Source organism: Patella vulgata, chromosome 6, assembly GCF_932274485.2.
Source record: "Patella vulgata chromosome 6, xgPatVulg1.2, whole genome shotgun sequence".
In the NCBI taxonomy this organism is placed as follows: Eukaryota; Metazoa; Mollusca; class Gastropoda; family Patellidae; genus Patella; species Patella vulgata.
Window position 1 is genome coordinate 51887369 of NC_065884.2, and position 228765 is coordinate 52116133.

At 34.7% G+C, this 228765-nt stretch overlaps 6 protein-coding genes across 10 annotated transcripts; 2 read left to right on the forward strand and 4 right to left on the reverse strand.

Moving 5' to 3' along the window:
• Positions 1-242: 242 nt before the first annotated feature.
• On the reverse strand, positions 243-40801 carry LOC130010356 (sodium/hydrogen exchanger 10-like). 2 transcript variants are annotated; one of them, XM_050554471.2, is made up of 28 exons: positions 40598-40801; positions 25680-25807; positions 24742-24999; positions 24198-24335; positions 23774-23890; positions 23265-23426; positions 22711-22819; positions 21694-21837; positions 21169-21337; positions 19891-19972; positions 19256-19358; positions 18578-18656; positions 17436-17573; positions 16395-16492; positions 14708-14768; positions 12898-13155; positions 12375-12545; positions 11673-11874; positions 10753-10901; positions 10278-10403; positions 9584-9682; positions 7983-8114; positions 5748-5888; positions 5201-5306; positions 4857-4939; positions 3369-3521; positions 2641-2744; positions 243-1478 (listed from the first exon to the last, which is right to left on the reverse strand). In XM_050554471.2, the coding sequence occupies exons 2-28, from the start codon at positions 25774-25776 to the stop codon at positions 1382-1384; spliced, it is 3576 nt and encodes a 1191-aa protein (XP_050410428.1). In that variant the 5' UTR covers positions 25777-25807; positions 40598-40801; the 3' UTR covers positions 243-1381. The 2 variants fall into 2 exon arrangements, with proteins under 2 accessions (XP_050410428.1, XP_055957778.1); XM_056101803.1 differs by lacking the exon at positions 40598-40801 and adding an exon at positions 32726-32745.
• Positions 40802-62393: 21592 nt separating this feature from the next.
• LOC126825041 (sodium/hydrogen exchanger 10) lies at positions 62394-101475 on the reverse strand. Its single transcript, XM_050554468.2, has 29 exons — positions 101404-101475; positions 91599-91867; positions 80400-80516; positions 79846-80106; positions 79205-79342; positions 78809-78925; positions 78181-78342; positions 77692-77800; positions 77393-77536; positions 76880-77051; positions 76472-76553; positions 75919-76021; positions 75613-75691; positions 74872-75012; positions 74223-74320; positions 73877-73937; positions 73169-73423; positions 72483-72677; positions 71682-71883; positions 70854-71002; positions 69841-69966; positions 69031-69129; positions 68666-68827; positions 68154-68294; positions 67411-67525; positions 67181-67263; positions 66104-66295; positions 65211-65332; positions 62394-64592 (listed from the first exon to the last, which is right to left on the reverse strand). The coding sequence occupies exons 2-29, from the start codon at positions 91645-91647 to the stop codon at positions 63401-63403; spliced, it is 4866 nt and encodes a 1621-aa protein (XP_050410425.1). The 5' UTR covers positions 91648-91867; positions 101404-101475; the 3' UTR covers positions 62394-63400.
• A 13960-nt stretch (positions 101476-115435) lies between these two features.
• Positions 115436-197703, forward strand: LOC126825040 (myotubularin-related protein 13). Of its 3 annotated transcripts, XM_050554463.1 has the most exons (41): positions 115436-115547; positions 148764-148849; positions 153040-153297; positions 155413-155515; positions 156860-156976; positions 157208-157340; positions 159241-159349; positions 159600-159713; positions 161968-162045; positions 163155-163268; positions 164503-164631; positions 165022-165120; positions 165347-165501; positions 165956-166118; positions 166374-166523; positions 167220-167288; positions 168273-168473; positions 169146-169253; positions 169818-170014; positions 170213-170379; positions 171628-171701; positions 172231-172426; positions 172702-172835; positions 173629-173804; positions 174759-174943; positions 177064-177253; positions 177475-177555; positions 178056-178165; positions 178393-178650; positions 182056-182094; positions 184501-184670; positions 185397-185570; positions 186546-186650; positions 187274-187459; positions 188161-188466; positions 188829-189056; positions 189697-190000; positions 190661-190816; positions 191781-191917; positions 192579-192710; positions 193090-197703. In XM_050554463.1, exons 1-41 carry the CDS (start codon positions 115493-115495, stop codon positions 193180-193182), a joined length of 6039 nt encoding a protein of 2012 aa, XP_050410420.1. In that variant the 5' UTR covers positions 115436-115492; the 3' UTR covers positions 193183-197703. The 3 variants fall into 3 exon arrangements, with proteins under 3 accessions (XP_050410420.1, XP_050410421.1, XP_050410422.1); XM_050554464.1 differs by lacking the exon at positions 182056-182094; XM_050554465.1 differs by lacking the exon at positions 182056-182094 and having other exon boundaries at positions 184552-184670.
• Positions 131719-135686, reverse strand: LOC126825044 (tigger transposable element-derived protein 6). The gene has a single exon (XM_050554475.2). The coding sequence runs from the start codon at positions 134879-134881 to the stop codon at positions 132938-132940; it is 1944 nt and encodes a 647-aa protein (XP_050410432.1). The 5' UTR covers positions 134882-135686; the 3' UTR covers positions 131719-132937.
• On the reverse strand, positions 197697-211032 carry LOC126825045 (polyglutamylase complex subunit TTLL1). Its single transcript, XM_050554476.2, has 15 exons — positions 210952-211032; positions 209583-209716; positions 208697-208762; positions 207599-207741; positions 206579-206683; positions 205367-205442; positions 202685-202819; positions 202286-202394; positions 201953-202033; positions 201657-201719; positions 201205-201245; positions 200888-200933; positions 200427-200536; positions 199775-199828; positions 197697-198474 (listed from the first exon to the last, which is right to left on the reverse strand). The coding sequence occupies exons 2-15, from the start codon at positions 209690-209692 to the stop codon at positions 198354-198356; spliced, it is 1260 nt and encodes a 419-aa protein (XP_050410433.1). The 5' UTR covers positions 209693-209716; positions 210952-211032; the 3' UTR covers positions 197697-198353.
• Positions 211033-211518: 486 nt separating this feature from the next.
• On the forward strand, positions 211519-224123 carry LOC126825066 (transmembrane protein 41B). 2 transcript variants are annotated; one of them, XM_050554501.1, is made up of 7 exons: positions 211519-211718; positions 213108-213282; positions 215019-215147; positions 216063-216156; positions 216682-216786; positions 217926-218064; positions 219025-224123. In XM_050554501.1, the coding sequence occupies exons 1-7, from the start codon at positions 211592-211594 to the stop codon at positions 219192-219194; spliced, it is 939 nt and encodes a 312-aa protein (XP_050410458.1). In that variant the 5' UTR covers positions 211519-211591; the 3' UTR covers positions 219195-224123. The 2 variants fall into 2 exon arrangements, with proteins under 2 accessions (XP_050410458.1, XP_050410459.1); XM_050554502.2 differs by having other exon boundaries at positions 211519-211643.
• Positions 224124-228765: the final 4642 nt, after the last annotated feature.

A 228765-nucleotide genomic window follows, 5' to 3' on the forward strand; every position in this document is an offset into this window, starting at 1 on the left:
TTATCTAATATTGCACATTTATGTGTTTTGGGACTATCCCAACTTATAAACCAAATTTGGTCAAAATCTGTGATTGAAGCCTTAGCACCTTCTGCATGGTTTTCTCGCTGACACGCTCTTAATTGCAAATAAGACTAAAACCATTGTAACCATTGCAGCTCCCTGTGAATATTAATTGTAACTAACCCCAGCACTATACAGCAGTTTCTTTTGACTATTAATTGCCTTTAAATAGCACATACTAGAAGATTTGCTTATTTATTATTACAAAAGACAACAATTGAAACACCAAACAATAAGTATATATCAAATACAACACACGAGTAATATAATTCATTGTCTTTCATGTATTACCCGTCTTCATTAGCCCAGTCGGTACAAAACAGTAGGTCATTAAACTCAGTTTCATTTATCGTATTCGCAAAGGTTTAAGCTAAGGGGTGTGGCTGGCGACGTAACTTTAGAACTAAAGTTCGCGAAAGGCTGGTTATCAATAGGGTACGTCCTGCTACAAACCAATTTTGAAAAAAAATAAATAAATAATTATCCAATTATCAGAGTTTTTGGAAAACGGGATGTAATTCCGAAACGATTTTATGTTTTAAGTTTCATCTGAATCTGATAAAATTCGTGGCCTCCGGAGGTCCACAAACTTTGTACATATGTCAAATTTTGCGTAAACGGCAGGGGTAGAGCCGGGAGTGGGGGGGGGGGGGCATAGAACCAGAACGGAAGGCCCGATGCGCATCCAAATGGAACTCATCTAAGATATGTTGACCCTTAAACATATTAAGTCCACAAACCTATTGCACATATTTCTCAAATTGCGTAAAAGACAGGGGGTAGGATCATAACTCGTGAACGGAAGGTCCATTACACACCAAAATCGAACTCATCCAAGATATTTTGATCCATAACACACATTTAAAGTTTCATCTAATCCAGAGTGTTCACAACCTTTGGATATTATTTAATGCTTTGTCACTTTTGGCGTAAAGGGGAGGGATCATTTCAACGGTAACTTATCCGTGATTATTTCCTTTTATCAAAGTGTTGTATGACGTATGTACCGATCGAATTTATCACTATATTTCCATGTCAAGGCTTAAAATTACAACAATTATGATAGCAGTATAATCACCAGGAACCTAGCCTGGCATCATCGCCGCCATCTTGGATATCAAAAATCGGGTCCGTCAATCGTTGCGCAACCGTTCAAGGAATAAGTTGAATGTCGATCATAGCTGATTTGGCCTTAGACTTTTTTCGAAGAGTGTCGCCACAAGAAGAAGAAGAAGAAAAAGAGGAACAACAACAAGTAGCTCTTATGCCCCAGTTCCTTGTCGAAAAAAAACGTACTATTGTATTGTTATATATATGTCTAGAACCGAGTTGTTGTTACTTCTTCAGAATCAGATTGATGTAGGGAATCCGTATTGTTATCAAGATCCTCTTCATCTAATGAACTCATCTCCAATCTACAAGATGAAAACAATATACATATATTGAGGCTGTTTGTCTTATTACAAGTACCACTTAATTTATAACGTATATTTATTAGTTGGTCGCCAGTAAAACAAGCCTCTTGTATTACGCTTTTTGTATTATTAGACTTGAGGTTTGGCTGTCCTTATGATGGATGATATTATCCCTGCAGAATTAATCTATTCACTATAATATATCTGAGGTATTCCCTTTAAGGGGGTGGGGGGAGAGGCACGGTGGCTCAGTGAACAAGACGTTGGTTCGCTAACCTTGAGGTACCGTGTTCGATCCCGGTGTTGACCGAGACGCACAGAGGTTTTCCGACGGGATTCCTCCTAGGCAGTGGTGCAGGACGGATACCCTGGCAAGAGACAACGTATAGTTGTTCGGGTGGGACCAAACAGGTCTAGTGTCGAAATTGGGGTGAACGTAAAAGAGCCCATTACAGAATTCGAGGCCGTAGTCCTTCATAGCCCGTCTTCATTAGCCCAGAGTAGTAGGACGTAAAACCCTATTTTATTTCCCACCCCCAATTTTGAAAATCGCCTTATTTTCCCACGTATACTGATCATGATTCACGGGTTGGGATCCAACAAGGAACACCCATTAATACCCTTAATACTGCGATATCACTACTGTGGAATTAGGCGTTAAAGGTACAAGAGTCAAATCTTCCTATTGCAGATCATTCATTTGACTTCAAATGTTATTTAAATTATTAATTAGACATTCATACACATGAATCAACTCTTTAGCCAGTGATTTTTAATGGATCAAAACACGATCGCCATTTCATAATTTAATTTAAAAACGATAATCGAGACTTTGTATAATATCGCAGCAATGGTAGTTGATAATCTAGACTATAATAGTTAAATCTCCAAACACCGAAAACTTAACTCAGAGTAAAGTAATTTTACTGTATGTTATTTTTTCAGTGTCTATTTTTGAACTATTTATAGCCAGAACGGCCAGCCATTTTAATTGAATCTTACATAATGCATCTTCACCCCCCCCCCCCTTCCACCCCCGCCTAGTCAAATAACTTTTGGTAATCGTGACACTGCACTTTAACATGATAAACTCTTTTTGTTAGAAGAGGACTGGAAGGTCGTGGCAGAAGACATTTTCCATGGACAAATCAAAAATGCTTACATGGTATCATCTTGCACAATTGATCCATCATTCATGCTAATACTGTCGACAGTTAAACCATCAATTTGGGAATAGTGTGGTGCTACAAGTGTCACTCTCTTCCTCTGTAAAAATGTATAAAATATTTTTCAGAACAAAGGTCGACATTCAAACAATACGGCATCTTGGGAATGACATTTTTGTGGCTTGGTTTGTCGCAAACGTTTTACTGATAGTGACTAAAACTAAAGCGCAAAATGACTGCATTGTAAATAAATTTTAAATTTTCCCTACTTTTCTGCACGAACTGGTGCCCCAGTCGTGGCGCTTCAGCCTGATCGGTTCTGGTGTTGGCCAAGAACGTCCATCCGGATTTTCTAGACTGGATTCTCTGCTCAGTGGTGCGGGATGGAGTGCCCGGCAAACAAAGGCGTCTCCTCGCTCGGATGGGACCACAAACATTGGCGTACACGTAAAATAACTCTTGACAGTTGGAATTTGAAATAAGAGCAGGTCGTAATGCCGCTGTTCGGTCAAAAATTTCCCTCATGGCACACTGTATGACATAATCCCGTCTTAATTAGCGCAGTCAATGCAGAAAAGTGGGATATTTTAATAACCCCCAGTTCATTTCAATTTGCTTAACTTCTAAGAGCATTTGCCCGAAACGTTGTTTTTAATTACACGTGTACACTATTCGACACGTGTTGCTCATGTCCCACCCAATAATAATGACAAAAGATCTTTACTTGTATTTGTAGATTTTGTCGTGAGTTTGTACTATCTTCGTCATCAGTTGAGTGATTGTGGTCAGACACATATGATTCTCTTCTATATGTAGGGCTATAGGTTATACGATCAGTGCTTTCACTTGGTATCACTAGCAAGATTGGTTTGGCAACCTGCAACATAAAGTAGAATCGGGCGTTAAGGTATTTGTAGTACAGTAATTACTGAAAATCATTGCCCCACTGCTTTAGTAAATATAGAAGCGGTGGGGCAGTATCGATTATCAAATAAAAACAGCGCAATTTTTGGGACTATTTGACAGATGGAAAGTAGCATATTTAGGTGAACATCACACTTGTAACACAAAACACAAGGCGTTCACGTCTCAAAACTTCTCTAAGGTATATCGAATTGAGTAAGATTTTCGCGCTCGAACACCCACGTTCCCCAGTGCTTCAAATTGAAGAATGCCCTGTCCGGAAATAACTGCATCTGATAATTTACTTGCGCATGGGACTCGCAGGAAACCTGTTGTGCATCTGTTAGGTTACCGTATTCATACCGGTTTATACGTTTGTTAATATTGCCTTTACGTAACCCTCTGCTAGATATTATTTGGAACAATCCTAACTGTGTATTATCAGTATAAGTCTCTGATTTCTTATCTACATTGCGTGTGCCCACAATTGCACATGCATTATGGTCGCTTATTTTGTAAGTAAAGTAGAATAATGTATCGAGTCCGACCGCGATGCTGCGCACGTATAATATAATCTTATGTATATCTAAAGGAGCAAAATTGATTTGTCTGTTTGTTTCGTTGTTCACTAAATGAAACCTTTAAACTACTAAATAACGTCATAATAACCAGTTTTGTATTTGATGCCCTATTTAATGATGAAAATGATTACTGAGTTAATGTGGATGTTATAAAATGTAGATAAACTTACTCAGGTAATATCAATTAAAACACAGAGACGAAAATTAATAACAGTCACATGGGGAATTGTGCCTGGCATTGCACGTGACTTGTTTCCAAAGTTTGTCGTGTTAAACGACTCAATGGTACTCCCATCAAATGCCGTTATCTGTTATTTATGATTTTACTAATGCTTCTTTTAACATATGGCCCGATTAAAGGGCTATTGCCTGAACGTGTATGTCGAGGTTTTCACTGAAAACACGATCTGCTTGTTTACCCATGAGGGAATAAGATAAAAATACACTATTTGATGATTTATTCATAACCACCAGCTGACCATTCACTTGATTTGATATTTGTAGTTTATTTCTGGCAATATCTATGTAGTTTGTCTTGTCCGCAGGTTTTTCTGATCCTCCTACACTTACTATTTGATTGGGTTATTCAGTCCCAGATTCTACACCGCAAATAAAAGTGTGTTTAACGGCCCATAGTGTAAATATGTAAACTAAACAGCCAAATGTGACGACAAAGTCTACTTGCAAATGCTGTCCCTTTAAACTATACTAAGTACATATGAACCTACTAGGAAATTTAACCGTAAACAAGTCCATGGTATATAACATGGTCCGTTATATTTATCTCTAGTAAATGAATTCTGGGCTACTCCTGAAATACATAATATCATAAGACATTCATTAGATTATGAACCAAATCGCAGATGAACAAATATATATATATCACCATACAACAGTCATTCATATTTAAGACATTTAGTAATAGTTTAACTTGATTTATTACAAAGTGAATGCTTGTTTTACGAAATATGAATCATATTCCGTCTTATGCATCGACCAATCAGAGATTTACGCTGTACAACTACACAAGATCTCTGAAACATGTTTTCTTCATAAAATAAAAATGTCTTACCTTGAATTAATATCACATCTGCCATTTTGGAGGTTATTCTAAAGTCACTACCAGAATAAATATAAGCTGATTCCAGCCGTAGTTTGATTTTTTCACAACTGTATCCCTTTAAAAGTAAATACGTTTATGCGTTGTTTATTAAATCGATGTTCGAGTTCATTTAATTGCATATTATTACAAAGAAAAAACTTCTAGATGATACCGGAAACTTAAAATACTCGGCTGGTTCTAGACCTCTCAGATTCCTCGATAGAAAATATCATCGCTGTCTAAGTGAAATGTCTGCAGAGTTCCAAAGTTAGATTCCATTTCAACGGCTGTTTTTCCGCTGTGAATCACTTGACATCTTACCCCAAACTTTTCTGATTTATTTTTCTTAAGTTTTCAATTGAAGAAAAGCTTTCAACGGCTGTAAACGTTATTGTTTACGTGTCTTCGGTAAAGGGGGGTACCAGTTCGGGAATTTCAGACTGGAAACGGTCGTTGCGTCAGGAAAATGATAGGAATCAGGGCAATGCGATACATGAAATAAAGTTATTTAACTCACCTGATATGGCGGTTGTTCCATTAAAATACCAACAGCTAATCGTGTAGCACAAACTTTCCATAGTCTATATTCTAGAGTTGGATGAGTATCATCAAATTCCTTAAATGCTTCTTCCATATCACTTGCACTTATAAACATAGCCTGTATTTGTAATAAAATATAGCCTTAACTATCAACATAGTAAATCTTCCGGTTCAATCCCGTCTTCATTAATAATGTTAAGTATATTTATTCCACTCAAAGAAAGACGAAATCGACATAAATTAAAACTACTTTACAAAATCATCAATAATCTAACCCCTCCTTATCTTAAGAATCTCATAAACCTTGAACCTACAAACAAATATTCCCTTCGTAATGAAGACAAATTAAAAGAAATTCGATGTCGTACTGAAAGTTTTGCTAAATCATTTATCCCATCCGGTATAAGAGAGTGGAATAAACTGCAAGGAATTTTAGAACTTTGAAAATATTCTCCGATCATCTATCCAAATCTGATATCAAAGTTCCTTCATTTTATTATAACGGTCAGCGGAAACCTCAAATAATTCATTGTAAATTACGACTTCGATGCTTTGACCTGCAGGGTAACAAATTCCTAAGACATGTTGCCGACAGTCCCGCATGCCTCTGCGGTCATATATTTGAAGATACAGATCATTACCTTCAGCGATGTTCCTAACATTCAAATGCACGAACAGAAACCATAGACAAATTACAACATGATTTTAAAAATATCAACTGCCTTTTATTCGGCCCCACAACCTACAGTCTTGATGTTAACACGAATATTTTTAATCAGGTCCATAAGTTTATAAATATGTCAAACAGATTTTAATCTCGATCAAATAATTTTTCATCATCTATTTTATGTACAATTTTGGCTAGTCTCTCTAATGTTGCCTATTTTTAAAAAATTCTTACTATGCTTGTGTATAATTATTAACTACTATATATACTGTACATTATCACCCATTTTATTATATTTATATAATATGTATGTGTTTTCCATTTTAACTATGTATATACACCCATTTTGCATTAATAATATATATAAATTATTATTTAGGGAGAGGTTTTTTTAGCTAAGCCTGTTCCACAATCCCATTGAGACAACCTGAATAAAAATATGGTTAAAAAAGTATATTATATCATAAAAGGTTGATACTGTCATTGTTATCCGTCTTTGAAATTAACCGGAAGTGCTTTTTCTCTTATGTAGTTACAGTGTTACAGTGTTTTAAAATCCGGCCTCTGTCCAGACGGTCCGGATAAATGCAATCTGATTAAAATACAGATCGTTTCGGGTTTTTTTTATACTTTTGATGGCCTCTACTACATGAAAGTCTGACCAGTTGTAGTGGGGGGTTGCGTCAGGGGTCACAAGAGCGGCTTTTGACCTTATGATATCAGACATTTGATTAACCAATCAATGTTGATGTCGCTGGATACCCACAGTTCCGTGCATCGTACGCCAAGAACTGCTGCAACATACGTTTCATTCGCTAATCCCTCACACCAATCAGAACGCGAGCTATATAACAACTCGTCCAGCTCCTAGTGCAGTAAAGACAAGTAAAACCAAATTTGGAACTATAAAAAACGAAACGAAATAGGATCTGCCTTCTAATCAGATTGATCGCTCTTGATATGGGTAGCGGTTTTCGTTTCCACGCTCCCTTTTCTGTGTTTCTTTCCATTGGCCCCTTAATCAGGACTGGCCTTTTATGGCAAGATTCTTTAGACACATTTGGAAGCGGACATATCAGATTAATTATAAACATAGCCTTCAACATATCAGCTTGATTATAAATATAAACTATAAGCATAGATTATCAACATAACAACTTAATTGTAGATGAAACAGGGGTTAACGTCCTTTTTTATGCAAACTGGGCTAATGAAGACGTGTACTTGATTGTAAACATAGCCTATCAACATATTAACTTAATTATAATCATAGCTTAACTACGGTGGTCTTTTAGTGCCATACGTTGATTTATACCTTTTTCCTATATTTATCTCACATGAGAAATCGCAGTGAAAACTATGATAAATCAAAATACATAAAAAAAACATTTTCGCCGCGGTGTAAAACTTTTCTCCGCGGTATAAGGTGTAAACTTGATTATAAACGCAGTCTATGCCAGTTCAAAAATAGTTTATATTTTAGATAATAATCTTTCACTTTTAATTCATTTTTAAAAACCCCATATATTTGTTGTATTTTCTTACCTGAACCACAGTTTCGCATACAGCGGTAGACATTCTAACATCATGTGTTAATAAACTAATTTCACCTATTATACTACCTGTAGACAAAATATCTATTACTTTATCTCTATCTTCTGATTCATGCAAAGTCAACTGAAAAGAATAAACGAATGCCTCCTGGATTATTCGATCCTTTTTATAAAGAAATCAATGATGCTATCTATATCTCAAGTTTACCAAATGGTAATGTCGATTTAAAAGATATTATTTAATATGAATTAGTCTTTCTAATATACGTTTACAGTTCTGTCATCTTATGGCAAAATCTAGTTAGTCACTTTTTGTAAGTTTAGATAAAAACGAAAAAAAAATGGACTAAAGGATTGGTATTGTAAGACGCAATGAAGACTGATCTGACTGGAATTGCTGGGTATGCAAGAAACGTAGGCAAATGGGGTAAAGATAGAACAAACAATAACGTGTGCGTCCACCTCTAGAAGACACACGCATCATGAAACGTCGGCACATGGAGGAGATAAGCCGCTGAACTCCTGCTTGTGGGATCTTTTCCCAATCTCGTTGCAGTGCTGCTTCCAGTGCCTCTGATACCAATGTCTCCATAATTAACATGATGACGCGTTCTCGGTGTTCGGGTATCAACCTTGGCTTATAGTTCCCACTTCCACAGAACTTTAGAAGTTGTATTGACTCCAACGGTTAAAAAACACATTTCATACATAATACATCATGTCTGCACCATAAGTTCGTGATTCACAACATTGTCCATTCTGTCGAATTCATTGTGTGTATGAATTTGATAGAATAGATCTGCGATGCGTTTACGCAATCCTGAAAAGATGATCCCCCGGGGTTGAAACATTCAGAATTACAAGATTAAAATGTATCTCTTAAACGAGATTTACAATCATCTGTTTATAAAAGCTGTCCATTTTCATTGCGTCCCAGTTGTTAGTTTTTGTGGTAGCTGCTTTAAACTGAACGCTTGGTAATAATTGATAGATAATTTGCCGACTGTGGGTAATTTTAACAGCTTGTGGAAGTCGTTATTGGATGATTATTTTCTTGTAAACAAGCAGAAATTTATCACTTAATAGCCTCGGTCAGTAGATACTGAAGAGGTACTACGTTTTGGTCTTGCAACAGTCACAAAAATGCTTGACATATTAGAAACGGCCCAACTCGTTATGCACCTACCAGGTGTCCAATAGCAACAAATCATTTAACAAGTACCAGATGGAGCAGGCACCGAGCATGGCGTCATTACATCAATCTTGGAATTGCCACGTCATACAAAAAAGTGCCAATCGATGCGCACAAGCTTGTCATGCTTATTTGACAGAGCTACGCCCCAAGTAGAAGAACACCTGGTAGCGCTTAGGGCCCAGTTCCTGGTGCACAAATTTCGTTTTCAGTAGAAATGTCGTAAAGTATGATTTACCTTGCTACTACAGAGTTACAGCGATTCATACTGATTTAATTTAAAAGTTGCCGTGGGTGACTGCAATTTTCTTTGTGCTAATTCATAAATTAGTATTTGAAGATTTATGTTATACTGTCGCATTCAATATGTTCTTAAATTTACCAAAGTTACAGATACTCACCCTGACTAAACCAGAAACAATAATGTATATACCGTTACAAGGATCACCTTCATTAAATATAACATCATCATATGCAAAATTAACCAATTTGGCTCGATCCTAAAAGTAAAAAAAAAACATGAATCACTAGCAAGTTGCAACCACGCCGTAAAATTCTGAGGAGCGAACCCAAGAGTTCCTGTTTAGCGAATCACTGTCTTACTGACTAACCCACTTGGTCTCCATATTGAGAACGTATCTTCAATTTTGTTACTCTACATATGTCCACTAACAGCTTCCTCCCCTATACTATTTAGAGTTCACAACGTTCTTGGATCAGTGGCCTGTACTGTAAACAATGATCAAAGTTCAACAGAGATGTAATGAAGACGGACATACACCATGCAGTGTGCTATGAGGGAAATTTGGTCCAGGCAGTGGCGCTACATACTTATTTCGACTTCCAACTATCAAGGTTTCTTTTGCGTACACGCCAAATTGTACATGGAACCTCGGGGTTTCGTACAATCCCAATTACTAGACGCTGTTCCTTGCCATGCCATGAATCACTAGCAAGTGGCAACCACGCCGTAAAATTCCGAGGAGCGAACCCAAGAGTTCCTGTTTAGCGAACCACTGTCTTACTGACTAACCCACTTCGTCTCCATATTGAGAACGTATCTTCAATTTTGTTACTATACTATGTCTTTTATACCTTTATAAAGTTAACAATGTTTTGATCTTCCCCAATCCATGTAACGTTAGTTAACATTTTATCCGGTGGTGGCACAGGAATACTTGTTGGTAGAGATAATACACGTTTCATATTATCTTCTATTTTCTATAGGAAAATAAAAATACAATTTTATAAGAACGGTGTAATCAAAATTATAACAGTACAGCTTTAAGTAAGAGTTTTTTTACTACAGTTTTCGAAAAATATAACATTTAATTCTAGTTTCACTGTGGTAATCCGCAGGGTTCCTTACTTTGTCCACTACTATTCATATTAGTAATACTGGTGATGAGGGCGCTCTATAGTGGAAGAATACTAAGGCCGATGCGTTGTCATACGCAACTTATGCATCAAAAGAATTAAAAAAACACTATCAAAATAATTTGTTTGGGAAACATTTCTGCATACATATGATCAAGAATATATAACTACTACTTCGGTATTTTAAGATTACCTCAAGTAATTTTTCGGTTTCCGATTCTTCCAATACACCATCCTCTAATAATTTCTGTACTCCTTCTCTTAAACAATTAAGAACACTTCTAGCTGCCTGTCTAGTTTTGACTGATAATGCAACTTGAGGATAGTCTTTCTGTAACATAGCTAAATAAAAATGAAATCTAAGATTAAAACTAATTGTAACAAAACAAAACAAAAAACACGATAGATATGAAGTCCGAAACATTAGGGGAAGTTATTCCAATCGAAAGACATTTACAGGTCATTCCATTATATACCATAACGCATATAACTATGCACGTCATGGGATCCATACCACATTGGCTGTTAGTGTCGACTGGGCGTTAAACCACATTGTTCCCTCTCGAAAGCAAATTAATGGAATAAAACTATACCATCTGTATGTCTCAAGCGAATTACTGGAATATCAAGCGGTTGCCATGCAATATACGCTCACATTTTGTAAGAGATGGATAGTGAACAATCATGGGTCATAATCAAGGCGACTACGGTCCTTTATGCACTAATATCGAAAGAAATTGAGATCTTTAGGTTATAATAATTTTAAGTTTCATCAAAATCAGATAACATTTGTGACCTCTAAGAGTGTCTACAAGCTATAAACGTGATTTTCGTACAATCATGGCCATACTCCATGAATTTGCGGTTCAATACATGCCAATATCGAAAGAGACGGAGATCCGTGGGATATCATCCTATATTTCAAGTTTCGTCAAAATCGGATATATAGAAATTGTGACCTGTAGAGTGTCCACAAACAAAATGGGAACGGGTGGGTGGGCGGTATTCAGGTGCGACGACAATATATCCAAATGAAAATATATCGTTTGTACGTCACAAAAATGACCTAGTTAGTGGACGTTAAAATATAATAATGCTTTGTGAAATGCTTACCTAAGCATTTGATAACTTCAAGTTTTCCTTTATCACTAGTGCTCTTTAAATGTGACGCTATATCTGCATTATCAACCATTCTATCAATTAATTTACGAACGTCTTCTTCTCCTGCTACATAACCTCTACCTACGTCATAGCCTATACTTATTCCTGTTGTCATCTGATATTGCAGTAACTTCCAAACAAGTGGTATTAAAATCTTAAAGAAATAATCATTTAATTTCATTCAAGGATACGAAACATTTTACAAGGAGCTCACACAAGCAAATAATACGCGCACCCGTTTTTATTTGCCATTACAGTTATATGTTTATTTGCCAGTGTAGTATTATTAGCATTAAGAGACAGACTGGGCTAATGAAGACAGGTATGCGCCATAGTGTGTGCTAGAAAGAAAAGATTGTCCAGACAGTGGCGTTTCCGCCCCATTCGAACAATAAGATGCTTTCCCTCCCCCCGTTCTGCGCCACTGATAATGGTTCACCACGCTAAAATAACAAAAAAATGCCAAGGAACATTCTCGGCCAAAATAGGGATTATGCCAGCCACGGTTGACAGTTGTACATATTTCTTGCGCACAAACTACTGTCACAGGAATCTCCTAACATAAGACATCAAACATTTGATTTCAAATGACCCATAACCGGAATTTTTTTGAGCATTCACCGAAATATTTTATCTAAATTAATTTTACTTTACCTCAAAATATCGTAAAAACCGAATGCATCGGAGAGCTAAGAACGCCCAAATTACTGGTTGTAGGTTAAAGAATGAAAAGTCCAGAATCACATCGACAATTCCATGAATGATGATAATAAAACACAATATCTGCCACACGATCTTAAAATACCCCGCTCTCTGCGTTAGGACCTGGTATGAGAAAAACGATAGAAATACGCCATTGTTTATTTATTCAGGGTATTAATTACTAATATATATTGTAAAGAAAGGTAGGAAACCCAGGGCTAGTAATATGTGGTCATCTGTTTTTAGAGTAAATTACTATAGTTTATGTTTTACGGAACACTAATATGTGTATAAACATGTATTTAAGCCAATAAGCATCACCGTTATTTGTGAACTACTGACAGTGTCTATATTTTGTTACGTATTTTTCTCCAGAAAAAAACACTCTTCCTAATATACTATATCAGTTTTAAACTGATTTATATTTTTCAATACTTAATTAATTCATAATAATAAAATGTAAATAAAATACTACCTTGAAGAAAAATTCAAGAATGTAGATGCCCAAACAAGTTGCATTAAAGGATCTAAAATAAATTCTATATTCATGCCATTTATCATCGAATTCACTGACCAGTGATAAGGCACAGTTTATCATATCGAGGCTGAGGATGACGTATATAAAAATCCAGAATGGTTTGGATAAAACTATCATAAACAGTGTTTTTAAAATCGGATGAGATGAACAACAGCTTGGATTATTATTATCAATAATCTTCTTCACCATATTCGTCTAAAAATAGAACAGTATACAAAAGAATTGTGAATTACATTCTACCAATTATTCCTCAATGTACCATTGCTGGATTTAACGTAGCAGTACATTTTTCATTATACAAGAAACACTAGTACTTAACACAGTACAAATACAAGAAGTACTAGTAACATTACAGTACACTAGTACGTAACAGTATAGCTATCATTATACAAAAATACTAATATGTAACAGTACAGTATTCATTATACAAGAAATAGTAATACGTAACAGACAGGAATTACTATTACCAACAGTAAAGTTATCGTTATACAAAAATACTAATATGTAACAATACAGTATTCAAGAAATACTAGTACGTAACAGTAAACTCATCATTATACAAAAATACTAATACGCAATAGTACAGCTATCATTATGCAAGAAATACTAGTACGTAACAGTATAATTCTCATTATACAAGAAATGCTAGCATGTAACAGTACCGGTATATATCATTATACTCTTCAAAAAAAAATAGGGGATATTGAAATGCAAATACCTATGCAGGTTGCGATATGATAAATAGTCATGGGCACTTGACATGCTTTGAGAGTATGTTCACAAATGGAGAACTTATCGCCCCAACAGAACCACTGAGACGCACATGCGACACGCAATAGCGCCATACACGTGGGCGGGGTTCATTGTCAAATTTGACACTTCAAGGAAGGGTTGATGAAAACTGCCGCGTGCTTGTTTATCTATCCATGTTTGCTTCCCTATTTGTTCTTGCATAAGATTTACTGTTTAGCGTATCTTTGTTTTAGTGTGTTACGTTTAATTTTATCGGGAGGCGTGTTCGTCGACGTCAACGTCAACCGACAATACTGCAAGAATTGGCCGTGGCACTGCAAGAGTAGTGGGTCAGATTGCCCCAAATCGTGATTAGACGGTTGATTAGGAGCATGCTACGACGAATTGCTGAATGTCTGAGGATTGAAGGAGCAATTAATTACTCATTATTAAGACAAAAATCGAAAACGTCCATTTTCACTTTTGACGGTGTATCTCTTTGCAATTGAAATGGGACCGTCAGATAAGCCGCCCATATCAACTGTTTATGTTCATGTATAGGCAGGTGGCCTGTTATAAACATACACTGGTTACTTCTAATAAAAACAGCAGTGCATTTCCGCAGTTTTGTATTGTTTCTGAATATCCCCTACTTTTTTTGAAGAGTATATATCATATATCATTAGAACATCTTTTTTAAAGATTTCATATCACCATAGAGGCACCAAAACCAAGGGCAAGAGGCACAATAACACTGTCAGATATGTGAACGCCTAAAATGAGGAATGGTACCAGGTGTTCTAAAAAAAGCATATCCCGTCACTACTTAAAGCTAAATTGAACAATACGACTGTCAATCAGAACACTATCCAACCATTTTAACTCTGATGATATGGCAGATTATATCAAAAATATGTTTCATGTATGTGTTCCGCTCGCCAAATTTCCCGAAGATTATGTTCGATGTTATACTATAGGATCAATAATACAGATATTATACAAAATTATATCTTACTAGTTTTTTCAGTATTGTAGATATTTCCCATGTTGATTTAATTTCTTCAACATTAACGAAACTGAAATATATGTCAATATTATAATACGTTTATATGGACTAAGTGAAAAAAGAAAAAAAAAATCGGGGCCACGGTGGCTAAATTGGTAACACGCTGGCTCGCTAGTCTGGAGGTCGAGAGAGAGAGTGAGAGAGAGAAGGAGGGGGGGGGAACGTTCACTCGACACAAACTAGGTCATTTCGGGACTAACATATGGTTCAATTTTATTTCAATAATTCGCTATGATAAGCAAACTAATGTGGCATTGGTATGGTACTTCATGTTAAAGGAATAGTCCCCAATTTCAAAGGATAACCGTGGATAAAGATGGGTTTAAGTACTCGAATTAAACGTCACTGTGTCAAAGAATATCTCAAATAGGTTGCCTGAAAATTTCAGTTGAAAACATCGAACCGTTCGAAAGCGATCAGTTAGATTTACTTGATTGGGTTACGTACCAGCTGTTCGGTTGTGTTTTGTAGGAATTGCGACAATGACGTATCACAATAGCTTATGCAAATATAGACATGGCTTTCTATGCTCTTGGAATAAATAAAATGAAATAGGGTTTAACTTTCTACAGTTCTACAATAACCGAGCGACCTTTAGATAGCGGGAAAGGCGATAACTTTGGGTATTTGTCATCAAAAACATATATAAACTGAAAGTTTGAATGACTTTGAAAAAATACTTCACATCTTAATTAAAGATACATTATGGAAAATTAGACAAAGAACTCAATACAATAGTTAAAAACTGCTTCACTGAGAAAACCTTATTTTAAAATCACCGTAGCGTCGATTGCCATTGTCACTTCAAGTACTTCACATCTTAATTAAAGACACATTATGGTAGATTAGACAAAGAATTGGCAGCTCTCACTACAATAGTTAAAAACTAGATAATGTAAAGGGGACATGCTGAAAATTTCACTCAAATTGCTTCACTCTAAGTCGATAAAACCTTATTTCAAAATCACCGTAGCCTCGACTGTCATTGTTACCGCTGTCATAATAATTCACAAAGTCTCGATTATCCACTTTTGCGGTTAATCATCAATGAGCGTTTAACAGCAGATCGGATTTAAATCCAATGAAAATTGGACACATAAGATGGCATCGAGAATTGATTATAGTCTTTTCATGTTAATAAATGTCTAATTAATAGTTTAGATAACATTTCCGGCCTAAAGAATAGACAGATTTAGCTCTAGCATAATGTATGTTTAACTCGTTAGATTCATTAAAATACATTTAATGTCTCTTATCATCATTTGGTGGATTTCTAATCGATTGTAAACTTCAATACAGTGAAAGTTTAATCTCTAAAAGGATTCCAATCCAAAAATATTTACACAGACGTGATAAATCAAAGATATATGTCAACATTCGGCATCCACTACAGATATGACCAAACCTGACCAGCGCCACATATTGAGTATATTTTACTGTGGATTAAGCAATGAAAAAGACCCAGATAATTGTCGGAAAATGTAAATGAGGATCAGCACCATTAAATCGTTATAATTTACACCGCCCTGATTGTATCTTGATATTTTTGCAGCAGAACAAGTATTTAATTACAATAATAGACTGGCCCGAAGTAAGTGATTCAGTTTTAATAATGACAATTAAATTATATACTTACGCTCCCTTTTTATCGGATGCTACTTCAGTAAAACCTTGCAGTGTACGAACTGATTCCCGGGATAACATGCCTTGTTCAAACTGTCTCCAATAACTTAACTATCAAAAAAATATGAAATGATATATTAATTTTAAATACTCTAAATATACAGAATTTTCCAGTCAGTTAGTAGATGTATCTCTTTAATCATAATAATTCCATAAGAACAAACCCAATTTGATTAAAACACAGATCCCATTTTATTTCGTTTTTTATAGTTAAAATTTTTGTTTTACTTGCCTTCACTACACTAGGGTCTGGAGGAGTTGTTATATAACTCGCGCTCTGGTTGATGTGAGGGTTTAGCCAAAGCAAGCGACTGTTGAGGCGAGTTCTTGGCGTGCCATGCACGGAACTGTGGGTAGACATTCGCAGACAAAGCAATAGTTGCATTTCCAAATACCCAGTTGAAACATTAACACTAATTGGTTAATCAAATGTCTGACCTCATAGGAGGGGGTTGGATGGTCGAATGGTTAGCGCGTGCGCGTTATATCATAAGGTGTGTCATTGAGTCAACTGGCATGGTTTCGATTCCCCGGTTGTACGTGAGAAGGAGTAGGGTCGCATATTCAACCTCGTCGGGTTTAGTGGAATAAATGACATAGTTTGTGTCGAGTGGGAGTTAAACGCCATCCCAATACAACCGAAAGTATAAAATAACGAAACGAAATATAGATCTGTATTTTAATCAGATTAAGATGAATCTTGATTTGAATAAAAACAAAGTATTGCTTATTTTAATTAGTGATGGCGGCAAAGTATAAGCGATTAAATAAATGTTACGAACTATTAAAAAAGAAGTCATTTCGTATACTAATTTGAGTATCGTTTTTATACCTTATCTGTCATTCAACAACATAAATAAAAACAAAAGTTCCAATGAAACTGACAATTCTATTTTTGACCAGATCAGAGAATTTTAAGCATTTTATTCATAACAGCTTAAGCCACAAAAATGATATCAAACACTATTAAAAAAATATGAAGATATTTGCTTACTTTTTCTGCTTTTAATAATCTAAGGATTGCCTCGTTTGTAGTGTCGGCCAGCTCTTTTTGTGTTAGTTGAACAGGTAAACTGGCACAGCAATCGGGACATACAGACTTAGGGCGTATTTGCATTTTATTTATTTCAATCTGTTAAACAAAAGATTGGCATTGATATTTTAACTCTTTAATATTTGATAATAAGATCATTGAAAATTTGACCATGATGACGTCATGATATAACTTCGGGAAAACTTCTGTCAACTTAAAAACTTTTAAGATAATAATTTTTGAGGATTGTTTCCACTTTTAAAGTGGTGTAGAACTACTTGTTTCAATATCAATATTTGTAAATTTGGTCAAATCACGGTCATTTTGTTTGAAGTCATACTTAGACCCATTGTGGTGACCAATTTCGGCCAATTTTTAATTTGTTATTTTATGGACCAAATACAACAGGAAAACACCATAAAACGTTTCTTGCAATTGTTTTTTACAAAAAAGTAATTGATTGCCACTAGATAAGAGAACGCGAGAAAAATAAAAATAGTCCGTACATTCACTTGTTTTTATTCATTCTATACTTAATAGCAACATGGTAATGCACGGACTTTTTCTATATTTTTTCATTTTCTCTTTTCTAGTGACAGTCAATTTCTGTTTTGAATTGTCAAATATCCTCTCACAGTCTCATATAACAACTTTTGGTCTTGGAAGGAATTATTAGTAAGCAGAAATTCGCCCTTGTATCTGTTATCACGCGTCACTTCAGTCAGTTATATGGAAGGATAGCTCGTGTTTTCCTTTTGATTTCGTCACTTCCGTTTGTTGAAACCTTGATTACGCATCTATCGTAGCAATGATATCTATGTTAAAATTATATTTGGAACGTGTTTAACCAGTTCTATCACATATGTGATAATGACTGACACCAATATTGTCTTTTAAGACCAGCTCAATTTTCGTCAAGACAGTTGAGATGTGAATAAGGTTAGGGCAAGTGATTGCTGGCGAGATTGTAGATTAGGGTTAGGGTAAGCATTGGGTCTAGTTCCAGGGTTAGGGTTAGGGTTGGGTGACATCTCGTGACCTTTGACCAAACTTGAAGTTGGCCTTATCAAATAGATCGAACCGTTAATAATAAAAGATCATACCTCATCTTTTGACACTTTATAAGGTGATGTTATTTCACAAGATCTTTCAACCAGTTCCCAATCCGAATCGGCTAAAAACCTATTTTAGAAAATAATCAATATCCTAGCAGATTAATTATAATGCAGTATCACTAACACGAATACTATCAAATTGATAGCAATCAGTGTCAGTTGACATAATTGCAATAATACTGCCCGGGCCAGTTAGTGTTACTGCGTCCGACGTAAACAACGCACTTGTATTCCAGGCCGTATGATCTAAAGGTCAGACATCTTGTACAGAGCTAAACGAAGGCCTTCGCACTGTAGTCGTGAAACAGTTTGGGATACTATATATTCACATATGAATCTTGCAGTTTTTCTGTATTTTGACAATGAACATTTAACATGTTTGTGTCAAACATCTGTAATCAGTGTTAAAATTAAAAGGTTATTGTCAGATATTACAGCTGTTATAACGACCCAATCTAGTAATGTCAGTGCCCTAAATATAAATAAAAGGAAAAAAGGTATCGCACCGAACCGAACCGCCCCGCTCTGTGATATGGTTTAAGGTGGGGTGGGATAGAGTAGAATCGTTCGCTGTTTTAATTAAATGCTTCGAATCGAAGATATTCCGATCTGGTAATAACTATCCAACCATCCAAGGAAATATACCAGAACGTAACAATTTTTTACCTGTCTGTTTTTAACATATGCAGAGTTTTTTGTCTGAGTTCCTGAAGATGTTTGACAGCACTGGCCATTGCCATTCTTTTAGCAGTAGAAATATCATTCATGCCTGGAAGGTAAGAATAAAAGTCATATACTGATGTCCATCGTTTGTAATACTGAAATTTGTCATGCTTGGCGTATATTTCTTCAAGATACATTATGTAAGATAAAGAGCTAGCCATGCTTGCTATAATAGTTCGAAAATAGATAATGTAAAAGGAATAATTTAAAATTTTCATTCCAATTATTCTATTGTGAGCGAAAATATTAGCCTTTGCGAAGGTTTGACAAGACGTGTGCAATAATTGCAACCACCGTACTGGATGTTCGAAGCTAAGTCTCGCTCCTATATTTTTAAATTAAATTAAAATATGGCTGAACCGTTCTTATCTATTTAATATCGGAGAAATCCGATACCACCGAGAGTTGATTATGGCCTGGATCAGTTAATTAATGTCTAATTAATAATTTAGAAAACATTTCAGGCCTAAAGAAAGACCTGCAATGGGCAGATTTAGCTCTTGCATAATGTCTGTTTAAGTTTATATTAATATCTAAAATATAATAAACCTGTTGAACAAATGAATCAGGAAACCTACCTAATAATTTCAGTAAAAAGGGTATCGTGGTGGCATTTATCAATAAAGTTAAAAACACGATACCAGAAATATGAATAAATATCTGAAAAATAGTAAAAACGGCATAGTTTTAAGTCGGTTACGGAAACTTTTAGCAGTTTGAATTTGTGATATTTGGCACAATTTTCTAGCGGACTGGATTCTTTAACACTGGACCGAAACCGGGTTTCCTTGAGAAACCATGAAGTTAGGTATGCAACCGCCTTAAAAATAGCAATCAATAGACATCCAGAACGCCAAAACGCTTGATAGAAAACCACTTGTAGACAAGGCTTGTGTCTTGATATATAAAGGATTCAGAAGTTCTTACTTAAACTAGGGTTCTTCCTTATGCCCAAAAATGAACAATTCTTCCCAAACCTAATCATAGTTCCATTGAGAACTTTGATTGAAATAGGCTGTGACTAAGATGTGTTGCACCCCTCGAGTGTCTAGGTAATATGTAGCCCAACATTACAATTAATGCTTTATTCGTTTCCTCCTTTACCTTTTTTTACAATAAAGATAAATTAGTATTTTAAAATCGAATTTTTTTCTGCCAAGCGTAATACATTGTGAATATTAATTTGGCGTTAAGCGTACTAAAATTCATACGCCGTTCATGACGTAAAAATGTTACATGAAACCACATGAGTGGCTAGTTGTTTAACATCTCTATTGTTAGTGCACAGTCAAACATTTAACACAATAAAGAAATACCATAAATATAATAACACAGAAGTAGGAGTGGTAAAAATGTTTACAAAAATATCCGTCTAGATAAACTTTTTAAGAAATAAGAGTAGTAAACATAGCAGCTTCAGTTACAGTCGGTCGCATCTTTTCAATCACTCCTTTCTTATGCTCTGAGCATACTGCATAGTTAGTTTTGTTGTTTTTTTTAAACAAAAAGGACGTATTTGATATATTTATTCCTAATAATATTTTTGTCTACCCTAGAATAATACGATGTCTGAGAAATGTCCCCTTATGGAGGCAGGGCTCCAATTATTTACGTGTCGAATGAAGCTCCGTGTTACTTCTATTAATAGTCTTTCCCTCGAAGTCAAAAAAAAAATTAATGGTGGTCTGTTTCCTTTCCGTATTCTGGGGTTGTCTCCCTTATTGCGGGTTTCTTTATGACTGGGACTACTCGGTGTCTTATCCGCGAGTTTTTCTTTTGGTTTTGTGTTTGGTGTGTCGCTTATCTGGTGATGGGGATGAATTTATGAAAAAAGAAAGGACCGCACTATTAATTACCTTAGCCCTAACATTTAAATCTAAACGTTCGTTCTCCAAGACGATCAGTCCTAGAGTCAAACCAACAGCACCTCGTAAGCCACCCCATGTTAAAACAACACCTTCTTGCCAAGTCATTCCATATCCTATTCTTGTTAATATAGGACTGAATACCAGATTCACGGCAGCTCTAATAAAAATAAATAAATAAAATATTTAATTTCAGGTTTTATGTCCATTGTACATGTATTCCTTCAAGATGGAAACGGTTATTAATATACAATTCAACCAAATTCCTAGATATTATATATTCTTTCTAAAGTAATACTAACTTCCTAGATATATTTGTTTTTTCTAAAGTAACTAAATTCCGAGATACATTTGTTCTTTCTAATGTAACACCAAATTCCTATAGATATATTTATTCTTTCTAATGTAACACCAGGTTCTTAGATATATTTGTCCTTTTTAATTTTTTTTTTTTTTTTTTTGTTTCTTTTTTAATTTTGAAAAATTTATGTCGTGTATGTAAATTGTACTTCAAACCTTATAATGTTTAATCCAAAGTACAAGGACATCATATAAAACCAGTCTGTTCCGTGTACGAGAGATATGGCTTTCTTTGAAATCACCACTCCCACGTGTATGAAGATTAAAGTATTAGCCAAGTAAGCTAGAGCACCCCAAAATCTGAAAACAAAGACATTAATACAAAGTATGCACACTTTAACACAACATATTATTTTCAGTGCAGCATGTTTTAATTTGGGAGCCGCGGTGGCAAAGTGAGTTCGTTCTACTCTGGCGGACTAACCAAGTGGTCTTGGATTAACTCCCTGTGTTAGCGAGAAAGTTCCTCGGGATTTCCGGAGTAGTTTCCGTTTGTCAGTGGTGGAGGACGGAAAACGAGGTCCCGTGTACACATCGACGTGCACGAAAAAGAACTTCCGACATAATGCCTGTCTTCATTAAAGGACAATATTGGTGACAGTCATCACATATGTGATAGAACTGGTTAAACACGTTCCAAATATTATTTTATCACAGAGATCATTGCTCTATCATCTATGTAGCAATGATCTCTGTGATAAAATAATATTTGGAACGTGTTTAACCAGTTCTATCACATATGTGATAATGACTGGCACCAATATTGTCCTTTAACCCAGTCGATGTATAACAGTAGGATGTTAAACCCCATTTCATTTCTAGGGTTGGTGTATTGCATTAAAAGATAGGGGATCACGGTGGGTAAGACGCTGGCTCGCTAGCCTGGAGGTCGGGTGTTCGATCCCTGCATTGGCCGAGAAAGTTCATCCAGATTTTCCGGCGTGGTTCTCCCTTGTCAAGGACAGCTGTCTAGTCGTTCGGATGGGACGAAAAACCGAGGTTCCGTGTACACATTGGCGTGCAAGTAAAAGATCCCTTGACAGTCGGAATTCAATATAAGATTAGGCCGTAGTGCCGCTGGACGTTAAACCCCATTTCATTTCTAGGGTTGGTGTATTTCATTAAAACATTTTGATGGAAATGGATGTTACCATTATATTTCAATAATTATACCTGTGTAAGAAAGCTTCAACCTCTGGACTGATACTGGTTTTCATACTACCCAAAGCAACACCTAAAACGACTACTGCTAACACTCCAGATACTCCTAAGAACCTTTCTCCTGGAATATTAACAAAACAATACCAAAAGATACTTGATACTTAAATCGTTTAATCGGCATTTAGTAACTGAGTGAGAATAACACATGACATAACGTCGCCAGAAATAAAGTTTTTAACTTACTATTCCATAAAATTGTGCCACACACATACGGTTTCTGGCGGCGTATCGGTCGGTGGATGTATGGGTCGATTCGATTATGTACGAGTCACAGATCGTAATGTACAATGGCGGCTTCGATTAAAACAGCCATCACGATCCCCAGGCCAGTGCCCCCCTAACCCCCTTATCTATGGTCTCTTGACAATATTACTTATATGAAATGTTACAAGAACAAATACATTTTAGGCATTATGAAACATCCATTAGTTTGTCTTCACATTTAGTTAACATGAATGAACGAAATTTTACATCTCCTGGAAGTTACGATTCAAAAGTGGTTTTACCTATATAAAATGTAGCATACGTAGAAGCTAATGTTATAGTTATTTCCACCATGACATCATTAAATACATAAGATAGACACAGAACAGTAATTAATGCCATTAATAAGCCAAACGCTGGTCCACCAATAGCCACTCGTAGAAAATACAATACGATATCTCCTCCTGTAACCAAAAGAAGCATTATGTCGTCCGTAAAATATGTTAACGAAAACTGATACATGTTATTACTGGTAAAATTAACATCTCTTGCTTAGAATGTTGATCAGTTGTTGCTATGAATTATCCGCTAACAGGAAAAGTTGTAGAAGAATAGTAATCATTACACGGAACGTCCATTGTAATACCAGTTCTATACGTTGACGATAATGTGTAAAAGTAGTATATTTGGATAGTAGTCAATGCATAGAAATCCTGTTTTAGATACGTGGTGTTTGCCGAGATTTACCGATGAACCAGTGGTTCAAGGTTAATAAAGATTTGATTTGAAAAAAGAAAAATCCATGATATACCTGTTAGAGCTTCGGTTGTGGTTGATAAAATAAGGAATATATTAAAGAAAACAATGGCTGTTCCATCATTCAACAATGATTCCCCTTCGATTATTATTGCTAACTTTTTCGAAGCCCCTAAAAGAAATGTAAAATTCTGGTTATTATGAAGTTATTTACATATCTATAAGTTCGATTACTGTTTGGTGTCCAGCTAACAAATAAGCTTTCTCTTAAATATATAAATGTAACGATAAATATCCACTTTCAGGCGCAATGTTATTTGATTTGAACAAGAATATGACACAATTTCATTCGGCATCCAGTTTCAGGGGCTGTTTGCTTTGAACATCCCGCATGATGTGGCATATGACACAATTATATGAAATACAGATTACATGTCTCTGCAACTGCTGGGTATAAAAATAGTATTGAGTCAACATACCGACTTCTCTTAATATAGCTACAACAGCGACTGGGTCTGTCGCACTTATTAAAGCACCAAACATCATTCCGACATTCCAATTCCAGTTATAATCAAATAAATATTGAGCCATAACACAAATTAATACAGAGGATAATGCTGAAATGGAAAGTTAGGATCCTGAAAGCATCACGACAGAACAAATAAAAACCTTATAGAAACAAAATGATGATCTTTGCGAAAGAGGGTTCATGATTCTCTGATCATAATTATTTCTTAAAATCTTAGATTAGTATGTAAATACACAACTTTTATAAATTCAGTTATACACTGATGAAATAAAAAGGGATATAACACACAACCCTGGTGCAAATGACGGAATTTCAATCTACAGGGACCTTTAGCTACAATTTATTTGAGATTTTATTGACATTATTAAATTCATTTCTACAATAATGATGAAATAGGGATATAACACACAACCCTGGTGCGAAGAATCTAATCGTAATCTCCAAAGACATTTAGCTTACAATTTATTGGCATCATTAAGACAACTAACTATTACCTAAACCTGGGACGGCCAAGATTAAAACCTGAGCAGATGTTTTCTTGAATGTATGAAAATCCAAGGCAAACGCTGATTCAAAAATCAAAACAGGCAAGAAGATGTGCATTATCAAATGAGGATTGGTATCTTCAAGGGTGTAGGTGTCTAAAGCAGGAACAAGATTAGCTATAGCTCCAAATATAATACCCAGCAGCAGTAGCATCACAGTATAAGCCAATCGGAAAGGAATAAATTTCATCACTTGTCGCATTAAAGCTGTAACAAAAAATTCAGGACTATAAATGCAACGTCAATCATTCCAAAATATGTGTTTTAAAGTTATAATTTCATATTTTCTACGAAAGTCAAAATATACTTATTTTTATGTCTTTTGCTCAATAGGTTGTCAACTCACTATTATACGATCATAGGTTATCTTTCTCACACTTAAAAATGTTCACACAATTACCTCCGAAATACCTCCCTTGTTTTCTATTCCCCACCATGGAATAGCTATCTTCAAACGTTTGAATTAGAAGTTGAAAATGATATTTTTGCCAATTTCTCAACTGGCAATAGTGAATTATAGGATCAATAGGATTATTCTTTAACAAGGTAGGACTGTTTATAGATACCATCTTCTTTAGGGCTTTATTTTAATACATTTTAAAAATATAACTTAAAAATATGAAATTGTAACTTTAAGTGTTGGCCTGTCATGATACATACTTCACTCAAAATGAAAACAGAGCAATGATTTTAAAAAAAAGACGCAATAGAAATATTGCGACCGGTCTTGAATGGCGTTCCTTGATAGCGATAGAGTGTCGGTTGACCACATGAGTTATAACGTCAAAAAATAGTAAGGGCGATAATCCGGATAGAATTTCGGAGAAGACTAAAAATTAATAAATAAAGCGTAGTCGGCATTAGGTTACTCTATCGATGCAACTTACCTCCGAATCCAAAACAACAAAAAATAAAAAATACAATGTCTGAACTAGTTTCATCTTCCCCTTCATAAATGAGTTCCGTTATATTACTGTTATTCATGTTGATTTTCTTTTTCTTTTTAAAAGATCGTCTGGAAAAATAATGTTTTGCTATTAATGTCATCAGTATCAAACTGATAACTTCGAGTAATTTTAACCAGTAAATTCCGCCCCAAACTGTTGCCTTATTGGCTAATAAGTACAAAAGGAATTGTAGTTTCGATAAGTCAGGTCAAGGCGTACTACCTGCACTTTATATAACACTTGAGACAATTTCTTATTTTACGACAAGTTCCAGAATTCTAAAGACACGGTGAATAAAAGTGGGTTTAGATTTGTAAAACAAACACCAATATGTTACACTATATCCCATTTACCGTGTTTGAAAATTTCCAATTAAAATATCACCAAATTTGCTTAACAAGGCTGCTTAACTTATTTGACTCATTTCAGTCTTCAATAGTGTATTCTGTATTTTGTGTGTATATAAATATTGACAAAGTGATTAAACCAACCCATATACCAGCATGTATACCTTTATTTCAATAAATCGCTTGAAGTGAGAGAAAACAATGAAATGCAAAGAAAACCCACGAAGGTAGACAGTTGATCACACTCGTTCATACACGAGTGGAACCAAAACCACGGCATATGATTTAATGGCATCCCTTATAATTTAAAATGCATGCGTGTGTCACTAACTAGGAGATCCTTGTCAAGAAAGTTCCTATGGATTTTCCAGCGGTGCAGTACCGAGTACCTGGCAAGAAACAGCGTATAGTCGAGTGGATTGGACAAAAAACGGGACTCCTGAACTGTACATAGCATGGCGTATGCGCGTTTTATTCGCCAGGTTAGTATATAATCGCTGGACTTTTAACCCAATTTCATTTCAAAGTCTGGGCTGCCACGAACATCTGGAGCCACCGTGTCTCAGTGCCCAAAGCGCTAGATCAGTAATCAGGAGGGCCATAGTTTGATCACCGGAGAATTTTCCAGTCTGTGGTGCAGAGCAGTGGCGTTCACGTAAAACACACCTTTAGGCCGTATTCTCGGGATGAAAATCTTGTCACCTTCGCTCCCGCTAAACCGGTCTACAAATCGGACTATCAATAATCGTGCAATCAATATGTCCACAAAGTTCTCCAATAAAATCTGCCAATTTAATAGTTCAAGCTCGAAATAGGCTATAAATTGATGACTTATTTCTTTATAGTGCGGATCCATATTTGCGTAGATGTGAGTTGGATCCTGCGCATCTATTTAAAATTTGGCCAATCAGCGGTCTCGCTTGCGGGGTTGCGGTCAAAAATTCTGGGGTCAAGTGCCAGGTTAGAGCATTTGTAAACAAAGCCATGCGAACGATTTACCTTGCAAATCGCTCGCGGTTGGGACGAACAGAGATCAAATGAACCCCAAAAACGTCCCACCCGTGTTGAGAAGTGGTGTATGAGAGCCACAAAAGGTATTTTGATCACACTGACATAAAATGTGGCAGTCAGTCAGGTTTTTTCGACACTGATTAAGGATATTGGACCGGTCTATTTCACTAGAAAAATGCCTTAATATCAAGGGAGATTACAGAGAATGCAACAAGGTCACTGCTTCTATAAGTGTAATTCTAATAAAATCATTCATTTTACATAACAAAATACTTAAAACCTGTCTAGCCTGCTGTCTTGATAATGATCATGGATAGGCTAGTGTATAGCTAAGATTAAGAATGAAAAAACATATTTTGAAATAAAGGTTGAAAACTTAAAAAGTTGCAGAAATATTAAGAAGAAATGCTTAAATAATTTGAACTAGCTCAGAATTGTCAGGGAAAAGCCCATATGGACAAAAAAAAATTTTGCATTTACAATGTATAAGCTTACAATAGATATATGAATTCAAAATGGGTTTTGTCTGCAATTGCGAATGAACCAGATGCCCCCCCCCCATCAATATGGGGCTCACCTACGACATAGTTTACATGTAATCATCGATAAAAGTGCCAAACACACTTTCAATGTTGGAATCTTGCTTCTGATTAATAAATATTCTGATTTTTTTAAACAATTATAACAGATACTGTACATGTAGTCGAACAAATCCAAAACTAATTACCTTTGATTTGAAAAATATTTTTGATCACCTAAGATAAATAAAATACAATTTAATGGAGGATTTACACTAAGAATAAGACACTAACTCATTTAGTAGTTAGAATAAGGCTACCGGTATTTGTTTCACTGGACTTATCAAAACAGCAAAAGTGTTATTGGTGCTTTAAATAAAATAATAAAAATGCTGTTTTTATTTCGCACTGGACTAAATTGTCCCTCTTTTGTATGGCCCCCGCTCGAACATACTTGGATTTTTTCTTGCAAATTATACAGCTCTCTGATAAAACTGACTTCTTTAACTCTGATGAAGTAGTAACAAGTACTGCACCATGATGTGATTCCTTTGGTGATATTACTGAAGGAGCAGGGGTGAATGAGACACACTTTTAGTTTTTAAATTTGTTGAAGTACTAGGCCTAGTAGTAGGGGTTATGGACATAAAGGCCCTAAACCAAAATGACTCAAGTATTTGGTCATAACGGTCAAACATTTTGGTCAAAACTACATAACGGTCAAAACATTAGGGTCATAATGGCCAAAAAGAACATTTGAATTTTGATATATTATGTATCAAATGATATTTATTAATATAAATATTGCATAATATAAATACCAATATTTCTTAATAGATAATATTTTTATATACATTTCTTTAATACATAAATTTAAAAACACTGTAGACATTTAATACTTAATACACTGTATAACTATAACATACATAATTTACAAAGACATCTATTTAATATGGAGGGTGGGTGGCGAATGGTTTAACATGTACACATGAAATCATAAGGTCTGTCATTGCGTCAATGACTTAATTTCAATTCTCTGCTTGTACGTGACAAGGACTAGGGTCACTTGTTCAACCTTGTGAGTTTTCTCCGAGTCCCCCAGTTTCCTTCCTCTGCTACAGACCCTTACATGCAAGCAAATTATTTAAATAAAAAAGAACCATGTCGACTGGACATTAATGTTCAGCTCATGTTACTTTATCAGTGGGGTGTGAAAGACTTAATTAGGGATTATCAAAAACTTTGATTATTTAGTATAATTCCCTCTTTCCTTTGAATCACAGCATGCAATGTTCTGGGTTGACTTGGATGGTTATATTCAATTCTTTCATTCACAAATTTTTCTGGACTTATGGTCTGTAGCCTATATATGATGCACCTTTATTTATTACATTTATTTATTACTTCTACTAGTTGGAATGAAGTGGTCATATCTTGTTGAAGGTTTGGTGAAACCGTGTTTAAAATATTATGTTATGAGTGAATTGCTATTTTTGTCGAATGATTAATATACTAATAGTAAGTTGTTAAATAATGTTTGGTAAAATATATTATGACCACATCACAGTAATACTAATACTAATAGTCTGTATGTATGTCGTGACAGTTTAGTTTCGGTTGGACTGAATGTAGACGCTGCCTTATCACTGAGTCACTCTCTTTCTTTCTCGCATCATTTAACTGTTTTGTTCTTAAAACATCTATAAAACGTTGGATGAAATCCAAAACCACTGTCGATTGTATCTTCAATATAATATCCTTCGTAATAAAATATCCATTTGTATCGAAAAATGCTGCAATGGATTGGTCATTTCCATCCAATTGAAACCAGTCTATAGCTACTTCACGACATTTATCTCACCTTGTGTTTGTAAAGGGTTCTGCTCTTCCCTTATTAACACTGTCTAAGTGAACAATACAAGTTAATTGAGCCTTTGTCGCCATTTAGTGTAGCTTCTACATGTATAACTGCAATGTGTTCCCCGTGAAGCACGCCATTGTGTTTACCAACAACACACGCGAATGTAGACAATAACGTGATTGGTCGATTGTGGAAAAAACGATCACGTGACGCGGCGAACAACGCTGAATTCTGTCCAGTGACCTCGCGCACTAAATAGTCCGGATTTCAACGAAGAATATCACCGAAGAACTATGGAATTTTTGGGGGAACATTACAACAAACGTATATCTCTATATGAACAATACACTGACAAAATTTCTTCTAGACCCGATTTGTAGGAACGAAAATATTTTTGCAACGACAATTTGTGCCCATGGAATGCGGCCTACTTGGCATTTGGAATTCGATGAAGGGTAGACGGAACAAGGGCGGATCCAGAGACCGTGGATAAGGGTGTGCAAGGGCGGAGAAGTCGCACGCTGCGAGCACCGAAGGCCCAAAGCGCACAATAGGAGGAGAGGGGTCCGGGTGACCTCCCCCGGAATATTTCGAAGGCTAGAAACTCAGAAATACCATTTTCAGTGTTCAGTGTTCTGGATCCAGATAGGTGGGCGTGTGTCGGTTGCGCCCACTAGATCCGCTCATCCGGAACACGGAAATGCCGCTGTTCAATAAACATTTGTCTCGTGGTCGATGTCCGTCTTCATTATCCCAGTTTGTGCATTCACATTGACTTCTTGGCACTAAGATTACTTTCACACTGCTCAATGACGCCATTAATCTTTACTACATAGTAATTGAGGCTACGTTAAAATATTTAGTCCATAAAATGGTTCATGAGAGATATAATGTTTTTATAATGGGCGAACATTTTAAGATCGTGACTCTATATACCGGATATTTACTTCTAAAGGAAAACTTCAGGAAATTCCTTTTAAATTAGCTAAGTCTCTAACTCAAATTCATCCAGACACGAATTATTTGTCAGTTCAAATCAACATTGTTGTTTTGATCTTATCGGGAAAATATGGGCTTCTAATAATCAAAATTTAAGACAAAATAGGTAAACATTTTACCATTGGTACACGAATCGTGTACCACAATGCGTTTCAGCGCCATTTGTAACAAGGGACATGAAGAATTAGGCTATACATATTCTACAAGTCATTTCAAACGATGACGCCATATTCTTATGTGAAGAACATGCACAGTAAATACTATCGGTGTAGATTGGAATAACTAGACGCTAGAGATTGCCATTCGATTGAGACTTTAGGGTAAGGTTTTCGTCGTTTACTCGCGTCACTCGAGTCGACTCCATTGCCGAGTTTACCCGGGTGAAACATCCCGAACGGTCCAAGTAGTCACATGACATCAAAACAGTTACGACGTCAGTATGTGATTGAGAGACAGACTTTTTTGCGTATAGGACGCCATTTTGTCACGTGACAAATCCTTTTACTCTCCGCTCAACGGGGAGTAAACGGGTTAGTCACGTGATGCGACTCGAGTCAGTCATGTGACCAACTCGATTCAAAACGCGAACGGTCTGGTGTCGACTCGAGTGACTCGGGTGAACAACGAAAACCTTACCCTGGTGTATTTCGCCAAACATAACTGATTTGTGTAAAAACGTAAAAATGTAAATCAGTTTATATACATTCATATTACATTATTATATGCGTTGCGAACTATCTGTGTCAATTTCTAGGTCCCAATTAGCAATTTAGCTCCTTTAAAAATCTGGTTTAATTTTCTAGGATCATTTCACCCGTGAAAAACGAACCAAGTAGTAATACAGTTTGTGTAAACAAAGTATTAAACACTTGTTTACACACACACACACTATAGTACAATATAAGGGAAGGATATGGGTTTTTTTTAAACGTCGTGTCTAGTAGTATAGCGAGACAAAAGAATATTTACTTTGGACCTTTTGTAATGGTTATTACACTGCTAAAGTATATTTACAAGTGCAATTATTATGTAAATAACCATTTGTTACGTGTCATATTAAAACAATTTGTGACGTTCTTATTTACATACCATACGTTCGGCCAATGGTGCCAATGGCGTAACTATGATTTCTGATAGATGGATGGGCAGAAACATCTAATATTTCCAAGTAAAAGAAAAGACAAAACCGAAACATATACATTTTTCTAGGATAATTATCGTCGATGTCATTCCAAAACCTCGTAAGTAGGCCTTCTTTTTTTTCGAAAATCACATTTTTACCTAACACAATTTATTTACGTGAAATACATCATACAAAAAATCAGAGCTCTGCGATAAATAGTTTTCATTTAATTAGCGAGAGAGAAAGAGAGGGAGAGAGAGGAGAAGAGAGTCCATTCGACACAAACCGGGTCATTTCGTGACTAACATGTTCATTATTATTTCACGAGGTTGGACAGGCGACCCTACTCCTTCTCGTGTACAACTGGGGAATCGAAACCACGCCAGTTGACTCAATGACAGACCGTATGATACAGCGCGCAAGTGCTAACTATTCGACCATCCAACCAGCCTCATTTTATTAACATGTGACAAAACCTCGTATCACGATTGGCCTGATCTTGTTCTTTTCTAAAAGCTCGTATCGTCAACGACATCAGAGGCCTTATGGCGATTTATATGACAAAAATGTTCTTGATAAATATTGTAATATCATAAGATATTAGGCACTATTTATACGGAGATGATAACATTTCATGTATTTGTGTATCTATTTTTAGCAACAAAATAAGGCAAAACCGAAACCAAGTTATAAATGCTGGACTACGTCAAATAAATTTTATTTAGGGCCTATGTTAGTCAGTTTTACGCATCTATCTAGAAAAAACGAAAAAGGGTGCTTAAAAATCCGGTGTCTGTTATCGCTCGTTGCTTCAATCAGTTATATAGTAGGATTTCTCGTGTTTGTCATGTTTGTCGTCACTTCCCGTTTCTTCACGTGCTTGTTACACATCTCCCGTAGCAATGATCTCTGTGTTAAAGTTATATTTGGGATGTATTTAACCAGTTCTATATCACATATTTTATAATGACTGACACCAATATTGGGCTTTAAGTATTAAATGTGGGGGGGATCGAGTAATCTATACCTGCAGCTGTTCGCACATCTTCATGGACCTTATAATTAACAGTCAAACCTAACGTTCGTGTCTTTCTCCAAATCTACTGAGAATATGAAAGAGAACCAACCTAATATCTCCACATCTCCAAGTTCTGATGCATCTGGGCTTCTATATCTGAAGACTCACAATATGTCTGTATGATGCGTGGTGAAGGAGAAATGTATAACAATTCTTCAACGCTGAATTAGAGTCCGGCGATTAAATTTACAAACGCCCTTTGCATATTCAAATATTGTATATACATATAATAGTGCAGTTTACTTGGAGAATTGTGAGATGTAACAAATATAGCACGGCTTACAAACAACATTTAAAACGTTTAGTTGCTTTCATGCATGAACGCAATAAGTTAAGGTTGGATAAATTGCTTTTACACCACAATAGGGAGAGAGAGGGAGAAATGGGGTTTAACGTCAACTCGGCATTTCGGGACTAACATGGTTTAATTTTATTTCAATAATTCGCTTGCGCGTAGGGGTCTTTATCAGTGGGAGGAAACCTGGGGACCCGGAAAAACCCCACGAGGTTGGACAGGCGACCCTACTCCTTGTCACGTACAGCCGGGGAATTTAAACCACGCCAGTTGACTCAATAACCGACTTTATGATACAGCGCGCACACGCTAACCATACAGCCATCCACCCCCACCCCACCACAATAGGGTATGTACATTAATCTTAGGGAAAAGGGCCAGGGATTCAAATAACCTTGCTCTTTTAGTGTTAAATGGTTTATATTGTAAAAGAAAATGGTTGGCGTTTTCGTTTGGATATCCACAATTATACCAACGGCTACTAATCAATTTAATTTTTTGGGAGGTATGAGTTTAGCGAACTACACTCCTGACGTATTCTAGTAGTCATCTAGAAACTGCTTGAGTCTTTGGGCTGGATAATGCTGAAATTGAACTTCTTCTGTGTCTGTAAATTTGACTAGAAACTGAATAGAAAATGATGTGCTAAATCTCCAGAAGTGCTGGCATGACACTAATCTGACTTGAAACTGAATAGTAAGATGGAGCTAAATCTTCAGGGATGTTGGCCATTTCTTCATTGTGTATGTGATATATATACTCGTAATAATGTTTCTTCTTCGCGTGTCCGTTTGTGTTAAATACACTTAAATTTCGTTGAATCGTCATCAGTTAGACGATGGTTGTGCTATGAAACATTTCTAACACGACAAATTTCTAACATGACAAATTTTCAACATTTCTCGTGAACACAATCATACCATCAATGTTCTTCTGACATGGAAATCTAACATAAAGCATACATTCCACTACACAAAGACCAGCCATTAATATTAATTTTAAAAATGAAAGAAATATTTCCAGAACAGAATCATTCACCAACTATAATTTAGGTTGGTCTTAGTATACAAGATATGAACATAGATACAGACATTCAGATCAATATACTTTAGATTTAATTCCAATCTTCAATCACTTTTTCAGTCCCTTCTTCAATAATAAAATCAACTTGTTTCGGTGAAAAAAGAGATAGGGATGGGGGAGGGTCTGTAAATAGCAACGTCAGTACATGTTTAATGTGTGTAGAAATTACAAATTCCTTTAAATTGCTGAAAGAATAAAGAAATTGTGACGGGTAGACAAAGCGATCCCTCCATACATGTATCTATGGGTTACTTCACGAAATTACCTCAATTGAGTGTTAAGTTATGCGGCAAGTTTCTGTAGAAAGGGTTAATTTGCCACTGAAGTACTCGATTGTTAAACATATAAATTAGTGTTTTATGTGCAGTCAAGTGTACATGTGCGCGCCTTAAAATATATTGAAATCTTTGAATAAACATAGGTTGCCAGTGACAAAAAATACGCACGCCAACAGCATGGTCGTCTTTGTCGCCCATGAAAATTGTGATAAACTGAAAACTAACGGTACAAACTAATTCTACCAAGAAGAGGAAACCAGCGTGTAACTATGGGAATCATCATTGAAATTGAACATCCCCGGCACCCTATTAAATAAACCAAAGCACATAATCAAGTTTATTAAAGATGAAATCATATTACGCTTACAAGCATCTGTACTAATAACACTTATATATATATTACATTTTCCAGATTAAATTTAGTTGGTAACTAGCCAAGTCTCAGTCGTTTTGTTTTGATATTAACAAATTGCTTCTACAAGCCAATAAGTCACAGTAAAGTTTAAATGGGAAATTGTGTGTATTTTACTACTATAAACGTTGGTTTAATAAACTCTTGGTAGTTTCATTGATAGTTTCACAAATGGTCACTTAATTTGGTGGTTTCTAAAGAAAGGGCGTCCCCAAGATTTTATTTAGGCTTCGATATGTATGATAAATTGATAGCAACTAACGGCAAATACAACCTAAGCAGGGATTCTCCCTCAATCAAGTCATGTGAAAAACAAGCCTCCTTGAAATGATTTTTTCCGGTCTGTGGTAGTTTTCTTGCGATTAAAATATTTTGAGAAGGATTTAAAGCAAACATTTTACTATGTTTTTAGTCCAAATAGATCATCGGCTTAGATAGTTTGTACATGGAAAGGTATCTTTAAATGCTATCTTCCTGTATGAAAAATTATACATGATGCACATATATACCTTTCAACAAAAGTTAGGACACTGGTAGACTTGTAATTGTATGGGTTGTTTGAAGTAATATATTTAATGTCACGGCTAACGGTGTTCCTAAACAGTAACCCAAACCTTTGTTAGCATAAAACAAGCTACACGTTAGTGTCGCAAATTAAAAAGGGAAAGCCCCTTTTTATTTGCATAATTCTCGATCTTGTCACCGCAAGTAGCAAGGTTAGAAAACACGAGAATATAAAAAAATTCAAGGCTTGATATTAACAATAAAAGGTTTGATACTTGGCACACAATATAGGTATATGAACAATATTAAAGGGCCAATCTCGATTGTATTTTGGAGAATAGAACTGCTTACATTTGTGTGAAAAGCCCTTAAAACCTCTGACTTAGAACCGAGAAACTAACTCCATATATGTAGCACCACAGGTCTTTTGTCTGACGTGGAGAGCGGGCGAGGAAACCGACCGCCACATCCTACGTACGACCCATGCATCATTTCTTACTACATATTTCTGTAGCCTTGTGATCGTCTAGAATTTGTCTCTAGCTGTCTTTACTTCTTACAGTTCTCTTACTGTTTTCTTAAGACTTTTGTCTTACCAGGAATAACAATGCAACAGTTCGCTTCTACATTTTATATAGCATAGCCGAATACATATGGATACAAGCATAATAGATAACAATACTAGCTAAAACCATTTCTCAACCTTATCCAGCCTCGCGGCTGTCTAGGAACTCAGATGGAACCTCTCTGAAATCTAATGGAAGTCTAACTTTAAAGTTTACTATAGATATCTTATATAGCACTCACGTATATCATGCACAGAAAGCCTGTTCATGGCCCTGAACCTGTGCAATTAACGATATGATGCAATCCTAAATTTCCTTGCACGTGATATCTGGTGATATTTTATAGACACATATTTTGGCTAAATAACTTTTCTTTATATAACAATATGTCAATTACAGACTAAGTTGATTAAGTACAATTCTACATATGTGGGAATCTACCAACTTGCCAAAGATATTAATTAATGAAATATACTGCCACCATTAATTTCAAGAGCAAAAATTCTAGCAACATTATTACATATATGCGATGCCTTTTCAAACAACATAAACCCGTAGGTCCGTTCATACTACATCCGTATCCGTATCTGTAAATACGTACGTGAATACGTAATGGTATACTTTAGTCATTTTTAGAGAAAGGGTTGAAATAGAATCCGGCACGTATTGCGCACAAAAACAACTGCGTCAGTAAAGCCGGATTGATTGCTCCCAAATAGAAACTCAATTCATTCCAAGAAAAGCCTGGCCTTGTGTGCCCCTACTCTCTTTTTTCTCTTTCGTCTTTGGGTCCACAAATACAAAAGAAAGACTTCCCCTGTGTCACTGTCAGACACCATAATTGCAAATGACAATATGTTATCTCTGACAGACAATTCAGCCTTGAAATCCGGACGTTTTCTATTTGAACGGCAAAACGCGTATACGGATGCGGATACGTTTATGGATACGGATGTAGTATGAACCGAGCTTTTTAAATCTTCATTCGTTATCAAGTACAGGATGTGGATCACGCACTGAAAAGACCTCGAAAGGAAGGGCAATATATGTTATTATTTTGCCGTTTAAAGGAGCTAAATCGCTAATATGTGGGACCTACAAATTGACACAAATGGGTCGCAACGTATATAATAATGTAATTTGAATGACAATCTCTAGCGCCTGGTATTTCCAGTCTACACTGATAGTATTTATTGCACATCCTCTCCAGATAAGAATAGGGGTCACCGTTTGACATGACTTGTGGAATATGTCTAACCTCGTTCTTCCGAGTCGCTTGTTACAAATTGCGCTGAATCGCATCATGGTACACGATTCGTGTACCAATCGTAAAATGTTTATTTTGTCATAAATATTGAATATCAGAAGCCCATCTTTTCCCGGTAAGATCACAACACCAATGTTGATTAAAATTGACAAATAATTCGTGTTTTCATTGTCGAAGGTTTTGGATGATATTGAGTTAGAGACAGAGCTACTTTAAATTTAAAATGTAAATAAATTTTATTTCTGAGAATATGTGAAAATCGGGATGGTCAACAAATGTTACTCCGATTCAGATTAAACTAACGCTATATGTTAACGATCGGGCGATATTTGAAGAGTTCGATTTTGATCCGCATCGGACTGCAGATTTTTGGGTTATGATCCTTGCTTTTTACGCAAAATGTGAATTATGTACAAAATCTGTGTAATCTATGGGATCCCCAATTTTTGGTCCGGTTAAAACGAATTTGGTCTACATCAGATCACAATTTCTTGGATAATGGCCCTTGTCGTTGACGTAAAATGTGAATTGTAAAAATTTTGTGGACCTTCTGTATGGAAGACCAAACAGCTCTTAATTCATAGTCCTTAATTCTTAGTTCTTCATGTGTTGTCTTATTCCGATATTTATACACTAAAATTAATATTTGTATTTTAAAATCAAAATTTGTATTTTAAAATCAAAATTTGCATTTTAAAATCAAAATTTGTATTTTAAAATCAAAATTTGTTTTACAAATCAGACATTTGTCATATCAGATTTGTAAATTGTATTTTTGTTTAATTTAATTGCAGTCTAATATAAGGATAGAATTTATTTTAGAAATGCAAAAAAAAAAATAGCCTACATTTACATTTCATTATAGACATACAACGAAAAATAAATCTCGAACAACAAATTTCCAAATACAAATCTCCAAATATAAATCTTGCCAAACAGTTCTCCAAAAACGGTGACGTCATATTCTTATGTAGAGAACATGCGTAATAAATACAATCGGTGTAAATTGGAATAACCAGACGCTATTAGAGAATGCCATTCGTTTGAGACTTCTGGCGTATTTCGCCGAACATAACTGATTTGAAAAAGAGTAAAAACGGAAACGATTGAATGGAAATCAGTTTATATACATTCATATTACATTACTATATGCTTTGCGAGCTATCTGTGTCAATTTCTAGGTCCCAATTAGCGATTTAGCTCCTTTAAATTCCGGTTCAATTTTCTATAATTATTTCACGCATGAAAAACGAACCTGGTAGTAATACTAGTTTGTGTAAATAAGGGACAGATATGGGTTTTTTCAAAGGTGTGGGGTGTAAATCAACGTCTTGTCCAGTAGTATAGGCCAGGTGGCGTTAGTCTACCACTTCCGGTTTCGGAGTTATGACCCCCGAGCGAAGCCGGTCTGTTCGGGGTTGGCGGCTACACTAGGTGTGGCCCGAGTCTGAAATTTTGGGTATAGGGGTAGCTCGGACCGGGGAGTAACATAGGCCAGGTGGCGTTAGTCTACCACTTCCGGTTTCGGAGTTATGACCCCCGGGCGAAGCCGGTCTGTTCGGGGTTGGCGGCTACACTAGGTCTGCCCCGAGTCTGAAATTTGGGGTATAGGGGTAACTCGGACCGGGGAGTAACATAGGCCAGGTGGCGTCAGTCTACCACTTCCGGTTTCGGATTTATGACCCCCGAGCGAAGCCGGTCTGTTCGGGGTTGGCGGCTACACTAGGTCTGCCCCGAGTCTGAAATTTGGGGTATAGGGGTAGCTCGGACCGGGGAGTAACATAGGCCAGGTGGCGTTAGTCTACCACTTCCGGTTTCGGAGTTATGACCCCCGAGCGAAGCCGGGTATCCTGCTAGTCATCAATAAAAGAGAACTAAATTTTATTTACTTGTAATATACACAACTAAAAACAGCTGTATATGTAACTGTAATTCGTGGCTTACTGTACTCCAAACAATAGAGGGTTCGAGTCTTAAGATTTCTATTTAATTGCCTAACTATAGACACTCTGAATTTAAATTCGCTGTTAAATTGGACGCATTCAAGAACACAATATTTTTTTATACAACTTTTACAAAGTACAATTGTGTGCCCAAATTTTCCCAGCATTTGGTGCCCAAAATGGGGGGGGGGGGGGCGGCCGCCCAGCTCGTACGCCTATGCCCCCCCCCCCTCGAGACAAAAGAATATTTACTTTGGACCTTATGTAATGGTTATTACAAGAAAAACTACACTGCTAAAGTATATTTAAAGTGCAATTATTATGCAAATAACCATTTGTTACGTGTCATATTAAAACAGTTTGTGACGTTCTTATTTACATATCATACGTTCGACCAATGGTGCCAGTGGCGTAAATGTGATTTCTGATAGATGGATGGACAGAAACATCTAATATTTCCAAGTAAAAGAAAAGACAAAACCGAAACAAATACATTTTTCTAGGATAATTATCGTCGGTATCATTCCAAAACCTCGTAAGGAGGCAATTTATTTTCGAAAATCACATTTTTGCGTAACACAATTTATTAACGTGAAATACATCATACAAAAAATCAGAGCTCTGCGGTAAATAGTTTTCATTTTATTAGAGGGGAGAGAGAGAGAGAGAGATGGGGTTTAACGTCCACTCGACACAAACCAGGTCATTTCATGGCTAACATGATTCAATATTATTTCACGAGGTTGGACAGGCGACCCTACTCCTTGTCACGTACATCCGGGGAATCGAAACCACGCCAGTTGACTCAATGACAGACCGTATGATACAGTGCGCACGTGCTAACCATTCGCCATCCAAACCGTCTCATTTTATTAACATGTGACAAAACCTCGTATCACGATTGGCCTGATCTTATTCTTTTCTTAATGCTCGTATCTGCAACATCAGAGGCCTTAGAGCGATTTATATGACAAAAATGTGCTGGATAAATATAGTAATATCATAAGATATTAGGCACCATTTATACGGAGTAAATAATAACATTTCATGTATTTGTGTATATATTTTTCGTAACAAAATAAGGCAAAGGCGAAACCATGTTATAAATTTTATTTAGTGCCTATGTTTGTCAGTTTTACGCATCTATCTAGAAAAAACAAAATAGGGTGCTTAAAAATCCGATGAGCCGCTATTTCGAACGCTTAAAATAGATAGATCGCATAAGCCAATCAGACCAGATGTTGCATAGAACAAAGGAGAATGTTCTCGCAGTCAATTTATGTGTAGGCTACATGGGACTGGCCGGGTTTTGGGCGTGTAGAGCCGCTATTTCAAACGCTAAAAATAGATAGATGGTGCAAGCCAATTACATAGAACAAAGGCAATGTTCTCAAGACCAATTTTTGCGCACCTGCGGCTCACTAAGTTTTTGGGCAATCTAGTGTGAAATTAGGGTGCTTAAAAACCCGGCGAGCCGCTATTTTAAACGCTGAAAATAGATAGATCGCGCAAAACAAAAATAGAGAGATTGCGCAAGCCAATTAGAACGGATATGTCACAATTTATGTCTTACCTTCTATCTGTACCTTTTAACTCTGGTTTCCACTGAATGCGTACACGCAATACTACTATTCTGTCTCTAACGGATATGCATATAGGCCTTTTCTAATGAACCAAGACAGACTAGTCGAAAATATATTGGATGAGTACGCTCCAATGAAAAATAGACACATAATAAGACGTTACTAGACACATTTTAAAATACAAAAAGTACTTGGGTCGCCATTGTATGCACTTTTTTGTGTCCAGCTAATTTTGGTAGTCCATTTTCTAACAGCAATAACTAACATTTGGTTGCCACAAGTGAAACGTATTATATGTTGTTAAAAATTATGAACTTCCTTTATGAGTGTATCACAAACATACACAAATGAAGGTGTGTTAGGGTTGGTGCGTGTATTGAGACATATTTTGTAGTAAAGTTTCAATGAAAATAAAACGAAACAAACCCAAACTTCCATCTATATAGGAAATTATTTTCATACCACACAAGTTGATCTTTAAAAACTTAGTTGATTGAACATTGCACCTCTTACATATTTCAGTTATTCTAATGATATCAATAAATCATGTTTGGGTTGTGATGAGAGGTGGGGTATGTTAATTTAATCTGAAGTAAAAACGACCTAGATTATTATATTGTTGCTTCTAGAACGTGTATTTTCGAAATGTGTTGCATGTGAAAATGTAGCTGCATACTCTACATGAGTAACTGTCGCACAACCTTTTCATAACTTCCTTTTTACAGTTTGGGTATCTTCAACAACTTCTGTCCAGGTTTTAAGTATTACATGTGGGGGGGATCAAGTAATCTATACCTGCAGCTGTTCGCACATCTTCATGGACCTTATAATTAACAGTTAAACCTAACGTTCGTGTCTTTCTCCAAAATAACCGAGAAAATGAAAAAGAAACAACCTAATATCTCCACATCTTCAAGTTCTGATGCATCTGGCCTTGTACATCTGAAAACTCACAATATGTCTGTATGATGCTTGGTGAAGGAGAAATGTATAACAATTCTTCAACGCTGGATTTGAGTCCGACAATTAAAATTTAAAAACGCCCTTGCATTTTCAGAAATTGTATACATATAATAGTGCAGTTGACTTGGAGAATTGTGAGATGTAACAAATATAGAGAACGGCTTACAAACAACATTTAAAACGTTTAGTTGCTTTTATACATGAACACAATGAGTTGATTGTTGGATAAATTTATTATACACCACAATAGGGTGAGTACATTAATGTTAGGGAACAGGGCCATGGATTAAAATAACTTTGCACTTTCACTCTTAAATTGTTTATATTGTAAAAGAAAGTGGTTTTTAATTTTATGGAGATATGAGTTTAGCGAACTACACTGGTGACGCATTCTGACATGGAACTTCTGTCTGTAAATATGACTTGAAACTGAATAGAAAATGATGTGCTAAATATCCAGATGTGCTGGCATGACACTAATATGACTTGAAACTGAATAGTAAGATGGAGCTAAATCTTCAGGGGTGTTGGCCATTTTATCATTGTGTATGTATTATATATACCCGTACTAATGTTTCTTCTTCGCGTTTCCGTTTGCGTTAAATACTCTCAAATTTCGTTGAATCGTCATCAGTTAGACGAGGGTTGTGCTATGACACATTTCTAACACGACACCCCCGACCCTCTGAACTTTTCATGACAAATTTTCGACATTTCTCGTGAGCACAATCATACCATCAATATTCTTCTGATATGTAAAGCATACATTCCACCGCAGAACAGAATCGTTCACCCACTATAATGTAGGAGGGTTTTAGTATACAAAATATGAACATAGATACAGACATTCAGATCAATATAATTTAGAATTAATTCCAATCTTCAATCACTTTTTCAGTCCCTTCTCCCAATAATAAAATCAACTAGTTTCGGTAAAAAAAAAGATAGGGATGGGGGAGGGGCCTGCAAATAACAACGTCAGTACATGTTTGATGTGTGTACAAATTCATTTAAACTTATCTGAAGAATAACAAAAATTGTGATGGGTAGACAAGGCGACCTCTACATGGATTAACTCAGATGAGTGTTCAGTTATGCTGTAAGTTTCAGTATAAAGGGTAAATTTTCCACGTAAGTACTCGATTGTTAAACATGTAAATAAGTGTTTTATGCTCAGTCAAGTGGAAATGTGCATGCTTTAAAATATATTGAAATCTTAGAATAAACATAGGTTGCCAGTGACAACAAATACGCACACCAACAGCATGGTCGTCTGTGTCGCTCATGAAGATTGTGTTAAACCGAAAATTAACGGTACCAACTAATTCTACCAAGTAGAGGAAACCAGCGTGTAACTATGGGAAGCATCATTGAAATTGAATATCCCCGGCCCCCTATTAAATAAACCAAAGCACATAATAAAGTTTATTAAAGTTGAAATCATACTACACTTACAGCCATCTGTACTAATAACACTTATATATATTACATTTTCCAGATTAAATTTTGTTGGTAACTTGCCAAGTCTCAGTCCTTTTGATATTAACAAATTGCTTCTATAAGCCAATAAGTCATAGTAAAGTTTAAATGGGAAATGAAAACCCCTTGTTGGATATTGTGTTCATTATATTACTATACACGTTGGTTTAATAAAGGCTCGGTATTTTCATTGAAAGTTTCACAAATGGCAGGATATGTAAATGATCACTTAATTTTGTGGTTTCTAAAGATAGGGCGTCCCCAAGATTTTATTTAGGCTTCGATATGTATGAGCGCCATGGAAAACGGATCACTTTTTTTCCCCAAATATTTTATTACTAGGTGGTTTTGTATGTATAATATTATGCAATACTATGAACTATTGTTTCACACAATGCTCCCAAACGCAAAAAATATCGGCCCGTGTCCCCCCAAAAAATTGCACGAGATGCACATGAAAAACCCAATATTCACGTGCAGCATTGTGTGTGAGCCCTTTAAAAGCATGTTTTCAACGGAATGAAGCCATGGGAATGTCCAGGACGGGCATGTCTACACGTGCTATTGCCAGACAGAACGTGTTCGAGTTACTGGATCAACACGTGACCGTCAACGTCCTGGTCCACATTGCGTTACAACCCAGGCTCAAGACCGCTACTGCGTGACAGATTCCGCCCAGCGACTCGAACAGGTGCAGCAGTCGTCGGAAGACAAGGACCAGTAAGTGCAAACACCGTAAGACGTCGTCTAAGACATAGAACTAGAATACTAGTATTCTAGTTCTATGTCTAAGAGAAATAGGACTCCGTGCACGACGACTTTATGTTGGAGCTATCCTCAGGGATTATCACCGTCAGCGGCGTTTGATATGGGCTCAAGGACACCAGACATGGAGAAGAGTAGACTGGCAAAGTGTGCTCTTCAGTGATGAGAGTCGCTTTCATCTTTATCACGCTGATGGCCGTCAACGTGTGTGGAGACGTCTTGGGGAACGTCTTGCAGACTGCTGCGTCTTCGAAACGAATCGATGGGGTGGGGGAAGTGTAATGGTTTGGGGAGGCTTCACATTTCATCACCGGACCGCCCTACACATTTGCAGGGGTCGCGTTAATGCTGTAGCCTACCGTGATAATGTCTTGCAACCAATTGTTGTCCCGATGTTTCGAGCGCACCCAAAACTTCAGCACTTCCAGCAGGTAATGCACGTCCGCATATCGCCCGTTTTAGTATGGACTACCTGGCTGCTAACAACATCAATGTCTTGGACTGGCCAGCCATGTCTCTGGACATGGCACAGATAGAACATGTCTGGGATGAGATTGGACGCCGTCTGTATCGGAGACCACATATGCACACCATTGCTGCTTTAGAAGCTGCTCTTGTCCAAGAATGGAACAATTTGCCCCAGGCCTTCTTTCAAACATTGGTAAATTCCATGCGACGTCGCTGCACAGCGTGCGTAAGAGCCCGTGGAGGACACACGCGCTACTGACATCTGTGTCGTACTTTTCGTTTTGACCTTTCTGACTTTGTACGTTGATTACAGATTAAACATCTCTAAGTGTACAGATGTGTTGTTATTGATGTGTTCCCATTTGAATATTATTCACAATAAGAAGCAAAATAAATAAGATATGTTTACAGGATCATTTTGTTATACGAAAAACTAAGTGATGCGTTTTCCATGGCGCTCAGTATATATATACCTTTCAACAAAAGTTAGGACACTGGTAGATATGTAATTGTATGGACTGTGTGTGTGGTGTGTGTTTTTCTACGTATACGTAGTCATTGCTTGTTTGAATAATATATACTCTTCTAAAAAAGTAGGGGATATTCCGAAACAATACAAAACTGCGGAAATGCACTGCTGTTTTTATTAGAGGTAACCAGTGTATGTTAATAACAGGCCAATTGCCTACACATAAACATAAACAGTCCCCGTTTCACTCGCAAAGAGATACACTTTCAAAAGTGAAAATGGACGTTTTTGATTTTTGTCTTAATAATGAGTAATTGCTCCACCAATCCTCAGACATTCAGCAATTCGTCGTGGAATGCTTCTAATCAACCGTCCAATCACGATTTGGGGCAATCTGACCCACACCTCTTGTAGTGCAACGGCAATTCTTGCAGTGTTGTCGGTTGACGTTGACGTCGAAGAACTCGTCTCCCGGCCAAATTAAACGTTACGCACTAAAGCAAAGATACGCTAAACAGTAAAGCTTATAAAGAACCGATAGGAAAGCAAACATGGATAGGATAAACCAGCAAGCGGCAGTTTTCATCAACCCTTCCTTGAAGTGTCAAATTTGACAATGAACCCCTCCCACGTGTATGGCGCTATTGCGTGTCGCATGTGGAGCACAGTGGTTCTGTTGGGGCGATAAGTTCTTCGTCTGTGAACATGCTCTCAAAGCATGTCAAGTGTCCGTGACTATTTATCATATCACAATCTGCATAGGTATTTGCATTTCAATATCCCCTACTTTTTTTAAGAGTATATTTAATTTCACGGCTGACGGTGTTCCTAAACACAAGTTTCATGTTAGCGTCCCAAATTAAAATGGGAAAGTCCCTTTTTATTTGCATAATTCTCCATCTTGTTACCCAAGTAGCAAGGTTAGAAAACACGAGAATATAAAAAAATTCAAGGCTGGATATCAACAATGAAAGGTTTGATACTTGACACCCAATTAGGTATATGAACAATATTAACGACAAGTCAACAACTTTTGCTCCTTCTTTGATTAACATTTAGTAATTGAACATATTAACACAAGGTAAAATTACTAAGTGTAATACTATGCGACTTTTCGAGAGTATCCTCGTCGAAACGTCGCTTAGTATTAAACTCAGTAATTGTGTATCCATAAAATTTTACCTTGTGGTAACTTTTGCTCCAATTCAGATTAAACTAACGCTATATGTTAACGATCAGACGATCTTTGGGGAATTCGATTTTGGTCTGCATCGGACTGCAAATTCTCGGGTTATGACCCTTGCTTTTTACGCAAAATCTGAATTATGTTCAAAGTCTGTGTAATCGATGGGATCCTCAATTTTTGGTCCGGTTTAAACGAATGTATAATGGATTATGGCCCTTGTCGTTGACGTAAAATGTGAATTGTACAAAGTTTGTGGGCCTTCTGTATGGAGGACCAAACAGCTCTTAATTCCCTAGTTCTTAATTCTTAGTTCTTCATTTGATGTCGTATTCCGATATTTGCACACTAAAATTAATATTTGTATCTTAAAATCAGTGATATACAGTGTGATATCTGGAATTTCGTAGTATGGCCCGTAATTTGACATTTAAGGACCCCCCCCCCCCTTCCCAATCACTTACTAAATTTTGGTACCGTACAACTTTCTGGCGCATTTATATTTACCTACATTGAAAAAAAGAAAAAGGTCAAATTTTCACGGTAGGCCTACTAAACTTTATTAAGTGAGGGGAGGGGAGGAGTATTTAAAGTAAAAAAAAAATGATCTTAATAAGAAATTCGTGATATCTGTTCATATACTACTGGAAAGTGTGTTTATTGCTTGCTACAAAATGCAAATTATTTTCTGGCATATCTATATTTACCGTCTTCATTAGCCCAGTCGGAGCAGAACAGCAGGACGTTAAAATCCCATTTTATTTCATTTTCATTTATATTTATATACTTTGAAAGAAGAACAAATTTGAATGGCACTAACCTGTATTAAATGAAGTGTGGGGGGGGGAGTCGGTGGGGGGGGGGATAAATTAACCTCCAAATACGGGCCATAACACGAAATACAAGATATCGGGATGTATACCATTAAAAAGATATAAATACCTTTTCAAAAGTGTGAACTATTTTATGACATACTCATATTTACGTGCCATGTTAAAGCAGATATAATTTGGATCGTCTGAACTCTATTTAGTGGAAGCGGGAGTGGAGGGGGGGTCAAAATACGGGTCTTAATACGAAATTCCAGTACTAGTCTAATGCATCACTGGAAAGTATTTTTATACTTACGAGTATTTGTTATTTACTGGCACATTCATGATTACATGATTTAGAAGAGAAAAAATCCTCTTTCGTTTGTTTGTCCAAAAAATTACTTAAAATAGACTACTTTCAAGTTGTTTTATTTAATGCTAGATCAGATAAATAGAAACATAACTCTTTGGATTAGCGCTTTCTTTAGGTATCAAGATGGAAGATAGACACCACCAAACAATTATGCTCGGTGTTCTGAAAAATACGAGCAAACAAAATTACTCCAACAAAATTTAATTTATACTGACTTTTTCATTGACATCTTATTGGCACTATTAAATCCTGAGAAGCGAAATAAAGCTCCAAGGATAGAATAGTATTCAGAACATACAGCCCGGCTCTACAATCCTTAGAAGATTTTAAATCACATTTTCGTTTAACCAATGTAACGTTTGATAACTTTGTTAACAAGCTCCATGGCTTACCAAAAATGCAGTTAGGAGAGCGAGGCTTTGGCCCCACACCAGTCAAATTTCCAAAACAAGCAATGGTGTTTCCATTCAATGGCCATTACCCCACGAACGTCAAGAAATTTCTCACTGTTTTGCTGGTATAAAATCGTCCATCTAAGACATTTAAAAAAAAAAGAAACAATATTTACATATTCAAATCCATCCCTTTTCTTCATTCACTCTCCACTCTCTCTCTTCAACCTATTCCTTCTCAACCTCTCTTCACCTTCTCCAGACTTCATGTCTTTACAAAGTCACCAAACTCTATTTACATTTCTCCCGCAAAGGACAGTAGGCTTCTAATGGAACAAAACGGGAAGACCACCCTAGTGGAGATTCCAATCCAATCCGGAAGAGGATGTGATGGAGTGAAAGTTAGCTGGTACAAGGCATGTTACAACCCCTATTGTAATAACAACCCCTATTGTAATAAATGTAATAATTGTAATAAAATTTCAATTAACCCCTATTGTAATATCAACCCCTATTGTAATAATTGTAATTAATGTATTTTACCATACAATAAATTCGACATCTAAATTTAAAAGTCAATGGATTTTGAAAACCCATTGAATATCAATATATAGGAGTTATGGTATACTGCATAGAATATTATGAAACAAAACCACCGAAAACATGATTAAAAGCCGTTAACGAGTTTGGAGAAATTATTAAAATGGAATGTCAGCCCCTATTGTAATCAACGATTTTTAATTAAACGTAAAGTATGTTCTCTAAACTACCTGTCGTCTGAGGATTTTGAACATCTTTTACGTGTGCATATTAGATAAAATAATCCTCCTGATAGCATTTTGTAAATCCTTCTCTACACTTAGACATATTTATTACAATAGGGGTTGATATTACAATAGGTTTTACACGGTATAACCCCTATGGTAATAAAATTTCTGTCAACCCCTATTGTAATAATTGTAATAAATGTATTTTGCCATGTCAATAAAATCAACACCTAACTTTAAATGTCTATGGATTTTGATCACCATATCCGTATCAATATAATTTTTATAGGAGTACTAGTATGAATTTATACTGTATAGAATATTATGAAACAAAACCACCGAAATAGGTCACAAAACCGTTTGGAAAATTATTAAAATGAAACGTCAACCCCTATTGTAATCAATGATATTTAAGAAAATGTAAAGTATGTTCTCTGAAAATTCTGTCGTTTGAGGATTTTGAAAATCTTTTCCGTGAGCATATCAGATAAAATAATCCTCCTGATAGCAGTTTTTTAAATTCTTCTCTACACTTAGAAACATTTATTACAATAGGGGTTGATATTACAATAGGGGTTACACGATATAACCCCTATTGTAATAAAATTTCTGTCAACCCCTATTGTAATAATTGTAATATATGTGTCTTGTCATGTCAATAAAATCGACACCTAGCTTTACATGTCTATGGATTTTGATCATCATATCCGTATCAATATATAAGAGTACTGGTATGAATTTATACTGTATAGAATATTATGACCCCCCCCCCCCCCACACTGAAATCATGTCTCAAAGCCGTTTGGAGAATAAATAAAATGGAGAGTCAACCCCTATTGTAATCAATGATGTTTAAAAAAAACTGAGGTATGTTCTCTGAAATATCGGTCGTCTGGGGATTTTGAACATCTTTTCCTTGTGCATATCAGATAAAAAAATCCCCCTGATAGCAGTTTTTTAAATTCTTCTCTACACTTAGACACATTTATTACAATAGGGGTTGATATTACAATAGGGGTTACACGGTATAACCCCTATTGAAATAAACTTTCTGTCAACCCCTATTGTAATAATTGTAATAAATGTGTTTTGCCATGTCAATAAAATCGACACCTAACTTTAAAAGCCTATGGATTTTTATCACCATGTCCGTATCAATATATAAGATAATGGTACGCCTTTATACTGTATAGAATATTATGAAACAAAACCACCGAAAACATGTCTTAAAACCATTTGAAGAATTATTAAAATGAAATGTCAACCCCTATTGTAACCAATGATATTTAAATAAGCGTAAAGTATGTTCTCTGAAAATTCTGTCGTCTGAGGAATTTGAAAAACTTTTCGGTGTGCATATCAGATAAAATATACCTGCTGATAGCATTTTTTAAATCCTTCTCTACACTTAGAGAAGGATTTACAAAATGCTATCAGGAGGATTATTTTATCTAATATGCACACGTAAAAGATGTTCAAAATCCTCAGACGACAGATAGTTTAGAGAACATACTTTACGTTTTAAAAATTAAAAATCGTTGATTACAATATGGGCTGACATTCCATTTTAATAATTTCTCCAAACTCGTTAACGGCTTTTAATCATGTTTTCGGTGGTTTTGTTTCATAATATTCTATGCAGTATACTATTACTCCTATATATTGATATTCAATGGGTTTCAAAATCCATTGACTTTTAAATTTAGATGTCGAATTTATTGTATGGTAAAATACATTAATTACAATTATTACAATAGGGGTTGATATTACAATAGGGGTTAATTGAAATTTTATTACAATTATTACATTTATTACAATAGGGGTTGTAACATGCCTTGTACCAGCTAACTTTCACTCCATCACATCCTCTTCCGGATTGGATTGGAATCTCCACTAGGGTGGTCTTCCCGTTTTGTTCCATTAGAAGCCTACTGTCCTTTGTGGGAGAAATGTAAATAGAGTTTGGTGACTTTGTAAAGACATGAAGTCTGGAGAAGGTGAAGAGAGGTTGAGAAGGAATAGGTTGAAGAGAGAGAGTGGAGAGTGAATGAAGAAAAGGGATGGATTTGAATATGTAAATATTTTTTTTTTTTTTTTTTAAATGTCTTAGATGGACGATTTTATACCAGATTATCTGTAAATATTTTATCATTTTAGCTGCAGTATACAATGGACGATTTTAATATAGATTATATCACACCCTTAATCCATTCATCTGTTTTTATCGTATACAAAGAACATTTGTAGTATATTTTTAGTGTGTATCCACACTGTTTTTTTTATGAACGATTATCAACGTCTGGCCTTTTATAATTATGTATGCACTTTAACTTTTATATTCGCGTCGTATACAACAAAAGGCTCGATTCTACAATTTTTGCAATACTTTGGACGCTTTTGACAAAACGCCGATGTTATCGGTTCATGTGGGCGATCAGTAGAAACGCCATCGTCATTCACTATGTAAAATAACTTCCTAGTTTTGGACAGACTGACCTTGCATTTATATTGGATAAACAAACTGGTTTAATTCTCGAGAGCGAAACATTAAACATACATTATGCAAGAGCTAAATCTGCATATTGCAGGTCTTTGTTTAGACCGGAAATGTTATATAAACTATTAATTAGACATTAATTAACTTATCCAGACCATAATAAAGTCTCGATGTCATTGCTAGCCTGTGATGTTTATTGGATTAGGTTCCGATTTAATGTTCGATTTAATCAAGTGTAGTAAAGACAAGTAAAACGAAATTTTGAACTATAAAAACGAAACGAAATAGGATCTGTGTTTTAACCAGATTGGATTTAATCTTGAAATGGATAATCGAGACTATGTTTTTTTTTATCGTACTGAATTTAGTAATGATGATCGAGGCTTGGTCGAAAATTCAATCGATAAAATCTCTGTTCAGAGTGGATCAATTTGACTGAAATCTTCAGCAAATTCCCTTTACATTATCGGGTTTTTAACTATTATAGTGAGAACTGCCAGCTCTTTATCTAATCTCCATAAAGTATCGTATTGTTTCAATACATTACGCAATGTCTGAAGCTAGAGGCCATTAAACAACTTAAAAAATACAGACACTCGCACGTACTCTGCAATGAAATACGTCACACGAGTCCAAAATTTCAACTAGTATAATTTATGTACGCTTGGCACATTGCCAGTGCCATTATTTGAAATACATCCGTATTTTAAGACGGATTATCTTAAATCGGAGGCATACGTTATATGAAATGTTCTGCCCCGACTGGGCCAACAGGGCCATGCAGTATACACAATGTATGCATTATACACAATGTATGCATTATACACAATGTATGCATTATACACAATGTATGCATTATACACCATCTACACAATATACTCAATTTATGAAATTACATTCATTGAATAAAATGGTATAAATGACAGGGGACTATCTCTCTGTCTGTTTCCTAATTGACCTAAATTGGTCAAACTTGGTGTAGGTGTTTATTTGGTCAATGCTTGCCTTTGATGTCGTTTCGAAGGTAATCATTTTCTGCTTGGGCTAGGTGGGGGTTGTATCATAAGGTATGCCATTGAATGGAAAAACCAGGCGATTGAGATTGCTATTCGGTTGAGACTTCTGGCGTATTTCACCGAACATAACTGATTAAAAAATACAGTAAAATCAGTTTATATACAGTCATATTACATTATTATATGCGTTTCGACCCATTTGTCTCAATTTCTAGGTCCCAAATATTAGCGATTTAGCTCCTTTAATCAACGCTAACATCATGTCGTTGGATTGATTATTTAATAGTTAGTTAAGAAAAACAAAATCAAAATACGAACGCTAGTTAATCTCCATACTTGGATTCAATCGGATTTAAAGGATTCCTATAGCGCTAAAATGGCGCATCGGGACATAGTACGTCCTGTTAATATTCTCTTTTCCTTCTGCTTCTTGACCAGAGCGCGGTGTTTGATTCCATTGATTTGTTCGTATCAATACAAGATTTATTAAACAGTGTTTCTGTTTTTGGATCGTATTTGACAGATCGTTCTCAAAAAGTAGTTGTTGATAATGGTGCTACAGGTTCGCTTTCACTTTGGTTTGTTGTACCCAAAGGATGCCATGTTAGGTCCTCTTTTGTTTACGGTTTATACAGTTCCAGTTGGTCAAGTTTTACCTGCATGGGAAGTACCTGGGACATAAAGACAAGTATCTAATTGGGAACACACCATGTGTGTGTACAAGAATGCTACAAACGAGGCCATTTGCAATCGCAAACGTAATAGATATACCTGAAAATAGCCATACGATTTAACTCCTTTTTGATTACGCAGTGGGTTGTTGTCGTCCCCTTAAAAGTTTGAAACCAATTCCACAAGTTAAGATCAGCACTCGTCAATGCAAGGCCCATGGAAGAAAGTTTATACATCATAAAATGAAATGAAATGAAATGAAATGGGGTTTAACGTCCTACTGTTCTGCTCCTATACTGGGCTAATGAAGACGGGCATACGCCATACAGTGTGCTATGAGGGAAATTTTGCCAGGGCAGCGACACTATCGCCTACTCTTATATCGAATTCCAATTGCAAGGGGATCTTTTACGTGCATTCCAATGTATACAAGGGACCTCGGTTTTTCGTCTCATCCGAAGGACTAGACAGCTGTCCTTGTCAGGCCCTCCGGTGCATCGTAAACCACCACTGGTTTTGTCATAATCCGTGTGTGGACGATGTACTGTGACCGTAAGGGTTAAATTATGTTTTATGAATTATATTATATGACGACATTTTGATTCCAGTCTGTACACATTGCCTCCCTCCGTGATTCGATTTTCCTCACATTTTATGTGTTATAATTGAATATAATTCATAATTTTACGTTCTTCTTTTTATTGGTACAAATATTGTTTGTATAGGCTGCTTAGGGATGGCTTGCCGTGTTATCTTTATCATATTTTTATAAAGGAAGTATATGGGTTAATTTTGTTTATTGTATAACTTACTAAAGTGGCAGAAGAATGTGTTCGGAATTAGGAAATATAACCTAAGAATGGACTTTGTGGTGGAAAGACCACTTAAGAAGAGGTCAAAGGTCATCAATTAGCAATTTTTCGATTTTACTCTGAACTATTCTTACGTTATCTCGTGATCTATTCCGGCTATGTTACACAGAACTACATGAGCACGTGTTATACTGCTAGGAGCAAAATATGAGATATAAAATTATTGATATAAGTATGAAAAACGAAAATATCACCTCGCCCCCATCAGCGTGAAAGGTGCGAGTGATATCAGAAATCATTATCATCCACTTAAGAATAAAATATCTGGTGGTCAGTGTAATTAAGAAGGGAATAATGCTGGTTTGCATCGAATGACCCCTAATTAGACCAATGCCCATAAAAAATCAGTGAGAACAGAAAAATACGGCCGGAATGCTAAGTTTCATATTGATCTCTGATACTAATAGTGATACATTAATTTCCCCGCCCACTACCTTCATCCGAATAGTCATTTAAAACATAGATCTGTGACAAGTTATTGCAGACATCAGTCAAAACCCAATCAACCAGGAGAAGCAACTGTCTTCATCAGAGGAAGTAATGCCGAAGTCATCATCAGAGGTATCCTGATCAGATTCCTCACTGTCCTCTTCAACCATTAATCTATAACATGATTTCATTACTGTCCGTCTCTCAACTCCCAATCATCATCTTTTGGTTGGTGTGGGTGTGATACGGGGATACACCCATAGTACACCCCCCCCCCCCAAAAAAAAAATGGTTTATTTAACATGGAAGGTGCAAGTTCCACCTCAGTACCTCAGTTGCATTTGATGGAAGAATATGCCCTGAATTAGAAAATATAACTTAAGAATGGGATTTTGGTTGAAAGGCCACTTAAGAAGAGGTTAAAGGTCACCAGTTAGCAATTTCATTCAGTTTTACTCAGAACATTTTTTTTCGTTCTCTCGTGATCTATTCCAGGTATGTTACATAAAACTATACATGGACATGTTTTATACTGCTAGGAGCAAAAACATGCGATATACAATTAATGAAGTTATAGCTATAAGTATGACATACGCCAACACAAGTGCTCACTCTGGGTTCCAATTTTTTCCGCCAAAATTTCATTTTAATTTATTAACAATATATTTTTTCCGCCAAAATAGGGGGTTGGATGGCTGAATGGCTAGGGCGTGTGCGTTGTATCATAAGGTCTTTCATTGTGTCAACTGCTGTGGTTTCGATTCTCCGGTTGTACGTGACACGGAAGAGTAGGCCGTAGTGCCGCTGTCCGGGCAAAATTTCCCTCATAGCACACTGTATGGCGTATGCCCGTCTTCATTAGCCCAGGTTAGTAGCAGAACAGTAGGATGTTAAACCCCATTTCATTTCATTTCATTTACGTGACACGGAGTAGGGTCGCCTGCCCAACCTCTTAGGTTTTCCCCGGGTTCTGCGGTTTCCCCCCAATGCTAAAGACCCCTACGCGCAAGCGAATTATTTAAATAAAATTGAACAATATGTTAGTCCCGAAATTTCTCTCTTTATCCGCCAAAAATAAATAAAAATGTCTGTTAGGTTTTTCGAGTAGATCTAAGTCATGTTATTTAGGATATAAACCCTTTCTGTTTCGCATTTAGAGGGGTGTTATTGTCCAATAGACATGTTCTGACCCATTAGGACCCAAGATGCGTTAAGCGTTTATTTTCCCCTGGCAAATGTTTAAGAGGGGAAAGGGGCGAAGATTTGCATTCTAGAAATTACAATCTCCAGACTTGCGTTTGCGGGTTAGTTGTTTCTATGTATTGAATGCTTTACCATTTATTCATAGATTAGAATGATTCTCGTTTTCTTGTAAATCACCCCCCCCCCCCCGCAGATGCCGCCATTATAGTGCATCGCTGGTTATCTGATATAATAGAGCCCTAAGATCTGATATGGAAGAGCCCTGCGATCAGATCTACTAGAACCATTTGATCTACTCGAGCCCTGCAATCTTATATACGAGAGTCTGAGATCTGATCTACTATAGAACCATTAAATCTCGAGCGATTGAATTCTGTATATATGGAGTGGTTCGTCGTACCTTAAGTAAGTAAGGGAAAAAGGGCATTTTTTTTATCTGTATTGCAATCAGTGACCGACAAAGAAAGGTGGGTCATAAATATGCCTATATAATACATCATATCCAAAATTTAAATGATTGGATTTTACGAGTAATCGTGATACATTCTGAAACAAGGGTCAGGATACGAAATAAACTTACCATAACTGGGAGATCTATCTTTGCTACTTATCATATCCAAAATTGGTTACATTTTGATAAATAATATCGGAGATCTTTCAAAATAAAAACTTCTTACAGCCATCTTGGATCAATCAATTTTGTTTATACTGGGGGTAATTAGACAGGTGTGGGGTGGCCTATAATACGACTTATGTAGTGACAATAAAAGGGTAATCAATATAATTTCAAGTAATCGCGACTATTGTTCCGATGAAAATGTATGCAAAGTACGTATGCCCGACAAAGAAAATCGATTTGTGACATACCACTATTAAAATGGGCAGTCAAAGTGTCGACTGTAACTCGGTGTAATGTTTAATCATGAGCACAGATGGCAGGAGGTTTGGACATTTGATACCGAGGATAAAAGTTTGTTGGGAACTACTCAGTATCTAATAGAAAACATATTTATTAATTTTTAGCTTTTTTCCGAAAATCTGCCTCATGGATTATCGTCCTTATTATAGTTAATTTTTTGACGTTCAAACTCATGATGTGAACTGGCACTAGCAGACTATCAGTCAAGAAACGAGGAGACGACAACCGTCAATACCGGTTGCATTATTTCTTTTGCGACTTTCTTGTAAATTTTTGCTTTATTTTTCATTTTGAGTGAAAATGAAAATGAAATGAAATGGGGTTTAACGTCCAATTGTTCTGCTCCGACTGGGTTAATGAAGACGGGCATACTCCATACAATGTGCAATGGGGAGGGAAATTTTGCCCGGGCAGTGGCACTATGGCCTACTCTTATTTCGAATTCCAACTGCCAAGGGATCTTTTACGTGCACGCCAATGTGTACACGGGACCTCGATTTTTCGTCCCATCAGAACGACTAGACAACCAAGGGATCTTTTACGTGCACGCCAATGTGTACACGGGACCTTGGTTTTTCGTACCATCAGAACGACTAGACAGCTGATCTTGTCAGGCCCTCCATCCTGCACCACTGACAATCCCGATGAACTTTCTCGGCCAATGCAGGGATCGAACACCTGATCTCCAGACTAGCGAGCTTTGTATAAATAAGTATTTTTAGAAGACTGAACTTGGAGCCAATTTACTTTTTACCACTCTTAAAGAAGGTTAGGTTTAAGAATTTGGGGGAGAGGTTAAGTCTCCCCAGGATGATGGAAACTTAGTTCGTGGCGTTTCCTAGTTAATATGCATTAAACAGGATTATACGTACATGTATAAGCGAAATTTGACTAAATTTATAAAGGAAATACAGTATCATGAACTATGTTTCCATGAGCCTGCCACGGGCAATGGTTAGGTTTAAGAGTTTGGGGAAAGGTTTAAATCTCCACATAAGCACTGGCCTAGGATGGTGGAAATTTAGTTCGCGGTATTTCCTAGATAAAAATACACAATATACATTAAATTTATATACAAAGTTGGGGGTTGGATGGCCGAATGGTTAGAACGTGTGCGCTGTATCGTAAGGTCTGTCATTGAGTCAACTGGCGTGGTTTCGAATCCCCGGTTGTACGTGACAAGGAGTAGGGTCGCATATCCAACCTCGTGGGTTTTCTCCGGGTCCTCCGGTCTCCTCCCACTGCTAAAGACCCCTACACGCAAGCGAATTATTGAAATAAAATTAAACCATATGTTAGTCCCGAAATGACCTAGTTTGTGTCGAGTGGCCGTTAAACCCCATTTCTCTCTATATATATATACAAAGTTGGCTAGTGGTCCTGGTAGTGAACTCGGATCCACCTAATCTTTTACCCCTTTTAAAAGGGTTAGTTTAGAGTCATCTATATAAAGCGGCCATTGTGGACTCCGGAAATTCCCAAACCTCAACGACCGGCCTACAGTTAGTATCTCCCTAGTTACTTTAGTAACGAAGTCTAGGGGGTCCCTAGTTACTTTAGTAACGAAGTCTTAGAGACCCCTAGACTTCGTTACTAAAGTAACTAGTATCTCCCGTACAGCAGGGTTAGTGTTACGGCTGGCCTCCCTGGTCCAATCACTTGATATATTTGTTGTCTAATGCTTGCAATGTCTGTGTAATTTGTGTCTTGTCCTCAGGTTTTTCTTTTCGGTTTTGTTTGAGTGTAATGTGGTCCTCCAGCATTAATTACCGTAATTATCTGCTATCAAAGAATGTCATGACGTCATGAAAATTGAATAATTATGACGTTTTATGTTTATCCCTATAGAATCTATTTTTCATTATTTTTATCGATGAGACAAAAAAATATTGTGCATAGTTCATGGAACCTGGACCGATACAAAAACTGCTCTTTACCGATGAATATTCGTACATGGAGGATGTAGTTCTAATAGAATCAGTGTTTGTGGAATTAGATAAGCTAGGTGAAGGAATACGAATCGTTAGCCTGGGACTTACACCAGATTCACTTATAATGGGAACCTATAAGATCATCAGCTACCAGGATGACCACACACTTATCTATGATTTCAATCGCGATCTGAGTATTGAAGGATTAGAAATTAAATGGCTGGTGCCTTTAGAAATAAAATTAAACCATATGTTAGTCCCGAAATGACCTAGTTTGTGTCGAGTGGCCGTTAAACCCCATTTCTCTCTATATATATATACAAAGTTGGCTAGTGGTCCTGGTAGTGAACTCGGATCCACCTAATCTTTTACCCCTTTTAAAAGGGTTAGTTTAGAGTCATCTATATAAAGCGGCCATTGTGGACTCCGGAAATTCCCAAACCTCAACGACCGGCCTACAGTTAGTATCTCCCTAGTTACTTTAGTAACGAAGTCTAGGGGGTCCCTAGTTACTTTAGTAACGAAGTCTTAGAGACCCCTAGACTTCGTTACTAAAGTAACTAGTATCTCCCGTACAGCAGGGTTAGTGTTACGGCTGGCCTCCCTGGTCCAATCACTTGATATATTTGTTGTCTAATGCTTGCAATGTCTGTGTAATTTGTGTCTTGTCCTCAGGTTTTTCTTTTCGGTTTTGTTTGAGTGTAATGTGGTCCTCCAGCATTAATTACCGTAATTATCTGCTATCAAAGAATGTCATGACGTCATGAAAATTGAATAATTATGACGTTTTATGTTTATCCCTATAGAATCTATTTTTCATTATTTTTATCGATGAGACAAAAAAATATTGTGCATAGTTCATGGAACCTGGACCGATACAAAAACTGCTCTTTACCGATGAATATTCGTACATGGAGGATGTAGTTCTAATAGAATCAGTGTTTGTGGAATTAGATAAGCTAGGTGAAGGAATACGAATCGTTAGCCTGGGACTTACACCAGATTCACTTATAATGGGAACCTATAAGATCATCAGCTACCAGGATGACCACACACTTATCTATGATTTCAATCGCGATCTGAGTATTGAAGGATTAGAAATTAAATGGCTGGTGCCTTTAGAATGTGTAAATATTTCACATGTTCCAGATGAGTATATTTTACGTGTAAGTTATGCTATACATCTTAAACTATCATTAATGATCTGAATAGATTGTTCACAAATCTAAAACGTGAAAAATATGCACTATGCTATTAAAAATTTTATTGTAAAGAATGTTTTATTATGTAATCCAAAATGTTCTGAAAAATATATTACTTTTTGGAAGACACTTAAAGTAAAGGACAATATTGGTGTCAGCCATTATCACATATGCGATAGAACTGGTTAAACACGTTTCAAATTATAACTATAACACAGAGATAATTGCTATGATAGATGTCTAACGAAGAGTGCACGGGGCAACGTTGGCTCTGAAGGTCGCGTGTTCGATCCCTGCATTGGCCGTGAAAGTTCATCGGGGTTTTCCGGCGCGGTTTCCCTCCTGTCAGTGGTGTAGGACGGACAAGGACACCTGTCTAGTTGTTCGAATGGGACGAAAAACCTAGGTTCTGTGTACTCACATAAAAAATCCTTTGGCAGTTGGATTTCGATATAAGCTATAGACGCCACAGTGCCGCTACCCGCACACTGTATGGCGTATGCCCGGCTTCATTAGCCCAGTAGGAGCAGAACAGTAGGACGTTAATTTATAAAAAGAATTGACTGTCACTAGAGAAGAGAAAACGGTAGAAATAGAAAAAGTCCATGCATTACCATGTTTTTATTAAGTATAGAATGAACACGCCAACAGCGAGGCTGATGTCCCCCGCCGAAATCCCCCCCAAAATAGATGACACATATTAAATAATCGCACATTTATCTTTTTCAAAAGTATCAAGCAATCAAACGGATTATCAACTATACACTAAGTTTCACCACTCTTTATCAGATAGAATCAAAGTTATCTTGTCCTAAAGCATCGACCAATGAAATTGCTTAGCTTTGCTTGGCTTTAGCTCGAAATGTTAATCATTGAACTCAGCCAAGACATTCACCTAATGAACATCTACATCAAGTTTAAGCATTCTATTTCAATTAAAAGCAGAGTTATGTTACAAAGTGTTGACCAATCAAATTGTTTAACGCACCTTAGCCTAAGCAGAAAATTCTCATCATCGAACTTAGTCAAGGTAATGATAGAATGAATCTATATTCGGAGTTTCATCACTCTCACTTAATTAATAAAAACAAAGTTATCGTGCCCCAAAGCATCAACCAATCAGATTGCTTATCTCTGCTTACCGTAAGCAGGCCATCTTCAAACTCCACCACGGCATTCACCTAATAAACACCTGCGCTTAGTGTGAACATTCTAGCTTAATTCGAAGGGCGGGGGACAATAAAAACAAGGGAATGTACGAGCTTTTTCTATTTTTCTCGTTTTCTCTGATCTAGTAACATTCAATTATTTGTTTGAATTGTCAGATATCCTCTCACAGTCTCATATAACAATTTTTTGTCTTCGAAGGAATTATCTGTGGGCAGAGATTCTCTCCGGCTATCTGTTACTTCAGTCAGTTATATAGAAGGATAAGTCGTGTTTTCCTTTTCCTGTCGTCACTTCCGTTTCTTGAAATCTTCGTTACGCATCCATCGTAGCAATGATCTCTGTTAAAATTATATTTGGAACGTGTTTAACCAGTTCTATCACATACGTGATAATGGCTGACACCATTATTGTCCTTTAAATATAGAGCTGTGAAATCAATAGAAATTTGTACCACAGTTGGGTGTTGCTTTATTTTTTTGATTTATATCTTAAATTACATATTACATATTCAAGTCCGGGATTTAATGTAGTGCACTTAACAAGTTAAATGTAATTGACTCTGCGTTCATCTGACGTTGTGTCGTTATTATAACTATAGTATGGAGCGGGATTCACGACATCTAACAGCATTATGCATATTTGTTTATTCAGTGTCTTCAATTCCTATTATAGTGCTACAACATTATGCATCCAAAGACAACCCAACGTTACGACAACAATCAAGCGACGTTATCTTTGTTGTATTTTCGCCATAGGTGCAAGATTTTACATGGCCACTATTTAGCCACCATATAATTCAGAATTCAGGGCCGGTATTGTAAAATATATTCCTACCATAATATAAAGAAAAGCATTCGAATAAGTGTCAACATATTTTAAGTCATATTTCTTATATTTTTTCTCCACAGATATGTCCAATAAAATGTGTGCCGCGAAATTTTGAGCTATGTAATCGTGTAGGTTATAAAGCGATATGGAAGAAATGGTTACATCGTTTAGGTTATTTAAATGACGACCCATACGGCTACATCCAACGCCATTCTCTGCGACCAAGTCATAGCGAAGAATTGATCCAAAGTGAAAGTGAAGAAAGTCAGAGTTCGGTGGAAGTAGGCCTACATTTAGAACTATAAATGATATGTTGTACGGAAAAGAGGAAGTGGTAACATGACAGATTGTCGTTTAAATTAAATGAAAAGAAGGCGTTGGAAAGTGTTATTTGTTACTGATATAGAAGAGAGGGTAGAGCTATGTATAGTGGCCTGTCGTTATCATTCAGGATATAACCAAATTTCTTTAAACGAAATCAAAATGAAAAACAAAGTCAAAATCAAAATGAAAAGTAAAATAGAAACAAAAGTAAAAATATTTGGCTGTGTATCATGTTATATTTGAACGTCACTCTGGTTTGAGTTTCCGTTCATAGTTGTTTCTGGAAACTCTGCAGGTCACAATTTTTATCCGATTTGGGTGGGTTCGATTTTTGCATGTATCGGATAGGCACTTCGTGGATTATTGCCCCTGATTGTAGGAAAAATCGGGTCTCTTAATTATTAACATACACTGGTAACCTCTAATAAAAACAGCAGTGCATTTCCGCAGTTTTGTATTGTTTCTGAATATCCCCTACTTTTTTTGAAGAGTATATTTTCTGGGAAAAGTACATTTTACCTTCTAGTCGGAAAAATATTGTGCCCGAAATCCGATACCTTTTTTGTGTAGGACCATCATCATTATTATTTGCCGGTGATTGCAGCTGCAGCTTTGTTTATTGGCATTCGTTTGCACAACCACATAAAAATAAGGCTATAATTGAACCACATTCAAGTTTCTGTACTCACGTTAGCGTCGTTTTAATTCTTTCTTTTTTTTTAAGTGCAAAGATGGGTGTCTAAGACGTTTTTTGCCCCGAATGCCGGCGCGGTCCACGACGTCCCTGCTGTCAATCATGTATGTAGAATATCCCACCACGTTTATAAAATCCCATAGAGAAATGTGGTCCGTATTTCTCACCACAATCTTTTAACTCCAAATTAATGGGTTAGGGCATACATATCAGCAATTCAGTTACAACTTAAAACTTCTTGTAAGAAGAGAATAATAGTACCTTTGTAACTGGATGCAGTTTACATGATTATATTGTTATAATCCCATTACTGCTCCAGATGAATAATTTTGTGGTCTGTTTTCTATGTACCAAGAAAATTATTTAAAATTGCACACAATTTATTAACATAAATAAATTCCATTTCTATATATACATGTATATACAGGACCACCTTTAGGAGCTAAGGAGCTCAACTGGAAAATTCCTTGAGGGCTCCCAGGATAACAATGTCGGCTTTAGTGAAATGATTCATAAAAAGTGAACAGAAATGCCTACTTTCTATTAAAAATGTACTTTCAACCCTACACTACAAATTGGTTTTATTTGACAAGGCTAGAACAAACATCCTAGCGCCCCCCCCCCCTCCCTGAAGTACAGGGTGCAAATGGGAGGAATTTGTTTAAAGCCGACCCTGTGTATACAATATGTACAAGTCATTATGAGAAATGAATATTTACAAACCAAATACATGTTTATCACAGGAGGTTTTTTTTAATATAAAAACCTAGAATGTTCATTCACTCATTTCCAATTACATGTATGTCTATCAAAATAGAATGAAAATACAATGTCCATGATGTAAAATGGACATGATGTAATTACAATAAACATACATGTAAATACATTGTTTATGTTATTACAATAAACATATATGTAATTATAATGGGCATTATGTAATTACAGTAAACATACATGTAAATAATATGGACATTATGTAATTACAAATAAACATACATATAAATACAATGTACATTATGTAACTACATAAGTAAATACAACATTTGACCATGATGTCATTACAATAAACATACATGTAAATACAATGTACATTATGCAAAGTAGATACAAATTTATACAATGTTATTACAATGCACATGATGTAATTGCAATCTACATAAATGTAAATACAATGTACATAAATGTAAAATATGACATTAAATGATTTTATCCTACCATGAATTTCAACAAAAATCATAATAATTCATGAAAATAAATTTTTCTCAATCTGTGAACATAATCCTAAAGCCTGATCATATGTCAAAAATGGTATTTTCCAGAATGAACAATCTCTTCACAAAGTTTTCTCACATAAAAAGGATATTTTCACAATTGTTTGGATTCAAGAGTTTGGTCCTTTATTTCATCTGTTAATGTTAGTTTGATGTCCTCAACGCTAGTGGGATTAGACAAGGTAGCACTTGATTCAATAGAACCTAACGATCTTCGGGGTGATAAATTTGGAAGAGGTGTACTAGATTCAGTAGAACTTAAAGATTTTGGAGGTGTAAGTTGAATTGGAAGAGGCATATTAGATTCGACTGTACCTAAAGATTTTGTAGGTGTTGGATTTGAAATCGGTGTGTGGAATTCTTCTTCTGATTCTATATTTTGTAAAATAAACGATCCTGCTGCTTGTTCTATACCTGCCTTTCTTGTTCTTTGATTATAATCTTCTGTATCTATGGAATTCAGATTATTGAGGAATTGTGTTTTCTTGGGAGATGGTATAATATTACCATCATCATCTACAACAGCCAGATTATCATGTACTTCATCATCTGATACTTCATCATCAGTGCCCTGCATCGAATCAGTCGATGAATAAGACAAGAGATCATCTCTATCTGTATCACTAAAGAAACGGCTCAACTTACGTCCACCAATACGCCACGATTTATAATAATCATCTCCGGGATCACAGTTGCCAACAGCTCTTGATAAAGCTGTTTTTCCGTTTGAACCAGAGTCAACTTCATTATTATCTTCGACGCTACTACTATTTCTATCACGTCCCTCCCCAATGCTATCTTTTATAGAATCACTATCAGAATTACCATCTACGTCGCAAGTACGTAATCTCTGGAACAAAAGCTGGGAGCTTTGTGAGTTGAGGTCAAACTTCAATAGGCCTCGGGCATTATATGGTTTAAGTTGAATAGTTTCATTAGTATCAGTTTTTATATTGGATGTATTTTGGTTTTCAGCTGCGGTATCGATGGAATTTCTGTCTTTTGGGTCTTGAAATAGCACAGTAGTTCCTGCATCTGCTTCCGCTTCTTCTTGTAGTATGGTTGGTAAAACATGAGATAAGTCAGATCCGCGTCGAGTATTTAAACGATTAGTCGGCATACTAGCGGGATCTAAAATGGAATTATCAATACTTGTTTTAGGTGTTTGTTCCTTGCAGTCTGGCGACTTAAAGGCATTATCTGAGCCTGTTGATAGCAGTCGTTCTCGTTGATGTGTCTCTATACAAGCTGGTGTAGACATTCTCTTACCTAGTGGAGCACCAACCCTGAAAAATGTCACACATAAAAAAAATTACAACCAAACTAATAGTAAGTGCAGGAGGACCGCACTACATGTAAAACAAAAATCTACAAGATAAACCTGCGGACAAGACAGAAAATAGACATTGCACCAAATAAACAAATATCAAATCAACTATTGACTCGCCAAATTTACGACAGCAAAGACCTTCTCAACATGTATATATATAGAGAGAGAGAGAAATGGGGTTTAACTTCCACTCGACACAAACTAGGTCATTTCAGGACTAACATATGGTTTAATTTTATTTCAATAATTCGCTTGCGCGTAGGGTTCTTTAGCAGTGGGAGGAAACCAGAGGATCCGGAGAAAACCCACGAGGTTGGACAACATGAATATAACAATGAATAAATAATATAATCTTGAACAAATATTTGGTACTTGAGAAAAACTCAAGGACAGTTATGACAAATCTGCATGTATTTAGTCTGTAACCTTTCAAGATACCTTTATTTATATGACAAGCAAAGGGAAGGATAATTTTATCCAACCGGCATCTTATGCACATAATCATCTCCATATTCCTCCTACTTATAGATCTTTTACATGCACCCACAAGAAGAAGGTGTCTAAATTCTCTTACCCTAAACTATCTTTTCTTAATGCTAATGAAGGTAATCTTGTATGACTGGGGTTGAAGAGATCCATATTCGAACCTCGTCTTCCCGTAACATATTGTGACATACTGTGTCTTTGACTAATTGGCTACAAAATAAAGAAAACTTATTAACTATAAGTTAAAAGACCATAATAAAATATTAAAGCCACTAATCACCATCTGTATTTTCTGTACAATATCTAATTTTTCACAGTTTAATCCAGGTTAAAATTTACTCAAATTGATCATTTAACATTTAATTATGAAAACAAACCAAAGGTAGATAATCAACTGGCTTGGATTTAATCGGATTAAAAAGAGGCCCATTAAAATTAAAGATTTTACTCAAAGTTATACTTTTATAGATGATGTTGGATTGTATATACTGTTGATCATCACATCTTTGTAAATACTAAACGCATTTGGATCATTTTTTAACTGTTCACAATATTTTGGTTTACAAGGGATTCCTCAAAGTGACTATATATAATTATTTTCCAATAATGATATTTTGCCTGATCTTTAATTTAAAATGGCACAGATTCTGTTTTATTTGAATCAATAATAAAATTCTCAGCTTGTTTTGTGAAATAACAGTCTGTCTTCGTAAAAAATTTTTACTACTTAGAAAAAGTCGATATTGAGATATATATTATAAAAAATTGGGTGTTCAAATGTTAACACAGTAAACCATAACTGAAACTAAAATTATTAAACAGACTGACATCCACTGAAACATTTAAAAAAGTCTAATAGTAAAAAAGAGAAATTTTCTCTATATAGAAATATGAACATAGACTTTAATGAACAATACTGGAGAACTGCAGAACAAAACACAGTTTGAATAAACAAAATATGATCAACCCCGAAATACTTACTTTCTTGTCTGATGTACTAGTCACATCGTGTCTATGTACAGAAGCATGTCTAAGACATAGTCTATTTACAGAGGAGAGATATGGACCATGTTCCTTTCTTACATCATGGAATGACTGTCTACGTTCCGCAGGTACAGATTGACCTAACTCACTTGGTACTACCAATATTATAGGCCGAGCTATTTTATCTGTCTGTAAAATAAAATTACTGTTATGTCAAAAAATATTTTCAAATCATAATTGACGACCAGAAAAAAACCTTCACTTTATATTCTAAAGTTATCTGAAATGAGAAACTGTCTCTGCTCAGATTGCATTTGTATACATTATATATAAATTATATTGGTCAACATAATATAATTATTCAATATTTGTAAACTGGGGAACCTTAAATAGTTTTTGAATAGGAAAATAGTTTTATTTGCATCAGTTTAAATGAGTTAAACTCTTAAAGACTGAGATAAAAAAGTATAAACATGTCAATGGCATTTCAGACCTGCACATGACTACCGGTATTATATAGCTTCTTCAATAATTGTGACACACCTATTCAAGATATTGTATAAAAGTAGGGTTACTCTATATATAGTTGACTTCAAGTAACCTTAATGACTAACAAAAGTACAAACTGTACTTTATGTGCATCAAAATATATCCCTTTAAAGATGAAGCAAGATTTACTGTTGTGTAATACATTGTTTAATTTTCAAACCCAAATACTTACTTAATGAGTAACTTCTTAAGTGTCTATTTAACTCAAATGTTTGCCACCCATTTTAGAAAACACATTTACACTTGCGTAAGATGTCGAGTACCTTTGTACGCAATTGTTTGATAATTTATCCAAGGTAAATAATATATTGTAACAGGAATAATTATCAGAAGATTTGTTGAATATGGGTGGATAAACATTTCATATTTGAAATTTTTACAGGACGGTCTCAATTTTGGATGTCAAATGCAAACTTATAAATTTTTAAAGGGACAACACAGCAGATTTCCCGAAATTTGTATTCAATGCCATAAAAGGGGTTCTAAATTTACGATTAAAATATTTACTAACTAGTATGGACCTACCTGTAAATTGAGTTTTAAAACAGTCCAAGGTATATAACATGGTCCAACAAACTGTTCTCTTGTATAAGCATTTTGAGCATAACCTAAGAATAATACAAAACATTACTAAAAATAAATGTAATGACAATTTAGTTATTAAAGATGGGAAGAACTTTCATTTCGATGTCATAATATTAATAATCAATCTTTAACTTTAGAGGACAATAAGAAACAGGAGAAAATAAACTTACCATGAACAAGAACTACATCTGCCATACTAGAATCAATACAGAATGTACTTGATTCATTTACTGATACAAGATATGATGTTTCTAATCTTAACTTGATCTTTTCTTTAGTTAAACCCTATAACAAAAATATAAAAATTAATATATTGTTGTTTAATCATATGCAAACCACTTAATAATAGAACCGTTGCATAATTCTCATTGCGTTAATTTGGTATTCAGTCTTCCCTGATAGTGGAACAATTAAGACACTGAACTAACAGCAGATATCAATTAATCTTCTCGTTGTCAGAACTTTGTGAAATCCTTAATGAATAATATTTCTCCTGAAAATAACACAAATCTTAAACCTTGGAATTCTACAAAGAAATGTGATGTCTTAGAGAATTTAATACTTATCTTTAAAGATGATTTCAGATCAGTTTGATAGAAAATTAGATCAATTAGATAAGAAGTTAGAACAATCTGATAGAAAATTAGATCAATCTGATAGAAAATCAGAAGTTAGAACAATCTGATAGAAAATTAGATCAATCTGATAGAAAATTAGATCAATTTGATAGAAAATTAGATCAGTTTGATAGAAAATTAGATCAATTTGATATAAATTTTGTTGATAGAAAATTAGATCAATTTGATAGGAATGTTGATTTAGGAGAAATATTTAGCAATAAGAAGAGCAATCAGCCTGTTCCCCAATCCCATTCAGAAAACTATTGACTAAAATATTGTTGACTAAATCTAACCTGATAGCCTGGTTGCTCCATTAATACACCAACAGCAAGTCTAGCAGCACAAACTTTCCATAATCTGTATTCTAAAGAGGGTTCAATTTCAACAAACTCATCAAAAGCTTCTTCCATCACCTCTGAGCTAATAAACAGCAGCTACAAAAAATGCCATTAAAAAGTATTAGGACATTGTTACGACAATTTGCTACTATTTTAAAATATAATCATACTTTTCAAATTACATTCTTTTACTAATTACCTCTTGGTGCCATGATTCACAGTCTTAAAGAAATATCTTAATATACAATGATGCGAGAATTAAATATAAATAATTTCAATTTGCATATTTTGGTATTAACATCTGCCAATATATAAAGCTAGTTTTGTGGCTAAACAAGAAACATTTCAGAATCTAGCATAAAAATAACAAAATTAAATTTGTCCTTGCATCAAGGTTATTCTCGATTTTTGGGGCCATCAGGAAACCTCCTAATTCTTCTTATAAATTTTAAAGAAATTAAACCTACCTGAACTGCTGTTTCACATTTAACACTAGCCATTCTAGTTCTATGTGTTAAAAATCCCATTTCTCCAATAATATTACCAGTTGTCATAAAATCCATTAATTTATTCTCGGTCATCCCTGTTACACTAACACTAGATCTTGTATGATTAAAACTTGTTTCAAGCTACAAGATATAAATAAATCACAATTTCAACAGACAGTTAAGACAAAAATGACCATAGTTATGTTCTGTAATATAAAACTCAATAATTGTAACAATTCTTTTAATTATTTTATTCTGGGATTATTATGCAAAAACAGGGTTGAGAAACAAAATCAATTATCTTTAATATGAACTATCGGTATATAAAAATATACATAACTTACCCTGACTAAACCAGAAACAATGATATATATTCCCTGGGTTGGATCTCCTTCTTTTAATATAACTTCATCATAATTATAGCTTTCTAATTTTGCTCGATTCTAAAAATATAGACCGAATATAAAATATTTCTATGTTATTTCATTAACGTTACACTTTGAGTTTTAGTCATATTCTAGCTGTATAACCTTTTCTTGTTAATATTTCAAATTATCTTTGAAGAGTGTTTGGTTCCCATTATGTGTCTTCTGATATATGGACAAAAAAAGATACTCAAGTAGAGGCTGGTAAACCTTTCCATAAGATTCTTGAAATGAAATGGGGTTTAACGTCCTACTGTTCTGCTTCGAACTGGGCTAATGAAGACGGGCATACGCGCCATACAGTGTGCTATGAGGGAAATTTTGCTCGGACAGCATCACTACGGGCTACTCTTATATCGAATTCCAACTGTCAAGGGATCTTTTACGTGCATGCCAATATGTACACGGGTCCTCGTTTTTTTGTCCTATCCAAACGACTAGACAGCTGTCCTTGTCAGACCCTCCGTCCTGCATCACTGACAAGGGGGAACAACGCTGGAAAATCTGGATGAACTTTCTTGGCCAATGCAGGGATCGAACACCAAACCTCCAGGCTAGAGAGCAAGCGTCTTACCCACTTAGCCACCGTGACCCCCACCATAAGATTCTTACATATAAAATCTAATAATCAACAATTGTAGCCATGTTTAAAAATGGAACTGTGAAAATATACCAGTTTTACAGCCAAGGGTATCTTAAGTGATTGAGTGAAAAAATAACTAATTTTACCTTGAAATATTCTATGAGTTGTTGATCATTCTGTAACCAGGTAACGTTATTTAATAGTTTATCGGGTGCTGGTATTGGTATACTTGGTGGTGCACTTAATAATAACTTCATCTGTACTTCTACCATCTACAATAATTATATAATACAATACTTTATTTATTTATATTTTAATACAATTACTAATTAGAATATACATTAAAAGAAACTTATATTATAACTGATGGACCATCAGTAAATATCATCACTTTTAAACCTTGTGCACAAGGTTGATTTTCTTAGGCAATTTGTAAACTATTTTTAATTGCTCCATTTTGCATTGTTGGTTGCCTAAAAATTGCTTGTGTGCACTAGGCTTTATATACATTTTGCTGATAAGAGGCAACAGAAAGTATACCCACATAATCAACTTCAGCTCAAGATCTGGTTGTTCAAGAATCATTTGGAAAAGTTTATCATATCAATTGTGTTTAAAATAAAGTTACATAACCCCAATAACATGTTTCAGCCACCATTTTCAAACAGCTGTATATTTTGGACAGAAATATTCAGACATTTTTTGACATTGCATATGATTTGCATAGTTAAACAAGCTTTTTCTTTCCCGGAGACCAAGTGACTGGTACTTCTCCTTTAATATGAACCAGTATTTGACCCAATATACAAGGAAAACTTGAAACTTAATTCTAATACTTACAGTACATATGACATAATGTACACATTTATCTTTTGAATAAACTTTTCAATTCTGTTAAATATGTCTATTTATGTCATAAAAGCTGTTGAGATTTGGTAGGTGTTAGGAATGAGACTCCCATGGGAAATTTGAATGTTATTGACTGACAAAATCCCATTTCAATGTCATTAATGTCAATGAGTTTACATAAGAAACTTCAGACATAATGTAATGTAAATATGTATATATATATATGGAAATGGTAACCAACTATTTTCAGATATTTAATGAAAATCAAAATGATGACAATAACACCGATAAAGATTATAAGAAATGTAACCTTTTGTAACTTGTCTCTCTCTGATTCTATTAATACACCATCTTCATGTAGTTCCCGTATACCATCACGTAGATTGTTTAATACACTTCTTATAGCTTGTCGTGTTTTAACTGATAAAGCTATATCAGGATGTTGTTTCTGTAGAAGACCTATTCAAAATAATATAGCTTGATACAAGTACAACAGTATACAATAATAATGCTGTAATCGTTACTTCTGCAGGAAATGGGGTTTCCAACCTTTAGATTGTGGAATGCATTAAGTGTTCATCTCTGTATTTCACGATGGTCAGTGGTCACCATTGTTAAAATTATATTCACTAATTGTGCATGTCCAAAACAGCCCAATACGGACTTTAATGATAATGAACGTAACTCTAGAAATAGTTTATTTAATGTCATGGTGATAGCGGTATCTGCTTTGTGCTGTCATAATTCATAATTTTATTTTTTATGCCCCCTTTATATGCAAATAATCTTAATCAACCTGTCCATAATTACATAATTAATCATGTATTGGACGTTAAAATTGTAATAAACAACAACAATATAGCCCAACATTTTTAGCAAATCTTCGTGGTTAGATCTATGTTTGAATCTGATCAAATGAATACTAAGGAGGTATGTCCAACTTTTTAAGCATGTTTGTTTTTAGTTAAAGGGTGATAAACAATAAATTACTGACATTTTATAAAATATCGCCCAGCTCTACTTTCAAGCAGTAACGAATGCTTTTGGTTTCAACCAAATTAATAACCAGGGGACTTACATGTACATATGCTTTGTGAACCACCCTGATCTCCTACAAATAAAATATAAAAAAACATACCTAAACATCTAATTACATCCAACTTAGAGGAATCACAATGATGTTTTAACTGTTTAGCTATATCTTTACTATCCACCATATGATCAATCAGTTTACGTACTTCTTCTTCTCCAGCAACAAAACCACGCCCCAGATCATAACCATAACTGAGATGCAAACTTATTCTATTCTTTACTTCCATTAATACTGACGGCAAGAGTGGCTGTAATATACAATAACATGTGATAGAATTAGTTATCCGTTCTTTAGTTTTATTACAGAGAGAAATGGTGTTTAACATTAAATCATAAACTAGCTCATTTCCGGACTAATGGTACATATTTACTTCAAAAATCAACTTTTATACAGGGATCAGAGAAGAAAACGAAGAACCCAGGGAAAACCCCACTCCTTGTCACACACATGTCTGGAAAGTAACTACAGCTCTTGACACAATGACAGATCTATATTGCCCCCTGCACTGAGTTGATCATCTAGATTTGAACATTTTAACATTTATGAAGATTATAAATTTGAATGTTTTCGAATGAGAGCCACTTTGGCCTTAAAAGCTACTGTAGTTTGTTCTGGAAAAAAGTATCATTTTTAACTGCATTTTGTTTAATAGCTGCTCTGAGTAGATGGGTGAACAACATCAACTCGATGCAATCCTCCATTCCTCCATAGTTATAAATAAAACTATGGAGTCTTAAATTGTTGTTATGTCAATTATAAGCAGTTTGTGTCATTATAAATATCATGACCTAATTATGATTAATAGAAACTAACTTTATGTTTGTATGTCTTTATTTCTATACTTACCTCAATAAATCTCAACAGCCTAATAGATCTAATAGCTATCATCGAAACTAATACAGTTTTAATAACTGTGTTAGTTCCATCTTCTAGTGGTGCTAGTGCAAACTGTAGAACAATATCAACAGTTCCATGTATAATAACCAAAGATCCTAAAACTTGCCACACATTACGGAAAAACAGTTTTCCTTGAACTATTAACTGTAAATGAAATGAAAAAAAAACCACACACATTTAAATAAATAGATAAAAGTCCATTATTTTAGAAGAAAATGCTACTATAAACTTTTAGTTCATACACATTTAAAAGTAGTGTTATAAAAATTATTTGTCGTATAACTGGCCTCTCAATTTCAAGCATGTCCAAGATTAATTTCTATCTGATATACATATGCAGGTATATTCCTTACCCCCAAAATATCATATTTCTGAACATAACCTATATATGCCTTACAGGGAAACAGCCTTAAAACAGTTGGAATTCGATATAAGAGTAGGTCATAGTGCCACTGCCCGGGCAAAATTTCCCTCATTGCACACTGTATGGCGTACGCCTGTCTTCATTAGTCCAGTCGGAGCAGAACAGAAAGACGTTAAACTTACATGAAAATATTGTCTAATATTAGTTGGTTTAAGTGTAGTTTCAGCTCTGAAAGCAATTAATATTCAAAACGAAAAATATCAAGAATTACCTTTATGATAACTTCCAAAAAATAGACAAAAACCATTATAACATTAAAGACATTCATTATATGTCGAAACTCTTTCCAGGGATCATTATAAATACACACAACACTTAGACTTGAATTTATTATATCCATAGCAATAGTACAGTACACAATTATACTGAAAACTTTTGCTTCAGTTATATGCATTAAGGTCTTTAATATTTTAGAAGTTGGCTCTTTCACAACATCCACACGGATGATCTGTTTTAATCTTCGTTTCTGAAAAAAAGATCAACATTATATTTCAGTGCAGCCAAGTTCCATAAAAAATATATACTGGTAGGTTAATTTTATTGTGTTGTCTTAGTGCAGCTCCTAGGACTGTGGATTAATATTAGGGGTGACCATAAATCAAATAGCAAGCTTTTTGAAAAATATTGTGAAATCAATTTTCTGGAGAAAAACCCTGCATTAGGCTTCATGAGAATCTATTATATACAACAGATGTGCTGTGCTACAATGAGATGGCTGCAAATTTTAGCAGTTGAGAAGATCTAAGATTTCAATATTCTTTACATACAATTCTAATTGTAAAAGCCAGACAATTTTCCAAATTGCATAGTTAGGATTATAATGCCCAGTATCTATTTTCAGAGAGGCATAGATAAACAAAAATCAAAAGAAAAAATTTCATAAAATGTAATAATCCATGAACTTAGTTTATCAACTTACAATATTTATAAGATATTGTGGAACTTCCCATGATTTCTTAATTTCTTCAACATCTATAAACCTAAAAAGATAAAATTACAAGAAATAAGACAAACGATATACATAAACTAGATAATAAAACAAAAATATATGTATAATCTGAACTGCCAGTCAATATGGTTTCTGAAAAGTTAATTACTGTTAGCAGTTTGTATGTTGATTCTAGTTCTACTGCTTGCTGCAAGTTACAAATATGGGTTCAGAACACATTATAAGGGAGACAATCAGTTTTTGAAAGCTTATATCCAAGGTCACAACAATACTGGTTAAAATTCATAAGAACGAACAGGTGAAAAGGCTTACTTACTTTCCCTTTTTATCAGCAGAAACTTCAGTACATTCTTGTAATTTACGTACTGCTTCTCTAGATAACATACCTTGTTCAAATTGTCTCCAATAACTCAACTATAATAAATATATTATATTTTTATAAGCTTCTAATCACTATATTATAACCCTATTTACAATGGTAACAAGTACTGTAGCCATTCCAGATAAATTGTTTAAAGTTGTACCATTTAGGCATCAGTGCCAGAACTATTCTCTGAAAGATTGTGTAGAACTCTGAACATGCACGTATTTTCATTTACACCACCAAATATATATATATATATTTAACCAAACCAAACTCAATCCCAGATAGATACCACCTCACCTCATTGTACCAATACTGGTCCAAACTGAGTACCATACATTTCAACCTGTTTACACTACCAAATATTCTGTGCAACAGTTCTAGATCCCAACTGAGTTTTATTCCATTTTGGTAGTGTAAATGGTGTTTATGTTTCAGAAAATCATCTGACTGCATGGACAGTCTTTCATCTCATTGACTGACTGAGAATAAGCTAATGTTTGCTGGATAGACAATAAAAATACCCTTGTCATTTCATACATTAAAAGCAAGGTAAGAAAAGTAGATCATAAATTGCTAGTCATCCGAAAAACAAACTTACTTTCTCCGCTTTGAGAAGTCGAAGTACAGCTTCATTAGTCATATCTCTTAGTTCTTTACGAGTTGGCTGCGATGGTAAACATGCATCACAATCTGGACAGATAGCATTGGGTCTAATATCCATTGATTCTTCTAAGACAATCTAAAACATACAATATTATATTAGACACAAAAAGGGTGTATATATGAATCATGGGGGGGGGGGGGCAGGATGGAGGTTGAGTAGTCAAGTGGCGTGGTCGTGGTTTCTATATATAGTTTTTATGTGTAGAGTAGAGTCACCTACCCAACCTCGTGGGTTTTCTCAGGGTCCTCCAATTTTCTCACTTCTAAAGATGCCTATGCACAAACAAGTTATTGAAATAAGTTAGTCCCGAAATGATCTTGTTTATGTTGAGTAGACATGAAACCCCACCTTTCTCAATCCCTCTTATTCATTCGCTAATGCTAGGTTCCCACTATCATGATTCGCCCTATGATTGAAATCATGGTTTTAATCATGGAGTAATCCTGGTGATCCTATCAGGTCTTATCATACATTGAGGTCAGTCGTAGCAATCGTGTTGATCGTATCGAATCATATCTGAACGTATCTACATGTACCAGATCGTGTACTCAATAAGGACAATCCTATTGTAGCGCATCACACGACAGTGGGAACCTAGCATTAGCTAGAATTGATTTCCCAATCATAATATTAGAGAATATAGTATAATTAATGAATGTGTAATAAGAAGTGTACCTCATCTTCTGTTGTTTTATATGGGTCATTTATTAAACAGGACTTCTCTACTATTTCCCAATCAGCATCTGCCAAAAATCTGTTGTTAAAAAAAAAAGGATAAAATAAAAAGAATTTCTTAAAGCACCGCTGTTAAAGAAGATTTGAATTTTCCATTATAATAAACAGTTAATTTATTGTTTTATACACGTAGGAAGCTGAAGCGTGTATGAGACTTCTCATTTCCAATGACATCAAGATTACCCATTTATTTAAATGTGAAATAAGATTGAAAATCTTGTATTTTAGAAATTCATCATTTTCTACCTGTCTGTTTTCAGCATGTTGAATGTTTTCTGTCGTAGTTCTTCTAAATATCGTAAAGCACTAGCCATAGCCATACGCTTAGCTGGTGAAACATCATTCATTCCTAAAATAACACATAGTCAATGTTAAATGATACACTGTCTTTAATAATTTCATCTATTGAAAAATTTGATAAAGATTTTCAACCACATTCCATAATCAAGCAAAAAAATGAAATGAATTGGGGCTTAATGTCCTACTTTTCTGCACCAATGGCTAATGAAGACACTATGCAGAGTACTCTTAGTGAAGTTTTGCCCTAACAGCGATGCTATGGGCTACTCTTATGACTTTATCGTGAGATATTTAATGTGGTATACACAGCATCTCATTTCATCTGAATGGTGTGCTTCCTTACCACCAGGCCTTGCTCCCTGTACTACTGATATGGGGGAAAACAGGATGGAAATTCCTAAAAAATTTATTAGGATTAAAACTGGGTTAATAGTTAATACATCAGTACCTTACTAATCGAGTCACTGTGTGGTTACTTGCTGTATGTAAAGTAACTTACCTAATAATTTAAGAACATGGGGGACTGTTGTGGCGTTTACCAGTAATGTTAAAAACACAATACCCGATACATGGATTAACATCTATATAAATATAAAACATAAAACAGTGAATTAACATTAACAAACATTAATCAATTCTAGATATCAGATTATATCTTGAACTGGGTAGCAATATTTTTGTCAACTGACTAGATGAAATTAGTACACTATATCAATATTATTATGAGAAAATAAAAGTATAAAATAATCATTTCAGAAAAAAATTTTCAAGCACCGATTTTATAATATATTTTTCAAGATAAATAAATTTTCTCATCACCCCCCCCCCCTCCCACCACCAACACACACACAACCACCCCTAATCATTATTGCAAATATGTGAAAAAAATTACTACTAATTCCCTTACCTTTAATCGAATGCTTTCTAAGTCTAAAGATTCTTCTTCCCAGACTAATAGACCTAAAGCTAGACCTACAGCCCCACGTAAACCACCCCATGTCATTATAATACCTTCCTGCCAGGTCAGACCATATCCTATTCGTCTTAATATAGGACTTAATAATGCTATCATAATTCCTCTGGAATAAAAACAAGCAAACTTTAGTCCAAACTTAATTGGTCCCAAAGTACAGCAACTTCACTTAAACATTTAGAAATAAACATCATGAAAGGAATATATATTTGTACTAGAATCCAGCAGAGTCTTACATTTCTTCAAATCTGCAGCTTCATTCATTCAAATAGTCAAGTCCGCCATAAAGATAAATAACTAATACATTAAAGCTTACAGATGATGCAGAACAGGCCTCAGTAAACAATTTCATACAAATTGAGCAACTGTTAATGTGCTCTCAAGAGTATTCATTAAGCTTATAAGGCCCTACTCGGTAAATCCAAATTGATGTTAGTTATAACTTACCTAATAACTTGAAGACCGAAATATAATGCAAACATATAGAACCAATCTATACCATGTATTCTAAAAATAGCTTTTTCTGAGATTACTACTCCAACCAGAATAAAAATCAGAGTATTAGCAAGATAAGCCAATGTCTCCCAAAATCTGGAAAAATAAATGATTTATTCATCAAATACAAATATAATTCATTATCTAAAGATTAGTTGGATTTTTTTTTTCAGGTATAAATAAAAGGAAGCTTGAAGATATAGTTCTACAAAAGACAGAAGAAAATCCTTCAGAAATTTGATTCAATATACCTATGCAAGAATTCTTCAACTTCTGGACTGATACTGGTTCTCTTACTACTCATAACAACACCTAATACAACAACAGCTAATACTCCAGATACTCCTAAAAACTGTTCTCCTACAATTATATATAATAAATAGTATACTCATGTATTTTCTACAAAGTTTCCTTAAAAGACCCTCCAAGGAAAGACAAACCTATTATTGCAAATCAAAATTTGGACACTGGAGATCTGAAAAAGCCTAATAGAAGTAATGAACATGCTTAGAAAATACTTTCAAATACCCAGGCTTGTATGTGACAAGGAGTAGGGTTACCTGCCTAACCTCTTGGGTTTTCTCTGGGTTTCTCAGACTGCTAAAGACCCTTACTCGCAAGAAATACCTATGTGCACCACATGTTCATCCCAAAATAACCTAGTTTGTGTTGAGTGGATGTTAATCCCAATTTACCCCTGTCTTCAAATAAAACTTAATAAAGACTGACTGATGACTTACCTACATAAAAAGTGATATATGTAGAAGCAAGAGTTATAGTTATTTCTGATAAGCCATCATTAAATATTCTTGACAACCAAAATAATGTAATCTTCGCCATCACTAAACCGAATGCTGGACCACCTATAGCAACTTGTACAAAGTTTAAAACAATATCACCACCTGTAATAAATCAAGAAAAACAAATAAATAATCTTATAAACAACAAAAACAAAAAAAAAACTCTTTAATAGTTCTGGTGGAAGAATTTGTTTAATTGAGGGATTGGGTGTGTTCATCCTTCATTCTTAAAGGTACATGATGTCAGTATTTTGTTTTATAAACAATATTTTTATTCATCATGTCTTGATGTCCGATTGGGCAAATTTCTGGTCAGACAATTTAGGACGTTTGGAAAATAGCGTCGGACATGTCCGGAATATACGGGATTAAGGAATAAGCCTATGTAACAAAACCAAAACCATTGATCAATAAGCTTGTTGCACAAGGCAGAGTAAGCTTACTTTCTATAGAACCCCTGATACCACTTCTCATTGTAAGAATTCTGATAACTTTATTTTTTCTTGGCACCATGGTGAGATTATATGAGGGTATTCAAATTCATTTATAAAATAAAACAAGGATTTACCTGATAGTCCAACTTCTGATGTACAAAGTGTTAAAAATATATTGAAAAATACAATAGCAGCTCCATCATTTAACAAAGATTCACCTTCAATTACCATTGATAACTGTTTGGAGGCACCTATAATATATTAAATAAATGCAATATTAAATGGATAATATGTGTGCTTACTGTGCTATGAAGGAATCTGTAATTCTTTAATGTCTTTTATCAAAATTTATAAGCCTATCTTCAATCAATTTTGGGGAGCCATGGTAGCTAAGTGAGTAGTGCGCTGGTTAACTGACCAGGAAGTCCTTGTTTGGATTGATGACATTGCTAATTTAATGTTGAGTCCACCTCACAAAGTAATATTCTCGACATAACAAGGTTTTGATTATTTAGAAAATGTGCCATTACCGACTTCTCTCAAAATGGCTACTACAGCAACTGGATCTGTAGCACTTAATATGGAACCAAACACCATGCCAACAGTCCAAGTCCATTGATAGGTAAATAAGTATCGAGACATAATACAGATGAGAAATGATGAGAGAGCTGAAATAGAGTAAGATAGAATAATCAAACATTTTACAACTTAATCTACTATACAGTGCAGTATATGCTTATAGCTATCCCCTGGATCCATCACTTGATCTGATATGTGTGTTTGTTGTTTGTGATGTCTGTATATTGTGTCCTGTAATTGTGTGTGTGTGTGTGTGTGGGTGTGTGTGTGGTGCAGTCCTCCTGCACTTACTATTTCGTGTTGTTATTACTGATTTAAAATCTATTTTCTGCAAAAAGGCAGTAGCCTAAGATTCTCTTTTGGGCTTAAAAATATTACAAGGAATCAATACTTGTATTTGTTTCACTAGGTAAGAAAAATCTCTTTTTAAATGAGTCTCTTTTTTGCAAATGTTCTATGGTGTATTTCGTTTTCAACAATAAGGCCACACCAATTTATTTATATTTAATTTCGGCCATAATAAAATTTCTGTTTTATTAATGAATCTTAAGTCAGTGATTATTAGCTAGATTGATTGTACTAGATATCTCACCTAGACCAGGTACAGCTAATAATAAAACTTGTGCGAAAGTTTTTTTAAAGGTGTGTATTTCCAGCGCGAATGCTGATTCAAATATAAGAACAGGTAAGAAGGCATGAAGAATAAGATGTGGATCTGTTTCCACAATGGATGCATAAAGGTGAACTTGTGGTACTGCCTTGGACACAAGACCAAATAGTACTCCCAGTAACAACAGAACAACAGTGTAAGGTAACCTTACTGGAATACTCTGTACAATTTGTCTCACAAGTGCTGAAAAAGCAAAATAATAACAGACATTATAAATCATTATTAAACGACTAAGTAAAATAGTAAAATAAAAACAAACATAAAATATGCTCGCTTCTGCAATCAATGGTTGATATCAAATAAAAAAGTTGGTAGATCTATTTGTTGTTATATGAGAATTACCTTTCCACATCTGGTACCCAATTGTAGAAACGTCAGGAGTCTGTATATTTTTGGTAAGGAAAATAATTAGGCCTATTCTAAGTCTAATCTAAGCTTTCTGTGAGTGTAGTGTAAGTTTACCGATATTAACTTACCTCCAAGTGCACAACTACAAAAAATGAAAAATAGCACCGCAGCAACAGGGCCTTCGTGGCCCTCCTTCATGTGTTTGGTTTCATTTGAAAATGATATATTCATACTGTTTTCCCATTCTACAAAATAAAATCATTAGCCTTGATCAAATCAACATTATAGCAATGGCAGACGAATTTATACAAAGAATGCAACGTCATGCATCTTTTCCACATTAAATGATGACGTCGTCGCCTTAAATGAAAAGCGCTAAATCGAAAGTTTACTACAATTCGAAGAACCGGTTTTGTCTCTTCCACAGTAACCACACCAAAGGGTAGCTAAATGTCGGCAATTAAAATTCCGTAGCCTTTGATTAAATTTGCTGATCTTTCATAAATACACTAAAATACAGAATTAATAGGCCCACACACAGTATGTTAAAAATTTATATACGGTATATATATATTTGCGCTCGGATTCAATATAGTTTTCGAAATATTCTAATGGGGTGATGGCGGACATAAAAGAAAAATCAAAAAAAATTAAAGTATACTTTTCAGTCAAACTGGCCATATCCGAGCTCAATGAGCAACTTCTCCCCTCCTATAATCTATGTTAAGATGTATTAAATTTTATGGCTATTGATTGTGTTCCAAAGCCAAGAGGTAGGCCTACTCAAAATCACATTTTTTGCCATGAATTGTTGAACATTTTGTGGAGGAGCCCCAAGCACCTACTGCTACCGCGCAATATTCCGCAAAAAGACAAAATGTATTCATGTATATTCTACAAATGTATATTCAAAATAACTCATAGAATAGGCTACATAGGCCTATGCGCAAACTCTTTAAAGAGTAACCACAAGAGGAAATATTTTTCTTTGGGTCAAACCTAAATATTGAAGATTAATGAGACAAATAGTAAAAAATCATATTAAAGTGAGGAACCAGGTGACCGGCAGCAACAATATCACACTCTCCCGGTTACTCTTCCGCTGGGGGTCTAAATTTATTACAAATTCAGACAAGAAAACGTCGTATCGTATAAAGGCCTACACAATATTTTCCTTTCCAATTTAATCTTTCATGTATAAAAATCCTTATCCGGCATTGTTTTGACATCTTAGTCTTTAAAGCGAAATATGAACCATACAACCCCTGTAGGCGAAAGGCCTTATGCAACTGCAACAAATGATATTTATAGATGGAAATCGAAGTAAAAGACTTTGTTTGTCCCAGGGTCAAAACTGAATATGGTTAAAGACACATTAGCGCCTTTTAGTAAAACATTTTGTCCCAATGTCAGCTAACCTTAAAAAAACATAGGCTAATACATGTATATACAGTTTAATATCTTAAAAACATGCGTATTAGCGATGAGATTAGTCGATGTCCCAAATTTTGGTCGCAATCTGTTTTAAGAACTATACCGCACCGTATTTGAATACTAATTGTCGAATCAAGGCAAATCGAAAATTATTTTTTGTACGTGTAGCCAATACTTTGGCATTCTTCCTAAGCCATGTTTTGCTCCAATACCCGGGTGAAATGCAACTAAATTTGAAGCATTTTGATTATTCTGAGCTGACATCTAAAACATTTTGAACTTCACATATAAATCTAGCTATCAATATTTACCTTTATACTTGAGTGATCCAATGGACACTCCGCCATATTATCCTCAATAATTAAAATAAATGGAATAATATTTATATAACTATGCTATACTATTCTTATGTTTGCGTATATATAATATATAAAATTACAGAAACGGCCTATAGTGTCTTATGACTTAAACTTACGGGTCATTAAGTCCGGGGTTTATCATGCGATAAAACTAATGATCTTCTGTTGTGTTCCCATTTTTTTATGATTTTCTATCGACCTTTCGAATTAGATACACCTAATGTTTAGTTAAAAAGTAGACCGAACGTATTGATCTTTTAGACAAAAATTAATTGTTTTATATTTTTAATAAATTTAATTTTTATTTGCGGTGATATGTTCACTTTTACTCAATAGTCAGAAAAGAACCGTGAAATAAATTGCGTTAAGGCTTAAGCGTCTTCTCAGACACAATAGATCATTTCAGTAATATTGAGATTAGTGGGGAAGGTGAAGAAGTTATACGACGGCTAGCATAAGACAATTACAGTAGTAACCTCAATACCATCTTCATATTATCAATGTTTTACAGCACATGCAAGATTACAAGGAGGTTAGCCATATTGCTTTCATAGGATGAGTTCTAATATAAATAGATTAGAGATGCATTATGCTAGAGATATCTGCCTATTACATTTTTTTTCTTGCTTCAAATGTAATATAAATTCCCGTTATTTATTTACATGACAAGCCCATAACCAACTCTCTAGAACATCAGGTGGCTGAGATATGGAATGGATTAGAACACCCGCATTATTTAATAATTTAACATTAAACTGGACAATCGATACATTGTTTGTTATGGTAAAAACGGTACTTGACATTGGAGACTATTAAAGTTATATCATTTCAAAACTTCAAACTCTAACAACTTTGCTCAGAATAAAATAATTTGAGTAAAATTTTCAATATATTCATTTTTCATTATCTATTTTTAACTATTTAAGCAAGAACGGCCAGTTCTTTATCTGAATCATACATACTTGTTCAAAAATTGTTAACATATATAGAATGGTTTATAAACCAGTATAAAGCCCACATCCTTGGCAGCATTTTAGGCCTGATGATCCTTTTTTTATTATGCGTTTAATTCAATCTCAATGAAAAGAACATATCAAATGACCATTCCAAACCTACTGCATATTAAAAAAAACAACACAAAAAATATCACATTGTTCTTTAAAACGAAAATTACAAAGATATTATGATAGAAAGTAAGAAACGATAATAAATTATAAACATACTTGGAACGCTTGGGTGAAATAATCCTTTCCACATATTTAATCGTTTATTTATGCTTCCACTTATATTAAGTATTTCGTTATCCTACGTCTTATTTATAAAATATGAGCACTATAAACAATGGTGACATTCTCCGACATATATCACTATGAACATTCGGCTATATAACAGCAAACATTTATGTCCGACTTGGTCCCTGACAGGACTGAAATTGTTAAAAACCTGTTATTATCTTCATAATTATTCACGATGATTTTTTATCTTTTTTTTTTAAAAAGAAAAATAAACAGTTTCAAATCCTATTACATTAACGTAAGTATTTTCAAGTGAAATTCAGTCATGTTTTTAATCTTATATAAAAAAAAATGTTAATAGGCTGTACTGTGAGGCAAGGCTACACCTTGAAAACTGTGACCAAACCTCAACAAATGAATATTATACTTTGTATTTCGAAAAAAAAGAAAGAAAAAAGCTTTATAATTCATAGTTTTTCACATATTTATATTGACCAATTAGCTATAGGCCTAAACTTTTTTTTACTTATGAAAAAAATAAATAAAGATCTAATAGATAAATTTACTCATGAGGGACCCCCCAAGAATTTACAGTTAAGAATATAAATTTGTTTCCGTTATAAGGCAATATTGATTAAGAACTGTGGTGTAAGTTTGGGTGGTCGATTAGTCTAACGAGTGCTCTTTGGATCATAATGGTCTGTCATTGAGTCAAGTGGCGCAGTTTCGATCCCAGACAAGGATTAAGGTTGCCTGCCCATCTCGTGGGATTTCGCTGGTCCCTTTAGTGTCCTCCAACTGCTAAAGACCCGGAAGCGAATTATTGAAATAAAATTGTACCATATGTTAGTCCCAAAGTGACCTAGAGCGAGTCGCCTTCATATATCTTCAATGATAAGCGATTAACTTTTTACAGTTTGTCGTTAAAGTCAAATAAACCTTAATTACGATCCGAACCGTCTCTGAGTAGACCTTTAACAAGTTTCTAATTGAGGCACAAGTACCGAAGGGTTTTTTACGTGCACGCCAATGTCTACACGGGACCTCGGGTTTTTCGTCCGATCCGAACGACTATACTAAGACTTTGTCAACTGCCCTCTTTCTTTAGTTCCAAGAAATGACAATTCGAGCAGGATTCCAGTTCTTATTACCTTTAAAGTGTAATTTCATATTCGGACATTCCGCAACGTAAAATTAAATTTACCCTTAAAATGAACTCAAAACAAAACCCACACAAAATAGTTCGCAAGTCGCAAATGAATTAAGCATTACATGTGTTATGATTATCAATATCCCAAAATTATTTATCAAATCCAACCTTATGGCGCGTCCCTCAGAATTATAAAAAAATATTCATACGATTAGATATAGAGAAAGAACGCAGTTTATTGTTCAAGCTTTTCTCACGCCCGATTATTATTATGGTAAAAGATTATCCGAGCTTATAAAATATGAACGTGTCCAAATACACTATACTGGAGATTTTCTATCCCTTTAAAAAATATATAAATTATTTGTATTCATGAAATTTGTCGAAACGCCCAAAGATCGTCTGTGTATATCGAGAATTTGAAGACTTTCTCATTATGCCTTTATGCTTTGATGTAAACACACTTTTGACAATGACATTACCCAATAGATTCTATTGATCGATTCATGGGGTGTATTAGTTTGTTCTCGAAATTAGTCTACCTTGAGGGAAGAAAGGGAGATAAAATAATTAACTTATTTTTGCGTCTACTAATCTTTATATTGCGCCAAGTGTTATTTTCTGTTAGAGACCAATAAGTATCATGATTTAGAAAGAAAATAATAACGATGATTTCTTAATATTTCCGTTACCCTGGTATAATGCGCTCTACTAATCAAAATTTAAAATGAAATGAAATGAAATGGGGTTTAACATCCTCGATTTGTTTCATTATTTTGATTTAGAAATATATATAGTTCTTACCCCCACCCCCACCCCATCCAAAATCGATTGACAAAATGTCAACTTAAAGTGTTTTCGAATTCGTTACAGTTTAACATGAATATCACCGTGTGAAGTTTGGTAAAGCATTTAATGTGGTTTGAAATTAATGAAATGGGGTTTAAGGCCCTACTGTTCTATTCCGACTGCAGGGCCTATGAAGACGAGCATTATATACAGTGTGCTAAGAGGGAAATTTTGCCCGGACAGTGGTGCTATAAGGCTTACGCTTATATCGAATTCCAACTGTGATGGAATCTTGTACATGAACGCCAATGTGTACACGAGATCTCGGTTTTTGTCCCATCCGAACGACGATACGTTGTTCCTTGCCAGGCCCTCCGTCTTGCACCACTGACAAGGGGGAACCGCGTCGGAAAATCCTGATCACTGGGATCGAACACGGGATCTCCAGGTTATCGACCCGACGTAATACTCACAGAGTCACAGCTTGATAATCGCAAGTTATGGTTATGGGGACTAATAAAATTAGCTGTATCGCGGTGTGTAAATTGCGACAAAAAAGGAATCCATATCATAACAGATTGGGGGTCTGCATAGTAGTCTTTGAAATCATATCAGTTACGTATCTGGTGTTGTCTTTTTTTATTTATTGTCGCTATAATTCTCAAGTATTAGGTTAGCAGGAATATTATTTATGTTTATGTTTATATGTCTACAATTTTACTTGCAATGTTCCTTTGCAAAAAGCCACTGAGCGAAACCGTGTCAATCCGCCTCAATTATTTCCTCACACATGGACGAATTTGGTAAAGGAGCAAAACGCATGTTAGTGTGTAATATTATTATACAGACTCCCCATTACTCTTGTTAAAGATGACATTTATTACAGTGGCTGATTGTTTAATAGACCATAAAAATACAACTTTTTGTTATGAATGGTGTAGTAGATTTTATGAGGGGTAGTTGTACTAGTATCTAAAATATGTTCAATTTATTAATGACATTGACATTGGCCGCTGGCACATCTCTGCCTATTGACCCAATATACTGTTTGTCGTACAGGTGGATGCCAGCACACTCCGTTAAATCTTATCCCAATAAATCATAAATCAAAGACAATCTATCATGAGTATCACATAATGCAATAATTATTTAATAGATTCAAAAAATTGGATTAATTATTTGCTTGTAAAATAAGGCCAATCTGTTTCACCAAGGTAATACGAAAGCCTTCTTTTAACTCTGTAGACAATTTGTAGAATTTGGGTTTTTTCCATTTGCCGCCGGGAGCAATTCTACCTGACAGACAACTTTCGACAACATGCTTAGTATTATTGTTATTGTGGCTTTGTTAAACTTATTATATCGTTGGTTTGAATGTAAAAGAAATCAAATGAAATGAAATGGGGTTTAACGTCCTACTGTTCTGCTCTTAAACTGGGCTAATGAAGACGGGCATACGCCATACAGTGTGATATGAGGGAAATTTTGCCCGGGCAGCGGCTGAATGTAAAAGAACCACTGACAGACAAAATTCGACGAAGAGTAGCCGAAACGCCGTTGTACCGAGGAAAAAAAAGTCCTCTATAGCGTATGGCCGTCTTCATTAGCTAGCCCTGTTGGTCCACAAAAGTAAGATTCCGATTCGATCCATTATCATTAGGTAAATTAATATAAATCGGATTATTGTAAATGAAATGAAATACAATGGGGTTTAACGTCCTATACTGTTCTGTCGGATTGTAGTAGAAATTAAAGGTTCTTGTGGATATTACTAGCATTTAAAGTGTCGTATAGAGTTTATATGACCTGAGGCAGGACAATACGTTTCACTTAATATTTCCTTACATAATGGTATATCTATATTAACCCTTTTTTACATAGCCATAAAATTAAAGGTCCCTATTTCCCATCAAAACCTTCACAAAATTATTATTAGGATTTTTTTTAAAAAACGAGTCGTCAGGTGCTTTAAAAATATTCTCCCTTTCAGAATTTTCCAATAAAATTTACTTTCATCGAAATATAAATTATGTTAAACTTATACAATATTCTATTGTCGGCAAAAAAGAAATCCAATTGATATGCACTATAATGGACTTTTACATAGTCATGGTCGTTGAGTACATGGGGAAAGGAAATCATATGCAATTTCATGAGATGCAGCATTCGAAATATAAAAAAACGAACTTATATATTACAGTATTTTTTAAAAGATAAGATGAGATACAATAAGTTATTACTGCTTTCATTGACATGCCAATAAATTACACACTATCCCAAAATTGGGTGCCAGTGATGTCAATCGCATCATTGATTTCGATGGATTGTTGTTTATTACAATTGTAACGTCCAATACATTATTAACAATATTATGGACAGCAGAATTTCGATGGGCAGAAATCGAGTACTTTATACGGTGATCGATATAGTTATTCTACTTTATTTAATGATTCAAGTTTCTGAAAGTTTGGAGATGTATCATTATCTCTAGATATATCTTAACAGTATCTGAATCGATGAGTGTAAAATTACAATCATAGCATCAAATAAGATATAATTACACAAAATTAAATTGAATGGGGTTTAACGTCCTACTTTTCTGCTTCCGATTGATTAATCGACAGGCGATCCCAAAAATTAAAATTAGTTTCATATTAGATAAAGATTATTTTGTCAACGGAATTCTGTTTAAGCCGCTGGTTTCGAATCCCCGGTTGTACGTGACAAGGAGTAGGGTCGCCTGTCCAATCTCGTGGGTTTTCTCCGGGTCCTCCGGTTTCCTCCCACTGCTAAAGACCCCTACGCGCAAGCGAATTATAGAAATAAAATTTATGTTAGTCCCGAAATGACCTAGTTTGTGTCGAGTGGACATTAAACCCCATATCTCTCTCTCTCTCTCTCTCTCTCTCTCTCTCTGTTTAAGCCGAAAGACGCCAGAATGGAATTTATCATTATACAACAATATCCACTTTCCGAATGTACGACATTACGTTTACCGACGTTTCGACCATAAGTTATCAAACCCTCTAACCAGTTCGCTCGTATTCGAACCATTTAACCCCTGTGGCCGAAATGTCCATCTACCTTGTTTCCCGTATCTGGAAACACAAGAAGGTACTAGTTTCCGGATATCTTCTCCAGGCGCAGTATGCTTACTATTCTGTAACACCTGATACCACTTCTCATTAGTTTAAAAGTTCACATAGCTGACAATAATTGTGGAACTAATAAAACAGAATTACAAGAAGGTTATACATACCGTTGAAGAATCGTCGAGATAAATCTGGATTGACTCAACGTACAAGGAATCAGACCGACTATTATAAAATTTTAAAACTTTGTTCCAATAAAATACAAGTTTGTTTTTAACTTTTCGATACAAGAGTTGATTCCTTGAACAATGAGTTAACAGTTCTTAACACGGTGACTTGTCAAACTGCTGGAGTCGAATGCTACTTTTTGTCGACTGATGATGACGGTGTTAAATCCAAATAGTGATCAGTGCCTTGGATACCCCTTTTATAACTCACGAAAACTATATCCTTATTCTGCATATCAGACTACAATACTACCTATAATGGGCCTACAGCACAAACATTACGTAGGTGTACGTCACGATTTTACGATTAATTCTATGCATTCGTTTTAACCATATGGCATATAATTTTTAAAAAGTCATATTCCTTAATACAGATGACTTAATACATGAGTTGATACGCCCAATATGTAAATTTTATGTATGAAAGATTATGGCAAAATATTTGACACGCACGTCATTTTATTACTTGACATGTTTCCTTTTTTTTAAAAAAAAAAATAAAGAAGACTCATTTAAATTTCACATTGTCTCTAATTAAAAAAAAGAAAATGCACCATCAAGCAAAGTATAATCAGTAGTTTGCCCCAGTAGGACTATGGGCTATCAGTTGTGGTCTCTTTGGGTCATTTATCATTTTGTCTTCTCGCATTAAGATTATTTATTATGTCGGTATGGTTTACTAACACATATACTTCCGCAATCATTCTTAAACAAAAGTCACGAAAACTTATCATATTATTCAGGGTAAAATCATATCTTAGCTTAAGGTACCTTCAACACAATATTCGGTCCTTTTGGGACTACTTCTGCAATCATTCTTAAAACGCATATATCAGTTTAAGGAAACGTTTTAGGTCGGTATAGATAAAAACATACTCTCGATTATCCATTTCATGATTAATCTAATCCAATAAATATCACAGGCTAGCGATGACGTCGAGAGTTGATTATGATCTGGATAAGTTAATCAATATCTAATTAATAATTTAGATAACATTTCAGGCCTAAAGAAAGACTTGAAATAGGCAGATTTAGCTCTTGCATAATGTATGTTTAATTGATTTCTACACGTGTGCAATGCTATGGAGACAAATCTTGGCCGGGTAGTGGCGTCTACACCAACGCTTTACGGATCCCTCCACTGTCATGGGATCTTTAACATGCACACCGATGTGTGCTCTGGTGAACCTAAGCATCGCGTTGGATTCTCGACTATAATGTAGAATCATTCATCATTCTAGGTTTTATCCCGTTTTCAGGACAGTCACTCTGCGAGTCGGACGTGCTGTTCGGTGTATATGATTTTTATGTTTTCCGGTATTAAACAGTTTGAAGGATAATTTCAGTGCAAATGTATTACCGAAGATTCGCACAGCTACATTAGCGGGGGTGGGGGGTGTCCGAATGGTTAGCACGTGCGCCATGTATCATCTGTCATTGAGTCAACTGGCGTGGTTTCGATTCCCCGGTTGTACGTGACAAGGAGTAGAGTCGCCTGTCCAAACTCGTGGGTTTTCTCTGGGTCCTCCGGTTTACTTTAACTGTTAGAGACCCCTACGCGCAAGCGAATTATTGACATAAAATTGATCCATGTGTTGGTCTCGAAATGACCTAGTTTGTGTCGAGTGGACGTTAAACCCCATTTCCATTTCTCTCGCTACAGTAGCACCCGTGCAGCTTACAAGATACTATTGCCTAGTCTTTCTGATGGGACGAAATACCGAGATCCATCCGTGTACACATTGATGTGCACGTAAAAAAATCTTTACCTGAAGCATTGTGTTAACGAACTATAAAAGGATAAATTGCAGGAATATTTCATTGAATAAAATTGCCTGATTCTACGTGGAAGACTCTTAGAGACCTGTTATCCTTGTCTCCAGCAACTATCTGAAGCTTTGTGATATGTTTTCCAACATGAGTTCTAATTTTCCAGTAGGTTGCCGTGGTGTTTTAATCACCTCTTGGCAAAGTTTACAAACGGTACCAAATAGTCGTTTTTATCAGGTCACACATTGAAAAATTGTAGGCTAATGCTGTAAAGAGTTACATAACACCTATAAAAATATTTTAGTGATCATTTCCAATATTTTGAGCTGAAACTATCAAACAAAGTAACTATTTATTTACATTTAGGCGTTTTGTCTTACATCCACTGAAACGATTTTTTTTTCGGAGGCCATTTGAAAATGGGGACTATTCCTTAAAACTCCATTGGTGATTATTTTCGAAAAAGTAGTCATGTAAGTAAAGTTTTCATCGTAACTTATGCGTGACGTGGTGGTATAATGTGCACAAGAATTCAGATCTAATCTCCACCTATGTTATCAGTTGTGGGACGAAACCTCGAGAAATCGCAGAAAACTAATTACGATATAACATGTAATTATGTAAAACAGTAGAAAATGTCGTTTCTCAGACCAAAATGCATCCTGGATTTTTAGAAACATACTAAATTTTAGGTAACTATAATAAGCTAAATCAAAACGGTTACTTCAGCATTCGTTATTTCGTTAAAACTATTAAAGCTTTTAAAAAGGGGTTGCAAATGTTCGTCTAATTATTTATGAAAACTGACAAAACCAAAGACTCAGATGAAATGGATTCTAAGTATTTTTTGCGACATTGTGTATTTCAGGCAAAAACAGATATTGTTATATTTTTAATAAACCCAATAACACACGAGTGTTGTTGACCTAAGACAGTTGGGTGTACACGGTTTAAATCAATTGATGTAAGAGTAGCATGAAAACAGGTGTATAATGCAATATACGTCATATACATATACCGTCAAGGATCAATAGTCTTATATAATATTCTTACACCTGAGAATAAAACATAGACAAATAAAATGTTTAAAAATATGCACCATATCGTACCTAGTCTTCTCCATGACGGTTTTCAGTATTTTGATTTGGTTTATGCGTCAGCAATATATTAACTGAGTTGTTTGTGTTTGTTGGTGTTTGGGTTGTAACATATTTGCTTGAAAGAATTAAGTCGAATCAAACTATTGTTCAAACAATAAAAGATCTACTTACTTGTTAAATTGTCCATCTCTTCTGGTTTTGGCGAAACGAAATTATACATTGTGTTTTGATATATTCACTTCAGATAATATGTAGTTGATCTCTAAATAAGCTAGTTATTTTTCTTCTTGGGCTTATTCTGCTCTGGTTCGTTTCTAACTCGGTGCTTCCCCTGGGCTATCTATCTACTAAGGTGGTCAGTCACACGCGTTAGACATCATAATAATCGTAACCTTCAACAGTGAGATGTATTGGGATTCGTCAACTTTCCTTCCCACCAGCTAAATGACATTTAAAGAGAAAAGAGATGTACGCGTTAAACAAAAATAATATATTTTTCTTTATCTACATATTTATTTTGTGTTTATACCCAGTTGTTGTCAATCATAGAGATGTACAAAATATAATTACATTAATTGTTGACATAAATTAGCCATTGTTTTTACATTCATTCGTATCCATACTTGTTTATGTACAAGAGTTTGGAATGCCTTGATTACACAAGGCTATATTCCGCCATGTAAATAATGTGGTACATATTTTAAGTTTATATAAAACGGACATTTAGAATTTGGACTCATTCCAAATCACCCGGCTAATTAATGTACCAGTATATAAAAAAAAGAATCGAACACTATGACTTCTCTTTAAGATGTTTGGACCAACAGAGAGTTGGGTGTACTTTGTGTTCATGTATTGTACGATATATAAGTCCTTAATACAAGAGGCCTGTCCCTGTTGAATATTTATTACCAAATGGTAATAAAACAAACCTCTATACCTTTCGTCACACACTGATTTATAACGTCCTACGTCATACAAACAGTAACATGTAATTGATTGAAAGCGACATCAGTATTGTTCGGTCAAACTTAAAATCCCCATCAGCATGTAGGTTAATATACAATTTTGTTTTTCGCAAATGACAGATATCACATCAGTATATAGATCACAGAAATGATCACACTTCTTAGGTTCATTTGAAATTCACAAAATAGGGTGAATGTATATGTTGTCTTGTGATTGGATGTCGTCTAATATATTTTGCAGCATATCAGTTTTTTAAAGTTTTATGTAAAACAAAATTATACAGCTAATGTACTTCCATATCTTTAATTGTTCTTTTGTTGATATAATTAATCGGATAAGGGTCAAAAGCCGCTCGTATGACACCTGGCGTGACCCGCACTATACAACCGATCAGATCTTCATGGGTTGGTGCTAAATGATAAGGCCAGCTCAATTTTTAGTCATAGGTCACGAAATGTAATCAGGGCTAGCGCTAATCCCAACTATCACCCCTAAGCCTGGGCTTAGCCCCAATGCTGACCCTAACCCTAACCTACAATCTCGCCAACAATCACGTGCCCTCACCTTATTTACATCTCAACGACCTTGATAAAAATTAAGCTGGACATAACAAATAGATTTAGCCGTCTTCATTGGTCCAGGAGGGAGAGAACAGTCGGACGTTAAACCCCATTTCACTTCAAGCCATAATAAAGAGAATCCTACTCGATAGAATTGTATCCTGTGTAAGCACGTGTGTGTTTTAACTTTTTTTGGTTGAATAATACATTTTATAAGTCATTGTTAAGCGGACATATTTATAACGTGGGTTGGACTTTATTTTATAAGTTTTTTCCTATTGGCATATATATTATCATCATCACTGACACGTTAAGGATCCGGGTTTCAGACACGATCAATTCCGTTACTGAACAAACCCTTCATGTTTAGAGATAAGTGACAATCATTTTTAAAAACTTTAGTCGGTGATTAATTTTCACGTTGTCTTAGTAGCATAAAAAAATCGTTGAATAATATCAAATTGGATATTAAAGTAGCGATGCGTCATCTGCATTTTTTGCTAAAATATTAAATTTCTCACGATTTAATCCATTTAATAAAGAAAACAATACTAACGCTAGTTCACTTTACGACTTGGATTCAGTACGGTTTAAAATAGGCCCATCAATAACAACTCGCGGACAATAAAATGGCGGCGTGCTTGTTACATAGCGAGCATCATAGATCTATTAAATTTCAAATCAACATATCTTTGTAAGCACTGAACGAAATTGGACCATTTTTGGACTTATATTCTTATTAGAGAATTATCTTTCACAATAGTGTAGTTTGCAGGGATTCTATAGCGCTAACATGACGCAATGTGACTTTAAATTATTTAGTACTAGCAGGATACCCGGCTTCGCTCGGGGGTCATAACTCCGAAACCGGAAGTGGTAGACTAACGCCACCTGGCCTATGTTACTCCCCGGTCCGAGCTACCCCTATACCCCAAATTTCAGACTCGGGGCAGACCTAGTGTAGCCGCCAACCCCGAACAGACCGGCTTCGCTCGGGGGTCATAACTCCGAAACCGGAAGTGGTAGACTAACGCCACCTGGCCTATGTTACTCCTCGGTCCGAGCTACCCCTATACCCCAAATTTCAGACTCGGGGTAGACCTAGTGTAGCCGCCAACCCCGAACAGACAGACTTCGCTCGGGGTCATAACTCCGAAACCGGAAGTGGTAGACTAACGCCACCTGGCCTATGTTACTCCATGGTCGGAGCTACCCCTATACCCCAAATTTCAGACTCAGGACAGACCTAGTGTAGCAGCCAACCCCGAACAGACCGGCTTCGCTCGAGGGTCATAACTCCGAAACTGGAAGTGGTAGACTAACGCCACCTGCCTATGTTACTCCCCGGTCCGAGCTACCCCTATACCCGAAATTTCAGACTCGGGGCAGATGTAGCCGCCAACCCCGAACAGACAGACTTCGCTCGGGGGTCATAAATCCGAAACCGGAAGTGGTAGACTGACGCCACCTGGCCTATGTTACTCCCGGGTCCGAGTTACCCATATACCCCAAATTTCAGACTCGGGGCAGACCTAGTGTAGCCGCCAACCCCGAACAGATCGGCTTCGCTCGGGGGTCATAACTCCAAAACCGGAAGTGGTAGAGTAACGCCACCTGGCCTATGTTACTCACCGGTCCGAGCTACCCCTATACCCCAAATTTCAGACTCGGGGCAGACCTAGTGTAGCCGCCAACCCCGAACAGACAGACAGACAGACAGACAAACGACAGTCACAAATATTAGTATAGATTTAAACGTATCTGCGCACAAAAAGTATACTCTAATAATATTGTACCATTATGTCTTGAAAAAGAAATAATGTCAAAAAGATAAACGTTTTGTCGTTGTCGGAATGTATTTTAAACTAAAACAATTACTCAAAATTTTCTTGTCGTGTCAAAAGAAGCACTTCGTGGGCTAACCAGGAAAAAATAGTTAGAAGGTAAAATAAAGCTATTTTCTTGAATATTAATGATTGCATGACACGATATTAGATTAGTGATAAAAGAAGTTTCATTTGCCCGCTTATTATATTTCTTAAATATAAATATAAATGTTCCTTAACCACCAACCCAAGCCGTCAATTAGAGAGAGAGAGAGGGGGGGGGGCGTCCACACAACAGAAACTAGGGGTCTTTTTTATATGAAGGAAACAGGGGGTGGGGGACATTATGCAGGAGACCCTAGTCCTTGTCACATGCAAGTGTGGGATCGAAACCACGCCAACTGACTCAATGACAGACATTGTGATCTAAAGCGCCCCCGATCGACCATTCATCAACCCGCCCCACCCCACCGTTTACAAATATAAAAATTAGTGGGTCTAGCTGAAAAAAACCCAAACCAAACCATATACAATGGATAATACCGCACTGGAACGGGTAGTTTGTTCTCAATGCAATGGAACAATAATTACAACCAGCGGCTGCCAGGCAGGATACGCCCACATTTTCGAGAGATGGATAGAAAACAAGCTAAAACGAAAGTGATTTTTCCTACAATCAAGGGCCATAATTCAGGAAATTACAATTCGATATGCGCAAATATCGAAAGGAACCAAGATCTTTGAGTTATAAACTTACGTTTCAAGTTTCAACAAAATCGGATAAAAATTGTGACCTCGATAGGGTCCACAACCTTGAGATACCATATTTTTACGCAATTTGAGAACGAGGGGCGGCCATTTTGTCTGTCAGTTTTGGGCCGATTTTCACGAAATTTGAACTCAGTCGTCCTTAGGGTGTAACGGTGATATAATAATACGGTTTTTTTAAATCGGATAAAAATTATGACCTCTATAGGGTCCACAAGTTAAAAACGCGATTTTTCGTACAATCAGGGGCCATAATTCAGTAAGTTACGGTCCGATATGCGTGAATATCGAAAGGAACCAAGATCTTTGGGTTATAAACTTACATTTCAAGTTTCAACAAAATCGGATAAAAATTGTAACCTCTGATATACCATATTTTAACGCTATTTGAGAACGAAGGGCGGCCATTTTATCTGTCAGTTTTGGGCCGATTTTCACGAAATTCGAACTCAGTCGTCCCTAGGGAGTAACGGTGATATAATAATATGATTTTTTAAATCGGATAATAATTATGACCTCTATAGCATCCACAAGCTAAAAACGTGATATTTCGTACAATCAGGGGCCATAATTAAGGAAGTTACGATCCCATATGCGCGAATATCGAAAGGAACCGAGATCTTTGGATTATAAACTTACATTTCAAGTTTCAACAAAATCGGATAAAAATTGTGACCTCTATAGGGTCCACAACCTTGATATACCATATTTTTACGCTATTTGAGAACGAACGGCGGCATTTTGTCTGTCAGTTTTGGGCCGATTTTCACAAAATTCGAACTCAGCCATTCTTATGGTGTAACGGTGATATATTAACACGGTTTTTTAAATCGGATAAAAATTATAACCTCTATAGGGTCCACAAACCAAAAAACGCGTTTTTGCGTACAATCAGGGGCCATAATTCATGAAGTTACGGTCCGATATGCGCGAATATCGAAAGGAATCAAGATCTTTGTGTTATAAACTTACATTGCAAGTTTCAACAAAATCGTATAAAAATTGTGACCTCTATAGGGTCCACAACCTTGATATACCATATTTTTACGCTATTTGAGAACGAATGGCGGCCATTTTGTCGGTCAATTTTGGGCCGATTTTCACGAAATTCGAACTCAACCGTCCTTATTGTTTAACGATGATATAATTATACGGTTTTTTAAATCGGATAAAAATTATCACCTCTATAGGGTCCACAAGCCAAAAAACGCGTTTTTACGTACAATCAGGGGCCATAATTCAGGAAGTTACTGTCCGATATGCGCGAATATCGAAAGGAACCGAGATCGTTTGGCTATAAACTTACATTTCAAGTTTCAACAAAATCGGATAAACATTGTGACCTCTACAGTCTTCACAAGCCAAAAACGTAATTTTCGTACAATCAGGGGCCATAATCCATGAAGTTACGGTCCGATAGATGCCAATATCGAAAGGAATCGAGATCTTAGGGTGATAAACCTATATTTCAAGTTTCATTGAAATCGGATAAAAATTGTGACCTGTAGACTGTTCACAAACAATTGTGGACGGACGTCCGGACGGACGGACGGACGGACAGGGGCGACGACAATATACGTCCACATGAAAATGTGGGCGTATAAAAATAATTTTTTATATTATGACGTCATTTTAAAAATATGATGACGTCGAATCCCGTCGTCCCTGATAAATGAAATTAAATGGCGTTTAACGTCCTACTGACTGTTCTGCATATGCCATACAGCGTGCTATGAGGGATTTGGCCCGTACAGTGGCGCTAGGGCCTACTCTTATATCGAATTCCGACTGTCAAGGGTTGTTTTACGTGCACGCCAATGTGTACATGGAACCTCGGATTTTCGTTCCATCCTAACGACTATATGTTGTCCCTTGTTCGAACTTCAGGCCTACACCACTATCACGGGGGAACCACATCGGAAAATCCCGATGAACTTTCTCGGCCAACGCAAGGATCGAACACGGAACCTCCACGTTAGCGAGCCAACGTCCTACTCACTCAGCCACCGTGGTCCCCCTTCCACGATAAACTGGCGTGTCTGAAAATCCTATGTAAACTGAAAGAATTGAACGTCTCGTCAACACCAAGTTGACAGTAACAAATACATATATTATACATACCACGTGTTCATATCTTGAAGGTGTTCACATTCTTATAGAAGGTTTTATATAAGGGACGTCTAAACCAGCAAACCGTTGAGAATATCTTTTTCTTTTTTACAGTTTTAATTTGTTAAACCATTTTTTTTTACTTGGTAATCACATCATATATATGTTAAACCTAATTTTAGCTGTTTATATTTACTTTTAATTCGTGGTCAAACGTGATTGAAATTAGCACAGTTTAATTTGTTATCATGTATATACAAGTTTTCTCTGTAATTTTATAACGTACATGAATAAAAAAAAACGTGATAGAAGTGCCTCAAAAATGTGAAGAGACAAACACGCTATGTGGGAGAGGGGTGGGGCATTACTCGACTAGGTAATTTCGGGACTAACGTATGGTTCAATGTATATCAATAAATCGTGAGAAAAACCCCCGCGGTTGGACTGGCGACCCTGTCTTGTTACGTACAAGCTGGGAATCGAAACCACGCCACGTGACTCAATAACAGACCTTATGATCTAACGTGCACGCATTAAATCATTCGGCCACCCCCATTACCCATCTCATACACACACCCCACATCCCCCACAATAAAATATAAGAATGTGCTTTTAATCTTTTAAAAATTGGCCTAATATCAAGGCGTCGCTGTCCCGACAAAAACCTTTGAACAAATCTGAACAATTAAGCTTAAAGAGCGTGCTATGACTCTATACACGGCTCGTGTACTGATTATATAATGTTCATTGTGTTCTAAATGTTGGATATAAGGATCCCATATTTTCACGGCAAGATAACAACATATGGACCAATATCGAATTCTAATTTGTGTTTTTAATTTTAAATATTATGAACAATACTGAGTTACAGGTTTAGCCCCTTTAAGCTGTACATGTCTCCTAATAATTTATAATGAATTGGTCTGTAACTCTGCTATCTAAAACGGTGTACTTTGTGTTAATCAAACATCCCAAAGTTAATTCCAAAAAATGCCCACTGAGTTTAAGTCAATAAAGGGAGATAACTCGTAAACACTTGGGTATAGACCACCATTAATTTCCCCATTGTTAAATTAGCTAGTCTCTTGTTCCTACATTCCACCACAGACAGAACAACACATAATCATGTCTTTGTTCGAAAGTTGAAATGACCAGTGAAATTTTGAGATACATAAACTATAATTATAATGTAACTATCCACAGTCCAATTCATCATAACCAACCTCTTGGCTCTATTATCATTCCGCCTCAAACCATGAATATTTACCAAAACCTGGCAGAAAATGTCTCTTCAAACCATCTACTTTGATGGTAGATGGTGGAATTTAAAGGGTCAATCCCGATAATATTTTAGAGAATAAAACTGCTTATTTTTGTGTTAAAAAAGCTTAAAATCCTCTACCTTAGGACCGAACAACTAACTCAGTATATATGATACGTTTTCAAACAAACTTAAACCTGTCAGTCTTCATCTGGAAATGGAGATCTGTGTTCCAAGCTGCATTATGCGGTATCTGGATAAAACCAGACTTTTATTTTATAAAAATAATGTGTAGGTGAAATTTACCTTTCGTTATCAAGTACAGCAAGTGGGTCATTCACAGTATAGACCTCTAACGGAACGGGAATCGATTATCAGGTCACCCAACGAAAAAACTGACCCGAAATCTTAAAAGGGTTACGTGTCCGGATAAGCAGTTTTGACGTTCACGTCCACACGACTCAATATTTTGAACTGAAATTTTGAGACAAGCTATATACACCATTCCTCTATATTTTGGCGCTTAAATTTCACACCTACTCGGATTTTTATTTTTGAGACTCTGTTCAAATCGGAACAGTCCCTTTAATGGTGATCTGTCTCTAATAAACTTAACCGATAACTCTGCTAAACACCACAGTGTGTCAAAACTCATGATCACTGGCGTAATTGTTAAGGTCATGCCATGACACGGCCTAAAACTTTTTTTTAACAGTCTGATAATCTTAATCTTTATAACCAAAAAGGACCTAACACATCACAATCATTTGATAAAAATATTAAAGGGGGTTGACCATCTCGATTTTCTGTTACGCCCATTCAAAGGAATCTATAGGCTGTGACGTCATTTTTGGACGTGATTTCCATAATTCATGTGTGTTTACGTCCTGGTCCTTTCGCCTCCAGATCACGACTATTCACCAAAACCAGACAGAGTCAATAAAAATGCAATGCAAGAGGCCGCAAAGTGGAGAAAAGGTGAATTGCAATAAACAGACGGAAACTAATATGAAATACATGACAATTCTGTCAACAATTTCACGTAAATCATATGCTGTGTTTAACTGTAGATTTTTGTCTGCAATTTGTAACGATTTTGAAATTGTCAGATTTTCTGACAAGGAGGATCGTGTGGTCGATCGGATGAGACGAAAATCAGAGGTCACGTGTACACTTTATAGCGTCCAAAGAAAAGAACCCGAATAACGAAGAGTACCCGAAAATGAAAATGTCCGAACAAAATTCCCTCATAGTACACTGTAAGCCAGAAAAGTAGGTCGTTAAATCCCATTTCATTTTATAGAATTTCAATTTTCTCCGACTTTATATTTTAGATCAGTCTAGTAAGAGACAGACGGCGTTTATTCTAAAGCATATATGTATGTATATTCATTTTTATTACATAAAGGACATTAAAGGAAAACTATTTTACCTATTTTTATTGTATGTAAAAATTACTGATGTTTTCTGGCAAAAGAAAACCCCACGTGGCTGTCGTGATTGTATGTGTCATGTAGTACATGCGTATATTATAGCGTATTTAGGGGATAGGTAGATAAGTGATTATTGCGATATCAAAGGGATATTTAGAGCTTCTTTACTGCTTAATTACAGATATTTCAAAAACGTACTTTATTAAAGGCATTAAAATGGCTGTTATCTTTAGTCGTGTCAGACAAAGCAAGAGTTTTAACAAGAGACCTGTATTACTTGAAATTATTTAAAGCCTGAAAGCATTTGCATGAGATGATGTCACCTGCATTCCAGTTTCCTATATATAAGTATCTCAATATTCTTACTATAAACAAACTAAACCTTTGTTCTGGGTCAGTAAATTTCTCCCTTATAGAGCCGCGTAACCTACAGGTGGAGCGATTTGGGAATCATGGTTATCAATCGATGAGGTTTCAAGGTAAGGTTAGTGCTACGGCTCAAAAGCATTTTGACCAGGATGACAGGGAACAACTCCAACATCCGGGTGCGCAACAGGTACTTGATTAACTTTGACAATGGTATCCGAGGGGTATTTTTTAGGGAAAATGTTCTAGAAAGTTCGTTATTATTGAAATTCGAATCGTTGATTAAAATTACTGCTGATTAAATTTATAATACAACCTGATAAGTTTTCATCCTTTGGACCTAATGTATCACAAGAAAGTAAAAGATTTATAAAATATCAAATATTTTTATGATATTATACACATTTGAGTTAATCCTAAGCTTAAACAGAATAAAATTTATCTGCCCCAGGGCATGAGGACTGGCGTAATAAGTATCACGACGTAGGATTTCACATATCCATATTATTCTCTTAAAAACAGGGCCCGGGTATAATTTGTATCTAAAGATGGTCAATACATAAATCGTATTAATCTCATATAAACATGTTAAAGGATATTACATCATATAATTGACTTTTAAAAGACTTGGACGTTAGGTATTGTTTAATTGTGAATGTAAAGCTGTGAAAAATTCTAACTTACTGTACTATCCCGTGTTCTTGAATGTAATTGAAGAAATACAACTATTTCTTCAGTTAAATAACATCATAACCAAGTTATAAACCTGTATAACAGGACTTCCTGACATACGTATATTAATCTTATAAAAACGTGGGTCACTTCACTGAAAATGTTCTATATCATACTGATGTCACTTTAAAAACTAGTATTATAATTTACTACAATTAGCACGCGTTTTGTTCTACAGTTCCTTAAAAATATAATTTACAGAAACGGATGAAAGTTTTGTAGACTGACAATAAGTTTGATTCGTTACCCACTTTGACTCGGTATAATCAGAGACCTTGGCCTTTACAGTTTTGACGTTCCGCGATGGCTGGCTCACGAACTAGCGTTTCCGGGGTTCGATCCCGGTGTTGGCCGAGAAAGTTCCCCGAGATTTTCCAGCGTGGTTTCCCTTTGCCAAGGGTACGACAGAGGTCCTGACAAGGATCAGCTTCTAGTCGTTGGGATGGGACGAGAAAAAGCTGAGGTCCCGTGTACACGTTGGTGTGCACGTAAACAAAAACTTAAGACAGTTGGGATCCAATTGCTGCCCGGGCACGTTCGTTCGTTCTTGGGGTTTAACGTCTGCTTCCACGTAAGTGATATCGCAGACAAGACATAGGAGAGCCGAAGCTGATTCCTGTTTTTTAGAATATGATTTTGCAATCTTTCCATTTGGCCTTAGGCCATGGATTTGGTTTAGTGGGAAGTTCTTCCGTTTATTTAATATAAAATATATCGTTTGGTAGATGATCTCGTCTGCTTCTGGATTGGTAGATGTCATCGTTTTGGGGTTAGCGTTTAGGTGCCAGACCCGTCTTATCGTGGCCTCCCCTTACTCCACTATCCCACTCTCTGGGTTTGGTATCAGTTTTATTTGCGGAATAGTGTTTAGGTGCTGAGTTCGTCTGACCGTAACTCCCCCTTACTCCACTATCCTGTAGTTTGGTAGATGTCATCTTTGTGGGGTTTGTGTTTAGGTGCCAGACCCGTCTTATCGTGACCTCCCCTTACTCCACTATTCCAATGTGTAGGTTTGGTGTCTGTTTTTGGTGGAATAGTGTTTAGATGCCGAGTCCGTCTGATCGTGACCCCCCCCCCCCTTACTCCACTATCCTGCCAGTTTGGTATAAATCCCCTATGTAGTTTAGTGTTTAGATGCCGGGCCCGTCTCACCCTGACCCCCTCTTACTTCACTATTCTACTTAGTCCAACTGTGTCCATTAGGGCGTGGATTTGTTCGAAGATATGCAGTTTCAGATCTGGTCTCGGGAAGAGTAGGTTCTTAGTGTTGAATGGTATGTTGTTGGTCTCCATTGTTCTCACTAGTTCCCTTCTCTCCTCCCCGTATACCTCGCAGTCTACCAGGACATGGTTGGTGGTACATTCTTCTCCACACTCACAGATGATGACTTGGTGTTTGTAGTCTCGCAGCCGCTCTTTCACCCTTAGCTTCGATATAAGTCTACAAATATCTCTTTTAGGGTGATTGAGTGTTGTCTTTGTGTAGATCTTGTCATTCAGCCGGAATCTGTATGTGTCAAGTTCAACGAGATTTAATTCCCAGATTGAATTGACCTGTCTTTTGACCATACTGTAGATTTCCGTCGTGCTGTAGTCTATGGTGCGGAGTGGTGCTGTGTCCTTGAGACCTTCATTGGCGAGTCGATCTGCCTCCTCGTTTCCTCTAATGTTGACATGTGATGGAATCCACACGAGTTCTACTTTGCTTCCCTTCTCTAAAACCCTCTGGTACAGCTGCCTGATTTCCAAAATGACTTCTGGTCTTGAGTCCGAGTTGTCATTTTGAATTGAAATCAGACTGCCCAGAGAGCCGCTTGGAATGACGAACTTACTAGTCTTTTGATGGGAAATCCATGATATAGCGTCACGAATGGCCACAAGCTCTGCAGTGTACACCGAACAGTTATTGGGCAGTTTCCTGCTTATTCCCTGTTCCCCGTTTGACAGGTATATTCCAAACGAGCTGGTGCTCCTTTCAGGATTGCGTGAGCCATCCGTGTACACATGGTCCCAGTCATCAGACGGCCAGTTGTCTTCCAGGTGTTCTAGAGAGAAAGCACGTGCAGCAGTGGGGTTGTTTTTCTTGTCGGTTTTCTGTACTAGATCCAGATTAATCGGCGGTATAGGGAGCGTCCAAGGGACGATCGCTGGGGGGTCGTGTTCATTTATCACGAGCTCCCCCAGTCGCAGTTCCTTGATTGTTTCCTTGATACCCTGGTCGAAGCTTTTCTTTCTAGGATCTCTCACATATCTTGTGTTTTGTAGACTGACAAAGGTTGGGGATCTTTCGCCCAGTTGCGAGATCTTAGCCCAGTACCTTGTCGCTAGTTCTTTTCTTCTTAGGGATAGGGGCAACTCCCCGACTTCCTGTAGTAGTGCCTCTCTCCCAGTCCCTTGCCCTACGCCAGTCGCAATACACAGAGCTTTGTATTGGATGGTGTCAAGCTTCCTTAAGAGTATTGGCGCGCAGTTCATGAAGGCCAGAGAGCCGTAGTCTAATACAGATCGTATTAGAGCACGATACACCATCATTAGTGTGACTCTGTTGGCCCCCCAAGTGCTGCCCGTTATTTTTCTCATTAAGTTTAGGATTTTGGTGCATCTATCTACAGTCTCGTCGATGTGCGGTTTCCAGGTCAGTCTTCGGTCAAAGACTACGCCAAGGAACTTGATTTGGTCTTTAAACTCGATGGTTTTCCCGTTCATACACAGAGTCATTCTGCTTATCCCACTATCCCTGCTTACAAGCATGCCGACTGTTTTCTTCTCCGAGACTTTGAATCCCCAATCGTTTGCCCATGCCATGAATTTGTCTAAGGCCTTCTGCATGTTCTTTTGTAGTTCACAGAAGTTCCTCCATATGGTACTGTCATCAGCAAATTTAGCTAACTCAGTTTTGGCGTTGAGGTAGGAAGATTTCTGTATGTCGTTGATCATGATATTGAAGAGAGTGGGACTGATAACCGACCCCTGAGGCGTGCCATTTTCTAATGTTTACTCGGCACTCAGGAATCTGCCAACATTCACCTGTATCCTTCTATCGCTCAGAAAGCTTTTGATCCACCGAAACATTATGCCCGTCATACCAATACGTCCTAACTTGAAGAGCAGCCCGTCTAGCCAGACTCAATCGAAAGCCTTAGTTAAATCTACGAACACGACACATAACAGGTTCCCAGAGAGGAGTGCCTGCGACATGACTTGCTGTAGTCTCACCAAGTGGTCCGTTGTTGAACGCCCTTTCCTGAACCCGCTTTGATTTTCGTCGATCAGTCGGTTGCTCTCCAGATAGAACTGTAGTCGTATGTTAACCATTGTTTCCAAGGTTTTGCACAGTGTGGATGTCAAACTTACTGGTCGATAGGACTCTGCCTTTGTTCTCTCTTTACCTGGTTTTGGAAGAGGGATGACGTTGGCTTTCCGCCATTCTTTAGGTACCTCTCCTGTCAGCCAGGATGTGTTGAAGAAGTTTAGTAGTATCCTTTTGGCATTTCTAGGCAGATGTTTAAGCATCGAGTACTTTACTTTGTCCTCACCAGCCGCACTATCTTTCTTGAGGGAAAGAGCCTTATTTAACTCCTCCTCAGAGAAGGGTAGATTGATTGGTTTAGCCCCTTCATTAGGTTCAATTTCTAATGAAGGGTGCTGTGAGTAAAAGATTTCCTTTCTCTTCAGGAACTCTGGTGATTGGTTTTCGTCCCTGCTTGCGTCAGCGAAAGCTTTTGCAAGTAGATCTGCCTTTTCATTGCCGTTGGTAACGTACCCATCTCCATTCTTTAGGTTTGGTATGTTGAATGATCTGCGCTTCCCGTTCATGGCGTTCAGCTTCTTCCAGACGGCACCTGTTTGCGTGTTTTGATTCAACGCATTACAGAATGTCATCCAGTGTCCGCTTTGTGCCTTCCGGATGGTGTATCTTGCGGCGTATTTCAACTTCAGGTAGTTTTGGTGATTGACTTCATTGTAGTGGCGTTTCCGTAGGCGTAGTGCCTTCTTTCTTTCGTTAACCGCCTTCTGACATTCTGGTGACCACCAAGGTTTTCTAATCCTTGATTGCCCTCCAGAAGTCTTGGGAATGGAGTCGTCTGCGGCACCTATAATAGCACTCGTGATGTTGGCTGCGTACACGTCGATGTTGGCATCGATGATGTCTTCTTCTTTCCACCCAAAGCAGCCTACACGGAAATTAGCCAAATCAGCCTCTTTTATTTTCCAATTGGGTTTCTCGTTATAGACTTCCCTGGTTGTTTCACATTGGATGCAGAGTTCTATCAGTAGATGGTCGCTGTCAAGTGTTTCATCTTCGTGTACTTGCCAGTCGCAGCGGTTTGCCATACCAAGCGTACAGAGCGTGAGATCCAGGTGTGAAGGTGGGACATTTCCTCCAACAAAAGTAGGGCTCTCGTCGTTCAGTACGCATAGGTCGTTCTCTTCTATTATTGAGCATAGGCTAATCCCCCGACAGTCATTCCTCGGTGACCCCCACAGGACGTGTTTTGCGTTGAAATCCCCGCAAAACACAAATTCGCCCTGAGGAAGCTGGTCGAGAAGTGACTGGAAGTCAACTGGTTTTCTCGTGACATCTGGGGGTACATAGACATTCACTATTGTCAATTTTGTATTATTGCTCAATGTGATGGCTATGCCCATTGCTTCTAGAGGGTCCTCTACGTCAAGCGAAACAGAAATATAATTTAAGTTATCCCTGACGTAGATGGCAAGACCGCCGCCACGTGTCGTGCTGCCCGGTCTGCCCGGTCTGACAAGTGTATCCGGGCAAGTAGATGTCGTTCTTGGTTGGTAGTAGCTTGGTTTCTTGGAGGCATATTACATCTTTGGGGTTGCGGGTGATGTATTTTCTCAGCTCAGCACATCTGGGAGCCAGTCCATTAACGTTTAGTTGTAGAACTTTTACCTGGCCCGCCATAATGACTGTCCGGATGGATGCCTCTCTGTCTTGTCTATTTATTGGTCAATTGGCGTTTCACATTCCATAGGAGGTACCTCATTAGTGTTCGTCTTTGGTGTTAAAACCGGCAAGCAACTGGGCAAGTGCTGTAGTGACGAACGTGAGATATCCTTCTACGGAGTGCAAGGTTTGCCATTTGATCGCCTTTTGTGGTTTCTTCGTCGTCGTCTTCTTCTCTTGATCTTTTTTTTTACCGTGTTGATTGAATTAATCATGACACACAGGGCATCGGCGTTGACCATGTGTGTCCTTATTTGCCGAGTAGGCTTGCCAACTTGGTAGTTTGGTCCTCATTGGACACGACCACCCTGAGGAACTCGATCATGAAGTTCATGAAGCCACTCTCCGTTTTAAATTTAGGAATGAAGTGTTCTTCATGAATCTTTGTTTTCGGTTCCTCTTCTTTCTTCTTGGATGGATTTGTCTTCTGTTTGACCTCTACAGGTTTGGTAGATGTTTTCTTCTCTTTCTTCTTGTCTTTACCTTTAGGGGTGGGGGTTGCATCGGACGTCGAGAGAGTCGGTGCTGGAGCTTGTTTTGGTTCCACCACCGGTTCTCTGACTACTTTTGCTTCTCGCTCCTTGCTCTTTACTTGCTGGGTTGCCTCCCTAAAGGTAAGTTTATCTTTGCTTTGCAGACGTAGCGCTGCTTTGGTCGCTTGTATTCTTGGGCATTGCGGGGAGTTGGCTGCGTGGCTGCCCTTGCAGTTTGAGCAGTTAATTTTGCTACCCACCCTACACTCCGCCACCGCGTGTTCTCCTCCGCATTGGGCGCATACGGTTTTCCCTTACAGTACTTTACCGTATGTCCTAGTTTCTGGCAGTTGGCGCACTGCCTCACCCCCGTAACATAGGGGTGGGTACGGCGGTTGAGGTACACGATTTTAAGGGCCTCAGGTGCGGTACCTTTCTTGAAGGATAGGGCGAAGCTTCCCTGATCCTTCCCCTGAGCCACATTAACCCGATATACCTCGGTAGCTTGGTACCCCCTCCCTGTAAGATCTTCCAGAATTTCCTCCCCGGTATATTCGGCCGGTTTCCCATGAACAACCACCTTATCAATAGACAAGGTGATCGGTTCGGACACCGTCACGGTCATACCGAGAAGTATGTTCTGAGCCAGCGCCAGATCCATCTCAGACCTACTTTTTAAGGCAAGTCTAAGTTGGCCTGACACAGTGATCTTTAAGTCGGGTATGTTAGTAATACCCCACTTACTCTTTAGTTCCTTCCCCACAGCCGTAAGTTTGGCTCCTTGAAAGGACTTGCCTTCCAGTGGCCTCACTAGTACGACGTGAGGCTGCTCCTCTCTCCTTTTTGCCGCAGGAAAGAACTTCGGTGCAGGGCTGCTGTAAAAAGCGTCAGCCATGGACATGGGTGCGCTAGCCTCTGTCGCCATCGTTCTTATACTGCCGAAAGATACAATCGAAAACAAAAGGAGGGACTGAACAGTGTTGATTAAGGATTATATCTAATATATAGAAATAAAGTAAAAATAATATCCTAACAATATCCTAACAATAAAGCACTGAGGAAGGAGGTAAGGAAAAGAAAATAAAGTAAAATAAGATAAATTAAGAATGCAAAATATAAAGAAAGTAACCCTTATACCTTGTGAAGGTATAAAAACAAAGACAACCTTAAATCTATCCTTCGACTAGATGATCTTTGTAGTATCTAGTGGTCTTTCTGGGTTTGAGAAGTCTTTTTGGAGTCTTAGCTAGGCTACTTTATCTGAGATAAATTTAGTCGATAGCTTTGGAGCTCTGGTGCATTAGGTGTTATCAATACGAGTACTGCCCGGGCACAACTTCTCAGTACACTTTATGGTATGTCAGTCTTCATTGCTGGTGCAGAAAAGTAGGAACTTAAATCCCATTTCATTCAGTCGTTCATTTACATTTTGCATGTCAATTGGCAGGTATACATAATATAGACTATATTACCAAATAGACACAACATGATATACATAATATAGACTACAGTACTTAACAGACACAACACAGACATAGTATATACATAATATAGACTACAGTACTCAATAGACACAACACAGATATACATGTAGTATATACATAATATAGACTACAGTACTCAATACACATAATAAGAAACAATAATATCAAAGATTTATACTAATAATAAACAGTATGGATCTACAGCGGGGAGAGGGATGCTGACATGTCCAATATACCACTACAACGGGCCAGATCATATCGACCAGTTTAAAAAATATATATCTATTTCAAGATTTTATAACAGCCCAAAAATTATTGTGAAGTCTTACATTAAACGGGTCTTGCTATCCTTACAGAGAGCGCGTTGAGAGTATTCCAAGGGCGTTGTGCACGTCACTGTTGTTACAGTAATGAGCGCTAGTCGTTGGAATGGGACGAAAAGCGGAGGTCCCGTGTCACACTGATCAACAGTGAATATTTGCTAGTCCGTCTTCACAATACCTCTGTGAAACATATTGGTCTGCGCAAAAAAAAATTCTTGGAATTCGAAGAAATGTGAGCGGAAATGTCGCTGTCACATTGCATTGTGTCCGTCTCCATTTGCCTGTAGTTGTAGAAAAAGTATATGGACGTTAAACCCGTTTAAGGTGTTTTTATTCTCACATGTGGAGGTATGTTGTCATCACCCACCTGCGTCCGTCGGCTCATCATTTTCCACAAGACTTTGTGAACACTTCTTTTACATAATATAATATTCAAATTCTCAGGTATTTTTCATTTAGTATAAGTGAGGTCCATATTCTTGTGAATATAACACCGAAAAGAGAACACGATGGAATCTTGTATTGGGCGTAAAGAGAAACGTTAATGAAATTCCGTGGTCAATTTCGTGGAGTTATCTTCCCATTCATATTTCAAATATTAATGTTCGTGTACCCAATTTGCATTAAATACAGTTTTCTAAAGATTATTCATTAGGGTAAATAAAAACCTAATTAATTTTGTTGTATACGTTTTGTTGGATGTATTATTAATAAGTCCGACTTTGTTTATAAATTTATAAGTGCAATGTAATTTACACATCCTCAAAAATTAAAGTTATCCACTGCTGTTTTATTATCAATGACGTACTAGATACGTAGGTTACGTGTAAAGTAAATATATTAAATGCCACTTTTATCTTTAATTTATTGTTCAGTGTTAAAGTGATTTGTACAAAATAACCCCACAACATCTAATTATTGTTGCCATATCTGCACATTGTAGTTATTGTGTCTTAAAAATAATCGCCACTCTAGGCCCAATAAACAGTCCTTATAAAGCAAATATTGATAATGTGAAAAACAATCACGCTAATTTCAGGCGTCACATAGTTTAACGCAATCCTTTAATAATGGGATTGTAAATCGGACAAACACGGATACTTAGGCCTTCTTCCAATGATAAACTAGTTTTAGACGAAGAAAGCGTTCAAGATCAAAGTTGACCGATAGGTTCTAATTTAGATTTGAAAACATGATGGTCACTCCCAAATCACGACGAAAGCTTCTGAATTAACACGATTGACTGGCTTTCGTAAGTAACTTGATTGATTTTTGATTAAAATATACGTAATGCTTTGGCTTTTAGAGGAGGTGGATGTTTTTTTTTCTAAAATAATGTTCTATTTTATCGTACAGATTGTTGTTGCTGTGCAATTAGACACGCCGAAGTTACTATATGAAGAATAAAAAATTATTTTATGAAGAATGGGTTAACTTTAAGAAAAAAATATACCAGAATTGTTATTACTTTATTTGTCTAAAATACATAAAAATGGCAGTGTTTAATCAAGAGAAACCAGTATAAACTGCAAATGGTCAGAATTGGCCATTTGTTTTAAGCCATAAAGGCTGTAATGAACTTAAGAAAAACTGTATATCTACTCCAATATAACTGGTCGAGACAGTAATTATTATACGTGTTCGTCGTATAGAGGTGAAAACCTGACAGATTTGGTTATAACGAGTTTTAATCCCATTAAAAAGACAATGACATAGTATTTAAATGGCACATTTCTTTCAGCCATGCACTCAAGCGGAATTATAAAGGGAAGGTTTTCTTACTTAAAGATGCATTATTCAAGAGCTAAATCTGCCTAATGCAGATCTTTCGTTTGGCCTCAAACGTTACATAAATACACAAACTAGGTCATTTCGGGACTAACATATGGTTCAATTTTATTTCAATAATTCGCTTGTAGGGGTCCTTAGCAGTGGGGGGAAACCGGAAGACCCGGAGACAACCCGCGGGGTTGGACTGGCGACCCTACTACCTACCATGTACAACCGGGAAATCGAAACCACACCAGTTGACTCAATGACAGACCTTATGATACAACGCGCACGCGCTAACCATTCGACCGTCCATCCCTACCCCACTCTCAGAATGAAGTTATTAGGCAGTTCTTTATCTAAATCTTACACAATGTATCTTTAATTTTCAAGTTTCTGAATTAAAAGTGTAGCTTCTCTAAATTCTGACACCCTTAAACCAATAGGTTACGAAGTAAAGAAATGAAATTTAGTTCGTATGGAAATCTTCATTGAATTGACCTGCTTTTTATACGCCCACATTTTCATGTGGACGTATATTGTCGTCGCCCCTGTCCGTCCACAATTGTTTGTGAACACTCTAAGGGTCACAATTTTTTATCCGATTTCAACGAAACTTGAAATATAGGTTTATCACCCTAAGATCTCGGTTCCTTTCGATATTTTAATGTATCAGACTGTAACTTCAAGGATTATGGCCCTTGATTGTACGAAAAATCACGTTTATAGCTTGTGGACACTGTAGAGGTCACAATTTGTATCCGATTTTGTTGAAACTTGAAATATATGTTTATAACCCAACGATCTCGGTTCCTTTCGATATGTGCGCATATCGGACCATAACTTCATGAATTATGGCCACTGATTGTACGAAAATCGCGTTTTTAGCTTGTGGACCCTATAGAGGTCATAATTTTTATCCGATTTAAAAAAAACTGTTTTAGTATATCACCGTTACACCCTAAGGCTGGCTGAGTTCGAATTTCGTGGAAATCAGATCAAAACTGACTGACAAAATGGCCGCCCATCGTTCTCAAATAGCGTAAAAATATAGTATATCAAGGTTGTGGACCCTATAGAGGTCACAATTTTTATCCGATTTTGTTGAAACTTGAAAGGTAAGTTTATAACCCAAAGACCTCGGTTCCTGTCGATATTCGTGCATATCGAATCGTAACTTCCTGAATTATGGCCCCTGATTGTAAGAAAAATCGCGTTTTTAGCTTGTGGACCCTATAGCGGTCATAATTCTTATTACCATTGCACCCTGAGGATGGTTGAGTTAGAATTTCGTAAAAATCGAACCAAAACTGACAGACAAAATGGCCACGCCTCGTAGTCAAATAGCGTAAAAATATGGTATATCAATGTTGTGGACCCTCTAGAGGTCACAACTTTCTTTTGCATGATTTTGATAAAACTTGAATTGTAAGTTTATAACCCAAAGATCTTGGTTCCTTTCGATATTCGCGCATATCGGATAGCAGCAACATCCTGAATTATGGCCCTTGGTTGTACGAAAAATCGCGTTTTTAGCTTGAGGTCCCTCTAGAGGTCACAATTTTTATCTGATTTAAAAACAAATGTGAATAATCGCGGATACCCGAACTTAACTTCCTGGATTATGGCCCCTGATTGTTCGAAAAATGGCATTTTTAGCCTGCGGATTCTCTAGAGGTCACAATTTTTTTCCGATTTTAAAAACCGTTTAAATATTTCACTATTCCACCATAATGAAGGTTGAATTCAAATTTCGAGAAAATCGAAATGAAACTGCTCAACAAAATGGTCGCTCTTTGTACGCAAATTGTGTAAAACTATGCAGTACGAAAGTTGTCGACCCTCTAGAGGTCACAATTTTTATCCGATTCTGATGAAACTTAAAACACATCTTTATATCACAAAGATCTCGGTCCCTTTTGATATTTGCGCATTTCAGACCATAACTTTCTGGAATATTGCCCCTGATTGTACAAAAAATCCCCTTTGTTTTTAGCTTGTTCTCTATCCATCTCTTTCAAAATGTTGGCATATCCTGTCTGACAGCCGCTGGTTATATATTCTTTTTGATGTAATAAACAAACGTTGACATTTTGCCCAAAGTGTGGGGGCATATCCCCGACAGTTACGGTCCGGCGCGCACCGTAATCAAATACGTCCAAAATCTTTTCATCCTTAACATATAAGTTTCATCTATATCGAACCAAGAGGGGTCCACAAACTTTGTGCATATTTTACATTTTGCGAAATAGGCAGGAGCCAAAACCCAAGAAGTTGCGGTCTGATGTGCATCAATATAGAACTCATCCAAGGTCGTTTTAAGATTCGAACGTTTCCGGCCTAGCCATGAAAAGATTGCACAAACTCAATCAATCTGTTGATGTTGCTAGAAAAATATTCCAGGATGTGCTTGACATACAAAACATGAATTTCACGTGCTATAATTTCCTATATATTTATAAACAGCATGACCCTCATTTTCTCTCAAAATGAAGAAATCCGAATGCGGACTCGTGATTAAGTAACTGCTTTCGAAAAAGTTGACGCCAAAGCAAATTAATGATGACATGACACCAACATTAGGTGACAATGCTCCTTCGTGTAGTTAGTTCAGTATGCTGAATTTACAAGGGGCGGGATTACAAGACATTAGCAAAAAATCAGTGGGACAAATAACCCATAAATATTTGCACATGAATAAGGCGTCAGTCCGCTAGGTTTCCAGAATGTTGACTGCGGAACAAAAACGTCAGAGCGCCATGTTTAGTCAACAGTTTCTCAGTACTATCGGAGAAATCCGCGTGATTTCTTGAGTCACATTGTTACTCGGGGTGAAACCTGGGTTCATCACTTTGACCCAGAGACAGAAGTCAAAGTTTGCAGTGGAAGCATGTAACGTCACGAACGCCCAATAAATTCAAAAGAACGTCTTCTGTTGGCACGGTCGTGACCTCCGTTTTCTGGGACTGAGGGCGTAATCACGATAAATTATCTAAAGAGGGGTTCCGCCATAAATGGTGCATACTACGCAGATAAAATGGCGCACATTGCGTCCTCAAATGAAAGAAAATCCCAGAGATAAACTTCGCCGAGATGTTTGGATGCCCAAGTAGCAGTGAGCGCTGCACATGACTGGTAGCTTCACGATTCTCCCTCACGCAGCCTTGGAAGAGGCGATAAACTGCGGTTACAAGAAATTGATTTTTTGAGCATAAAACGTTTTATGGGGCTAAAAATGCGTTTTTGAAAAAAAAAATTGTTCCTGAAACCGCAGAGTATCGCCCCTTCCATACGTGCTAGGTATTAGTATTTTACGCATCCTGGCACAATTTTTAATTTTTTGGACCACGGGAACAGTGACGGTTAATCTATCGTAGTGGGGGTCGGGGCATTTTGGGCGTGTCTGTTAGGGGTCACCGCACAAACTGTCTGGCAGTGGTCATTCATGATTCATGTAGTGGTACTGAACAACTCAAAAGCTGTTTTAGGTGGTACAGATTTCAACTAATCTAGCCTAGCTGCGGTCTGGAAATTAGAAAACTCTTGTCAGGGATACTCTACCACTACAAATGTCTGACAATTACATAGCTCTGTCAGGGGTAACCCACCACTAGAAATGTCTGTTAGAGTGTTTTTGTAACACCTGAAGATGTACGGTACGGTTTTCATGTGGTACACTTTTGAGCTAATCTAGCCTAGTTGGGGGGCATGGCATTTTGGGCGTGGAATACCACACCCACCACCAGAAACCCGGCAGACTTACATTCTGATGATACCAGATATACATGCATTGATACCGTAGGAGAGAATTGGTACACTTTTCAGCTAGGTTAACCCCCTGGGCTCCCGGTCTATTTTCTCCAGATCTAACACCTTCTAACTTCTTCCTCTTCCCACAACTTAAACCTGCCCCCTGCGACCATCGATTTCGGATGGATAATGCAGTCATCACTTCTGTGGATGTGTTAGGGTCACATGATAAACGGTGGTTTTCGGACGGGTTAAATATGCTGGGGAAACGGTTGAACAGGTGAAATCATGTTAAGGGGGTGAGGAGGGGTTATGTTAATATATATATATATATATATATATATATATACCGTAACAATTTTTATATAGATCGCATATCATGGAGGGTCCAAGAACTTCGTACAGATTTTACATTTCTCCCCAAAGTGAAATATCCTCAATCGTCCCAAGTGCAGTATAAAAAAAACCCTTATAATCCATTACGTCGAAGATTTAAAGGTTTTAACAGTTGTCATTTATTACTACAAAGAGGCGAACGAATGGTAAATATTTCGGACGAAATGGCGGAAAAGTTCCAAAGTGACAAAATTTTGGAAATTGTGGGTGGCGAATAAGTTGACCCTTTTCGAACCATACCTACGTCCCTTAAATAACAAGTAGATGTTAAATAGTTTATATAATAATAAAATGCATTAATTGAACTATTTTGACATGTAGGCCTAATTCATTATTAGAAATATCTCGGTCATTTTTCCCAGGACGTCAATCAGGAAAGAAGAAACTTCAAAATTTAATGTCACGTGTAGGACAAGAAAGGGCATTTTTAAGGAATCTGAAGCACAGGTGAGCTGGGAACACCAGCATTTGTTTTTCGCATCATCCGATACTAATTTTAAAAACTAAAACAGATGAATTGTGAATAGGCTATTGTATTATGAACCATTTACTATACATGCACGAAAAGATAGATTTGTGTTTTAAAAAGAGAGATTGGGTGATTTTTGTCCTTTGCTCTTTCTCTTTGGTTCTAGAGATATGCTAGGAAAATAATTTGGTCGTAATATACCGGTACACCCCAAAAAAGACAGACATTTTTAGGAGTTTGAAGAAAGACAGACAGGTAGGGTCGTTTAAAAGAGTTGCTCCCCTTAGTCCACCAAGTCCGGAAATTTCAACATTGCGTAGCTCTGTGCGCGAAGTATACGGTAATCAATATGGCCGCCATGTAACGGGAGTGTGAGTACCATTACCATTATTTTGGGAAATACTGTGATGTCTCGCTTGGCTGACTACTTCGTTTTGGTGGGATACGACCATGAGAAAGAACGTAAGTTATTTATTTACTTTCTATAACCGACAGCCTTCTATAACTAGGAATAATTAACGAATTCCAAGCGATCAGGTGCGATAGACTATCGTCGCGAACGAAGGTCTTCAAAGGATAATCTGGTAAATAAACCAAAATCAATTCACTTTCATGGCTTCTATAATAATACTGTCTATGACTAATCAAAGGGTGTGAAGGTCAGTGGAACTCTCATCACATTATTCATCCAGTCTTGATTGAGATTGTTTTTTTACGGTGTCAAGTGCAGACACCTAGCCAGACGTCACACTTGATTGACTTAACAACATGATTAGATTTACAGTTCCTTCAAAGTGGTTGCTTTAGCCTTCACTCTAGAATGCAGTGCTGCTACTGTCTAAATATATTATACAGTATGCAACTCTTCTATATGTTTATAATTAAAGTACACAAGTGATCACTTCTGATTGTCAAAACCTTCATTTATCATTGTACACAATACTAATAATACTGGGCCTATGGGAATCCCCCTATCCAATCACCACTCATCCATCCCTCATGCAGGATTCACATTTCCAGTTATAGATGACTTTTCTGTTTAATGTGGTCTTTGCATGGGCAGGATAGAATACATGTACTTTCTGTTGAAATCCTCGGCTTCCCTTAAAAAATCAAAGTGTAGTCTCAATGAATCATTCTTTCCCATTGTAAAGAGCATAAATTCCTACATACCACATTCGCCTACAGTACATATATTATACGTATTATGTTAGTGCACTACATATATTAGGTTCTCTACTGTACATAAAATATTTTTCTCACTTGTGAAGAAATGTTTTCCAAATATAAGATTTGCACAAATTCTCTATACAAAATCACAATTTAAAACTGTACAGAGTAAGACGACTGCACACTGTAGTTCCCTAATGCATACATTTGCCATGTCGGCTTCATGCAAAGTGACCCGTTTGGAAACAGAAGTAGAAAATTTTGTTTAAACACAGTCTTACCAACACAATTGTTCAAGTTTGTTTAGATTGTACATGTACACAAGAGCAGGCCATGATGAATTGTAAACTGCTACCCTCCGATGAAAAAAATAAATAAAATTGATTGCACAATTCCTGCAATTTTATAGACATCAATTGGTTGTTGTTATTGGTCTTCATAGGGTTTAGATGTATAGAAACAAAAATACATACATGTATGATGATGCTTTGAAAACGATGACAGTGGCAAGGGAACATCCACAAGATTCTTGTTAATCAACTGTGTGAGGGTTGAGTATGGTGCTCGATGACACTAACAAGCACCATAGTCCATGTAGTAAGCTGTAGCAGCCAGATATTTTCATAGCAAATTTTTTAAAAATCTACTTCACTTTTCAAGCTACATGTAGGTCCCCATTTGCCAGATGTATTGCCTGCAGGGCTGGCAAGTAAAATGTTGCGTAGTCATTTGGATGGTACAGAAAAGCTGGGTTCGGTCCTGTATTTTTTGGTGTGCACGTTAAAGAATCTGAGACAGTTTTCAGTATATTGTACATATAAGCTATATTTGACATAAAACTGGCTGACAAAATTGTCTCATATTATATTTCACCTTTTTTAACCACAAGGAGAAGCTAAAAAAACATATAATGATCTCATTTACTGGAAGTTAAAAGAATTTTGAACTCTGTGCATAATGTCAAGATTCTCAAGTTGATTTCAACCAACTTAATTATGATGGATTGTGTTTAATTGCCTGTGTACATTACATTAGATGTTGCAGAGAACACCATCTTCGAATTTAAATTTGCACAATAGTATTTTAAGGGGAAGGTATGTGCACAAGCACAAAAATTAATTGTAAATTATTCTTGACAGTAATATGTACAAACTTATAAATGGTTTTGTACAAATACCAAAGCTGAAAAAGACGCAGGTGGGTTTATGTTTTGGCTTGGCAACCACTCCAGATAAGGATAAGATGTCAAAGGAGAATCAGAATTTTATTGGAATAGTACAATGGGTTCTCATACATTTATACACAAATTCTGATTTCCAATTATTATCCTTAGCAATAACTTATCACCGCTTTGGACATCTGAAATTTTGGAATGAAATTATGGCAAACAGATTCAACAGATCATTTTAAAAGGAGGTGGTCCATCAGTTCTATGTGTTCTAGTTCTCTAAATGCAACTATATATTTAAGTATGCATTCAATATGGCATTCCAAATCTAAAAAAGAATGCTAGTTCTGTTTCTGATATGAACTGTTTAGAAATAGGTAGACCATCTCTTTTAAGAGAGCTAAACATCTAACTCAGTATTTTTCATAATATTCAAAATTTAAAACACGAATTAGAGTTCAATATTGGTCCATTTCAATATATATTGAATTAGTTATCTTGCCATGAAAATATAGGATCCAATATTTAAAACACAATGAACATTTTATAATCGATACACAAGTTGAGTATTCTATAGTTTTGGGTACCATTTGTAATGAAGAAAGAAAAACATATCCTACAAGATAATGCGGAAGTAATTAGTAATGACTGATTTACAAACTGCAAAATAAGAATAAAAAAGTGTTTAGAATGGATTATGCTGGTGTAAATGACTGTCGTTCAATTTGGGGTATTCACATACTTTTATTGAGAATAATAGATTACAAATTTCAGTTATTTTTGATATAAATCACTTTTAGACCCATTTCCATTGAATAGAGCCATAGGCCCTTTAAAATAATTATATTATATGTACATGTAGCATCATCCTTCTCTAAGATAAGATTTTATCTATAAATACCTGTCAGCCTTCTTAATAAAGAATAAAGAAAGTTTATACTGTTTATAAAAGCAGCCTGGTTTTACCAGGTGGTCGGTCAGTTGGTGAATGTTAAAAATTTTTGATCTTGATGAGATCTGACCAACTAACCACAATCCACTGAGCACTAATTCCAGATAGGTAAATGAATATGTATTCCATATAATTTCTCTAGAGATATTTGGTTCTGTTATAGTTCTACAAACGTTTGTGCTACTTACTAATGCCGTATGTAGACATTAAAAAAGATATTGCTTTCTTTGATGGCAGATACATGTATGCACTCACCTCTACCATACATGTACATGTTTTTTTTTAATTGTTTTAGAAACTACGATTTTTCTAAGAGTCTTTAAGCATGATATAAGCACCATGTCAATGATGCTTTTGGAAACGGGGGGGGGGGGGGTTGGATGGCCGAATGGTTAGCACGTTCGTGCTGTATCATAAGGCCTGTCATTGAGTCAACTGGCGTGGTTTCGAATCCCTGGTTGTACGTGACAAGGAGTAGGGTCGCCTGTCCAGCCTCGTGGGTTTTCTCCAGGTCCTCCCACTGCTAAAGACCCCTACGCGCAAGCGAATTATTGAAATAAAATTAAACCATGTTAGTCCCGAAATGACCTAGTTTGTGTCGAGTGGACGTTAAACCCCATTTCTCTCTGCTTTTGGAAACGTTTTTTTATATGTTCACATTTCATGTGCATCATGTGCATTGAGTAGATACATGTAGTCTTGTTGTTAACCCCTGTCTGTCTGTCAACAATTTGTGTAAATTCTCTACAGATCTGTTTTCATACACTCATTTGTTAACAAGCAGATAAATACTACCAGAATACCCCGTTGATATTTCCTGAGTTCATTACATGTAGGTAGGAACCAAAATACAATAGCACCCAATAACACATCCCACATTTCGAAACAAATAATTAGTCATTATTTATGCATCTTGATTTTATGTGGGCATATGTTGTCGTCAACTGTGTCTGTCAGTCCATCTACCATTTTAGTGAACACTCCACACATTACAGTTCTGCTCAGATTTTATTTAAATTTGCAAGGATTGTTCAGTTAGTTGTAACGAAAATTCAAAAGTAACAAATTTCAGAGTTATCTCCCGACTTACATTGAAAGCTTGTGAACATGATACAGCACAAAGTACGCCATAGAATGTGGTAATAATTAGTCAGTTTGATCATTAGAAGGAAGAACCCTATCAATATTCAACATCAGTTGTCTCCTGAATGACATTACTTGACAGCTAGTCTGCCAATTGACGTCATAATTAACAATTTAAGAATAAACACATTGTATTACTAATTATTCAACTGTATCATTGTACAACATATTATACTTGTAAGATATGTTTATCCAATCTGTTTCACAGAGTATTATGAAAGTCTTTAATAAATATCTCTGTAAAAGATGACTGCCTTCAACACATGACGTCATATCACGCGGCGTCAATCATTGACTCAATGGCGCGTGCATCGTTTACATAAGACGTTACTGATTCAATCAGAATGGCGCCTTTTACTCATTTAATACCCATTTACACTAAAATAGGAAATAATTTTTACCTACAAATACTTCAAACGTTTTTATTTATTTTTCTAATACATACAAAAAATATTTTAGAATTTAATTTGTCGGAGGAAAAAAGTTAATATTTGTGGCTCATTAAGTTGCATCGATGTCATCCTTATCAGTGACTGTCACGGCCTAGCGAATATTCACTGCTGATCAGTCTGATGTTTATCTTGGTATGTTGAAAAGAGGGTTTTAAATTGTTTTAAATAATGTACATGTACATGTATCTAGGCTATAGGATTGGGTGGGTCTAAAGTAGAAGCTTATAAAAAATTGAATTTTTTTTTATTGCAAATCGAGGAGTTATCCTACCAAGTCATTTCAAGTTTTTTAAATCTTGTAAACACAATACTCAAAAAATTAACCCTTGACATTTGGAATCTGATATGAGTGTAGGCCGTTGCCTTGCTATCTGGGAACAATTTCCCTCATAGCACCCTGTATGTCTGTACTGCATATGCCTTTGCAGAAAAGCAGGACATTAAACCCTATTTCATTGATTTGATTAATTTTCAACAATTCCTATTTATTGATTTGATTTTTGTTGTATATTTCTTGCAATGTCTATGTAGTTTATTTTTTTGCAATCTAATTAAAATATAGATCTATATTTCGTTTCGTTTTTTATACTTTCGATGGCCTACACTACATGTAGATCTAACAAGTCATAGTGGGAGTTCACGTTCTATGATGTCAGGTACCAAGCAAGCGATATTTGACCCGATAACGGCAGTCATTTGATTAACCAATTAGCGACCGCCATGCTTTTTTAAATCTACTTTTGCTTTGTTTTGATTTCTATCGCTGGTAATGTCTACCCACAGTTCCGCGCAAAAAAGGTCAAACGCTCGATTCGACAGACCATTTGATTGGCTGAGCCCTCATTTCAAGCAGAACACGAGTTAAATAACAAGTCTTCCAGATCCAAATGTAGTAAAGACAAGTAAAAATGAAATTTTGAACTATAAAAAACGAAACGAAATTGGATCTGTGTTTTAATCAGATCCTTTTTTTTTGTTATTTCTTGCAATGTCTATGTAGTTTTTGTTGTTTATTTCTTGCAATGTCTATGTAGTTAAGTCTGTCTTGTCAGGTTTTTTTTTTCCCTGTGTACAAGGGAGTGGATTTGTCATAACTTTTGGGGGGACGGACGAACCCTGGAATCTGGAACATTTCATTACCAAACCAAAATAATAATTACGAACAGTTTACTGTACCAGTGTTATTTCGATGAAAGCTGTAACTAGGTTAGTTCCTTTAGGAACTGTCTCTGAGCGGACGATGTCCACTGACAGTTCCTGTCGGGCCTTATAGTTAAGCTGCAATATGAAAATACGGTAAAATACCGCTCTTCCCCACCTGTGTTCTCAGGCTGTTTTACAACCCTAACCTTCTATTTTTCACCGTGATTCTTTATTTTCCGCCAAAAGGAATCATTTATCATTAAATTTGACGCAATTTTTTAATAATTCAACACCATTTTCAAGTAGAATTTAGCGATGAAATAAATATGCGGTTTGCGGGTCTCGTAATGGCTGATCAGTTCAAAAGTATTTTGTGTATGTTTTTAATTCTACTTGAAAATAGTGTTGAATCATTATAAATGTACGTCAGCTGTGGCAAGAAATGATTCCTTTGGTGAGTAAAGTAGAATCAAGGTGAAAATAGTAGGTAAGGATTCCAAAATAGCCTTAGAACAGAGTTGGGGAAGAGCGGTATTTTCATATTGCAGCTATATACGCAGTCCTTCATGTTTATAAAAAGCTCCTGAAACCTTGAATATATGCAGTTTAAAAGTAAACAAAAACTGAAAGTAGTTTATTAATCTCAATATTTAGGAGAGCGATTTAGCTAATTTAATGAATCCCCCAAAGGAAAGCCGACGTGCGTCGAGAGGAGCAGGAGCAAAAGCTCCCCTTAAACGTGAAGGACTGATATACGGCCCGATAGGAACTGTCAGTGGACATCGTCCGCTCTGAGACAGTTCCTAAAGGAACTATAACTGGGGGTAATATGATGACAATATGGAAAAATTTACTACCTACATGTACAATTAAGGAGGAAAGAATCGTGAAGATCAGTAGGCCTAACTGTGCCGAGACCCAAGGCAGTGGTCAGATAAACCTGAAAATCTAGCTGTCCTGGCGATCAAAATTATGGGGGGGGGGGACCGAGACCTATTCGCCCCCCCCCCCCCCTAAATCCACGCCCATGCCGTGTAGAACGGTCTTCCTGCACTTACTACTATAGAGTTATGGCCGTTGTCTACAATGAAAAAAGTTATAAAACCCAGTCCCCATCTGTATAAGGGTTAGTAGTGCCGGCAGAGATTACTGGCTAGGCATTTGGATGATGTAAAAAAAAAACCGATGTCCACCCTGTACTCGTTGGCGTGCATGTAAAAGAGCCCTTGTCAGTTGGAATTGGTTAACAAGTAGGCAGAAACACTGCTTTGTGGACTAAATCCTCCCTAGCATTGCACACTGTGACAATAGAAAAGATAATTCCGGTATACAAGTCTCAAAATAATGAAAAACACCAGTCCTTTCATTTCAAATGGTTTTTTTTCCTTTCACTAAAACTAATAACTTGATTCTACAGTAATTTTTCTCATGATCATTTTTATACGCCCACATTGAAATGTGGTTGTATATTGCTGTCAACCCCGTCCATCCATCCGGTGTCCACAAACAACCTAAAGTTAATATTCGATTGACTTTAGATTTATACACAGTGTTTACGAACATGAGATGATGAATCCTCTTGATTTTCAACAAATCCGATAATTACTGCCAGAGTTATGGCCCTTGCTCACTTTGAAAAATCTTGTTGACGTTCTACAGGCTAAAGTTAATATCCAATTGACTTTAAATTTATACACAGTGTTTAAAGTCATGAGACGAAGAAGTCTATTGATTTTGAATGGTTTATGATAATCACTGCCACAGTTATGGCCCTTGATCACTTGGGAAGTCTTGTGGATGTGCTATATAAGAGGCTAAAGTTCATGTAAATTTGTAGACAGTATTTAAGGTCATGAGACAACAAAAGAAACAAATTCCAAAGATTTATGATAATTTCTTAATGGGTTTTTACTGTAATCAGGTTTTAGTGTGTTGTAAATGTTTTCATCACAGACAAAAGAAAAAATATGCGACAATCCTTGTTGACTTCCCGGACGACTTAGCTGCTGTGGGTGTATGTTTCGTTGCCTGGCAACCTTTCAAAGAAAGCTGGGGACTATTAAAATGGGTTCGTCCTTCTGTCCGTTCGTCCGTCTGTCCGTCACACTTTTTGGCTCACAATAACTCTCTTTCTAATTGAGCTAGAATGTTCTAACTTGGTATAGGTTTTTATTAGGTCGATGCCTTGATGCAGTCGAAGATGAACATTTTCTGCTTAGGGTAAGCAGAGATAAGCAATTTGATTGTTTGATGCTTTGGGACACGATGACTTTAGTTCTAATTAAATGAGAGTGATGAAACTTGGTGTATAGTTTCATTACATTAATACCTTGACTGAGTTCGATAATGATCATTTTCTGCTCAGGGTAAGCAGAGTGATAATCAGTTTGATTGGCCGAGACTTTGGAACACAATAACTCTCCTTCTTATTGAGCTAAAATTTTCAAACTGGGTGTAGGCGTTCATTATGTCAATGCCTTGATGGAGTTTGAAGATGAGCATTTTCTGCTTATGGTAAGCAGAGATAAGCAATCTGATTGGTTGATTCTTTGGAGCATGATAACTTTGATTATAATGAATTGAAAGCGATGGAATTCTTAATATAGATTCATTAAGTTCAATGGTGAGAATTTTCTGCTTAGGCTAAAGAGCGACAGGCAATTTGATTGGTCAAGACTTTGGAACATAACAACTCTGCTTTTAATTGAAGTAGAATGTTTAAACTTGATGTAGATGTTCATTAGGTGAATGTCTTGACTGAGTTCAATGATTAACATTTCGAGCTAATACTAAGCAGAGCTAAGCAATTTCATTGGTCGATGCTTTGGGACAAGATAACCTTGATTCTATCTGATAGAGAGTAATGAAACTTAGTGTATAGTTTGATTGCTCGATACTTTTGAAAAAAATAAATGTGCGATTAATTAAAGATACATTATGGGAGATTTTTATAGAGAGTTGGCCATTCTTGCTATAACAGTTCAAAAGTAGATGATGAAAGAAGAATATATTGAAAAATTCAGTCAAATTACTTTATTCTGAACATAGTTATCATCGTTGTAATATTTGCCTAGAAATGGTAGCGAAATGTGTCTTCACCTTCGCAGATCGTTTGATTGACAGGCGTTAACTCCACCTACATATCTCGATTATCAAGTAAAGTTTTCAATGGCATACGGAAACGCTTTACAGCATCCTCGCTAAGTACACTCTATCATTTAGCCTTGATCTAACTGACGTATTTTCATCAGGTTACCCCTTATTTGATTTAATCAATTAGTGAAATCCTATTTAAATCCGAGCTGTAGCCGAGCCATCCGTGGGTCTACAGAGTTGATTTTGGTCTTGTTGTTTAAATAAAGATCTAATTTATAATTTCTATAACATCTGAAGCCTAAATTAAGACTTGCAATAATCAGATTTAGCTCTTGCATAATGCATGTTTAATATGTGTCATCTATTTATTTTGGGATTTCGGCGGGGGACATCAGCCTCACTGTTGCACTGTTGGCTTGTTTATCATAAATATTACTCTAACCTAAGTATAAAACATACAAGTAGTAAAATTGGAATTAGATTTGCAAGATAATGCAATTTGATTCTACCAAAATGTATGTACATTGTATATGGATAACTCATACTTTTTAGTTTTTCATCCAACCAGCATGGCTGCGCTCTATTGTCCGATTGACTTGAAACTTATACAACATTGTCATTACACAATGAAGTTTATTGATTTTTAAGGACTCAATTAAAATACAATTTGAAATTTAGGCATTGTGCTTATGTTCATGAAGGTATTGATCTGATTATTGGTGCTTTTGAATTATATATTAGTGCTAGACACAAGCCTATCTGATAATTAATTAAGGGGTTGTTGCCATTAATCAGTTTTTAGTGTCTCGTAAATACGTCCATTACAGTGAAAAGTAAAACATGCCAACCTTTATAGAACACTTGGACGACTTCTTTACTGTGGGGCATGTGTTTCATTGCCTGATAGCCTATCGTTTGACTAATCATAAACACAACCCAATCAAACCTATGATTTTGGGGATTGTTCATTAATTTCATTTGGTCATAAGGAAGAACCCTATAGGTTGTAAATCACTGTTCTATCTCCCTGTTTACTTACAAACTTATAAAAACATGTTGATAAAACTTAGTGGGTTTGTTGATTTATTAGTCATACTCAGTGGGAAGAATTTTATTGAATTTCAAATTGATTTCAAACATCTTTCTGGGCACATTTTGACAATGTGAGATTGTGTGTGTTACAGGACAAAATTCTTAATAGTGCAGTAGTATATTCCCACCACTCCTGTTGGTCCTTTGTCTACCATTTTTTTTTAATTCTCTACAGACTACATTTATTATGATCTTATCAAAATTTATACATGTCGTTGCCTTTGATGACCTTTAGAACCCTATGAATGCTCTAACAACAAAGGGGAGCCACGATGGCTAATGGAGTAAGACTCTGGCTTGCTATCCTGGAGGTTGTGGGTTTGCTCTCGCTGTCAGCTGAGGAAATTCATTGGAATTTTTCAACATGGCTTCTCCTTGTCAGTGGTGCAGGACAGGGCCTGACAAGGACAACTATCTAGTCATTTAGGTGGGAAGAAAAACCGAGGTCCCTTGTACACATTTGGTTTTTATTTACTATAAGATTCACAATACAACAACTTTTGTCGTCTGCCCAGACAACTTTGCTGCTGTGGATGTCTTTTAAAACTTTGTGGTATACATTGTCTTATTATTGTGGTATATATTGCAAATTATAGGGTTATCCTTTGATTCCTTTCTGTATACATTCAAATTTTTAAAATCTTGTCAATATGATGCTGGGCAAAGATCTCAACATAATTTTTAAACCATGGTCAGGTTGGTTATTGGGATAAAAGAAAGAATCATATTGAATATCAAAAATTTTGGTTCGTTATCTCGTCATTCTATTTTTGTCTCTTAAAAGTTAAAGCTTGTGAATATGATACAGAAAGGGAGCCATGGTGGCTCAGTGAGTAAGACATTGGCTCGTTAACTGTAAGGTCCCGTGTTCGATATCTGCGTCGACTGAGGAAGCTCATCAGGATTTCTGGCATGTTTCCTTCCCATTCAGTGATGTAGGACGGAGGGCCTGGCAAGAGACAATGTATAGTCATTCGAATGGGACACATTGGTGTGCATGTAAAATGTCCCTTGACAGTTCAGATTTATTAGCCCAGTTGGAGCAGAACATTAATGATACAGGAAAAAGTTCTCAATGGATTTTTTATTAGTCCATGTTAAATCTGGGTGTATCGCAAGAGCTTTTGAGTAGTAGATTACCCTACTACATGTATGTTGTAGTCCTGAAATTTTTTTTTAAGCAACTGTTTTCGAAGTGCATCAATTTTTCTGTCACATTTATATACATTGTATGTTATTTGTACCCCTGATGAAATTGTTCCCTTACTGAAGCAACTTCTTTAATCCTTGACACAATGAATATGGATTCAGGTATCCAATATTATTAGTAATGTAAATGAGTCATGAGTCATATATTATAATGTTTGTCAGCTCCATATTATTCAATATCAGTGTAACAATTTAGTTATGAATAATAATTACAGTGTATTGTTTATGCTACCTGTACAATAATAACAATTACTCTACAGTATGAGTCATATAGTCATACATTATTACCATTTACCATATCCAAATTTACGACAATGTGTAAAGTTATCCAGATTTTGGAATTGGATTTTAGTAATCTGGTATAAATTATAAAGAATATAGCAAATCTACCCTGTTGTAATCTGATTAGTGTAAATGTATACAGTTCTATTCAATGTTATCTATCCCCCGAATAAAATTTGAAGTGAATTGGGCAGGGACCTTACTATTATCTTCAGATAAACAATCTGTCTAGTGTATGAAATGAAACCATAAAACACTAAATTAAAGATGCATTATGTAAGGTCTTTCTTTTGGCTTCAGATGGTATATAAATTATTATTTAGACATTTATTCATATGACAAGCCTATAAACAGATGGCAGAGATTTAAATGGATTTGAACACCAGCAAGATTTAAAACTTTAACGATAAAATGGACAATCAAAGCGTTGTCTCAGTTGTCAAGTACTGTTGCTACGATAAAAGATCTACGATGCATCTTCAAACAGTCATAACTTAGCCCAAAATAAAGTAATTTGAATGGACTTTTCATATTAATTTTTCATTGTCTATTTTTAACTTTTATAGAAAGACCAGCCAACTCTAGCCTTTATGTAAGTCTTACTTTTAATGCATCTTTAAAATTAAGGAAGTATTATTAGTATAATTTCATGCTGAATTTCACTTGGTTTCACATGTCCCCTTTTTTATACGCCCACATTTTCATGTGGACGTATATTGTTGTCGCCCCTGTTCGTCCGGCTGGCCGGCCACAATTTGTTTGTGGACACTCTACAAGTCACAATTCTTATCCCATTTTGACGAAACTTGAAATATAGGTTTATCTTCAAAAGATCTTGGTTCCTTTCGATATTGGCATGTACATGTATAGGACCATAACTTTATGGATTATGGCCCCTGATTGTACGAAAAATCTCATTTTTATACGCCTACATTGAAATGTGGTCGTATATTGTCGTCGCCCCTGTCCGTCCGTCGATCCGTCCGTCGTCCACAATTCCTTGTGGACGCTCTAGAGGCTAAATGTAATATCCGATTGACTTTAAATTTATACACAGTGTTTAAGGTCATGAGACAAAGAAGCCTATCTATTTTCAACGATTTCCGATAATTACTGCCAGAGTTATGGCTCTTGATCACTTCAAAAAATCTTGTGGACGCTTTAGAAGTCAAAGTTAATATCCGATTGACTTTAAATTTATACACAGTGTTTAAGGTCATGAGATGAGGAATCCTATTGATTTTCCGCAATTTCCGATAATTACTGCCAGAGTTATGACCCTTGATCACTTCAAAAAAATCTTGTGATCGCTCTAGAGAGGTCCAAGTTAATATCCGATTAACTTTAAATTTATACACAGTGTTTAAGGTCATGAAACAAAGAAGCCTTCTAGAGGCTAAAGTTATCATCCGATTGACTTCAAATTGATAATTACTTAATGAGTGCCCGGACGAATTAGCTGCTGTGGGCGTATGTTTCGTTGCCTGGCAACCTATCTTTCAGCTTGTGGACACTCTAGATGTCAAAATTTTTATCCGATTTTAGATGAAACTTGAAATGTATGTTTATAACCAAAAGATCTCGGTTCCTTCCGATATTATGGCCCCTGATTGTACAAAAAATCGTGATTTTAGCTTGTCCTAGAGGTCACAAGTTTTGTCTGATTTAAGAAACTGTTTAAATATATCACCTTTTCACCATAATGATGATTGAGTTCAAATTCGTGAAAGTCTGACCAAAAGTGTCCGAGAAAATCGCTGTTCTATGTACACAAATATAGTGTTTAAAGTATACATACATATAATATCGAGGTTGTAGACCCTCTAGTCTAGTTTACAATTATTATTTACCTGGGCTCCCGTAAGCATGAAACCGATATTACAACAGAATAAGACGAAAAATATATCATTCACCAATATGTAGTGATAAATATAGAAGGAATAACCTAAGTTGTGTTAATCTATAATGTTTGATGTTCAGAGAATCCAGTGACCATTCCAGATGTAGTTTGAAACAAAGTCTTGAGTGTGAGAAAAGAACCCAGCCCAGTGGATTGTTGTTATAATAGTTATATTTCATGTACAAAATATTCAGCATTCCATTTATCAAACCAGTAAGCTTAGATATTGTCCTTTGCGACCAAAGCTTTTTTCTGATTCTTGTTTTCTTCTTTTGTACTTAAACAACTGAAAATCACTGATTGACATAATAAATTTAATCAATTGCTGGAATCATTAACATTAGCGGGTGGTGGATGGCTGAATGGTTAGCGTGTGCACGCTGTATCATAAAGTCTGTCATTGAGTCGACTGGTGTGGTTTCGAATCCCCGGTTGTACGTGACAAGGAGTAGGGTCGCCTGTTCAACCTCATGGTTTTTCTCCGGGTCCTCCGGTTTCCTCCCATTGCTAAAGACCCCTACGCGCAAGCGATTTATTGAAATAAAATTAAACCATATGTTAGTCACGAAATGACCTAGTTTGTGTCGAGTGGACGTTAAACCCCATTTCTCTCTCTCTCCCTCTCATTAACATTAGCCATCTTGCAAAAGACCACTTAATGTACATGTATTTACTGACATCATTGTTATCTATTTTCTTATTGGACATTTAAACTGTTTTTTTGGTGGAGAACCTATCTAATCTAGTATATGTTTTATTTGCCATTTTGTACAATATACAGTTAGTTTAAAATGGTTGGATTTGACCTTAATGGATACAAAACTACTGTATATATTTTTACTTATAACACTTACCATTTATTACTTTAACATATCAATAACAGATGTTAAACCTACCAGTTTTAATACTATTCACATTTTAACACCGTATACTGTAGTCACAGTCTTGGCTGGGTTAACACACCATCTTTTGATAATTTTCATAGACATGCCTTTTTAATATAAAACGAAACGAAATGGGATTTAACATCCTACTGTTCTCCTCCAACTGAACTAATGAAGACGGGCATACGTCATATAGTGTGCTATGAAGGAAAGTTTTTTTTGCCCGGACATTGGCGCTACTGCCTACTCTTATATCGAATTCCAACTGCCAAGGATTCTTTTACGGCAATATCTACATGGGATTTTTCGTCCCATCCAAAATCCTGATAACCTTTCTCAGCCAATACAGGGACAGAACACAGGACCTCCGGGTTAGCGAGCCAACATCTTACTGAGCCACCACAGCTCCACCTTTTAATATAGTTGTACTGATTGACATTCGTCACCAGTATACTGTAAAGATATTTCTTAATTACTCGTTAGCTACTACTCTGCTTTTTATCTTCGAAAATAAATTCCTTTCCTAAGTAGTTTGGGGGGGGGGGGGGGGGGAGGGAGGGGGTGCATACTGGTAATGTAGGCATTTGATGTAGCCCACTAAGATGTTCAAGCACTTCAAAAGATATTTTATATTTTCCATTATTGGACATTTCCCTTGATTAATGACTTCAATGGGAAACCCAATTAAAGTTTCTGGTTGAGACTGAAAGCTACATGTATTCCTTATGTGACTCAGTCATAATAATCTATTTTAAAGCTACGTTCCCAGAAGAAAAGTATTTATCGGGTGGTTATTTCCAATAAAAGTATGGCAATTTTGGTATATATGGAAAGTAGAAATATCCAATCTTACTAGAAAAATACTGGATTCCCTGAAAAACACTCATGGAGCGGATACAGGACAAAAATGTACGGGTTTCCCTAATCGACAGCCCGACGATTAGGAGTGTCTGCACGCGTGACGTCGAAGGTTGCATGCAGAGATTGAGCGCTTGATGTACATGTTGATAAACGTACAACACTTTCTGAGATTAAAATCACGGGAAAAGACGCTGGCAGTGGATAATCCGAGAATTTAATTAGGCTTCGATATTTGTAATAAATAGTCAGCGATAAAGGCAACATCGTCTTTTGTATGCAATGAATTCTCTTCTGACATGCACCCGTTGTGTCACGTAACACAAACATGACCTCTTTTGATTGAGTTTTTATAGCCGGGTATTCCCTGACAATTGTGATGTTTTGAGAAGGAATTGAAGCAAAATTATGATAAATTAATTAGTTTGAACATGTTTTTAGTCCAAATGTATCATCAAATCACCCAGTTTGTACCCGGCAATGTATCTTTAAACAGCCATGTTTATCACGTGACTTGATAGATTTTTAGATTGTGTTTGTTGTTACTCGCTCTCCATTTACCAGGGGAGCAGACGTGGGTAGTGAGTAAGATGCTGGCTAGTTAACCAAGACTCTGGTTTGCTTCTCAAGATTTTTTAGTTGTGCAAGATGAAGGACCTGGCAAGGACAGTGTCTAGTCATTCTCATGGGATGAAAAACCAAGATCCTGTGTACACATTGGCGTGCATGTAAAAGAACATTGGACAGTTGGAATTCAAAATAAGAGTAGGTTGTATTACCGCCGTTTGGGAAAATTTCCCTGTGTTGTGTACGTCTGTATTCATTAGCCCAGTAAATGCAGAAAAGTAGGACCCTAAATCACGTTTCATTTCCATTTATCGTACATTTCAAAGCCTAAGTAAATATTTGGATTATCCTTTGCCAACTCCCTTTTCCGCCCTTTAATGACAGACATAATGGAATGCCCTTACATTTTTGCCCTGTGTGTGATCCATGGGTGTTTTTCAGGGAATCCATCATTTTTCTAGTTAAGATTTATTGTCTTATTTCCATATATACCAAAAAAGACATTCTTTATATAACATGTTCACAAGGTTTTCAATGCAAAGGCAGTAACTCGGTAGATAACTATTCTTTCATTTCAGATGGGGTTTATGCAAATTTTTAAAAATTTCTTTAGCAACATTTCTCTAGAAATTAGTTAACAAAAAATGTGAAAGGACCAACGGACATGGGTGATGACAATATAAAACAGTATAAAAAAGAAAACAGACAAGATTCTTTCAAGATATTGCAACATTTAATGTAAATATAATATGTTTACTAGTAAGTAATACATGCATGATACTTCATTAGAAATATATAATTAATTAGCAAAGATAATGAGTTTTGAGAACAAAAGCATAAACAGAAATAAAATATTTAAATATAATACTTTGATATTTCAAAAAGTATAATAGTAATACAAAGGATATGAAATGGGACTGGCACATTTTAAGGGAGATAACTCACAATGGCTTCTAGCATAATGTGCTAAACCATCAAACAACCATTGTGCATTTCTAGACACATATACTGAATAGATACATACATGTATACTTAACATACCAATACACATACTTTGGAATACAATAAATCATGAAAATTCAAAAAAGTATAAACTGAAAATTGGTTCATTTTGGTTCATAATGAGGTAGACCTAATCTTTGAGGTATAAATGAAGGAAAATAATTAAATTAAACATTTCATATAAAGTGAAAAGAAAAAAAAATCACCGAGGTATTTTCATTTGAATGATTAATTCATATTTCAAATAGACAATAACAATGTCATCACCATCACATTAGCAATAAATGGACATCAATGAACTAAATGTAAATTTAAATATAGCAAAAAAAAAAGAAAAAAAAAAGGAGGCCTGATGCTTCTAAATGTTTGTAAGTAGTTAACGCCAATTTTTTACAATAATAATAATAATGGTTAATAATTATTTACGAAAATATTTGATTTTTTTTTTTTTATATGACCTGAATGTTGCCGGAGTGCACCTGAGTATTGCAAGAGTACACAATATGTACAAAAAGCAAATGTATAGTTAAATAACAATATATAATGACAAACTTGTAATTTACATGTAAACAATTTCTTTAAGTAGGCAACAACATATGAAAAAGTGCTTCTGTAACTTTGAATATAAACTATATAATAATCGATCTGTGAATTTACAACATTAGGCACAATTAACTAGAACCCTGATATGTAAGTAACTTTTTATACAAAAATATTGTTTACTGTGTGAGGACAAATGGACTATATAAATAGTTCTTGTAAATTTGTGGGTGGTCACCTACACGTAGTGCACGAACTACACAATTAGTATAACATTCAACAATTTGACACAAAATTTAACTTGATAACATTTCTTACTATGATGTTAATGAAACCTATTTACACTGGGCATTTTCATTGGTTATCATCATAATATATAGGCACGTTTCACATTTCACATTCTTTGTTGTAAGTTGCGCATAATGCTGTAGCGAACGAGTGAATCAAAGACATAAAATGCTCCAAGACTGGCCTCATCCCCTCGAGATTCAAGATACTGTCTGAGAGTTCCTAACGCTACAAGCGCATCCTGCGGGGAAGGATTTTGGGTGGCTCCCTGAATAAATGGATTTAAACCTGCCGACAGATTGTTTGATGCTAACATAGGATTTAGTTGTTGTTGCATCATGTTGATCATTTGAAGCTGGGCAAAAGGATTGGCAGCCATGTTGGGCATCATATGAGGTGTTGATTTCGATGAAGTGGATGATGATGATGTCAGTGATTTTGAATGACTCGATGATGTACTTGGTAATTTAGGACTAGATGACTTGTCTTCTCCATTCATTAATCGGTGAGCAATATCTAACTTGCTCTTCTTACGTACATTTTCCCCTTCAAACATGACTGGGCTTTGATTTCGGCTAGAGTTGGCACTATTTGACAGTGTCCCGATGGATTTCTCTTTGGCTAGATTCATGGGTGATGCATTTTCTGAAATTTGGCTTTGAGATGGTGTTGACCTGTGTGTTGGGGGACTACTGTTAAGTGTGCTTTCTGCTGCTGTGGCGGCTTTCACTTTTCTTTCTATGTTGGCTAGCATATCACCTAATGAGGGTGAGTCCCTGTGTGGTTTGGGAGGAGATGGGAGGTGGGCAAAGCACATAATATTGTCATCGATGTTTACAAATTTATTGAACTCTTCCAGTGTCATATTTTGTGGTGGACTAACAACATCCGAGTCGGTGGCTTCCGACGGATCACTAACGGACGCAGCACCCATCATAGATTTAACAAAACAGTTCTGTACCGTGGTTTGTTTGACCTGATCCCACGATTCACTGAGCATGTAAATAGCATCGAGAACACTCAGTTTGACATTTGATGATGGGGTATCGGCATCGTCCGATTTTTCTATGTGGATCTTTGATATGGTCTGTTGACGATATAGGGCTTTGAGATTCTGTATAATACCATGATTGAGTGGGTGGGTGAATGAGGTAGTTCCTTGTGGTACATAAACCAAACGGACATTATTTAACTGGCGACGAGAGGTATGTTCTTCGCAATCATTCAGAATCATACAAATTTGTCTTTTGTCTTTCTCCATGCTTTTATCCAGATCTTCGAGCCAGGATGTAAACAAATCAGTTGTCATAAGACCATAATTGTTTGTCTTGTAAATAACAGGAGCTTCATTATCCTCTAATTTCACTGTTGTATTGTTACAGATAATCAATGGCTTCAGTTTCTCAGACCCAGCCATATTACAGCATAGTAAAAGTGTCATTCGATCATTTGTAGCATCATCTGACTGACTGGCACTATCTTGTTCACTTTTTCTCTGTAAGCATTCAGGCATAACATTATAATACAATCCAGTCTCTTTACAATTAAATATGTCTTCTGGTTGATAAATTTCTAGCACTTTTAATAAACTCTCTTCGATTAAACAAGCCCCCGCATACGATTCATCCACAACGGACGTCTCAAGAATAGATTCCGACAATTCTTTCCGAGGTATCAGATTATTCCGCTCCTTCCATCTTTGAAGCCATCCGGTGGTGGGACGAAATTCGAAAAAACCCATGTTTAAAGCGATCTCCTTTGATTTTTCGAGTAACATACTACTTGTGATTGGGGCATCTGAAAATGAGTGGTACCATTTTAACAGTTCTATTTCAACATCCATGGATTTCCCCTCTCGTTTCCGTTTTCTGTGACCATTTCCAATTTTGTTGAATAGATTGATAATGTGCTCTCGATTTTTAGCAATTCGAGAAATGGTGGATTGAGATACTTCAAATTCTTGTGCAATCAAATTCTGCGACTTCTTCTCATCAATGGCTTGAATAACTTTGAGTTTTTCTCCTAATGTTAAATCCTTGCGTCGAGACATTTTGAGGTAGATATGTTGTAAACAATAAACTATGTAAATTACAACAAATATTTTTTTGTAAAGAGGCTATCATAAACCACAATACCTGATAAGCTAATAAACCCTGAATTAAAATGTTTCACATAAATGCAAATAAATGGCAACAAAATATAATTCACTGATGAGGCATGCACAAAATCATTTTTAAGTCTCCATTTAACACAAATTTAACAAAATGTCTCCACCATTGCTACATAATATAAGCAGTTGAATAAACCAATGGCTTGACTGTACAAAAAAATCCATTAGATAATTGCCTTCTGCTCCAGTTAATTCATTGATATCAATATCAACAAATCTCAGTCAGCCTCTCCACAGAATGTAAAAAAAAAAGCAGCAAGCACACACAGCACTGGCAGTCAATAACCCACATTAAAACACTTGAAAATAACTACACAATAATAGCCTTGACTTGTAGTTCAACATTTAGTTCTCAATATAGCTATTACATGTTTACTGGCCTGCCTTAGTATTGACTCAGTCAGACACCGATCCTTGCCACTATCTTGTAGCCATTATGGTCAGCTATGTAACACAGACCAGATGCTATAAGCTGTATGCTTTCTTCTCTAGGTAAAATCCTTTATGCAACATGTGATTCACACAGTAAATCCACATCTAGAGGAAATGAAGTCACAAATGTCTAACACTCAAGTTAATTTACTCAAAGGTTACATATGGGTTAATCCTATAGTGTGAACTACTCACTAACTAGCTCAATACAACAAAAGCTAGCTTGCCTCCTCTTAAATGCATCTAGGATTTGAGTGAATATGACTAGTTTGGCATGCATTAACCTGGTAAACACAGTCACATGACTCTTTTCAGCCAATCTCCTGCAAGCTTCATTTGATGTTTTTATGGCAGTATTCAATTATCAGGACTGCTTGAAGCAGCTGCATAATAAGGCCGTTGCTATGCAATTAAGGGAATAATATCAAAGCATTTGTTATTAACTACCTAGTTAGCAGGCAGAAAATTATTTTCTACCATTGATATTGGCCTTTTATGATTTGAGTTAAAATAAAAGGTTTTAAGGAAGACAGTATGCAATTTGCCAAGTATGTTATTGGTTGTAACCTGTGTCTGCTATTTTTTTATGTAGGTCAAGCTGTGATGTTTCACATTAAACAAACACAAAGACAGATGTTAGGATGCTAGCAAATAAAGAGATTTTTTTTTCGCAGAGAGTTACTACACTTAAATACTGTATACATAATTTTGAACTGTTCTAGCTGTGATTTTAGCAATAAAAATTGACCTACACTTTTTTTTAGTTTTAAGACAAATGATTTTTATTCAAAGGGTTTTGGAAATAATATTATTTGTATATTTAAATTGTAATGAATATAAGTAAAAATGATTTTTTAATTAAAAATTTTATTTACATCGAAAATAATTTAATAAACAAAATTCTGAGATTACAAAAACAACATATTATATATAGTCCAAAATAAAATTTGCATTCTCAGAAAATCAATATCTAACCTTATTAAAAAAGATATAGCATTGAACATGAATTGCCATTATGTGCTATTTGCTAAACATAGATTATCAACCTCTTTTGAAATAAAAATGTATTTTATATTTAAGTAGGTCGTGGCTTCTTCCTTTTGTGTGTGTGTTGATAACCTTGCACATATTTATTGAAGTGGGATTGTTAAACCTAGGACCAATTAACCAATTAACACATAATTTAAATGAACTACTAAAACTGACAGCTGAGATTTGACACAACACATTCATTATGTAATGGTATTCTTTTGTTCTTTTGGATCCAAATATTGCTCCAAATAGTATAGGTTTATTTATTATCTTATCAAACATATGTAATTAATTATATCATAGTATATTGTGATTTTCTCTGATGTTTATATCGGTACATATATATAGGTACATTTAGATTAACCAAGCTTCCCCATATCAGTTATTTTCCGATGTTTTAAAAATTATAAATTAATTTCAATAACATCCATTATGAAAAGAAATAACATGGCTATTACCATTTAGACATGATTATAATATTGTATATATAAATTGTTTCATAAAGCATCTTTTTACACATAATCTTTCTTTTTTTTAAAAAAGAAAATTGCTTTCTTAAAAAAGAAAAGAATAACTTGAATGACATTATTTAAAATGGGTTCATGTATTATATGACTTTATGAGAGTGTGTGTATTTAGTTCTCATGAATATGTAAATCATACATTATATGCTGTTTTGAATAACTTTATTTTAAGTCCACGAATTCGTCTACATTATCATTGTAGCAGAAAATATTTTTCACGCAAATGTTTTGGCAATAAATTTCTTTTTGCTGTCAACAGAATTTGTAAACGTCTAGTCTAGATTTAAACTTAAAAAACCCAAACAAATGTTTGATGCAAATTCTATTTTTTAAACAATCGTCTAGAATTATTAATTCATTTATGGATTCATTGAAATATGGTAATTTGAAAAAAAAAAAAAAAAATATTTGATACCAATTACATTTTTTGAACAATCAGTTAATATTATTAGTTTCATTATGGATTTGTTGAAATATGGTTATTTAATTTAATTAGTACAGAGTGTTACTATGCATCTTATAAAGAATAGACTAGCCTTGAATATGTAAAATAGGTAGGTAATGATAATCTTTGATTTAATATATAACCCTCATAGTTCACATTTTAAACCCTTTAAGTATGTATACTATGATATATTGTGACTCATATAAAAAATAACATCATGTAGCCATAAAAGCTAGTCAAGATGAAGGAAATACATGCAATTACACAGAGGTGATATTTTATACCCCTTGTTGAATTGTGAAAAGATTGAGGCCAGTTCACAGCTGGATAAACTCTTATCTATAACCCACTATTACAAGCTACATAGAACAAAGGATTTCTCTCTCCAATAGACTTGAACCTACAAGAAAGACTTGCCACATAATTGATCTTAATGCATAAATCAATGCCTTGTGTGTGTAAATTGAGAATATGTAAATAGCCTTGTGTTTTTCACTCCTGAAATATATTTTCATCAGGTTTTTTTTTTTTATTCTATCAATACTGTTTACGTCAAATTCATCTACATCTTAAATTCCAAAGAATAGTTGTCGTTGAAGAAACTTAGCTTAATTGATTTTTTTCTGATATAGAAAATTATCAACATCCAATATATTGATTTTGAAAAAAAAAAAAAAAATCTATGTTCAGTTTATGAGTTTATGAGATGAAAACTAGAATTGTTGAAAAATCCAAGATATTTCATTTTCACAAATTTTTAATGTAAATAATATAAGGTTATAGGTGAAATAGAGTATTTTATAAAAGAATGGAAATCTGATACCAGCATTGAAAGTAAGGTACATAGTTTTCTATGCATTATGAGGTTAAGGAATGTTACTATTATTAGTTAAAGCTTGACTTGTAAATACCAGATTCATGAATTACATGAACATCCAAAAGATGAAAAACATTACTCATGGTGCCAAAGTTTATATCTTCAATACCATAGTGAAGTTGTAATGTATACTCAAGGGAGTAGAAATAAATATGTCAGTATATAAACTTATCTGCCTCCAGCAATATAACTGGAAGCTTGAAGAGAGCTGTGTTTTGATAAGTGAGTAGATTATTTGCCAGGCAAGCTGGACATGCTGAACTTCAGATTGGAATAAACTCCACAAGTCAAAACTAAAGAATGCTAGTAGCATGGTTTAAAAATAAACTTTTCATGTTATGGAGAATGAATGCTGGGGTCAAAATAGAAGTCATATCTGTAATTACAGACTGTATGCCAAGAAAGATTTCAAGAAGATGAAATTAAGTCCTACTCCTAGTGGAATATTACCAGAAGATTGATATATAAAAGATTTAGTTGGGAGTTAATCTTCCCATCCCTGCTAAAAGTAATCATAGTCACTGGCATAGGTTTTGACATTTACAAAAGACAAAAGATATTACAGCTTAAATTCTACTTATGGTCGAAAACAAAGCCTTTAATGTTAAAGACTATTCCATATAAAATGAATTCCCTTGTGTATAGCTTGTTTATTTGAGAGAGAAGTATATATGATTATATATGATTATTATATACAAAGTTAGTGTGGACAAAAAAAAAAATGGATGTACCACTGCCCCTAACCTTATCACTAGCTAGTCAGATCCTATTGGCACCAATTAGCAAGTATATTATTATTCTCTATGGCATCAATTTTACCAGCCGAAATATTTCCCAAAAAGGAAAGGGTAACAAAATGAAGTAAAGAACACTCAGGTGATTGGGTACCTCCCAAGGCCTTCAGTGAAACACTTGAACAGTAGAGATTGAACGGCAGTCGTTACACCGGCTTAGTCCATTTTTCACGTTTTTTAATTATTATTTTGTTGTTTGTGACTCGGCCATTACTAATTACTTCTGCATTGTCTTGTAGGATATGTTTTTCTTTGTTCATTACAAATGGCATCCGATACCGCAGAGCCTCGTTTAACATGGTGACTAGGCTGTGCCACCGCCGCGCACTGGCCAAACTGTGCAGCCTACTGAGCCCAAAAGTTGAAGACTGGGCGGCAACATAAGCCCTACATACGTTTTGAAAATCGCTGACAAGGTTTTTCCCATGTGCCAATACTATATCATGGTGCGTAGGTTTACAAAATCGTCTTTCTGATTGTTTTATGAGTATATTTCTGTCTGCGGGTCAGCCGCAGCAGTGTTTTGATCTCGATTTTATAGGGTATTAATCAATCCATGGTTTAACAAGATGCCAAAACTAATAGTGTATCAAATCTCTGAAACTATTTTTTAAGTGCTCGGAAATCGAGTCTAAGGGAGTCAATTTTCAAAATTATAAAGGGGGAAGGTCCCCCAGACACCCCACGCAAGCTCACACCTATGGTGCGCACGGGTCGGGTTCGCCCTACATTGCCGCGTACGACCAAATCCTTAGACGAGGCTCTGCGATACCATAGAAATACACAACTCTTGTGCTGATTTTAAAAAATAGGATCCCATATTTTCACACCAAGATAACAACATCAGTATTGATTGAAATGGAGAAATATTGAATTTTAATTCGTGTTTTTAATTTCAAATTTTATGGAAAATATTTAGATATATATAAAAAGAAATTAATTTCTCAAGCATTGTTATATTTATATGATATTGAAACAATCTGTTTCTCATATTAGGAAATTTGATGTTCATTTACAAATTAATAGCAATGCAAGGCCATAAATTTGAAGCTTCCATTTTATAGTGTCAGATTTTTATACACCCACATTGAAATGTGGTCGTATAAGGCCCTTGTTAATTTCAAAAAATCTTGTGGACACTCTAGAGGCCAAAGTTAATAACCGATTGACTTTAAATTTATTCACAGTGTTTAAGGTCATGAGACGAAGAAGCCTATTGATTTTGAGCGATTTCCGATAATTACTGTCAGAGTTATGGCTCTTGATCACTTCAAAGCCCCTTGATAACTTCAAAAAATCTTGTGGACGCTCTAGAGGCTAAAGTTAATATCCGATTGACTTTAAATTTATGCACAGTGTTTAAGGTCATGAGACGAAGAAGTCTATTGATTTTCAGCGACTTCCGATAATTACTGCCAGAGTTATGGCTCTTGATCGCTTAAAAAAATCTTGTGGACGCTCTAGAGGCCAAAGTTAATATCCGATTGACTTTAAATTTATACACAGTGTTTAAGGTTATGATTTTAATGTATTCTATTATAAATGTTTCATTACCGAAAAAAGTAAAAATATTCGCCAACTCTTGTTGACTGCCCAGACGATTTAGCTGATGTGGGCGTTAATTTCGTTCTTATATTATTCTGTTATATAAATAATGCACTAGGACAGCCATTTTCTCCAAAATATGCTTGCAATTTATTTAAAAGTACAGTGTATATGGAACCTTTTTTTGATCCTGTCCAAACTGCCACTCCTGACAAGTGGTAAGAGAGGACTGGAATTATTTGTTTAAATCCCAGTGAAGTGCCCTATAAGCTTTATGTACATGTATTGCTACAAGTACAACTGCTGATTTAAAATAAAGGTATCCTTATAAGATGTAGCCCTGCAACAATATATTCCTTTAAAATTATATTTATTAATTCGTCTAATGCATACACTTGTCATACATTAGATGCAAGTGTTACAGTTTTTGTTATGAGGATGTGTCGAGGCCAAGGGTCATCTGTTTAAACTTATATAATTTAACAACAGGTAAAGAAATAGTTCTACATGGATGTTGACCCCCATTATATTTTCTTTGTATTTATACGTCAAATTTTATTTTTCTCTTTTTGCAATAACTGTTATAAACAAGAGCAAGTACTGAAGTAGTATTAATCATTCACCCGAATGATCGCTGAGTGAATTTGAACATTTAATGGTAGTATAGTATCAAAGAAGAGGAATATCTATAGAAAACGTTTGTGGCACAAGGCAATAACTTGTAATTGATATTGTAGATAGAATGAAGGGAGAAGAAGCTCTTTTGTAATCTACAAAATATCTTCTTCTTTAAAGACCTTTTCATCCCCTTTTGGAGTCTCCATATTTGGTATTTTCACTGCAATGAAATACAAATTAGCATGACATAAGTATTAAAAATGGACTATTTCAGTTCTACTATGTTGCAATTAATGCTAAAATGTCAAAAACCCCAAAAATTCTTCATTTTGTTAAAAAAAAATCAACTATTTGTCAATCCCATTCAATAGTTTTATGGTTATCATTAGTATCCCATCATTTCAGTGTTCATTTATTTTTCTAACAACTCCAATCCTGAAGTGGTATAAACATTAACATACCATATGGAGAAATGAATTGAGGGGTTTAACATGTTACTTTTCTGCACCAACCAGGCTAATGAAGACGGTCATATGCCATGCAGGGTACTATGAGACATTTTGCCCAGATAGTATTGCAGGCATGATATATAATTGAATAGATAAATTGTTATTCACTGTCTCATGATTCGCATGTTGAATTGCGAGACGCTGAATTGATGTATTGTTATTCTTTTTTTTATGTTTTTTGTCACTTCAGTAAGTAACCTGTCACTCTTGATAATCCATGTCACACAATCCATGGTCCTTATTTTGATCAACATCAATATCGTGTTATAAAACAATTTGATATCTTCAACATCAGGAGGACTAAAAATATCATTCATTTATTCTGTTGTTTGATTGTTTTAATATTGACCTGAATTATGAATTGTGATACAAATTGTATTGTAGCACCTGAATCGCAATACATATCGTATTGTATCGTGACTGCAGTGGCAATACTCAGCACTAACAGACAATACAGTTATATGTACATCATGAATGAGTACACTGGTATTTTATACCATCGGAACGATTAGTCACTTTTCCTTGTTAGGCTCTCCCTTCTCCACCACTGTCAAGGGACAACTATATAGGCGGGTAGATCCAGAGGAACTTTCATGATTTGGATGCCAAAATGCGGGGATTAAAAAGGTCTTGTAAGTAGAAATGGACATTCAAATTCTAATCGGATCTTCTATTCTTTCATTTATACTCAGTTCTGACCTTGTAAATTTCTACTGGTTGCAAGCTAAATAAAGGGTCATTGCCATTTGAGGACCTTTTCATATTACACTATTGATATCAGACTTGATATTGAAAAAGCAATGATTTACATTTAACTGAAAACATTCTGTGCTTGGACTAGATACAAATATCTGGAGACAATAATAAGCTTTACAGACAGCTATAGATTTAGCTATATGTTAGTAATGTCTGCATTGTCATTGTCTCATTGAAGTTGAGCTCCAGTCAAAAATAATTGTGAATACATGAAAATTAAAGAAAAAGATATTTACTTTGTTACACAAAACTCATGTAAGATTTGAAACGAACAGTTCACTGTAAGGTGACAAACCCTTTACTGTTATGTCTATCGCCAAATTCTCTGCTTGCCTAGCATTTCTAAGGAATTGCCTAGCATTTCTAAAGAAGTAGAACCAATGTCTCCCCTGCAGCTCATCTGATGCTTGTAGACAGGGTTGGATATAGTCTGTGGACAAAGCTATACTGATATTATAAAGAACGCAAGCTCGAAGATCTTTGAACTGTTGCTTCCTTTAACTAAAGAATCAGCTTCTATGATGTCTAAATTGCTGTGTATTAAATACAACAACATATGGTATTTTTTATGAGGAAATCGTGTACCTGTGCCGTATATTCTTGGTTAAAAAATAATGAGTTGGATAACCAGGTTATGGGTATATAGTTGCTAATTTTGACAGTTAGCTTTCATGTATTTAATTTACTTGGGAAACTCAGAACTAGAAAGTGATTGGTAAGGTAAACCAGGACAACATATAATGTAATTTAATTTCATGTCTTTCGATAATTACATTGGATTATTCCAGTCTAGGGTACAAAAGTCACATCTCTGCATCATACAGAATTTCACACAGTATTTAAAATTTTCAATGAACTGTCTTGTCGGTACCAGTACCCAATGAATAACAGCGCTAGGTTGACAGGAATACAGAGACAAAGTGTCCTATGCAATTAAGGACACAAGAATTCAACACACAGAGTGTATTAGTGTGCAGGTTAAAGATCTAGCTCACTAACCCTTGTGCCGTTTCCTTGCCTAGATAGTGATGAGTAAAGAGAACAATGAGCTACATTTTACAACAGAACTCTTCTTATAGTTTGATATTTACCCAGTTTGTCACTTTTTCATGTATTTTGTTTATCCAAGATTAGCAAAAATTGCTTTTTTTAAAAGAAAAGGATATGACCATTTTTATACAGGTACATTTTAGGGGTTGCCATTTCATTGTCCATCCATTATGATCCAATCCTTTTGAAATTTGTATGAGTTGTTTTAGCTTGTACCTGCATGGACGACTTAGCTGCCTGTGAGTGTAAGTTTCATTGCCTGACATCCTCCTATTTTTACCATTATCACAATTTATAAATTGATTTTTAAGTATATATCCACATTTAAAAAAAACAAATTTTCCCTGTATTTATTGTGTTTTTAAGTTATACTTTTTGAAATATCTAATTGATGTCATTTTAATAGACTGAGCAGTAAGGTCTGCAGCTGGTCTATATCAATGTCAGTTGCATAGAATGATAATGTAAGCTATTATATTATGAGACAGTAATTTATCAACCATCAAACTCTGTAAAATCTGGCAAGGCTCTGTGGCTCAGTGAGTATGGCGCTGGCTCACTAACCAGAAGATCCCAGATTCAATCCTGGTGTTGAACAAGAGATCTTAAGATTTTCCAGCCTAGTTTTCCCCTGTCAGTAGTCCAGAATAGAGGGACGGGAAAAGAAAGTCCCCAGTTCACCAGTGTACTTGTTGGCGATCACATAAAAGTAACCTTGGATGAAGAATAGGCGGAATTCCCACTGCCAGGCAAAATTTCCCATAAGCCCACTGAATGGCATATATCTGTCTTCATTAACCCAGTTGATGCCGAAAAGATGGACGTTAAATTTGATGTGATTTAATATCTGTAAAATCTGTTTTATTGAAGTTATTAGCCCTATATGACATTAGTGTTAATTTGGCAGCTGTAAACTAGACTAGTGCTTTATGTCTGTCGTAGTAGGATATAATTGACATAACCCATCCTCATCTGTTCAATTTAATTGGATCTAAACCCAGACTAGTACATAAAAAATAGTTGCATTCAAAAATAGTACATACATGTATTGATAGCAAACACGAGAGAATGCTTTGGAAATCATAGACCCCCTACCCTAGCATACTATACATTACCACCTTCAAATGGATACTGTTCTTAAATTCTGACATTATCACACCCCTTATGTCACCTAATTAGATAGTAATATTATTAAATTTTTATTTGCTTTAAATTGAATTTCGAAACAAAAACTGCAATTATTTAGGCAATCAGAAATATTTTATTGGATCAATATTTGATTATAATTGCTAATAATAGAATTGGTAATTTAATCGTGGTTAAACGGTCAAGATTATTATTAAATAATATATTGATGCTGTGCAACTTAAAATTCAAATTACTTTTTCACCCACATGCATATCTATAAACTTTGCACACTAGTCCACGATTTTCTGCCATCTTGTTTAAATAATGTTTGATTGGTATGGTTAGCGTGTGAGCGCTGTATCATAAGGTCTGTCATTGAGTCAACTGGCGTGGTTGCGATTCCCAGGTTGTATATGACAAGGACTAACCTCATGGGTTTGCTCCGGGTCCTCTGGTTTCCTCCCACTGCTGAAGACCCCTATGTGCAAGCGAATTATTGAAATGAAATTGAACCTTATGTTAGTCCCGAAATAACCTAGTTTGTGCTAAGTTGACATTAAACCCCATTTCTCTCGCTCTATGTAACATTATTTGAAATAATTGTATACCAACATAATGTCGCCTTATCTGTATTTTAAACTTCTTTATAAAGGCCATACTAATAGTATAATAAAGTTAATATTTATAGATCTTTATAAGGTCAGGCTAATAGTTTATTAGTAAAGTTATTAATTATTTGTAGTTCTTTTATAAGGCTATGCTAAGAGTATAGTAGTATGGTTAATAATTTATAATTAATAATAAATAAAAAATAATAATAAATAGTTCTTTATAAGGTAATTGTGCTTGATAACAATAAGGAGATACTTGTCGAAACATCATGCTTTTAGAATAAACCTAGTGATTGTTTCCCATAAAAACTGTGTTCTGTCAAGGGCATGCTAATAGTATATTAGTAAGTTTAATAGTTTATAGTTCTTTCTAAGGCCATACTAATACTATAGTATGTTAGTAAAGTAAATAATTTATACTTCTTTATTAGGCTATGCTGGATAGTATATTAGTGAAATTAATAATTTATAATTCTTTATAAGGCCATGCTAATAGCATATTAGTAAAGTTAATAATTTATAATTCTTTGTAAGGCTATGCTAATAGCATATTAGTAAAGTTAATAATTTATAATTCTTTATAAGGCCATGCTAAAAGCATATTAGTAAAGTTAATATATAGTTCTTTATAAGGCCATGCTAATAGTATATTGGTAAAGTAAATAATTTATAATTCTTTATAAGGCCATGCTAATATAGCATTAGTAAACTAAATTATTTATAGTTCTTTGTAAGGCCATGGTAATAGCACTAGTAAAGTAAATAATTTATAGTACTTTATAAGGCCATGCTAATACGTAATAGTTATTAAGTGAATATACTTTTTTAATACATTATCTAGGCAGATAAACATGGTTGCGGGCAGGGGATCCGGGAAGACAAAGTGAAAGAAATATATTTAGTTAATAATCAGATTGAATCTGTAGGAGAAGTAATATTAATAACTTGACTTTGTGTCCTTTACTGATTGTTGTTATATCAGTAAAACTATTATATAATCTGTCTCTGTAATTTGGATATAGTTGATTTGAAAAGGAAATACCAAAGCTGTTTACAGGGTGTGGTGGAGGTTTTTTTTATCGGTTACAAAATGTACATAAAGTATATCAACATAACATATTTTAAGGAAGAATTGTTTAACATACACTATAATATGGTGTGAACATATTTGTACTGGGATTATAATCTCATAAAAAAAACCTGTCCATTGATTATTTAGTAACTGAATTCTTATTAACTGAATGATCCCTTCATTTTGATGTACATATTACTTAGGTTTTCTTGTTAGGTTCCACGAACTCCTTGATAGTCCTATATACAGCCATTGTGTGTATGTTTAATAGGTTACTTTAATTGGTCAGTAATTGTGAAGCGTTGTCAGACTGTGCACTATTAAAGATGTCCATCAATGGAAATAGAATACTATTCAAAAAAAGTAGGGGATATTTGATTTTTAAGTGTTATTAAAGTCACCTAATGAAACTGACGAAGAAACAAATGACAAAATGAAATGAAGTTCACATTCATCGATTTATTCCAAATGATCGTTAGACTAAGTAAGGCACAGACTGACCATTATAAGGGTAAAATGATACCCGGGGTCAAACAGCAAAGTTACCACAGCATCACAACCAAGTCAGTAACGGGTAAATCCTCCTCTGTTTGCCAAACAAGCATTGATCCGACGTGGCATACTCCTAATGAGACGTCTAAGGTCATTTTGGTCCAGATTGTCCCATTCCTGTTGCAACGCAGCAGCAAGTTCTTGGACATTGGCAGGACGTTGTTGACGTTGACGTAACCTCTGTCCAAGCATGTCCCAGACATGCTCGATGGGAGAGAGGTCGGTACTCAGTGCTGGCCAAGGTAATGTAGTGATGTTCTGTTGTTGGAGGTAACCTGTAACGATCCTGGCCCTGTGACATCTTGCGTTGTCATCCTGGAAGATGAAACGGCGGCCATGACGTCGTGCGAACGGCACAACATGGACTGCCAAGATGTTGTCCCGGTAGTACTGGCCTGTAACACGCCCTGCAACAACATGTAAAGCCGTTCTTCCAGCAACAGTGATGCCTCCCCACACCATAACAGAACCACCCCCAAATCGATCATGTCTGATGACGTTAACGTCTTGGAAGCGCTCGTTTCGACGACGCCACACCCTCCTACGTCTGTCCAAAAAATCAACAGTGAACCTTGACTCATCTGAAAACATCACATTGCTCCAGCGTCGATTATCCCAGTGTTGACGATCCCTACACCAACGACGTCTTGCCTGAATGTGATGATCTCTCAAACAAGGGATCACGCGAGGACGTCGGGTGCGAAGGTGACCCCTATGCAGTCGATTCCGAATCGTCTGGCCACTCACTCTCACACCAGTGTCTGTTTGAAGACGAGCGCTGATCTGATTTGCTGTGATGACACGATTTCTCAAGGCCAAGGTACGGATAAATCGATCCTGGGCTTGAGTTGTCGCCCTTGGTCGACCTGAGCGTGGTCTGTCCTGTACAGATTGTGTATCACGGTATCTGGACCATAGCCTGCTTATGACAGACTGAGAAACATTCATCGTCCGCGCCACAACCGCCTGTGTTTTGCCGATCTGTAGCATGCCAAGGGCACGTAACCTTTCATTTTGGGTAAGCCGACGCATATCAAAATTTGTTTTCTGGTCACTAAAACAATTAAACTGATGTTTCCACCCTGGAATTCAATGCCACAATGACTATAACATTCAAAGTCAGAGTCGTGCAAATCTTGGGTTGGACCCCCATGATGATCCCAAGCATCACCTGCATTCCATGCGGTAGCTATTGGTGCGTTTGGGCGTCACATGTAACTGGAAATGTTTCTTCTGTTAGGTTCTATAGTGACTTTTTTCGTAGTCATTTGCATATTTTAGTATTATGCCCCCAAAATCAAATATCCCCTACTTTTTTTGAATAGTATAGATCCATTCTGAAATTGTCAGGCTGCTCTCTTATCTTGGATAATCCATCATGTTGGAATTATCGTTTTAAATAGATCATGTGATAGGCTAGTAGTAAAAATTTGTTGATCTATGCAATCTGACTAAACCTTGTGCTGTGTCATTGAGAATCAATAAAATCAAGGTCTGATATTCAAATTTCACTTTAAAGATTCAGTTGAATGAACAGTTCACATTCAAAGGTTGTCAAGGCAATATTATGTTGATGAAATATCAATCTGTGAGGATATTGGCATGTCACTTTTTTTTTGCAATTCATATATTTGATCATATGCCATATATTTGACAATATAGTTTATGAAATATTAAACTAAATTGTGGATGTTGGACCCCCCCCCTTATCAGATGTTGAATAAAAAATGCCACACATTTCTTTGTTTTTACTGACTAGAGGAATTTCAAGTATTTCTTCAGAAGGAAATATAAGTTTTAATTTTTGTTTATTGCAGGAAGTGGTTGCAGCTCTGGCAAGATTTTACAACGTTTCCCAGAGAGAGACTGGGATGGCTGTCCATTTACACAAGGCATAGAACTAGTGAGTAATGCACTTAAAATATTTTAACATATATTTGTTCTAGGTATCATATATTTAAGGAATTCCATGTCCTGCTTTACTCAGATGGTGTTAGTGCTTTTACTGTCTAATATAGACAAAACTACTTTTTAAATCCTGGTCATAAGTAAAATTGTGATAAGCTCCGTCAAGAGGTTTGAGGGATTAATTTATACCCCAGAAAGAAAAATTGGTTCTAAGAGATATTTTTAGTGAGCTTGATATCAGATTGGAGGCCAGTTACAAGAATTAGTCCATTGTATGATTCAGAAAATAAGTTAAGAATTGTCAGGATCAGAGTTAGAAGAACTCGGTGAACAGATTCAAAACTCATTCCACAACAGTAGGAAGAGAAACTGGGGGTCAGGTGGGGGGTGGGGGTGGTGGGACGCCACTGTCAGGGCTATACTGTCTTCATTAGCCCATTTGGTGCAGAAAAGTAAGACATTACACCTCAGTTCATTTCTTGTCTGATAGCATAATATATGTACTGCAAACATGTCACCCTTAGTTTAGTGAGATTAAGATTCTTAATGAAGTTCAGTAATTTCAAATAGTTTCAGAGATACCAGGTATTCTTGATCAGTGTACATAAAATTGTTGATGACCTAGAGGCAGAAGTTGTTATCCAATCAAGTTGAAATCTTTATATAGTACATTGTTGATTTATAAATTGAATTCCAGTGATTTCTGGTAATTACCTGCTGAGTTGGTGCCCTTGATCAACTTTTGAATCTTGTACTTTGCTTAAAATGTATTGTTTAAGCTTATAAAGTTATATTAATAAGACAAAGAAGCCATTTGGAACTTTTTCAGATAATTTATTTTTCTGTAATAGAATCGCTTTACTGACTGCTTAGGTGACCTAAGGACTTAACTGCTGGGATTATGTTTCATTGTATGGCAACCCTAACATTTGTGTTTGAGTTTCATATTTTTACAGATTTCGCTTTTAGCAAAAAATATTTGTGTAAGAGTACCTGATGACACAAACTCGATTTAACTGGAAATCATGTAGCCATTTTGTTTCAGTTAAGCTGTTTGATTAGTGCATGTATTACTACATACCCTGATGCGAATAAGAAATAAATTGTTTGCTGCAGTTCAAGAAATGATGACTTTTTGTCAGCGGCAAATAAGTGTTTGTTGATACAGTGGTATTTGTTTTTTATTTCCTGACAACTACGGGCAGACATGTCTTAAACCTAATGTTAATTGTTTACATAGAATCAAGCACTATTTGCATAATCTAACCTTCTGCACTACTCCACAAAAAAAATCTAAGCTTAAGACAACAAGTGGGTATATCTATGGGAAAAAAATTCTTTTGTTTTTGTTTGTTGACAGTATTGTAGATTCTGATGTTCGAAATGAAAGCGGAAAAAAAACTTATCACATACAAATAAATGAAATATTTCCAAAGTAAATATGTCTTCTATATAATCCCTAAGCTGCAGTTTAGCAAGTCGAGGGGTTATCCAAAATATTTTTTTTCACTCTCTAGCTGGCAGAGAAGTAAATATTGACTTAATGACATAGTAAATAATATTTGTCTGTAAAATATTGCAAGTAGAAGGCGCTTTGTTGATTTGGTCAACAAACAGTGACCATATCCTGTTGTAAATAAGATGACGAAAATATCTCAAAGCTTTGTGGTGGAATCATCATGATACAGTTGTGTAATACATACCTCAATGTGAATATTTTCACATGCGGGAGTATATATTATCTAAGCATAAACATACTTAAAATTATTGTCATTGAAGTTGGATTTGAAGCTTAGTTGATTTAGAAACATCTAATGTAACACATTCATCTTTTTTAAACCTAAGATTTAAATTTAGATGAATTTGGTGATTATATTCAGAAAAAGATACGATGGTCTTTTTTATCACTTTCATCTGGGTGGGAACACATTTATAAACTTATGACTGTTTATTAAAGAGAGGTTTTGATTCCACCAGATATTTCAGCATGGTACTGAGTTAAATGATTAAATTTTGTTCTTTTCCTTCATAGTTCAAGATATTTTACTTTTATACAGTACAATACTTGTGTAAGCTTATTACACAGTAATTTAGTTAATGCATAGCACTCCCAAAATTCTTTTCTAACCAAGTGCAATACATATAATATTGCATAAAGCTGTTTAAAGGATGGCTCTTTCTATGGCATCCAAAAATTTATGGTGGCAGAGATTTCTTTGAATGTTTATCTTTTAAAAGAATCAGTGGTACCAGTAGGGGAGGAGGGGGGTGGATGCTGAATGGTTAGCGTGTGTGCACTGTATCAGAAGGTCTGTCATTCAGTTAACTGGCGTGGTTTTAATTCCCTGGTTGTACGTGACAAGGAATAGGGTCGCCTGTCCAACCTCAGGGGTTTTCTCCGGGTCCTTCGGTTTCCTCCCACTGCTAAAGACCCCTATGCGCAAGCGCATTGTTCAAATAAAATTGAATCATATGTTAGTCCCAAAATGACCTAGTTTGTGTCTCTCTGTGTACCAGTTGACCGGAAAATTAAACCTCAAACAAAGTTATCAGCTCGCTCTATGGAGTCCATGTTAAGACCTGTTATAAAAGAAGTTTGTTACTTCTTACTATATCAGTCATGTGCTTCAAACCAAGGAAGCCATGGTGGCTCAGTGATTAAGACGCTGGCTTGCTAACTAGGAGGGCGAGGAGGTCTCAGGTCCGCTCCCTGTGTTTTCTGAGAAAGTTTCACAGGATTTTCCTGTCAGTGTTTCTTTTAAGCTCCCCTGTTTTTTATACGCCCACATTGAAATGTTGTATATTATCGTCGCCTACGTCCCTCTGTCCGTCGGTCCGTTGACTTTAAATTTCTACAAAGTGTATTCTGTCATGAGACGCAGAATCCTATTGATTTTCAACGATTTCCGATAATTACTGCCAGAGTTATGGCCTTTGTTTTTACTTGGAAATATCTTGTGGACACTCTAGAGTCTAAAGTTAATATTCGATTGACTTTAAATTATACTGTTTAAGGTCATGAGACGAATCAGTCTTTTGATTTTCAACTATTTTTGATAATTACTGCCTGAGTTATAGCCCTTGATCTCTTTGAAAAATCTTGAAGAAGCTCTTGAGGCTAAAGTTAATTTCTGATTGACTTTATACTTATACACAGTGTTTAAGGTCATGAGACAAAGAAGTCCATTGATTTTCAACTATTTTCGATAATTACTGCCCAAGTTATAGCCCTTGATCTCTTTGAAAAATCTTGTAGATGCTAAAGTTAACATCTGATTGACTTCAAACTTATACACTTTGTCATGAGACAAAGAATCCTATTCATTTTCAACGATTTCGGATAATTACTGTCAGAGTTAAGGCCCTTGATCACTTTGAAAAATCTTGTGGATGCTCTTGAGGCTAAAGTTAATATAAATTGTTTAAGGTCATGAGACAAACAATAGAAATAAATTCTAATGATTTTTGATAATTACTTTATGGGTTATTACTCGTAATCAGATTTTCATGTGTTGTGAATGTTCTCATTACTGACAAAAGAAAAAATATGTGACAATACTTGTTGACTTCCTGAACGACTTAGCTTCTGTGGGCATATGTTTCGTTGCCTGACAACCTAGCTTTATTTTTTTTGAACACTGTATTGTCAGTTTGTATTTGTATATGGACAAGAAAAAAAATGCATGTGTTTACAGTTGCTTGGCCCCCCAAAATAGGGTCAGTCGGTCTTTTTTTTTTTGTATTATCTATTTCCTAGCATTTCCATCTTAAATACTGAGTAAGGTCCCTGAAAATAATACCGAAATTGCAGTGTTGGAATTTTTCTACAGAAAACGATGCGAAGACTGAGTTACGGTATAGGTTCTAGGAAATAAGAAAAAAAATTCAGGGTCTGAGATTTGGGCTAAAAGGGTCAGTCGGGTAACTGTAAAACAGGTAATGTTTTGGAATGTTTTTTTAATATGCATAGTTACTGTAGATCTCACGGTGCCTTGTTGCTCTTCACTGACTTGTAATCTATTTGAATTAATCTTATTTATGTGAAAGATTGATTATCGGTTTTGTTCTTCCTAGAAGAATAAAATTCATTATTTAATGGTCAGAACCAAGATCATTATTTATTGAACAAAAAAAAATTGTTATAGTCAGATCAATAAATTGTCCTTATTAATTTTTCTTTTTCAGTTTTGCCAACCATCAGGATGGAAGTTATCAACACAAAGAAAACAGCCAGAATTTTATGTGGCAGTATTAACAGATATAGATGCGGATCGACATTATTGTGCCAGTTTTACCTTCCACGAAACCGTGGCCATGACACCAACAAAACCTGATGATGAAGATGGTGATGATCATGAATCAGCTCTAGTCCACCATTCCTTGATGTTTGCTCCTAAAAGTCTAGTACTAGTCTCCAGATTAGACTATTTTGAAGCATTCAGGGTAAGTTATATCGCTAAGAATTTTCAGAATACATATCAAGTCTTTTTTGCTTGATCAAGGTCTAATGCCTGTGCTTTAGATCATAAGGTCTGTCATTGAGTCAAGCTGGATGGTTTCGTTCCCACACTTGTATGTGACAATGAGAAGGGTTGCATGCCTAACCTCATGGGCTTCTCCAGTTTCTTTCCACTGCTAAAGACCCCTACATGCAAGCAAATTATTGAAATAAAATTGTACCATATTTTTTCCCCGAAATGACCTAGTTTGTATTGAGTGGGCGTTAAAACTCATTTCTCCTTTTTTTTTTTATCACAATCCTCTTGATAGAAATATAGGCTGACTTGCAAACGTAAGAACTTAATCTGAGTTCCTATTCACAAAAAACTGAGATGGTTTGTTAGAATGGGACTTTTGGTCAGATTACAAGAGATTTTTGACTGGACTGGCTGCCTCATTATTTCAGAATTGTTATTGAAAATTGTATCATTCATTCATTGTTGTTGTTTTTAAAAGACATTGATTTGAATATGGTTGCCATGGCAACATTAAGGTCTTTCTTTTTAATCCTATATTTTAATGAGATCTATTACAGAATTGTTTAGAAATGTTACATTTATCATTTGAAAGTTTTTATTCCTAGTAATTTGAACATGGTTTGACAGAATGTTTAGTTGGTTTTCTTTGAATAATATTAGTTTAATTTTTGTTTTATCACTGTTATTATCATAAAAACATATATCATTTCTTTTGTGGTTTCCATGGCTACAAGACTTTTTAAAGGTTTGAAATGAGATTTATAGTAGATTTCATTCTTCCTTATTTATTCATCTAAATGAATTTTTTTTTACCCTATTGATTTGAAAGACTTTCAATAAGACAAAAAGATGTCACATGACGATATACAGTTGTATCTATACTTAATGCGTTCTTCAATACCTGATAATAAAACCTGGTAGTGTTTTTCATGACTTTTCCCAGGTTAAAGAAATTATGAAATCTGCTTGCTATATACTTACTATAGATTAACAGTTTCTATGTAAACACTAATTAAGACCTGTAGGCGTTCACTCAGTTTGATGTCATATGTCACATTTAAGCTTTCAGTGATCAAGTGATTATTTTTTTAATCCAATGATTATGATACTACCTTCAAATAAATGTAATGTTCTCTAAATTTATTAAGCATTGTGTAATTTTTGCTGGTTTTCATCGGTTGTTCTTAAGAAGCAGATCATTCATGACATAGAATTCAATCATTTTTATACGCCCACATGGAAATGAGGTCGTATATTGCCATCACCCCCGTTTGTCTGTCTGTCGTCCACAATTTCTTGTGAACACTCCACAAACTACATTGATCATCTGATTGTTTTGAAATTCATATATGTTGTTTACATCAGTGAGATGAAGAATCCTATTTAATTTCAATAATTTCCGTTAATTTCTTCTGGAGTTATGGCCCTTGTTTCACTTTGTTGAGCCTCATGAATGCTCTAACGACAAAAGTTATCATCCGATCTGTATGAAATTTATATGCATCATTTATATTGGGGAGACGAAGAAGCTTATTGAATTTCAGCAATTTTCGTTAATTACGTCTAGAGTTATAGCCCTATGTGATAATATTATGGCATTGACTAATACTAATAGTTGTTTATAGATTCTTGGACAAGCAAAATAACACCTGAAATAATAGAAATCTACATGAATTGAACTATAGGTTAATGAACACATTTGTCATATGTCATCTTTATGGTCAGGAATGCAATGTTTCTGCTGACCAAATTTAGTAATAAGTCCCTCCCAGAGTGCAGTGTAGGGGATATGCCTATAAATGCCCCCCATTACCTATAAATGAATAAAAATGTGACAACCCTTATCAACCGCTCGGACGATTTAGCTGCCTGGCAACCTATCTTTTATTTTATTTCTTGTATTTTACCTCTTTTTTTTCCAATTGCCATGCCCCAGATCCATTTACGATTTGAGATATGTTTTTTTTTATCTCGTGCAATGTCTATTTAGTTTGTCTTGTCTGATTTGTTTTGCCTGTAGTATGGTCCTCCTCCACTATTAGAATAATAAATAATAAAAATGGGTATAATTTTATTTCAGAATTGTCTTGGTATTTTATATACAGTATATATAGAGAATTTAGACGTTCAACTTGAAACCTTGGTAGGAAATATACTTGGCTGTGTACAGGTACCCCCACCTGGTGAGTCAATAAATATAGTCTGTCTTATCTCTTCCATACACAGTATTCATAAATACAGGAAACCAGAACTCTCTTTATTTGTTTGTTTCGGTCTAAATGTAAGAATAAGATAAAACATTACTTGAGAAGTTTGTCACAGCTTTGGATGATCAAACGAGCTTGATCTAAAACATAATTTGTAGTTAAATGAATAACTTTTTTATTTCAACATATTCGTGCGTTCTGAATGTGTTTGCTTTAGACCATCAGGTCTATTATCATTTTAAGTGGTGTGGTGTCAATCCCACTCTGATACCTGACAAATCATAGGGTTGCCTACTTAATCTTGTGGGTTTTCTAATAGTTTTCCATTTAATGAAAATTGGTCCTGTGTTTTTCATGTAGAAGATAGCAAATTATTGTTTCTTGTAGTAATAATATGTTATGTCATTTTTATGTTACCTGGATCTTTCAAATTTTTGTACGCCCACAATAAAATTTTATTGTAACCCATGTCTGTCGAACACGTCAGCCATTTAGTGTAAAGTTATCATCCGATCAACTTAAAATTTATACACATTTTTGCGTTCATGAGATGAAGAAACTTGAAGATTGCTGATAATTACTTTCAGAATTACGACATTGCCTAACTTTTTAAAATCATGTGGACCCTTTAGTAGGTAAAGTTATTTTTCAAGTGATTTGAAATTTATACATAGTTTTTAAGTACAAGACAAGGGATGATGAATCCTATTGATTTCCGATAATTGGTAATAAATGTTAGCACTGTCAAGAACAAGGAACTAAGCAAATTTTAATTGTGTTGTTACTCTTGTTCAGTTTTTTGTTGTCTTATAAATGCTCCCTACAAAAGAATAGATACAATTACCTGAAAAAAAAAAATTTCTTACAAAATTTATGTGAAGTCATGTTGATATCATGCGGTGAAGCAAGCTAAAATTGTCACCTCCTAAATGCCAGGTCTCATGCTTGAGGGAACATACCTTAATATATAAATATATGGCATGATATATAGTAGTTGTCTGAATTTCATAACTATCAACTTTTTCCTTATTCTTTGTCATATTTAAAACTCACATAACCATTTCATCTTCAAAGAATTGAATGCAGACATGTAAATTTAAAATCAATATAAAAATTTTATTAAATAATTATTGAAGCTCTGAAAGTGTTCTTTTAATGGCATTCAAAATGTGACTTGTTAGTTAGAAACTTCAAACAACTCATTATCAATCACACAACATCTACTGATATGATCAAAGTATTATATTATAGATCTCTGTGCAAATTGTTATGGTAGATAAATGTTTTGATGATGATGCCTGTTTATTCTATTTTTTATAGGCGGACCACAAGTACGATTTTCTATCGGAGCAGGAGATAGACAGGCATTACAGCCACCATTATGTCCTACATTACCAGCAACTCAAATATCTGTAGCTCATTTATTCGAACAATTAGGTAAGTCACACAGTTTAAAAAAAATTTATATCAAATCCGTAGAGTAAACTCGTAAACATAAAATTTGAGTACTGTTTAGAATCTTAAATCAACGGTCCTGCAATAACCAGGATGTTCAGTTTGAATGGTCATTAAGAATTCTTTAAAATTATACAAACACTATAAGTTTTTTTTATATGATAGGATCACATATACTTATATCTAATCGTCTGGGTTTTTTTTTTCCTTCAGGTATCAATAATACTCTGAGTATATTTAGTGCTGTTTTAACAGATCATAAAATCCTGTTCTTTTCTGAAAGCTATTCTCATCTCACTGAAGCTTGCCAAGCACTTACATCATTATGTTATCCTCTCAAATACAGGTATATATCATTTCAGTAACATGTTTTATCCCCCGCCTTTCTAAGAATGCAGGCGGCTATTAAAATTGGTCTGTCAGTCTGCCCGTCACACTTTTTGGAACACGATAATTCTCCTTCTAATTAAGCTAGAATGTTCAAACTTGGTGTAGGTGTTTATTAGGTGAATACCTTTATGGAGTTCGAAGATAAACATTTTCTGCTTAGGCTAAGCAGAGATAAACAATTTGATTGGTTGATGCTCTGGAGCTCGATAACTTTGATTCTAATTGAGTGAGAGTGGTGAAACTTTGTGTATTTCATTACATCAACACCTTGAATTAATTTGATGATGAGCCTATTCTGCTTAGACTTTGGACAATAACAACTCTGCTTTTAATTGAGTAGAATGTTTAAACTTAGTGTAGATTTTCATTAGGTGAATGTCTTGACTGAGTTCAATGATTAACACTTTCCACTAAGCAATTTCATTGGTTGATGCTTTGGAACAAGATAACTTTGATTCTAACTTACAGAGAGTGATGAAACATACTGTACAATTTCACTACCAGGTACTTTAAAACCCTTACTGACTTTGATTGTGAACATTTTCCGCTTGGACTGATTATAGATAATCAATAATCATAGAGTCTCAAGTTAATATCCCATTGACTTTAAATTCATACACCATGTTTCAGGTCATGAGACGAAGAAGCCTATTGATTTCTGATAATTACTGCCAGAGTTATGGCCTTTGATCACTTTGAAAACACTTATGCAGGCTCTGGTTTGATATTTGCTTACAGTTACGGAAGAACATCGAAATATCTATTTATTTTTTAATTGTGATTTATAACATAAATGTAGAACTTGACATTAAATATAAAAACAGTCTGGAAAGGTTGATAAAAACATAGCAGTTTATTGAGATTTGGTTCATAAATACCAGTAATTGTGTTGTTGGTAATATTGAGGATTGAATAATTAACAGATTAACTTGCATTTACAGAATCTTAAGTAGGACATTTTGAAATAACAGAGGTTTTTTTTATACACCTACATTGATTTGTGTTTGTATGCTGTCATCAGTCAGTACATCTGGTCATCCACAATGTCTTGTGCAAGCTCGAGAGGCTCTAATTGTCATAGAATGCAACAACCCTTTATGTACTGCTGTATAGCCTGTCTCACATGGGCGTGTGTTACCCTTGCTTAGGTAGTGCGTAGGGTGACTCTGTGGTGATGCCACAGTGATGCAGCATAATACCTATGCAACATGTAAATCAGATGGTACAATCATATCGTGGTCACAAATGATTTCTTGCTGTCAGTTGCCACACAAGGCTACAAAAATGTTTAGCAAGTACTATAGTAACACGTGTGTCACATCTCGCATGTTTACTGTGTTACTCATTGAAATAGAAATATCTGTATATTTCTATGGTGTTATTATTTGCGTCAACTTTGCAGTAACATTGATTTCGGCAAAATTTTGAACATTTTCCAAAAGCAACACAGCTTTTGCAACACCCTGGAAGTACCTTGATTGAAGTCATCCAGCTACCGACACACGCCATGTGCTACCTTGGTCTCACACAGCGTACATTTATCTACACAAATACTTACGCTGGGTGGCGTTAAGGGTTACACAGAATAGTGACATACCAGTAAGTGTATGTTTCATTGCTTTGTAATCTCTTAAGAGTTTATTAGATATTACATTTGATTATTTAAGTTATATTTAGTACAATTTTATTTTCTAGTTATGTATAAATTTCTGTATTACATTTTATTTCCATTTAACACATTTGTAGTTTGTATATATTTCTATATTACATTTAATTTATATTTTATTACAATTGTAGTTTGCATATATTTATATATTACATTTTATATTTAATTTATATTTAATTGTATTTTTCAGTTATGTATATATTCCTATATTACCGGCTCATTTATTAGAAGTACTGACAGCTCCTACACCTTTTATAGCTGGTGTTCATTCTTCATTACGTAATGATATTTATGATCTGGTAAGTTACTAAAGCATTAACGCAAGTATTAATCACAAATTATGGGGGGGTCTAATTCTTTTTTAGTTTCTTGTTAGATTTTAAGCTCTGAATTATGAAATATGTAAAAGTTATAAGTACAATTGAATAAAAACTAAAAGACAGATAGGAAAGAAATGTAACAATTCAATACTCATTAATTTATGGACTTAGCTGCCTTGGCATATATTTCATTGCCTGGCAACCTATATTTTTAAATTATTTATTTTAGCTGGATGTGATAACAGTTGATCTGGATAGTGGAAGTATTAAAGTACCAGAATGTGTTAATTTACCCTCAATACCAGAAATAATACTTAACAGAACCAGAAAATTACTCTCGATGGTAATTACAATGTTATCATTTATGGGATGTCGAAGTTTTTTAAAAGTTGGACTGTTTTTTTTAACGAGACACTGAACGTAGAAGAAAAACATTTTCATGTGGACGTATATTGTCGTCGACCCTGTCCATCCGTCTGTCAGTCCACAATTGTTTGTGAACACTCTACAGGTCACAATTTTTATCCGATTTCAATGAAACTTGAAATATAGGTTTATCACCCTATGATCTTGGTTCCTTTCGATATTGGCATGTATCGGACTGTAACTTCATGGATTATGGCCCCTGATTGTACGAAAAATCATGTTTTTAGCTTGTGAACTCTGTAGAGATCGCAATTTTTATCCGATTTGGTTTTAACTTGAAATGTAAGTTTATAACCCAAAGATCTCAGTTCCTTTCGATATTCGCGCATATCGGACCGTACGATTGTACGAAAAATCGCGTTTTTAGCTTGTGGACCCTATAGAGGTCATAATTTTTATCCGATTTAAAAAAACGTATTATTATATCACCGTTACACCCTAAGGACGGCTGAGTTTGAATTTTAATCCTATTTTGATGAAACTTGAAATGTAAGTTTATAACCCAAAGATCTTGGTTCCTTTCGATATTCACGCATATCGAATTGTAATTTCCTGAATTATGGCCCTTGATTGTAGGAAAAATCACTTTCTTTTTAGCTTGTTCTCTATCCATCTCTCGAAAATGTGGGCGTATTCCTGCCTGGCAGCCGCTGGTTTTTTCCGATTTTAAAAACCGTTTAGATATATCACCATTCCACCATAATAAAGGTTGAAATCGAATTTCGGGAAAATCGAAATGAAAGTGCCCGAAAAAATGGCCGCTCTTTGTACTCAAATTTTGTATAAGTATGTAATACAAAGGTTATGGACCCTCTAGAGGTCACAATTTTTATCCAATTTTGATGAAACTTAAAAAAAATCTTTATATTCCAAAAATCTCAGTCACTTTTGATATTTGTGCATTTAAGACCATAACTTTCTGGATTATGGCCCCTAATTGTACAAAAAATCCTTTTTGTTTTTAGCTTGTTCTCTATTTATTTCTTGCAAAATGTTGGCGTATCCTGCCTGGCAGCCGCTGGTTTGAATTTAATTTAAAAACTGAAACAATAAACCAGCTTATTAATTGATATTATATTTGTATCATCATATTCTAGAAGCAGTTATATATTAACAGTTGCTTGTTACTGTATTTGGTTCTTCCCTTTATGATTGTATATAATTAATCTGTATAAATATTGTTTAAAACAACAACAAAAATGTGTAAGGTTACTGCCCTTGATGTTCTATTTATAGAACAGAGCTATCTTCCAAACAGACGGCTACAAGGAAATAAGTAGAAAGTAATTGGAACTTTTAAAGGACCTACATGTATAAGGGACTGTCGCAATATTTTAAGCAAATAACCCGCTGCGGATACAAAATGATCATTTAAATGTTGGTTATTATTGAATCCTGAATGGAAATATGTCAATATTTTCTTTCTCTGTCATCACATATGAGCATGTGGTGATTGGATTAAGATCTATCCGCGGGTTATTCATCTTGACACAAGTGTTGAAATTTTGCGAAGATCCATAACTTATGTTAAAAAGACCATCCCGATTTTAACAGTCTCAGAAAAAAAAGTGTATGTATGAAATTTAACCGCCAAAATATAGAGGAACGGTGTATTTACCTTGTCTGAAAATTTCATCTCAAACTATTGAGTCATTTGGATGTGAACGTCAAAACTGCTTATCCAGACACGTGACTCTTTTAAGATTATGGGTCAGTTTTTTCATTGGGTAACCTAATAATCTATTACCGCCCCTTTAGAGGTCAAAACAGTGCATGATGCATGTTCTGTACATGATAACGAACGGTGGATTTCACCTAGACGATATAAAATAAAAGTCTGGTTTTATCCAGATACCGTATAATACAGCTTGGGACACAGGTCTCCATTTCCAGATGAAGACTGACGGGTTTAAGTTATTTGAAATGATATCACGTATATTGAGTTAGTTGCTTGGCTCCAAGGAAGAGGTTTTTATAGGCTTTTATTACAAAATTACGCAGTTTTATTCTCCAAAATATATTCAAGATTGGCCCTTTAAGATAAGACAATGCGAGTAATTTTTTGACCAATGTGCTTTTATGACATTTTTTCTGTAATATTTCTCTCTTGATCTATTACGATTTTGAGCTGAATATTTAATGTATTTTATATTATGTTTTATCTATTTCAGATTTTAACACCACAGTTATTAAGTGCTGATTGTGCATTCTCTCCATCACCTAAAAAACCATCACTTGTACAACATAGGGTAAATACTTACATTTTATTTATAATCACCTGCAAGTACAAATTGTTGGAATAGAAGATCTGATTAACATTTGAAATTGCAAATAAAATACATCTCAAATCTATTAATCTTTTTCTTGAAGTAACTGAAATATTACCTTTCAAAGTTGAAAAAAACTGATGTATAGGCTTTATTAGGAAAATATGCCAATTAGTTGGATTCTAAAGTATATGTAGCTTCTGCTCTTTTCACTGGAAGCTAGCATTTAAAGTAGCAACATTGTTTTTTTTAATCTATAGTAATCAACTACATCTTGCATGGTACACTGTAACCCAGGTATCGTTTAATCTTGTGTATCTAGCACTAATTTCTTTCACATTCAATATCCAATCTTTGTTTAAAAATTCGTAAAAATCGTTTAAAATCACCATAAATCTTTTAATTTGTACTTCTGTCCAGTTTAAAGCTGACCATTCAATTTTGATAATGAGTGTCCAATTTACAAGGGTTTAATTTCTCAATCATTGTTAAAAAATAAACAACCCAATTGATTAATGATGTATAATGATTAATTTTTGAACAGTGATCACGAAATTAAATACTTGTAAATTGGACACTCATTATCAAAATTAATCAGTCAGCTTTAAACTGGGCACATGTACAAATTAGATGATTTATTGTGATTTTAAACGATTTTTACGAATTTTTAAACAAAGATTTGATATTAAACGAATGTGAAAGAAATTAGTGCTAGATACACAAGATTAAACGATACCTGGGTTACAGTGGTACAAACTGATTGAATCTAACAATTGCAACCCTCCACATTTCCCAAAAAATGATTAACAACTAAAATAATGTGATAACAATTGGTGTTATTCAAGAATATTACAAGTACCGGAGTTTAAACTGTATCTCGAAATTAAACTGAATATTCAACATTTAGTATTATTAGATGCTGATGAAAGAAAACAAATAATTCTGCCCGGGATGGACTCATTGCCATTTTTTGTATTGTAATTAATCAGCTCTTCACTATATAATTAATCTAGAAATATTAGACCACTCCAAAACTTGACATCCTTTGTTATCTACTAAAACATAATATGGTATAAATTATTTAATTGTAGGACAAGGAAATTCGAGCTGTGTTTTTACGTCTGTTTGCTGAATTATTTACGGGCTATAGATCTTGTCTTACTCTTATTCGTATTCATCCAGAACCATTCATTAGTTTTCATAAGGTATCTAAATAAATTTATTTTTATTGTCAATATTTTTATCAACATATTTTCGTATTTTTTAAGAAATGAAATGGGGTTTAATGTCCTACTTTTCTGCACCGACTAGACTAATGATGACAGGCATACGCCAAACAATGTGCCATGAGGGAAATTTTGTCAGGACAGTGGCGCTACGGCCTTCTCTTATTTCGAATTCCAACTGTTAAGGATTCTTTTACGTGCATTCCAATGTGTACACGGGACCTTGGATATTTGTCCTATTCGAACAACTATACTTTGTCCCTTGCCAGGCCCTGAGTCCTACGTCACTGACAAGGGGTACCATGCCAGAAATCCTGGTGAACTTTCTTTGTCAACGTGGCGAACTCCAGGTTAACAAGCCAACTTCTTTCTTACTGAGCCACCATGTCTTCCGTATTTATTAAGAGTGAATTGTGATGCAAATTGATTGTCACATTGTCAAACTTTTTGGTATCTCTCCCTTTTTTTTCATCTGTTTGTGAAACAAAAGACTTTTACCCAATCACTGTGATGTAGTAGCTGTGGTACCAGTGTTGATATAGGCCTACTGATAAAAGGGAAAATGAAGACAGACTAACACCATACAGTGTGCTATGAGGGAAATTTTTAGCCTGGTCAGTGGCGCTATGGCTACTCTCAAGGGTTCTTTTATGTGCACACCAATGTGTACACAGGACCTTGGTTTTTCGTCCGATCCGAACCACAAGACACTATCCTTGCCATACATATTAGCAAGGAATCATTATAGCCAAATGGTTTTAATTGAAATATGATTTTGTTAAGAAATAGAATGAGTTATAATGCATTCTAGTCCCCATAGCTCTGCATAATTACCCTTACCAGAATTTAAGGAAAACTGTTATACACAGTATTTAAAACCTTACAAAAACATATTTAAGTGACTTTTACTTGGCTGTGAAAGAAAAAAAAAAATTTTCATTGGATTTTATAGATTGATTTGTTTTATGTAATGACAATCTGTCTATGTTGAAAAATTTATGTCTCTTGATAAAGCTAGTGGTGACTGTTGAAATTTAAACTGAAATTAGGTAATCAAAATAACATATCAGATCAACCCAAAACAATTTATTTTGACCTAAATAAAAGAGGTCTAGCTCCTTTAAATGATTTCAAAACTATTTATCATTAACATGTAATTATAACTGGCAATTGAAAAATTAAAATAAATTTAAGGTTTCCGTCTGTATTTTAGGCTTTTTTTCTGGGCTATAGAGGAATGGTGGAAGATGACTTTACACATCGTGTTTTAGATGGAATGAGTTTTTCTAGCTTTGTAACAGAAAGAGGTCCTCCATATCGTGTCTGTGATATTTTTGATGAAGTAAGTTAACACAGATAAACAATGTTTTCTTAAAGTAATGATGATTGATTTTCATTATTCGTAAAATATCAAATTTCATAGAGTTTAATCCATGTAGATATGTACTCAGATTGATTATTTAACATGTATTTAAGAAAACAACCAAAGCTAGATAATTTCCCGACTTGGATTCAGTCAGATTAAGAACAGACACATTAATTAGATTTCACTAACCATAAAGATAGTGATTGTCTTGTTATATATATCACAGAACGTCATCCAACAATAACACGACTTGTAACTACTGCCGATTATGGTAGATTTACAAAATTTGGAAAGTTCAGCTTCATAAATATGTCGATCGTTGTTATGTTTTGTATATATATATAACTGTATAATGTCTTTATTTAGGTTTATGCAACAATCCAAGATGAATTAAAAGAAGAGAAAAACCATCCAGATAAAATGATGATGAACACTAAAAACATCTCTAATCAACTTTATCTTAATGTAAGTATATATGAAGTGCTCTTTTTCAAAATACTGTAAATACCATTCACATCATTTCTGTTTTTAAAAACACTGTAAACACCATTCACATCATTCCCTTTTCAAAACACTGATAAATTTCAAGATATGTAAGATGCCTTGTTTGGCAAAGTTGGTTTTACAATATTTATATTTTATTTTACTTAATATACAAAGTTGTTTAAAATTGTAAAATCTATTTCTTCAGGAATTCCCTAATCCACAGCCATATATACAAAAAGTCCCGAAACCCACAGATGGAGCCTATGCTAGAACGCATCAACCTGCATTTCCTACATTAAATAGTAAAACAGTTCATGAGATAATAGAGGAAGGCCTTTCAAAATCCAGTATTAAATCGAAGTAAGTTATTTGTTAATCATATCTAGCATCCAGAATACACAGTTATTGATACCGTACTGTTTTAGATATTAATTTGATAATGTAGACTTGCAAAAGGAATTGAAATAGTGATTGAATAGTTACACAAGTTAGATTTTTTTCTTTGATCAACATCAATTTTCAACGATCATATTAGTTTTTTTTTTAGGGATTTTGAATCCCTTTGCAAACTACAGACTTTTGATTTACTGATCACCATTGATGTTTTTACTGGGATACCCACAGTTCAGCACACGCACGCCCAAAAATCGCTGTAACAGACCGTTTCATTGTCTAATCCCTCAATATCAACCAGAATGCGGGTTATATAACAACTCTTCCAGATCCCAGTGTAGTAAACACAAGTAAAACTAAATTTTGAACTATAACTATAAGATGTTTTAACATAGCAGTATTATTTCTTTAATGATTTTAGGATTGCTAACGTAAGACCTCATCAACCTAGAATTGTACCCATGGGCCAACCTATTTCTGCCATTGACAAACAACAAATGGTGGAAAACCATGCCAGACGTCTTGAAGTTTTAAGGAATTGTATCAACTATATTTTTGAAAATAGGATTTCAGATGCCAGAATAGTAGGTTACTTTTGGATGAATTGAATTTGTGAGCTATGGGCATAAAATCCTCATTTAAAAATATACTTCATTTTCCAGAATGATTTTTTGATAAAAATTTGTGGTCTAAGGGGAGATAACACTGCCAAGTTGTCTCCCTTGACACATTTTTTTTTTTTTCATATCTTGAAAGACCATGAAAAAAACCCAAGTAAGAATATTTTTATTTAGTTTATATTCAATGCATTTCCTAATGTTTTTGTGTGTTTATTTTAGATATTTCCAGCAGTATTAAGAGCTTTAAAGAGTAAAGTAGCTAGACTAGCCATGACACAAGAATTAAGTTATCATGTATTATCTAACCGTGCCATGTTAGAACATCAACAGTTTGATTTAGTTGTAAAATTACTCAACTGTGCTTTACAGGTAAATTGTATTATGAATAAGTATACTTAATAATAATAAATTCTCAAGACCTTGGTCCCATTTCACAAAGCACACTTAAGATAAGAAACTGTGAAAATATATTGGTATGCAGCACGCTATTTCCAAAATACTTAAAGCAATTCGAAATTTAGCATACCAATATTTAGCTTTGTTTTCAGATAAACTCTTTGATGTTTTTCAATTAAGCATACATTATGCAAGAGCTAAATCTGCCTATTGCAGGTCTTTCTTTGGGCCTGAAATGTTTTCTAAATTATTAATTAGACATTAATTAACTGATCCAGGCCATAATCAACTCTTGATGGCATCGGATTTCTCCGATATTAAATAGATTAGAACAGTTCCGCCATATTTTGATTTAAACTAAAAATGGAGGAGCGAGACTTAGCTTCATACAACCAGTACAGTGGTTGAAATTATTGCACACGTCTTGTCAAACCTTCAAAGGCTAATATCTTCGCTCACAATAGAGTAATTTGAATGAAAGTTTCAAATTATTAATTTTACATTAACTATTTTCGAACTATTATAGCAAGCATGGCTAGCTCTTTATCTAAATCTTACATAATGTACCCTTAATTTAACTGTATCAATATATACATTCTATTAAATTTTTGTAAACAGTGGCATTATTATTTAAATATTTGATAATGAGTGTAATTTATTTACTTGTAGAATGATAGTAGTATGGATGAACATGGTGTAGCAGCATCTATATTACCATTAGCTACAGCCTTCTGTAGGGTGAGTTATCTATCTTGATATGTTCTTTGGGGGATACTCGATTGTCTGTCCAGAACATCCTATATTGACCGAAATGCAATTGAGTGACGCGTTGTCAATCCCGACAACGGAGGTGGCGTGAGTCGAATCATGACATAATTAAACACACTGAATATGTTACAGCTGTCATGGTTGGTTGAGAGGTTATTAGGCAGTTGGCACATGTGTTGTAGCCCGAAATCAACCTTTTCACTCAATTGTCAGTAATTTTGAGATAATTTAATTCCAGAACATTCTATCGAGTACCCCTATAGCTAAAAATCGGAAGATTCTAATATTTGAAATGTCACTTTGTCTTTTAGACAGTATAAGACTACTGTGCAACAGTTAAAACAGTAATACATTAATAAAGTGAATCTTGCACTGGTAGATGCAGTGGTCAGACTATATTTATGACTATCTTTTTTTCATATTTGAAAGTTTTTAATTTAAACAGTTTTTATATTATGTTATAGGTGTGTTTGTTTTGTAAACCAACATCAGAACACTTTTGTGAATGATGTGCTATATAAATGTTTAATAAGTAATAATAATGTCAGCAAGATTTGAAATCCTACTGAGGTTTGCAAGAGCTATTCAAATCTCTTTATTCCTGTTCCCGTCCTTTTCTTCACATTTTATCTCATCACGATTTTCTGGCATGGCTTTCCCTTGTCAGTGGTGCAACTGTCTAGTCATTCAGATGGGACGAAAACATAGGTCCTGTATACACATTGGCATGCATGTAAAAGATCCCTTGAAAGTTGGAATTCGATATAAGAGTAGACCTTGGCACCACTGTTCGGACAAAATTTCCCTCATAGCACTGTATGGCGTATGTCTGTCTTCATTATCCCAGTTGGAACAGAACAGTAGGATGTTAAACCCCATTTCATTTCATTTTATTTTATCTCTGTTTATTTCTTTTCTTTGTAATTATTTGGTTGGGATTTTTTGTTTCTACAGAAACTATGTACGGGAGTGATACAGTTTGCATACACATGTGTTCAAGACCATGCTGTTTGGGCGAATCTAGCGTTCTGGGAACAGTCATTTTACCAAGATGTTCAAAAACAAATTAGACAGTTATATTTACCATATTATGAAGAACATTTAGTATCAGAAAGACAAAGAGAGGGTTCAAAATCTCCACAATCTCCTGCAGATGTAAGTTGAAACAACCAAAATAATGATTCATTTTGTTTAAAATCAGAAATTAATTTAATTTTGTTTTTGTATGAACTTTATGACTAATCATATTGTCTGTATTGGTATATAGCGCTACATATTGTGAATTATGGCAACGTGATATGAGAATGAGTAGGAATACAATTGTTTGATATAAATATTTCCCTGTCATACTAAATATTGCAGTGATATATAGTGGTAAAATTAGAAAAAAATAAAGAAACAAAGTTGTAATCTGATGTTAATCTCAAGAACCAAGGTCAAGCACGTTTGAAATTCATGAAGTACTTTGGATTGAAAACTATTTTAAAACTGCTTGCTATAATAGTTCAAAAATAAATAATAAAAAATTAATATTTTGACCGGAATTATGAGTGTTGGAAGATGTAGCGTAAATTTATATTACCATAGCAACGGTACTGGACAAATGAGACTTAGTTTCGATTATTCATTTTATCATTAAATTTGTAAATTCTAATCCATTTAAATCTCTGCCATCCGATTGTTTAGAGAAATGATTATAGGCTGGTCGTGTTAATAAACATGTAAAAACTAGTTTATATAACAAACTAAAGACCTGTAATGGGCAGATTTAGCTCTTACATAATACATCTTTAATATAAATAAAGAAATGCTGAATATTGTTTTTAGAGTCATGATACAAGTTGGAGTCGATCTATAGGTGATGGTTATAGAAGAACAGCTGGTGGTAAATATAGACATAGAGAAATAGGTGCTCTAGAAATAGCTGCTGAACAGGTATATTATCACATTGAATTCATAACACATCTTCCCAATGGCAAGAGTAGATGAAACAACTCCTTTGAACACTTGCATTAGAATGTATATAGCACAATATCAATTACATTAATATACATTCATAATAACACAACATATTAATACTATTACAGGTATCTTTATCAAGCAATATATGTTATATTTATAGCACGGCTTTCATGAGTTAACAGGTTTAACCACAGAGGCCATAGGCCAAGGTGTTAAACCTGTTAACGAATGAAGCGTGTTATAAATGACTTGTAACATTGACACCTGCTCAACATGCTCGTTATTGCACAGAAAACCCTCCCCACTTTTGTATATGATTTCTACTAAAACTAGCGTAAACCAGCAAAAGTGTGCAATAACATTGAAAATGTGTAGTTATTGCATGGTTAAGCTTCAGCCAATCTACTAGAAGAAAACAATCAGCTTATTCAACAAAAAGAACAAAGGAAGATTTCCCGTCCATGTTAAAAGTTATAGATAATCATTTATTTTCCTCAGGAAGGTTACATATAATTTATACTGTATTATTTGCTATAGTTGCGAGTGTGGCCAACATTAGGTAAAGAACAGAGAGATGAACTGATGAGTAATGAAGAATCTACAGTCTACAGTCAAGCTATACATTATGCTAATAGAATGGTTTATTTGAGAGTACCACTAGATGTTCATAAAACGTTAAAAAATACAACAGGTTTCGATGGAGAGAGTAATAGTAACAGTAATATAACGGCCAGGTTAATATCACTTTTAATCACTTCTTTATTCTTCTTATTTAGTCCATTCGTCCCTAGGGAGCCACAGTGGCTCAGTGAGTAAGATGTTGGCTTGCTAACCTGGAGGTTCCATGTTTGATCAAGATCCAGATGTTGACCGATATTTATGTTAATATTTTGTCTTTACCATTTATAGATATTTATGTTTATATTTTGTAGTATTGCTGAAAGTGATAGTTTTGATGCTGAGAGTGGTTTCGATGAATCAGAAGCATCTGATGTTGGAGCTAATGTTATACGATTTGTATCACGATTTGTAGATAAAGTATGTAATGATGGTGGTGTTACATCTGATCATGTTAAATCATTACATCAAATGATACCAGGTATAATATTTATATTTAAAATACTGACAATATCCTTTGATGTTGGCATACCATTATTTCAAATAATGTAAGCGCAACATTTCCATCATATATTATTTATACCAGATGAGAGAGAGAGAAATGGGGTTTAACATCCACTCAACACGAACTAGGTCATTTCAGGACTAACATACGGTTTAAATTTTATTTCAATAATTTGCTTTTGCGTAGGGGTTTTTAGCAGTGGGAGGAAACCGGAGGACCCAGCAAAACCCACGAGGTTGGACAAGTGACCCTACTCCTTGTCACGTACAACCGGGGAATCGAAAGCGCGCCAGTTGACTGAATGACAGACCTTATGATACAGCGCCATATACTAACCACTCGGCCACAGGGCTTGCCACGAGACGCGAGTAATTACTCAAGCGCACGCTACGCTCGCGTAAAACCAAATTTACGTGAGTGATTAAGTACTCGAGCAAATATAAAAAATAATTAATCAGAAATAATTGAATATCGTAATATAAAAAGCCGTAAACAATTTGTATGCCTTCATATCGATGCACTATTGCGCACGCGGCGTGTCTTTCCAGTGCCAACTGTTGTTACTAAAAATACTTTGAGACACGTACTGCCAGGCGGTTTTTAAGCGGATGTCCTTTGCCGTGTCTGGATAATCAAACATTGAGCGGATGTTGTCGTTTCTATTAATAGCAATTCTTTCGATCCCGCATCTTTTCTGCAAATTGATTGGATTGAAATTGTTTTGCCTGTTCTTTTACCTTTCTAAGCTTTACCCGAATCCCCTCAGCACGCCAACGATGGCAAAGGGAAGCCCAGTTTCTCTTGCAACGTTCTTGTCATGGGAAGACGATTTACAGATAATATTACTGCCAAGGAAATAAAAGAGTATGCATTGTCATTGTGTGTGAAATAGCTTTATTCAACGTCCGCTTCCACCGAAGTGACAAGAGCATTGCCATTAGGCACATGAAATTTAAATGGCTACTCACGCACATCATTCTGTGTGAGTAAATACATGTACTCGCCTCACTCGTGCAAGTCTATATTTGCGTGAGTAGTCATCTACTCGCCTCCAATTTGCTCGTGGCAAGCCCTGGGCCATCCAACCCCCCTATACCAGATGAAATATTGGACTCACGTGAGGGATAGTGACTATAGTGTGTATCTGTATTTTAGGTTGTTTACTAATACATTAAAGCTAATTGTTTAATAAAATACAAGAGTGAATATTGTTTATTTTATCAGGTGTTGTTGCTATGCATATAGAAACATTAGAAGCTGTTCATAAAGAAAGTAAAAGATTACCTCCTATACAGAAGGTAAGTGATATAACTATTTATATTTCACTATAGAGTCAGGATATGCCAATGGACATGGATAACGATTCATAAAGTCAAATTTATGTGAATACTTAGTATTCTTGCAAATTTTTAAAACAAATATAAGGAAAAAATGAAATATATCATTTCGAAAGAGCCATCAGCATTGGGTCAGTCTAACCATTGAGCTCACTAAAGTATGTGTGATGTGATCTATGATTTTATTTGTTTATTTATTAATTCTCCATGCCCCTGACTGTTAATAAAAGTAAACTTTTAGATGTGTACTTCCAGACCATTTGTTGAATCTGGGTAATCAAGACTGAAGATAATTTTATTGTCTTTTCTGCATCTAGTTTACATTTTGGTTCAAATTTGTAGGTTTCTTGTAAAGTAGTATAATGCTGAAGTTAGAATTTAATCGTAAACCTGCTGTATGAAAGATATCAAATATATGAAATATATGAAATTAACCACAAATTTATCTTTAGCTCCGAATTTTAATAATTGTTTGATATTATGATTACAGCCCAAGCTTCTCACTCCTACATTACTGCCATCAGAAGAAGTTGTCATGGACGGGTTACGAGTTTATCTCTTGCCAGATGGTCGAGAAGAAGGAACAGGTGGCAACATGGGAGGACCATCTCTACTACCAGCAGAGGGCGCTGTCTTCCTTACTACCTATAGAATCATATTTAAAGGCACACCTTGTGATCCATTAGGTTTGTACATTAAAATTATGTTCGCACTATAACCTATCCAAATGAATCAGAAGTGGTAAGCAGACTCTACCTCATATTTTAGTCGTGTTAATTACTGAACATATGGTTGGTTTTTTTTTCTTATGAGACAGAACTTCTATAGTAAATGTCATTTACCGTAGAAGATTTTCCCACAGGGGAAGACCTATTTAAATATTTATTACTACTAGTCTTCATTTATGTGACGAATAATTGAGTATATTTTATGATTTTGTAAAACTTTTCTATTTATTTAGCCTGTGAACAAATTGTTATTCGCTGCTTTCCTATATCCACCATTACGAAAGAGAAGAAGTTAAGTGTTCAGTATTTACCTCATTTAGATCAATGGTTACAGGAAGGATTACAGATACGATCAAATGCCTTTCAGGTTAGTGAAATGAAATGAAATGGGGTTTAGCATCCTAGAGCTCAGGGTAAGCAGAGCCAGAAGCAATTTATCTCTCCTTCTAATTGAGGCCAAATGTTCAAACTTGGTGAGAGCAATTGAACTCTGAGTATAGATTCCTTACATCAATACCTTGACTAAATTCGATGGTGAGAATTTGATAGGTCAAGACTTTGGAAAATAACAACTCGGCTTTTAATTGAGGTAGAATGTTTAAACTTGATGTAGATGTTCATTAGGTGAATGTCTTGACTGAGTTCAATGCTTAACATTTCCTGATAAAGCTAAGCAGAGTTAAGCAATTTCTTTGGTCGATGCTTTGGGACAAGATAACTTTGATTCTAACTAATGGAGAGTGATGAAACTTAGTGTATAGTTTCACTACCAGGTACTTAAAAACCTTGACAGAGTTTGATCGTTAACATCTTATGTTTAGACTAAGTATAGAAAATCAGTTTGATTGCTCGATACTTTTGAAAAATGTGCAATTAATTGATATGTGCCTTTTATTTATTTGGGGATTTCGGTGGGGGACATCAGCCTCACTGTTGGCTTGTTTGATTTGATATGCCCATACGGAAATGTGTTCACATATTGTCAGCGCTCACATTTGTCCGCCATCCACATGTTATCTGATTGTTTTAGAATTTGTACATAAGAATGTCTGGGCTGTGTAATGGTGTAATGGTACCAATAATTAATTTGTCAATATGCTTTTTAAAGAAATGATTTGTTAACTTTTTTTTAAAACTAATATAAAACCTCATTTTTTCAGTTAATGAAGATCGCCTTTGATGAAGAAGTAGGTTCGGATGATGCAGAAACGTTTAGAAAGCTTACAAATAAACTACGCAACCCACCAAACATCTTCCACACTTTCGCATTTAGCGGTCAAACGATTCATGAGGCCACACCTCTGCACAAACATAAAGAGAAAAATGCTTCCTTACGGTAAGTAATTAGTAGGCATGTATTTATAGAGGATAACTAACTGATTTACAATTGGAAATGTGGTTGTATATTGCCGTCGCCCACGTCCGTCCGTCCGTCCTTCGCCCACAATTTCTTGTGAACACTCTAGACTACATTTATTATCTGATTGTTTTGAAATTGATATATGTTGTTGATATTAGTGAGATGAAGAAGCCTATTGATTTTCAGCGGTTTCCGATAATTACTGCCAGAGTTATGGCCCTTGATCACTTTGAAAAATCTTGTGGACGCTCTAGAGGCTAAAGTTAATATCCGATTGACTTTGAATTTATACACAGTGTTTAAGGTCATGAGATGAAGCCTATTAACTTTCAACGATATCCGATAATTACTGCCAGAGTTATGGCCCTTGATCACTTTGAAATATCTTGTGGACTCTCTACAGGCTAAAGTTAATATCCCATTGACTTTAGATTTATACACAGTATTTAAGGTCATGAGATGAAGAAGCCTATTGATTTTCAAGTTTTCCAATTACTGAGTTATGGCCCTTGATCACTTCAAAAAATCTTGTGGATGCTCTAGAGGCTAAAGTTATCATTCGATTGACTTTAGATTGATACACAGAGTTTAAGGTCTTGAGACGAATAAGTTTATTGATTTTCAATGCATTTTGATAATTTGAACAGCTAAATCCATGATATTAAATGTATCGTATACTAAACATTAGCATGGAGGAGAACTTTATAAAAGCCAAACAAATTCTTATGATTTTCTGATAATTACTTAATGAGTTGTTACTCTTAATCAGATTTTAAGTATTATAAATGTTTCATTTCCAAAAAATGTAAAAATATACGACAACTCTTGTTAATTGCCTGGGCGATTTAGCTGCTGTGGGCGTATATTTCGTTGCCTGGCAACCTATCTTAATTTTAGGCAAAACATGTAATTGCATCGTTTTAATTTCAGGCAATTTGCGAAGCGTACCTTGTTGAAGACGGCTCGTAAAGCTGGGTTAAAATCTAAACAAACAACTCATAATAAAAAGAAGTATGTATTACCGACACCTCCATCCACTAGACGTAATATATCTCCTCGATCATCTGATAGTGAATCTGAACGTCCTAATAGTGATGTTTATGATGATCTCTCTAGTAAGTATATTAAAATAGTTATCATTAATTGCATGTTGTGAAGATAAGAATTACTTATCTCCCCTAGAAACTCTACTTTCTGTGACAGTATAATTATGGGGTAATGGTGATGAATTTTAATGAAAAAATCACCTAATTTTACTTTAACCCTTTCTACATTCTTAACCTTCTTGAATCAGATGATTTTTCAGCAGATCTGTCTAAATCACTACGTCGAAGGATAAAATTTATAACAATAGTTTTTGGTGAAATGATGGCAGCAGTCCCTAGATCGAAGGGCAATACAGCTATAGATATTTACTAATGAGGGTTCAAAGAGTTAAATAGAACTAATTATCCTTTTTCTCCGTTTTCCCTCCAACTAGAATCCAAGTTTAACCCCAATCTGTTTTCTTTACTGTCTATCTATCTAATATATATATATATGTTTTTATGATTATTATCTTCTGCTACTAGGAATTGAAGGTTTGATATTGTTTATTGTAGTAGATGTAAATGTGTTGTTATTTGTTACCTGTGTCAAAAAAGGAGGGAGATAATAGTCAGGAACAATAGCTGCTCTAACTCTAATAGTAAAACTGCTTCTTGGGACAATTGTTTGTTTTTTTTGTTAGTAGCTCTGTTATAATTCGCTCTGCTTGAGAACAAATACTAAGCTAGCTATAGTTGACCAATATTACAAGTCCTAAATCAACGATTTTATTTGAAAACAATAAGTATATTTTGAGAAGTATTAATTCTGCTTCCATTTAATAAAATTAAAAAGGTTTGATAAGACTTTGTGTATGATAGATGTGAAACAGAATAGAACCACATTAGACTATATACAGTATACTAATATTTGGACATGGCAGGCATTTAGAACAGAGGTCTATCCTCAAAATAGAGTAGATAGTTCTCTGTGTACACGCTCTTTCAAATATACAAATAGTTTTTCAAGGTCATTTGAACAAATATTTTATTATTCTTCAACTTAAATAAAAGAAGAATTATCTTTCATTTTTTTGTCTAAAGTAGATATTTAATATATTAATTCATTTAAACTAATCTATTTTCAAAAACAAACAAAAGATGAAGGCCAATATTTTTATTTGAAAGTTACACAATTTCAAGAAATCTAACAATGCACAAATCATTTTAATTAAGTCGAATATGGAAATAATAAAATCAAAATTCAATGTGAACGTTATATTTTAGTTGAATGATTTTTTGTAATTTTTTAATACAACATATTAGCATGAAAATCTTGGATTATTCCAAAGCGATTTACTTGTTTATGACTATGCTATAAAAGTGTGTTGTGTATTGTACTAGAGTTTAATGTTTTTTTTAGTTCAGTAATTAATATAAGCTTCCATATGGCTTCCATATATACCAAAATTGCCATACTTTTATTGGAAATAACCACCCGATAAATACTTTTCTGGGAACCCATCTTTAAACTAATGAGAAAAATATATTCGTTGCTAAAATAGTAAATCTTGAGAACTTTTCAATAAACGTAGCAGCCATTATGAATGACATGTCACTTTAATTTAAAGACAAGGAGTGGATGAGCTCTTTAACATGAACACAGTTAATATGCATGTCGATAGCACTCACTTGTTGTTCCAATTTGTAATATTTGACTTGTTTAAATTATTGGGGCATATTATGCAATTTGGGTCTGTAATTTTAAGGAGCTGTGGTGGCTCAATGAGGAAGTCAGAACTAGAGGGCTGGCAAGGGACAGCATCTAATCTCATTTGGATGGGTACAAATAACAAGGTCCTCTGTACACATTGGCATGCACGTAAAAAACCTGTGACAGCTGGATAAATGTGTCAGTCATTAATGAGTATCACCTATTTATTTTGGGGAGATTGAGATGGGGAATCTTTCACTTGTTAATAATGAATACATTATAAGTATGAAAAGGAATTTGACCTGCTGGTATACTTCATTTGTTAACATGATAATTAAGATCTTTAATAGTTTTTTGTATAATATGAAATAGAATTTTGATTATTGATAAGATTTTTCAGATACGATTTATTATTATTATTACTTGAAATTTGACTAGCTGCTGTCTACTATTGATATTAATTACAAGTTAATATATTTTGTGTGTTGAATTTCAGTAATTGATGAGAGTGAATTTGCAACATCTCTTTCAAATGATCCGAAGAATTTAGAACGTTTAATGGAACGACCAAGTTACCTGGACTACCAGAGATTAGGTTTTGCTAATCTGACAATGGCAGGTCAGAAGTCAAATCGAGATCTCTTTAGAATTTCTACTGTAAATGCCAATTACTCTGTCTGTAGAAGGTAAGAAAAGAAAAGAAATAGAAAATATTTTAAATTCACTTCTGTTTCCTTGCATGGTGTAGTAATAGATATGGCTGTGTGATTTCGTGGTTTGATTTTCGGAAATAAGTTTGTACCGGTAATAATTATAAAAATTTCAAGATAACAATTTTCTAAAAAAAAAAAAAAATGTATCTTGGTTCGTATTATTATACAGTAAACATATAAATTTTATGTTATAGTTATCCTGCCCTGCTTGTAGTACCTGCTGCAGTCACTGATGAAAGTATTAGAAAATTTGCTAGATGTCATCGTCAATACAGGTAGGTTAGAATGTATATATACAAATATATAAAACCTGTTGCACCTATCTCTCCTACAACTAGAATAAAGAGGTAGTTTGAATTAATTAAGATTTTTGAGCTGGGCGGGGGGTCGGCCGAATGGTTAGCACATGCATACTGTATCATAAGGTCTGTCATTGAGTCAACTGGCGGGGTTTCAATTTCCCGGTTGTACGTGGCATGGAGTAGGGTCACCTGTCCAACCTCAGGGGTTTTCTCCTGGTCCTCCGGATTCCTCCCACTGCTAAAGACCCCTATGCGCAAGCGAATTATTGAAATAAAATTGAACCATGTGTTAGTCCCGAAATGACCTAGTTTGTGTCAAGTGGACCTTAAACCCTCTCTCTCTCTCTTTGAGCTATGAACACCTTTTGGAAAAAATAATATTCTTGAGATGTGGTGTTATTATTTTAAGAATGTACTGTGATGTATTATGTGATTGTATTACAAATACAGTGATGTATGACGTGTTTTTTCAGATTACCTGTGATAACATGGAGACATCCGAGAACTAAAGCTCTATTGTTACGAGCTAGTGGTTTACATAGTCGTGGTCTTATGGGTATGTTACGACACAATCCATCTGCTGGTAATTATCTAGTATTTTTTGTTAAATCCATGCAGTTCTGTTAATCAGTAAATGACTTTTGAGATGTTTTTCTTTGTCAGATAATCCTATCTGTATCAGCCGATGTTTTGATATTGGTAGTTAATTACATTGATTCTCATGTTAAGGTAATATTGCCTCTTTTACTAGAGAAGATGAAATATTCAACTATCTTACAACTATATTTAACTGGTTTATACTAATTGTAGGAACTTCAAGTGGAGAAACATCATCTAGTATCGAACAAGAGAAATATTTTATGGCGGTTGTAGCTGCTACACCAAACAATGCTCGTTCTTATCATCCATCCTATAGTGATTCTCTTACTAGTCTAGATTCCCTCATGATGGTTGGATTAATGGATCCTCTCAATATACCAGAAACACCCGATGTTTTACGTCGTGGTGGTGTTTATAAAGGAACGCCGGCTGCTAGATCTAGTGTAGCCCATAAACCTAAACCTGGATGTAAGTTTTGATATATTTTCTAACTGTACTTATATCTGCAACAATTCACATCATGAAGTTGTGGTCTTTCGGGTTCTTTATGGCCAATGTTTCATTATGTGTTCCGTTCCTGTGTCTGCACAATTAAGCCAAAGTTGAAACTAGACAAACTGACTTCTGCTTAATTTTTTTGAAAGGGTTAAATCAACAGATTTGAATACTTTATTTTGATCTTAAATAGGTTTAGGTCCTTTAAGAAGAACAAAAGATAATACTGAATGACTGTTAAACTATTTAGATTCCTACCTATTTTGCAAATATTTTTCCGATAGGCTCATTTCATAACTTTAGGTTATGTCTGTTTGTGAATTGTTGCAGAGCTCATTTTCATAATCCGTTTATTATTCATGTGATCATTTGAGTTTTATAAAGAGTTAAAAACTGTTATGCAAGTATCTATAAAATGTGAACAATTCAGTTTCTGTCATTTCTTTTTTTCTTTTCATTTGGTTAATCTTTTTTAGACATTTTTCTTATGTGCCTCAGTGCTGAGATGATTTTTAAATTGCTATACTTATTATGATATTTCTCTGTCATTCTTAACGAAATTTAGCATAAGCCTTTTATTATTTTCCTCATTGCTGAATTAAAGATCTACTTTATTATTGTACTGACTGTCGTATTGTGACCATGTTCTTATTCTGATTTGTGTGATCTTAATGGTGCGCTCATTGATGATCAAAATTACTGTATACGTCACTAGGGTACTTGTAAATCATATTTGATACACTATACAGAAATAGTGACTCTAGAAAAATAGAAAAAGACAAACACCCAAAATCTGCAGCATTACTCAGTGACACTTACTTGTAAATACAAAACATATCAGACACTGATTAGTTTATTTTCCATAGTCAGTAAAGAATTCATGCTTTTTGTTGCATTAGTTGTATAATCTTGGTTCAATCTTCAACAAGACTATGTTCTTGTAAATTAGTAGTCAAGCAGCAAACACAAACACCCTGTAGGCATTCACGATCAGTAATGAAGGCACCATTACTTCATATTGTATTACTATTCTTATCTATAATGCATCATTTAATCTGATTTTAAAGATGTTGATTTGTTTCTTTACAATTATTTGTGTATAAAGTCTGATTTATAAAACTGTTTCATTCATTAACTATAAAGAAATGCTACCGTAGTCTGAAAATAGATCTATTAACATTTTTTTTCCTTCTAATTTTTGCAGTGCTAATCATAATTATTTTGTTTAGTTTTTTTTTATTTTGCATTTTGCTTTAATTTTTGCTATTTTGCATTAGCTACTACCACTACTACTACTGCTGCTGCCACTACTGTGGGTGATACCAAGAGGAGCGGAGCCATTAGTCATACTGTACACCGACTGCGTACTAGCTTTGGCAAAGGCAGTAGAGCCACTCGTAGGTTTAAACCACTTGTTAGAGCTTAACATAAAACCTATAAAAGGCCAGTCTTAATTAATGAAAGTCTTTTGCATTTATTGCCCAAAATTCATATATGATCTAAAGACATTGTCTAAATATTGCATAAATTGTATTATGTACCGGTAGGTGAAATATCATTGAGAAAAAAATCTTACCGTACTCAACAGAATAAGTGTGCACACCCATTCTCTTAATCTCCAAGAATTTTATCACGAGTACTTGCTCTGTTCTAATACACTTAGACACTTTAATATTGTAATAGTTTAGTGTGTAGAGGAAGTTTTGCAAAGAGACATTTCTGATCAACCTTCCCAATTTTTATGAGGTTTTGTGTAATGTAGTTTTGTTAAATAAATTAAGATAGTGTTCTTTTCTATATAAAATTTACAAGTGTTATGCTTCACAGATTTTAGAGACTGTTAACAGTTACATTAATTGGGGACTTGTACAAGACATGTATGAAAACACAGGGGTGTCAAATAATCAAAATTGAAAATGTATTAGTAATATAGTTAAATTACTATTAGTCTAAATCTGTTTTAAATGAAAATAACCCAAAAAACTGTTAGATGTCTCTATATTTTACAGTCGTACTGCGCATTTGTTCATCAGCACTTATTTGGTTGATGACGGTAGTCTTAAAAAGTTATAATTAATTTCGCTGTCAAATATACAAAGATTTGAAACTAAAAACTATGATTTTCCAATTGCTGCAAAAGAATTACGTAGTTTAGTGTTATGTACATCTGTTATTTAATCATGTTGTTTATATGTTAGTTTATTGCCCAGTCATTTACAAATGTGACTGGTGCCAGCAAAATCAGTCACTTAGGTCACTTCATCAAAATTGAGTTCTATACATTTCCTGAAAGCCACAACTGTAGGCTTTAAAATGCAAAAATATTGCCTTTTGGACTATTAATTGTAAAATTATTTGATGTGAAATAGACAACCAATTTCTATTGTTTTAGGGAGAATCTTGATCATGTATGGTTCAACATCCCTTTTTAAAAATCAATTTTTGAGTTCAAATAATTTAAAATACATTTCCTGAAAGCCACAACTGTAGGCTTTAAAATGCAAAAATATTGCCTTTTGGACTATTAATTGTAAAATTATTTGATGTGAAATAGACAACCAATTGCGATTGTTTTAGGGAGAATCTTGATCATGTATGTTTCAACATCCCTTTTTAAAAATCAATTTTTGAGTTCAAATAATTTAAAATGATTTAGAATTCTGAAAGAAAACATTTCAAAATATTGTTTGGTGATGATAACTAAAAATCAATAATCTCACCACTGATCACTGCTGTATATAGCCTATAGCTGACTGATTTTGTTGGCACTAGTCACAAATAGTAAATACTGTATATTAAAATCAACTCACTAATAAAAACAATAACAGATATATTTTAGATATAACAGTTACAGCTTGCACTTCATTTATTCAGATTAAGCATAATCTATTTGATACCACCATTTTTCTTTATTGACTTGAATTAACGAAGAACAATGTTATTGTTTTCATTTTGAGACACATTACTTTTAATTTGTAGCCTGTATACTATAGCCTTAGTTGCTTTTAACCCAAATAATGATATTAATATATAGATAATTAGGGAAAGATATATTTATGTTGATGCTTTAATGATCTTCATTGCGTTTTATGCTGCTCTTAGCTAAAGACCTTTTTTGCATTTTTTTAAGTCTTTTCCTTTATTGTGATGTTTGCTGGTACATATTTTAGCACAGTTGATATAATTTTAAGCATGTTAGAAATTATTATGATAAATATCAAATAATTGAGTTACCAAAAGAAGAATTTTGTATTGTCTTAAAATGATCTGAATTAATAAGCCAAGTCTACAATTAACAGTTCAAGTAACAAAATATATTTTTTTCCAGTATATTAATAAGATTTTATTTTTTTAAATGAACAATGATTACATTTCCAGTTCTGACTATGCCAAGGAGAGCTCGAAGAGGCGTACAAAGTAATACTTGTTTGTCAGCGAATGTGTCCACTGCATGTTAACTAAAATTCTGTTGATAACATGTCCGCGTCATGTAATAAGATAGACGTTATTACCTAGAAAGCATTTTCCTGTTATCATTCCCCGATAGAATAGTTTCACCAGGAATTAGGATTATTTCATTTTAGTTGTGTGTGATTTGTTAACAAAGCCACATGACTTTTATTTGTGATTGTAATTGCACTGTTGTTTATTAATTGACTGACTTGTGACATTTATCAGTAAAGATCTGGATGAGATGCTCAATCAAAGTAATCAAAGGAAAATTAATTTCATTTCTTAGCAATTGTTCTATGGCATATATTAGATTACTCAATCCTACGAAATCCATCAAACATGTAATGTTGCTCTATGCTTTTTGTGCTAGATATATTGATTTGAGCTTGTTTTATCCCCCATCTTCATTAGCTCGGTTTGTGCAGAAAACTTGGATGTTAAACCCCATTTTAGTTTACTTCTGTTCAATTATACTGAAATCCAGTTAAAGCTAGCTAAACTGGAATGCAGGGATGTAATGTCTTATTTCTCTTTACAAGGATTCAAAACTTATTGAAACATTGTACTTATGTATAATAAATCAGTGATTGTTATCCCATATAACTGTGTCAATCACTAAATCAGTAAATGCCACTAATCATGACTAAAGGATTAGATTCGAAACCCGGAGTGAGGGGCAGTTATGTAATTTTATGGCTCGCAGGAATTCTCTTTCCTTCCTAATATATAGATTGTAAAGTAAATAAATCTTTTGAAGTTTCCTTCAACAATTTCTGTTAACTCTGACAGCTTTTTGGGTTTTTTGTTTTTTTATGGTCACGTCTACAATGCTAGCTAGAAGATTTTGCCAGATAGCAATGTTTCTGCAGATGTGCTTGTTAAAGGGACAATAACACTCTTGCTGGCTTGACAGCTCCAGAAAATAAAAAATAGCCTTATTCTAAGTACTAGATGTGTTAGTGTCCTACCTGTTGTGTAAATTATCCATTAAATCCTATTTTACTTGTCCAAAGGGTTCAAAAATATTTTTAAATCCAAGTCACATTTGAAAAGCTTTACGTCAGGCTTTTCAAATCATTTAGTTGAATTTTTCCAATTTTTTAAATTAGGTGTGTTAAGATGAAATTTGTATCATCAATTAATTGGAATATTGTGAAATAGTGCAATTTGTTGACCAGAATAAAGATTGGGACATATTATTCAGTTACAACAAGAGTGGTATTGAGCCTTTAAGTTCCGTGTTTTGGATTGTGGAGTTTAGAAAAAAAAGGCTGAGTTTTTACCTCAATTAGGTGTTATGTGTGGATGATAGTTGGAAACAACTAAAACATGTCCGAAATAAGAATGATAACAGGAAGGGATTTAGGCTATAGTATATGTACGTGCGATAGATGTTTGCTTACAATTGCTAGTAAGGAAGAAATGTTAATAACTTTATGTAGCCTCAGCCAATTTAAAAGATATTAATTGTAGAGATTTTATTTTTTTTTGACAGGATTGTTTTTTTGTCTTACTAATAAAAGATCTTTGTTATGTAAAACCTAATACTAACTAAAGATGACAAATATCAATAAAGGGAACTATTATCATATTTTACCCTTTTGCTTTGTAATTTGTATGTATATTCCATAATAAGAGTTAATAAAATATAAAACTTTTATAAACCTTTTAGATAAGTATATAGATAACCCAAATGGCATGCTCTTTTCTCAAGATATCTTCTATATTCATAATTAAATATAGGAACAACTAAGACTTCTACCCCAAGTAATGGCTTTAAATGGATTTATTTAAATCTAGAATTGTTTTAGCAGTGCTTTTAAAAGATTGATTTATTAAGCTACAGATGTTGTTTTTTTTTCATATATTCTTTTTTTTTATTAATTGTTTTCTTCTTAGTTTACTAATGTATGTTTTTATTTCAACTGTTTATGTTTAAACAAGCCAATAGTAATATATTGTGCATGTTGAAACTAATACAATTCAACATCTAATAAAACCAAGTTCATATTTTATATCAATTAAAATTTATTTATTAATGATTTTTATTGATGCTATTAATTAAAGGGTGCACATATTAGTTTTATTATAGATACATATACATTTGAAATTAGATATGAGGGGATAAGATTGTAGTTAGAAATATTTCTAGAAGGGAGAAAATGATGCTATTTTTTCTTACATTAATTAATTGCTTAATCCTATTATTTGGGATTTACTTTAGTTCGTAAGATGTATTGGATAGTTAATGAATTTTATTTTTTTAAAATTTAAATACTTTTATATTTTATTTTAGCTTTTACACACTTTTATAAACTTAAGCTTATCTAGATTTAATACTTTGTAGCATACTAATCTCCTTACTTACAGCTTTACAACGTATTGGTAGTTTACGTGAAAAATCCCGCCTTTCATCATCAGGGCCTGAAGCTAGATCTCATAATGGTAATTTAGACAGTCGAGGTGATCTGATCAATAACTCTGTTCAACATCTACATAGAGTTCGTCTATATGTACTGGGTGAAAAAACTCAAATGAAGGTTAGTTGAATAAGTCTTGAGAATTATTAAAATATGCCTATATTCTATGCGCTCCATGTTCTGGACATTATTGCCTGATCACTAGTATCTTTTGATTGGTGGGGGGTTGGATGGCTGAATGGTTAGCATGCGCGCGCTGTATCATAAAGTCTGTCATTGAGTCGACTGGCATGGTTTCGAATCCCCGGTTGTACGTGACAAGGTGTAGGGTCGCCTGTCCAACTTCGTGGGTTTTCTCCGGGTCCTCCGGTTTCCTCCCCCACTGCTAAAGACCCCTACGTGCAAGCGAATTATTGAAATAAAATTAAACCATATGTTAGTCCCAAAATGACCTAGTTTGTGTCGAGTGGACGTTAAACCCCATTTCTCTCTCTCTCTCTTTTGATTGGTATTGGATCCATGGCCCAAAGTGTAGCATATCCAAGTATTTTTTCTAGCTCTAGAGGGAAAAGTTATTTGTGTATTTTTTTTTTTTTTGATTTAAAAATAGTATGCCTGTGTGATTATTTACAGATTCATGAAATCCTTCTTGATGGATTTTTATTCAGATGTATAGGACTAACCCATTCAAAACCCGACTCAAATCTCTATTCTGTGCAAAGTTATTACCCTTGCTTAGAAAGTACCAGTTCAAATCATTATGGTTAGAAAAGTGAGAGGGCCAGAAATGCTGAGTCTACCTCTTGTAAAGATTGATGGTATCAAGTCATTCATTTGCTGTTTCAGGGAATTAAAATGGAGTCCTTTCCTAAGTGTGATTTTATACCAGTAGATTTTTATGAAGTACGACATGTTAAAGCTAGTTTTAAGAAGTTAATGAGAGCTTGTATACCAAGTACAGCGTTTCCTGTTGGTGAAGGTTTTTATAAAGCTGTAGAAGAATCAGAATGGCTTTTACAGGTAAATTATACCTTTATGATTTTCATCCAAGATTCTTTATCGTGTCAGATTTGAATTATCAATTGTTAACTTGAATATAAAGAGTGAAAAAAAAGGGGGGGAGTGGGGGCGGATTTGTTATTTATGTTTACTAGTTGGATAAGAAAATCTGAGTAATTTTAAAGATTTGGCTCATTAATTTCAGATTATATAGTAATTGAATGATAATTTCATTAAACAATATGGATGTAGTGTAAAACTGGCTGCCACTGTATTACCATGGTAAACTATCTGTAGTTAAGGAATTTTGCCTAGTCAGACACCACTGACCAGAGTTAACCAGTACTGGGTTTAAATCTCGTGGTTAGTGAGCTATAATTACCGAGCCACAGTTGTGTATACATTTCTATACATTAATTAAAATACTACACAGATGTCTATTACTATTGCATGTTCATCAAAACACTGTGGTTTCCCCTTGTCAGTGGTGCAGAACGGAGGGCCTGACAAGGACAGCTGTCTAGTCCTTTGGATGATACGAAAAACCGAGTTCCCGTGAATACATTGGAATGCACGTAAAAGATCCCTTGGCAGTTGGAATTCGATATAAGAGTAGGCGATAGTGCCGCTGCCCGGGCAAAATTTCCCTCATAGCACACTGTATGGTGTATGCCCTTCAGTAGGATGTTAAACCCCATTTTATTTCATTTCAAAACACTGTGGTAAAACATCATTTCTTTCAATAGAATTACTCCAGACATTGCCAAGACTACTACTGTAGTCGTCACCGACTATATAACGGGAACAGCCACAAAATCTCTCCACCGACTATATAACAGGAACAGCCACACAATGTCTCTTTAAGCCTGAAGAGGTCATATGAGAACGAAACTATTAGCTTCATGAGAGAAATCTGTGACAGGTACCCAGTACTAATATAGATTTTCAAACTGATTGCTATAAATTATATATATTATTTGTATTGTTTTAATATAGATACAGAGTATACTACAGTTAGCTGGTGCTACAGTAGATCTATTAGATGTACAGGGATCATCTGTTATTGTCTGTTTAGAAGATGGTTGGGATGTTACAACACAGGTCAGTTCTAATCTTTATAGAAGATGATATAACACTCGTTGAAACTTCTAAGTAACTTTTATTCCATTTAATTGTGTCATATGTTGCTTAAGCTATGTGTTCAGTTTTAGTTGTATTAAAAAATTCTTTTATACTGACATATCACAAGTTTTTGTCAAGATTTGTACAGACGATTTCCAATACGATTTCTGGTGTATCTGTTGAAGTGAATTTCAAATTGATGTTAACTTAAGAGGTAAACTCTAAAACAGGAAGAAGATTATCCTAGAAACTTGTCCTTAATTCAAATGGTAACAGATAACAAGGGGTATTAAAACTCAATACCCAAGAACAGTGTGTGGAATATCGACATAGCATCCAGTAAATGTCCTATGTATTGTAACTTAAACATAAGACTCAAATAAAGTCTTCCATTAAAATGGGATTAGACTATTAGTTACAATTCTTTCAATATCTGTATTATAAGTATTGTTCTAATTCTCCTGTGTCGCATGAAACAAAGGTTGGGATATTAAAATGGACTGTTGTTGTCCATCCTTCCATCCAGGTTTTGTTTCCAGAGTTTATCTGTACCAATTTGAATCTGTATAATGTTATCAATTTGGTTGTTTTATCTATTGTAGGTGATATCTATAGCAGAGATATTATTAGATCCATACTATAGAACTATTGAAGGTTTTAAAGCTTTGATAGAAAAAGAATGGATATCATTTGGTCATCGTTTTACACATCGTAGTAATCAAACAGCTGCCAATCAAGCCAGTGGTTTTGCTCCATTATTTCTACAGTTTCTAGATGTCGTACATCAGGTAAGATTATCAACAAAACATACATAGTGTTCATGAACTGCTCTGTCTCGTTTGATAGACACGGCTTGGAGGTTTAGTGTTTGAATTCACGAAAAGATACAGTGCCTGTTAAAGAAACATTGTTACTGCATTCAAAGTTTGACTGCTATTGTAAGTGACTCACACATTGGTTAATTTAACAACACTTCCATAGTTGGCATACAACTCAACAGAATATAGCAAATGTTTATGTTTTTTGTTATAATTATTTGGTAATTGGAAAGAACTTTACTATAATAAGGTGGAAAGAACTTCACTATAAGGTGGAAAGAACTTCATTATAATAGTAAGTGCAGGGGGACTGCACCACACACAATTGCACAAAATAAATCTGCAGACAAGACACTATACACAGAAATCACAAACAAACATACATTTCAGATTAAGTGAATGGATCTGTACGAGTCATTATCTGCTATATGCCACATGAAATATGAATGTAAGCATATTGAAGGAAAAATAATTACCTATACAAGTAAACATGTCGATGAAATGTATAAAAAAAGCCAGCTGGAAAGAACTTCATTATAAGGTGGAAAGAACTTCACTATATGGACTTTAGTTAGGTCTAAATAGATAGAGTGAAATATACTGTCTTGAAGTTATTAGCCTGCTGACTTTTATTTTATATTATTAATAATATAAGTTTGTTTTGTTTCTAGATACACAACCAGTTTCCATTATCCTTCGAATTTAATCAGTATTTCATCAAGTTCTTGGCCTTTCATTATGTATCAAATCGCTTCCGAACATTTATGTTAGACAATGAATTTGAACGAGTGGAAGCAGGTTGGTTATTAGAGGAGAAGAAACCATCTAAAGTTGATGATGTTGATGAAGAGATTGGTTTCTCACCAAAACATCAACATCAATCAGTTGGAGTATCTATATGGGATTATATAGACAAACAACATAGACGATCACCTATATTTACTAATTTTATGTACAGTCCTGAAGATCAAGAACAGGTATGTACAGTCTATTCTGAAGTTCAGCCCTTGTCATATATTTTTTTAACAACAGCTGTTCCTGTTGTACCCTTGACTGTACTCGGGACATCAGGACTGTTTTAAAGGATTGATGTGTCATTTGCATTTTCTCACAGCCTCTGGGCCAACCCACAACAGACTAATGAACAGATCAACCACGATAAAAAATATAGATAGATAGATTCATGAAAATGAATGATGTCATTTTGATCTGCCAAGGTTGGGGTGAAGGAAAGTTCACCTGTTACCCGTAGCAAAAGTTCAGTTGAAAAAATTCATTAATACCATTAAAATTAGATCCTTTTTAATCATTATTTAATTAGATTCATTTACTCTTTCAGGTGATGAGACCATATTCTAATATTTCTAATTTGAAGATTTGGAATTATTTCTTGAATGAAGATTTATGTCATGGTCCATCATATGATATAGAACTTGTAATTCAAGAATTACGTCAGAATGAAGATCAAGAAGCAGAAGCCATGGGAATAGTTAAACGTAAAATATTAAATGGTTGTTATGATAATATTATGCTTCAACAACCAAACTATTTCAGATTACAGTTTCAGGTAAGGCAAATAAATTCAGTTATGGAATTCTGTTAACTTATATTTACTGAATATAGATTACTTATATTTACTAGAATATGGATTACTTGTATATTTACTGAAAATGGATTACTCAAATATTTACTGAATATGGATTACTTATATATATATTACTAAATTAGCTGAGTATGGTTTACTTGGATATTTACTGAATATGGATTACTTATATTTACTGAATATGGATTACTTATATTTACTGAATATGGATTACTTGTATTTACTGAATATGGATTACATAATTATATAGTTATTGAATATGGTCTACTCTTTTTGTCGGTATACAATACTGCTAGTTTTATGAACTTATAAAATAACTGAACAGTGGTATCTGGTGTTTTAGAAAGAGTAAGCATAACCCACCCCTGGTATGACACCCCATACTACTTTGTATCACAGTAATAAATCAAAATATTTTCTAAAATTTGACAATTCAATAAATAAGATGGATCACTTCATATAAATAGTTAATTTTTTACCTAAGATCTCAATCTTAAAAAAAATCAGAATTACATAGTTGCATGGTCAGTATTATTAATAATATGAGTCGAGAAATACATTTACAATTTCAACAGTTAAAATTTGTTTATTTCTCTCATTTCAGGAAATTCACAAACTTGAAACTGATCTTGGTCATTTACCCCAGAAGTGGAAAGTATTATGGGACAAATTGGAATCACCTCAACGTGATAGTATTCATAGACAGATCTCATTTAATACACAGCTTGTTAAATCACATGGACGTTCTATACATAAACGTTCTACACTAGAGATTTTAGTCAAGGGTAAAATGTTAGGTGAAGCAGCTCGTATGTTTAGTCAACCACACAGATTTGAAAGACATACGTATACCACCCCAGCTTATTGTGATTATTGTTCTCATGTACTGTGGGGACTAGCTAAAACAGGTACGTATACCACCCCAGCTTATTGTTCTCATGTACTGTGGTGACTTAGCTAAAACAGGTACGTTCAACCAGTCAGTGGTATAGATAATAGTACAGTATGCCATTCTCTACACGCCACATATATTTTGTAGAAATGAAATGAAATGAAATAGGGATAGCATCCGACTTTTCTGCACCATCAAGGCTAATGGAAGTGCAATCATTTCCAAAATTCCAACTGTCAAGGGTTCTTTTAGGTGCTTGTACACAAAAGCCTAGCTCGGTTTTCCACCCTTCTTAAAAACGAGACACAGTTCCTTATCGTGCCCTCGATCCTGCACCATTAACAAGGGGGAACTAAAACGGAAAATCCGGTGGAACATTCTCTGCCAATATTGGAATCGAATTTGGAACGTGCTGGTTAGCATGTCAGAGCCTTATTTACTGAAGCACTGCAGCACCATCCTCTGTGAATTGTCAAACAAACATCAGCAGATAGATGGTCAACATTTATGAACAAATTTAAATATTTAGGTTAAAAGTCTGAAAAGAGTTCACCAAGTTGAGCTGCATGCCTCTTATGGATTACCGGTAACTATATGCCATCTTTCTATTATTTGAAACAAATCCATTTGATGGCATACAATTGATAATTTTTGATGTGATCGATTGTATTTGTAGGAATGCATTGTATAGACTGTGGTTATAACTGTCATGAGAAATGTCAACCATCTGTACCTAAAAGTTGTACAAAGTTAAAGACAGTAACAGATACTAGTGCTAGTAGTAGTAATTTATCTCGTACTGCTGGATCAGATGCTAGTTCTACATCAGTTGGTAACTATACATTTGTTTATCAATGACATCAAATATTTTTGATATCAATGAAAATATTTCTCACATTTTTTTATTCTTTTTTTTAAACAAAATTAATCATACAATTTAGATGATGATATAAATAAAATTCAATTCGGAAAAAAATCATTTAACATTATCTATATCACTTGAGAAACTTAACTATCAAGGTTTTATATTTAACAACAATCACATCAGCTTCACTCTACTCAGGCAATGCCTGTTACATACTATTATATCTAGTAGATCTACCGTAGCATAATATTCTGTAGTTACTTGAGTAACCGATTCCTATCAGACTCTGTTATAGAGGCCAGAGCCGATAAGAATCGGTTACAAAAAAAAATAACTAAATATTCGGTGTGAAAATCTTCAATTTTATGTTAGGTCGAGGCGCCATCGTGGAACATTAAGCACGAATAGATGGAGTTCTTTGATAATTGTTTAAAATGTATCAGAGGCTAGATAGATCCTATCTATCTGTTTGAAATAATATGTCCAATTGCATGCAGTTAATTATTTGAAGGAAAGTTGTGAGGATTATAGCTTTTCGGAATGTTCAGTGGTAAATCTATACAAAACCTGCAGTCTCGATTTTCATGTCAGTTAGCAATCTTGCATCAACAGTATGGCAGTTTTTAATAATCGTTCGGTAAATACATATTCAAAGAACGATGACATTTATATTCATTTATTGCAACAAATAATATAGGCATTTTGACGCATCCAGTAGGCTTAGAGTATTCTGAACGGGCGCTTGGTGAACAAATATTTTTATTTCTCTCGACATTAGGAGAAGTTATTATTACAAATGTTGAATATAAGAAATGGACTGTAAATTCTTGAAATTGTTTACAAACTGTATATAACATCAAAAAATTGACAACTGGACAAATTCTGTGTTTAGCTGTAAATAGACTATCACTATTTATTATTTATATTGTAGGAACAACAACCATGTATGATAATTTTTCGACCAATATAGGAGAGAATCGAACACATGAGGGTTATCTATATAAACAGGGAGCTTTATTAAAAGGTTGGAAACAACGCTGGTTTGTTCTAGACTCCATGAAACATCAGGTTAGTATTTTAATAAAATATAAAATAATGCTGGATAGACATTTTAGGTCAGTCCTATTTGTGTATATTCCACAGTTGTTTATTTGACAATATGGTGTCAGATTCTTAGACCAAATTAAAGTGGCCTTGCAGTCCAATACATTTCACCAGTTGTAAAGATGTGAGTGATGACCAACAGCAGACGAAGCCTACCACCATCTTTACTCTTAAATTGTTTCAATGGCATACAGTAGTTGAACTGGAATATAGAGGTCACAATTGTATGGAATACATTTCCTGCTTATTACTGAGCAACTAGGCTTCTCTAGTCATTATCAAGCTCAGTAATAAACAGTAATTGTATTCCATAGAATTGTGACCTCTATATCTTTTCTTATACTATAAAAAGATGTCAGTTTAAAGTATTATAATGTATATGTATATACAATGGATATAATTCTATGGAATACAATTATGTTCTGTGTATTTCCAGTTACAACAATTTATTAAAAACCAATGCAATCATCAATATTGCTCCAGTATCACTGTATAAATTTCTATTATCTTACTTGGTTTTTCTCTTATTTCATGTATAAACATTAAGAAAGATCAATGTAATTAGATATTTTTGATTTGCACAGTTTTCAAACTATTATAATATAATTGTTTTGTATAATTATAGTTACGTTATTATGATGCCATGGAAGATTCTAGTTGTAAAGGTTTTATAGATCTAGCAGAAGTCGAATCAGTCATACCACAGAAAAATCTACCAGGAGCTCCTAAAAAGGCAGAAGAAAATTCATTTTTCGAAGTAAGCTCACAACATAATGTTATTATAATTTTCTGTGATGCAATTAGATCATGATTGACGACTATAAATAATTACATAGAAGTATATGTGACAATAATATGTCACTGTGGGCAATATTTTTTAACCAGGAACCGGTTCCATATACTCGGCAATGTTCTTCTTCTCTTTGGGACGATGCTCTTTAAAAAACCAAAGACTGACTTTGATATTTTTTAGTTGTTGTCAAAATTCCAAGATGGCTGCAATGACGTCATGGTCAGTTCTTAGTTCATATAGTACACTCATTCTTTTTTATTTACCTAAATGTTAGTTTTAGTTACACAAATATTGTTAAGATTTGAAAAGAATTAAATTGTTGGGTTTCATATTTTTTTTGCAGATTCGTACAGTAAGACGATTTTATAACTTTATGTCAACAGACGCTAAAGCTGCTCAGGAATGGATCGATAAGTTACAGAGTTGTATACAATAATATGTAATATATAGTAGCATGTATATATATATACGCCCACACTAGATTTACATGTAATCATTATTAGTCACTTTGTTAAACTGCACTTCAACAAAATGAAGGGGTTATATTATGTCATTGTGTATTATATGTTTTGTATATTTTAGCTGCTAAGAAACTATGAACCTGTAAACATTTGTATTTTGTACAAATTTATATCTTGCATTTCTTAATAAAATTAAAGTAATTTTTATCTTTGGTGGTGTTACATAAGATACAGAATGCTTACTATAATATATATCCATTGTTTATTGTTACAATTTTTTTTCTGGTTTTATAAAGGTAATGTATTAATGGATACAGCCATTATTTCATTAAGATATGATATTATAATAAAACCACAACAATTAATTAATGCAAGCCTAGCCTATGTGTATCAAATTTAGTGCCAATTTCTGCTGTGTATAAAGTCTGCTATATATAAATACACACGCACATTGTTTGATTTGAATTGTTACAAATAAAACAAGTGTGAATCTTACTGCAATTAAACATGAACTTGTATATTGGAACTACTTATGCTGTTATGTAGACATGAATTTGACTTGATATATTAATCAATAGTCAAGTGACAATACTTTAAGCCCATGAGATTCGAATCAGTCGAAAATATAATTATGACTTGAATTGGTCAAAAATATTATTATGACTTGAATCCGTCAAAAATATTATTATGACTTGAATCAGCCAAAAATATAATTAAGACTTGCATCAAGTCAATAATATAACTGAACTGAAGATGTATGAGTTAAGAAAATCATTCTGACTTAAACTACGTCTTCATCTGAATCTTACAGTAGCTACCACTGAATGCATGTTTGTGTAGTCATACATTTTAGAATCTCGATCATTTATACTGTTATGTAGAAACATATTTTAAAGGGTTAAATCCTGTAAAGGGCTGATATAGAAAAAAAGACAGGGCATCAGTAATCTGTATTTAAATATGTAATCATAACCATCTCATTCATTAATATTTTTACTTTCTAATTAATGACTTAAATTAGTATTAGGATATTATTTTATTTTAGTTTGTTGATTTAGAGCAATAGAAACCTTGTATCTTTACCCAGAAACAAAATACCCATATCCCCAAATGTTATCTACATTCAATCAAGGATGGAATAGTGAACAAATAAATACTTGTTTATAATTGATTAGATCTAGTTAACATTAGGTATTTGACCCTCAAAGCCTAGAAAATGGTTGTGTATATAAACTTGTTCTGACGACAAATATATTTTTTGGGGATATACATATATGACCATTGTTATTATGTGCTTGCAGTATGTTTTCTTAAAATTTGGCTTCCATGCTTTCTTAATTTCTCAGTTAGGCACACAAGGTATCTAATTATTTTTTGGGGATCTTTAGGTATAATAAATAGAAAATGTGAAAGTAGATTTAATATGGATAAATAAAAAGGTAATTCCAAGTAGCATCTGCATAAATAAAATACTTAGTGTAAATCTGATGTTAATTTTTTTAGCATGGTGATAGTAAGCTTTCTATTTTTATACTATGTAATGTATGAAAGGGATACAAACATCGACAATGTTTCTAGGTAGTTCTATGTTAATTTGATTTAATTATAGACTATAAATTTTGTTTGTAGTTATTTTAAATGAAATTTATAAACCTTTTTTTTCTCATATAAATGAATCCATGTACATTTTTTTTTTTTTTTTTTTGTACGTAAATTTTAACCATATCCTAATATAATTGTACGTTGATTATTATTACAGTTATAGATATTATCATCTTCATATTTTATTCAATGCATATTGTGCAATATAGTTTTTTTTTTTTTTTTGGTAGGTTATCTGTAGTAAATATTTGTAGCATAATGTAGAATATTGTGCTATTTAATTTATTTGTTGCTCATGAAGTTATGTATAATCTACATGTTTGTATGGTACCTTTTTTTCATTCACAGTATTAGTGTTTAGTAAGATTTCATGAAGGTCTTTATTTAATCTAGCCCTATCACCTTGATGTTTTTTTTTCCTTTGTATTTCTTCATTTTTAAAGAAAAGAATAAGACTTTGTCATTGTAAGTACCAAAGTATGTGTTTTTGTATTGTTTCTAATTGTACTGTCAGGTTTACATTTGACATAAAATCTATGTTTTTGTTCTTTATAATTAATGTAAATATATTTGGTTTTTTTTGTTCCTTTTTTTCTTCTTAATTTCTCACTTCAAGTTTATCTCTCTTATTGATTTCTTGGTCAAATAAGAGTAAAAAGATAATAGTGTAGTTCTGAATCCAAGAAAAAAATAAATTTGAAATCAAAGTCCTGAGTTTGAAATTATTTTCATCCAAATCATGTATGAGATAATTATATTAGGCTGTCACTTACACATAGTGTGGAATTTCCAAAAATCAATCCAGAAAGTCTGTGCATAAATTACCCGTAGTCAAATTTGGTGTTTTTCTTCAGATGAAGTATATAACATAGCCTTATATGCGGTCCAACTAGAGTGCAAAATCTTATATTTGAATTTTAGAAGAAAAAAATCTATGGATAACATCCCAAATTTTCTTATTTTCTGGAATATATGAACTAGACTATAATATATGAATTAAAGCTAAACATTTCTAATGTAAAATTATATCAGGCTTATCCTGAAAAATTGAGAATTTATAAATCATTACATATAAAGTAGTATATCATTATAAGGGTCCAATACTCATCTTATAATATTTATTATAAAACATTTAGAATAATTCCAATATAATATGTTGACTTTTGGATACTGCATGCATTTCAATCAGATTAATTTGGAATGAAATTTGTGTGATGCATAATTTGATTTAAGCTTAAATTAAGAAATAATTTTTAACTTGAATTGAGTGGGTAAAAACTTTAAGCTTTAATTTATAAGGGGGAAAAATATTATATTTTATTTTACTTAACAGAAAAAAAACCTTTAAGCTTAAATTAGTAAATAAAATTTTGAATATTATTTTCCCTAAATAAATGAGAATGACGAGACCTTTCACATGTCGAGTATTATCCCAAATTATGTCAAGAGATAAATATAAATTAAAGAAGTGCATTCAGAAAATAGATATTTATGTATTTGCATGCATTAATACCAATATGGATTACTGTCCCCCGCCTTTCGAAGAAAGCAGGGAACTATTAAAATTGGTCTTGTCTGTTTGTCCATCCCTCTGGTGTAGGCATTCATTAGGTGAATGCCTTGATGGAGTTCGAAGATGAGCATTTTCTGCTTAGGGTAAGCAGAGATAAGCAATTTGATTGGTTGATGCTTTGGGACACGATAACTTGGTTCTAATTAAGTAAGACTGATGAAACTTGGTGTATAGTTTCATCACATCAATACCTTGACTTTGTTCGATAATGAGCATTTTCGGCTTAGGGTAAGCAGAGCGATAAGCAATTAGATTGGTCTAGACTTAGGAGCATGACAACTTTGATTCTAATTGAGTGAAAGTGGTGAAACTTCTTGTATAGTTTCATTACATCAATATCGTAACAACGTTGGATGCTGAGTATTTTCTGCTTAGGCAAAGTAGAGACTTCAATCTCATTGGCCGAGACTTTGGAACACAATAACTCTCCTAATTGAGGTAGAATGTTCAACATTGGTGTAGGTGTCTCTTAGGTGCATGAATGCCTTGACAGAGTTTAATCATGTGCATTTTCCACTAAGGCTAACCAGAGAAAAGCAAATTGATTGTTTGAGACTTTGGAACATGATAACTTTGGTTCATTAGGTGAATGTCTTGACTGGAGTTCAATGATAAACATTTCCCTCTAAAGCTTAGCAGAGCTAAGCAGGATAACTTTGATTCTAACTATGAGGTAAACATTTTATTGTTAGTATACATAATCAGTTTGATTGCTCGATACTTTTGAAAAAGATACATGTGCAATTAATGTAGGTGTCATCTATTTATTTTAGGATTTCGGTGGGGGACATCAGCCTCACTGTTGGCTTGTTTATTAACTATTATATATTTAATACTAGTGGTTAGCTAGATATAATTTGTCAAACATTTGATATTATTAGCAGTCAAAATTATTCATATTGTTAGAGGAAATAATAAAGGACCATTTATACAGTTTGAATTTATGATTACCTGAGGAAAAGATCTTCAAGAACGTTAAAAGCTTAATACATCTGTTAGTGTTATGGCTTGACAGATAGCCTACCATATTAACCTAAAGAATGGCTGTTTAAGAATCAACCTATTGTTTAACCATCTTCAGTTTTAATTAAATTAGTAGTATTTTAGATTGTAACTAACAACTCTTTGTTTTCTTGATGTGTTCACCTCTTCATTTAGTTACTATATGTATTGATCTATAAGGCAGATGTTTGGCTCAATTTCTGTTGTTGTTTTCATTTATTTTGTTTGTTTCTCCTTCATTTTATTGGGTGTTTGTCGCTTTTTCTACCTTTAGGCTTCAGACAGACATTGAAATAAAGAAAATGTAAAATTCTTTTAAGTCAGTGTTATAGTTTTATTTTTTGATCAGTGATGTCGAATGAGATAATTGTAATTTCTTTACAAATGACAATATACAGTGATACAAGTAAAGTTAGTATAATTTCATGACATACAGGTGAACGACCACTATGAATTATAATATGTGCAGTCCTATATATGGTCTGAAACAGTTTAATTCTGAATGCCTTTTCCCAAATACACACAAACTTGCATGATCTGTTTAGATGCACCAAATATGGTACAATAATAATATGTCCATTTATATAGCGCCAAATCCACAAATCGTGCTCATAGCGCATGGTCCACAAATTGAAGGAACCTAAAGTCATTTTTTTTTTCTCCACCTACTAAGTAAAAACATGAGTTCATCATATCAATGGAGAAAGTTATATACTATTAAATTATAGACTTCTCTCCTCAGTATTATTACACTTAATCACTTTACATTTCCAACAACTTGATGCAATAATTTCAGATCTAAACTGATTCTTTATCACTATCACAGTAAGAATGATTATTAACAACTATTTATGTTTCACATACCAGTTTTTTACCGTTCATTAAGTGAATAGTGCTCATTAAAAATGGACGGAATAGATCACATGCTATCTATGGAATGGATTGAGCACTATCTTATCAGCATTAGCTCTATTTCCATGTAGATGTTGTACGTTTAGAATCTCTAGCCCCACGTGTTCCTGTTGCTTGTCCAACTCGTGATTTTATTTCTTGTGTTAAAATATCAGCTTGAGCAAGTTCTTCATCATACCTAAACAAAGGAAGAAATAAATACATGTCAAATATGTCGGTGTCAAAATTACAATTCTATATGACTTGTAAGTCAATACAGACTAGACTGTTAAGTTGGATTATTGCACAGACTTTAGTGTAATATTGGGTTATTACACAGACCAAAGGTTCAAGTTGGGTTATTACACAGATAAAGACCAAAATGTAAATTTGGGTAAATACATAGACCAAAGTGTAATGTTCCATTATAACACAAACTGAAGTTAAGTTATTACAGAGATCAAAGGGTAAAGTTTGGTTATTACACAGGTCACAGATCAAAGTGTAATGTTCAGTTATAACACAGACTAAAGTTTGGTTATTACACAGATCAAAGTGTAAAGTTGAGTTATTACACATATCAAAGTGTAAAGTTTAGTTATTACACAGATCAAAGTGTAATGTTTGATTATGTTATAACACAGACTTAAGTTGGGTTATTACACAGATCAAAATGTAAAGTTGGGTTATCGTTATTACACAGATCAAAGTTTAAAGTTGGGTATTACACAGATCAAAGTGTAAAGTTGGGTTATTTCACAGATCAAAGTGTATTGGTTCGGTAACAGTTATAATACAGACTAAAGTTCGGTTATTACGCAGATCAAAGTGTAAAGTTCCATTATTATACAGACTAAAGTGTAAAGTTGGGTTATTCCCTTAGTTATAGGTGTATAAAAAAGACCAAATTGTAGTATTACACCACTGATATAAAAAAAGACCTAAGTTGTAGTAACATAACTCCATTCTTACAATGACTGATGTATTGTGCTCACAAGATGTTCAATTCAATTCTCAAAATGACTGATGTATTGAGTTCACAATATGTTCAACTCATTTCTTAGAATGACTGATATATTGTGTTCATAAGATGTTAAACTTCATTCTCACAATGACTTGTTTTGTGTTCACAAGATCTTCACCCAATTCTCACAATAGCTGCTGTATTGTGTTCACAAGATGTTTAACTCAATTCTCACAATAACTATTGTATTGTGTTCACAAGTTCTTCAACTCAATTCACACAACAACTATTGTATTGTGTTTACAAGATCTTTAACTCAATTCACACAATGACTATTGTATTGTGTTTACAAGATGTTCAATTAATTGCTTTTCTTCTATAATCGTATAATTTAGGAAATTTCCTGACCAAAAGTATTGCCATATAAAAAAAATAACCTCAAAAGAGGGATGCATATTGTGATATCAAAACCTATTAACATCAAGATTATTTAATGGTTTTCAATGAATCAATGAATATTTAATAGCATACTTACAATATATCAAAACTTCCCAAATTTTCTTTAGCTGGAATTCTACTCCACCTGACACTGGAAAAAGAGTTATAATAGATACATGTTTGTTTAGGCAAATGCCTACAAGGGTTTATAATAACAACATGTTTGTCTATTCTTTTTTAAAATCAAAAGTCTGATGCTTGGATGCATTTTTTCAGATTCAGTAGCTGTCCTACAGCGGTGAAGGGGCACATCGAAAAGGGAAAATTTATGAGATGGATTTTCAGATTACAGGTGGCTAATACTGAGTTGAAAGCTTTGGTGGTGCTCAGAAGTAAATTTTAAAAAATTGCTCCACATGATCAGGTAAATTAATAACACTTAGAATAAAATTTACAAACCAAAATATAGCCTCCAGCAAAATATTAAAAGGTGGCTTTCAAGATTTAAGTATTATGGGCATTTACTTTCAATAAAATTGATGGACTCTTGGTGACAAAGGCAATAACTTTGAAAAATCAATACACAACCCTGAACTTTGACTGGTTTCTTCCATACAAGTTTGAACAAGAAAATTATTTCACCTGCAGAGCATTAATAAGAATAAAGAACAGAGTGACAGACACAGATGAAACTAATATACTCTAATAAGTGTAATTATGTGGGTTATATAAGACTATATACTACTTACTCGGGTAGTTCACCAGGTGGTATAACTATATTTATACAATCTGATATTAGTTTATATTTCATTATTCTATCACTAGATGTTGTAGCTGTTAAAGATGGGGAGGCATTTACCTAGAACATAATACATACATACAAATAATATACTAATGCCTTTAAATTCTTACAATGAAATGAAATGAAGATGGGCATACACCATACAGGGTGCTTTGAGGGAAATTTTTCCTGGACAACGGCACTACAGCACTGTGAAGGGTTCTTTCAAGTGCATGTGTACAAAGGACCTTGTTTTTTGTCCCATCCGAACAACTATAAGTTGTCTCTTGCCAGGCTCTTCATGCTGCACCACTGAAAATCCCTATGAACTTCCACAGAATTTTAGTATTTACTACAGAACGTCATATAACAAACAGTTCTTCCTGTTTAGTGACTTAAATTACATTAAATCATTTAGTAAAATGTTACCTCTATAAGCCATGGTTTCAAATTATCATCAATAATAATATCATAACTGGAATACACAAATAATAGAAATTATGATTTAAAAATATCTGCATACATAATTATTACAACATATACTCCAGTACAATATTTGGTTCCTAAAATCGTTGTTGACTAGATGTTTGTGTTCTTTTGAATTCAGATTTTTTACCTAGCAGTCTGTAATTTAAATCAGCCAGACTATTCAATTCCAGAATTTACAATGGAATTTCCCTTAGTTAATCGAATTTTAAACAAAATAAAACAGGCAAATATCAATGTGTAATAAAATCATGACTTACCCATAACATTCAAAACAATGTCTGTCATTAGAGATACAACCCTGAAAATAGAAAATTGTAACACAAATATCTATTAAGACAAGGGATGGTGACAAATTTCCATCTTTATATAGATTTTGATTATAATGTATGTAACTGTAACTGGGATTTTACAAGTCTGGTTCCCATTACTCAAGGGTAAATGCTGTAGTACTGATTTTGAAATTGTTCCCTAGTCTTTCGGGTGGTTCGAAAAATGGATTGAGGTCCACTATTGTACACATTGGAGTGCATGCAAAAGAACCCTTTGGAATTCGTAAGGATTAGGCATTATGTGTTGACAAGAAGTATAAACACCATTCCTATCATGAAAATATTAAAAATTAAATTTTTGTATTGTCCTACCATGACAATCAAAACACAACCTGTCTCCTTATTAACTAAATATATATATATATATATTAAAAACTTACCGATACTGCTTTCAAAGAGTGAACAGTCAACCAATTTATCTCATCAAATAATTTATCTGCAATCTGAACAAAGTTTAACCATAATATAAAAATATACCTTTTAACTACAAATATAATTTCACATCAAGGGCTATAAATATTTCAAAAACTCCTACAGTGGTACCATAAAATCTTACCAAGTTGGCAAGAACAGTTTTGATAAGTTGTATTGAAGTTATATAAAATTAGTTTAACACAAAATTTCAACAAAATATACACAGGTCACAATTCTACCGAATACATGTAAGATAACCTACCTCTTTACCTCTTGTACCTTCTAAAAACAATCGTAAATTTTGAACAGTCCATTTTCCACCATGTATAGAATTATAATCCTCCTACAAAAGACAAAAGGAAGAGAGATTGATATAATTATTGAAACTCAACCATACCATATTTTCAAATATAATTTGAAAAAAAAAAATGAAAATTTAAAATGATTCTAAATGAATTTGAAAATGTATTTACAGTATTAAAATCAAAATTTCAAATGTATCATAGGGTAAATTGTTTAATGTAACTGATTTTGGATTACATAACAGTAAAGCACAATAGAAATGTATTATCAATACATTATGTATTTAACTTACCCCTTGTTTTTGAATTGATACATTTGTTAAATGTACAAACATATTATCTAGTTCATTCACATTAGCATTATATTTTACTGTACAAAATCTGCAAAATCCCAGCTTATACCTGAAAAAAGCAGACAAATAGTTATTCAATGATCAGACTGTATGATATCAATTTCTAGTTAGTAGGTGGTTCAGAACTTGGCCAAGGATCTGGAAATCACACAATATACAAATCATAGTCTGGTTTTTATCTGTGATTTCTATCGATTACTGGTATACTTATGCAAATTTACATCAATTCACAAAATGCAAAATTATTAAAAGTCTCTCTCTTTATGTAAATACTTGTAGTTAACTTTACACAGGACTAGGTTGATCTTGAATCAAATGTTATTAGTTATATATACTTACATATAACATTTGAGAGGTTTAAACGATGTGACGAGAACATAGAGCCGTAAATCAAACTTCTTGCCACCAATCAACAAGGGATTATCTATATATTTAGATATAACATACGTTTCTTTAGCTGTTGGTGGCGTAAACCTTTAAAAAAAAACAATGAAAGAAAAGAAATTACAATCCAATATGATCAATAGCCACAAAAATCACACACAGAAACAACTGTATTAATACAGAATCTGTATTAAATAATATTTACCAGATTTCTATACATTTTAGCTACAGTAAGGCCAGGACATCAGTTCTAAGTAAGTTTATGTACATTATAAAATAAATTTATTATTTTACAATATCTACCTGGATTGACTGAGCAGCAGGCAAAAGACAAAAAAAAACAACAGATAATATTAGATCTTGTATCTGTTCTAGTTACAGACAAGCACTATAGATATAATATTATCACACAACTAAACTAACATTTAGTTATACAGTTTACCATACAATAACAGATATAACACAAGAATTAATAATTGTCAATTCCTATAAATAGTATACACAAACAGATGATGCAATGAATGTGATATTTGTGAGAACAAGAATATTTTATTTTGTATGGCCTTATATACAATGTGACATAAACATATAACAATAGGCTAAACTGCTGACCAAAATGTGCTATATTGTGTGAATCTTGTGCTCTAGGTGCATTTTTGCTGTAGTCTAATCTCGTAATTTAGTGTGTCTAGATAATTAAGTTTACTGAGAATTAGATTAATACTGTCTAGTCTATTTACCTGTTTATCTTCTTTAATATACTTATTATTACATATCAACAAACATTTATAAACAGTCTACATATTTTAATTTAATTACAAACAGTTTTATTTTAAACTTTTGTTAGTAAATCTTGAAGAGAATATGGTAATTGTTTTGTTTTTATTTCTAAGAAGAATGTATATCTTAATCTGTACTGTTAATTAAGACGTAAAAATCTCACTAAGTTTGCGTCATATTAGTTTTATAAATATTTTAACATGGTTTTAAAGTGACACACAGAGTTTTACATTAGATAAAAAGTTCAAATATTCCCACCAGTGATGGGATTTCAAAATTTTACTTGTCGGACATTTTACCGAAAATAAAGGGGCATAACTCTTATCGTTATTTAAGCAGACGAATTCGTACCACAATTAAAAGTCACATGTCAAAATATTCAAACCCCGTACGTAATAAAAATAGGTGAACCTCGCTATTTTTCATATTTAATTCCCGTACAGTATTCAATTCATACCACAATTAAAAACCACATGTCAACAAAATATTCAAATCCCGTACGTAATAAAAATTGGTGACCTCGCTATTTTTCACACTTGATTCCCGTACGGCATTCAAATTTATGTCAGTAAATGTCCTACAAAATTAAGCATTTTCGTGATATGTTGAATGAAAGCTTGCCGATCCTGCTTCGGCATCAAATTCACAACCATAGTATTCCTTTAGAATTACGTGTCTTCGTTTATACGGCAGCAAATGAATGCAGAACTTCCGAAATAGTTAAATCACTTGAAAACAGGCATAGCTAACTTCAGCGAATAACACTCTTTCGTAGTCACGACAGAGTGACAGGCATCATAGGCAACACAGCAGAATGATTGACGCCTACAAATACGTTAGAATTTCTGCTCATATAGCTATTGGTAGCCCCTCCCCTTTTTGTTATTTTGCTGGGTGCGTACTAGTCACGGTCACCCAGAAACTCCTAGTCTTCAACATATTCGTAGAATATTTTTCTGGATAATAGAGACTAATAGCCTACGTGACTCGTCACACGGCTTCACAATCTGTTTCACAGAGAATTACGAGTCTAGTATATATCTCTGTCAAAGATGACTGCCTTAACACGTGCCGTCACAGCACGCGGCGTCAATCATTGGCTGAATGGCGCGTGCATTGTTCACATAAGACGTTACTGCTTCGGAGAGAATGCTGCATTTTAGTCATTTTAATACCCATTTACACTAAATAGGAAATAATTTTTACCTACAAAATACGTCAAACGCCTTTATTTATTTTCCCAATACATAAAAGGGAAAGTGCCACCGTGGATGAGAATTTCTATATGGATTCTTAAAAGACGTAAAAGATATCGTAGACAAAATGACTGTCCATTGATTTAGGGTGTGATTTACTCTTACGATATGTGACATCTATGATTAGTTTATTATAGATGATGTCGGCTCACATCAATGCGATTAAGATACCCGACAAATGAGGTGGATTAAAATTATAATCATTCTTATTGAATTGATGAATAGTCCGACAAAAGGAAAGCAATGACTTCTGTTTAAGATTAGATTGATGAATTGTCCGACAAAGGATTAAGTAGTTAAATCAAGGTAAGTTTATACTATAGACGGTATAACACGATAAATACGTTGATCACTTAATTACCTAATAAACCCAGCGTATTATCGACGATAATCGGGTTGAGTGGTAGTTATACACTCAGTAAACTATATTAATTTCGGAATTTTGAATATTATTCACCATGTCTTGATGTCCGATTGGGCATATTCCCGGTCGGACAATTTTGGGCGTTTGGAAAAAAAATTCGGACAAGTCCGGAATATACGGGCAAAATCCCATCACTGATTCCCACTATGAATAATTTTAACTTTATCCCATACTTACACATTAGTTTTACCATCTCTAGACCATTTCTTTAATTGTGATAATTTATTTACCAAGAAAATACCAATGCCTCTAGCTTGATTATATTTAAAAGAAAAATTCATTTCATTAAAAGAGAGAGAGAGATATGGGGTTTAACGTCAACTCAACAAAAACTAGGTCATTACGGGACTAATACATGGTTCAATTTTATTTCAATAATTCGCTTCCACATCTTTAGCAGTGGGAGGAAACCGGAGGACCCGGAGAAAACCCAGGAGGTTGGACAGGCGACCTACTCCTTGTCACATACAACGAGGGAATCGAAACCCCGCCACTTGACTCAATGACAGACCTTATGATACAGCGTGCACGTGCTAACCATTCGGCCATTCCCCCCCCACCCCATTTCATTAAAAGAGAAAATGGGAGTCTACAAAAGGCTGTTTGTTATTTATTTTTATTGAATTATAAAAGACGACTGATTTATATATTGCTTAGGATTTGCCAACAAAATTGTTGTTTTGAAAAGTGGACACACCATTCATAGTCATCAAGTTACCACTTTTTCAAAAATCAACATAAAAATTGGGTGAGAAACAATTTTAGGCTTACACTGTCAGTGAAGGCATACCAGCAATCATCTACAAATAGTTCATAAACTAAAAGTGTGATCCCTCCATTATCATAATAGCAACTGAGTTATTAAGTTATGATATAAAAATATGTTTCTCTGCAAATATCAGAGGTATGCTATGATGTATAGGTAATATATATTTACAGTATATATTTATTAATCTATGTTTTTAAATAACAAGAGAAATGAAATGGAGTTTAACCACCTACTTTTCTGTATTGACTGGGCTAATAAAGACAGGTATATGCCATGTAGTGTGCTATGATGATGGAAATTTTACATAAACAGCAGCACTACAGCGTACTCTTACTGCGAATTCCAACTGTCAAGGATTCTTTTACATACATGCCAATGTGTACATAGGACTTTGTTTTTGGGGGGTTTTTTTGTCCCCTCCAAACAACAAGACAGTTGTCCTTATCAGACCCCCTGTCCTACACCATTGATATGGGTAAACAAAGCTGGAAAATCCCAAGGAAGTTCTCGGCCATCACTGGGAGCGTACCCAAGATCTCCAGGCTAGTGAGCTACCACCCTACCCACTGAGCCAACACAGATACGAAATAACAAGACAAACACAACCCGTCAGGACATACCTTTTCCACACGGTTTCATGATCCATGTAGTGTTTGGATTTTTTCTGAATTCTTCAACAAATAAATTATAATCTGAAGGTAACATAAATGTCTGTGGTATAAAATCTGAAAATAACGTAAAGAAAAATCAATTCCTAAAACTTCTGTTCTTTTGAATGATACATCAGTATCTATACTAATCTCTCAGATATACCAGTAATTCTAATCCAAGGTGATTCACCCACTCTATTAAGCTCACTGATGGAAGTAAGGAATAATTAAATGGTTATTCCAATTAACTAAAAGTATTGACAGTTGTGCATGGGGCAGGGCATGCTTATTTATTCTAGAAAACCTTAAACCACTTCTCACTTGATAAGTTTACAAAAACTAATAAATTTTGCACTACTTTTGAATAAGTTCATCTGTTTATGTCCACTTTTCATATCTCTGCAAAAAAAATTCCCTTTCAAAGTGCACTAAATCAAGACAGAGGATACTGCTTTTTTATGACTTCACTGGGATCAATGGTCGTCATTGAATGAATACATGCACCAAGTAATATATCATTGTGAATACATCAGCAAAAAGTGCTCCCAGAAAAGGGTGGTAAAACTTTAATGAATATTTCTGATCAAATACCATCCCTGATACTTCGCATTATGAAAATAAAATACAAGGTTAAAGTTCAAGACTAACTATTTTGGGACTACCTATTGGTTCAATTTTATTTCAATAATTCGCGCATGCATAGGGTATTTTACCAGTGGGAGGAATCCAAAGGACTAGGGTAAGGGTTAGGGGCCTAACCCCAACCCTACAAAACTCATGAGGTTGGACAGGCAACCCTATTCCTTGCCACTTTTTTAGCGAGGAATTCAAATCATGCCACAGACCTTATGATTTAAAGAGCATGTGTTAAATTATTTGACCATCCAAACTCCTCACTGTAAATAACTTTGGATTCAGATACTGAGTAATCCAACACACCCTTGAAATATAATGGCAATACAACAATACATGTAACCTATTTTGTTTTACCCAAGTGAACAAATCTTCCATTTTCATCTTTCTCGGCCAAGGGACTTCCTTCCTTTTCTAACTCTTTGCGATATCTTTTAATATTTTTTACCATCAGATCTTTTCTTGTTAGTTCCATATGATTAGGAAAATGATTTATAAATCTGAAAATGTTATCAAAGAGTTCACATTTCCATTGTCATGTATCCAATGACATTAAATGCTAAATTATACATGTATATGTAGACCTATGCATCATACAGGACTGACACATAAACAACATGGCTAGTTTTCATCTGTGAACCACATAAATCACAGCAAGAGTCTGAAAAATATATTCTTTATTCCTATTTAAAAAGGCATTATGCAAGAGCTAAATCTGCCTATATTGTAGGTCTTTCTTTAGGCCTTAAATGTTATATAAACTATTAATTAAACATTTATTAACATGACAAGACCATAATCAACTCTTGATGCCATCTGATGGGTCCAATTTTCAACAGATTTGAATCCGATATGCAGTCCAAAGGCGGTTGATGATTAATCGTAAAAATAGATGATCGAGACTTTGTTTATTATCGTAACAACGGTAACAATGACAATCGAGGCTACAGTGAAATTCAAATTATTTCTCAGTTCAGAGTGAAGTAATTTGTCTGAAACTTTCAGCATATTCCCTTTACATTATCCACTTTTTAACTATTATAGTAAGAACTGTCAGCTCTTTATCTAATCTCCCATAATGCTGCTTTAATTGCTAGCCTTGTGAAAACAGTGAGAGACTTTAAAATGTACAACAGACTAGGTGATTAAATGGTAGAAAAAGTTGTTGACAGAGCTTAATCCAAGAATTTACTTAGGCTTCCAATATTTAAATGGGCAAGTAATGACAAATACAAGCTGCAATAGACCTGCCTGCAATCAAATCATGTTACAAACAAGGCTGATTAAAATAGATTTTTACAGCTGGGTGTTGTGATTAAAAAGTTTTGAGAGGGATTTGAAGCAAACGTTTGATTGATAAATGAGTCTGAATGTGGTTTTTGTCCAAACACATCTACAAATCACACAGTTTGTATGTGGGAAGACATCTTTAAAACTGATTGCATGCATACTTACTGATCATCACTAAGCCTGTAACCAGATTCAATACTGAATATATTTCTAATATTCTGCACATTAGCCCTGCAAAAAAAAGAGTGGAAAATGCTCTTATAATGTATTCCAATTTAATGTGATATAAATTTATAAATCTTTAGTTTAAATAATTTCACTAAAATGTAGTTTAAATATTTTTATTGAAATTTAGTTTAAATATTTTTATTGAAATTTAGTTTAAATATTTTTATTGAAATTTAGTTTAAATATTTTTATTGAAATTTAGTTTAAATAATTTCACTAAAATGTAGTTTAAAACAAGTTTGACACATCACTAATTGAAATAACACATCAGATCAACCCAATTCAATACATTTTGACCTAATTAATCAAAGAGGTTAAAGGAAACCATTTCGTATAAGCAATTTTGCTTGTTAACGCATCCTATTTACTTAAATTTTCAAATGATACTAATCTTCTCTTGAATAAAATACTGTTAAAACCGAAGAGGTCTAGCGCCTTTAAACTAAACTGAAACACATTCCATAAAAGGCAATACCTGTATATATCCTAACTTTTAATCCAATAAGTGCATATACTGCACAGATACAACATGCACAGTTTCAAAATCTACACAGTTGTCTTTTTATTCAACTTTATATTTATACCAATTTTATTATATTCAACAGTTAAATTCCTTAATTGTATTTAACCACTCATCTCGCAGCTGCTGTCTGTTTCAAGCAACTCTAAAAATAAATACAGATATTTCCACTTCAGGGAATGTTGTGATCGCATATAATGGGTGCTCATTCAGTCAATTACAGTAAGTTCTGTATGTCCATTATGTAGTATTCAAGAAAATATTGCTTGGTCGCATCCATATTATTATCTGAACAATATTTACCAGTAAAAATTGAAGTCATCTTCTGGGTTGACCTGAATCCAACCTCGTGCCTCAAAATTATTCATTAAAACAGATTTATCCTGGTCACAAGCATATCTTAATTTAGCCATCTTCTTTAAATTCAGTCTTTAAACCTGAAAAAGGCAAACATTTGATATCAAGAATTACAGGACATTATACCCCATTACACGCTAGGGTTTAACAGCCCCTTGACTACCCAGAGAAAACCCAAAGACAATGATACCTAAGTGACTGAAAAGATGATATTATTTGCAACACAACTTCTAACATACAAGTCGCTGATCAATGTATATAAAGATGTATCAGGCAAATGATCTATAGACTATGTAAAAATTCTAATACATTCAGAGTCATCTACAGTTCAGAAATCAGAGCTTGCCATCAGCCGTAAAAAAAAAAGGCAGATATGAAGTCAGACATTTCAGACTACGAGACAGTACATTTAATTTGCCTGTTATTATTAGAAGGCTAACTAATTATTTTTCAGGGATCGGTGCATGCAAATTTTCTTTAATAATCTGTACTAATTGTCATGTCTTTCGTAATCCGTTGTCGATCTGCAATATATAAAAGTGATAATACCCTACATGAAATGCAATGTTTACGATGCTTTTAATTTTTTCAAGGGAGACAACTATCATAACTGTAAGTAGTGACTCAGTGGGAGAGTCAAATTGATCCAAACGAGTTGTCGTGTACATGTATGGCTAATATATATGTGCAGTGGTTGCTACAATTTTGAATTTCAGTGGTACATTTTAGAAAGTACATGCGACACAAAAATAGTCTATTTTGTCACGCATAGATTTATTTCCTTCACGTTTTTAGGTTGCATGCTTTAAGTTTTAGGTTGCATGCCAGAATTTAGTAAGTATTTTCATCATTGAAATTGGACATAATCTGCGGGCTGGCTTTAGATTTAGTGTCACTAATAGTGAACCTATGTTTTAGGTTGCATGCCAGAATTTAGTAAGTATTTTCATCATTGAAATTGGACATAATCTGCGGGCTGGCTTTAGATTTAGTGTCACTAATAGTGAACAACTTTGCAGGTTGGTGATGCGTCTATAGGGTGTGCCAGGCTAGGAATCTGTCACCTGTGTGGAAGTTTGCAGAATCCTGGCTTTCTTACTACTATTGTAATTGTATAGAGGTTGCACTGCAGGCCATTGGCTTTAGCCTTTAGGAAAAAACTGTGAAAAAAAACGGCTTAGATCTAGATCAAATGGTTAATGTTTCTGGCCCTGATTTTGTATAGGTGGGAGCCCAGTCTCTTATCTGCTTTCACCGCAGAGATTATATTGTCAATAAAACATGACTAAATGAAGCTTTGCTTTATTTCTACTACCTAAATTTTACTTCAAAATGTTTTTGTTTGGTGTTACCATCCAAAAGACGCCATGACACATCACATCTCGCACGAGAGGTCGCTGCAAATAAAAAGATGTTTACGAAAAACGAAATACTTTACTGCAAATATTTTCTTTATTTTTGCTTCTTGTAAATGAACAGTTGTAACTATGGTGTGAAATATATAATTTAGTGTCCATCATTTTTGTAACATTTAATTTTATAACTGCCTTATAATTTCCATTTAGTCGTTTTATCCATGAGTTTAATTTTATACACCCGCATTTATTTGCAGGTTAACCAGTCTCATAATTTAGACTGAGCAAGATTACCAACAATGGACATTTTATGAATTTGATTGTCAGTAAATAATTTCATTTTACCCAATAAACGTATTATTGAGAGATATTTTTCGTTATTTTAAAAATTAGTGATATATATTATTTACCTCTATGCCTCATAGTATTGACATCCATGGTGCGATGTTGTTCTATGTGACAGTAGGATATTTGTATATAGACGCTCGGTGATAGATTCCAGTGCACATTACTGTACGTCTGGTAAATCAAGACAATTATACCGTTTCACACTGTCATTTCATTAATATTTTACACAGGATTATTTATAGCCGATAGAGGATGGAAGATGAAAATAACCATTATTCTCCGAAGTATCGAAGAACACACCAAGGTACAATGCCCCTTAGTCCTCTTGGTGCAACTTCAAGACCCCCTTTACCACAGAATTATCTAAACCACACAGAAAGTATGTATATAGTATAAATCGGAACAAAAAATCAAGACATACGGTACGTTGTGGCCCGTGGGTGTCACACATGCCATGGGGTAATAATGTGATACAGAGTCTGAACTCCGGCGAATATAGCTACGAGAACATAGCTAAAAACGTTGAGATATACTGATGTGTTTGTTTTTAGCTTCGATTGGATGCCTTTAGTTCCAAGTGGCAAACTCAATTTCTTTATTAATTAATGCATGTAACATCTTTAAAATAAGATAAGTTTTTGCTATGATTAATTAAACTTACAGAGGCCAATGTAGTGGCACAACTGTCGCCTAACTCCAAATATTTGTGTTTAAATTAATGAAGCGTTGTTTTTGTCTGACATTTACCGCCATCAAAATCCATTCATAGTTACAGAGCTTTAGATTGCCCTATTGATTGGCAGTTATAAAAGCCTTATATTTAGCCCCGCCTTATTTCATGATGACAGCGTTTCGTTTAAAAAGATGGCGGTCTTAGTAATGGCTTAACGCCTCGATTTTAAAAACGACGATTTGTACCCGTTTCAGGTAGGATTTTATGCTTAGTTGTAGTTGGATCTGGCAGAAATATTATAAATAACAATAATCAATCGTTGTTTTTATTAAAAATATTGTCAATTTTGATTACAAATGCCGGGTGCGAATTGCTCCCGCATGTGCTACGTTGAAGGTAATGGCCTCATGTCTTATCTCGAAACATGGAGGGTTGAGAGATTAAGGTTTGCTATCTACGGCAAACACAGTTCACAATAAATTTCACAAGATCAATACTTGGGAAAATCAAATTTATGGTCCATTGAATTTGAGTTATCGCAACCCGATATTTTTTTTATTATTATTATTTTTTTTATTAATAATACTATTAGACCTCTGGGCCAGAAGTCTAGTATTAGAGAAGAGACAGGTCCTAAAGGAACAGGAGCCCCTTTCGGAACTCTTCTCTTTCACAGATTAAAGTTGATCCTTGACTGAGCATTTCTGTCCATTACTATTAAGCTGTAATATAAAAATACCACTAGATCCACTCCACCCCACCACTGTTCTAAGGCTATTTTGGTGTCCTTAATTTCTATTTTTAACTGTAATTGAATTCGCTTTCGTTTGTCAAATAAAGGAATCATTTCTCACCACATCTGACACAAATATATAATAATACAACACTTTTTACAAGTTAATTTTGCATTTAAAAAACATACACAAAATACGTTTTAATCAGCTCGCCTGTTGCAAGACTTGCAGTTTTAAGCTTTTTTCGCCCTGGTACTAAATTATCATTTGATAGACTTATTTACTACAATAGAGTAGAGATATATTGTGTACCAGTATGCAGATGAATTAATTTCATCTTATTCTATTTTTTTTATTTCAGATAATTCTGACCAGACAGACTCTGAATCATACACACAGATTCAACAACGTAAACGGAATATGAGTGGACCAGGAAGCGGAAGCAGTACTCGGTCATTTATTATACTTGGGCTTATTTTTTTAACTTCTGTTATGGCTCTAGGGCTTGTTTATTTAAACTTTCCGAGATTAGATGAGTGAGTAGAATTAATCTTATATCCAGAAGTCTTCATAGTCTCTTAGTTAATAAACAATGCATAAACTAAACAAGCAACAAACAGTACACTGATATACCAAAATATTGAAGTGAATTGATTTTTGTTTTAATCATGTTCACTCATCACAAGACAACAACTGTCTTATTAATATTGGTGAGCATTTTGGCAAGTGACTTCATATTAAAATATTATTGAATAATTTATTTCATTAATTTCATATCGACAGTTATATTTTATCATAAGCCAATGCTTTAAAATAACTCATGTTTTTAGTTATTTACTTTTATGGTTTCTTGACATATTCGTGATTATACATTTGTACTTTCTAATAATTCAGCGAGGAACATTTTATGTAATTGAGTATCAATAGAGATCATAGATTAGATATGATACACACAATTTGGTTTGTATTAAAGAGGCGTAGCTATTTGAAGATTTTTGCTGTTCAGTAAAAAGATGATTTTGGATTTTCAATGATTTGTATATACAAATTCGTTTAGGTTGTTCAAATTAGATTAGCCTACTTTGATATTTTAACATCGATCTACCCTTCCTTATAGCTGAGATACATGTAGCCATAGATGTTTTCAGATTTATTATTAGTCATAGTATACTATGTATGGCCTGTAGACATTTGTCTGGCTGATCATGCAAAATGTATTACTCTAGTTAGGTCGGTGCTTGGATTTTTGAAAATTATGGTTCTATGCTTATTTTGAATATGACATAGTTTAAAATTGATAACTTTATATAGTAATAATAATAATCATCTGCCACATCCTGTTAATTGTATGATATCTGATTAATACTATACTTATAGTTGGACTTAGGCCTATAAAATTACAACAAGTACTGTCCTACTGATACACATATAGCTTTGTGTTAAAATCATTTTCAAATATTACCACTGTTTGGATTAAAATTTATTTAAGAAGTGATAAAATTTTAACATGATTTTAATACATTGAAATGTGATTTTATATTGTTGCTACCGCTGTTTGTCTGTATGCCCCTCCATCCACAATTGCTTGTGGACACTCTAGAGGCTAAAGTTATTATACTATGGTCTTGCAATTTACTCAAACAGTTCACGGTGACAGTTGATGATCATGACATAAAGAGCTCCATGGATTTTCAACAATTTCTGATAATTACTTTCAGAGTTGTATAGAGAAAAATTTTGCAAGCACACTAGATGAAAAGTTATCATCTGATTGAATTGAAATACCGTAGATGCACAGTGTTTATGTGCATGCAACTTTCAAATCAAAGAGTTTATAATCTAAATAAAGATACATACTTTGTTTATGTTAATTATTCCTGATAATTACGTTTTATGGATGTTGTCCTTGATCAGTATTTAGTGCCTTATTTGTAAAGAATACAAATATGACTGCTTGGGTGACTTTTTGTTATTGATTGATAGTTAATCCCTGGTTTTCTGAAGTGTGTGTTAAAAACAGACCTGGAAATAACAATTTTAGTTGTACTCTACAAAATGTCAAGCACCACTGAACTAGTACCTGAAACATTTAAATTTGTGTCAGACATGTATCTTTTAAAAAATCAGACAAAATTACATGCACCAGAGGGGTTGTACCTGACAATGTCTGACATGTGCCTTATTTCCCGATGTGGCTGAAAACCAATTTCTTACCTCCACATTTTGTAGTACATGTACTGTCATACTAATACTTGTGTATTTTCTTTTACAGGTCAGAAAAAGAAAAAATTAAACTTCCCCGAGACATAGAAGATGCAAAGAATCTAGGACAAGTTTTATCCCGTTATAAAGACCAGTATTTTTATCAAGTGCTGTTTGGATATTTTTTGATATATATTTTGTATCCTTTTAATTACAAAAATAAAATTAAAATATATTTGACTTTGACTTCTGCCATTTCCCATTAATATTATATATGTTCATATGGCATCTGTAATGTAAGTACATGTAATTAATCACTTTGTAAAATCTTGTGAATGTTTTTAACATTGAAAATCAACATTTGATCTTCTTATATTTATGTTCATTCTTTTGTAATGCATCAACATATATGGACTGCTTGAACAACTTGCTGTGGACATATGTTTCATTGTCTGGCAACATAATGAAATAATGTTAAAGGGCTAATCCCGATATTTTTTGGAGAATAAAATTGCTTAATTTTGTATTAAAATCCCTTAAAATCCTATAGCTAAGGGCCGAGCAACTAACTCAATATTTGTGATAAGATTTCAAATAACTTAAACCTACCAGTCTTCATCTGGAAATGGAGACTGGTGTCCCAAGCTGCATTATGCCGTGTCTGGATAAAACCAGATTTTGTTTTATAAAAGTAATGTGTAGGTGAAGTTTACCTTTCGTTATCAAGTACAGCACATGGGTCATTCACTATATAGACCTCTCAAGGAACGGGAATCGATTATGAGGTCTCCCAACGAAAAAACTGACTCAAAATATTAAAAGGGTTATGTGTCCGGATAAGCAGTTTTGACGTTCACGTCCAAACGACTCAATATTCTGAGCTGGTATTTTGAGAGAAGGTAAATACACCATTCCTCTATATTTTGGCACTTAAATTTCATACGTACTCCGACTTTTATTTTTGAGACTCTCTTGAAATTGGGATAGTCCCTTTAAGTTATGAGCAGCTAATATTAATGATTTCCATTTTTCCATGAATGCTTAAATTTAAAAGTTTTGATTTTAATTAACTGTTTGAGTCTATGATTAATTGTATTCCTTAACACTAACTTAGTTTACAATCATTTGCTATACCTGGTTCGATATTTTTAAGTATTATTTGTGGTTTTTTATATCCATTTCCTCTAGCTTTATTCCTTGTTTGTCTGGTAAGTATAATATTTATACAATGTGTTTCTTAAAGATGCAATATGTAAAATTAGATAAAGAATGGGCCGTTCTTGCTATAATAGTTCAAAAATAGATAATACAAAATGAATATATTGAAAGTTTCATTCAAATTTTCGGATACTTGATTCTGAGCGAAGTTGTTACCGTTTGAAGTTTTGACACAATGTGGCATAGATTGTTTATTATCGTAACAACAGTACTTGTTATTCAAGTCTTGGCTTTGCTTCACCATTTTGAAATTAAATCATTAAATGGTGACAGTGTTTTAATCCGTTTAAATCTCTGCCATCTAGAGTAGTTGATATAGGCTTGTCATGTGAAATAATAGTTTATATAACTTTTGAAGCCAAAATAAAGACTTGCAATGAATAGGCATTGCTTTCTTAACCATTGAAATGGAAATTACCATATGTTAGTGTAAAAAAATGATGAGACATTTCTGCAGTGTCAACTGATTATAGAAGTTTGTCTAATAATTTTATTCTTTGAATTATATTTTTCAGTGTTCAGCAATGGGGGCCTCGTTTTGTTATTTATTGTCATATTTAGTTGGTAGAAGACTTGTAAATAAATATATACCAGAAAGAGTAACACAGTGGCAATCACATGTAAGTTTCAATTTAGATTTGAAATGATTCCGTTATAGGTCAGTATTGCAATGCACATGTAATTTAAAGTTCTACTGAGGTTCCCATTTCATTGTACTGGTCTAAGGTAACAGATGATTCTGTGATGTTTTACATGTGTTGCATTTTGAAGTGATTTTCGATTATCCAGAGTTAAGTTGAAGTGGGGGGGGGGGGGGATGGCCGGATGGTTAGCATGTGCGTGCTGTATCATAAGGTCTACCATTGTACGTGGCAAGGAGTAGGGTCGCCTGTCCAACTTCGTGGGTTTACTCCGGGTCCTCCGGTTTCCTCCCACTGCTAAAGATCCCTATGTGCAAGCGAATTGTGGAAATAAAATTGAACCATGAGTTAGTCCCGAAATTACCTAGTTTGTGCCGAGTGGACGTTAAACCCCATCTCTCTCTCTCTCTCTGTTGAAGTGAACATAACTAATTTAGTATAGAGTATAAGCCACACTATTAATATAAGTATAAGCCACACTATTCCCAATCCTATAATCCATGAGTGGAATTTTAACGATTGTGTTGTGTTTTTATTCCTAATCCTGCCTGAGAAGACAAATGTTGCAAAGTAAACACTCTGCTGAATACACGACAGATCTACATGTTATCGTGTTATATTTACCAATATGTACACAATACAATGGCATATGATAAGAAATTAAAGATATATTCCCTTGACAGTTGTGTTTTTGAATACTTAACCATTGACAGGATATAATATTTCTAAACTATCATAAAAAAACATTTTTTGTTCAATACAGTCATTATAGCTTACTAGAAGAGACACTGGGTTTGTAAAGTAAAATCTAGAATTAACCCACTCAAATATCTTTCGAGATACTTGAAGAGGAACTTAGTTCATAGTTATTGTGTCCCATAACATCAATCAATCAAATTGCTTATCTTTGCTTAGCCTAAGCAGAGATGCTCGTCTTCGAACTCCATCAAGGCATTCAGCTACCAACTAAAATATCTTACAAGATACTTGAAGACACTGGGTCTGACTGGGTCTATAATCTACAATCTAGAATTAACCGACTCAAATTTTTCTGGGACGGTTCTTTTCAGAGAATTATGAAACTGCATATATATATGGTGTTATTTCTATTTTTTCAGGTTGAACGTCATAAAGATCATTTATTAAATTATATTATATTTTTACGTATTACCCCATTCTTACCTAACTGGTTTATAAATATAACATCACCTGTATTAAATGTTCCTTTAACACCATTTTTTCTTGGAACATTTTTAGGTAAGTATTTGTTGGTTTAGAAATAATTTAGAAATAGATAAACCTATATCCTCCACATTAGTGTGGTATGACGTGTCATCACATAGGATTTGTATGTTAAAATTGATTTTTTTGTTGTTTTGGGTTTATGTGAGACCAAGCTATCCAAAAATGTCTGGGTTCAAATTTTCCGACCCCTTGACCCATCTGGAAGAGGCCTTTTTCGAATCGGGACCCCTCTGATCGAGGCCATGGCTATCTCTGCCAATAATAGTTGGATTTTCATGATCTATAGTTCATTCTGGGGTTTTGTCATCATGCTGACCCCATCTATGATACACTGAAAGCGAATGGAAGTAGTTTTCATTGACTTCCAATTTGACATGCCCATTTCCGATGTCAAACTCTGATTGATTTCAGCTTTGAGAAATCTTATCACGCAGTACCACTTTTTGTGGCTTCTGAAGCATGGTAAAATGTTTCATGCCGTCAGTTTTGGGTGATTGAAATGTTCTGTTATGAGATTCATGAGAAATTTGACATTTGTAACAAGTAAACAAGTTTAATATCAAAAACAAAAAGAAATCTTAACTAGCCAGAAGTCGCCAGAAACAAAATAAAACAACGCTGTCCACTATATCAGTTATTCATCAAACTCGTTCTCCTGCACATCCCTGATCACATTGGTACGGTCCCTATCAAAACACGTGCAAAGAAATGTACAAGGCAGACCATTTTTGTGGCAAACTGCACCGCCCCGTGCAGCCTGTTTAACAACCACATTTTGCGAGTTCAATGTCACAAGTAAAAAGCTAAGAAAACCTGACATTTACAGAAAGTAAATTAGTTCATTGTCTGCCCTTGAAAAAGACATATAAATACATTCTTTAATTTGTCATTTGTATTTTTAATTGAAGTTTCCAGGGTTAGTAATTTCTGATTTGTATTTTTTAATTCGAATGTGTTGATTTTATTTTTCAGGTGTAGCCCCACCATCATTTGTAGCAATACAAGCTGGAACCACATTACATACATTAACCTCATCAGGTGATGCTTTAACATGGTCATCTATTATAATACTAGGTTTACTGGCGGTATTAGCACTTCTACCAGTATTACTTAAAAATACATTAAAACGACGGTTTGATTGACAAACAAATCTAATTAAATTTACTAGGTCTAGTTCTTCTGTAGTGAAAATCTAATTTTACTGTTAGAAACCTGATAACTGAATTAAAAGCCAAACTATATTGGATCTGAGTATTTTTAAGCATATTTATTTTCAAATTCTATTATTAAGAGGTGCAGTGATTCTCAGTTTTGCAATTTTTGGCTATAATTCTCTTCGTACGTAAAATGTAATGGTGTTAGAGCTTTTTTAAAAAGTAGAGAAGAAGTAATAATTTCAAAATAATAGCATTTTGATGGAATTTACTGGTAATTAAATTATATGTAGATATAAAATCGTTATATATTTTTATTGTTGTCGCCCCTGTCAGTCCGTCGGTTTATCTACCCATTCACATTTCTGAGAAACACTCTACATGTTTTGAGCCGATCAACTAACTCAATATAGGTGATAGGTTTTCAAACAACTTAAACCCATCAGTCTTCATCTGGAAATGGAGACCAGTGTCCCAAGCTGTATTATACGGTATCTGGATAAAACCAGACTTTTATAAAAATATCATGTAGGTGAAATTTACCTTTTGTTACCAAGTACAGCACATCGATCAAGGCAATAAATTACCAGATCACCCAACGAAAAAATTGACCCAAAATCTTAAAAAGGTTATGTGTCCGGATAAGCGGTTTTGACATTCATATCCAAACAACTCAATATTTTGAGCCCAAATTTTGAGACAAAGTAAATACACCACTCCTCTATATTTTGGCGCTTAAATTTCATACATACACAGACTTTTATTTCTGAGACTCTATCCAAATCGGGATGGTCCCTTTAAGGAAAGTTCTAAATGCCAAAAGTTTTTGAGCTTATTTTTAATCCCTCTTTCACAAGCTACTGGTGGGTGTATATTGTTTGTGGGAAGCATTGCACCTCTCTTTGTCATTGTTTACATGTCCGTATGAGAGTGAGTTTAATTTTGGTGGTCAGGCTTATATTATGTCATGTGATTGGTCTTCTCTTCCATCTATACTCAAACTCTAAATGAAGAGGCTGATGCAGGATATTTGGTAGGTCGGGGTTGTGTGGAGAGGTATCTCTCCTTTGACAAGTTGTGATTTGAGTATAACATCAGCTACATCACCCCAACCATCAAAAAGTTCAATTTTACATGTTCCATAGAAATAGAATAATAAATGAATTTTTGATACTCTTATTTAGGGGAGCCCAAGGCCCTCTAGGCTCCACATCTGGATCCACCTGCCACTGTCTAAATGTTTTTAGGATCAATAAGAAAACCATTAAATATGATTTTTAGTCATTAGTTGACTTGGGATTTTGTTTCTTCATTTGCGATGAATGATTGTTTTCGTTTGTTTAACAAGATCTTTCTTCATTCCATTGTCATAAAGATACTAATCATTTAGAACAAATTAAGGAACAACTGTACATAATTATTCTCCACATTTAGACATTCCCCTGTTATCTGTGGAATTGTATATGCAAGGTAATTGTTTTTTTACTTATTTAAGGATCAATGAATTATTATTTATTTTGTGATTTATGTAAATTTAATGTTTGTTTTTATATAACTGTCTTTTGAAATTTAATATTCTTGTAAATGTCTTCATTTTCTGCAATTAGATCATCTTCTTTAAATGAGAATTTGTAATGTATAAATTAAGGTCTATGATATGGTCTTTCTTATATTAAGGGAGGGAACTCTTTTCAAAACTGGTATAATATGCATTTATTTCCGTTTTATACACCTACAATGAAATGTGGTTGTATATTGTTCTTATATTAAGGGAGAGAACTCTTTTCAAAACTGGTATAATATGCATTTATTTCCGTTTTATACACCTACAATGAAATGTGGTTGTATATTGTTGTGCCCCCCACCCCTGCCCACTAGGTGTCTGTCGGGCGCCTGGTGTTAACAATTGCTTGTGGATTTATACACAGTGTCTGAGGTCATAGGACGAAGGATCCTAGTCATTTTCAATGATTTCCGATAATTACTGTAGAAGTTCTAGAAGCTAAAATTTATATCTGATTGACTTTTAATTTATACAATTTATTTCATGAGACATAGGATCTTAGTAATTTTCAAAAATTTTCGATAATTACTGCCAGAGTTATAGTCCTTGATCACTTTGAAATATTTTGTGGACGCTCTAGAGGCTAAAGTTGATATCCGATTGACTTTAAATTTATATGCAGTGTTGAAGGTCATAAGATGAAGAATCCTATTTATTTTAAACAATTTCTGATAATTACAGCCAGAGTTATTGCCCTTCATCACTTTGAAAAATCATGTTGATGCACTAGAGACTAAAGTTAATATAAATTGTTTAAGGTCATGAAACAAAGAATCCAAACTAAATCTAATGATTCTGATAATTACTTATTGGGTTATTACTCGTAGTAAGATTTTCATATGTTGTAAACATTCTCCTTATTCACAAAAGAAAAAACTATGAGACAACCCTTGTTGACTGCCTGGACGACTTAGCTGCTGTGGGAATATGATGTTTAGTTGCCTGGCAACCTATCTTCAATAAAACTGTAAATATATATTTATGTCTCCTTAATCTTATTTATGTATTGATAAATGAATGATGTCCATTTGAATACTGAAATGAAGTGAAATGAGGTTTAACATCCTACTGTTATTTGACTTCTGACAAAATCAAAGGTAGTGTAAATATTAAATGAATAAGTTAATTATTAATATATTAAAGATACATTATGGGAGATTTTTATAGAGAGTTGGCCATTCTTGCTATAACAGTTCAAAAGTAGATGATGAAAGAAGAATATATTGAAAATTTCAGTCAAATTACTTTATTCTGAACATAGTTATCATCGTTGTAATATTTGACTAGAAATGGTAGCGAAATGCGTCTTCACCTTGACCGATCGTTTGATTGACAGGCGTTAACTCCACCTACATATCTCGATCATCAAGTAAAGCTTTCAATGGCATACGGAACAATTTACAGCGGCCTCGCTAAGTACACTCTATGATTTAGCCTCGATCTAACTGACGTATTTTCATCAGGTTACGCCTTATTTGATTTAATCAATTAGTGAAATCCTATTTAAATCTGAGCTGTAGCCGAGCCATCCGTGGGTCTACAGAGTTGATTTTGGGCTTGTTGTTTAAATAAAGATCTAATTTATAATTTCTATAATATCTGAAGCCTAAATTAAGACTTGCGATAATCAGATTTAGCTGTTGCATAATGTATGTTTAAAATGAGTTTCGTCGAGCCCTACATCTTTAGTATGCTTTGTAAAATCCTGTAGAATTGGGATAAATGCCCCTGCTTTGGATTTTTATACGCCCACATTTTCATGTGGACGTATTATGCCGTCGCCCCTGTCCGTCCGGACGTCCGGAGGTCCGTCCGTCCGTCCACAATTTGTTTGTGGACACTCTACAGGTCACAATTCTTATCCGATTTTGACGAAACTTGAAATATAGGTTTATCTCCAAAAGATCTCGGTTCCTTTCGATATTGGCATGTATCTAATCGAAACTTCATGGCCCCTGTTTGTACGAAAAATCACGTTTTTAGCTTGTGGACACTATAGAGGTCACAATTTTTATCCGATTTTGTTGAAACTTGAAATCTAAGTTGATAATCTAAAGATCTCGGTTCCTTTCGATATTCGCGCATATCGGACCGTAACTTCCTGAATTATGGCCCCTGATTGTACCAAAAATCGTGTTTTTAGCTTGTGGACCCTATAGAGGTCATAATTTTTATCCGATTTAAAAAAAACGTTCAAGTATATCACCGTTACACCCTAAGGATGACTGAATCCGAATTTCGTGAAAATCGGCCCGAAATTGACAGACAAAATGGCCGCCGTTCGTTCTCAAATAGCGTAAAAATATGGTATATCAATGTTGTGGACACTATAGAGGTCGCAATTTTTATCCAATTTTGTTAAAACTTGAAATCTAAGTTGATAATCCAAAGATCTCGGTTCCTTTCGATATTCGTGCACATCGGACCTTAACTTCTTGAATTATGGCCCCTGATTGTACCAAAAATCGTGTTTTTAGCTTGTGGACCCTATAGAGGTCATAATTTTTATCCGATTTTAAAAAAAACGTTCAATTATATCACCGTTACACCCTAAGGATGGCTGAGTTTGAATTTCGTGAAAATCGGCCCGAAATTGACAGACAAAATGGCCGCCGTTCGTTCTCAAATAGCGTAAAAATATGGTATATCAAGGTTGTGGACACTATAGAGGTCACAATTTTTATCCGATTTTGTTGAAACTTGAAACGTAAGTTTATAACCCAAAGATCTCGGTTCCTTTCGATATTCACGCATATCGAATTGTAATTTCCTGAATTATGGCCCTTGATTGTAGGAAAAATCACTTTCTTGTTAGCTTGTTCTCTATCCATCTCTCGAAAATGTGGGCGTATCGTGCCTGGCAGCCGCTGGTTGATCATTTTTAGAGATTTAAAAATCCAAGATACATATGTTTAAAATAAGTATTACTAAAGCATCGGCCGAATCAATTGGCGCCGTTATCACTCGTCGCTTCAGTCATTTATATAGAGCGGTGACTCGTGTTTTCCTTTGGCGTTCGTCACTTCCGATACGGGAAACCTGTATTACTCAGCTATCGTAGCAATGATCTCTGTGTTAAACGTATATTTGGAATGTGTTTAACCAGCTCTAACACATATGTGATAATGACTGGCACCAATATTGTCCTTTAAGCATTGTAACTCACTGAAATCATAAGAGGTAAATTTATTGAACCATGCGATTTGTAATGGAATGAGTGTTAAAGATGATTAAATGGATATTAAATGATTATTTTTTTTAATTTTAAAAAAATGTATATTGTTCCATTGATGATGTCATTGTTTAATTTATGTATGTTTGTATCTAAGGTTATAGGGAAAATAAATTGTAATAAATTGAGTTGTGAGTATCATGTTTTTTGATGATATATTTTATAGGGTAGGCTACATGTGAAAATCTGCAAGCTTGCCATCCCATAAAGGATTGCTCGCTAACCTGGAGGTCTCAGTGGGTAAGATGTTGGCTCGCTAACCTGGAGGTCCTGTTTTTGATCCGTTGTTGGCCGAGAAAGTTCATCTAGGTTTTCTGGCTCGGTTCCCCCCTTGTCAGTGGCATTGTTGTTTGTACGAAAATTAGGAAGTTAAACCCCATTTCAAATCATTTCATGTACAAGACATGCGAGTAACCTTTTAAGACAATAGGGGATTTGGATGGCTGAATGGTTAGCGTGCGCACGCTGTATCATAGTCTGTCACTGAGTTGACTGGTGTGGTTTCAAATCCCCGGTTGTACGTGACAAGGAGTAGGGTCGCCTGTCCAGCCTCGTGGGTTTTCTCCGGGTCCTCCGGTTTCCTCCCACTGCTAAAGACCCCTATGCGCAAGCGAATTATTTAAGACTATACTAGGTCATCTAATGACAAGCACCCGCAGACAGAATGTTTATATGATCTAGCATAAATACAATATATTACATAAATTCATCATAATGATATGTTCCTTTACATCTCACAAAATCCATTAGTAGCTTAGACTCTAAATCAATATCATCAAAAGTCTTCGAACAATCTCTTTCTAAGCCCAATAATAATCAAAGTGTTGCCGACCATGGTTGTCTTTCCTTAGCAACAGTTAAGAGGATTTCAAATAGATTTAACATAAAATTGATGTTGCTATATGAAAAGAAATAAATAAGGGTGTTGTCATTACCTATATATGATATATTGCTAGGGCAGTAGTTACCAACAACATTATGTTGATCTTGATGGTTGCATTCCAAGATAACAAATTGGTTTTATATATTGAGTTTTAAAGGGGGTGAAACTTGAAACCTCATATTCATGCTAATATTTTGTCGTTTCTTTTAAAAGTAAAAGAAAAAAAAAATGTGTTTCAATCTGAAACTGAGGAGAATATTATTTCTCAAAGATTTGGGGTCCGACAAAGAAGGGATTGAAGATTTGGTTAGCCTGTGGGTTTAAAAGTCTGAAAGTATTAATATTCAATATTTCCTTTGCAAAACCATGTAAATACGGGTAGGGTTGGGGTGGACTTTATGGCGGTCCTACTAATCATTGCCAGACACCTACAAGAGCGTCTTTTTGTCAGTAGCGCCCAACGTATTGCAAAAAGAGACCGACAAGGAAATAATGTTAATATACTGTATAGATATGCTCATACTACATATACTAAACATCATATCCAAATTTTAATGATTTCATACAAAATTGAAAAATAATATACCGCTCCTTGTCGGTAACTTTTTGCAATACTTGGACAATATTGACAAAAAAACGTACTTTTCGGTCCTTGTCAGTGATTATTAGGCTCTTATCGTAGGATAATAATGGGCTCGAATAGAATGGACGCAAACAAATTATTTTCAATGTACATCATAGAAGTCCATAGTTTCTCTAAAATTAGAAATATTCATCAACTTTCAATAAGTGTAGGACACTGAATACCGGATCAGTACGCATCGAATCGATCAGTGAGCATCGGTCGACCATGTTCATCAAAGAATTTTAGACAACAGTAAATCTATACTAAAGACTCTATATATAGATATTATATCTCACCCTGTTATGGGTTGATGTTTATCAAAGAGTATTCATAATCTATACAGTTTCTAGGCGAGCATTACAATTCACAAATTATTAACTAGGGTATTTAATCTAAATCATTCTGTTGTTTGGTGACATAACCCTTGATCGCAAAGCCCTGAATTAAGAAAAAAATGTGTATTAAAAAAAAAGATTTAACTGAATTCTGTGTAATTTATCATTTGATGATGTAGCTATGGGAGATATAGAAACATTGAAAATAAATATTGACTATACATGACAAGTTGTTATCTATATGAGCAATAATTATTTTAATAAACCTATAATAAATTACATCTGTACATGTTGCTACCGTATTAAATGTGATATTAAAATAACCCCCTATAAAAAGCATCCACTCCACGGTAACATGATTCCATAGTGACTTGACCAACCTCAAAGTAAAATGCGAAAAAAAATAAATAAATAAATAAATTGGAGGTGGATGTGGCTCCTGGTTACCCTATATGGGACCTTTGGGGGTAAACCAAGATTGGGTCCACGGAGTCTACCGGAAAAGACGTCTGTGGGTCCTTGACTCTAATTTCTCCAAAAGGAAAGCTATTCTAATACCCAATTGCCGGGAAAGCAAGAGATACGACATTTATATTCTTATATGATTTTGTTAGTTTATTTAAAGTCGCTACAGATCTGACAGATTTCACAAGGCTACAGTTTGTAAAATAAATTGACTGGGAATATTCATTGGGTTAAAAAAAATAAAGATTATTCAAATTCAGAATTTAAACATAGACACCACCTTAATACTCCAACCAGTAGCAAAGTCGTCCGTGTTATTGTCAATAAATCTCGTAATGCAGCTATTCTAATACCCAATATTGTCTGGAAAGCAAGAGATACGACATTTATATTCGTATGTAATGGTTTGTTTTTGTTTTTTTTTTGTTTTTTGGGGGTTTTTTTTGTTTTGGTGGGTTTTTTTCTGCTTTTTCTTTACCTTAAGTCGCTACAGATTTGATAGATTTCAAAAGGCTACCGAGTTTCTGAAATAAATCACCCGATCGAATAAATTGACTGGGAATATTGGGTTAAAAAAAAAATGAATGTTCAAATTCAGAATTTAAACATAGACATCCCCTTGATATTCCAACCAGCAGCAAAGTCGTGCGTGGTATTGTCAAGAACTCCCGTAATGCAGGTTTATAAAAATAATCCGTCATGAACTCATGAACGGAAAGAAAATATAATGTGTAGACCTACATTAAAGGAACTAAGTCTCTAACTAAATATTTTCCATAATATTCGAAATTAAAAACATGAATTAGGATTCAATATTGATCAATTTCCATCAATATTGGTGTTGTTATCTTGCCGTGATACTATAGGATAGGATCCTAATATCCAATATTTAAGACACAATTAACATTTTATAGTAAGTACACGAGCCGTGTACCCTATGGTTTCGGGTGCCATTTGGCAATAACAATAAAAATGTATCCTACAACACAATGTGGAAGTAATTAGTAAAGTCTGGTTCATAAACAACACAATATTCATTTATAAAACGTGTAGAATGCACTAACAAAACGTAAACCACTGCCGTTCACGTATTACATGAATGTGTGCTTTTAGAACCATTTTTTGCCTATTTCAGGCTTCCAAGAGTCATGCGCCCTTTATATAAACAAAAAATTGTTTTTTCCGGCACCCGATAGCTTTATTGAACTAGAAATATGTAATAAACATGTTATGATCTAAATGCAACGCATGTCATTGCCCTGGCTTTTGTTTTCTTATATTACATATATTCACGCTTTACTAACTAAACGTAACGGTTATCTCGGTACTTCTTCAGTCTCTATTGTTGTCTTAAATTATGTTATTTATTACAGCAAAATCTAATACTCAACTATCGTTAGCTTCAGTAACACTCAACAAAGGATTGGTTCGATGGAATTAATCAATGAATTAAATTTACGGTTTCGGTATTTTCAAAAGAAAGAATAACATCGAGTTGATATTTTCTACAGCACAATGTATTATGTTTCATTTTACTTCAAGATTTTGCATACTGAATATTTCATAATATAACATAATCTGATTAAAACACAGATCCTATTTTGTTTCGGTTTTTATAGTTCAAAATTTCGTTTTACTTGTCTTTACTACACTAGGATCAGGTAGAGTTGTTATATTACCGGCGTTTTGGTTGAAGTGGGGGTTTAGCCAATGGAACGGTCTGTTAAGGCGAGTTCTTGGCGTTTGATGCACGGAACTGTGGGTAAACCACTAGAAACGTCAACGCTGATTGATTGATCAATGTCTGACGTCATACTCATAGGGTCAAAAGCTTCTCGCACGACCCCTGACGCGACCTTCTAGTACAACCGGTCAGCTCTTCATGTAGTGTAGGCCGTCGAAAGTATAAAAAAAAGAAACGAAATATAGATATGTATTGGGTCTGACAAGGAAAGATGTCTAGTCGTTCGGATGGGACGAAAAAAACGTGGTCCCGTGTACACATTGGCATGCACGTAAAAGATTCCTTGGCAGTTTGAATTAGATATAAGAGTATAGGCCGTAGAGGCCGTAGCGCCGCTGTCCGGGCAAAATTTCCCTCATAGCACACTGTATTGCGTATGTCCGTCTTTATTAACCCAGTCGGAGCAGAGCAATAGGACGTTAAACTCCATTCAATTTCATTTTCATTATGTCCTAAAAAGAGGAAGACCTCAAACACGGTAATGCCCCTTTAATGTCAAAAAAGTTAGAGCGTAAAAGCCGTTACCCTGTTACGCTACATTTAAATTGAAACCTATTCATTTCCGATATAGACACCACAATATAGTTTTTATTATAAGTCCACTGACAGTTGAATTACATTAAGCATAAATATATGCTTTATTATTGCTTTGTAATCCTTGATAAGCTTCGAAATATCATTCGACACCCTTTCAACTTTAATTTTATATGT

Bases quoted from the DNA above. Each gene is read 5' to 3' on its own strand.
- LOC130010356 (XM_050554471.2), bottom strand. From the start codon at position 25,776: ATGAATAACAGTAATATAACGGAACTCATTTATGAAGGGGAAGATGAA. The intron at 9,683-10,277 runs GTATAAAAGACA...TTTTACTTTTAG, and splicing joins ACATTGTTAACTTTATAAAG to GATCGAGCCAAATTGGTTAA. The intron at 4,940-5,200 runs GTAAGACATTTT...TATGTATTTCAG, and splicing joins AGATGTGATATTAATTCAAG to GAGTAGCCCAGAATTCATTT.
- LOC126825041 (XM_050554468.2), bottom strand. From the start codon at position 91,647: ATGTATAATTTCGTTTCGCCAAAACCAGAAGAGATGGACAATTTAACA. The intron at 76,554-76,879 runs GTAAGGGAATTA...ATATTTATATAG, and splicing joins TAGAAAGCATTCGATTAAAG to ATGTTAATCCATGTATCGGG. The intron at 71,003-71,681 runs GTATGTTTTTTT...TATTTTGAATAG, and splicing joins GGATGTAATTAGATGTTTAG to GTCTTCTACAGAAACAACAT.
- LOC126825040 (XM_050554463.1), top strand. From the start codon at position 115,493: ATGTCTCGCTTGGCTGACTACTTCGTTTTGGTGGGATACGACCATGAG. The intron at 177,556-178,055 runs GTAGGTTAGAAT...GTGTTTTTTCAG, and splicing joins AGATGTCATCGTCAATACAG to ATTACCTGTGATAACATGGA. The intron at 188,467-188,828 runs GTATGTACAGTC...TTACTCTTTCAG, and splicing joins GTCCTGAAGATCAAGAACAG to GTGATGAGACCATATTCTAA.
- LOC126825044 (XM_050554475.2), bottom strand. From the start codon at position 134,881: ATGTCTCGACGCAAGGATTTAACATTAGGAGAAAAACTCAAAGTTATT.
- LOC126825045 (XM_050554476.2), bottom strand. From the start codon at position 209,692: ATGGCTAAATTAAGATATGCTTGTGACCAGGATAAATCTGTTTTAATG. The intron at 202,395-202,684 runs GTAAGTATATAT...TGCTTTTTTCAG, and splicing joins AAACCTCTCAAATGTTATAT to GTATAAGCTGGGATTTTGCA. The intron at 199,829-200,426 runs GTAAGTAGTATA...CTCTTTTTCCAG, and splicing joins CCACCTGGTGAACTACCCGA to TGTCAGGTGGAGTAGAATTC.
- LOC126825066 (XM_050554501.1), top strand. From the start codon at position 211,592: ATGGAAGATGAAAATAACCATTATTCTCCGAAGTATCGAAGAACACAC. The intron at 213,283-215,018 runs GTGAGTAGAATT...TTTCTTTTACAG, and splicing joins AACTTTCCGAGATTAGATGA to GTCAGAAAAAGAAAAAATTA. The intron at 216,157-216,681 runs GTAAGTATAATA...TATATTTTTCAG, and splicing joins CTTTATTCCTTGTTTGTCTG to TGTTCAGCAATGGGGGCCTC.